Source organism: Mobula birostris, chromosome 5 (assembly GCF_030028105.1).
Source record: "Mobula birostris isolate sMobBir1 chromosome 5, sMobBir1.hap1, whole genome shotgun sequence".
Taxonomy (NCBI): domain Eukaryota; kingdom Metazoa; phylum Chordata; class Chondrichthyes; order Myliobatiformes; family Myliobatidae; genus Mobula; species Mobula birostris.
Genome location: NC_092374.1, coordinates 95,590,990 through 95,847,914, shown reverse-complemented (window position 1 = coordinate 95,847,914; position 256,925 = coordinate 95,590,990). Strand labels below are relative to the sequence as shown.

The following is a 256,925-nucleotide window of genomic DNA, read 5'->3' as shown; positions in this document are numbered from 1 at the left end:
TAGGATAGAATAGAGAGTGGAACTAGAGATTAAGAGAGGGGGTGATGGAGAGACTGGGGTGAGTCGCAGAGAGAGGAAGGGGGAAGATGAGGGGGAGTATGGGATAAAGATTGTGAGAGGAATGGAGGGTCTGGGAGAAAGAAGGAAAGATGGAGGGGCAGAAGGAGAAGGAAAAGAATAGAAAGGAGCGCAGTGGGAGAGAGGGATAGAGAGGGGTAGGGAGGGAGATTGAGAGGGAGGAAAGTTGGACAGAAGAGATGGGAGGGTGGGAGATGAGAAACAGGTGATGGGCTGCGATATGGATGATAGGTAGGGAGATGGGTGATGAGCGGGGACATGGAGTTCAGTGGGATGATAGGTGGGGAAATGGGGATCATGGGATGACAGGTGGGGAGATGGGTGATGGGCTGGGAGATGGAGTTTAGTGGGATGATGGGTGATGGGTGGGAAGATGGGTGATGGGCGGGGAGATAGGTGATGTGTGGGAAGATGTGTGATGGGTGGGAAGATGGGTGATGGGTGGGGAGATGGGTAATGGGCGGGGAGATGGATGATGTGTGGGGAGATGGGTGATGGGCTGGGAGATGGAGTTCAGTGGGATGATGGGTGGGGTGATGGGTAGGGTGATGGGTGGGAAGATGGGCGATGGGTGGGGAGATGGGTGATGGGCAGGGAGATGGGTGATGTGTGGGGAGATGGGTGATGGGCTGGGAGGTGGAGTTCAGTGGGATGATAGGTGGGGAGATGGGTGATGGGTGGGGAGATGGGTGATGGGTGGGAAGATGGGTGACGGGCGGGGAGATGGGTGATGGGCGGGGAGATGGAGTTCAGTGGGATGATGGGTAGGGAGATGGGTGATGGGTGGGGAGATGGGTGGGAAGATGGGTGATAGGCGGGAAGATGGGTGATGTGTGGGGAGATGGGTGATGGGCTCGGAGATGGAGTTCGGTGGGATGATAGGTGGGGAGATGGGTGATGGGCGGGGTTATGGGTGATGTGTGGGGAGATGGGTGATGGGCTGGGAGATGGAGTTCAGTGGGATGATAGGTGTGGAGATGGGTGATGGGCGGGGAGATAGGTGATGTGTGGGAAGATGGGTGATGGGTGGGAAGATGGGTGATGGGCAGGGAGATGGGTGATGGGCGGGGAGATGGGTGATGTGTGGGGAGATGGGTGATGGGCTGGGAGATGGAGTTCAGTGGGATGATGGGTGGGGAGATGGGTGATGGGCGGGGAGATGGAGTTCAGTGGGATGATGGGTGGGGAGATGGGTGATGGGCTGGGAGGTGGATTTCAGTGGGATGATGGGTGGGGAGATGGGTGATGGGTGGGAAGATGGGTGACGGGCGGGGAGATGGATGATGGGCGGGGAGATGGGTGATATGTGGGGAGACGGGTGATGGGTGGGAAGATGGGTGATGTGTGGCGAGATGGGTGATGGGCTGGGAGATGGAGTTCAGTGGGATGATAGGTGGGGAGATGGGTGATGTGTGGGGAGATGGGTGATGGGCGGAGAGATGGAGTTCAGTGGGATGATGGGTGGGGAGATGGGTGATGTGTGGCGAGATGGGTGATGGGCTGGGAGATGGAGTTCAGTGGGATGATAGGTGGGGAGATGGGTGATGGGTGGGAAGATGGGTGATGGGTGGGGAGATGGGTGATGGGCGGGGAGATAGTTGATGTGTGGGAAGATGGGTGATGGGTGGGAAGATGGGTGATGGGTGGGGAGATGGGTGATGGGCGGGGAGATGGGTGATGTGTGGGGAGATGGGTGATGGGCTGGGAGATGGAGTTCAGTGGGATGATGGGTGGGGAGATGGGTGATGGGTGGGAAGATGGGCGATGGGCGGGGAGATGGGTGATGGGCAGGGAGATGGGTGATGTGTGGGGAGATGGGTGATGGGCAGGGAGGTGGAGTTCAGTGGGATGATAGGTGGGGAGATGGGTGATGGGTGGGAAGATGGGTGACGGGCGGGGAGATGGGTGATGGGCGGGGAGATGGGTGATATGTGGGGAGATGGGTGATGGGTGGGAAGATGGGTGATGGGTGGGGAGATGGGTGATGGGGGGGGAGATAGGTGATGTGTGGGAAGATGTGTGATGGGTGGGAAGATGGGTGATGGGTGGAGAGATGGGTGATGGGCGGGGAGATAGGTGATGTGTGGGAAGATGTGTGATGGGTGGGAAGATGGGTGATGGGTGGGGAGATGGGTGATGGGCGGGGAGATGGATGATGTGTGGGGAGATGGGTGATGGGCGGGGAGATGGAGTTCAGTGGGATGATAGGTGGGGAGATGGGTGATGGGTGGGAAGATGGGTGACGGGTGGGGAGATGGGTGATGGGTGGGGAGATGGGTGATGGGCGGGGAGATGGGTGATATGTGGGGAGATGGGTGATGGGTGGGAAGATGGGTGATGGGTGGAGAGATGGGTGATGGGTGGGGAGATAGGTGATGGGTGGGGAGATGGGTGATGGGTGGGAAGATGGGTGACGGGCGGGGAGATGGGTGATGGGCGGGGAGATGGGTGATATGTGGGGAGATGGGTGATGGGTGGGAAGATGGGTGATGGGTGGAGAGATGGGTGATGGGTGGGGAGATAGGTGATGGGTGGGGAGATGGGTGATGGGTGGGAAGATGGGTGACGGGCGGGGAGATGGGTGATGGGCGGGGAGATGGGTGATATGTGGGGAGATGGGTGATGGGTGGGAAGATGGGTGAAGGGCGGGGAGATGGGTGATGTGTGGGGAGATGGGTGATGGGCTCGGAGATGGAGTTCGGTGGGATGATAGGTGGGGAGATGGGTGATGGGCGGGGTTATGGGTGATGTGTGGGGAGATGGGTGATGGGCTGGGAGATGGAGTTCAGTGGGATGATAGGTGTGGAGATGGGTGATGGGCGGGGAGATAGGTGATGTGTGGGAAGATGGGTGATGGGTGGGAAGATGGGTGATGGGCAGGGAGATGGGTGATGGGCGGGGAGATGGGTGATGTGTGGGGAGATGGGTGATGGGCTGGGAGATGGAGTTCAGTGGGATGATGGGTGGGGAGATGGGTGATGGGCGGGGAGATGGGTGATGTGTGGGGAGATGGGTGATGGGCTGGGAGGTGGATTTCAGTGGGATGATGGGTGGGGAGGTGGGTGATGGGTGGGAAGATGGGTGACGGGCGGGGAGATGGATGATGGGCGGGGAGATGGGTGATATGTGGGGAGACGGGTGATGGGTGGGAAGATGGGTGATGGGCGGGGAGATAGGTGATGTGTGGGGAGATGGGTGATGGGCGGAGAGATGGAGTTCAGTGGGATGATGGGTGGGGAGATGGGTGATGTGTGGCGAGATGGGTGATGGGCTGGGAGATGGAGTTCAGTGGGATGATAGGTGGGGAGATGGGTGATGGGTGGGAAGATGGGTGATGGGTGGGGAGATGGGTGATGGGCGGGGAGATAGTTGATGTGTGGGAAGATGGGTGATGGGTGGGAAGATGGGTGATGGGTGGGGAGATGGGTGATGGGCGGGGAGATGGGTGATGTGTGGGGAGATGGGTGATGGGCTGGGAGATGGAGTTCAGTGGGATGATGGGTGGGGAGATGGGTGATGGGTGGGAAGATGGGCGATGGGCGGGGAGATGGGTGATGGGCAGGGAGATGGGTGATGTGTGGGGAGATGGGTGATGGGCTGGGAGGTGGAGTTCAGTGGGATGATAGGTGGGGAGATGGGTGATGGGTGGGAAGATGGGTGACGGGCGGGGAGATGGATGATGGGCGGGGAGATGGGTGATATGTGGGGAGACGGGTGATGGGTGGGAAGATGGGTGATGGGCGGGGAGATGGGTGATGTGTGGGGAGATGGGTGATGGGCGGAGAGATGGAGTTCAGTGGGATGATGGGTGGGGAGCTGGGTGATGTGTGGCGAGATGGGTGATGGGCTGGGAGATGGAGTTCAGTGGGATGATAGGTGGGGAGATGGGTGATGGGTGGGAAGATGGGTGATGGGTGGGGAGATGGGTGATGGGCGGGGAGATAGTTGATGTGTGGGAAGATGGGTGATGGGTGGGAAGATGGGTGATGGGTGGGGAGATGGGTGATGGGCGGGGAGATGGGTGATGGGCTGGGAGATGGAGTACAGTGGGATGATGGGTGGGGAGATGGGTGATGGGTGGGAAGATGGGCGATGGGCGGGGAGATGGGTGATGTGTGGGGAGATGGGTGATGGGCTGGGAGATGGAGTTCAGTGGGATGATAGGTGGGGAGATGGGTGATGGGTGGGAAGATGGGTGATGGGTGGGGAGATGGGTGATGGGCGGGGAGATAGTTGATGTGTGGGAAGATGGGTGATGGGTGGGAAGATGGGTGATGGGTGGGGAGATGGGTGATGGGCGGGGAGATGGGTGATGTGTGGGGAGATGGGTGATGGGCTGGGAGATGGAGTTCAGTGGGATGATAGGTGGGGAGATGGGTGATGGGTGGGAAGATGGGTGACGGGCGGGGAGATGGGTGATGGGCGGGGAGATGGGTGATATGTGGGGAGATGGGTGATGGGTGGGAAGATGGGTGATGGGTGGGGAGATGGGTGATGGGCGGGGAGATAGGTGATGTGTGGGAAGATGTGTGATGGGTGGGAAGATGGGTGATGGGTGGGGAGATGGGTGATGGGCGGGGAGATGGATGATGTGTGGGGAGATGGGTGATGGGCGGGGAGATGGAGTTCAGTGGGATGATAGGTGGGGAGATGGGTGATGGGTGGGAAGATGGGTGACGGGTGGGGAGATGGGTGATGGGCGGGGAGATGGGTGATATGTGGGGAGATGGGTGATGGGTGGGAAGATGGGTGATGGGTGGAGAGATGGGTGATGGGCGGGGAGATAGGTGATGGGTGGGGAGATGGGTGATGGGTGGGAAGATGGGTGACGGGCGGGGAGATGGGTGACGGGCGGGGAGATAGGTGATGTGTGGGAAGATGTGTGATGGGTGGGAAGATGGGTGAAGGGTGGGGAGATGGGTGATGTGTGGGGAGATGGGTGATGGGCGGGGAGATGGAGTTCAGTGGGATGATGGGTAGGGAGATGGGTGATGGGTGGGGTTATGGGTGATGTGTGGGGAGATGGGTGATGGGCTGGGAGATGGAGTTCAGTGGGATGATAGGTGTGGAGATGGGTGATGGGCGGGGAGATAGGTGATGTGTGGGAAGATGGGTGATGGGTGGGAAGATGGGTGATGGGCAGGGAGATGGGTGATGGGCGGGGAGATGGGTGATGTGTGGGGAGATGGGTGATGGGCTGGGAGATGGAGTTCAGTGGGATGATGGGTGGGGAGATGGGTGATGGGCGGGGAGATGGGTGATGTGTGGGGAGATGGGTGATGGGCTGGGAGGTGGATTTCAGTGGGATGATGGGTGGGGAGATGGGTGATGGGTGGGAAGATGGGTGACGGGCGGGGAGATGGATGATGGGCGGGGAGATGGGTGATATGTGGGGAGACGGGTGATGGGTGGGAAGATGGGTGATGGGCGGGGAGATAGGTGATGTGTGGGGAGATGGGTGATGGGCGGAGAGATGGAGTTCAGTGGGATGATGGGTGGGGAGATGGGTGATGTGTGGCGAGATGGGTGATGGGCTGGGAGATGGAGTTCAGTGGGATGATAGGTGGGGAGATGGGTGATGGGTGGGAAGATGGGTGATGGGTGGGGAGATGGGTGATGGGCGGGGAGATAGTTGATGTGTGGGAAGATGGGTGATGGGTGGGAAGATGGGTGATGGGTGGGGAGATGGGTGATGGGCGGGGAGATGGGTGATGTGTGGGGAGATGGGTGATGGGCTGGGAGATGGAGTTCAGTGGGATGATGGGTGGGGAGATGGGTGATGGGTGGGAAGATGGGCGATGGGCGGGGAGATGGGTGATGGGCAGGGAGATGGGTGATGTGTGGGGAGATGGGTGATGGGCTGGGAGGTGGAGTTCAGTGGGATGATAGGTGGGGAGATGGGTGATGGGTGGGAAGATGGGTGACGGGCGGGGAGATGGGTGATGGGCGGGGAGATGGGTGATGTGTGGGGAGATGGGTGATGGGCTGGGAGATGGAGTTCAGTGGGATGATAGGTGTGGAGATGGGTGATGGGCGGGGAGATAGGTGATGTGTGGGAAGATGGGTGATGGGTGGGAAGATGTGTGATGGGCAGGGAGATGGGTGATGGGCAGGGAGATGGGTGATGGGTGGGGAGATGGGTGATGGGCAGGGAGATGGGTGATGTGTGGGGAGATGGGTGATGGGCTGGGAGGTGGATTTCAGTGGGATGATGGGTGGGGAGATGGGTGATGGGTGGGAAGATGGGTGACGGGCGGGGAGATGGATGATGGGCGGGGAGATGGGTGATATGTGGGGAGACGGGTGATGGGTGGGAAGATGGGTGATGGGCGGGGAGATGGGTGATGTGTGGGGAGATGGGTGATGGGCGGAGAGATGGAGTTCAGTGGGATGATAGGTGGGGAGATGGGTGATGTGTGGCGAGATGGGTGATGGGCTGGGAGATGGAGTTCAGTGGGATGATAGGTGGGGAGATGGGTGATGGGTGGGGAGATGGGTGATGGGCGGGGAGATAGTTGATGTGTGGGAAGATGGGTGATGGGCAGGGAGATGGGTGATGTGTGGGGAGATGGGTGATGGGCTGGGAGATGGAGTTCAGTGGGATGATGGGTGGGGAGATGGGTGATGGGTGGGAAGATGGGCGATGGGCGGGGAGATGGGTGATGGGCAGGGAGATGGGTGATGTGTGGGGAGATGGGTGATGGGCTGGGAGGTGGAGTTCAGTGGGATGATAGGTGGGGAGATGGGTGATGGGTGGGGAGATGGGTGATGGGTGGGAAGATGGGTGACGGGCGGGGAGATGGGTGATATGTGGGGAGATTGGTGATGGGTGGGAAGATGGGTGATGGGCGGGGAGATGGGTGATGGGCGGGGAGATGGGTGATGTGTGGGGAGATGGGTGATGGGCGGGGAGATGGAGTTCAGTGGGATGATGGGTAGGGAGATGGGTGATGGGTGGGGAGATGGGTGATGGGTGGGAAGATGGGTGATAGGCGGGAAGATGGGTGATGTGTGGGGAGATGGGTGATGGGCTCGGAGATGGAGTTCGGTGGGATGATAGGTGGGGAGATGGGTGATGGGCGGGGTTATGGGTGACGTGTGGGGAGATGGGTGATGGGCTGGGAGATGGGTGATGGGTGGGGAGATGGGTGATGTGTGGGGAGATGGGTGATGGGCTCGGAGATGAAGTTCAGTGGGATGATAAGTGGGGAGGGGTGATGGGTGGGGAGATGGGTGATGGGTGGGGAGATGGGTGATGTGTGGGGAGATGGGTGATGGGCTCGGAGATGGAGTTCAGTGGGATGATGGGTGGGGTGATGGGTAGGGTGATGGGTGATAGGTGATGTGTGGGAAGATGGGTGATGGGTGGGAAGATGGGTGATGGGCAGGGAGATGGGTGATGGGCGGGGAGATGGGTGATGTGTGGGGAGATGGGTGATGGGCTGGGAGATGGAGTTCAGTGGAATGATGGGTGGGGAGATGGGTGATGGGTGGGAAGATGGGCAATGGGCTGGGAGATGGGTGATGGGCGGGGAGATGGGTGATGCGTGGGGACATGGGTGATGGGCTGGGAGGTGGATTTCAGTGGGATGATGGGTGGGGAGATGGGTGATGGGTGGGGAGATGGGTGACGGGTGGGAAGATGAGTGATGGGCGGGGAGATGGGTGATGTGTGGGGAGATGGGTGATGGGCTGGGAGATGGAGTTCAGTGGGATGATGGGTGGGGAGATGGGTGATGGATGGGAAGATGGGTGATGGGCGGGAAGATGGGTGATAGGCGGGGAGATGGGTGATGTGTGGGGAGATGGGTGATTGGCTGGGAGATGGAGTTCAGTGGGATGATGGGTGGGGAGATGGGTGATGGGCGGGGAGATGGGTGATGTGTGGGGAGATGGGTGATGGGCTGGGAGATGGAGTTCAGTGGGTTGATAGGTGGGGAGATGGGTGATAGGCGGGGAGATGGGTGATGTGTGGGAAGATGGGTGATGGGTGGGGAGATGGGTGATGGGTGGGGAGATGGGTGATGTGTGGGGAGATGGGTGATGGGCTCGGAGATGGAGTTCAGTGGGATGATAGGTGGGGAGATGGGTGATGGGCGGGGAGATGGGTGATGTGTGGGGAGATGGGTGATGGGCGGGGAGATGGAGTTCAGTGGGATGATAAGTAGGGAGATGGGTGATGGGCTGGGAGATGAAGTTCAGTGGGATGATAGGTGGGGAGATGGGTGATGTGTGGCGAGATGGGTGATGGGCTGGGTGATGAAGTTCAGTGGGATGATGGGTGGGGAGATGGGTGATGGATGGGAAGATGGGTGATGGGCGGGGAGATGGGTGATGGGTGGGGAGATGGGTGATGTGTGGGGAGATGGGTGATGGGCTGGGAGGTGGAGTTCAGTGGGATGATAGGTGGGGAGATGGGTGATGGGTGGGAAGATGGGTGACGGGCGGGGAGATGGATGATGGGCGGGGAGATGGGTGATATGTGGGGAGACGGGTGATGGGTGGGAAGATGGGTGATGGGCGGGGAGATGGGTGATGTGTGGGGAGATGGGTGATGGGCGGAGAGATGGAGTTCAGTGGGATGATGGGTGGGGAGATGGGTGATGTGTGGCGAGATGGGTGATGGGCTGGGAGATGGAGTTCAGTGGGATGATAGGTGGGGAGATGGGTGATGGGTGGGAAGATGGGTGATGGGTGGGGAGATGGGTGATGGGCGGGGAGATAGTTGATGTGTGGGAAGATGGGTGATGGGTGGGAAGATGGGTGATGGGTGGGGAGATGGGTGATGGGCGGGGAGATGGGTGATGGGCTGGGAGATGGAGTTCAGTGGGATGATAGGTGGGGAGATGGGTGATGGGTGGGAAGATGGGTGACGGGCGGGGAGATGGGTGATGGGCGGGGAGATGGGTGATATGTGGGGAGATGGGTGATGGGTGGGAAGATGGGTGATGGGTGGGGAGATGGGTGATGGGCGGGGAGATAGGTGATGTGTGGGAAGATGTGTGATGGGTGGGAAGATGGGTGATGGGTGGGGAGATGGGTGATGGGCGGGGAGATGGATGATGTGTGGGGAGATGGGTGATGGGCGGGGAGATGGAGTTCAGTGGGATGATAGGTGGGGAGATTGGTGATGGGTGGGAAGATGGGTGACGGGTGGGGAGATGGGTGATGGGCGGGGAGATGGGTGATATGTGGGGAGATGGGTGATGGGTGGGAAGATGGGTGATGGGTGGAGAGATGGGTGATGGGCGGGGAGATAGGTGATGGGTGGGGAGATGGGTGATGGGTGGGAAGATGGGTGACGGGCGGGGAGATGGGTGACGGGCGGGGAGATAGGTGATGTGTGGGAAGATGTGTGATGGGTGGGAAGATGGGTGAAGGGTGGGGAGATGGGTGATGTGTGGGGAGATGGGTGATGGGCGGGGAGATGGAGTTCAGTGGGATGATGGGTAGGGAGATGGGTGATGGGTGGGGTTATGGGTGATGTGTGGGGAGATGGGTGATGGGCTGGGAGATGGAGTTCAGTGGGATGATAGGTGTGGAGATGGGTGATGGGCGGGGAGATAGGTGATGTGTGGGAAGATGGGTGATGGGTGGGAAGATGGGTGATGGGCAGGGAGATGGGTGATAGGCGGGGAGATGGGTGATGTGTGGGGAGATGGGTGATGGGCTGGGAGATGGAGTTCAGTGGGATGATGGGTGGGGAGATGGGTGATGGGCGGGGAGATGGGTGATGTGTGGGGAGATGGGTGATGGGCTGGGAGGTGGATTTCAGTGGGATGATGGGTGGGGAGATGGGTGATGGGTGGGAAGATGGGTGACGGGCGGGGAGATGGATGATGGGCGGGGAGATGGGTGATATGTGGGGAGACGGGTGATGGGTGGGAAGATGGGTGATGGGCGGGGAGATAGGTGATGTGTGGGGAGATGGGTGATGGGCGGAGAGATGGAGTTCAGTGGGATGATGGGTGGGGAGATGGGTGATGTGTGGCGAGATGGGTGATGGGCTGGGAGATGGAGTTCAGTGGGATGATAGGTGGGGAGATGGGTGATGGGTGGGAAGATGGGTGATGGGTGGGGAGATGGGTGATGGGCGGGGAGATAGTTGATGTGTGGGAAGATGGGTGATGGGTGGGAAGATGGGTGATGGGTGGGGAGATGGGTGATGGGCGGGGAGATGGGTGATGTGTGGGGAGATGGGTGATGGGCTGGGAGATGGAGTTCAGTGGGATGATGGGTGGGGAGATGGGTGATGGGTGGGAAGATGGGCGATGGGCGGGGAGATGGGTGATGGGCAGGGAGATGGGTGATGTGTGGGGAGATGGGTGATGGGCTGGGAGGTGGAGTTCAGTGGGATGATAGGTGGGGAGATGGGTGATGGGTGGGAAGATGGGTGACGGGCGGGGAGATGGGTGATGGGCGGGGAGATGGGTGATGTGTGGGGAGATGGGTGATGGGCTGGGAGATGGAGTTCAGTGGGATGATAGGTGTGGAGATGGGTGATGGGCGGGGAGATAGGTGATGTGTGGGAAGATGGGTGATGGGTGGGAAGATGTGTGATGGGCAGGGAGATGGGTGATGGGCAGGGAGATGGGTGATGGGTGGGGAGATGGGTGATGGGCAGGGAGATGGGTGATGTGTGGGGAGATGGGTGATGGGCTGGGAGGTGGATTTCAGTGGGATGATGGGTGGGGAGATGGGTGATGGGTGGGAAGATGGGTGACGGGCGGGGAGATGGATGATGGGCGGGGAGATGGGTGATATGTGGGGAGACGGGTGATGGGTGGGAAGATGGGTGATGGGCGGGGAGATGGGTGATGTGTGGGGAGATGGGTGATGGGCGGAGAGATGGAGTTCAGTGGGATGATAGGTGGGGAGATGGGTGATGTGTGGCGAGATGGGTGATGGGCTGGGAGATGGAGTTCAGTGGGATGATAGGTGGGGAGATGGGTGATGGGTGGGGAGATGGGTGATGGGCGGGGAGATAGTTGATGTGTGGGAAGATGGGTGATGGGCAGGGAGATGGGTGATGTGTGGGGAGATGGGTGATGGGCTGGGAGATGGAGTTCAGTGGGATGATGGGTGGGGAGATGGGTGATGGGTGGGAAGATGGGCGATGGGCGGGGAGATGGGTGATGGGCAGGGAGATGGGTGATGTGTGGGGAGATGGGTGATGGGCTGGGAGGTGGAGTTCAGTGGGATGATAGGTGGGGAGATGGGTGATGGGTGGGGAGATGGGTGATGGGTGGGAAGATGGGTGACGGGCGGGGAGATGGGTGATATGTGGGGAGATTGGTGATGGGTGGGAAGATGGGTGATGGGCGGGGAGATGGGTGATGGGCGGGGAGATGGGTGATGTGTGGGGAGATGGGTGATGGGCGGGGAGATGGAGTTCAGTGGGATGATGGGTAGGGAGATGGGTGATGGGTGGGGAGATGGGTGATGGGTGGGAAGATGGGTGATAGGCGGGAAGATGGGTGATGTGTGGGGAGATGGGTGATGGGCTCGGAGATGGAGTTCGGTGGGATGATAGGTGGGGAGATGGGTGATGGGCGGGGTTATGGGTGACGTGTGGGGAGATGGGTGATGGGCTGGGAGATGGGTGATGGGTGGGGAGATGGGTGATGTGTGGGGAGATGGGTGATGGGCTCGGAGATGAAGTTCAGTGGGATGATAAGTGGGGAGGGGTGATGGGTGGGGAGATGGGTGATGGGTGGGGAGATGGGTGATGTGTGGGGAGATGGGTGATGGGCTCGGAGATGGAGTTCAGTGGGATGATGGGTGGGGTGATGGGTAGGGTGATGGGTGATAGGTGATGTGTGGGAAGATGGGTGATGGGTGGGAAGATGGGTGATGGGCAGGGAGATGGGTGATGGGCGGGGAGATGGGTGATGTGTGGGGAGATGGGTGATGGGCTGGGAGATGGAGTTCAGTGGAATGATGGGTGGGGAGATGGGTGATGGGTGGGAAGATGGGCAATGGGCTGGGAGATGGGTGATGGGCGGGGAGATGGGTGATGCGTGGGGACATGGGTGATGGGCTGGGAGGTGGATTTCAGTGGGATGATGGGTGGGGAGATGGGTGATGGGTGGGGAGATGGGTGACGGGTGGGAAGATGAGTGATGGGCGGGGAGATGGGTGATGTGTGGGGAGATGGGTGATGGGCTGGGAGATGGAGTTCAGTGGGATGATGGGTGGGGAGATGGGTGATGGATGGGAAGATGGGTGATGGGCGGGAAGATGGGTGATAGGCGGGGAGATGGGTGATGTGTGGGGAGATGGGTGATTGGCTGGGAGATGGAGTTCAGTGGGATGATGGGTGGGGAGATGGGTGATGGGCGGGGAGATGGGTGATGTGTGGGGAGATGGGTGATGGGCTGGGAGATGGAGTTCAGTGGGTTGATAGGTGGGGAGATGGGTGATAGGCGGGGAGATGGGTGATGTGTGGGAAGATGGGTGATGGGTGGGGAGATGGGTGATGGGTGGGGAGATGGGTGATGTGTGGGGAGATGGGTGATGGGCTCGGAGATGGAGTTCAGTGGGATGATAGGTGGGGAGATGGGTGATGGGCGGGGAGATGGGTGATGTGTGGGGAGATGGGTGATGGGCGGGGAGATGGAGTTCAGTGGGATGATAAGTAGGGAGATGGGTGATGGGCTGGGAGATGAAGTTCAGTGGGATGATAGGTGGGGAGATGGGTGATGTGTGGCGAGATGGGTGATGGGCTGGGTGATGAAGTTCAGTGGGATGATGGGTGGGGAGATGGGTGATGGATGGGAAGATGGGTGATGGGCGGGGAGATGGGTGATGGGTGGGGAGATGGGTGATGTGTGGGGAGATGGGTGATGGGCTCGGAGATGGAGTTCAGTGGGATGATAAGTGGGGGGGGTGATGGGTGGGGAGATGGGTGATGGGTGGGGAGATGGGTGATGTGTGGGGAGATGGGTGATGGGCTCGGAGATGGAGTTCAGTGGGATGATAGGTGGGGAGATGGGTGATGGGCGGGGAGATGGGTGATGTGTGGGGAGATGGGTGATGGGCGGAGAGATGGAGTTCAGTGGGATGATAGGTGGGGAGATGGGTGATGTGTGGGGAGTTGGGTGATGGGCGGGGAGATGGAGATCAGTGGGATGATAAGTGGGGAGGGGTGATGGGTGGGGAGATGGGTGATGGGTGGGGAGATGGGTGATGTGTGGGGAGATGGGTGATGGGCTCGGAGATGGAGTTCAGTGGCATGATGGGTGGGGAGATGGGTGATGGACGGGGAGATGGGTGATGTGTGGGGAGTTGGGTGATGGGCGGGGAGATGGAGATCAGTGGGATGATGGGTGGGGAGATGGGTGATGGGCAGGGAGATGGGTGATGGACAGGGAGATGGGTGATGTGTGGGGAGTTGGGTGATGGGCGGGGAGATGGAGATCAGTGGGATGATAAGTGGGGAGGGGTGATGGGTGGGGAGATGGGTGATGGGTGGGGAGATGGGTGATGTGTGGGGAGATGGGTGATGGGCTCGGAGATGGGTGATGGACGGGGAGATGGGTGATGTGTGGGGAGATGGGTGATGTGTGGGGAGATGGGTGATGGGCGGAGAGATGGAGTTCAGTGGGATGATGGGTGGGGAGATGGGTGATGTGTGGCGAGATGGGTGATGGGCTGGGAGATGGAGTTCAGTGGGATGATAGGTGGGGAGATGGGTGATGGGTGGGGAGATGGGTGATGGGTGGGAAGATGGGTGATAGGCGGGAAGATGGGTGATGTGTGGGGAGATGGGTGATGGGCTCGGAGATGGAGTTCGGTGGGATGATAGGTGGGGAGATGGGTGATGGGCGGGGTTATGGGTGACGTGTGGGGAGATGGGTGATGGGCTGGGAGATGGGTGATGGGTGGGGAGATGGGTGATGTGTGGGGAGATGGGTGATGGGCTCGTAGATGAAGTTCAGTGGGATGATAAGTGGGGAGGGGTGATGGGTGGGGAGATGGGTGATGGGTGGGGAGATGGGTGATGTGTGGGGAGATGGGTGATGGGCTCGGAGATGGAGTTCAGTGGGATGATGGGTGGGGTGATGGGTAGGGTGATGGGTGATAGGTTATGTGTGGGAAGATGGGTGATGGGTGGGAAGATGGGTGATGGGCGGGGAGATGGGTGATGTGTGGGGAGATGGATGATGGGCTGGGAGATGGAGTTCAGTGGGATGATGGGTGGGGAGATGGGTGATGGGTGGGAAGAAGATGGGCAATGGGCTGGGAGATGGGTGATGGGCGGGGAGATGGGTGATGCGTGGGGACATGGGTGATGGGCTGGGAGGTGGATTTCAGTGGGATGATGGGTGGGGAGATGGGTGATGGGTGGGGAGATGGGTGACGGGTGGGAAGATGAGTGATGGGCGGGGAGATGGGTGATGTGTGGGGAGATGGGTGATGGGCTGGGAGATGGATTTCAGTGGGATGATGGGTGGGGAGATGGGTGATGGATGGGAAGATGGGTGATGGGCGGGAAGATGGGTGATAGGCGGGGAGATGGGTGATGTGTGGGGAGATGGGTGATTGGCTGGGAGATGGAGTTCAGTGGGATGATGGGTGGGGAGATGGGTGATGGGCGGGGAGATGGGTGATGTGTGGGGAGATGGGTGATGGGCTGGGAGATGGAGTTCAGTGGGTTGATAGGTGGGGAGATGGGTGATAGGCGGGGAGATGGGTGATGTGTGGGAAGATGGGTGATGGGTGGGGAGATGGGTGATGGGTGGGGAGATGGGTGATGTGTGGGGAGATGGGTGATGGGCTCGGAGATGGAGTTCAGTGGGATGATAGGTGGGGAGATGGGTGATGGACGGGGAGATGGGTGATGTGTGGGGAGATGGGTGATGGGCGGGGAGATGGAGTTCAGTGGGATGATAAGTAGGGAGATGGGTGATGGGCTGGGAGATGAAGTTCAGTGGGATGATAGGTGGGGAGATGGGTGATGTGTGGCGAGATGGGTGATGGGCTGGGTGATGAAGTTCAGTGGGATGATGGGTGGGGAGATGGGTGATGGATGGGAAGATGGGTGATGGGCGGGGAGATGGGTGATGGGTGGGGAGATGGGTGATGTGTGGGGAGATGGGTGATGGGCTCGGAGATGGAGTTCAGTGGGATGATAAGTGGGGAGGGGTGATGGGTGGGGAGATGGGTGATGGGTGGGGAGATGGGTGATGTGTGGGGAGATGGGTGATGGGCTCGGAGATGGAGTTCAGTGGGATGATAGGTGGGGAGATGGGTGATGGGCGGGGAGATGGGTGATGTGTGGGGAGATGGGTGATGGGCGGAGAGATGGAGTTCAGTGGGATGATAGGTGGGGAGATGGGTGATGTGTGGGGAGTTGGGTGATGGGCGGGGAGATGGAGATCAGTGGGATGATAAGTGGGGAGGGGTGATGGGTGGGGAGATGGGTGATGGGTGGGGAGATGGGTGATGTGCGGGGAGATGGGTGATGGGCTCGGAGATGGAGTTCAGTGGCATGATGGGTGGGGAGATGGGTGATGGACGGGGAGATGGGTGATGGGTGGGGAGATGGGTGATGGACGGGGAGATGGGTGATGTGTGGGGAGTTGGGTGATGGGCGGGGAGATGGAGATCAGTGGGATGATGGGTGGGGAGATGGGTGATGGGCAGGGAGATGGGTGATGGACAGGGAGATGGGTGATGTGTGGGGAGTTGGGTGATGGGCGGGGAGATGGAGATCAGTGGGATGATAAGTGGGGAGGGGTGATGGGTGGGGAGATGGGTGATGGGTGGGGAGATGGGTGATGTGTGGGGAGATGGGTGATGGGCTCGGAGATGGGTGATGGACGGGGAGATGGGTGATGTGTGGGGAGATGGGTGATGTGTGGGGAGATGGGTGATGGGCGGAGAGATGGAGTTCAGTGGGATGATGGGTGGGGAGATGGGTGATGTGTGGCGAGATAGGTGATGGGCTGGGAGATGGAGTTCAGTGGGATGATAGGTGGGGAGATGGGTGATGGGTGGGGAGATGAGTGATGGGCAGGGAGATGGGTGATGTGTGGGGAGTTGGGTGATGGGCGGGGAGATGGAGTTCAGTGGGATGATGGGTGGGGAGACGGGTGATGGGTGGGAAGATGGGTGATGGACGGGGAGATGGGTGATGTGTGGGGAGATGGGTGATGGGCGGGGAGATGGAGATCAGTGGGATGATGGGTGGGGAGATGGATGATGGGCGGGGAGATGGGTGATAGGTGGGAAGATGGGTGATGGGCGGGGAGATGGGTGATGTGTGGGGAGATGGGTGATGGGCGGGGAGATGGAGATCAGTGGGATGATGGGTGGGGAGATGGATGATGGCCGGGGAGATGGGTGATAGGTGGGGAGATAAGTAAAGGGTGGATGATGGTTGGGCGGTGGGTGGAAGATGGGCACGGAGTTGGGCAACGGGTGGGGAGATAGGTAAAGGGCGGCTGGTGGGCATGGGGTTGGGTGATGGGTGGGGAGATGGGCGATGGGTGAGGAGATTAGTGAAGGATGGGCGATAGGAGGAGAGATGGACAATGGGCATGGGTTGGGCAATGCGCGGGGAGATGGGCGGTGGTGAAGTTGATGGCAGGGAGTATAAAGAAATAAAAGAGTGAGGAAGGGGTTGCGTGAAGGGACAAAGTACAGACTGAGAGGGTGTAAGGAGTATAACTTTCCACAGAAGTTATTCATAAAAGGCAGATATAAAGTTGAAGAACATAGGACAGCACAGGCTCTTTGGCCACAATGTTGTCCTAATCTTTTAAACTACCTTAAAATCAATTTAACCCTTCCTTCCCACATACACCTCCATTTTTCTTTCATCCACTTGCTCTCTAAGAGTGTCTGAAATGTCCCTAATGTATCTGTCTCTAGCAGCACCCCAGCACACCCACCATTCTCTGTGTAAAGAACCTGTCTCTGACATCCTCTTCTTCTTTTTTTCCAATCAATGGCTCCGTCATATTAGCCAATTGCACTCTGGGGAAAATGTCTCTAGCTGTCCATCACTCTATGCCTCTTGTCATCTTGTTCATCCCTATCAAGTTGTCTATCATCCTCCTTTGCTCCAAAGAGAAAGTCCCTAGCTTGCTCTACCTCTCTTCGTGTGATACACTCTCTAACCCAGACAGCATCCTGACAAATACCATCTGCCCTACTACTGGTGCTGCTCTTCCCTCTGAGTTTCTTCCCCCCCCCCAGCAGTCTACCCACGACTTCCTTAAATGTCCTAATGTGCCTGCCTCTACCACCACCCCTAGCAGGGCGTTCTTCACACCCACCGCTCTGTGTGTAAAAAAAATATCTTTGTATAGAACGGAAGCGCGGCCATCCAAACTTCTTTTGTCCATTGACACTAATCCCGTTGTTGGGAATTAAAGCTGGGTAAGATTTGGCAGAGGAAAATGTTGGGAGTCAGCCATAGAAAATAGGGAAAATGGGAATGGGAACGGCCTAAAGAGAGTGACAGGACTTTACAGTTTGTGGTGTTCGAGGGAGAGACAGTGATAGTGATGGGGTGCATGGCAGGAGGAACTGTGACCCCATATTAGTGTGGGTTCCCGCTCAGTGGAATGAGCACCCAACCCCTTGCACCACTGTCTGGTAAGATCACAGCTGCCCTGGGCTTTCAGGGGTCCCCAACCTGGATTCCTTGCTTAATTGCATTGCTCCATGGCATAAAAAGGGTTGGGGACCCGTGCTCCAGGTTCACTTTTTTGCCTTTTCCTGCAGATTGTTCCAGTGCCTCTCAGTGTGGAATATATTCGACGGGCAGAAGACCATTTGTGTCCCTCAAGTTTTCCCACTATAACAGTATCCAGTTCTTCACTCCAACTTCACTTCCACAATCAGATTTGTTATCACTGATATTTGTTGTTTTGTGGTAACTGTGCAAGACATTAAAATATACTACAAGTTACAATAAGAAATACTACAAATAAATAACTTGTGCAAAAACGTAGGGTGACGGGCTGAGATACGTCTCTACCAAGGGAAGTGTAAGGTGTTCCATCCCTCCACGGCCCGCACACCACCCTTGGGCGATTTGTAACACCTGCTTAGCCCCCCACCCCCACCCTGATCAGGGCCACGTAAACTTTGATGACCTGACTGATCAGGAACCTTTCAACCTCTTTAAGTATACCCAGTGACAAACCTCCACAGCTGCCTTTGGCAATGAATTCCACAGATTCATCACCCTCAGGCTAAAGAAATTCCTCCTCCTCTCTGTTCTAAAGGAAGATCCTTCGATCGTGAGGCTGTGCCCTCTGGTCCGAGACTGTCCGACCATCGGTAACATCCTCTCCTCGTCCACTCTGTCTAGGCCTTTTGAACCTGCATACAGCTCCAGAGATCGAATGCAGGTCACTGCAACAGCTCCACTGCCTACAGCACTGAGTCACACTCAAAGCCTTTCTGTTTTCAGTCACAACGTCGTAGTCCCGCTACCTCTCACTCTGCAGTGGCCAGTCCTCCTCCTTACACACGCAGAGGTCACGTTATTAGCTGCCACCTGTACTGAACAAAGTGGCCACCGAGCACCGAGTTCGTGGCCTTCTGCAGCTGTAAACCATCCACTTCGCGCTTCGATGTGCTGTCTCTTCTGCACACCACTGTTGTAACACACAGTTATTTGAGTTACTGTCAGCTTGAACCAGTCCGGCCATTCTTCTCTGACCTCTCATTAACAATGTGTTTTCACCCACAGAACTGCTACTCACTGGACGATGTTTGTTTTTCGCACACTTCTCTAGAGCAGGGGTTCCAAATCTATTTTTATGACACGGACCCTTACCATTAAATGAGTGGCCTGTGGACCCCAGGTTGGGAACTCGTTCTAGAGAATGACGTGGGTGATCAACGGTTTCTGAGTTACTTAAAACAGTTCCATCCATCACCAACAATCATTCCATGGGTCAAAGTCATTCAAATCACATTTCTTGCCCATTCTGATATTCGGTGTGAACATCAACTGAATCTCTTGACCATGCCCGCATGCTTTAATACATTGAGTTGCTGCCACATGATTGGCTGTTTAACAAGCAGGTAAACAGGTGTAGCTAATAAAGTGACCAATGAGGGTACACCTTCAATGTCAAAGTCAAAGTTGAGTTTATTGTCAGGTGAGCACGGTGCACACTGGTACCACGGAAAAAGTCCTTGCAGCAGCATCGCAACATCATCTACACGATATTTGCAAGAAAAGCACAAGTTAAGCATAACTTATATGAGGAAGAACACAATTAGAACAAACAAAACCAAAGTTCTCTCCAGTGCAAAGTGGTCATCGTGTTGCCATTACTCAGTGTGACAGAGAGCACTCAGTAAACACACTCGTTACACATGCAAACGTTGCCTTGTCACGCTGCTGTCGTTGTGCTGAGTGCGAGCACTTCATCGTCTTTCTGGTATATTCTCAAATGGGTCCTAAACCGAGCTTGGCTTTATGGTGTCTTTCCCACCATGCAGAGCGGACTATTCCATTCCTGCAGTGCTGGGGATGTGTAAATATGGATATGTTGTTTGTATACTGTATTTAAGGTCGCTACTTGTGCTTATTTTGTAATAGGATTGTGACTACATTGTGGGGTATTCTAATTCATGCGCAGTCTTAAGTTAACTTTGTGTGTAGTTAAAGGTGGTGCCAAATAAAATGGGGCTTTTGGACCACAGTAGGGGAGAGAGATTAGGGCTGTCAGGGGTTCACACCGGACAAGTATAAGAAGGGAACTATTATTGTGTTTTTCTGGTAGATAACTTTTTGTAAATATCGGCGGTTTTCTCTATTTTTGCTAATTTTTGTAAGTTTGATTTTTGACGCACCCAATAAACACCCTTGCTCTAAAGTGCGAAACGACTCCAGCCATTCTACCTTTAGTCATATCCCAGGTGTTTAACAGCGAGGCAGTTATTAGGACTGTGCTAGTTAGCTGAAGAACCGAACGGCTGAAGGGCCGTAGCTGCCCCTGAGTCCGGTGGTGTGGGACTTCAGGCTTCTGTAGCTCCTGGCTGATGGGAGCTGTGAGAAGATGGCCTGGCCTGGATGGAGGGGGATCTTTGAAGACAGGTGATGTCTTCCTAAGGCAGCACCCTGCTGTAGGTATGGATAGTGTGGGGGGATGTGATGGGCAGAATCCACTACTTTCTGCAGCTTCTTACCTTCTTGCATGTTTTGAACCCCCATACAGACCGTGGGACAACCAGTCAATGGTACCTCTGGAGATGTTTGTTGATAAACTGAACCTCTTCAATCTCCTAGGAAAGTAGAGACGATGGCCATTGTGATTCCGGTGGCCTATTTGCTCCCAATCCTGTCCAGTAACCTTGATTGAAAGGTTAACTTGCAGCTGCTGGATTCGGATGATATTAGAACATAGAACGTTGATCAGTACAGCACAGGAACAGGCCCTTCGGCCCACAATGTTGTACTGAACCAATCAAATTAACTCCGCCGGCTGCCTCTAAGGAGTTTGTACGTTCTCCCCGTGACCATATGGGTTTCCTCCCACAGTCCGAAGATGTACCGGTTGGTAGGTTAGTTGGTCATTGTAAATTATCCTGTAATTAGGCCAGGATTAAATTGGGGACTGCCGCGCAGCATGGCTTGAAGGACCAGAAGGGCCTACTCCGTGCCTTAAACCAATAGATAAATAAATACATCAGTCATCAAATGGCCAACTAAATAATTCTTTCTGCCTGCACAATGTCCATATCCTTCCATGTCCCTCATATTCATGCGCTTATCTAAATGCCTTTTAATCCAGAGGTTCTTTGGAAGCCAAGAATGTGGCACAAATCTTGTAATTATAGCTGTTTATTAGGTTAAAAAATAACGGTAAGCAACTTACTCCAAGGGAGAGAGAGAAAGTGATGGAGGAGAATAAAAATCAAATTAACAGGAAGTTGTGGGTAGAAATCTAGCTCACTGGAGATGTAAAGCACATTCCTGTGATGAGATGTCTCCAGTGAAAAGGGTTCAGTAGGGTGACACAGGCTGCAAAGAATCTTCCAGAAAAATGCGCAATTAGCCATATTATAAATGCTGAAACTTCACTGAACAAAAGATATAGATTAGCACAATTTGTCACATGTATGTCGAAACATAGAGTGAAATGCACCAAATCAAATCAGTGAGGATTGTGCTGAGCAAGTGTCGCCACGCTGCCCAGTGCCACCTTTCCGGTGCTGGCACTGTGCCAACCACTACGTTACCATACCATACTGTATGAGTTACACACAGATAGGGGCAGCGTGGTGGTTAGCGTAACTCTGTTACAGTGCCCGTGATCAGCCATTGGGGCTCAGCGTGTAAGGAGTTTACACACTCTGCCCGTGACTGCGTGGATTCCCTCCTGCATCCCAAAGATGTGCCGGTTAGGGTTAGTAAGTTATGGGCCTGCTGTGTTGGCACTGGAAGAGTGGTGACACTTGTGGGCTGCCCCCCAGCACATCCTCAGACTGTACTAGTCATTGAGACACAAAATGCATTTCCCTGTATGTCTTGATGTTCAGTGTGCATGTGACAATTCAAGTGAATCTTTAAGATCCCACACCAAGAGGTTCAAGAACCATTGGGCTCCTGAACCAGGAGCATTAGATCCCACACCACCAGGTTCAGGAACAGTTATTACCCTTCAACCATCAGGTCCCACACCACCAGGTTCAGGAACAGTTATTATCCTTCAACCATCAGGTCCCACACCACCAGGTTCAGGAACAGTTATTACCCTTCAACCATCAGGTTCCACACCACCAGGTTCAGGAACAGTTATTACCCTTCAACCATCAGGTCCCACACCACCAGGTTCAGGAACAGTTATTATCCTTCAACCATCAGGTCCCACACCACCAGGTTCAGGAACAGTTATTACCCTTCAACCATCAGGTCCCACACCACCAGGTTCAGGAACAGTTATTATCCTTCAACCATCAGGTCCCACACCACCAGGTTCAGGAACAGTTATTACCCTTCAACCATCAGGTCCCACACCACCAGGTTCAGGAACAGTTATTACCCTTCAACCATCAGGCTCCTGAACCGGTGTGGATAACTTCATTCACCACAACTCTGAACTCTTTCCTACTTTCAAGCAGCGTATAACTCATGTTCTTGGTATTATTTATTTGCTTATCTATCTAACTACCTACCTACCTACCTGTCTATCTTTATATCTATTTACATTGCAGAGTCTGTCTTCTTTTGCACATTGGTTGTTTGTAAGTATTTATTTATGTATGCTTTTTCATAAATTCTATTGAATATTTTTACTTTCCTGTAAACGTTTGCAGGAAAATCAATCTCAAGGAAGAAGATACAACAGACTCAGGCCACAGACCCTCAACCTTTGGCTCTTGAACCAAAGGGGATAATTTCACCATCTTCACCTGCCCCATCACCGAAATGTTCCCACAACCCAATGACTCACTTTCAAGGGCTCCTCATCTCAGGTCCTTGATATTTATTGCTTATTTATTATTATTATTTCTTCACTTTTGTATTTGCACAGATTGCACTCTGGTTGAATGTCGAAGTTGGGCGGACTTTTATTGATTCCGTTAATGATATTATTCTATAGATTTGCTGAGTATGCCCACAAGAAAGTGAATCTCAGAGTTGTATCTGCTGATATATGTGTACTTTGATAATAAATTTACTTTGAACTTTGACTTTAATCCTAGCACAGGAAAGGAAATTATAAAGAAAACGAACACTTTTACAGTCGAAACCAACACAGGCTTGAGTCAGACATCAGTGTGATGCCTTCCTGGGCCAGACAGGGCTACAAAAGGTAACCCAGGGCACTGTGGATTTGTTCTCAGCCAGGAGCAAGAGCTCTCAGTTGAAGAGAGTGAATATGAAGGGACGTATTTTTCTGAAAGCCGTTTGAATTTATCATTCTTCTGTTTATAGTCTTGGCCGATGAGGTTTGCAAGATTTCTTTCAACTGCTCGAGCAGAATTATTTGTCATTTGGTATCTGCAGTCTGCATCTTGACCACAGGAACACAAAAGATCAGCAGTCAAACACAAATACCCAACCACTTTGGTGTCTCTCATTGCACGGTCGAAACTTTCACACCACACACTTGCTGATAACAATGTAGATTAATTTGCAGAATTGTTACTTTTCTAGTATTTTCCTTTGTAAAGGTTAACATATGAGGAGAACTTGTTAGCTCTGAGACTGTACTTCCTGGAGTTTAGAGTAATGGGGGGAGGGGGGAGCTCTCAATGAAACCTATTGAATATTGAAAGGCCTAGTTAGAGTGGATGTGGAGAGGATGTTTCCCATGGTGGGGAGTCTTGGACCAGAGGACACAGCCTCAGAATAGAGGGGCGTCCATTTAGATCAGAGATGAGAAGGAATTCCTTTAACCAGAGGCTGGTGAATCTGCCAAGTCACTGGAGTATATTTAAAGCGAGGTTGATAGTTCCTTGGTTAGTAAGGCTTTAAAAGGCTATTGACGGGTATATTTAAAGCGAGGTTGGTAGGATCTTGATTAGTAAGGGTTACAGTGAGAAGGTAGGAGAATGGGGTTGAGAGGCATAATAAGTCAGCTGTGATCGAATGCAGAGCAGACACTTGGCCAAATGGCCGAATTCTGCTCCTGTGTCTTAATGCTTGTTAGTATTTTTATGAAATCACCTATATACATGTAAGTTCAATAGACCCTCCAGTAATTGTAGTAGAGCTGATTCTGTGTTTTTCAAGAAGCTTCTCAGTTTTTCTGCAACTAGCGTCACACCACTGGAATCTGGTTATTTTATAAGGTTAATTGTTATCATTGGAATGCGATAATGAAAGATAGCATCTCCCGGTAGCTGCCATTTTAATTCTACTTTTCATTCTCATTCCAACATGTTGGTCCGTGGCCTCCTCTACTGTCACGGTGAGGCCACTCTTAGGGTGGAGGAGCAACACCTTCTATTCCATCTGGGTAGCCCCCCAACCTGACGACATGAGCGTTGATTTCTCAGACTCCCAGTAATCCTTCTTGATCGCTCCTCCTCTCTTTTTCCATTTCCCATTCTGGCTTCCCTCTCATCTTCTCCTCGCCTGCCCATCGCTTCCCTCTGTTGCCTGCCTTGGTCCCTTTCTCCCATGGCCTACTGTCCTCTCCTATCAGATTTCTTCTTCTTCAGCTCTTTACCTCTTCTGCCTATCACCTCCCAGCTTCTTGCTTCATCCCGCCCAGCCCTGATCTCACTTTAAGGACTCTTTATCTCATTACCTCATCTTCTCAATATTGATTGTTATTTATTTATATCTGCACTTGCACAGTTTTTGTCTTCTGCACTCTGATTGATCTTTCATCGATCCTGTTATAGTTACTATTCTATATAGTCGGTGAGCCAGGACCCCAAATTTGGGCCACTGGTACCATCTGGGGGGAATAATTCTTATGGTGATTTTTGGCAAGGTATACACCCCTAGTGCTAGAAAATATGTGATAGCATTGCAGCGGTGGTAGCTTTCTGTGAGGGGGCTGGGAGTTGCACCTCCATGCTATAAGAACCATGATTCCATGGTGCTTTGCCTATGATAAGATGAATTATGCCAGGTACCTGTCCCCTTACTTTGCTCAGATGATGAACCTCCCAGAGAAGAATCCTGTGTGTGAGGCCTTCAAGACAGGCCAATTCTCAGTGCAGCTGTCAAGTAACAACCCCTTTGGGCAGATCCCTGTGGACCAGGCTATTGAAGCTACAGTGAACAAAGACACACAGACTCCTGGAGGCACATCACATTTCAGCCTGAATGCTGGAGCTATCAAGCGTTACTACATAACAGCTGAGCACCGCAGTGCATTCCTGGGACAGTTAAGGGAGATGGCGCAGGCCAACAAATCAGAGCTTTGTCATGCAGAGCTACAGCAGCCAAGAATCTAGAAAGATGAGGAAGCCATTTCAGCAGTGGTTAGCCTCATACATGAATGGGTCAACCCATTTGCAGAGAAGCGGGACCTCATTAGCATCTCTACAGCAAAGGCATCCCCCAAGGACATTGCCTCCAACCTGATGAAGGCATATGAGATTGGTGAGCAATGCTATGCAACCTTCAAGGATGAGAGACTAGAGGAAGACCACCAGCAAAGAAATTCCATGACCCAATGAAAACCAACAAGCTGAAAACATTCAGTGATAGGTGTAAGAAGGGAGAAGTAAAATCATATGGGAGGGCGATCATCTTGAAAGCAGACAGGTCTTTGTTTGGACGCATCATAGTGATAGCACAAGGGCGCAGTCTACGTATGGAGGATATCCTTTCTCATCCCCTTGGACCATTGCCCTGGGCCCTGTCCACACCAGAAGGATTGCCGAGAAAGACAAATACAGCTACTTTAGCCACAACCTTGCAGAAAAGTTCCCAGGAAACTCTGCTACAGTGGTTGATGGAATGAACTTGGTCCAAAGAGTGAAAGGTGATCAAGTTACTTCCAGAGATGTTGCCACAACAATGCTGGGTATGGCTCTGAGGGAAGGCAGTCAGAGTAGCAGGATAGATGTTGTGTTCGACACATACAAGGAGAACTCTATCAAGAATAGTGGAAGTTCTCTACGGGGTGAAGAGACTGGTCATGAGTTGCAAGGTATCACAGGCACACAGATGGTGAGACAGTGGAGGAGCTTCCTAACTGAAGTCAGTAACAAAAATAGTCTCATTAGCTTCTTAGGCCATGAATGGAGGAAGGTGGAGTACAGAGCAAAGCTACAGGAGAAGATTCTGTATGCAACTGTGAATGACAAATGTTACAGAATCACATCTCAGGACAGTGAGGAGGTGTCAGCTCTTCAGTGTTAACAAGAAGAAGCAGATGGCTGCCTACTTCTCCATGCTGCCCATGCCACAAGAGAGGGATACCAATCTGTAGTGACCTGCTCAGAAGACACAGATGTCTTTATCATGTCTTTAGCATTCTGTGACAAGATTGAGGCCCCATTGTTCCAGAAGTGTGGCACTAGAACCCGTACAAGGCTTGTAGACATCAGGAAGGTTGCTGCCACTGTTGGCATAGAGGTTTGTAGGGCTCTCATCGGGTTGCACGCACATACAGGATATGTGTCACTGTAAGTGCTTTTGCAGGCAAAGGGAAGACAAGTGCCCTAAAACTTCTGACCAGCAACAGGGAAATTCGGGACACATTCTTAGAGTTGGGTCAGGAATGGGACCTCTCCCCAGAACTGATGGACAAACTGGAGGCATTTACATGTCTCCTGTATGCCCCAAAAGCATCGACCACCAAGATCAATGAGCTCAGATATCACCTTTTCTGTGTCAAAAAAGGTGAAATCGAAAGTTATCAACTCCCACCATGCAAGGACTGCTTAGCAAAACATGCACAGTGAGCTAACTACCAGGCTGGTATATGGAGAAGATGTTTGGAGAAGGACCCACAAGTGCCAAGCCCTGTTGGCAGAAGATGGAAGATGGAGAGAGAAGAGGAAGCTGAACAGTTGGTGGTGCACTGGATGGAAGGCCAGCCAGCACCTGATGCCGTCCTGGATCTACTGGCCTGTAACTGTCGAAAAAAATGTTCACTCCCAAGATGTATGTGTGTTGCAAATGGCTTCAGGTGTTCTGACATGTGTAGACTGGCAGACTGTGAGAACCAGGCATCCACCTCAGAGAGTGTGGAAAGTTCAGATGAAGATGTGGAAGACGTGGAAGACTTGGAAAATTATTATGTTTATTAATAGGTTATGAAAGTATGGAAAACAAAGTATGGAAAGCAGTCTTTGGTTAAATATATTCATTTTACAACCAAATGGGGCCTAGGAATCCCACATTTGAATTATTGTACTGTAATTCTATATGCTATGAGAAAATCTTAAGATTGTTTTGATTTGCTGCAACAATATGGAAAATATCATGACATTGATAAAACTCCAGCAATCTCTCCAAATGAGGTTTTTTACCTTTTGGGTGGGGGTGGGGGTAACATTTTCTGCTGTACTGATGTTAATATGGAATATATACAAAAAGTGATCACTTATTTGAAGTAATAAAGCTACCACTGGTGCAATGCTCTCACATATTTTCTAACTCTAGAGATATATACCTTGCCCAAAATCACTATGAACATTATTCCCCTCGGATGGTACTGACCACCCCTACTGGCTCATGGACAAATAGATTTGCTGCGTGTGCCCACGGGAAACTTAATCTCAGGGTTGTATATGGTGACATAGAGGTACTTTAGTAATAAAATAGACTTTGAACTTTGAACTTTTGAACTTCCTTTCCAATCCCAAAGAAACGTTGACAATTTATTTGTCTCCATAGATTTAAGATTCAAGACTTTTTGGTACAGAAGTTTAAAGGAGAACAAAATAATTGTAATTCAGTATCCAATGCAGTACAAAACAACACAATAAGCAAAAGAACAGAATAAAAAATCACAATAAATATGAACCTACTACCGGTTACACCGCTGGCACCTGGGGCAGCAATGAGGGCCCTCTCTGTGGGACACTGCTTCACTCAGTGTGTCAGTAGCTGGGTTTTCACTGCTGTCACTCATGCAGGTCCCAGGTGGCGACTCAGGAATACCATTGCACTCAGATGTAAAAGGATGCTTCATTGCTGCTTCTGTAACAGTTTTGTTTGACCAGTCAGAATTTTTAGACCTGAGCAGAACCCCTGAGCCTGGGGGATCAGCAGACCACTCTTAGTCTGGCCTCTACCCTTTGATCTGTTTGGCATGGGTGACCTTACCAAGAGCCAAAGCATAAGGCTCTGACTCCAGCCAGCATAGCTCTCTGGGTCATTGAGGCAGGCAGGCCTGCAAACCCTATAACAAGGTTGTGGTCCTCTTGGAGGGTCAATTTAAAAAACAAGCCCATAAAACTTAATGCACAAGTTTGAGTGTGGCCGTGGATACGTAAGATGAGCTTACTTACATAGACTGATTGTATGTACATAAAGTGACATTTGGTGCAGACATCTGTGACAGACGGTGACTCTGACGGAAATGATTATGTGACAAAATGACTCTTAGCAAGAAGAATTCTTCCAGGTAGCAGCAGGGTAGATGGATCAATGGTTCCATTTAATATAGAGAATGTATAGAGTATACAACCAGAAATCCTTACTCTTCACAGACATCCACGAAACAGAGAGAAAACAACACCAAAGAATGATTAACAGATAAGCATAGTACCCAAAAGCCCCACCTCCCCCTGCCACGCACAAGCAACAACAAAGCAACAGTCTTCCCATTCCACCTTCCCCCCACTTATTCCAGCAGAGAGCATCAGCCCCCCACCCACCATGCAAGCCCCCAAAGAGACCCTCAAACACCACTGTTCATCCCAGCAATTCGACATCCACAGGCTCTCTCTCGAACAAGGGAGAAGGAGATATCAGTGAGAAGGAAGACCAACAGCTCGCTGTTTCGATGTGACAGTCTGCAGCATCACTTTGGAGTTCCCCCAACTCGAGAATCGGCAACAAGCTCTCTCTCACCATAGAGAGAGAGAGAGAGAGTGAGAGTGTGTGACAAAGAGAGAGACAGAGAGTGAGAGAGAGAGAATGAGTGAGACAGTGAGAGGGAGAGAGAGACAGTGAGTGAGAGAGTGAGTGAGAGAGAGACAGTGAGTGAGAGGGAGAGAGGGAGAGAGAGAGACAGTGAGTGAGAGAGTGAGAGTGAGAGAGTGAATGAGAGACAGTGAATGAGAGTGAGAGAGGGAGAGAGAGTGAGAGAGAGACAGTGAGTGAGAGAGTGAGTGAGAGTGAGAGAGAGACAGTGAGTGAGAGGGAGAGAGAGAGAGACAGTGAGTGAGAGAGTGAAAGAGTGAGAGTGAGAGAGAGACAGTGAGTGAGAGAGTGAGAGTGAGAGAGAGACAGTGAGTGAGAGTGAAAGTGAGAGAGAGAGTGAGTGAGAGACAGTGAGTGAGAGTGAGAGAGGGAGAGAGAGTGAGAGGGAGAGGGAGTGAGAGAGAGACAGTGAGTGAGAGTGAGAGAGAGACAGTGAGTGAGAGAGTGAGAGTGAGAGTGATTGCTTTAGTGAAAAGGCCACACCTGCTGCCGTGTTGTTCTGATCTCTGTGACACTGGTGAGCAATCAGAAACTCAAAAGGACAGTAACCGTCACCGGACCTGCTTAGTTCCTCTGGTATTGTCCTTTGCTGGAATATTGTTATCTCTGGTCTGAGAGTGAGACAACCATGACTTCATTTCCTTTGTTCTGTTTCTTTATTTGTTCTTCGATCTTTAATACGAAAGCCAGAAACCCCAAGTTTCACGCCTCATTGTTGACTTCTGAAGAATTTCAGATCAACATTGATGAGCTTATGCTTGTGAAGGGGAAATGAGTAGATGGTTAAGGCTGGCTACCACCAGGGCTGGACTCAAACCCGGATATTTGATTCTGGGTGAGAGTGTTGAAAGTTGAGGCATGAGTTTTACACGCTAAGATTCAGCAGTTGATGTTTTGATAAAATCATTCAGTTCGATAGAATTTCAGGGCCTAGAAAGTGATTGCGTCTGCCCTTATCGTACATATCATGTTACCTCAGAGTTCTGAGACAGAGGTGATCAAGACACACAGGACAAGAAATGGGGCCCTATGATGAAGTTCCACCAGACGTTGGTGAGGCCTAATTTGGAGTATTGTGTGCCATGGGAGGAGCTAGAAAAGAAGGTGCCAGAGGTTTTTGCAGACCCAGGCGACTTCTTCTAGTTCGTCCATGAAACAGCTTATTCTTCTTTTCTCATGCCTCTCCTTTCTTTTCAAGGTGGCTGGGGTACTGTCAGAGTACGTGCTCTACAGCTGCACGTCAAACTGCGCTTCTCCATGGGCAGTGGGTTCCCCTTTCCGAACTCACCGTGCGGCCCGGAAGATGCTTGCCTTTGGGGTGCAGACCCGCGGGTGACCCAGTTCCCTGCCAATGTCGCAGGAGACCGAAACAGCGAGACCGCTGGCAGTGTGCACTGCTGTTGTCGGGAGGAGGCCCCTGCACTCGTGTGATCCTCTCTCTGTCTCATTTGATGGCGAGTTGGGAGTCTGTCGGTCCTCAAGTCGGGGTCTCAGAGCAGTGACACAGCAGACTGTAAGATCAAAACAATGACCTGCTGGTCTCCCGCTCTCATTTGTTGCGGGAGTGACCTCTCTCAATGGAGAGAGAGATACCTGCCTGAGATGCCAAAGTGCTGGGTTGTGGACTGTAGTTTCTGATGGACTCTAGATGCTATTGCTTGCATGGTGAGGGGTGTGGGGGGGGGGGGTCAGTCTTCGGCTGGTGCAAGTGGGGGGGGTCGTTTATGCTGATGCTTGAGCGTGGGGGGTGGCGGGGGGGACTTTGGGGTCGGAACGTTCTTTCTGTCATTTGTTCTTTGGGGTTTTTCTTCTACTTGGTGGGTGTCTGTGAAGAGTAGGAATTTCAGGCTGTATACAGTCTCTGGTATGAAATGGCACCATTGAACCATGGCGTTCTGGCTATCTACCTACAGGTAAGGTAACAGTGAGATTGGAACAGTACAGAAAACACTTCTCAAGGACGTTGCTGGGACTTGAGGACCTGGTGTTTGAATAGCTTTGGACTTCATTCCCTTCAGCGTAGGAGAATGAGCGAGATTTGATAGAGGTCTACAGAACTATGAAGGGTGTTGATAGGGTGAATTCATGCGGGCTTTTCCTCCTCAGGATGACTGCGACTAGAAGCCGAGGGAATAGGTTAAGGATGAAAGGTGAAATGTCGAAGGGGAATCTGAGGGGGAATGACTGAGAAGTTTGTTAAGTACCTGGATGGGAGGGTTATGGAGGGCAGTGCTCCAGGTGCAGGTCAACGGGACGGGGAAGAAGATGAGGTCAGTAAGGACTAGATGGATAGAGCTCTGTTCCCATCCTTGTAGTGCTCTATGACTCTATGATGCTGTGGCAAATTGGAGACATGAGAGGCCGCAATGGTGGGATCTGGAGTAACAGACAAATGCCGGAGGAACTCAGGATGGCTGTCTCCCTCCACCAGCTGACCCACCAAGTTCCTCCAGCATTTTGCCTGTTACACAAACTAAATACGGAAGGAACTCAGCAAGCCAGGCAGCATCTGTGGAGGGGAATAAGCAGTCAGCATTTCACCAGGACTAGAAAGGAAGAGGGGAGAAGCCAGAATAAGAAGGTGTGGGAAGAGGGAAGTGAGGGGGAAGGTGAGTGGGTGGGGTTGCTGGGAGGTGATAGGTTCAACAGCTCATCAGAGCATCTCAGCGAATGTGCCACGGTTGTGATGGTCTTTATTAGAACAGTGGTAGACGAGCGTGTCCCTACAAAATCATTCAGAAGGCCTGGATGAGCAAAGGGATCCACAATCTGCTGCTGAGGCCCAGGTGAGTAGTGTTCGGTTCTGGCGATGAAGTAAAATTCAGGAGGTCCAGGTATGACCTCCCGAAAGCCATCCCGTGTGTGAAGTGGCAGTTCCAGATGAAACCTGAATCACTGAAGGATGTGACAGGGGTTGAATGCTCATTCCTACAAAGTGATATCAAGCGACAAAAGGGACAACAAGGCTTCACTCACAGATGAGCTCAATGCCTTTTATACTCGCTTTGACCGACAAATCATGAAGACACCTTCAGGAACTCCCACAGCCCCCGATGACGCTGTGACCTCAGTCTCTGAGGCTGACATGAGAGCATCCTTCGGAAGGGTGAACCCATGAAAAGCATCTGGCCTAGATGGGGTACTCAAAACTGGCTGGAGTGTTTACTGATAACTTTAACCTCTTGCCTCGGCAGTCTGAAAACTCACCCTCTTCAAGCAGGCTTCAATTATACCAGCGCCTAAGAAGACTGTAATAACCTGCCTTTATGACATTTGTCCAGTAGCACTTACATCTGCTGTGATGTAGTGGTTTGAGAGGTTGGTGATAAAAATATATCAACTCCTGCCCAAGGGGTGACTTGAATCCACTCCAGTTTGCCTACCAGAGCAACAGGTCCACAGCAGATGCCATCTCACTGGCTCTTCATTCAACCCTGAACATCTGGACAGTGAAGATGCAGACATCAGGGTGCTCGTCATTGACTACAGCTCGGCATTCAATACTATTGAAACACCCTGGTTTCCTCGGCAGTGTAGGCCTAGGGAGGACAATCTCTGGTCCCGCCAAACATGTGAGATTTCGTGATGTCAGAACCTCCAATTCATCTGTAAATGGTAGTGATATATCTCACTAGGGGGATAGTTGCAACACTCAGTTCTCCCGGTACTACGTAGGGCAGCCTATCTGAGGGTCTCCTGATGCTTTGAGACCTCCTTATCCCATCATCTACACCTTCAGTATCAGCCATTCCTTGGGATATTTCTGGTCTACATGGCGAGGCCACCCTTGGTCTATCACTCGTGTCTTCCAGCATCTCAGGTCCCTCTGCCACTTGGCTGAGCTCAGCTTCATTCCCAGTTACTTTAGAGCCCAGTCCCCCCCACCCCCGTGGTCCAGCTGCAAACCCACCTGTCCATGGCTAGTCCCCCCCATTTCACCTGCCTCAGTGTGAGAAGGGTTGGGAATCTCTTCCTCAGTTAGTGGGCAGTTAGCGAAAGGCAGCATATAACACACCACCATTTCCTCATCCTCCAAGTCCGTATCCCATTCAGAGTTGGGACTGGTCTACTCTTTCCTGCTGCCGATCCTTCCGTCTCCCCGTGTCATTACAGAGTCCCCTTACCAGGTGTAGGGTCCAGGTCAGGCTCTGGGTCAACACGCACCTCTTGTCCCAGAGGTAGAAGGTGGTTCTGATGGAGAATCTTGACAGTCCCTTTCCCATCCTCTGGTTTTACCTGGAAAACTGGTACATTTGGCCTCTGATTCTCCACTACATAGGGTGTAACCGCCCAGCAGTCAGCCAACTTATGCTTCCCAGGTAGCCCCAAATTCTTCATGAGGAGTCCATCTCCGGGCATGAGTTGGGAGAATCTAACTTTTTGATCATACCTCCTCTAATTTTCTTCACTCTGCTTGGCAGCCAAGACCTCAGCTAATTCATAAGCTTTTTTCAGCCCCCTTCTCAAATCAGACACATACTTTGGTTAAATCTTCTCTTTGCCAGCCTCACTCCTGGTTATCTGGTAATCCCCACTCCTCAAGTCCAGCACACTGAACCACGTTGCACCATTCAGGCAGGCCAGTGTGTCCTTGATTCTCGTGGACTGTAAGCCTGTTCAGAGTCCGATAGTCTACACATATCCATACCTTCCATTCTTCTTCCTGGCCACCACTATTGGAGACGCGTAAGGGCTTCTGGATTCAGTGATGATCCCAGCTTCCTTCAACTTCTGCACATACTGCTGAACAACCTCCACCTCTGCAGGCACCAGCCGCCCTGACTTTTCTCTGAACAGGGTGTCCTCTGTCACCCAGATGGTGTAGCGAGTTCTCTTGGAACAACCACATCAAACTCATCAGTAGAAAAGACATTTCCAGCTTCAACATCTTCTCTATCAACCTCTTCTTCCAACCTCCAGGTACCGGGGAGTCCCCAAAGTTGAATGACTCGGCAGTCAACTTTTCTTTTTTCTCCCCTGCTTCTCTCACAGGGACACTAGACATTACGTCACTGGGAAGAGGCGCGCCATTGGCATTCCCCAGCTGAGGGTGACCTCCCGCTGCAATGTGTTCCTGACATGTACTGTCATCCTGTTCACCTGGACAACTGAAAGCTTCTGCAGTTTGGGTCTCACCAGTACCCCGGCAGGGAAGCCTGACTCCTCTTCGTGGTCTTCCGAAGCATCCACCAGGAGGACCTTGGCATCAGGCATTCCTGGAAATTTGGGGTTTCTCGTTACTCTAGCTACTTCCCCTGGCCGTAACATGACTGGTTTAGACTGAGTGAACCACACAGCCCCTCGTTTATGCTCATCATCCAGCCCATTGCAGCCACGCCCTTCCTCAAAAGCAACTCGGAGCACAGGGTGAATGGACAATGTTTTCAGAAAGTTCTCTCCAACTTTCTCCTTGCAGGCTCCCACTAACCTTCTCACAATAGGAGTATCTGTCCCCACAAGAACTTAAGCTTCATCCTTCTGGACCTAGTGCGGACAAACCACCACTAATGTATCAAGGACCTCAGTCACTCCCACATCTGCCTCCAAAAACTCCAGCTTCAATAACAAGTAACCATCTTATGGATAGTCATCCTTATCCATGCTAAGACCCCAGATCTCTCGCACACTGAGTGGTAAATGTGTCAAATACCGGTTGTAAAACGAACGGTACAGCAGAGTAACCTGAGAGCCAGTGTCAAGTATGGCTCTCGCATAAATACCCTCAATCCGTAGCGACACACTGGAGCTTGGCCCCACTAAGCCTTCAGGAATTGGGTTTTTTGCTTTAGGGTGTTCCTTGATATATCACTGGGAATGTGCTCCCCACCGGGACGACAGGCTGTTCCCTCACTGGGTCTCTCTGCTTAGGTACCTGGGGTCTCACTCTCTGAGGGTTTTTCCATCATTCAGACTTCTATCTGAAGTGTCCCTTTTCCCCACAGACAGTACCGGTCGCTCCCTTCTCGCAGGACCCCATTCACTTGCACCCCTCTTCTTAGTCCGTTCCCACAGGGGTCCGACTCCCTGTTGGCTTTATTGTGCGGGGTGGCTGCACCCATGGATAACAACTGAGACATTTCAGTCCCAAACTCTACCACGAGCTCCTTTACCAATCTCCGGGTGGGTTATCAGTGGTCACCTCAGCCAAGGGGACTACTGCTGAGGTCTGTACCATGTTGACAAAGATCTCCCACGCCTCTGTCGCATTCTCCTCCTCTCTTATTTCTCAGATCAGCTCGACAAACAAGGGAGGGGGGGCGCATATTATGAGACATTCAGAGACCCCGAGCAATCCAGTCTGGTGACTCGGTGCCTGTCACCACTTGGTCCATTCTTAACTAATTCACCTCAGCCGTTTGAATGGCCCACCTACACCGCAAGCAACTCAGCTGACCCTCTAGCCGAAAAATGTGAGTGGGAAGTTTCACCCCCTTCTCCTGAAACATGTTCTGAAACCACCTCATCAGCTCCATTGGGATTCCTGTCGCACCAAACACATTTTCTAGTGCTTGCATGTAGCTTGCAGAAGTAGCAAAGGGGTCTGTGTCTTTACAGATCTCACTCTGTCAGAAGCCTCAAACAGTCAACCGACCGCTGTCTTGTTATGTCATCAGAGCTCTGCCACTCACCCAGCAACAGAGAGGTCTGCTCCACCCAAGTCTCATAGTCCTCTTCCCCCTTGGGGGTGGGCTTCACTTCTGAGAACATTCTGAGCCTACTTTAACTGGGACCTTCCACCTGGGCACTTTTCCATTTATTCGCCAGGGAGGTAAAGGCCGATACCAACTCAGAATGCTCATTCCCTCACTGGAGGACTCATTAGATCTTCCGCCATTTTGTCGTGTTAGTCTGTACTAGAAAAAGTCTTTGCCCGCCCACCATTTTATCAAATCTCCACTCCACCCCTGCAGCATCCACAACCACATATCGTAATCACTTTACCGCACAATAGTTTAACACAGGCTTAAACACACAACCCACTGGATCAGTGCTCAGGGCAATCACACAGCATCCAACGAAATTGATCCCGGATGATACCCCCACAATGAAACCCCCTGGTTCCCTTGGCTGCACAAGTCGAGGGAAAACACTCTCCAGTCCCTCCAACCTCGTGAGGTTGAGGCATGAGCCTCCCCCCAACTCCTGGTTTGTGAGGACTCTGTGTAATTTGCTACCCTGTGACAAATTAATGCCAGGATATAACAGACAGTACACTGCGTATGATTAAAGGAATTACATTTATGAATCTTAACTAAAGGTTTAGTAAAGAATAACAAAAAGAAAAGGGCCCATTTTAATTAAACAGTTGGAGCTCATCTTGAACTTCTCTGTCACTCACACGCTGGGCCCTCGGTCAGCGTGAAAGCACACACCACCTTCTAAATGTCACACACAATCCATCTTGAACCAACAGGTCTCCCACTGGATCGTATGCTACAACCGGTTCTCTCTCCATCTCCTCTCCAACAAAAACTCAAGACCAACCTTATTGTTCCTCACCAAGAAAAACCTCCTGCTAATTGGATGGCACACATTGCACATCATCCCTTATCTTCAACAATAACCCAAACAAGCTGAAAGCAGAACAGACTGCTCTTACAGAGCTGCTACATGAAACACCTTCAGAGTAACAGTACAAATGTGAGTCAGCACATTACACTATCAACCCCTCAAAACTAATCAATAAGCTTCAAGTCCTAGACCTCAATACCTCCTGGAGCAATTGTATCCTCAATTTCCTCACTTGCAGACCCCGGTCAGTTTGGACAGGCAACAACATCTCCTCCATGACCAGCATCAACACAGGTGCACCACAAGGCTGTGTGCTTAGCCCCCTGCTCTACTCACTTCATACTTATGACTGTGAGGCTAAGCACAGCTCCACTGCCATATCCAAGCTTGCTGACGACACCGCTGTTGTAGGCCGAATCAAAGATGGTGACAAATTAGGGGGGAGATTGAAGATCTGGCTGAGTGGTGTCTTAACAAAAACCTTTCACTTAATGTCAGCCTGACCAAGGAACTGATTATTGACTTCAGGAGAAGGAAACCAGAGGTCCATGAGGCAGCCCTTATCAGAGGATCAGAAGTAGAGAGGGCCAGCAACCTCAAGTTACCGGGTATTATCATTTCAAAGGATCTGTCCTGGCTCCAGCATTTACGACAGCGCCTCTACTTTCTTATGGGTTTGTGAAGAATTTGTATGTCATCTAAACCTTTGACTAACTTCTATAGATGAGGGTGGAGAGTGCATTGACTGGTTGTATCACGGCCTGGTATGGAAAAAGTAATGTCCTTGAACAGAAAAGCCTACAAGAAGCAGCGTACCTGGCTCAGCCCATCACAGGTAAGGCCCTCCTCACCACTGAACACATCTACATGCAGCGTTATCGCAGGAACGCAGCACTCTTCATCAAGAACCCCCACCACCCAGGACATGCTCTCTTCCCACTGCTGCCATCAGGAAGGAGGATGTTCCAAAGACTCAGGTCTCATACCATCAGATATAGGAACAGTTATCACCCCTCAACCATCAGGCTTCACTCACCTCCAACACCAACTGTTCCCACAACATGTGGACTCACTTTCAAGGACTTTTCATCTCATGCTCACGATATTTATTGCTTATTTATTTATTATTACTTTTATTATTATTTGTTTTTTTCTTTTTGTACTTGCACAGCTTGTTGTCTTTTGCATATGGGTTGTTTGTCTTGTTGTGTGTCTATCATCGATTCTCTTGTGGTTCTTTGTATTTAATGTGAATGCCTGCTAGAAAATGAATCTCAGTGCTTTATATGTCAGGGTCTGGTCCGTGAAATCCGCATTCCAGTTCACGGTCCGGTCCATGTTCCTTATTCCAGGTTTTCCGGTTTTCCCCAGTTTCTGTTGAGGTAGCTGAATCTCGTTTGCGCTGGCGTCATAAATAGCTTCAGGATTCAGCCTCTGGTTGCTGGATTGTTCCTGTTCTCACCCCCTGTTTGAACCCTTCTCTGCCCCTTCCTCCTGAAGTTTTGCTATGCCCCTGCAACCCGTGTCTGAAGCCTTGCCTCGTCTGGAGCCTTGCTTCGCCTGGAGCCGAGCCTTGCCTGTAACCCCTGCCTGCAACCTTCGCCTGCATTGCTGTCAAGTTCAACCGCTGGAGCAAGATAAGGAACTGTCTATCGTTGTTTTGAATTGTCTCTGTGTCCATGCCTACACTAGGTAGGTCCGGCCATTTGCCTACCTAGTTTTGGGATCTGTTTTTGTGTCCTCGCCTTCACTAGGTAGGTCCGGCCGTTTGCTGCTACCTAGTGTTGGGAACCGTCTGTATTCATGCCTTCGCTAGGTAGGTCCAACTGTTTGCCGCTACCTAGTGTTGGGAACCGTCTCATCAGCTCTGCGTTCCTGTCTCTTTCTCAACCAAGTCAAGGTTTCGGGGTCTCGTCCAGTCCTAGCCACATCCAAGAACCTTGTCTTGTCCAAGCCATGGCTTTGTGTTCCCGTCTTGTCCATGTGTCTCGCCCAGCCCAGGAGTACCTTGCCCAGCCCAGTGCTGGGTTTCCCTTGTCCTGTCCAGGAATCTCACATCCAGGCCTGTTGCCACTCCTCTTCCTGTAGCCACATCTTGTCCCCGCCTAGTTCTGGAGTCCGAGCCCGAGTCAGGTCCCAGGTCCTGGGTCCTTGTCCAGTCTCTGGTTCGGAGTCCAAGCCCAGGCTTCTAGTTCCCAGTTCCATGTCCTGGTTCCGCTATCCTGGTCAAGTCCTAGCCCTGAATCCTTGTCTCGTCCAGGGCCTGTGTCATGTCCAGCATTGTTTCTTCCTGTCACACCTTGGTACCTTGATAATCCTAGTCCTGTTCCTAGTAGTGTCTTGCATTTGGGTCCACCTCCCAGCGCCCCCGTTATGACAGTATATGGTGACATACTGTATATGTACTTTGATAATAAAATTACTTGGACCTTTTTTGAAGAGGAATAGGTGGTGGGCTGGAAGAAAGGGAAGGAGGAGAGGCTCCTCACCTTGGGGGGGGGGTGGAATACCAGATGTTAGAGAAATCAAAGTTCTGTCGTCTGTTTATTCCCTTCCATAGATGCTGCCTGACCTGCTGAGTTCCTCCAGCATCTTGCGTGTGTTGCCCTGGATTTCCAGCATCTGCAGAATCTCCTGTGCTTACGTTTTGTGCATTGCGACAGTGGCAGATCCTGTCCAGTGCCTTTGCAGTGGACAAACTGGGGGAGGACATGGTTGCTAAATGGCTCAATGCTAAAAACCTGGAGAGCCGAAGCTGTCAGGACACATGACTATAGACCCTTGACTTCAGCGGGACAGGCATCTCAGACATTTGCCTTCACTGGTCAAAGCCCAGTGCACAAGGGCAGGAAGGTGTATCGGCCCAGTGCACAAGGGCAGGAAGGTTTATTGGTATTAGTTAGACTGAAACCACATCCTGGTCACCCTGTTACAGGAAGGATGTGAAAGCTAAAGCAAGTGTACAGCAGAGGTACTTGAGAACAGAGATTTAGACAGTGAGACAGGATTTGATTTATTTTGAACAAAGGAGTCTGAGTGGAGATTTAAGTGAAAGTTGAAAGTAAATTTACCATTGAAGTATGTACATGTCACCATGAACCACCTTGAGATTCATTTTCTTGCAGGCATTTACAGGAAAATAAAGAAATGCAATATAATATATGAAAATCTATAAATTAATATATGAAAAACCTGAATGAAGGGCAGAGCTACGATAGTACTCGACAGCAGCTTATCTGTGGAAACTGCTTAATTTCTATCTTTAATGTCTCCTTTTCAAGGTGGATACGGTTCTGTCAGAGACCCTGACCCAGAGCTACACTCAAACTTTGGTTCTTTGCAGTGATGGGACCCACTCCCGGGGCTCACCGGCTGGCTATTTATCGATATCCCAAGGATGCAGCCGAGGAGACGAGCGCACCTCCAGGGTTTCGAGGCTTTGCGGCCCTGGGGACGAGCCAGTCTATGCCGGTGCCACTGACGGAAGTGCCATGGGAGAGAATGGACCATCGGGAACAACAGATCAGCTGTCAGGGCTCTGTACTCAGATCGCGCTCTCTCCTTTTTCTCAACTTTGTTGCCAACTTTTGAGTCGGCGAACTCGGGGGGGGGGGGGGGGAAAGTGCCACAGCTGACTGTAACACTGTAAATCAGCGAGTAGTTTTGTTTCTATTTTCTCTCTTGCTGAGTGACACCTCTCTGCTCTTTTATTAGGGAGGGAGAATGCCTGTGGTATGTTGAATTGTTGGATGAATGACTTTTTTTTGTTCTACTGCAGATCATGGTCTGTCTTGGGGCTTTGCTGTTGCTTGCTTGGAGACTGGAGGGTGCTGATGGTTTTTGCTGAAGTGAGGGAGAGGGGGCTCATTGCTTTGCTGCTGCTTGTGCATGGGAGGGGGAGCTGGGGGAGGAAACTGTCACTCGTTCTTTGGGGCGTCCTTCTGTTTTTGTGAATGTCTGTGAAAAACAAAAATTTCAGGATGTATATTGTATTCATTTCTCTGATATTAAATGGAACTTTGAACTATTGAACTGAAGCAAACAACGTGCAGAAGAAGACAAGTTGTGCAAATAAATATATAAAATAAAAAAACATGAGTTGTAGAGTCCTTGAAAGTGAGTCTGTAGGTTGTGGAATCAGTTCATATTTGAGGTGAGTGACGTTATCCAAGCAGATTCAGATTGTAGGGTGATATGTAACTGTTCCTGAAGCTGGTGGTGTGGGACCTGAGGCTCCTGTGCCTTCTGCCTGATAGTGATAGCAAGAAGGAAGAGAGCAAGGCCTGGATGGTGGGGGTCCTTGACGATGGATTCTGATTCCAGTGGTAGGACTCCTTGTAAATGTGATCAGTGGTGGGGAGGGCTTTGCCCGTGATTGACAGGGCTATATCCACCATGTTCTGTAATCTTTTCCATTCCTGGGCATTCATCATCATCCTCATTATCAGGTGCCGTGCCCAGTTTGAGCTTTGACTACCATGGCCCACACACTCCTGCTTCGGGTCAAGTGCATCAATTCATTGGTATTCATTCCCAGTTCTCTGGCTGCTGTCTCCATCATCATTTGTCTTTGCCTTCCTCTTGCTTTCTTCCCTTCAATCTTTCCCATAATTACCATGCATTCTAACTCCTCTTTCCTGATCACATGTCCAATGAAGTTACGTTGCCTTTTCATGATCTCATACATTATTTCTCTATTTGTGTTTGCTCTGTTCATGACATCCTCATTAGATATTCGTTTCATCTATGTTATTCTTTGCATCTTCTTCAAAAAACACATCTCTGCTGCTTCAATTCATTTCCTCATGTTACTAGATATTGTCCAACATTTCTGAGCCATATAACATAACTGGATAAATGTAACATTTCAGTGCTCTGAGGTGGGTTGTCATGCCTAGTTTAGTATTGGTCAGTATACTCTTCATTCTCGTAAAGGTGTCTTTTGCCATCCCTATTCTTTTGATGTCCATGTCGCACCTGCCATCTGATGTCACCCAGCTTCCTAAGCAGCAAAAGTTCTTTACTTGTTTTATGTCTTCCCCATTTATTCTCAGCCTGCAGATAGGATTCTCCTTCTTTCTGGATATCACAATACATTCTGTCTTTTTGCAATTGATAGATTGACCCATTTTTGCACTTTCTTCAACAACTGTATCAATTAAGTTTTGTAGTTCTTCCTCCGTCCTTGCAATTAACAGTGTTGTCCGTATATCTAAAATTATTGATGTTTTCACCGCCAACTTTGATTCCCAAGATGTCTCTTATATTTTGTAATATTGTTTTGCTGTACACATTAAACAAAACAAGGGAGAAAACACACGCTTGTCTAACACCTCTCTTGATTTTCGTAAACTGACTCACTTCTCCATCTATTCTTACAGCAGCAGTTTGTTCCCAGTACAGATTTCTGATTAGGCGGAGGTCTTTCGTATCTAGATCTAGAGTTTCCTGTAATATTTCAAATACTTATTGTGTTTCACTTTATCAACTGCTTTTGTGTAGTTGATAAAACAACATAAACAAATCTTTTTGCACTTGAATAGCTCATTCTGATAGTATCCTTAACATCAATATTGCATTTCTTGTACCTTTGTCTTTCACAAAACCACATTGTTCTTTACCTATTTCAGCTTGTATTTACTTTTAACTCTTGTCATCAAAATTCTTAGAAGTATCTTGGTGATAAGACTCACTAAACTTATGGTCCTATGTAATTCACATTCTATTGCTTCAGGTTTCTTAGGAAGAGTGATAAATACTGATTTTTTTCATCTCTTCTGGTATTATTCCAGTCTCATACTGTCATTGGTTAAATCAGTAAGTTTTTCAATTCCATAATCTTCAAGGGTGATAACTTGGTCTATTACTAATTCATCAGGACCTGCTGCCTTTCCTTTCTTCATCTTATTTATTGAATTATGAACTTCAGGTTTTAAAATACTTGGACCTTCAATGTTTTTGTTAATTTCAGGTTTTTTGCCTTGATCGTCTTCAAACAATTCCTGAATATACTCAGTCCATCTGTTCATAATCTCATCTTTTTCCATGATAATGGTACCGTCCTTTGCTTTCAAACATCCACCTGAAGAACAGAGGAGCTTTTTACCAGTGATATTCTTGATTTGTTGATGTAACCTCTTTGGATCAGTAATAGGGATTCTTTCTATTTGCTCACATTCCTGGGCATTGGTGATTTCATACTAGGCCACAATGCCAACAGTCGGGATACTATCCACTCTGCATCCAAAGACATCTTGCAAAGCATCAAGGGACATCAAATCCAGGAAGGCTTGGAGATGGTAAATAGTGTTTCTCTTAGCAAAACTAATTTAATGATAACATTGAGTAATTTTTTATATGTATTGGTTGATTAAGTATTCTTGTTGGTTTAAATAATTCATCACAGGGTATAGGTAAAAATATGTGGTTTGCATACATTATCGCACTACTATTTGATACATGCACACTTCACTTAAAGGAAAGATGTATTGCGAACTCTGTGTCTTCTTTTGAATTAATTTGTTGTTTTAAAGTTACAAAACATAACACCTCCCTCCTCTCATTGCTACCATCAAGGAGGAGGTACAGGAACCTGAAGACACAGACTCAACATTTTAGGGACAGCTTCTTCCCCTCCACCATCAGATTTTTGAACTGTCCATAAACATAACCTCTCTATATTGCCGTCTTTCTGCAATATTTAATTATTCTTAATGTAAATAGCAGTACTTTTTATGTTCTGCACAGTACTGTGGCCAGAAAACTACAGATTTCACAACATGCACTCAATGGCCACTTTATTAGGTACACCTCTACTCCTGCTTGGTAATGCAAATATCTAATCAGCCAATCACGTGGCAGCAACTCAATGCATAGAAGCATGCAGGTATGGTCAGGAGGTCCAGTTCAAACAACAGAATGGGCAAGAACTGTGATCTTTATTTATTTTATTTAGCGATACGGTACAGGCCCTTCCAGTCCACGGAGCCTTGCTGCCCAGCAACCCACTGATTTAACCCTAGCCTAATCAATCTACAATGACCAATTAACCTACTGACTGGTACGGCTTTGGTCTGCAGGAGGAAACCAGAGCAACTGGAGGAAACCCACGTGTACACAGCAAGGAGTGTACAAATTTGCTTACAGGCAATGCCAGAATTGAACACCAAATTCCGCTGCCCCGAGCAGTAATGATGTCACGCCAATCACTACGCTGTCATGGCGTATGATGACTTTGACCGTGGAACGATTGGCGTGGTTCGTGTATTTCAGAAACTGCTGATCTCCTGGGGTTTTCACACACAGCAGTCTCTGGAGTTTACAGAGAATGGTGGGAAAAACAAAAAATAATCTAGTGAGTGGCAGCTCTGTGGGTGAAAATGCCTTTTTAACGAGAGAGGTCGGAGGAGAGTGTCCAGACTGGTTCAAGCTGACAGGAAGGCGACAGCAACTCAAATAACCACACATTACAACAGTGGTGTGCAGAAGAGCATCTCTGAATGCACAACACGTTGAACCTCGAAGTGGATGTGCTACAGCAGCAGAAGACTGCGAACACGCGTACACTCAGAGGCCACTTTACTAGTTACAGGTGCTGCCTAATAAAGCAGTCACTGTATGTCTATCAGTGACAGTAAACCTGAATCTGACATGCTGATAAATTTTAAGTACTTGTTTATCATTAACATGAGAACATCTGCAGATGCTGGAAGTCCAAAGCAATACACACAAAATGCTGGAGGAACTCAGCAGATCAGGCAGCACCTATGGAAACAAATAACAGTTGATGTTTCGGGCCGACTTATTGTCACGTATGAAACCTTGCTTTTGCATGCCATGCATACAGAACAACTCAGCGAGCTAGTACAAAGAAAAGCAATAAGAGAACACAGATTAAAATGTTACAGAGAAAATGCAGTGCAGGCAGACAACAAGGCACAAACCTTGGATGAAATAGATCGTGAGTTCACAGTTCCATTTTATCACACTAGGTAACCGTCAGTAGTCTGATAACAGCAGTGTAGAAGGTGTCTTTGAACCTTGTGGTACATGCTTTCTGGCTTTTTCTATCGGCTGGGTCAAGCAGAGAAGGTTTGAAGGATTGGGGATTGGATCCCTGTTAGTTGTTCTTACATTTTAAGCCTGAAAGCATGTCTCATCAGGTTCGATTTTTATAAAACTATTGAATGGTTCCCTAGTACAGTACTGTGCAAAAGTCTTAGGCACATATATGTATTTCACTGTACCGCTGCTGCAAAAAAAAATGAATTTAATGATATATATGAGTGATGATAAACATCTGGGTAGTCTTCAACCTGATGGCATGAACACTGATTTCTTGAACTTCTGGTAATTGCCCTCCCTCAACATTCCCCATTCCCGTTTCCTTCTCTCACCTTCTCTCCTCACCTGCCTATCACCCGCCTCTGGTTCTCCTCACCCTTTCCTTTCTTCCATGGTCTTCTATCCCCTCCTATTAGATTCCCCCTTCTCCAGCCCTGTATCTCTTTCACCAATCAACTTCCCAGCTCTTCACTTCACCCCTCCTTCTCTCCTGATTTCACCTTTCACCTTTCACCTGCCACCTTGTACTTCTTCCTCCCCTCCCCCACTTTCCTATTCTGACTTCTCATCTCTTTTTTCCGGTCCTGAAGAACAGACTCAGCCTGAAACGCCGTCTGTTTACTCTTTTCCATAGATGCTGCCCAGCCTGCTGACGTTCCTCCAGCATTTTGAATGTGTTACTTTGCAGACTTTCTCATATTTATGATAAACCTGATTCTCCATTGTGGATCAAGAGTGGGAAGAGTGCAGGGAGAGGGGAATCATGGTTGGAAAAAAGGGAAGGGAGAGGGGAGGGAGTGGGAAGCATGAGAGACATTCTGTAATGATCAATAAACCAACTGTTTGGAATCAAGTGACCTTGCCTGGTGTCTCAGGGTGGGATGTGTCTGCATCTGTGTCACAATCTAGCTTGGAGCGAACAGCAAGTTTGTAAATCTGGTGGAAGCAAAAGATGTTGGGAATGGTGAGGGTGGAGTGCCCCAGGAGAGGTGTGAGACAGGTGGTAGAGGAGGATTGTGGAGGAGCAACACATTGTATTCTGTCTGGGCAGCCTCCAACCTGATGACATAAATATCAATTTCTCCTTCTGGTAAAAAAAATCCGACCCCTTTCCCTCTTCTCCGATTCCCCACACTGACCTCTTACCTCTTCTCACCTGCCTATCATCTTCCCCACGGTCCCCTGCTCCTTCCCTTTCTCCTATGGTCCACTCTCCCCTCCGATCAGATTCCTTCCTCTGCAGCCCTCGACCTTTCTCAGCCACCTGACCTGACCTTTCACCTTCCAGCTATCCTCCCTCCCCTGACCCACACCTTCCTATTCTGGCATCTTCCCTCTTCCTTCCCAGTCCTGAAGAAGGGTCTCGGCCCGAAATGTCAACTGTTTATTCATTTCCATAGATGCTGCCTGGCCTGCTGAGCTCCTCCAGTGTTGTGTGTGTGTTTCTTTCTTTCTATCTATTGTTTACCTGCACTGCACTTTCTCTGTAGCTGTTACACTTTACCCTGAATTCTGTTATTGTTTTACCTTGTTCTACCTCAATGCTCTGTGTAATTACTTGAACTGTATAAACAGCATACAAGAAAAGCTCTTCACCGTGTCTTTGTACCTGTGACAATAATAAACTAGTTCCAATTCCTTCTATAATTCGGAAAGCCCTCGTAAAGTACCCTTCCTAAAGTACACAGCCCAGAAACCAACCACAGATCTCTGATAGAGTCCAAGCTGGTTAGCTGAAAGGTACTTTGAATTCAAAGCCTCTGTTAATTGTGCCCAGGATATCCTGTGTACAGTTCACAGCCTCAGTCTCGAGCTACCATCAAACATTAGAATGTGCGCATCACCAAGTCTCTCATCCCCTTTTAGAAGAAGTTTTGAATCTGACGTTGAACTCAAACAGTCCCATATCCATGTTCGATGTTCAGAGTGATTTATTATCAAAGTACATATACTGTATCAGCTGGCTGGTGGTGTAGTGGCATCCACACCGGACTTTGAGGCAAATGGTTCCCTGCACGCTTTCCATCCGTGCCAGGTCAGGTTGAGCGTCAGGCTGGCAACTCGGCCTCATAAACAATAGACTAATAGACAAGGTTGCCACCCGATGCACCACAAGCCACGGAAAGGAACAGCAACAGCATATACTGTCTGTCACCACGTACAACTCTGATTTCCACAATAAATTCAATGACTGTAATAGAACCATTGAAGGACTGCACCCAACAGTGTGGACAACCCGTGTGAAATCTGATATGGTGGACATAATAAATAAATAAAGGCATCCATTAGTCTTGTGAGACCACAGATCTGCACCTGGAAAGTCTTCACTCTCCAGGGTGCAGGCCTGGGCAAGGTTGTATGGAAGACCAGCAGTTGCCCATACTGCAAGTCTCCCCTCTCCACAACACCAATATTATCCAAGGGAAGGGCATTAGGACCCATACAGCTTGGCACCAGTGTCATCACACAGCACTGTGTGATTAAGTGCCTTGCTCAAGGACACAACACATGTTGCCTCGGCTGGGGCTCGAACTCATGACCCTCAGGTCCAATGCCTAGTCCAATGCGTGTCCACTTGGCCATGTGCCCACACTACGGTGGACAACCCGCGTGAAATCTGATACCCATCGCTCACCTTGCCGTCCAAAGTTCAAACACTCAGTCCTCTTTTATTGTCATTTAGAAATGCATACATGCATTAAGAAATGATACAATGTTTCTCCGGAGTGATATCACAGAAAACAGGACAGACCAAATACTAACACTGACAGAACCACATAATTATAACATATAGTTACAGCAGTGCAAAGCAATACCACAATTTGATAAAGAACAGACCATGGGCACAGTAAAAAAAATGTCTCAAAGTCCTGAGTCGATCGACTCCCGAGTCCCCTATAGCAGGCAGCAAAAGGGAGAAACTCCCTGCCATAAACCTCCAGGCACCGTCAACTTGCCGATACCTTGGAAGCAGCCGACCCTGAGTCCATCCGTCCGAAAACTCCGACCTTCCGAGCAGCCTCTCCGATACAGCCTCCTGAGCACCTTCCTCTGCCGAGCGCCTTTGACCTCTCACTGGCTGCTGAAACACGCAAAGCCGAGGATTTCGGGGTCTTCAGCTCCGGAGATTCCGGTTACCACACAGCCACAGCGGCAGCGAAGCAGGCATTTCAGAAGTTTTCCAGATGTTCCGCTGTGCTCTCACGTCTGTCTCCATCAAATCAGAATTGTGCACGGTCCCCTATTTGACAGATAACAGACATCATCACCGAAGTGGCCGCGTCGCCATCTTCTCCCCACTCCCGGAAGAATTGATTATCAAAGTACATCTATGTCATCCTGAGATTCATTTTCTTGCAGGCATGCTCAATAAATCCAAAATAGAATAATAACCAAAACAGAATCTATGAAAGAAGACACTAACCAGAGTGCAAAAGACAACAAACTGTGCAAATACAAAAAGAAAGAAATAATAATAATAAAAAATAAGCAATAAATATCAGGAACCTGAGATGAAGAGTCCTTGAGAGTGAGTCAGTTGGTGATGGGACCAGTTCAGTGATGGGGCAAGTGAATTTGAGTGAATATGCACGTACTGTACGTCTGCCGGGGATTGTGATCTGTGCGGGAAGGATGCCTGGAGTGAGAGCGGGAGTGGATTTGGGCCTTGTGATGAGAGGCTTGGCTTCTGGTCCAAAACCCCCAATGCACAGGCCCTCAGCATGAACTGGGAAACCAATCCCATATGGAGCCGTTGAGCTGATCTCAGCCATAGTGAAGGACAGGAAGAAGAGAAGAGAAGAATAGCCCCTAACTCGGCAGTGGAGTCATGGGGGCGCCGTCATGACGGTGTCTCCGTAGCAAGCTATTCTTGTTTCTACGAGGCCGAGTTGCTAGCTCGACGCACAACCCAACTTGGATTCGAACTCAGGAACCTTCGCTCTGAGTCTGGCGCTGATATTATTGCGCCACTAAGCGGAACAGTAAAGGGCAGGCCTGTGATTCAAATCGTAGCACAGAAAAGGGGCTTCTTCGCCCCACCTTGTCCCTGCAGACCCGAATTCTCTTCCAATGGCAGAGGGGAAGAAGTTGTTCCTAAAATGTTGAGTGGGCTTTCAGGCTCCTGTGCCACCCCTCTGATGGTAACAATGAGAAGAGGGCATGTCCTGGGAGATGAGGGTCCTTATGAGGATGCTGCCTTTAGAAGATGTCCTCGATGGAGGGGAGCACTGTGCCCTCGGTGGAGCTCAGCACCACCCTCAGCAGCTTTCTCCTGATCCCGTGCGTATCTGTCTAAACCCATGAATTCCTGCAGTTACTTTGGCAAAACATCCTCCCAGCCTGCCTCCCATAAAAATACATCCATTTGTCTCAGTTCCCATCTCTTTTCAAATGGAAACCTCTCACCGGGGCTTGTGTACAGACTCGGCTCGATAGCTAACTCTGCTAACAGCCACGTGACTCAGCGGTAAGGAGACTGGCTTCCATAAGCCACATACCTCCAGGGTCGGCATGATCTGGGTTCGACCAAACAGATTCCAGGGTGGAATGTGAAGTGTAGTGAATGCTGAATAAATACAGTTATTGCTCACCAGAAAAATAAGAGATGGTACGCGGACATAAAATGACTAAGGAAGTATATTTCCCAATAGTTCAACTTTAACAAACAGCTAACAGAAAAGCAAATGGGCCCATTACAGTTAAACCAGTCCGACGTGCAGATAAACGTTGGAGCCCATTCCCGTAATAGTCGGGTGTATCATTTTGCTCGCGCTGAACCAGGTTCTACATGAAAGACACTGGCCGCAGTTCCAACTTCCCTCAAAGACCATCTCGAGTGAACAGGGTAACTCAGGAGTATTGGCACTTCCTCCTCAGAACCATTCATCTGCACAAAGGCTCTCTTACAACGGGGTCTCTCCTTCGGGTGGCATTCTGCAGTATCTTCCCTTGTGTCCCACTACGCAGCTCCCACCAAAAGACCCCAAACCAGCTCACTGTCCTCCAGAAATCTGATCCTGCCCAGCTCTCTCAAATCTTCCACGGGACAACACAACATTCCTAAGTCGGACAACATGCTCCTTATCTTTAGCCAAAGCCAAAACACTCATACCAGGAATACACAGCTTTTGCAGAAAACTGCTAAAATAAAAAATACCTCACAGCATAGCCGTAGAAATCACCCAAAGTATTACAAAATTACCAAGTATCAAGCAGCACCTTTATTTGCCATATACATTTACACATATTAGGAATTTGCTGTGGTGTGTTGGTGTAACTACAGCATTCAACAATTATAAAGAATCCTTCAATCGTTATGTGCCATATTATATGACATGGGCGAACATAGTCTATCCATGACTGTGATTGCTCTTGGCAAGTTTTTCTACAGAAGTGGTTTGCCATTACCTTCTCCTGGGCAGTGTCTTTACAAGACGGGTGATCCCAGCCGTTATCAATACTCTTCAGGGATTGTCTGCCTGGTGTCAGTGATAACCAGGACTTGAGATATGCACCAGCTGCTCGTACGACCATCCATCACCTGATCCTGTAGCTTCACGTGACCCTGATTGAGGTGTGGGGGGAGGGAGAGAAGGGGCTAAGCAGGTGCTACACCTTGCCCAAGGGTGTTCTGCAGGCTAATGGAGGGAAGGAGCTACCTTGGTAGAAATGATTCACATCTGTCAAAAACTTTGCCAAGAAATATCATGGTCATGGAAAGACCACGATCGCTCACATCATATAACATGGCACATAACAAATGAACAAGCTGCCACAAGAAAGCAACATCCATCATCAATGACCCTCACCCTCAGTCCATACCCTCTTCTCATCAGGTAGGAGGTACGGGAGCCTTAGGTCCCACACTGACAGGTTCAGGAACAGTTATTACCCTACAACCATCAGGCTCCTGAACTGGCGTGGATAACTTCTCTCACCTAAACTCTGACCTGATTCTATCACCTACAGACTCACTCTCAAGTCGTTCTCAGTATTATTTATTTTTTATTTGCACAGTTAGTCTTCTTTTGCACACTGGTTATTTGTCAGTCCTTATGTATAGTTCTTCATCGATCCTATTGTATTTTCCTGTGAACGTCTTCAAGGAAAAGAATCCCAAGGTGGTGTATGATGGTATACAGTATATTCAAAGGATTTTCAAGTACATTTATTATCAAAGAACGTATAAGTTAGGCGACCCTGAGATTTGTTTGCCTACAGGCAACCACAAAGCAAGAAACCGGAAAGAACCCAATTAAGGAAAATAAAGACCAACACCTGATGCGTAGAGAAAGCAGGAAGAAAAATACAAATCATGCAAACAATAGAGTGAAGAACAACATTTCTGAACCAAAATGACTCCTCAGATCGGAACCCCGGAGCAACCTGGGGTAGGCCCAAGCCCTGGTACCAGATCGTCATATTAGCAGGTGTGGAGTGCAACAGCCACGGGCAGTCTTTGATAATAAATTTACTTTTGAAGTCAAAGTGAAAATCAAATTAAATTAACATTTTTTTTATCAAAGTACATCCACTCAGTGGGCTCCTTGTTAGGTATACCTGTACACCTGCTCGTTAATGCAAATATCTAATCAGCCAATCATGTGGCAGCAACTCAATGCATAAAAGCACGCAGACATGGTCAAGAGGTTCACTTGTTGTTCAGACCAAACATCAGAATGGGGAATAAATATGCCCCAAGTGACTTTGACCGTGAAATCATTGTTGGTGCCAGATGGAGTGGTTTGAGTATCTCAGAAACTGCTGATCTCCTGGAATTTTCACGCACAACAGTCTCTAGAGTTTACAGAGATTGCTGCAAAAAAGATAAACAAAAAACGTCGAGAGAAGTGGAGTTCTAAGGGTGAAAAAGTCTTGTTAATGAGAGTGATCAGAGGAGAATGGCCAGACTGGTTCAAGCTGACAGGAAGGCGACAGTAACTCAAATAACCACACGTTACAACAGTGGTGTGCAGAAGCATCTCTGAGCACACAACATGTTGAACATTGAAGTGGATGGGCTACAGCAGCAGAAGATCACAAACATATTATCAGTGACCACTTTATTAAGTACAGGAGGTATCTAATAAGTGCTTCGAATTTCAAAGTCAAAGTCAAAAGTCAAACTGAATTAAATTTATTATCAAAGTACATACTGCATACAGTACTGTGGAAAAGTCTTAGGCACCTATATATAGCCAGGGTGCCTAAGACTTTTGCACAGTACTGTAGTAATTTTATATATTGCACTGTACTGCTGCTGCAAAAAAAAAAAATTCATGACACATGTGAGTGATGATAAACCTGATTCTGATATGAGTCTCTGTTGTGGACTGAGAGTGGGAAAGGGGGGCAGGGAGAGGGGAATCATGGTTGGGAAAAGGGGAAGGGAGAGGGGAGGGAGTGGGAAGTACCAGAGAGACTTCCTGTAATGATCAATAAACCGATTGTTTGGAATCAAATGACCTTGCTTGCTGTCTCAGGGCTGGGTGTGTCTGCACCCACACCAACCCCCACCCCAGCTCTCCTTCCCTGCCACCTGTCCCACACCCCAGTGGGGGTGCTTCACCCTCGCCATTCCCAACACCCCTTGCTCCAGCCAGGTTTACAAGTTGGCTCTCTGCTCCACATTGACAAATACCATACTGGGGAAAAAGCCTCAGGCACCCTAGCATACATATAGACAGTGCAGTGTGTTACCATTTCCTTGAAGGCATTTATAGGGAAATAAAGAAATACAACAGAATTTATTTTGAAAAACTATACACTAACAAGCAGCCCCAATCACTATGGGCCATCCTGTGTGGGTGAGAGGTTGAGAATTTTTGGGCTCGGGGTGGGGGAGCAGCAACGATATTGTCTCCACCTCCTGCCACAGTCAACCCTCTGGTGAGACGAGCTGCTGAATGTTGCAGCAGCTGGCCTGTGAAATACAGAAGTGAAATGCAGTGAGTCAGAGTGTGTGTGGGAATCAGACAAGTTCAAACACCCACCAACTTCCTCAGACACTCTTATCTGTCACAGCAACTTCCAGTAAGTGCCAAACCCCGCTGATTACTAAAGACTTACTGGATGTGGCCACAGTAATACCAGGCAAAAACTGTGTCAGGTTCCAGTTATCATTAATAGACAATTAAAAAAAAACTTCTATGCTCTTCTCCCCCAGCCTCTCTCCTATCAGCCATCGCCTGTGCCCCCACCAGGCCGCTCACAGATTGAAGGAGGAACAGCTCATATTCTGTCTGGTTAGTCTCCAGCCTGAACATTGATTTTTCTAACTTCCGGTAATTTATACCCCTGCCCCTTCTCTCTTTTTCCATTCCCCATTCTGGTTCCACACTCACCTCTTCTCTTCTCCTCATCTGCCTCTTCCTCTGGTGCCTCTTCTCCTTCACTTTCTCCCATGGTCTACTGTCCTCTCCTATCAGATTCCTCCTTCTTCAGCCCTTTCTGCCTATCACCTCCCAGCTTCTTACTTCATCCCTCTCACCTGGTCACTCTTATCACCTGTCAGCTTGTACTCCATCCTCTCCTGGCTTCTGCCCACTTCTTTTCCAGTCCTGACAAAGAATCTCAGCCTGAAATGTTGAATGTTCATTCCCCTCCAGAGATGCTGCCTGACTTGCTGAGTTTCTCTGGCACTTTGTGTGTGTTGCTCTGGATTTCCAGCATCTCTTGTGTTTATGTGGCTATGCCCTGTGAAGTTGATGCCTTTTCTAGGGCTCAACATGTCCACCTGATTGTTTCACACAAACAGACTCTTAATAACATTGAGGTGACTCCTGACGTTAACCACTATCCATTTGAAGCCTATTGAGTGAGATTCAGGGCACAAGAGATTCTGCAGGTGCTGGGAGTCTTGAGCAATGCACACACATAGTGCAGCAGGATGTCAGCTGCTCAGACGACATCTATGATGAGGAATCAGGCTCCGGAACTGGCATGGATAACTTCAGTCACCTCAACTCTGAACTGATTCAACAACCTGCAGACTCACTTTCAAGAACTCTACAACTCATGTTCTCAGTATTATTTATCTATTTATCATACCGGTGCCCAGGGATGTGTTGCTAACTTGCCTCAGTGACTACCATCCAGTAGCACTTACATCCACTCTGGTGAAGTGCTTTGACAGGTTGGTCATGAAGCTTATCAGCTCCTGCCTGAAGAGGGACTTGGATCTTCTCAATTTGTCACCACGAGTCAACCACTTATACATCTCACTGAGTAAAATGGGAGACTGATTCACAAGTACCTCCGCTCCATCCATCAAAAATAGTTCCCATTTTAATTCCGATTCCCATTCCCGTTCCCATTCCGACATGCCAGCCCATGTCCTCCTCTTCTGCTAAGATGAGGCCACCCTCAAGGTAGAGGAGCAACACCTTACATTCCAACCAGATCACATCAATATTGATTTCTCCTTCTGGTAAAAAAAATCCCCCTTCCCCCTTCCCTCTTCTTCTGTTCCCCACTCTGACCCTTTACCTCTTCTCTCCTGCCTATCACCTCCCTCTGGGTCCCCTCCTCTTCCCCTTTCTCCAATGGTCCACTCTCCTCTCCTGTCAGATTCCTTCTTTTCCAGCCCTTTATCTTTCCAACCTACTTGGCCTCACCTATCACCCTCCAGCTATCCTCCTTCTCCTCCTCCCACCTTTTTTATTCTGGCATCTTCCCCCTTCCTTCTCAGTCCTGAAGAAGGGTCTCAGCCTGACCCTCTATTCCTCTCCATTGATGCTGCCTGACCTGCTGAGTTTCTCCAGCATTCTGTATGTGTTACTCTGGATTTCTGCCGTCTGCAGGAGCGCTTGTGTTTATGATTTTCCATTTCATAGGTCTTCCACTCAGCTCTGGAACATCTGGACAGAGAGGACGCATACACCCAGAAGAGCAAGGAGATCATTGTGGACTTCAGGCTGCTAGGAGCCACACTCACATCCCCATCTACATCAATGGAGCTGTAGTGGAGCATGTATCAAGCTTCAAATTCCTTGGTGTCCACATTTCCGAGGATCTCACCTGGTCCCTGAACTCCTCCTTCCTGATCAAAAAGATGCAACAGTGCCTTTATTTCCTGCGGAGCATCAAGAAAGCTCACCTCTGTCCCAGAATACTGACGGACTTTTACTGCTGTACCACTGAGAGCATACTCACCAACTGCATCTCAGTGTGGTATGGCAACTGTCCCGTATCCTACCGCAAAGCACTCCAGCGTGTGGTGAAAACTGCCCAGCAGATTATCGACACCCAATTGCCCGCCATTGAGAACATCTACCATAAAAGCTGCCTGGGCAGGGCGAAAAGCATTATCAAGGATGCATCTCATCCTAACCATGGACTTTTTACTCTCCTCCCATCCGGTAGGTGCTACAGGAGCCTCCGCTCCCACACCAGCAGGCACAGGAAGAGCTTCTTCCCTGAGGCTGTGACCCTGCTGAACCTCACATCACAGCGCTAAGCAATATTGCACCCATATTGTACTGTCTCAGTACTTTTATATTTGTGTGCCGTAGCACTTACTTTTTGTTCGCAGTTATTTTGTAAATAACACTATTCTTTGCATTTCTGGTTAGATGCTAACTGCATTTCATTGGCTTTGTATCTGTACTCGGCACAATGACAATAAAGTTGAATCTAATCTAATCTAATACATCGGGATGCTTTCCATTGACCACAACTCTACTTCAACACTATCATCCCTTCAGAACTAGTCAGTGAGCTCCAAGCTTCAATGCTTCATTGTGCCATTGGATCCTGGACTGCCTCACTTGCAGACCCCAGTCTGTTCAGATTGTCAACACCTCCTCCACAATCTCCCTCAGCACAGTGGCACCGCCAGGCTGTGTGCGTAGCCCCCTGCTCTACTCACTTACGACCGTCAGGCTAAGTACAGCTCCAATGCAGCATTTAAGTTTGCTGACGACACTACCATTGTTGGCCGTATCAAAGGTGATGACGAATCAGAATATAGGAGGGAGATGGGATATCTGTCTGAGTGCTGCCACAACAACAACCTCCCATTCAACGTCAGCAAGATCAAGGAGCTGATTATTGACCACAGGAGGAAGGAATCAGGGCTCCATGAGAGGGTAGAGGGCGAATAACTTTAAATTCCCGGGCATTACCATATCAGTGGCTCTGTCCTTGGTCCAGCACGTAAGTGCCATTTCAAAGAAAACATGGCAGCACCTCTACTTAGAATTTTACACAGATTCACCATGTCATCTGAAACTTTGACGAACTTCTATAGATGCACAGTGGAGAGTATCCCAACTGTTTGCATCACAGCGTGGTGTGGAAACACCAATACCCAGGTGCCTGCCTACCTTTTCCCCATAACCCTTAATTCCCCTACTACATAAAAATCTATCCAACTTTGTCTTAAATATATTTACTGAGGCAGCCTACACTGCTTCATTGGGCAGAGAATCCCACAGGTTCAGCACCCTCTGGGAAAAGCATTTCCTCCTCATCTCCGTCCTAAATCTACTCCCTCTGAATCTTGAGGTTCCTAGTTCTTGTCTCACCTACCAGTGGAAACAACATTCCTGCCACTTTCTTATCTATCCCTTTCATAATTTTATGTTTCTAAAAGATCTCCTCTCATCCTTCTGAATTCCAGTGAATACAGTCCCAGGCGACTCAATCTCTCCTCATAGTCTAAACCCCTCATCTCTGGAACCACCCTGGTGAACCTCCTCTGCATCACCTCCAAAGCCAGTATATCCGTCCTCAAGTAAGGAGACCAGAACTGCAGGCAGTACTCCAGATGATCTTTTTATTGGTCAGTAAAGTACATTATACTGAGGCATAGAGTCACTCAGCAGGGAAACAGGCCCTTCAGCCCAACCCTGCCCTGCTATCTAGAGGAAGAGAAGATGGCGGTGCGACGCAGTGCCCGCGGCTTCTCCGGTGAATGATATCTGTATTTGTCAAGTAGGATGCCATGCACAATCTTGATTTGATGGAGACAGACGTGAGAAGCACAGAGGAACATCTGGAGAAACTTCTGAAATGCCTGCTTCGCTGCTGCTGCTACTGTGCGATCCAGAATCTCTGGAGGGGAAGGCCCCGAATCCTTGGCTTTGCCTATTGCCTGTTGCCGGGGCTGGGGTCAAAGCGCTTGGCAGAGATGGTGCTCGGTGTCAGAGGGCTGGTCGGAGGCTCGAAGTTTTCGGACGGACTCAGAGTCAGACTGTGGTCGGGTGCTTCCAGGGTGCTACATTGGCAAGTTTGCGGCGCTGGAGGTTCATGGCAGGAAGAGACCTTCTCTTCCTTCTACTGTCTGCGTGAGATGATGGGACTTTCGAGACTTTGAGACTTTTTTTTCCATGCCCATGGTCTGTTCTTTATCAAATTACAGTATTGCTTTGCACTGTTGTAACTATATGTTATAATTATGTGGTTTTTGTCAGTTTTTTAGTCTTGGTCTGTCCTGTGTTTCTGTGATATCATACTGAAGGAACATTGTATCATTTCTTAATGCATGCATTACTAAATGATAATAAACGAGGACTGAGTGTCCTCATAATCTAATCTAATCTCTGTTTCTCAGTGTCATGTTTGGCCCATAGATTTCTCCTACCCAGGTCCCTTCCCGTCCTGATGAAGAGTCTTGGCCTAAAACATGAACTTCTTTCTTCCCTCCGTAGATAAAAGAGATTCCGCAAATGCTGGAAATCCAAGGCAACACACACAAAATACTGGAGGCACTCAGCAGGTCAGGCAGCATCTATGAAGAAGAATAGACAGTTGATGTTTTGGACAAGACCAGAAGGGAAGGGGGAAAGAAGTCCTCTGCAGATGCTGCCTGACCTGCTGAGATCCTCCAGCATTTTGTTTGTGTTGCTGAAGATTCTCACCATTTGCAGAATCTCTCGCGTCTCGTACCTTCTGTAGATTGCTTTTCCACATCGCTATCGTGGCTGCCTCAACCATTGTGAATGGCAGGCCATTCGAAATCCACACCTCCCATTGTGTGAAAGATCTGTCCTGAATGTCCCTTTTAAATCTCTTGCCTCTGATCTTAAACTTAATGTTCTTGACAGGCACAAATGACATAATCTAACACATGAGGGGTGATTGATAAATTCGTGACTTAAGGTAGAAGGAGTCAATTTTAGAAACCCTAGCACATTTATTTTTCCTACATTTACACACTTAGTCCAGCGGTCGTGGAGCATACGGATCCCTTCGTTGTAGAAGTCGGTGTCTTGGACCTCCAGAAGTGGTCCACAGCAGGGGTGATTGATAAGTTCGTGGCCTAAAGTACAAGGAGGTGAGGAGAAACTTCAAACTTTCTGCATTTTCACTCAAAGAGTTGAACTGCATGTGCATGTAATGAGAGCTGCATAACTCATCTCCTTCTACCGTAGGACACGAACTTATCAATCACCCCTGCTGTGGACCACCTGTGGGTTCAAGACGCTCTTGTTACATTCATGTTCAGTTCAACTCTTTGAGTGATAATGCAGAAAGTTTGAAGTTAATAACTCATCTCCTTCTACCTTAGGCCACAAACTTATCAATCACCCCTGCTATGGACCACTTCTACAAAGAAGGGATCCATGACTGCTGGACTAAGTGTGTACATGTAGGAGGGGACTATGTTGAAAAATAAATGTGCTATAGGTTTTCTAAAGTTGACTCCTACCTTAGGCCACAAACTTATCAATCACCCCTTGTAAATTGTACACAATTTACACATCAAAATAAACAAGAATAACATACTGAGAGCTGAGTTGATATACAGGATGACTGGAAAGGGACACTAGCAGGAAGGACAGCAGAGCAGCAATGGCTGGAGTTCCTGTGAAAAATGAGGGAGGTGCAAGATAGATATATTCCAAGTAAGAAGAAATTTTCAAAGGGAAGAAGGACACTACTGTGGCTGACAAGTGAAGTCAGAGCCAAAGTAAAAGCAAAAAAGAGGGCTTACGAGGAAGCCAAAGCTAGTGGGGAGATAGAGGATTGGGAAGCTTTTAAAAACTTACAGAAGGAAACTAAGAAGGTCATTAAGAAGGAAAAGATGAATTATGAAAGGAAGCTGGCGACTAATATCAAAGAAAATACTAAAAGCTTTTTTAAGTATATAAAGGGTAAAACAGAGTTGAGGGTAGATATAGGACCATTAGAAAATGATGCTGGAGATATCGTAATGAGAGACGCAGAGATGGCGAGGGAACAATGAATGCGTATTTTGCATCAGTCTTCACAGTGGAAGACATTTGCAGTATACCAGACATTTCTAGAGGTATAGAATATAAAGCAGGGATGTGATGTTAAAGCTCTATAAGGCACTCGTGAGACCACTCGTGCATGCAGTTTTGGGCTCCTTATTTTAGAAAGGATATATTGACATTGGAGAGGGTTCAGAGAAGATTCATGAGAATGATTCCAGCAATGAAATGATTACCGTATGAGGAACGTCTGGCAGCTCTTGGGCTGTCCCCTGGAGTTCAGGAGAATAAGGGGGAATCTCTTAAAAACATTCCGAATGTTAAAAGGCCTGAACAGATTAGATATGGCACAACTTAGGCAGAGATGGATAGGTTATTGATTAGCCAGGGCATCAAAGGGTATGGGGAGAAGGCAGGGGAATGGGAACGACTGGAAGAATTGGATCAGCCATGATTGAATGGCGGAGCAGACTCGATGGGCTGAATAGCCTACTTCTGCTCCTATATCTGATTGTCTTATAGTCTTATGATCAGAGGTACAGATTGAGCGGACAGCCAGAGACTTTTTCCCAGGGTGGGAATGGCTAATACAAGGGAGCATAATTTTAAGGTGATGAACCACATCAACTCCTGCCTGAGAAGTAACTTGAATCCGCTCCAGTTTGCCAACCAGAGTAACAGGTCCACCTCACTGGCTCTTCACACAACCCTGGAACATCCGGACAGCAAAGATGCAGACATTAGGATGCTCTTCATTGATTACAGCTCACCATTCAATATTATCCCCCCAAAACTAATCAATAAGCTCCAAGACCTTTCCCTCAAAGCTTTCTTGGGCAATTGAATCCTCGATTTCCTCACTTGCAAATCCCAGTCCGTCTGGATTGGCAACAACGTCTCCCCCATGATTTCCACCAGCGCAGGAGCCCCACAAGTCTGTGTGCTTAGCCCCCTGCTCTACTTGCTTAACACTTATGACTGTGTGGCTAAGCACAGCTCCAAAACCATGTCCAAGTTTGCTGATGACACCACTGTCACTGACTGAACCAAAGGTGGTTACACATCAGCAAATAGGAGGGAGATTGAAAATCTGGCCAATTGGTGCCATAACAACAACCTCTTACTCAATGTCAGCAAAACCAAGGAACTGACTATAGACTTCAGGAGAAGGAAACCAGAGGTCCACCAGCCAGTCTTCAGTGCTTAGAGGTGGAGGGGGTCAACAACTTCAAATTCCTCTGTGTTATAACTCCGAGGGACCTGACTTGGCAAGTGCAGTTAGAGAGAAAGCACAGCAGCACCTCTACTGCCTGAGGGTTCTGCGAAGATTCCTCATGACACCTAAACTTTGACAAACTTCTGTAGATGTTTGATGGTGAGTATATTGACTGGCTGCATCACAGCCTGGTATGGAAGCACCAATATGCTTTAATGGAAAATCCTACCAAAAGTCATGGATACAGCCCAGTCCATCACAGATAAAGCCCTCCCCACCATTGAGCACATCTGTATGAAGCATTGTTGCAGGAAGGCAGCAACCCCCACCACCCAGGACATGCTCTCCTCTCACCACCACCATCAGGAAGAAGGTACAGGATCCTCAGGATTCACACCAGCAAGTTCAGGAACGATTACTATCCTTCAACCATCAGGCTCTTGAACTAAAGGGGATAACTTCACTCAAATTCGTTTGCCTCATCACTGAACTGTTCCCACAACCTATGGACTCACTTTCAAGGACCCTTCATCTCATGTCCTCGATATTTATTGTTTATTCATTTATTTATTAGTATTATTTCATTTTGTATTTTCACAGTTTGTTGTCTTTTGCACTCTGATTGAACACCCAAACCGGTGCGGTCTTTCATTGATTCTGTTATGGTTATTATTCTATTATGGACTTATTGAGTATGCCCACAAGAAAATGAATCTCAGGCTTGTATATGGTGACATATACATATGTACTTAGATAATAAATATGCTTTGAATTTCAAACTTTTGATTGGAGGGAAGTACAAAGGAGGTTGATGTCAGAGGTAATTTTTTTTTACACAGAGAAGGGCAAGTGTGTGGAACAGTGTTAATGGTGGAGATAGATATCTAGGAACATTTAGGAAAGTCTTGTATTGACATGGAGGGTTATGTAGGAGGGAAGGGTTAGATTGTACTTGCAATAGGTTGAAAGGTTGGCAGAACACTGTGGGCCGAGGGGCCTGTACTGTTCTGTGATGTTTTATGTTCTATGACATTAATGAAAGTTGAGGGAAATATAGTTGGAGGTAGATTGGGCTTTCCAGGTAGCTTCAGGATCCTGATGGCAGTGAGGAAGAAGCTGTTATTGAACCTTGAGGTGGAGGCCTTAAAGCTGCTGTAGCTCCTGCTTGATGGCAGCGTCGAGAAGACGGCACGTCCTGGGTGGTCGGGTCTGTGATGGTGGACGTTGCCATCCTCAGACACTGCTGCTTGTAGATGTCCTCGATGGTGCAGAGGGCTGAACCCAGAGTGCAACCGGCTGACTCCTCCCTGTCACCTCTTGCTGTTCTGTGTGTTAGGAGTTCCCACACCAGGCCGTGACTCATCCAGTCGGAATGCTCTCCACCGTACATTTGTAGAAGCTTGTCAGAGTCTTCGATGGCAAGCTGAATCTCCTTAAGCTTCAGGGAAGTACAGGGAGATAAGTATGCAGTACAGTGGACTGTAGCGGCTAGCCCAATGCTATTCCAGTTCAGAGCAACGGGGTTTGGCGTTCAATCTCAGCATCCTCTGTAAGAAAGTTTGCACGTGCTTCCTGTGAGTGAGTGAGTGTGGGTGTGAGTGTGTGTGTTTGCGTGTGAGTGTGAGAGTATATGTGTGAGTGTGTGCACGTGTGTGAGTGTGTATGTGGCTGTGTGTGTATGAGTGTGTATGTGTGTATGTATGAGTGTGAGTGTGTGTGTCCCTTTGTGTGTGTGAGTATGTGTGAGTATCTGTGTATGTATGAGTGTGTGTGTGTGTGTGTGTGTGTGTGTGAGTGTATGCCTGTCTGTGTGTGTGTGAATGTGTGTCTTTATGAGTATATGTGCCTGTGTGTGAGTGTGTCTGTGTGTGTAAGTGTGAGTGTGAGAGTGTATGTGTGAGTGTGAGAGTGTATGTGTGTGTGAGAGTGTGTGTAAGTGTATGTGAGTGTGTATGTGCATGAATGTGTGTCTGTTTGTGAGTGTGTATGTGTCTGTGTGTATGAGTGTGTGTATGCATGAGTGTGAGTGTATGTGTGAGTGTGTGTGTGAGTTTGTGTGAGAGTGTATGTGTGAGTGTGTGTACGAGTGTGTGACTGTGTGTGTGTATGTGTGTGTGTAAGTTTGTGTGAGAGTGTATGTGTGTGTGTACGAGTGTGTGACTGTCTGTGTGTGAGTGTATGTGTGTGTGTTTATGTGTGAGTGTGAGTATAGGTGTATGAGTGTGCATGTGTGTGTATCTGTGTGTGTATGTGTCTGTATGAGTGTGTGTGTGCCTGTGTGCCTGTGTGTGAGAGTGTGTGTGTGTGTGTGTGTGTGTGTGTGTGTGTGTGTGTGTGAGGGGGTTTTCTTTCATGTGTTCCCATGATCCAAAGAGGTGAGGGTGAGTAAGTCAACTGGCCATTGAAAGTTGACCCGTGGTATGGTGAGGGTGGAATCGGTGTGTCGCTGGCCAGCACGGCTCGAGGGGCCAGCTCCTCATTGCTTCTCTAAATAAAGTTCAAAATCATAAACGAAAGCAATGCAGAGGCAGTGTTTACAGACCTGTAGTCTCACAGCCGTAATGATGGAGTTTCGATCCTGACCTTGGCTGCTAAGCACCGCGCTGTATCTCAATAAATAAACAAGGAAATAACCCAAGGCTGTGCTGGGGGCAGCCTGTGAGAGTCATCACACCGAGACTGTACATCCAGAATGTTGAACAGAACGCAGCAAGCAACAAGACAACAACTGCAGGACAACCCCGGCCCTCCCTCCACACACACAGCCTCCCACCCAGGACAGGCCGCTCCAGCCTCCACTGGACTCACAGATTCACGCACTTTGGCCTTTGACCTCCTCAGCGGACTCGCAGACTCAGGCCTTGACCTCCAGACTTCCGAATGACCTTCTGGCTTAGATCTTCAGACTTGACCCTCAGACTTGCCATGGCCGGAAGAAACTCCAAGCTCTCAGAGTCGTCAGTCTGTGGACTCGCCAGTGACTGGCACCCTGAACACTAGGCCCTGAGCTTGCGACCTGATGACCTGGCGGGGGTGGGGGTCATCAGCCCTGGAAATGGCAAAAGTGGATTGGGTGCCCGTGGGCAAAGTAGTTTATATTTACACACCCCACACAATAATACCTCACTGCTCTGGGAGTTTATTGCAAGAAGTGTGAAGTTTAAAAGTCTTGCTACAACTGTATGGCATCTGCAGAGCTGCATAGCTTGTTGAAGGAAGATGAGAGGTGATGCAGATGAGCTGGGCAGCACTGTGGCACGGTGGATTAAGTCACTGTGCCACGATTCCAGACACCCAGTTTCAACCCCGACCTCTGGCGCCATCCGTGCAGGCGTTGCCCTGTGACCCCAGAAAGGTGCGGAATCGGTGGTTTAATTGCCCCCTAGTGTGCAAGCGAAGGGTACAATCTTGGGGGTGGGGGGTAGGTTTGACCGTAAGACATAGGAGCAGAATCAGGCCATTCAGCCCATCAAGTATGCTCTACCATTCGATTATGGGTAAATTATTTTCTCTCTCAACCCCATTCTCCTGGCTTCTCCCCATATCCATTGATGCCCTGACTAATCAAGAACCTATCGACCTCTGCTTCAAGTGGGGCCCAACAGTGTGACCCTACGACAGCTCAGGAAGTTGGAGCTAAATTCCAACACCGTCTGAAACAAGTTTGTAAGTCCTTCCTCCAGTTTCCTCCCACAGTCCAAAGATGTACTGGTTAGTAAGTGAATTGCTCAATATCAATTGTCCTGTGATTAGGCTGGGGTTAAATACGTGTGTTGCTGGGTGGTGAGGCTCACTGGGGCCTGTTCCCTGCTGTATCTCTTGGAGTGTAGGAGAATGAGGGGAGATTTGATAGAGGTTTACAAAATTATGGGGGTACAGACAGAGTAAATGTGAATAGGTTCTTTCCTCTTAGAATAGAAGAGATAAATATGAGAGGACATGGCTTTAGGGTGAAGGGGGAAAGGTTTAGGGGGATAATTAGGGGGAACTTCTTCATTCAGAGAGTGGTGAGAGTGTGGAACGAGCTGCCATCTGACATGGTAAATGCAGGCTCACTCTTAAGTTTTAAGAATAAATTGGATAGATACATGGATGGGAGAGGTCTGGAGGGTGATGGACTGGGTGCAGGTCAATGGGACTAGCGGAATAATGTTTCAGCACAGACTAGAAGGGCCAAATGGCCTGTATTCTGTGCTGTAGTGTTCTATGGTTCTAAATATAAAACACACCCAATGACTTGTCCTCCACAGCCACTTGTAGGAACGAATTCCACCGATTCACCACCCTCTGGCTAAAGAAATTGCTCCTCATCTCTGTTTGAAAGGACTGTGCTCTCTGATCTGACACAGAAACGTCCTCTGCACAGGCACTCCATATTTCGTAGTTTCAATGAGATTCTCCTCCCTCATTCTTCTGTATTCTGCTGAGCACAGGCCCAGATCCATCAAATCCTCCTATTATTCATTCCCAGGATCATTGTGGTAAACCTCCTCTGGATCCTCTCCAATGCCAGCACATCCTCCCTGAGATTAGGGGCCTAAAACTGCTCATAATGCTCCAAATGCATTCTGACCAGTGACTCAACTACCTCCTCTGGCAGCCTGTTCAATGCACTCGCCATCCTTGGCATGAAAAAGATGTTCCTTAGGTACCTTTCAATTTCCGCCCCTCTAAAAGTTCAAAGTACATTTATTATCAAGGTGTGTATAAATTATACAACTTTGAGGTTCATCTCCTTACAGGCAGCCACAGAACAAGAAACCCGAAAGAACCCAGTTAAAAAGGACTAATGAGCACGCGATGCACAGGGAAAGGACCCCCCCCCCCCCGCACAACACACACACAAACTGAGCAAACAATAAAAGCAAGTAACAGCAATCAGAACGAAAGTGAGTCCATAGACACGAAGCGTGGAGCAGCCGGAACAGGCCCACAGTCTCAGTTCGTCACACAGCAAGGCAAATTGTCACAAAGCTCACGGACACGAAGCCTGGAGCAGCCCACAGCCTCAGTTCATCACACAGTGGAGTAAAACATCACAGAGCACTCGGACACGAAGTCCGGAGCAGGGCACAGCTTCAGTTCATCACACAGTGGAGTAAAACATCACAGAGCACTCGGACACGAAGCCCAGAGCAGGGCCACAGCCTCAGTTCATCACACAGCAAGACAAATTGTCACAAAACTCACGACAGGAAGCCTGGAGCAGGACACAGCCTCAGCATCAGTTCATCAGAAATCGTCAGTGAACTTGCAGACATGAAGCTTGTAAGGAGATTGTGAGAGATTCCAACAGTGTTGCAGGGAAGTGTCAGCTTCCCAGCCTTTTTGCTATTCCCACTCTTCCTTCACACATATCACCCCTCCTCTCCTGGAAACACCCATCGCCTGCCAGCCCTTACTCAACCCCCTTCTCCTCAGTTCTTTACACTGGCCACCTACTCCCGGCGTTTATGATCAGATCGGCTTTATTTGAATTGAGGTAGAACACACAACAGCAGCAGTGTGCAGAATAAAATGTGATGGCTGCAGAGAAGGTGGAGTGCAGGGAGACAATAGATCAGCTTTAAATGTCACATGTGCATGGAAACGTACAGTGAAATATGCACTTTGTGTCAACGACCATAACGGTCTGAGGGTGTGTGTGTGTGTGTGGCCATGTTTCCGGCGCCAACGCGGCTGCTCTATCCCTGACCCGGGCATCTTTGGAATGCGGGAGGCAATCGGAGGAAAGCCACGCGGGCACGGTAGTGCAGTGGCACTTTACAGCACAAATTCAATGCCAGCTGCTGCCTGCGAGGAGTTTGTACATTCTCCCCGTGACCGCATGGGTTTCCTCCGGGTGCTCCGGTGTCCTCCCACACTGCAAAGACCTACCGGTTGGTAGGTAATGGGTCGTTGTAAATTAGGCTCGGATTAAACTGGGGATGGCTGGGCGGTGCAGCTCGAAGGGCCGGGCGGACCTGGTCTGAACTGTGTCTCAATAAATAAACAAACAATCTGCTTGAGGACAGCAGCTGGAGTCAAGCCCCAGAGCGTGATTGCCATTGTGCTCATCAGTATCGTTCAGCGCCGGTGAAGGGTCGCGGCCCCAAACCTTGGCTGTCCATTTTCTCGCACGAATGCTGCCTGACGGGATGAGTTTCTCAAATGCTCGGTGTGCTGGAGCTCGCAGAGATTTGGCACGTCGCCAGAGCCGCTCGCAGATTCCTACAAGTGTACGGCGGAGAGCGGTCTCGCCGTCTCGTATGGGCGGGCTGGGTCGCTGCACGGGATCGGGATCAGCCGCAGACTAGACAGCCCCACCGTGGGCACTAGCCCTCCCCCCAGCATCGGGGACACCTTCAGGGAGGATGCCTCAAGCAGGCACTGATAGACCCTCACCATACAGGACATGCCCTCTTCACATTATTACCATGGGGGGGGGGAGTGGAGTACAGGGCCTGAACACCCACACTCAGCATTTGTTAATTCCCCTCCGATTTCCAAACACTACCTCTTCCTACAGAATAGTTGCTGCCTGGCCTGCTGCGTTCACCAGCATTTTTTATGTATGTTGCTCACAATCTTGTTCTCTTTTTGCATTGATTTTATATATATTTCCTTTTGCAATTTATATTAAGTTTTTTTTGTGTCTGGCACTGTGTTGCTACCCCAAACAACAACGTTCACGTCAGAGGTCAGTGATGATGAACCTGTTTCGAGACTGTTCAGATATCTGATGGTAGAGGGGAAGAAGCTGTTCCTGAATCGGCCACAGCTCACAGATAATTCAGTCATTTCCTGTATCGTCGCTTGTGACAACTTGCTGTGGATAAACTGGCTACTTTGCACGTTATTTCCCTGATTGCAAAGTGGTTTGGGACAATTTGCAATGGTTGCGAATGCACGCAGTTTTTGAATATCATTTGCCCTGCAAATTATGTGCACGGTTTACACCAGCCTCTCTTGCTTATGTAATAACTGCAGCCCCATGCCAGCTCTTTCCTGGTAAAATCGACTCAGGATCCCAAAAGTTGTGTGTACCAATCCGGATTTGGAGCCGCCCCCTTGCCACGCCCCCCCACTCGAGCCTGAACCACAAAATCGACCTCGAAGAAATTCTGAGAATCGGCGGATTGTTGACGTCGCCGGGACGGTACACGTGACCCCGCGAGGCCGGAGTCTACCAAATTGCCAGTGAGAGCAGGGGGAGTCAATGAAAAGAAAAATTAAACAAAAGGGCATATAAAGGAGAAAACAGCAGGCATAAAAACTATGAAGGGGTTTATTATTAAAGTTACAAGGGGTATAATTTATAGTATACGGCTGTGGTTGGAGAAAGTGAGGATCGGCGATGGGGAAGCGTGGACTTCCTCCCCTACTAGGATCCGGCCGGTGGCAAAGTCGGCCTTCCATTCTCAGAAACGCCGCGAGCGGCTTCCGAGAAAAGATTTTCTACGAAGTGTCGCCGCGCGCAGCTTCTTGGAAAGGCTCAGGTGACGGCTCGGGGGGCGGCGGCCGGGGGAGGGAGGGAGAGAGCACGGCGGCCGGCGGGCCGAGGGAGCGGGGAGCGGGGAGCGGGGAGCCGGGGCCGCGGCACGCAGCTGGGAGAAGGGGAGCGGAGCCGAGCCAGGGAGACGGTGTTGGGGAACGGATCCGGGAGAAGGGGAAGCGGGGATCGGGGCACCAGGACAAGGCGGGCGGTGGTGGTGGGGGGGGGTCAGCGGCCCCGAGGGGCCGGGTGGACAACCCGGGGAGAGGGGATCGCGGCCGCGATAGGGACAGGCCGGGGCCTCGGGATACGGCGAGGGCAGGCCCAGGAGGATAGGCTGGATCCTTGGGAGAGCCGGGAGGATAGCAGCCCGCGGCGGATGTGGAGACGTCCCCTGTACAGGAGACGGCAGGACAGGCCCAGGGTGGGGGCTGGGGAGATGTTCCTATGGAGGACCGGCCCGGGGATGGGATCCAGGGAGAGTATGGGGGTGTAGACTGACCCTCCGCGACCTTATGCCGAGCCGGGGTTATCCTTGGCCCGCAACGTGGTGTCCGGGTCTCCAGCTGCCCCGGTTGGGCGGCTGTGGCTCCGGACGGGGGTTAGTCAGCGTCCCAGGGTCCGGGTGTTTGGGGAGTCCCTGGGACATCATTAGTTCTGTAAACCCGGATTGAAGGGGACAAGTGTTGGGATTGAGGGTGGAGAGATAATGCCGTGTTTTGATGGGTCTGCTGGGGCTGAGTGAGGGGGCTCGGACCCGTTGGGAGTGTGTTCGGGTCTTGAGACACTTTCTTTTATTCTGACGCCGTTCTGTATGAATCCTGCAGTGTTTGTATTCTCTGGGGTGGGGGAGGACTGTGTCTTTGTGCAGAGATATGCTGGCTCACATGGGGCCGTACTGGGGCATTGCTACAAGTCTGTACTGTCAGTGTGTTGTGGTAGAGTTGTGCCCTAGTGTTTTAAACCCCCACCCTGCCCTCGTACAAACAGGGTTTACAAATTCCTTCCCCAGCCTGGCCTGCCACGGGAGAAACCTGTTGCGATTGCTGCCCAGATACAAATGAAAACCAGAGCTTCTGGAATGACTCAGAATGTTCAAAACTCTTTTTTTGTTGTTTTTTTTTCTCTCTCGATTTAAACCAAAACTAGTTTCTCCAACACAGGGGAAAGTTTCACAGTTTTGGTTCCTCGCTGCTAATTTCAACCCCGTGTTCTTTCCGGCGCTTCGAGTATGATCACCAGTCATTGTTCCTGTTCTTGGCAGGGCAGCAGGGGGAATTAGGAATTCTCTGCACACCGTTTTTTTCCTGTGGGGTGTGAGGGCCCCTGCGTATCACCTCCCCCGACCCCACCCCAGGGAGGGTCTGTCCCTGAGTCAGCCCTTCCTCAGCCTGCCAGGAACTGGCAGCTGTTGCTAAGGGAGTAATTCACTGAAGGTCTTGCACCCTGTGTGTTCAAGTCGTAGAGAAGTACAGCACAGAAACAGGTCCTTCGGCCCATCTATTCCATGCTGAACCATTTAAACTGCCATTAACCCAGACCGGGACCGTAGCCCCATATCCCTACCATCCATGTGCCTATCCACACTTCTCTTAAACATTGAAATCGAATTAGCATGCACCACTTGTGCTGGCAGCTTGTTTCACCCTCTGAGTGAAGAAGCTCCCCCTCATGTTCCCCTTCAACTTTTGGCCTTTCACCCATGACCTCAAGTTGTACTCCCACCCAACCTCAGTGGAAAAAGCCTGCTTATTCACCCTGCCTATAGCCCTCATAATCTTGTATGGCTCGATCAAGCCTCCTCTCTGTGGTCTAGCTGGTGGGTGGGAGTGATGCTTCAGAATGCCCATCCGTGTGGTGTGCAGCATGGGCAGATAGTCATAAAGTCACAGGCCCTTCAGCCCAACTTAGTGCTGTCCCGTCTGCCTGCATTTGGCCCCCAGTCCTCTCTCCATGTGCTGATGTAGGTGGTTTTTAAATACTAAATATACCCAACCCCAAACACCATCTCTGGCAGCTCGCTCCAAATATGGGAAGAAGCTGTCCCTGACATCTCTCTTAAAATCTCCTGCCTTGGATCTTAAATCTGTGCCCTTTTTGCATTTGGTGCCCCCTCCCTGGAGGAAAAGGAGTATGTGTTGTGTCTCCTTGTCTGCGTTCCCAAAATGCTTCACCGCACAGTTGTTGGGATTAAAATCCATTTGCCACTGTCCTGTCAAACTTTCCATCTTGTTGTTCAAAGCTCCAGGGCCTAGAATTCCAGGAGGGGCCAGTGCCTTGCAAAGTCAGATTCAAGCCCATTATCATTGGCACAGGGCTCCACCGTTAGCGTGACTCGCTTGCAGCTCCCGAGCGCGGAGTTACATTCTGACGCTGTTCTGTAAGGAATCTCCCTGTGGAATGTGTGGGTGCTCTGATTTTCCTTCCCACAGTCCAAACACGTTTATTGGTCATTGTAAATTGTAACGTTATTGGGTTAGGGTTAACTGGGGTTGCTGGGGCAGTCTGGCTGGAGGAGCTGGGAAGGCTTACTCCACATTGTATTGCTAAATAAACAAGTGTCTAATTGTACTGTGAAATTTGTTGTCTTGTGGCAGCAGGAGATTAAAAAGAAATCACTAGGTCACAAAAATAAAGGTGAAGCAAAAAGGAATAATAAGAAGCAGTGTTCAGAAATCTGATGGGGAGGTGAAGAAACTGTACCTCCTCCCTGAAGACAGTAATGAGGGGAGGAAAATCTGTGGAATTCATTGTGGAGGAAACAGTCATTTAGTATATTTAAAGTGCAGGCTGATCTGTTCTTGATTAGTCTGGTCGTCAAAGGTTATGGGGAGAAGGCAGGAGAGTGGGGTTGAAGGGATCATAAATCAGCCTTGATGGAATGGCGGAGCAGACTCGATGGGCTGAATGGTCGCATTCTGCTGCTTATGATGGAGACACCTTCTCGAGGCACCGCCTGCTTGGAGATGTCCTCCGACGATAGTGGAGATGTAAATGTCTGCACTGTATTGCATTGGGCGTGTTGGCATGGGTTACCTCATTATGTCACAAAGTGTGTGTGTGTGGAGTGCTCACGACCAGACTGTTTCTGCCACAACCTCGGGCCGTTGGCTGGAATCGGAGCTGCTTTCTCTCCTGCTCTGACTCGTGCACTCTGTGACTCCGACCAAGTTTTAGGAAACGATCCTGTGTTTACCAGAATCGTCCTCTCTTGAAGTGTGTGACGTAGCTGACAGGGAGAGAGAGTTAAGCATCTGTCTGACTCATTCTAACCCAGCCGGGGCAGTATTACTGGAAAGCACGAGGGCTGAGTCTGGCATTGGAACAGTGATGATTGCAGGCGCTGGGGAATAATGTTATAATTGGCTCCTCTCAGAATATCTCTCTGAAGCAGATACTCTGTAGCTTTGAAATGTGACCTACTTTGTGGTCGCAAATTCTTTAAGGAAACATTCTCTGTGTAGCGTTCATTGCCACACGCAGCTGGGGGAGGGGCATGTTCTGTACTGTACAGTCTCCGGGTACTGAAGAACCTGAGGAGGTCAGGCTACTGTACTGAGGAACCCTCTATGATAGCTAGAGAGAGAGAGAAAGCAGTTGCTTTCTGAACAGGCATTTTCTCTCTCTCTCCTCGCGCTCTTAGGAAATCGAAACCACAAGTGGGGTCAGGATTATTCGGGCCTGTCTATGCCTCTACTGGGGCACAGGCCGCAGACGGCAGTCTGCTAGAATTCTGTGTCCTGGAAGAGTCTTTGACCATCTTTGAAGTTCGTTCCTCTCCCAGGAGTGAGGTCTTTGGAGCTTCTGGGGGCGGGGGGGGGGGGTGCTAGCCCCCCCATGTCCAACCCTCCCCCCTCCTTTTGCAGCCTGGCTTGGGACTGCCATGGCGGAATTGTCGTCAGTATGACGGCTCGAAACCGGCTGGCTGCCTCCAGGAGCGTCGGTGTGAGGTCGGTGCCTGTTTTCCATCCAGTGGCTTGAACCATCTCCAGCACACGTCCAAGGCTCCTGCAGCCAGTTGGGAAACACTTCTGACACCAGCCTGAGAGCTCCAGCCATAGTCACACAGTGTGCAAACAGGCCCTTCAGCCCATCGAGCCCATGCTAACCTACAGAGCCAGTCCTATTTTACATTCTGAATTATTTCTCTCACATACAGTGAAATGCATCGTTTGCATGAACAACTACACCCCAAGGATGTGCCGAGGGCAGCCCGCGAGTGTCCCCACACGTCTGCCACCAGTTTAGCAATCCCACCACGGTCAGAACAAGCCCCTCTCCGCCCTCCCGTTCATCGTATATCAGCCCGTGGCTCTCTAAAGCTGCTCCTGCTTACGTACTAATCTGCATGGCTCTTGACTGTGCTCGCCTCAACCACTACCTCTGGCAACTCGTACCAAGTATCAACAACCCCTTGTGTGACGAAGCTGTCCCTGACGTCCCCTTTTGTAACTCCCATCTCTGATCTTAACCTGTGCCTTGGTTTGTAGCATCTCCCTTGGGTAAACAAGACTGTACTTTCAGGCCATCTATGTCTTCAGTACTGTATGCCCCTATCAGTCCCCTCTCCAATGCCACCAGTGATGTTATAATGAGACCTGTTGAAGGGTCTCAGCCCAAAGCCCCATCTGTTTATTCCCCTCCGTAGAGGTTGCCTGACCTGCTGAGTTCCTCCGGAATTTTGTGTGCGTTGCTCGGAGATGATTCTATTTCTGAAATGTTGATTCGCAGACCCACACATGTACTTATCCAAAATCCTCTTAAATGTTACAATGGAACCCAGCTGGCATCTTGTTCCAATTCGCACCGCTCCCTCAGTGAAGAAGTTCCCCGTCATGTTTCCCTTGAACATTTCACCTTCCACCCTTAACCCATGACCTCTGATTCTAGTCTTAACAAACCTCAGTGGACAAGCCTGCTTGCATTTACCCTATCTATACCCCTCATAATTTTGTATCCTAACCTCTATCAAATCTCCTCTGTCTCCTACACTCCAAGGAATAAAGTCTTAACTTATTTAACCTTTCCCTATAACTTCGGTCCTCAAGTCCTGCAACATCCTTGTAAAATTTCCCTGCACTCTCTTGAGCTTATCTTTCCTGTAGGCAGGTAACCCGAACCACACACAATACTCTAAATTAGGCCTGGAGCAGCACCTTGAAAACGCTGGAGGAACTCGGCATCTGTGGAGGGGAATGAACAGTTGATATTTCAGGCCAAGAACCTTTATCATGGCTCTGGTTTGACTTGTCAACTCTAGTCTCAGTGAGAGAAGAAAAAGGAACTGACACCAAGATTGGGCATACTGAAAAAGACTCTCAGCTCCTCTCTCTGCATTCCCAGCAACTGTCCCCCAGGGTCTGCCCCTCTCTGCCTACACCAGAGGCAACTAACAGTCAGTTACCCTTCTGATTCCAATGTCTTTGGAACTGAAGCCTCACAGGGTGCGGATTGTACCCTGACAGTGCCACAAGTGGGGATTGAACTGGGACCTCTGAATCTGCGGGGCAGCGACTCTGTGAACCCTGCCATGCTCCTTCTGGAAAATCTGCAAGAACGTCCCTGTCCTAATCTGTAGCAGGGAATGTGGGATTTCTCTCGTGCAGGGGCACACACCCTCTATGGGCCACTAAGACCATAAGACATCGGTGCAAAGTGAGGCCATTCAGCCCCTTGAATCTGCTGCACCATTCCATCATGACTGATTTATTGTCACTGTCTACCCTATTATCCCCATAACCTATTTGACGCCCTTACCAATCAAGAACCTTATCAACATCTGCTGTTGATGTTATATGTTAGTCCTCTACAGCCGTCCGTGGCAATGAATTCTACAGCTTCACCACCCTCTGGCTAAAGAAATTCCTCATCTCCATTCTACAGGGACGTCCTTGTATGCTGAGACAGTGCCCGCTGCTCCTAGAATCTCCCACTATTGGGGACTGTAATTCTTACTGTTTGTAGATCAGTCATAACTTCTGCTGAAACAGATTCACTATATCTGTTCACAATCTCTTCTATTTCCCTTTTCTCCAATATGATAAATGTGATTTCACTACCTCTTTTTACCACAGCTGTAAAGGCTCAGAGAATTTTTTTTAATTTCCTGCTAGATTTTTCCCCGCCCCTTCCAATTCTGAAAGGATTTAACTTTTTTTTAAAAAAAGTCCCAGAATGCTAACTTGGTGCTGCCAAAACAGGGCTGTTACGTTAAACCGGTATTTCAACAGGCAGGAAAATTAGTCCGGTGCCCTGGGGCTGATGTTCCTTTCCTCGCCCAGTGTTATCAATTCATCTTCTCTGTAGATGCTGCTGAGTTCCTCCAGCATTGTGTGTGTGTGTGTGAGATCATTTTATTGCTGTCGACTGTCAGCAGTTCCCACCCATCTCCGTTGTTGGTTTTGTGTCAGGGGTTGTCAGGCAACTTGAGATTCTGGCAGGTGCTATGGAAATGCAAAGATCAAAGTCAAATTTACACTCAAAGTACATGCATGTTACCATTGCTACCTTGAGATTCAACATAGAAATATAATAGAATTTACAAAAATTTATGTGTGAGCAAAGACAACTGACGTGCAAAAGATAATCAGAATTAAAATCAAAATCAAGTTTGGTATCACTGATGTGTCATGAAATTTGTTGTTTTGTGTTAGCATTACAGTGGAATACAAAAATAATTAATTACAAAAAGAAATGTATTAAAATATAAATTAAATAAGTGTGCAAAAAGTGAGCAACATTAGTGATGTAGTGTTCGTGGGTTGGTTCATTGTCCGTTCAGAAATCGGATGTCAGAGGGGTAAAAGCTGTTCCCAAAATATTGTGTGTGTGTGTCTTCAAGCTCCTGTACCTCCAATCTGATGGTAGTAATGAGAAGAGGGCATGTGTTGGGTGATGGGGGTGCTCGATGCCACCTTTTGGGAGCTTAGTGCCCATGATGAAGCTTGCTGAGTTTGCAGCTTTTTCTGCCAACAGGAGGCGTTGAGAACGTAAGAGTCTAAGTTGTAGGGAACTATGGCTTCCTCCCATATTCCAAGAAGACATACAGATAGGATTGGTATGTTGTGGGCATACGAAGCTGGCACTGGAAGCATGGTGACGCTTGTGAACTCTCCTGTGCCATCCTTGCTGATTTGATTTGACACCAGCAATGTATTTCACAGTTCTGATGTACATGTGACAAATAAGGCTAATCTTTTATATTAAAGTCTTCAGTATCAGTCGAGTGTTGAGGTGAGTGAAGTTGTTCACAACGGTGCAGGAGCCTGATGGCTGCAAGGTGATCCTGGTGGTGTGGCTCCTAAAGCTTCTGTACCTCTTGCCCAACGGTAGTAGTGAGAAGGGAGCATGGCCTGGATAGTGGACGCTGCTTTCTTGTGCCAGTGTTCCTTGTAAATGTGCTTGGTGCTGGGAAGGGCTTTGCCTGTGATGGACTGGGCCGTATCCACCACTTTCTGTAGACATTTCCATCCCAAGCTGTGGTGCAACCTGTTGGGGTATTCTCAGCTGTGTATTTATAGACCCTGATCCGGGGGTGGGGAGGAGGTTAGGCAGGTGGTAAATCTTGCACAAGGGTGACCTGCAGGCTAGTGCAAGGAAGGAGTGCCCGCCATCTCCTTTGGTAGAGACCTACATTAGGAATGTAGGGAATGGGATTGAGAGGGGAAGTAAACCAGCCATGATCCAATGGTGAAGCAGACTCAATGGGCCGAATGGCCTTATTCTGCTCCTATGTCTTGTGCTATAGATAGTGAATGTACTTTATTTCCAGGGGAACTAAAAACTCAAGTGTGCAATATTCAAGGTGAGATGGGAAAGATTTAAGAGACCTGAGGGGTAAATTTTCACAGAGGGTTGTGAGTGTGTGTGGAATGAGCTGCCAGAGGAAGTTGGCTAGGCAGGTACAGTAATAACATCTAAAAGGTATCTGGACAAGTTCATGCATAGGAAAGACTTGGATGGGGGCCGAATGCAGGGAGAAGGGGACGAGCTTGATCAGCATGGAGGAGTTGGGCTGAAGGGCCTGTTCCCTTTCTGTACTAATCTGACCACCTCACGGAGGCTGGTGTATCTCTGGAATTCTCCGCCCCACAGTGTGGAGGGGGTGGGATCACTTTGGGGATTTAAAGGGGAGGCTGAGGAATCGAGGGCTGCGTGGACCGGCCAGGATGTTCTGAGTGGGAGGGAGGCTGCTATTGTACTGAGTGGGGTGGCTCTATGGGGGCGGGGGGGGGGTCACAGACTCTAAGGAATGAGCAGGAGTTCATTCTTGTCTGGAGGATGCTATTACTGAGGCTTGTGCCCTCTGCTGGTGGTGTCTGCACACTGCAGCTCTCTCCCCTCAGCAGGAAGCTCGTCCACAGTGACACACTGGCCTTGTTTCAGAGCTCTTTTCCTTTGTTATTTAAAGACAGACCAAGAGAAGAAAAGAGCATTGATTACGTGACATCCTTCACTCTGTCCCTGGGTAGTTTGCATCCTTTGTTGTTCTTGAAAAAGTTATTTTCTTTTACGCACAAAACTGTATTCAATCATGAGATAGGGATTATAAAATTTAACAATTTTAAATTAGAATACTGTTACTATCATCTCCAACATGCTCAATTATCGTGGGGTGGGGTCCACCGTCCTTAGAAATCCCCCACTCTGCCCCTAGCAATTGCAAGCTCCCTCCCCAAAGACGCCTATGCACAAACATAACCCTGCCCACAACTTGTTAGCCCTAGCCCCGTCCTTTCGGACTGTGGCAGGAAACCAGAGCTCTTGGTCACGGCGAGAACGTGCAAACTCGTTACTGACAGCAGCAGGAGATAAACCCGGGTTGCTGGACCTGTGACTCTGTTACATTAGTGTAGTTCTTCCTCCCAGTCTCGGATGTAGAAATTCAACCGTTCAGTGCTGATTCAACCACTTGGATCATGGATACTTGTGCCAAATAACTGGATTGTTGCGTGCCGTGATGTATGGCGTAGGTGATCATCCTCTTTCATGATTGATCTTGGCAAATTTTGCCACAGAACTGGTTTGTCATTGCCACCTTCTGGGCAGTGTCTTTCCAAGACAGGTGACCCCAGCCATTATCAATACTCTTCAGAGATTGTCTGCCTGGTGTCAGTGGTCACATAACCAAGACTAGTGATATGCACCAGCTGCCAATAGAACCATCCACCCCCTGTTCCCATGGCTTCACCCGACCCTGGCTGGGGGACTAAGCAGGTGCTACACCTTGCCCAAGGGTGACCTGCAGGCTAGCGGAGGGAAGGAGCATCTTACATCTCCTTCAGTGGAGATGTATTTACACCCACTTCCCTAATGACGTATAACTAAGTGCAAAAAGGGAGAACAATTAGTGAGTTCATAGGTTCATTTTCCATTCAGAAATCTGAAGGCGGAGTGGAAGAAGCTGTTCTTAAAACCTTAAGTTTGTGTCTTCAAGCTCCAATACCTCTTCTGATGGCATGTCCTGGATGGTACAGATCCTTAGTGACGGATGCTGCCTTCTGAAAATGCACTTAATAGTTGGGAGGCTAGTGCCCATGATGGAGCTGGCTAAGTTTACAACCCTCTCCAGCTTTTTCCGATCCTGTGCGGTGATGAAACCAGTTGGTATGCTCTCCAGGGTACACCTGTAGAAATTCTCTAGAGTGACATAGCCTGTCTCCTGAAGCTGGTAAAGAAGTATAGCCCCTGTTGTGCCGCCATTGTGTTGGGCCCAGGATAGATCTTCAGAGATGTTGACACATAAGGACTTGAAACTACTCAGCCTTCTACCGCTGATCCCTCGAGGACTGGTGTGTGTTCCCTCGATCTCCCCTTCCTGAAGTCCACAATCAATTCCTTGGTCTTGCTGATGTCGAGGGCAAGGCCATTGTTATGACAACACTATTTCACTCCTGTAGGTCTCCACGTTACCACCTGAGATTCTGCCAACAGCAATTGTCTTGATGGGTGAATTTATAGATGGCTGATTATGAGGGTTGGGCGGGGGGGGAGTGCTGAATTCTGCAGAGTTGTTCCCTGGATCTGAGTTAATCTCCCAGAGAACTGCTGAAACTTCACTCGTTCCCTCTGGAGTTCTGTTATCCTAGGCTCAGTGCAGGCACAAACCTTGTGTTTCTCCGTATCCTGTTTATTTGTTCTGGCCTGTTAATCCAGCCCCGATGACTCAGTCCCTTAACAAAGGGTTGGGTGGAAACTCGAAGGGCTGAGGACTGTTGAGTCATCAGCCTCTCATCTCTGTTTTATTTTGGGGATTCTGCTGATCTGCTGTCAAGGTATCACCTTTGTTGAAGTGTTAACAGACCCAGAGATTGACACACCACATAAACGGGGGTGGCATGGTACTGTAGTGGTTAACACAACGCTTTACAGTACCAGCGACCCCGGTCCAGTTCTCCCCGTGACCGCGTGGGTTTCCTCCGTGTGCCCTGGTTTCCTCCCACAGTCCAAGGATGTACTGGTTGGTAGGTAATTGGTCATTGTAAATTGTCCCGTGGTTAGGCTCGGATTAAATTGGGGGTTTGCTGGGTGGTGAGACTCAAAGGTCTGGGAGGGCCTATTCCGATCTGTATCTCGATTTAAATAGAATCACAGTCAGGTTTAATATCACTGGCATTTGTTGTGAAACTTGTAAACAGGCCATTGCAGTGACCGTTAACCACTCACTTTTATCCCAGTTCTCTCCTAAACCCATCTTAACAGGCCTTATATAATGCAAGGGATCGTGCTCTTGCCATGGCTATGATTGTTCTTGGCAAGTTTTTCTACAGAAGTGGTTTGCCATTGCTATCTTCTGGGCAGTGTCTTTGCAAGACGGGTGACCCCAGTCATTATTGATACTCTTCAGAGATTGTCTGCCTGGTGTATAACCAGGACTTGTGATGTGCACCGGCTGCTCGTACGACCATCCACCACCTGCTCCCATGGATTCATGTGACTCTGATCGGGGGGCTAAGCAGGTGCCACAACTTGCCCAAGGGTGACCTGCAGGCTCGCGGAGGGAAGGAGTGTCTTACACCTCCTTTGGTAGAGACGTATCTCCACTCTGCCACCCACTTTTATACCAATCCTCTCCTAAATCCATTTTAGCAGATTATTATCACTGAAACAGAGATATTTGTTGTTTTGCAGGAGCACTACAGTGCAGTATATAAAAACATTACTATAAATTACAGTAAGGAATGCCAAACAGAATAATAGTGAGGTGGTGTTCACGGACCGTTCAGAAGTCTGGTGGTGGAGAGGAAGAACCATTGAGCATGCATCTTCGGACTCCTGTACCTCCTCCCCCCTGATGGTGGCAATGAGAGGCTGGTTTGTCCTGGCTGCTGAGGGGACTCCATGATGGATGCCACCTTCTTGAGGCACCGTCTTCTGAAGCAGAGGGTAGTGCCCACGATGGAACTGGCAGCCTTTTCCGACCTTGTGCGTGGGGCCCCTCCGTACCAGCTGGTGATGTAACAAGTTAGAATGCTCTCCACCGTACACCTGGAGAAATTTGCGACTGACATACCAATTCTCCTCGAGCTCCTAATGAAATAAAGCCACCAATTCCTCTGCATTTGTCAATGGGGGGGGGGGGGGTCGTGAGGGTCAATAGAGTCATGCTTGGTGTAATACTCTGACCGTGCCAGTGACTCGGGTTCGATTCCCACCGCTGTCTGTACCTTCTCCCTGTGCTTTGGTTCCTCCCATATTCTGAATACATGCACGTTACAGTTAGTACGTCGTGGGAATGTTATCTTGGCGCTGGAAGCATGGTGGTTCCCCTCAGCATGTCCACGGACTCGAATAACCTTTGACACCTTTGCTATCAACTTCTGCTTTAAGTATAGCTGTGGCAATGAATTCCGCAGATTCACCCACCTCTGTCTAAAGAGGTTCCTCCTCATCTCCGTTCTTAAGAGATGGCCCTCTGTTCTGAGGATCTTCCCTCTGGTCCACTCTATCCAGGCCTTTCGATATCAGATAGGTTTCATTGAGATTTCCCCCGCCCATTCTTCCAAATTCCAGCGAGTACAGGCCCAGAGCCATTAAGCACTCCAAATACATTAACCCTTTCATTCCTGTGGGGTGGAATTCCAGCTCAGAGCCAAGAATTCCTGAGGGAATACCCGTTGGTCTCCACACACCGGGAACTGATTCTTCAGTTCTGGGACACTGGTCTACCTTCCTGATCTCCCACCACTACCTCTGGGGGAAGAAGGGCAATGTTCAGGTAACCTCCTTGTGTTTAGTTCACTGATAGGTGATGAAATTCAACAAGAGGTGTTTATCTCAAGTTAGTGGCTCCAGGAACTTAAAACATAACGTTCTGCAAATGCTGGAGTAAGACACACACAATGCTGGCAGGACTCAGCTGGTCAGGCAGCATCTATGGAAGGGAATAAAGAGTTGATGTTTCAGGCTCAGATCCTTCATCAAACTGAGATCAATCGGCTGCAACAGATGGTGTGAGAAACACCCAAGAGGTCAGAGGGCATCAGTGAGGAAAGAAATGGGGTGAACGTTTCAGGCCTGCGAGCCATCACGTGACACTGTGCCCCAGCGGAGGATCTGTAGTTGTCCCTTTCCCAATACTTGGGAACGATGTGGGAATGTCTTTGCCCGAGGATCTGTTGTATTACTGTATTTCGGAAATGTGGAAAACTGGTTAGGCCAGTACAAACTAATGTGCCATGACACATATTACCTTTATGATGCTAATCAACTGCACTAACCCACTCCACTCTCCCACCTTCCCTTCTGGGGACATCCACACAGGAGGGCCAGTGAACTCGGAGATCTTTGAGATGCGGGCGGAAACCGGTGCAGCCAGGGGGAACGGTGAAGAGCACGCAGGCTCCACATGGACAGTGCCCGGAGATGGGGATTGAACCCCGGTCCCTACCCTCTGTGCTTCCCTTTTAACCCCGTTTTGATAGATGAGCTTTGCTCGTCCAACGGCCATCGGAACATGCGTTGTGTCAGTGACCAACGTGGTGAGGGCCCCTTCCAAGTATTGCCATGTGGCTGGCTCCAACATAGCATGTCTGCAAATCACCTTTCCACGTTTTAAAACCTGAATTACGGTAAATATATTTAAAATAAGTAAGTAGTGCAAAATTACAGAAATAAAAGAGTAGTGAGGTAGTGTTCATGGGTTCAATGTCCATTCAGAAATCTGATGGTAGAGGGGAAGGAGCTGTTCCTGAATCACAGTGTGTGCCTTCAGGCTCCTCTACCTCCCTCCTGATGATTGCAATGAGAAGAGGGCATGTCCTGGGCAGTGGGGTCCTTAATGATGGATGCACCTTTCTGAGGCATCGCTCCCTGACATGTCCTGGTTACTATGGAGGCTAGCGCCCATGATGGGGCTGACTAAGTTTACTATTCTCTGCAGCTTATTTTGATCCTGTGCAGCACCGCCCTCTCTCCCTCCCCCATACCAGACAATGACAGCTGGCTACAATACTCTCCACTGTACATCTGTAGAAATTTGCGAGTGTTTTAGGTGACAAACCAAATCTCCTCCAACTCCTCATGATATATGGCTGCTGTCTTGCCTTCTTTATAGCTGCATTGAAGTGCTGGGTCCAGGTTAGCCCTTCAGAGAATTGACACCCAGGAGCATGAAATTGCTGACTTTCTCCATTTCAGATCTTATGAGGACAGGTGTGTTCCCTCCTCTTACCCTTATTAAACCTGATTCTAATGCTTTTCACAATGGGAGACAAGTTCATGGTCATGCAGGAGATGTTCCATAGTGTCCTGTTCTGAGACGGTAGTAATTATTACCTGGGATATTCCTGGCAAGTTGCGGATCAGGGGCAGGGAGGGCTGGGCAGTAAACTCAGTGGTGCTAAAATCCTGGAAAGTGCTCAGAACTCTCACAAAAGCTTTTTTTTGTTGTGGGAGGTTGTCCTTGAATTTCCAGTGTTGTCAGGGGCAGAGTGTTTCTGCAGGTGACACTGTGTTTGTGATCTGGCCATGATGTAATGATTGGAAGGGGGTTTGATGTTTGCCCCTTCTTCCTGGAGGAAACTGGCTTCAGTTTAACCAGCAGCTTTCAGGGGAGAGTAGCTGCTCTTCCCAGCTGGGCCGGAAGGTCTGCACAGGATGGGAGCTGCCCGTGGGAGGTGGAGGCCGTGCGCAGCGTGCCTTGCTGCTGCGGCGGGGGTCCCGAGCAGCTGCGTTGAATGGAGGGGAGGTGACGTCACTGCATCCTGTGCTGGCCCACAATAGCAGGAAGGGTCTGAGACACCGGTCGGTGCAGGGGGGAAAAAACAAAGCAGGCTGCCTTCCGGGGAATAGACAGCAGCTGCCAACCCCCCCCCCGCCCCCGCTCAACTGAGCAGCCTGGGGCTGGGGTTTGGAGACGGAGTGAAAAGCTTGTCCTGCATGCTGTTCGTACAGATCAACCAGTGCACTGTGCACTGACGTAGAACAAAACCAGCATGCAGAGTAAAGTGTAAAGAGATAAATGATACATATATTGATAACATTTGTACAGGAGTTGAGATGCTATGTTGAAGGTGGAAAAGACATTGGTGAGCCTGAATTTGGTCACCTACCTACAGGAAAGATATTAAGCTTGAAAGAGTGCAGAGGAAATTTACAAGGATGTTGCCCGGGACTTGAGGGCTTGACTGGGTTAGGACGTTACTCCCTGGAGCGTAGGAGAATGAGGCTTCCCACCCCACCCCACCTCTTCAGAATAGAACTGGAGGTCATGGGTTAAAGGTGAAATATTTAAGTGGAACCTTTTCACTCAGAGGATGGTGAGAGTGCCAACGAGCTGGTTCAGTTGTAACGTTTATTGGAATTAGTTTATTAGTGTCATGTGCTGAGGTGCAGTGAAAAGCTTGTCCTGCGTATTGTTTGTTTTATTTAGAGCACGGTAACAGGCCCAACGAGCCCCCACCACTCGGTTACACCCGTGTGACCAATTGACTTACTAACCTTCGTCTTTGAACTGTGGGAGGAAACCAGAGCACCCGGAGGAAACCCACGGGGAGAACGCATGAACTCCTGACAGACAGTGGCGGGAATTGTACCTGGGTCACTAGCTACTATGCTGCTGTGCTGCCCTGGGCTCTGTTTCTAAGGGCTCTGCACTGAACTGTGGCTCAGGCTGTGGCCTGCTTCGGGCTCTGTTTCTGATATGCTGAGCTGTGTCCACGACTCTGCAATTTCTTGTGGTCCCTGTCAGCGCGGTTGCCATACCAGACCAGGTGTATGGATAAAAGATAGGTACAAGTCGGTGGGGACATGCTGAATTTCCTTAGCCTGCTATTTAAATGTGTGCGACTGCACACCCCAGCCTCAACCTGACCCCATTGCTGAGATCATGCACGTCCGTCACACTGAAATCTTTTTCGGGGGTACCAGGGAGTGGCGGGGGGGCGGGAATGCAGAGAGTGACTGAGAAGACTCGGCTGTGGCTGAAGAACTTCTTTCTTTGCCGGAAACTTTTATGGATTTTCCAGATTTAGTTCTTAAAAAAAAAATCTCCCAAGTTTGATTCTGTTTTGATTGCAGGCACACTTGGTGAGCGAATTTCTTTTCCTGAAAGCTAAAAATATTTCCCACTGAACCACCCCCCCCCCCCACCCCCCGCCGGTGTTCCTTATCGGCACCTGTGTCAGGAGAGGAAGCAGGATATGACTGCATTGGTTTTCCGAGCTCCTTTAAGGATCACTTCCTGGCTGGATCCTGGGATTCGCCAGTGTGGATTTGCTGGAAGTTCGGAGCCCTCGGTCAATGCTCTGCCCCGGGCTTGTTCGCTGTCGCTGTATGGAAACCCTCGGATCTTCAGTCTGGCCAGGGAGCTCGCCTTTGCCTCTCAGCAGCCGAGAGTGGGTCTCTGGCCCGAGGGGGTGAGTCAGAGGGTGGGAGGCGGACGGAGGGGGTGAGACTGGTTGTGGATAGGCAAGCGGTGGGACTGAGTGAACCACAGGGCAGAGTCCTTGCTGGCAAGCTGTCCTTTCAGGGAGCCACATCTGCCTTGGTAATGCCCAGGGCACAAAATTCCCTTCTCCCATCTCGGGTTTAGTCAGTTCTTCAGAGCTATGGATTACAGGTCCAGGGGAGATCTCACAGAGCAGAGGCAGCAGGCGTAAAGTTCATGTTCCTACCACACCGTACATCACTCACTCCTGGGGTCAGAATTAAGTTCCTTCCACATCATCCCATCACACAGTGAAGCTCCTTCTATATTGTCCCGTCACACACCTCGGGATCAGACAGAGAGGAGCTCCCTCCACACCATCCCGTCGCACACCCTGGGATCAGACAGAGAGTGAAGCTCCCCCTGTGTTGTCCCGTCACACACCCCGGGATCTGACAGAGAGGAGCTCCCTCCACACAGTCCCATCACACACCCTGGGATCAGAGAGTGAAGCTCCCTCTATATTGTCCCGTCACACACCCTGGGATCAGACAGAGAGTGAAGCTCCCTCCACACCATCCCATCAGACACTCCTGGGATCAGACAGAGAGTGAAGCTCCCTCTATATTGTCCCGTCACACACCTTGGGATCAGACAGAGAGAAGCTCCTTCCACACCGTCCCGTCACACACCCTGGGATCAGACAGAGAGAAACTTCCTCCACACCGTCCCATCAGACACTCCTGGGGCAGGAGAAGCATTGTATGATAGGAAGATTTGGTTGCTGATTAATACTACCTCAATATTTTTGCTCTCTCTCTGCACTACTTAATTTTAATACGTATTTCTTACTGTAATTTATAGTAATTTTAAATGTATTGCACTGTACTGCCATTTGAAAACAGCAAATTTCATGACGTATGTCAGTGATAATAAAGCTGTCCCGTGGCATCCCCGAGGTTAGAGCTCCCTCTGATCTCAGACCTCCATAACTTCATGTTGGTGTGTTTCGTACAGTGGGCTGGAAACACTGGCTGGAGTGAAGGTTCCGTAACATTTAGAGTTTGTGGACAAAATCTCACATTATTATGATGTTTGACTGTAGATGCTGAGCTAGAACCAGTCCGAGGATGTAATTCACCTAAATCCCTCCAACTAGCCAACACAATATCAGGAATCCTGGCTGCTTTGTAAATTTCCTGACCAGGAATTGGGGACAGGTTTCCTGACTGGTTTTCCAGTTTTATCCAGGCATCAGCATCACGAATCCTGGCTGATTTCACCTTCCTTGACAGAGACAGGGAGGGGTGTAGGGGATGGAGGGGTGACATTGACAAGAAGGGTGTAGGGAATGGAGGGGGTTACAGAGACGCAGAGGGGTGTAGGGGATGGAGGGGAGACAGGGAGGGGTGTAGGGGATGGAGGGGGTTACAGAGATGGAGGGGTGTAGGGGATGGAGGGGTGACATTGATGAGGGGTGTAGGGGATGGAGGGGGTTACAGAGACGCGGAGGGGTGTAGTGGCCGGAGGAAGTTTTGGAGATGGGGAGGGGTGTAGTTACCAGAGGATGTAACAGAATTGGGGAGGGGTGTAGGAACCAGATGGGAATACAGATTCTGAGGGGCTTGGGGACTGGAGGGGGAGCAGAAACAGGGAGGTGTGTAGAGTTGGGGGGAGTGGTTACAGAGACTGAGGGAATGGCTGTAGGGGAGTGGCGGGGAGGAGGTTAAGAGACAGAGGAATGTAGGGGCTGGGGGAGAGGGTTAGAGACAGAGTTGTTTGGACTGGAGGGGTTATAGTGATGGAAGGGGTGTCAGGAGAATGAGGGGTTTACAGAGACAGGGAGGGGTGTTAGGACCGGAGGGGGTCACAAAGGTGGGGAGGGGTCGCGGAGATGGGAAGTGTGTGGTTACAGAGTCGGTGTAGGCACTGGCAGGGTTTGTGAAGATGGAGAGGATTTGGTTTGGTCTATTGTTCACTGAGGGGTGAACATTGAGCAGTTTCCAGGGTGGTTTTTTGGTTTGGTGGCCCCACCTGGGAGACCGCCAGCACCTACCACCTTGTTTCTGGGGTGAGGACAAACTCCTCTAACCCTCTGCTCTCCCCCCCCCCCCAGGTGCCGCTGGGACCCGCTGATGTCACCGTGAACCCCTGAGGGGCAACTGGAACCGACAGTGTGAACAGGTGAGAGCCTCTCGTGGCCTGGGGTCTCTCCCCTAACCGCAGGCCTTGCAGTCAGTGTTGTGAAGTGTGTGTGGGGTGGGCGTACGCAGAAAGATCCCACAATATAGCGCTTCAGGGAGTAACGTCTTGTCGATTTGTTCCTCAGTTATGAAGCCCAGGCCGGGTGTTGTGTTCGCACTGGAGTATTTGCCTGCCTGCACTGCACTTTCTCTGTGACTGTTGCACTCTATTCTGTGTTCTCCTTTCCTTTTTACTCAATCTATTTCTCTCTGGATGGCAGGCAAGGAAAACAGAAGGTCCTCACTTTATCTCAGTTTTGGAAACCAAATCCTTTTCCTGATTCCTGTCTGCGCCCATTCACACCGCCCCGTGGCACAGTGACCAGAACTGTGGGTGGCTCTCGGTTGGTGTGTGCACTGTTCCAGCAAAATGTGTTCTGGTTCCACGATGTTTCAATCCAACAATCCGTCCAAGAACCTTCCTGCTGAACGAGTCATAGATCAATACCGAGTGGATAGTGGCCCTTTGGCCCAGAGCCAGAGTTACTACATGCAGCTCGTCCCCATTTCCTGAGCTTAGCTCATATCCCTCATCCCCACCCCTCTGTGTGCCAAGCCAAGCCTTGCCTCAACTGCTTCTGGCAGCTTTATTCCAAGCAGCATTTGCCTTGGCTTGCCAATCCCGCCTGTCTTTTTTAACCATCCAGTGACCCGTCCTGGTCTCTGTACTCAGCCTCTTCCCTCCACTCCTCTCGGTTTCCTGCCTGTTGGCTTCTCGCGCTGTGGGGTCGCTGGCACCGGAGCCTTGTGGAAGAGAAACACACTTCAGCCTGCCTTCTGCAAGCTCCCCCCCAACCCCCACCCCCCACCGCGACCCGACCCGTGCTGCAGACTGCCTGGCTGCTGCTGCTCTCCACTCCTTCCTCCACAGGTCCTGTGACACGACGTTGGCGCTCTCCCTGATCCCAGACGTGGCTTCCTCCTTCCTTCCTTCCTTTCCAGAGATCGGAGAATCTCCGTCTGCTGTGCAGCTGGAGAGAACCAGTTTCCTCTGGTGGGAATAGGGTGGAGAGAGTGGGGAGTCCAGACAAGGGAGGGGCAGGAAGTTGCCCAAAATCAGAGCCTGGCTCTCTAGTGGTGTGATCAGGAATGGGGAAGGAACGGGGTGTGTCTGGTCCCCTCCCCAACGTGGCTGCTGGGGAGGTGGGTAACTTTCAGTAGGTGGTTGGTTCAAAAGTGAGTGGTTGAAGGGAAGTACTGTAACTGAACCTGGACGTGTGGGACTTCAGGTTTCTGTACCTCCTGCACGATGGGAGCGGGGAAAGATGGTGTGGCCTGGCTGGAGTGGGGGACCTTTGGAAATGACCTTCATGTGTCTGTGCCTCCTGTTGATACGACCGATGCTGGGAACGGCTGTACCGGAGATGCATTGGGCAGAGTCCACTGCTCTCTCCAGTTTCTTTGTATGTTGCGATGTACACGTGATAGATAAAGTTCCTGTGCATTTCCAATTGTTGTACCAGACCATGAAGCAACCAGTCAGGACACTTTCAACAGGACATCTGTAGAAGTTTGTTAGAGTTTGGTGATGAGCTACCCCCCTCAACCTTCTAAGAAAGTAAAGATATCGGTTGGGTGCGGATGGGGTGATAGAACAGATTTTTGGGGCTGAATGGCCTGTATGGGTTAGTTGGTTGTGGGCATGCTATGTTGGTGTCAGAAGCATGGCAACACTTGTGGGGTGCCCCTGGCACATAGTCGTAGAAAAGTACAGCACAGAAACAGGCCTTTCAGCCCATCTAATCCCTGCTGAACCATTTAAATTGGCTACTCCCATTAACCTGCACTGGGACCATAACCTTCCATACCTCTGCCATCCATGTACCTATCCAAATCTCTCTTAAACATTGAAATTGTGCTTGTGTGCAGCTCTTGTGCTGACAGCTCGTTCCACACTCTCACCATGAGGAGAAGTTTCCCATCATGTTCCCTTTAAACTTCTCACCTTTCACCCTTAACTCCATGAGCTTTGGTTGTAGTCACAACCAACGTCAGTGGGGAAAAAGCCTGCTTGCATTTATCCTATCGATACCCTTCATAATATTGAATACCTCTATCAAATCTCCCCTCAATCTTCTACGTTCCAAGGAAGAAAGTCCTAACCTATTAAATCTTTCCTCATTACTCAGGTCTTCCAGACCTGGCAGCATGCTTGTAGATTTTCTCTGTACTCTTTCAAACTTATATACATCTTTGGAGGGTGACCAAAACTGAGCATAATACTCTGAATTAGACCTCGCTGGTGTATTATACCGTCCTTGGAATGTATTAAGTCATGGATACAGTTGACCCATTTCACTGCACACATGCCAAACAAATCTACTCATTCTTTCCTTCTGCATCCAGATCATTCCATTCTTCTGCCTGTTTGGGAAGCGGTAGTGGGGTAGGGTTAAACTGTGCGTGGGCAGTTTTTCTGACGTGTTCTGCACCCCTACCCCCAGCCTTGCACAGGTAACGATGGGATCGGCGGCAGACAGCTACGTCAAGGAGTTTACGCGACATTCCACCGACATGATGCTCAACCTGAACGAGATGCGGAAGCGGGAAATCCTGACCGATGTCAAGGTTCTGGTGGAGGGCCAGGAGTTCAGGGCGCACAAGGCTGTGCTTGTGGCCTGCAGGTACGTGGAAAGTGCGCCGACATGAAATCTTTAATGACCCCCACCCTGCCTGAGACCGTGGCCCCTTTTGGATTTCTCTCTGTCACCCTGCCTTGAATACATTCAGTGATTGCTGTTGAGAACGCCAAAGATTGTCCCCTGAGAGAATTCCTCCACGTCTCTGTCTGTAACTACACCCCCTGAGTTCTAGATGCCCCAAGGGAGACATCCTCTCATACCATCTGCCCATTCCAATCCCCTTCAGAACACAGCTCGATTCACAAAACTCCAATAACTCTCTGCCCAGCAACCCAACCTTTCCTCGTGGACCAACCCTTTCACGCCAGGAATTGTTCAAGTGAACACAGTACAGGCCCTTCGGCCCACAATGTTGTGCCAACCTTTTAATCTACTCCAAGATCAATCTAACCCTTCCCTCCTGCATAGCCCTCCATTTTTCTATCATCAGTGTGTCAATCGAAGCATCTCTGAAATGTCCCTAATGTTTTTACCGCCATTCCTGGAAATGAATTTCACAGAGCCACTGCTGTGGTTTTAAAGAAAACCTCTGGTCCCTGTACTCTCCTTCAAATTTATGCCACCTCGTTTTAGCCATAACATGAAGCTTCTCTGCAGTACCTCCCATGCAGCTATATCTGACCTCGAATGTAAACCTGGCTACAGTCACACCGTATCAGACTGCCAGTGCTAAATAACCGGGTGTACCCTCAGTCATGGTGAAAGTAACCGCAAGTTTGTTTATTGTGATGCAGCGCCTGTAACATTGAATCAGTTTCACGGGTCTGGCGAGTGAGACAGAATACTAATCAATTACTTAAAGCAATAAAAATTTGCCCTGCAAAGCTGAATAGTCAACCAACTGGCTAAAGGTGCGAGCAGAGCATACCTGCCCAGCGGTTATGTCCAGCGCTTGCCGCAAGTCCCTTCCATGTGCCATTTTATGTCCGGGATGTTTGCAACTGGATGCCAGATGGATAACCAATGGGAAAAGTGGTTGCAGTTTCTAACCTAAACCAAGCACGACAGGCAGAATAAACCAGGCCCCCCCACAGGACAATGCCCTTCCGCCTATTCCAGCCACGACACCCGGCAACCCCTGATTTAACCCTGCCTCATCACAGGACAATTTACCACGACCAATTAACCCACCAACCGAGTATGTCTTTAATGCGGGTAGCATGCACTTGCACAGTTCACTAAGCCGAACCTGTACGTGACTGGAATGTGGGAGGATTCTGGAACACACAGAGGAACTTGCATAAACTCCTTGCAGGCAGCGTCAGGTTTGAACCGCAATCTTACAGCTGGGGCTGTAAAGCGTTATGCTAATTGCTAAGCTACCGTACTGTTCTGCCCTCCTGCATTTTGAGGGTGTTGCTCAGGATTTCCAGCGTTTGCAGAATCTTTTGTTTTCAGTAGTGGGAATTAGGCTGGCAGGGTGGAGATGCCTGTCTGTCAAAGGAGGTGTAAGGCGCTCCTTCCCTCCGCTAGCCATGGGAGCAGGCGGTAGAAGGTTGTACGAGCAGCTGGTGCACATCACAAGTCCTGGTTATACAGCAGGCAGACAGCCTCCGAAGAATATTGCTGATGGCTGGGGTCACCCATCTTGTAAAGTCACTGCCCAGGAGAAGATAATGGCAAGCTGTTTCTGTCGAAAACTTTGCCAGGAATAATCGTGGTCATGGGAAGACCATGATTGCCCTTGGCATATGACAAGTTACATAATGAGCGAATGAGCGTGGGAATAGCGTGGGTTGGGCTGAATAGACAGTTTTTCGCTTATTCCCCCCCCAGGAAATAATGTTGAATCAGGAGCATTGATAATCTCTTAAGGATGGGCCGAATGGACAGTTTTCCTCTTATTTCCCCTCCCCACCTGCGCCAGGAAGTAGTGTTGAATCAGGAACACTGACAGTCTCTCCCTTCTCTTCTCAGTGGCTTCTTCTATTCCATCTTTTCGGAGCAGACGAAGAGGCACGTCACCCTGCTGACCCTGCCCCGCGGGGTAACTGCGGGGGGCTTCCGCCTACTGCTCGACTTCATGTACACGTCCTGCCTGCCGCTGGATGTGGGGTCGGTGGCCGAGGTCCTCACCGCTGCCAGCTACCTGCAGATGGAGCACGTGGTCGAGACCTGCCGGAGTTTTGCCCACTTCAGGTAGGACCCCGATGCTTCCCAGCGTCACTTCGCCCCACCCCCCGGACTGGGCGCAACGGGCTTTGTTCCTTCGCACCCCCACCCCCATCCCCAGGCAGAGGCGAGGGGTTGGTGAGACCTGACCCACCCCCACACTCCCACCACGGCTCCCTTGCTGCCCCTGGATACCAGTCCCGCTGCTGGGGTGGGGACGAGGGAGGGATGCAGTGCAGAGGGGGAGATGCTGTCTGGGATGGTGGTGGGGCGTGAAGAGGGTGAGGGTGGGGGTATGCCGCATTGCCGGAGGGGGGGCTCGGTTGTGGGGTGGAGTCGGGGCAGTATCCAAAGAGGGCCGTGATCAGTAAGGGGGCAAGGGTAGCACTGTGGTGTGGTCTACAGTGTGACGCTAAATGGGGACGTGATCTGGAGTGCAGTGTTGAGCTGCAGGTGGGAGGCAGTGCTTCATTGAATCGAGTGCAGGACTTGGGGTGATGTAGTGCAGATTGACTGTGTTCTGACCAGTAACCGTTTTCCCCTCCCTCTCTCTACTCTTCTGCAGGGCCCCGTTCACTCACACGTTTCTCAAGTCGCTGGAGACTCCGCACGCAAGTCAGCCACTCCCCTTCCTGCCGCCAGGCTCCTTGTTCCCGGGCCGGCCCCTAGCCCCACCGCTGGGAGGCTGCGGCCTGCTGCCGGAGTCTGCCTTCCACTTCCCTGCCGGCTGCCAGGCCCCGCACAAGGCGGTGGTGGACAGTGGCGGGCGAAGTGCCTGGCTCAGCGCCTTCCAGGGGCCGGGGGCCGGGCTGGGTGCGCGGGGCGCTGCCCACAGGGCGGACGTCGGAAAGGCGGTGGCCTCGGGCGGGGAGAGCGGCAAGCCGTCTCCTCCGGTCCCCGACAGCCCGCAGCGCTCGGACTGCAGGCCCAACTCTCCCACGGAGTCCAAGAGCGCCGGGCTGGAACGCAGCCCGCCCCCGGGTGACCAGGCGCCCACCCCGGGGCCTCCGCCTGACCCCAAGGCCTGCAACTGGAAGAAGTACAAATTCATCGTGCTCAACTCACTAAACCAGGTTGGCAGGTCCCAGCCCCAGGCTCGGCCCGAGCCCCATGGCGACCGGAGCCCCAGCAGCCCCGAGGTGGAGGGCGAGGAAGAGGCGGCCCATGGTGAAGAAGTCAGCCGGTGAGTGAGGCGTGGGCGTTGGGTGTAGGGACGTGCTGCTGGGCACCCTGAGCTGGGTGGGGGGAAGTTTCTAACGCCAGCCGAGTGAACTGGGTACGAGGGCCAGGAGACCGTTCAATACTTCCATAATGTGGCAAGAACTTCCCTTCCCACACTCAGAGCGTGACCCTCAGGGTCTCGGTCCTTATCCCTGGACATGGGGGGGATGTCCTCCCTCGGCTCCTGGGAACTCTGGCCTGTCACTCATGGCCCTGCCCTTTGGGGGAGTGGAATCCCCTCTGCAGGAGGTCCCCGGCTTACGACAGGGTCCCGTTATTGAGAACTGTCCGTAGCCTGAGCAACAGGTAGAAACACTAGAGACTCTGATGGGTGCATGGATGAAAAAAAAAATGGAGGACTATGTGCTCGATCAGGTGGAGATAGGTCTCTACCAAAAGAGGTGTAAGGCACTCCTTCCATCCACTAGCCTGCAGGTCACCCTTGGGCAAGGTGTAGCACAGCCCCTGCCCCTGGGTCAGGGTTACCTGAATCCATGGGAGCAGATGCTGGATGGTCGTACGAGCAGCCAGTGCACATCACAAGTCCTGGTTATGTGACCACTGACACCAGGCAGACAATCTCTGAAGAGTACTGATAATGGCTGGGGTCACCCGTCTTGTAAAAACACTGCCCAGAGGAAGGCAATGGCAGACCACTTCTTAGAAAAAATTTGCCAAGAACAGTCACGGTCACTATGATCGCCCACATCATACGACACAGCACGTGATGAATGAAGTGTGAGGGAGGGGTTAGACTGATCGTAGAGCAGGTTAAAAGGACAACATGTGGTGGGCTGGGCTGGGCCGGCGGGGGGGGGGTTTGTGCTGTCATGTTCCGTGTAGCGGTCAGTGTAACGCTAATACATCACCAGTGAGGAGTTCGTATGTCCTCCCTCGACAGCGAAGGTTTTCTCCCTTGTCCCAAGACGTACAGGTTAGTGTTGACCTACGGGTTAGTATAAGTTGTATCATTGACGTACGGGTTAGTGTTGACCTACGGGTTAGTATAAGTTGTATCATTGTTGACGTACAGGTTAGTGTTGATAAGTTGTAGCCGTGCTACGTCAGCGCTAGAAGCATGTGACACTTGTGTACTGCCCCCAGCCCATCCTCCGAGGACTCTGCTAGCAACTGATTTCACTGTATGTTTTGATATAGGTGTAACAAATAAAACTTATTTAATGAAATATACCGAACTCTTGTTGGTAAGGTTGGGTGTTTAGGTACTGGGGTAGTTCCTGTACCAAACAATTCTTGTCACCTTGGGTCCAGGATCTCTGCTGCCTGATTGAGGCTGTTTGGCCCATCTAGACCATGTTAGCAGGAGTAACCTGTATCCTGCAGCTTGTCAATTCCTTTCCCCTCAGACCAGTACTGGTATCGGTGCCCTCCCCCACACAGACCTGGGGGAAGAGTCTAATCACTCTATGGTGGGTCGTTTACACAGCCCTTCTCCTTGGGTGTTGGGTCATCCTGGTTTTTGTCTTCGAACCTGCTCAGGTCTTCGTCGGACTCCCGGGAATCCCAGAGCCTGTCCGTCTGCTCGGTGTGTGAGCTGCAGTGTGAGCATGCCTCAGAGTTCTGTCACCGGATCCTGGACGAGCAACCCGGAGAGGAGGTCCCGGAGTGCCACTCGGAATTCTCTGACAGCGGATCAGGTGAGGATGTCGTGCGGTTGGCTGCTCCAGCTGCGTGCAGGAGTGTGCTTCTGAGGGTGTAGAGGCTGGGGTGGGGGGGGCGGGGGTGGTGAAGGACAGAAATCTGTCCTGTATCGGCTGTCCTGAGGGTGAGGTGCTAAACCAAGCCCCTAATACTCTTTCATCTGCACTTAGGGTATTGCATGCAATGCCGGTCACCCCATTTAGGGAAGGATTTGGAGTTATCTCCTCCAAGAGAACACAACCTTGTGGTCGGAAGGCTTGTGTGCCTCAGTGACCGGGAGAGCGATGTTGGCTGGAGTCAGGGCTTTGTGCTCTGGCTCTTGGTAGGGTCACCCGTGCTAAACAGGTCAAAGGGTAGAGGCCAGACTAAGAGTGGTCCACTGGTCCTCTAGGTTTGGGGGTTCAGCTCAGGGTTAACAACCCTGACTGGCGAAACAAAATTGTTATGGGAGCAGCAATAAAGAATCCTTCTACATCTGTGTAGGACGGTATTCCTGAGTCTCCACCCGGGACTTGCATGACTGACCGTGGGGGAAACTGAGAGGAAGCAGCTGACAAGGTGAAGGAAGCCCTGAACACCGATAGCGATGGAGGAGCTTCACTGCTGCCCTGAGTGCTGGCGGAGTAACGGGCAGTAACTAAGTTGGAGGAACGTGCACAAAATACTGGAGCCACTCAGCAGGCCAGGCAGCTTCTATGGAAGAGAGTAAACAGACGACGTTTCAGGCCGAGGCCCTTCGTTAGGACTGAGAGGGAAGGGAGGTGTGCCTGAATTGAAAAGGGAGACCAGAGGAGGGGTGTCAGCCGGAAACGTCGACTGTTTACTGTTTTTCAGAGATGCTGCCTGGCCTGCTGAGTTCCTCCAGCACTTTGTGTGTGTGTGGGTATTGCTGTGGATTTCCAGCTTCTGTAGATTTTCTCCTGTTCGTGAGTAGGTTGGGGTCCTTTGAAGAGACTCTCTAGGATGCTAACTGGGTTAGAGGGTATGAGCTTGTATAGGGAGAGTTTGGACAAACTTAGGTTATTTTCTCAAATGCTGAAGGGAGACCTGATCGAAATTTATATTTATTGAAAAAAAAATGAGAAGCCTTGATGGTGTGGGGAGTCTTTCTCCCCAAGGTAGAAATGTCAATACTGGAGTGCAAATGTTTAAGGTGGGACAGTGAATGTTCAAAAGAGAAGTTTTTAATATAGAGAGCGGTAGGTGCCCAGAAAGGCGGCTGGTGGGAGCAGATATAGTGACATTTAACAGGCCGTTAGCCACACAAATACACAGGGAGTGGAGAGATGCGGGTTATGTACAGGCAGAGGAGATTTAGTCGAATCCAGCACTGGGCCAAGCCCTTCCCGTGTTGGATTGTTCTCTTTGCTGCCCTCTTAGCTGTGGATAGTGTGGAAGACTGGCAAAGCACAGTGCGCGGTATAGATCAGCTGCACATACGGGGTGAGAAATGGCAGATGCAGTTTAACCCAGATAAACGTGAGGTGTTGTGCCTCGGTAGGGCAAATGCAAGGAGACCTCGTTAAGGGTAAGGTCCTGAAGTGTTGCTGAGTCACAGAGGTCTTGGAACCCGAGTTGGTAGCTCTTCGAAAGTGGTTGTGAGGTTGATGAGGTGTTTGAGAAGGCTTATGGAATTGCTTGTCTTTACCAGTCGAGGCATTGAGTTCAAAGGTCAGGAGGTTATGTTGCAACTTTGTCAAACTCTAGTTACGTCACCTCTGGAATATTCTACACACTTCTGGTCACTCCACAATAGGAAGGATGTTGAGGCTTTGAGAGGGTGCAGAAGAGGTTCACCAGGGTGCTTCCTGCTTTTGGAGGGCATGTGGAAGGGGATGTGAGGGGTAAGTTTTCATAGTGCAGTGGATGCCTGGAATGCGCTGCCTGGTATGATGGTAGAGGAAACTACGTTAGAGGCTTTTAAGAGAGGTTTGGATAGGCACACAGATGTAAGGAAGATGGAGGGATGTGGACATGGTGTAGGCAGGAGGAATTAGTGTTGGGTGTTTTAGCTGGTTTGGAACGACGTGTGCTGACTAGCCTGTCCCTGTGCTGTACTCCTATGTTCTGTGTGGAGGAGGGCAGGAATATCCCCCAAATCTGCAGAAAGGCCCCATGCTGGCTTTGCTGGCCACAGCTGAGGGCTCAATGCTTCCTGCAGAAGACTGGTGCACGTGGAGAGTAAGCAATTGCGTTGTAGGGTAAGGGAGGCTGTGCATCTGTGTGCAAGGTACTGTGCGCTGTCCTTCTCCCTGTGTTTCAGGAGGGATGTGAGTAAAAACAATATGGTGGTGGGTGCTTGGAATCCCTGCCGGGGAGGTGGTACAGGCAGGTACTTTAGGGATATTTAAGAAACTCTTAGATAGGCACGTGGATGATAGAGATTGGAGGGCTGTATGGGAAGGAAGGGTTAAATTAATCTTAACGTAGGCTAAAAGGTCAGCACAACATTGTGGGCTGAAGGGCCTGTACTGCATTCTACATAGATTTGTGGTAACGAGGGCTGAAAGGTTACTGGGACAGGCAAGACATGGGTGTCAGGATATAAAGCATGCTGATCTCAGGGAAAGGGTTGAGGGGTCAGAGGTGGCCTCCCCCCTGCCTCTGACGGGGAGGTGGGGCACGTTGGCAGGGACGTTTTCCAGGAGGGTGTGGGGCCGAACCACATGAGGTGGGTTTGGAATGTCTGCTAAGCGTCCCGCTGGGTTTCTGGTTGCAGAGAATGGCCTCTTCTCCTGCCGGGCCTGCCATCTGAAGCTGCCAGACGAGGAGTCACTGCAGCAGCACTTCCTGCACGTCCACAGCGACGACAAGCCCTACAAATGCGACATGTGCCACCATTCCTTTCGGTACAAGGGCAACCTGGCCAGTCACAAGACTATCCACACAGGTGAGCCTGTCTGCGTGGCGTGGCCTGGTGTCGTGTCAGGACAACCTTTTCCTCAGCTAAGCAAAAGAACTGGTCGTTGACTTCAGGAAGGCGAGTGTCCTGATGGTCTACATCAACAGAGTTAATACTGAAAGCTTCGAGTTCCTAGGGCTTGCGTAAACCACCTCCATCGTCAATCTAACCCTTCCCTTCATACATAAACCTCTGTTTTTCTTAGTTGATGTACCTGTTCGTGTCTTTTAAAAGTCTTTGTTGCATCAGCCTCCACACCACCGATAACAGTGCAGTCGATGCACTGACCCTCTCTAAGGAAAAAAACTGAGAACGCGAGGCATAGCAGAATTAGGCCATTCGACCCGTCAAGCCTGCTCTGCTATTTCATGGCCCATTATTTCCTTCTCAACTTCATTCTCCTGCCTTCTCCACATAACCTTTGCCACCCTGACTAATCAAGAACCAATCAACCTCTGCTTTAAATATACCCAATGAGTTCTCGGTGCCAATGAATTCCACAGACTCACCACCTTCTGGCGAAAGAGCTTCCATCTCATCTGTCTTCTGTCCTTCTATTCTGAAGCTGTGCCCTCCTGGACACTCTTGCTGTTGGAAATATCTTCTCCATGTCCACACTGTCTAGGCCTTTCGATATTTGAAATCTACCTCTGACACCTCCTAAGCCTTCCTCCATTCATGTCAACGGATGTCTTTGTTATTGGCCACCCCGGGAAGCATCATCAGTCTCCTGTCGTGGTCCATCTACTTGGGCATCGTAGCCACGAGAGCTCACCAACGCCTCTGCTTATTCATGAGGCAAAAGAAATGTAGCATGTCGCCATCGACCCTTATGAATTTTTATCAATGTACCATAGAAATCTTTCTGCTTGGATGCTTCATGGCTTGCTATGGCATGGACCTAACAGCGTAAAGCAGCCTCTCTTCTATAGGCTCTGTCTGCACTTCTCACTAGCTTAGTGAATCAGTGAACATAAACAGAGCCCCCACCCTCCCTGGACACCCCCTACTCCCCTCTCCCTCCGCCAGAAAGTATGTAACACCAGGATCAAGGACAGCGTCCATCCCATTGTTTATAAGACTAGCGAACACTCCCCTAGTATGATGAGATATATTCTTGACCTCACGAGTTCAAAGTAAACTTATTATCAGGGTGCAAGTATATCATATAGAACCCTGAAATTCATTTTCTTGTGGGTGTACTCAGTGAATCTATAGAATAATAACATAGAATCAGTGAAAGACCGCACCGACTTAGGCATTCATTCGATGTACTAAAGACGACAAACTGTGCAAATACAAAAAGAAAGAAATAATAATAATAAATAAATATTGAGAACATGGGATGCAGAGTCCTTGAAAGTGAGTCCATTCATTGTGGTAACATTTCAATGATGGGGCAAGTGAAGTTGAGTGAAACTATTCCCTTTTGGTTCAAGATCTTGATGGTTGAGGGGTAATTAACAGTTCCTGAACCTGGTGGTGTGAGTCCTGAGGCTCTTGTTCCTTCTCCCTGATGGTAGCAGTGAGGAGAGAGCATGACCTGGGTGGTGGGGGTCCCTGATAATGAATGCTGTTTTCCTGCGACAAACATCCTCAATGGTCAGGACGGCTTTACCCACGATGGACTGGGCCGTGTCCTCTACTTTTTGTAGGATTTTTTTGTTCCAGGGCATTGGTGTTTCCATACCAAGCTGTGATGCAGCCAAACAATATATTCCCCACTACACATCTATAGAAGTTAGTTAAAATTTTAGATATCATGCCGAGTCTTTGCTAACTTCTAACGAAGTTGAGGCGCTGCCATGCTTTCTTCATAATTTTACTTGCGTGCTGGGCCCAGGACAGGCCCTGTAAAATAATAACACTGAGGAATTTAAAGTTGCTGATCCTCTGGTGAGGACTGGCTCATGGACCTCGGGTTTCCTTCTCCTGCAGTCAACAATCAGTTCCTTGGTCTTGCTGATGTTGTGTAAGCGGTTGTAGCTATGATACTGTCTACCTGCACGGCACTTTCTCTCTAGCTGTTGCACTCGATTCTGCATTCTATTAATGTTCTAGCTCAATGCACTGTGTGATGATCCAATCTCTATGAACAACTTTTCACTGTGACAATTAGAAACCAATCCCAGTTCTGTGGTCTAGGGGGTGTGGGTGGGTTTCCTCACTTGCTGGGCACCAGATGCCTTCTCCTGTGGGTCACATTGCCCGGTCTCTCTCTGCCAGGAGAAAAGCCCTATCGCTGTAATGTCTGCGGAGCCCAGTTCAACCGGCCAGCCAACCTGAAGACCCACACCCGCATCCACTCTGGGGAGAAGCCATACAAGTGTGAGACGTGCGGGGCCAGGTTTGTGCAGGTGAGTGCCACCCTCTCCCCCATCTCGCCCTACAACCCCCATCTGTCCTCTCCCTCCCACCTCCTGTCCCTCTGCCCGCACCCCAGCACGGTCCGTCTCCTCTCTACTCTGCATCATCCCCTCTGTCTGAGGAAGTTCAGTACCTCACAGGGTGAGGCGGGCTATTGAGTTTTATGTTCTGGTCCTTGACTGGGGGGGGGGCCTGAACCCACCCTTGTGCTCAGAAATGGGGGAGAGACTGACACTCTGCGTTAGAGACATCCCTCTCTCCCTCCCTCCCGCTCCACATCTACCTCTGTCTCCACTCCCATCCTACGAGGCAACACGGCCATGTGCTCTCTGGCAAACCATCACTTGGTCCACTCAATCCACCCGATCCCTTCTGCACCCCCCCCCCCGCAACATCTGCCTGAGTCCGGTTCCCTTTGCAGCCGAGATCCCGTATCTCCATTGTTGTAAGGTGCCTGGGTACCTCTGTAACCCTCTGGACATCTGCCTCCGCTGGCATGCCCCTTGCATCTCTTGGTGCCTGGCTCAGCCCCTTCACCCCCCGTACCGCTCCTGTGACGTGCTGTGGGATTTTTCTCCAGCAGGATGTGCACGTTGACAGTCTTTCTGCCTTGCTTCAGGTTGCTCACCTTCGAGCTCACGTCCTGATCCACACCGGTGAGAAGCCGTATCCCTGTGAAACGTGCGGGACACGTTTCCGACATCTTCAGACACTGAAGAGCCACATCAGGATCCACACTGGAGAAAAGCCATATCATGTAAGGAATGGTGTGGAGGGAGTTTCACCCTGTGTCTGACCCCGGGAGAGTGTGATGGGATGGTGTGGAGGGAGATTCGCTCTGTGTCTGACCCTGGGAGTGTGTGATGGGACAGTGTGGAGGGAGATTCACTCTGTGTCTGACCCCGGGAGTGTGTGATGGGACAGTGTGGAGGGAGATTCACTCTGTGTCTGACCCCAGGAGTGTGTGATGGGATGGTGTGGAGGGAGATTCGCTCTGTGTCTGACCCTGGGAGTGTGTGATGGGACAGTGTGGAGGGAGATTCACTCTGTGTCTGACCCCGGGAGTGTGTGATGGGACAGTGTGGAGGGAGATTCACTCTGTGTCTGACCCCAGGAGTGTGTGATGGGATGGTGTGGAGGGAGATTCGCTCTGTGTCTGACCCTGGGAGTGTGTGATGGGACAGTGTGGAGGGAGATTCACTCTGTGTCTGACCCCGGGAGTGTGTGATGGGACTGTGTGGAGGGAGCTTCACTCTGTGTCTGACCCCGGGAGTGTGTGATGGGACAGTGTGGAGGGAGATTCACTCTGTGTCTGACCCCGGGAGTGTGTGAGGGGACAGTGTGGAGGGAGCTTCACTCTGTGTCTGACCCTGGCAGTGTGTGATGGGACGGTGTGGAGGGAGTTTCACTCTGTGTCTGACCCCAGGAGTGTGTGATGGGATGGTGAGGGAACTCCCCTCTGTTTCTGACTGCTGCCTCGCTTCCATTTCCAGTGTGAAAAATGCGACCTGCACTTCCGACACAAGAGCCAACTGCGCCTGCACCTGCGGCAGAAACACGGCGCTGTCACTAACACCAAAGTCCGTTACAAGGTGATCCCTGAGCTCCAGACCTGCTAGAGGAAGAGCTCGCTGAGGCACGCTGGCCGTCCCCTTCGCTGCTACGACCTGCGGAGGCAGCCTTACCTTCCCTCCAGCACGACCACCACTGACTGCCAGCAGAATTGACCTCTGGCGAGGGCCAGGGGTTCCGGGACGTGTTGGGGGGGAGTGTTTTGGGTGGAGTTTGCTGAAGGACGTTGTACAGAGTGGTGCTGGGGCTTTCGGGTTAGGTTGGGGAGAACGCTTACCTGCTATGTTAATAGGTGGGTGCTCAAGAAATGCTGCAGAGAGGGGGAGGGTTTGGGTTTGCAAAGGGGTGGGGGGTGTCCAAGGGCAAGGTCTGGAGAGGGAGGGAGGCGGGGCCAGTTCCTTGCCTATTTTGTGCACTGGGTTTAACCCTGCAGATGCCGTGACCACGGAAAGGTTACTGAGGGGGTGTGGAAGATGATGTTAAATGGCTCCTGTTGTGATGGGGACTGGTGATATGCAGTGGTTCATCTGAGGCTTATTGCTCTGATGTTCACCCTGCTGATTAGGAAACGGTCATGCGTGATGACTCATTCCCCCCGCCCAGCCCGTCGGGGGGGGGGGGCTGGTTTTCCCCTCGACTCCCTGTCCGCAACCGTTTGCTGTGCATGGAGGCATCCCCTCCCTGGCGTTCGTCCCCAGCTGAGCTGTTAAATCAGTTATTTGCTGCCCTTTGGGCGTAAACACTCACACAGGAGACGTTCGGGCGAAGAAGTTGTTCCTCCCCCACCGCCCCGCCAAATCCTCTCCTCGCCCACTGACACGGCGGATGTGTAGCCCGAAGGCTCAACTTGCCTGCCGCAGTGCAACACCCGTACAGGGACTTCAGGTGGAGGATGATCAGTATCAATCCCAGCTCGTTTGAGAGAGGTGGCCAAATCTCAGCAGGGCGGGTGAGATGCGGAGGGGGAGATTTGCTCTTGGGACTGAGAAAGAGATTTGTTTTTCTCCCCATGACTGCTCTGGTTTCTTCCCACGGGTTGGGGTCAGTGACCTGACCCCCCCGCCCCCGCACACCCTGGGATTGTGTTGGTCGTTGATGCAAAGGAGGCATTTCACTGTAAACAGGTGATAAATAAATGAATCTGAATCCGAGCTCCTCCGGCCTGTCTCCCCTTCATTGCCATCCTAGTCCACTCTCCGTGTGAGAGTTGACAGGGCCCCGATCCCCCTTCCCACGAGGCTCACCCATTTCCTTCCCTCTCTGGGTGATGCCAGTCCTCTCGGCCTCCACCGACGTGTGCAACTTCCCCCTCCTCCAAGTGCTTTGAGATTTGAGACATGAAATGCCAACTTTGCTGCTTCTCTTGCCCCCATGTGCTGCCCAGTCCTCTGTTTCAGATTTCCCACATCTACACTTTCTGTGATATCCCCCCCCCAATATCGGGAGAAGCCAAAGAAATCTGGGAGGGGGCCATTAAAGCGGGTGTTCCTTGCTGCCAGCTGAGATTTGCTGGCCAAATCGAGGTCCCAGGAGGACACTGTCCGCTGTACCGAACGGAGAAGCTACAGCGGGAACTGTAGGCTGAGAGCGGAGGGCAAGGAGGGGCTGAGGGGGCTGCAGTGAGCACGGGTTTCCGTTCGGGGATCTGAGCTGTGACTTCTGAGTGTCCATCGGCTCCTGTCTCCCTGTTCCGTCACCGGAGAGCTCATTTCCAACTGCTTCAGTGCTGTAGGACTGGTACATTGGCAAAGCCAACACCATGAGGCAAGTTTACTGAACTGTTACAGAAAACCAAACCTGATCCTATTTTGTTTCTGTGGACCCCCCCCCCCCCCCACTCCTCTGGGAGCTTTGAGGGAGTGACGCCCCCCCCCCCGGATACAGGAGTGGGTAGTTGCCGCGGAGTCCCTCGGGGCTGTGCGGGGAGAGCTGGATCTCTCCTCTGGACGCGGCTTCACACGGGCACGCTATGCTGGTGCTGGACTGTGTAACCACGTTGGTGGTTAAGGCAGACGACACATTTCGCTGTATGTTTGGACGTACATGTGATTAATAAATCTGAATCTAATACCAGCACCATTCTGGGGAGGGGTCGGGGATGGGCTAGGCGCAGACAGCTCCACTTACACGTACCGGGTAACATGGAATCCTAGTGCCTCATGTAACCCGTTACAGCGCAGGCGACCCTGGTTCGATTCCTGCTGCTGTCTGTACTTTCTCCCCATGACTGCTCTGGTTTCTTCCCACGGGTTGGGGTCAGTGACCTGACCCCCCCGCCCCCGCACACCCTGGGAATGTGTTGGTCGTTGATGCAAAGGAGGCATTTCACTGTAAACAGGTGATAAATAAATGAATCTGAATCCGAGCTTCTCCGGCCTGTCTCCCCCTCATTGCCATCCTAGTCCACTCTCCGTGTGAGAGTTGACAGGGCCCTGATCCCCCTTCCCACGAGGCTCACCCATTTCCCCCCCTCTCTGGGTGATGCCTGTCCTCTCGGCCTCCCCCTCCTCCAAGTGCTTTGAGATTTGAGCTTTCTCTGAATAATTTGAGTTGCTTCTATCCATTGTGAAGGGAATCTCTGAATTTATCTTTTGGCTTTAAGCAATTTGCTACACTGTTTTGCTGAGCAAAAAAATCAAAGGATCTTTGAAAATAAACATATAATTTTTTTTACAAAAACAAGAAATGACTGATTGTTTCTCCGGCGTTCGCGATGGCCCCGACTTCCAGTCGGTATGCTTTGAAGTTTGATCTTCAAGACGTGGGGTTCGGGAATGTTCCACCTCTGTCTCTGTCTCACTGGCATGTTCCCCCAGTTACTACTCCCACCCAGTTGTCTGCACACATCCGGTAGGGAGAAGATGGGGGAGGTGCCGGGAGGGGTGGGGGGTGATGGCAAAATGCTCGGAGCAGCTGCTCCACTCTGCTGAAGACCAGAGTTTGATTGGTTTGGCGGGGGTGGGGAGGGATCTCCTCTGTTTCAAGAGCCTGATGGTTGAGGGGTGATAACTGTTCCCGAACCTGCTGGTGTGAATCATGAAGCCCCAGCATTTCCAGCAGCAAGAAGAGGCGTGACCTGGGTGTTGGGGCTGCTGTTGATTAGTGCAGCTTTCCTGCAACAACTCTTCCTGTACATGTACTCAGCTGGTGGGAGGTCGCTCCCTGTGACAACCTGGCCCATATCCAGTACTTTCTGTAGGGGTTTACATACCAGTCAAAAAAACACTCCACTAGACATCTATAAAAGTTTGTCAAAGCTTCAGATGTCATGTTGAATCTAAGCCAACCTCAAAGAAATTAGAGGCACTGCCATGCTTTCTTTGTAATTGCACTTGTGTGCTGGTCACCGGATGGGGCCCGATATTGTGATAACACCGAGGAATTTAAAGTTGCGAACACTCTCCACCTCTGACCCCCGGGCGAGCCCGGCTCGTGGACCTCCAGGTTCCTTCTCTCGGAGTCGATGCACAGCTCATTGATCTTGTTGACATTAAGTCAGAGTTTGTTGTTGTGGAACCACTCTGCCAGATTTTCAATCTCGCTCCTGTAACAAGATTCGGCACCACCTTTGATTGGGGCGATGACAGCGGCAATATCAGCAAACTGAAATTCGGCAGTAGAGCTGTGCTCAGCCACATGGTGATGAGTGTGTGTGTGTGTGTGTGTGTGAGAGAGAGAGAGAGAGAGAGAGAGAAATGGTCTGAATGAGGCAGAGGTGGAAACAGTCTGTGTGTGAGAGAGAATTAGTGTGTATGAGAGAGATAGAAATGTGTGTGTGAGGAAGAAATATGTGTGAGAGACTGGGTGTGAGAGTGAGGAAGAAATGGGGTGTTTGAGGGAGAGAGAAATGGTGTGAGTGAGACAGCAGACGAGATAGTGTGTGTGAGCGGGGAAGAAATATGGTGTGATATCTCTCTTTCACCCCATTTTTCCTCTATCACACACCGTTTCCTCCTCTCCTTCTCACACACCCTCTCTCTGCCTCTCTCACACCCTATTTCTTCTGCTCTCTCATTCTCTCTCCCATTTCATTTTCTCTTTCACTCAATCACCCTGTTTCTTTCTCCCCCTCTCACTCTATTTCTTCCTCTCTCACACACTCTATCTCTTAACCATATAACAATTACAGCATGGAAACAGGCCATCTCGGCCCTTCTAGTCCGTGCTGAACTCTTACTCTCACCTCGTCCCACCAACCTGCACTCAGCCCATAACCTTCCATCCCTTTCCTGTCCATATAGCTATCCAATTTAACTTTAAATTTAATCTTCCACTCTCTCTCACACACATTATTTCTTCCTCACACACACACTATTTCTCTCTCACACACAGAAAAGTAGTGTGTTTGTGTGTCAGAGAGAGAGAAATGGTGTTCGTATCACAGAGGGAAATTGTGTGTCAGAGATAGAAATAGTTGAGTGAGAGAGAGAGTGTGCTTGTTTGTGTGAGGCGCGTACTCAATGGAGTAGAAATGAGCACTTGCATTGGCTCCCATTATCCGGACTTCATCGTTGACTGTGTGGGAAGTTCCATGTTCCTAGTCTCCCTGGTAATGCTCCCCAAAGTGATCTATAAAAGATATTGATAGAAAGTTTGATTCCAGAGATGGGAAAGAGGGGAGGGAGTGAAGGATGGACCAACTGAACTTCAGGACAGGGTGGGCTGGAGACAAAATTTGATGCAACTGACGAGCTCAGCATGGGTGCATGAAGCAGCAGCAGTGCAGTTGTCCACACGGTGGAGGTGGCTTTCCACCCCGTCATCTCTAAGAATGCTGTTCCTTTCCCTCCGTTCCTTTGTCTCTGCCACATCTGACCCCAGGATGAGGCTTTCCTTTGCAGCATATCAGAGATGCCTTGCTTCTCAATAGAAGGGGTTTTTCCCTTCCTCCACCATTGATGCTGCTAATACCACCAGCTGCTCCATTTTCCAGAAACCTGTTCTCACCCCATCTTCCTGCCATCTTGGCAGTAATAGAATTCCTCCTGTACTCACCTACCACTCTGAGCTTCCACATTCAAACATAATAGTCTGGAACTTCCACCATCTTTCACAGGATCTTACCACTCTCTGTATTGCTCCTTCCATGATACCCTTATCTGTTCCTCCATCCCCTCTAATCTCCCTTCTGGCACATATCCCTGAAAGTGACAGAAATGTTATAGCTGCCCTTCACCTCCTCCCTCACCTCCATTCAGGGCCCCAAACAGACCTTCCAAGTGAGGCAAAGCTTCACCTGAGAGTCTGCTGGCGTCGTCTATTGTGTCCGGTGCTCCCAATGTGCCTTCAAAGTTCAAAGTAAGATTTATTATCAGAGTACAAATGATGCTGAGATTCTGTTTCTGTGGGATACTTAGAACAGTAACTGTGAAAATAAGGAACTGTGCAAATGCAACTTTGCAAATAAATTGCAACATTGCTGAGTCTGGACGTAAATTGGGGTCTGCTTTTTCAAGCACCTCCACTCAATCTACAAATAGCTGAATTTCCCAGTGACAAACCATTTTAATTCCTATCCCCATTCCCATTCATGGCCCCCTTTCCTGCCACGATGAAGTCATTCTCAGTGTGGAAGGAGCAAAACTTCATATTCTGTGTAGTTAACCTCCAACCTCCTCTTCTTTTCTCAACTCTAGCCATTTACCTCTTCTCCTCTCCTGCCTATCACCTCCTCATGGTGCCCTTCCTTCTTCCCTTTCTCCCAGGGTTCACTCTCCTCTCCTCTGATTCCTTCTTCTCCAGCCCTTTGCCTTTTCTGCTTATCACATCCCAGCTTCTTACTTCACCCCCCCCGTTGTATATTTAATAATTCAAGAGTATTGTAAATGTTTGATTAAGCATCCTTTGTTGTTTATATAATGCATTGGGGGTTTATGTAAAAGTATGTAAATGGCATAAGTTATTATGCCATCACATCATACGTGCACATTTTGCTTAAATTTAAAAGCCAAGTTAGATTCCTATTCCTAGTCCCATGTATTTCTTTTAATTAGTTTAATGTTTTGGAGTTAGAAAACGTAAGTGGTGATGAAGTTTTAAATGAACCCAAGACAACTACCTACTTGTTGAAGCACAGCGAGATGTTCGAGTTACAAAAAAGTGCAGCAAGGAACTTGAGTGAAAAAAAACTATACACAATTATTTTTCTTTGGTGCAGCATGTTTTCTTTGAAAAAGGAAAGACTATCAAATTACAAAAAAAAGGCAGAAGATGGAAGAATTCATGGGTTCATAAACAGTGAGTACCGGGTGATAATAATCATAAAAGAAAAAGAGCAGAAATGGCTGGCTACATCAGAAAGATTGACACATTCGATTACACAACAGATAACTGGATATTGTATACTGAACAGATTGAGTAGTATTTTAAAGTAAATGGAATAGCCAATTTTGCTGAGTACATTGGATATATTAAAGGCATAAAGTTCATTTGGAAGTGTAACTGCTCTAACCAAGCCAGCTGAAATGAGTTTTGCTGGTATTGTGAAAGTAATGCAGGAACCAAAGCCATTGTTGATTGCAGAATGCTTTAGGTTTCATAAGTACAAACATTTAGATTCAAAAGGAAGACAGTCCATTTCAGATTGTGTGTCTGAATTGAAGAGATTACCTAAACATTGTCAGTACCTTTATGGGCTTTATGATGCACTGAGAGATTCTTTACTTTGCGGAATCTTACAAGAATCTTTCAAAAATGGCTCCTAACTGAAACACAACTTACATTCAAAAGAGCAGTTGAAAAGTTGTATAATTGGAAACAACCACCAGAGATGCAATTGAGTTGCAGTCAGGAGTGGAAGTGAGCGTGAACAAAATTGCAGTGCCTAAGCGGAAACCCGCCTGACTGAACAAATTGTGTTACCGTGGTGACAGGGGCTCGCATACTCCAGGCCATGTCGGGCAGACAAAAATAAATGGACTGCACAGAGAAGAGAAAAAAAAAGTCAAGTTGCAGATTCAAAAAGAGCACTAACCTGCATGCTGTTGATGAAAAATCTGACAATGATCAGAGTGGTGAAAGACTGTGTCACCTTGAGATTTACAATGCGAAAACTAACAATAGACAAACAATATGGCTTACACCAGAAATGACCAGGATATTAATTAGATTAGATTAGATTCAACTTTATTGTCATTGGGCTGAGTACAGATACAAAGCCAATGAAATGCATTTAGCATCTGACCAGAAATGCAAAGAATAGTGTTATTTACAAACTAACTGTGAATAAAAAGTAAGTGCTACAGCACACAAATATAAAAGTACTGAGAAGGTACAATATGGGTGCAATACTGCTTAGCGCTGTGATGTGAGGTTCAGCAGGGTCACAGCCTCAGGGAAGAAGCTCTTCCTGTGCCTGCTGGTGCAGGAGCGGAGGCTCCTGTAGCGCCTACTGGAAATAGAATAGAAGGACTAGCTCGGCTGTTTCAGTCATTCCACAAAATGAGTTTGAACTGCATTTCAAACATACTAAACTGAAGTCTACAGGCATCCACTTAAATACTTATACTGGTGTACTCCTATGGGAATGACATTCATAAGAGTGAAATGCAACAATCAACAAACCATATGAGGCTTGTATGTGGTAAGAACAGGAGGGTCAGCATTGTGTGGCCATGATTGGCTGAGACAACTACAACTTGATTGGAGAGCCATCCACATTTGCATACCACATCCCCTGCAACAGGATCACCTAAAAGCGAATTAAGAAAGGTACTGGATGATGCCACAACAGCGTCCAAGGATGACATTGGAAAACTCAGACATATCAAGGGTAAAATTTTGTTAAATGAAAATGCCACACCCAAGATTTGCAAAGCCCATCCAATTCCCTGTACCATCTGTGACAAAGCTACCAGTGAGCTGGATCGCAAGGAGGCTGAAGGAATTCTTTCCAAGGTTGAGTAGAGCCCATGGGCATTGCCAGTAGTTCCAGTAGCTAAGAAGAATGTGTCTGTCAAGTTCTCTGGTGATTTTAAGGTCACCATTCTCCCAGTAATGAAAGTAGATCAATACCCTCTGCTCAGGATAGAGGTATCTTTGCAAACCTTTCTGGAGGAAAGCACTTCAGCAAAGTAGACTTAGCTGAGACTTACCTCAGATGGCGAGGTGATGGAAGAAGTGCAAAGTGTTTCTCACCATGAACACTCACAATGTGTTTTATAACTGTAATGGGTTTATTCTTGGAGCAGAATATGGACCAGGTGTTGCAAGACTGGCCAGGCACTCAGTGTTACCTGGATAACATCATTGTTACCGGTAGGTATGATGAGAAACATCTCCAAAATCTCCAAATAGTGTTAAGAAGATTAGAATATGTGACAAATGTGATTTCTTTAAACCAAGCATCACTTACTATGGTCACACCATTGACACACAAGTATTACACAAGTGTGCTGAGAAAATTCAGGCAGTGGTGGAAGCACTGTTTGAGATACCAACACGCCCAGAACAAAGATGTCCAGATCTGTCAGAAATACCTCTCGCAGTCCCAGAGTCAACTCCTACAACCAGCACGGAGGGGACTCCAGAACCTGAGATTGTTTCACAGCTATGAGTCTCACCTGTCAAGCAGACTGACCCCCATATCAGGAAAGACATTATTCCACAAGATTAATCTTTAGGTCCGAATGAGACAATTTAAAATTTACCAGGATGATGATATAGCAGGGAGGAGTGTTGCAAATGTAATATTTCAGTATTATTTCGGTAATAATGTAGATATGTTTAAGTATTCTTTGTTTACATAATGCATTGCTGGTTTTATGTAAAAGTATGTAAAAGTATGTAAATGGCATACGTCATTATGTTGCCACGTCGTACATTCTGTGCCTCGCTTAAAGTAAAAAACAGTTAGACTTACATTCCTGGTCCTGTGTTTTTCTTTTAATTGGTTTAATGTTTTGGAGTTACTAAACATACCACCCCTCCCCTACTCACATGAATTCATCTATCACCTTCTAGCTTATTCCCCTTTCCTTCTCCCGAACCTTGGTCTGGCACTTTCCTCCTTCCTTTTCAGTTGCGATGAAGAGTCTAGGCCTGAAACATCAACTGTCTATTAATTTCCATAGATGTTGCCTAATCTGCTGAGTTCCACCAGCATTTCTGGCCTCTGCAGAACCCCTCGTGTTTGTAGTGCATGTTTCTGTTTGTGCATGTGACCAAGAGAAACAGGCAGAAAGTGTGTGTGAGAGAGACAGATGTTGTGTAGAATGTGAGTGTGTGTGTGAGAGAGAGAGAAACAGGCAGAAAGTGTGTGAGAGAGAAAGAGTGTATAGAATGTGAGTGTGTGTGAGAGAGAGAGAGGCTTTGGGCTTGGATGTGGATAACTGAGGAGTGTGATATGTGTATGTGAGAGAGACAAAAAGTGTGTGTGCCTCTGTGTGCATGTATGATTGTGTGTATGTCTCTGCGTGAGTGTGTGTGATTGTGTGTATCTGTGTGTGTGATCGTGTGTATGTCTCTGAGTGTGTGTGTGACGTGTGTGATTTTGTGTATGCGCGTGTGTGATTGTGTTTATAGAACCATAGAAACTACAGCACAGAAACAGGCCTTTTGGCCCTTCTTGGCTGTGCCAAACCATTTTCTGCCTAGTCCCACTGACCTGCACATGGATCATATCCCTCCATACACCTCCCATCCATGTATCTGTCCAATTTATTCTTAAATGTTAAAAAAGAACCCGCATTTACCACCTCGTCTGGCAGCTCATTCCATACTCCCACCACTCTCTGTGTGAAGAAGCCCCCCCCTAATGTTCCCTTTAAACTTTTCCCCCCTCACCCTTAACCCATGTCCTCTGCTTTTTGTTTCTCCCCTTGCCTCAGTGGAAAAAGCCTGCTTGCATTCACTCTATCTATACCCATCATAATTTTATATACCTCTATCAAATCTCCCCTCATTCTTCTACACTCCAGGGAATAAAGTCCTAACCTATTCAACCTTTCTCTGTAACTGAGTTTCTCAAGTCCCGGCAACATCCTTGTAAACCTTCTCTGCACTCTTTCAACCTTATTTATATCCTTCCTGTAATTTGGTGACCAAAACTGAACACAATGCTCCAGATTCGGCCTCACCAATGCCTTATACAACCTCATCATAACATTCCAGCTCTTATACTCAATACTTCGATTAATAAAGGCCAATGTACCAAAAGCTCTCTTTACGACCCTATCTACCTGTGACGACACTTTTAGGGAATTTTGTATCTGTATTCCCAGAGCCCTCTGTTCCACTGCACTCCTCAGTGCCTTACCATTAACCCTGTATGTTCTACGTTGGTTTGTCCTTCCAACGTACAATACCTCACACTTGTCAGTATTAAACTCCATCTGCCATTTTTCCAGCTGGCCCTCTGCAGGCTCTGAACACCTTCCTCACTGTCTACTACACCTCCAATCTTTGTATGTCTGTGTGTATGCATGATCATGTGTGTCTCTGTGTGAGTGTCTGTGTGATTGTGTGTATGTCTCTGTGTGTGTGCATGTGATTGTGTGTATGTCTCTGTGTGAGTGTGTGTGTGTGTGTGTGTGTGCCTGAGGAAAGTTCACCCCATCCACAGTGGGAAGGGTTGCATTGCAAAAGGGTCACCCAATGGGAGGGATTGCCCTGAGGGAGGGTCACACTGTGGGAGAGGTTTCACTGAAGTTATGTCTCACTGTGGGACAGGTGATACCGAGGGAGGGTCACACTGTGGGATGGATGGTACTAAGGGAGAGTCACACTGAGGTTGGGGTGGTACTGAGGGAGAGTCACACTGTGGGTGGGGTGGTACCGAGGGAGGGTCACACGGTGGGAGGGGCGGTACTGAGAGAGGGTCCCACTGTGGGAGGGGTGGTACCGAGGAAGAGTTACGCCGGGTGAGGGCATGCTGTGGGAACGTCATAGTCAACAAACCTTTCATCCCTGGGGTCATCGAGCATGGAGCAAACCCTACAGCCCATGGAGTCTATTCTGACCCTCAAGCATTATTTCATTTCATTCTCTGCACATTCTCATCCCTCCACCCCCCCCCCCCAGGTTCTAACCCTCACCCCTCACCCACACCCACACTCACACATTAAGGAAGAATTCGTAGTGACTCTTTAATCAGCAAGCTGCTCATGATTGTGGTGTGGGAGGAGAGGAGAGCCGAGGGCCTGGGGGAAACCTGCGAGCTCACAGGGAGGAGGTGCAGATTCCACATAGAGAGCGCCGGAGCTGGGGATTGAACCCGGGTCTGACACAGTGTTTCTACCTGCCTTGACGCTGGGGCAGGACTCACTCAGAGCTCAGAACACTGCGGTCCAGACTAACATTGTGCCAAGGCACAGACACTCAGTGACCGCAGGGTCCAACTTGCCTTGAAGCTGCACTGAGGGAAAGTTTAAAGCAGACGTCCTGGGGGCTGTTTTTGATCACCAGTAGCTGTGAAAATGCTAGATTTTTCTGCCTGTGTACCCTCTCCTGTGTATATACATTATTTGTGGGGTGTATGAGGAGTCAGGGAGGGGTAGCACCTCTGGTGGGGGAACATGTCGCGTCCTTTTCAGGACGGTTTGTACACCTTTGGTCCCCACCTGGCACTCAGCTCTCACCTGTGGCTCCCCGTAACTGTTTGCATGTGACAGCGGCCACACCCCGGGCAACGGCTTCGACAAGCCGGCTAAACCAGGTGAGGGTAGCTGACGGGTCTCAAACCCTCGGTGAGATAGGGAGTTGTCTATCCCAGCATGTGAAGACAGACTCTGGCGGATTGAGCGGACGAGACCAATGGAAGGTCCAACAGTCAAGAAGGCGGTCTCTGCAAGCATCGTGGAACGTGTAGAGCAGGACAAGACACAGAAGACGTCCCGGTCATCCACTGCGCCTAGTCCCATCTCCAGCCGTCTAGACTCTGTCTTGCCACTGGACCCAGATGGGAATTGGGAAGAGAGAGTGAGGCTGACGCTGCGTAACTCTCCCTCACTTAAATCCAAATCTAGCGCTAGACTCGACACCATCAAATGGTGTGGAGGTCCTCATCGAAGTCGACGATGGACGAGCAACATACGTTACTTGTGCTGGTTGGACGTGTCTGTCTGTGACTGCATGTCCAGTGATGGGGGCCTTAATGATGGACGCTGCCTTTTTGAGGCATCGCTCCTTGAAGATGTCCTGGATGCTGGGGAGGTTAGTGCTCAAGATGGAGCTGACTACTGACTAATGGACATGTCATTGCCCCTCTATTAACAGCCAGTCCCACGTCCTCTGACAGGAAAAGCCAGTGAAAATCGAGCAGCTCGCGTGCTCAGCCTGACTGTTGCTGCAGGACAAAGGGAACAGAAACAGCTGTACTTCCTGTGTTTTGAGCTTCCTGGCCTGAGTCCAACTTCCACACCACCCTCAACTTCCCAAACGTTGGGCCATCCTGTTCCAAAGTCGCAGCAAGGAGCTCGACCCCAGGGCTCGGGACAAGGCGACGGGTGTGCGGGCCATACTGTTCGAGTCAATACGTGGTCCACTGAGCTAGATTGAGTTCAAGCAATCACAATGCAGAATAAAGTGTAAACTTTGCAGTGGGCGTGCACAATAAAGCACAGGATCATAGACTGTGAGGTCGAGAGGTCTGTTCGAGAGTCTGATGACAGTGGGATAGAAGCTGCCATTCAGCCTGGTGGTGTGTGCTTTCTGGCTTTTGTATTTTTTGCCTGATGGGAGAGGGGAGAAGAGAGAAGAGAGAAGGCCCAGAATGGGTGAGGAGTTACCAGGAGAGAAGGTCTGTGGTGAGTGAGGAGTTACCAGGGGAGAAGGTCTGGGGTGAGTGAGGAGTTACCACGGGAGAAGGTCTGGGCTGGGTGAGGAGTTACCAGGAGAGAAGGTCTGGGGTGGGGACGTTACCAGGAGATGGTGGGTGAGAATGTTACCAGGAGAGGGTGGACAAAGCTAGGTTGTTTTCTTTGGAGCACTGATGACCAAGGAGTTTATTACATGATTTGTCAATTAGATAGAGTAGATGGTCGATCTTGCTCCTAAGGTAGAAATGTCAGATAACAGAGGGCATAGGGTGAGGGTGATTCCTTAAGCTTGTTTTATATTCAGGGGTGCTAGTGGCGACAAGCTCTCACTACCTATTAAATGCTCCCAATGGTCTGTGTTTCAAATTGCCTCTGACAACCACCTTCAGCTCCTGGCCTTCACGTGTGGCATAGCTACTAAGCCCAGCGGAACCATTTCTGAGAGAAGGGTCAAAGGTGGGTTACTGGCATGTTAAAACCCATTGCTTTGGGTAGAGGGGGTGGGTCAACCATGGTTGGCAGCTCATCATGAATGTCAGCGATGCTTCACTACCAGACGAGCTCAATACCTCCTATGCCCACATTGAAATCTGCAGCTGTGAGGATCCCAGCTACACCCAGTGACCCTGTGATCTCTGTCTCAGAGGCCAATGCCAGGATCTCTTTCAGGGGGGAGACCCGAGGATCCCTGCAGCACCCAGTGACCCTGTGATCTCTGTCTCAGAGGCCAATGCCAGGATCTCTTTCAGGGGGGAGACCCGAGGATCCCTGCAGCACCCAGTGACCCTGTGATCTCTGTCTCAGAGGCCAATGCCAGGATCTCTTTCAGGGGGGAGACCCGAGGGTCCCTGCAGCACCCAGTGACCCTGTGATCTCTGTCTCAGAGGCCAATGCCAGGATCTCTTTCGGGGGGAGACCCGAGGATCCCTGCAGCACCCAGTGACCCTGTGATCTCTGTCTCAGAGGTCAATGCCAGGATCTCTTTCAGGGGGGAGACCCGAGGGTCCCTGCAGCACCCAGTGACCCTGTGATCTCTGTCTCAGAGGCCAATGCCAGGATCTCTTTCGGGGGGAGACCCGAGGATCCCTGCAGCACCCAGTGACCCTGTGATCTCTATCTCAGAGGTCAATGCCAGGTTCTCTTTCAGGGGGGAGGCCCTCACTAGGCAACAGGCCCCGATGCAGTACCTGGTAAGGCTCTGAACACTTGCGGCAACCAACTGGTGGGTGTATTTAAAGACATCTTCAACCTTTCACTGCTATGGTCAGAAGCCCTCACCTGCTTTAAAATGGCAACAGTTATACCAGTGCTCAAGAAGACTTAACAACAATTGCCCAGTAGCACTCACATTACGGTGATGAAATGCTTCGAGAGGTTGTTTATGGCCAGACACAACTCCTGCTTCAGCAAGGACCTGGACCCACTGCAATTTGCCTATCACCACAATAGGTCAACGGCAGACACAATCTCAATGGCTCTCCACATGGCTTTAGTGAGATATGCCAACTAGTGGAGGGGTGTTGCAGCAACAACCTGGCACTCAACGTCAGTAAGATGAAAGAGCTGATTGTGGACTTCAGGAAGGGTAAGATGAAGGAACACACACCAATCCTCATAGAGGGATCAAAAGTGGAGAGAGTGAGCAATTTCAAGTTCCTGGGTGTCAAGATCTCTGAGGATCTAACTTGGTTCCAACATATCGATGCAGCTATAAAGAAGGCAAGACAACAGCTATACAGTATTTCATTAGAGTTTGAGGAGATTTGGTTTGCAACTTAAAACACTGTAAAACCTCCAGACATACTGTGGAGAGCATTCTGACAAGCTGCATCACTGTCTGGTATGGGGACAGGGTGCTGCTGCACAGGACCAAAAGGAGCTGCAGAAAATGGTGAAATTAGGTAGCTCCATCTTGGGTACCAGCCTCTGTAGGACCCAAAATATCTTCAAGAAGTGGTGCTTCAGAAAATCAGCATCCATCATTAAGGACCCCTGTCACCCAGGACATGCCCTCTTCTCATTGCTACCATCAGGGAGGAGGTACAGGAGCCTGAAGGCACACACTCAGTGATTCAGAAACATTCAAAACCTCTCTGCCATACGATTTCTGAATTTTTTTCTGAATCATCATATATTGCATGGAACTGCTGCTGCTAAGTTAACCGAATTAATAATATATATTGGTGATGTTAAACTTGGTTCTGATTCACTGAGAAGTTAAACTCTGATCTGAAACCTCCGCTGTCTTGTGGCTATAGCCACTCATGGGGAAGACCTCTGGAGTAAACCCCAAGGAAAAGTCCGGAGCTGGAGTCCCCAAGGCAGATCTACGTCGCGTTCAACACTGACTGGCAACTCCTGTGATGCTGCTGGTACCAAACTGTTTCGGTCTCTGCTGTCCCTTTGTGTTTGTCAGAGAGCGTGGAGAGGGGGAGCTTGCTACATGGGCAACAGCTTGCTCTCCACATTGTACTGCCCAGGCTTGCATATCTAGACAGTTAGGACACAACATCCATGGTTGACTCTGACCGACGGGGGCCTCAGAGGTTTAAGGTGAGAGGGAGATTGTTCTTTACTTGGAGAGTGCTGCAGACAGACAGAGTAGCAACACTTAGGAGACAATCTCTGACCTTCCCTGCTTGCAGAGGCAACACCACCACCTGCAGGTTCTCCTCCCTGACTGAGAAATAGATTGAAATCCAGGAAGTCCCTCTGATGACCACCTTCACCAAGACAGGGGTAGTTGAAGAGGGCAGCTCATCCCCACTTTCTCAGGGTCAGCTGGGGATGGTTGGTAAATGCCAGCATTGTCTGTGGCTTCCTATACATAAGTACAATCTGGGTGCATGGTTCTTAACACTTTCAGTCTGTGTGTGTGTGTGTGTGTGTGTGTGTACAATTCTGTCTCCATGTGCCAGTGTACGATGTGCTTTCCTTTCTGTCTCTGGATATGTGTGGGGCTCAGTGAGTCTGTCCATGAACAACAGTGTCTTACGGGGTCTGTCTCCTTATGTTGGTGTGTGTATGTGTCTCTATATGTCTGTGTGCAGCTCTAGTCTATCAATTGTATATTTCTGCCTCTCTCTCTCTCTCCATGGTGCTGGTAATTACATTATGTATCCCTGATCACTGAGGCCTGTTTCCCTCACCCTCTCCCCCACTCCCTTACTCTCCCTCACTCGCTGTCTTCTCTCCCCCTCTCTTCCCACTTCCCTGTCTCTCTCACCCTCTCTCTCTCTGTAGTGCTGGTAATTACATCTTGTATCCTCCATCACTGAGTGGTGTCTCTCTCTCTCTCTCTCTCTCTCTCTCCCTTCCTCTCTTTCCCTCTCTCTCTGTCGTGCTGGTAATTACATCTTGTATCCTCTATCACTGACTGAGTGGTCTCTCTCTCTCTCTCTCTCTCTCTCCCTTCCTTTCCCTCTCTCTCTCTCTCTCTCTTTCCCTCTCTCTCTGTAGTGCTGGTAAGTACAGTCTGTCTCCTCAATCACAGTTTTCTCTTTCTCTCCCCCCTCCCTCTCTCCCCCTCTCTCCTTCTCTCTCCTCTCCCTCTCTCTCTCTGTCCCTCCCCTCTCTCTCCCTCTTTCCCTCTCTGTTCCTTTCTCTCTCTCTCTCTCTTCCCCCCTTTCCGCCCCCCCTTCCTTTCTCTCTCTCTCTCTGCCTCCCCCTCTCTGCAGTGCTGGTAATTACAGCCCGTCGATCACTGAGCGCCCCCCCCCCCCCACTCGCCCCTCTCTGCTGCACAAGGCTGGGTAATTTCCTCAGTGAGGAGCTGGACTCCTGACCTTCCTGTTCATCTCGATGAGCCGGAACGCTCAGGATGCAGGTGGGCTGCTGTGCGCTCACGTGTGAGGGGAGGGCAGAGAGCGACTGGGGCTTCAGACAGCTCCCCCTGCCGCAGGCCGTCCGCTCCTGCTGACGATAGGACCAGGCAGATGTTCAGCCTCTCAAGGCTGTCTTCAAGTCCTGAAGTCCATCACTTCCAGATTTATCGATGTTAGGTTATTAATACCGCTGCGTACTTTTGTCTTTTTCTGATTTTTTCCAGAGCAGCCTGGCGGGCTTTCTGACACATAGGAGGATATCCTGCCCTCTCAATCTATCCTGACCCTCAGGAGAATATACAACACCTCAACGATCGAACTCGGGCGGGTCTCTGGCACTGTGGGGTGGCAGTTCCACCCACTCCCTCACTACCTCAGTGTTTTGTGTAACACACAAAGTGCTGGAGGAACGTGGCAGGTCAGGCAACATCTATGGAGGGGAATAAATAATTGAGATTTCGGGTTGAGAACTTCATCAGGACTGGAAAGGTAAGTTCAAAGTACATTTATTATCAGTACATATATATGTCACCATATACAACCCTGAAATTAATTTTCCCGCGGGCATACTCAATAAATCCATAACAGAATAATAACCATAATAGAATCATTGACAGACTGTACCAACTTGGGCGTTCAACCAGTGTACAAAAGACAACAAACTAAACAAATATAACAAGAAAGAATTAATAATAATAAATATCGAGAACTTGAGAAGAAATCTCTGAAAGTCAATCCATTGGTTGTGTGAAATTTAAACAATGAGCCAAGTGAAACCGACTGAAGTTATCCCCTCTGGTTCAGGAGACTGGTGGCTGAGGGGGTAATAACTGTTTCTGAACCTGGTGGTGTGAGTCCTGAGGCTTCTGTACCTTCTACCTGATGGCAGCAGTGAGAAGAGAGCCTGGCCTGGGTGGTGGGGGTCCCTAATGATGGATGCTGGTTTCCTGCGACAGTGCTCCATGTAGATGTGCTCAGTGGTGGGGTGGGTGTTTACCTCTGATGGACTGGGCCATACAGTTTGAAGGATTTTCCGTTCAAGGGCATTGGTATTTCCATACCAGGCTGTGATGCAGTCAGTCAATATACTCTCCACTGTCAGATACAGAGCTAGGCTCCCTCCGCACTGTCCCATCACACATTCCCAGAGTCAGACTCAGAGCGAAGCTCCCTCCACACTGTCCCATCACACACTCCCAGGGTCAGACACAGAGTGAAGATCCCTCCACTCCATCCCATCACACTCTCCCGGAGTCAGACACAGAGTGAAGCTCCCTCCACACTGTCCCATCACACACTCCTGAGGTCAGACACAGAATGAAACTCCCTCCACACTGTCCCATCACACATTCCCAGAGTCAGACACAGAGTGAAACTCCCTCCACACCGTCCCATCAGACACTACCAGGGTCAGTCACAGAGTGAAGCTTCCTCCACACCGTCCCATCACACACTACCAGGGTCAGGCACAGAGAGAAACTCCCTCCACACCGTCCCATCAGACACTACCAGGGTCAGGCACAGAGTGAAACTTCCTCCACACCGTCCCATCACACACTCCCGGGGTTAGACACAGCGTGGAGCTGTTCTGATTCAGCTGGGAGAAATCGAGGAAAATCTGCTGCATAAAGTTCGTGAGATACTTTGGAGGTGGTTCGAAATGTCTCTTGGACATGTGAGTGAGTGGCTGATTTAGTGTGGAAGCTTCGTTTGGAGTTTTTCTGCCAGTATGGACTGGGTTTGTTGGCGGCTGCTAACATCGTAGCTCCCAGCTGCGGCCGCTGGCATCTCGCCAGGAAGCCGTTCCGCTCCAAACACCGGAGAAACACGCCGTTGTACTGTCATCGGGACAACGTCCCTCCTCTTTCATCTTCTTAATTTGCGTTCGGTATCGGAGCCGGAGCATCTGTTGAGACGTATCGACCTCTCACGGCCCGGGAGTTCTTCAGGACAGACGGAGCGTTTCCTGGAATTGGAATTTCTGGCAAGGTACCGTCGAGTAAAAACTTTTCCAGCCAGTTACTCAACTCGCTCCAGGACTTCAAACCGGCACCGCCGTAAAATTCTCGATTGGGAAATAGCGCCAGCCTGCCGGACCGGTCTCCAGGGAGTCGCAGGCATTCGCGGAGTTATGCAAAGGCGGCTGCCTCTCCAGCCTCGGACAATGCCCTGTTTCGGTCGGTAAAAGTGGAACGCAGGGTGCAATGTATTTTGCGTCCTGGAACTACTCTGGAAAAGTGTGCGGAGGCCATGGAGGACCTGGTGGGGAAAGGTGGTATTTTTGCCACCGAGAAAGAGTTCGGAAAGGCAGTGTTTTATCTGACGAATGACGAGTTAGTGCATCGGGCTGTTAGCGGGGGGATCACGATGGAAAACATCTTTTTACAGATGGAGCTGGTGACAGCTCCCACGTAACGCATCGTCCTCGGTCACGTTAAGCCTTTCATCCCCAGCGAGGACCTGCTTCCCGCTCTAGCCCGCTTGGGACAAGTAAAGTCGGAGATGACTGTCATTAGACACAAATTTAAGAGACGCACCCTCCGTACCGTAATCTCTTTCCGGCGTCAGGTATTCATGCAGCTGGAATGGGAGGACGCCGTTGAGGGCCGGTTTACAGTCCGGCACGGGGTGGGGGTGGGGTGGGGGTGGACTATCAGGTGTATTGGAGCTCCAAGCGCCCACGGTACCATGCGTGCAGGGAGGTGGGGCACATTCGGAGGGACTGTCCTAACACCCGAAACCCCAGGGAGTCCACTTCGGGCACTACTGCCCCAGCTACCTCTGCCCCTGATCCTATTCCTACGCCTGCCTCTGCTCCTGCCTCTCAACCTGCCCCTACCCCTGTCGCTATTCCTACGTCTGTTGCTTCTGCCCCTGTGGTTCAGGTGGGAGATCTTGAGGCTACGTGCAGGGATGCTCAGGCGAGGGACAGGGGTGGAGCCTGTGCGGGGCAAGAAAGCGAAGAAGAAATCCAAACACCCTAAGAAGTCGGCCCCCGAGACCGCAGGGCTCACGCCCATCTGCCCTAAAGTGGAGCGGGAGGCTCGGGGAGGTGCGCAGGTGGACGGGGCGATGGAAGCGGAGAGTACCACCCCATTGGTGAATCCTGCACCTGTGTGCTCCTCCGGCGTGAAGAGGAGAAGGGAATGTAGACGCGGGGGAGTCCCATGAAGGGGTGGGAATCCAGGTGGAGGTTGGTTCTAAACCTGTGTTCCCAGATGTAGCCACCAGTCCTGTGGTGGATGGTGTGGTTGTGCAGAAAGCTGGTGCTAGCCCTGTTTGCACAACTAAGACAGACCTGGAGCCCTCCACCCAGGACTCAGCAGTAAGCGCCTCCCTGGAGGCAAGTGCATCGAATAGTATGAACAGAGAGGAGACCAACCTCTCTCACTGTCAGCATCAGGCTGCCGATGAATCCCTTGGACCAGAGGTGCTGGGGTCCCCTTCATACCTGTCTCCTAGGGAGTGTGATATACTCTGCATGCCGACCCCATCAACTAATGGCCTGCAGGGATTCCCTGGGGATTATCCCTCTATTGTCGAAACTGTGGATGCGACAGTGGAGCGGGCAGGTATGAGTGAGGTACCCGCAGCGCAGTGTGGGTTACAAGTGCGGCCATCTGTTAGAACACACAAGGAGGAAGATGGGGGATCTATTTGCAGTGAAGAGTTGGAGGGAGATTCCTTTGATAGCGAGACATTGGACATCCTCACCCCTCCTGAGAAATCGCCATTGATACCGGTGGAGGAAATTAGAGAGTTCATTGTCACCTCTGAGGGTGCAGAGCATCGGCCGAAACTAGCCTCGCTTCGGTGGTCTAGCATGCCGAGGCTGGTGAAGTCCCTGCGAATCATCCTCAGACGGAAGGGGAAGCGGAAGAGGAATGCTGTGTCGGGGAATGACAGGCGACAGCTGAAATCCTTCCTGGATGACCTGGCGAGGGCCATCAGAGGGAGAAGCAGCCTCGCTCCTTCGGGAGATGGTGGGTCACGGTAGCGATGGTACCACTCGGGCCCAGAAAGCAAAAAGTATTCTTGGTTTACTTCGGGATAGTGTGGTTGAGGTAGCCTCCGCTCTCAGCGGGAAGGGTACTGGTGCCGAGGCCTAGTGTGCTCCCGACACGAAGCTTACCATAGCGAGTGTAAGTGTAAACGGAAGCAGGGGTTCTCTCTGCAGATATAACAACCTCTCAGTCCTCAGGGATGGGAGATATACGGTGATTTTCCTGCAGGAAACCCATACTATCCCGGGGGATGAGTCTGCTTGGCTCCTGGAGTGGCAGGGCGGGGTCTACATGAGCCACCTCAGCTCCAACTCTAGCGGGGTGGCGATCCTGTTAGCCCCGACCTTCCAGCCAGAAATCGTAAGAGTCCACGACGTTGTGCCCGGCCGTCTGCTCCACCTGGCTGTGCACCTGTATGGTGTACCTCTACATTTTATCAACGTGTATGCTCCGAGGCGCGGTGTGATGCAGACGCGGCTATCCTGTCAGCTGTCCGCTCTGCTGAGTTCCATCGATCCTGGGACTGCGTCATCCTCGGGGGAGATTTCAACTGTACCCTCGAGGCGGAGGACCGCCCGGGCCTCTAACGCAATCCAATATCGATAAAAATGTTAAAGGCTAGTCGGCTCCTTTGACTTGGTGGAGAGCTGGCGGAATCTTCACCCCGACTCTAGCGCCTTCTCGGGAAGATCTAGAGAGAGAGGTTCCCGGATAGACCGGGACCGCCTGTACATCTCTCGGGCTTACATCTCCCGCGTGTCGGCTTCCTCCATGCGGACGGTGTCGTGCTCGGACCATCACCATGTGTGGATGGAATTTACTCCTCTGCACCCTCGGGTTGGATCCGGGTATTGGCATTTTAACGACCGGCCGATTTCGGGATTCGTTCCGAGAGTTCTGGGTCATTTGGAGGGAGAGACGGAGAGAGTTCGGCTGCCTACGGCTGTGATGGAATTTGCCCACATCTGGTTTTTATGTCGGGAGTACACTAGGGGGTCGACAAAGAGGCGGGGCTCTGAGATTGAGCGGCTTGAGAGAGCGTTGCTTGACCTAGAGTCCCGTCTTGTTCTGACGAAGCGTCTCGGCCCGAAACGTCGACTGTACCTCTTCCTAGGGATGCTGCCTGGCCTGCTGCGTTCACCAGCAACTTTGATGTGTGTTGCTTGGCTTTTTAGCATCTGCAGAATTCCTCGTGTTCCCGTCTTGTTCCGACCGCTGGAGACCAACAGCTATGGCAGGAATACCAGGAGAAGAAGTACTCACCAAGGAATCTGCGGCTCCAGCAGTCCCGAGGAGGGTATGTGAGGTCACGGATATAAATGCTGCAAGATTTGGGCCGTGGCTCACCCTTCTTCTACTCGTTGGAGAAGTGGCGGAGAGTTCAGAAGCAGCTAGTGGATTTGCTGGCTGCTGATGGCTCCTCCATCACGGCCCCCGACGGAATTAACAAAGAAGTCCGTTCTTATCGGTCCTTATTCTCGCCGGATCCGTCAAATGCAGATGCGTGCAATGAGGGCTGGAAAGATTTGCCTAAGTCCACCCCAGAGGACGCAGTGCGTCTGGACGCTCCCCTGACTCGGGAGGAGCTGTCTACTGCCCTTCGGCAACTCCGGAGGGGTAAGTCACCCGGCTTAGATGGACTGAGTGTTGAGTTTTATCAGGCTTTCTGGGATGTCCTGGGGGATGATTACAGCCTTGTCCTAGGGGAGAGCCTAGCCACCGGGGAAATGCCCCTCTCATGGCGGAGGGCTGTTCTGGTCCTACTGCCCAAGAAGCGAGACCTCCGCCTGCTAAAGAACTGGCGGCCGGTCTCCCTCTTGTGCGCGGTCTACAAGATCTTCCTTCGGGCAATGGCCTACCGTCTTCGTTCAGTACTGAGACAGGTGATCCATCCTGACCATCTTACACAGTCCCGGGCCACTCCATCCAGGACAATGTCCACCTAGTATGGGACCTGATTCACCTGCACAGGAGACTGGGTCCCAGGCAGTGTTTCTTTCTCTTGACCAGGAGAAAGCGTTTGACCGGGTAGACCACAGTTTCCTGGTGGGCACTCTGCAGGCTTTTGGGCTCGGACCACACTTTGTGGCCCGAGTTCAGCTCCTATACTCTGGTGCAGAGTGCCTTGTTAAGATTAACGGATCACTGACAGCACCCATTCCCTTCAGAAGAGGAGTACGTCAGGGGTGCCCCATGTCTGGTCAATTGTATGCGATCTGTGTGGAGCCATTCCTCAGCCTTCTTCGGCGAAGGCTGACAGGTCTGGTTCTGCGTGAACCGAACATGGAGGTCGTCCTCTCAGCCTACTCCGGAGGGTCTCCTCATGATGACAGACCCCTGTGACCTGCGGAGGATGCGCGAGTGCCAAGATGTTTTCTCGGCGGCATCCTCCGCCAGGATCAACTGGGCGAAATGTTCAGGACTCTTAGTGGGTCAGTGGCAGGTGGACTCCCTGCCGGAGGAGATGAGAGCTTTTGAGTGGAGCACCAGACGTCTTCTCTATCTGGGAGTCTACCTGAGTCCTTCTGGGGAGACCTGGCTGGCGAACTGGCAGGATCTGGAGACAAAGGTCATGGCCCGGCTGGGGCGCTGGTCAGGCCTTCTCAGGGTGCTTTCCTATCGAAGCAGGGTGGTGGTCATAAACCAGCTGGTGGCCTCCATGTTGTGGTACCGGATGGTTACTTTGGCCCCTCCTGCCCCCTTTGTCGCAAGAATGCAGAGGAAGTTAGTGGACTTCTTCTGGGGTAACAGGAAACGCTGGGTCTCCGCAGCGGTCTTGAGTCTCCAGTGGAAGAGGGCGGACAGTCGCTGGTGTGTGTACGTACACGACTGGCGGCTCTCCGCCTCAGGACCCTGCAGAGATTCCTGTATGCCGAGCATCCTCCCAAGAGGCACGTATTGGCGAATTTCTTCCTCCGGAGGGGCTGCTGTCTTCACGAAGATATGCAGCTACCACCGGCGGGCGTCAGCCGTGCTACTTTACGGAGTCTGCCCGGCTTCTATCAGGACCTACTGAGAGTCTGGAACATGGTTGCGTCAGGCTGGGGATCCCCTCCTCTGGCAGAGGGCCGATTCCTGGCCGACCCTTGCCCTGCCTCAACGGATGTCGGTGCGACTCAGGTGTGTGGATCGACTCAGGTTGAGCTGCTCGTCGGTCCCAGGACCCGCAATCTTATCCGAGAGCCGAGCCCACACAACTTGAGCCCTCTCTCCCCGACGCCCACAATCCCATTTAGGGATGCAAGTAGGAGGTGCCTCTATGGGCTGCTACTCCACACCCCGACTTCCTAGCCCTTGTCCACCGTCCCGACACGCCATGGCGGTCGGTCTTTCCACCTGGAGGTGAGGGGGGTCCCCAGTGGAAGACCCTTTATGAGGGAGTTCTTCCCATGCATCTTGGGGACTTGGGGTGGAGGCTGCTGCATAGAGCGATGCCTTGTAATAAGTTCTTCAGCTTGTACACGGATCTCCCAGCCGCATGTCACTTCTGCGGGCTAGAAGAAACCGTGTACCGCATGTACAGGGAATGTGTGAGGCTGCAGCCCCTTTTGGGTGGGCTGTTTCTCGCCTTCTGGTTGCATTTTAGCCCCACCCTATTTATATATGGTCATCCAGTAAGGAGGGGGACATGGAGGGACGAAGATCTCCTTATCAACTTGCTCCTGAGGCTGACGAAACAGCCATCCGTGGGTCTTGGAAACGGGTGGCGGGAAGATCTGCCCGGGTCCCCCTCCCTCTCCCACTTTCAAATCTCTTACTAGCTCTTCCTTCAGTTAGTCCTGACGAAGGGTCTCGGCCCGAAACGTCGACTGTACCTCTTCCAATAGATGCTGCCTGGACTGCTGCGTTCACCAGCAACTTTGATGTGTGTTGTTTAAGGGGTGTGTTCGTGCCTGGGTAAATACTGATAAGGAACACGCGCAGTCCACGGCGAACTTAGAGGCGTTCCGGGACCATTGGGCTCCGCAGGGTGTAATTGCCATCATTGATAAAGATGGGAACATTTTGGTTTAATGTGTACTGTTTATATCTAGTGAAGTACTGTAATTGTTAGTCACTGTTTTGTATATATAGCACCGAATTTGTAATAAAGAAATTATTGTAAAAAAAGAGAGTCAGACACAGAGTGAAGCTCCCTCCATCCGTCCCAACACACACTGCCGGGGTCAGATACAGAGTGAAGCTCCCTCCACACTGTCCCATCACACACTCCCAGGGTCAGACAGAGTGAAGCTCCCTCCATCCGTCCCAACACACACTCCCGGAGTCAGACAGAGTGAATCTCCCTCCACACCGTCCCATCACACACTCCCGGGGTCAGACACAGAGTGAAGCTCCCTCCACACTGTCCCATCACACACTCCCGGGGTCAGAGACAGAGTGAAGCTCCCTCCTCACCGTTCCAGCTTACACTCCCGGGGTCAGACAGAGTGAATCTCCCTCTACACCGTCCCATCACACAGAACCGGGGTCAGACACAGAGTGACCCTCCCTCCACACTGTCCCATCACACACTCCCGGGGTCAGACACAGAGTGAAGCTCCCTCCACACAGTTCCAGCTTACACTCCCGGAGTCAGACAGAGTGAATCTCCCTCTACACCGCCCCATCACACAGTCCTGGGGTCAGACAGAGTGAATCTCTCTCCAACCGTTCCATTTCACACTCCCGGGGTCAGACACGGGGTGGAGCTGTTCTGATTGAGGTGGAAGAAATCGAGGAAAACCGGCTGCATATAGTTCGTGAGATACTTTGGAGGGGATTCGGGGGGTCTCTTGGACAACTGAGTGAGTGGCCGTTTTAGAGTGGAGGCTCCGTTCTGGGTTTTTCTACCAATTTGGACTGGGTTTGTTGGCGGCTGCTAACTGCGTAGCTTCTAGCTGCGGCCTCGGGCAACTCGGCAGGAAGCCATTTCGCTGCGAAAACTGGGAGACAGACGCCGTTGTTGCCCCACTAACATCGGGACAACATTCCTTCCTCCTTTGACGTCGTGATTCTCATCCGGTGAAGCAGCCGGAGCTTTTTAGACGTCTCGACCTTTCACAGCCTGTGAGTTCTTCGGAATCGACGGAGCCTTTCCAGAGAGCCGAGCCAGTAAGGTACTGTCGTGCGCTGCGTGGCTCCCCACTGCCCCAGCAACTGAAGGATCCTCTCCATTCCAGCTGTTTAAGGCGAATCTGTACCGTCTGTAATGCGTTCCGGCTTCCCGGGACCCAAACGTTGGGGCGGCCGGACCGACAGGCTTGCGGACGCCGCATCGGCGGGCGAACTGCGGGAAGTTGCAAACTTTTCTGTTCAGTAATTCTACTTCCTCCAGGACTTTATCACCCGCCACACCGCATATATTTCACGCTTTGGACATGGTGCTACCATGCCGGAGCGGTCTCCAGAGGGTCGCAGACCTCGGCGAGTTATACAATGGCGGCTCCCTCTCCAGCCTCGGACCATGCCCTGTTTCGGTCGGTGGAGGATGAACGCAGGGTGCAATGAATTTTGCATCCTGAAATCACTCTGGAACAATGTGCGGAAGCCATTGAGGACTTGGTTGGAGAAGGCGGTATTTTGGTCTCCGAGAAAGAGTCCGGGAAGGCAGTGTTTTATCTGGGGAATGATGAGTTGCTGCATCGGGCTCTCGGTAAAAGACATCTTTTTACAAATGGAGCTGGTGACAGCTGCCACGCAACGAATCGTCCTGCGTCAGTCAAGCCCTTCATTCCCAACAAGGTCTTGCTTCCTCATCTAGCCCTCTTGTGACAGGTAAGGTCAGGGATAACTGCCATAAGACACAAATTTGAGAGACACACTCTGCAGAATGTAATCTCTTTCCAGCGCCAGCTGGCGCGGGAGGAGGACGTTGAGGGCCGGTTTACTGTCCGGCACAAGGTGGAGTGGAGCCCTGAGCACCTGCGGTGCCATGCGTGCTGGGAGGTGGAGCACTTTCGGAGGGACTGTCCCAACACCCGCCATAAGGAGTCCACTTCTGGCATCAGTGCCCCAGCTGTCCTCGCCCTATTCCTGCGCCTGTTTCAGCCCCTGCTCCTGCCGCTGCCCTCGCCCTATTCCTGCGCCTGTTTCAGCCTCTGCCCCTGCCGCTGCCCTCGCCCTATTCCTGCGCCTGTTTCAGCCCCTGCTCCTGCCGCTGCCCTCGCCCTATTCCTGCGCCTGTTTCAGCCCCTGCTCCTGCCGCTGCCCTCGCCCTATTCCTGCGCCTGTTTCAGCCCCTGCTCCTGCCGCTGCCCTCGCCCTATTCCTGCGCCTGTTTCAGCCCCTGCCCCTGCCGCTGCCCTCGCCCTATTCCTGCGCCTGTTTCAGCCCCTGCTCCTGCCCCTGTGGTTCGGGCGGGGGATCTTAAGGCTACGTGCAAGAGGGCGAAGAAGACATCCAAAATCCCCGAGAACACTGAGCTCACGCCCACTTGGCCTGAAGCGGAGCGGAAGGCTCGGGGATGTGCGCAGCTGGGCCGCTGTATCGGTTACTCCCGAACCTGTGTGCTCCTCTGGCCTGTAGAGGAGAAAGAGAGGGCAGAAAATGTAGACGTGGGGAATCCCTGGAAGGGTTGGGAATCGGGTGAAGGTCGGTCTTAAACCTGAATGCCCAAATGTGGCCTCCAGCCTTGTGGTGGGTGACGTATTTGTGCAGGAAGGTGGGGTTCGCCCTGTGCGCGCAACTGGGACGGGCCCTCCACCCAGGACTTAGGAGTTGTGTCTTCCTGGAGGCAAGTGTATCAACTACAGGAATGTTAGTGGAGCGGAGACCAGCCTCTGTCACACTCAGGATCAGGCTGCGGTGGACCCCCTAGAACCAGAGTTGCTGTGGTCCTCCTCGTGCCTGGCTCCAGGGGAGGGAAATGTAACCTGCATGCCGACCCCATCAATTCACAGGGAGTTCCAGGGATGACCGCCCCCCCCCCATTGTCGTAACTGTGGGTAAAGCTGATGTGACGGTGGAGCAGGGAGGTATGAGCGAGGTACCCGCTGCGCAGTGTGCGTTACAAGTGCTGCCGTCTATTGGCACAGACGAGGAGGAAGATGGGGGCTCTATGTATAGTGAGGGGGTAGAGGGAGACGCGTTTTATAGCGAGACATAGAAACATAGAAAGCCTACAGCACAATAAGGCCCTTCGTCCCACAATGCTGTGCCGAACATGTACTTACTTTAGAAATTACCTAGCCCTCTATTTTACTGAGCTCCATGTACCTGTCCAGGAGTCTCTTAAAAGACCCTATCATATCCGCCTCCACCACCGTCGCCGGCAGCCCATTCCACACACTCACCACTCTCTGTGTAAAAAACTTCCCCTGACATCTCCTCTGTACCTACGTCCACGAAACTTAAAACGGTCCCCTCCCGAGAAGTTCCTGTTGATACCTGTGGAGGAGATCAGAGAGTTTATTCTCACCTCTGAGGGTGCAAAGCATCGGCCGAAATTAGCCTCCCTTCGCTGGTTACGTCTTTGCGTGTCATCCTCAGACAGAAGGGGAAGGGGAATGCCGTGCCTGGGAGTGATAAGTGACAGGTGAATCCTTCCCGGATGACCTGGTGAGGGACATCAGAGTGAGGAGCAGCCAAACTCCTTCGGGAGATGGCGGGTTACAGGGTGGCGTTGGCACCACTCGGGCCCGGAAAGCAAAGCGCATTCTTGCCTTTTTCGGGAAAGTGTTGAGGGCGCTTCCGCTCTCAGCGGGAAGGGTACTGGTGCCGAGGCCTAGCGTACTCCCGACATGAAACTTACCATAGCGAGTCTAAATATAACAATCTCTCAGTCCTCAGGGATGGGAGATATGCGGTGAGTTTCCTGCAGGAAACCCATACCATCCCGGGGGACGAGTCCGCTTGGCTCCTGGAGTGGCAGGGCGGGATCTACATGAGCCACCTCAGTTCCAGCTCTAGCGGGGTGGCGATCCTGTTGGCCCCGACCTTCCAGCCAGAAATCGAAAGGGTCCAAGACGTTGTGCCCGGCCGTTTGCTCCACTTGGCTGTGCGACTGGATGGTGTACCTCTACATTTTATCAATGTGTATGCTCCGAGACGCGGTGTGATGCAACGCGGCTATTCTGTCAGCTGTCCACCCTGCTGAGTTCCTCGGGGGAGACTTCAACTGTACCCTCGAGGTGGAGGACCGCTCGGGCTTCCAACGCGACCCAGCATCGGCAAAAAAAAACTTAAAGGAGCTAGTCGGCTCCTTTGACTTGGTGGAGAGCTGGCGGAATCTTCACCCGGACTCCAGCGCCTTCTCGGGAAGATCTAGTAAGGGAGGTTCCCGGATAGACCGCCTGTATATCTCTCGGGCTTACATCTCCCGCGTGTCGGCGTCCTCCATGCGGACCGCGTCGTGCTCGGATCATCACCTTGTGTGGATGGAATTTGCTCCTCTGCACCCTCGGGTGGGATCCGGGTATTGGCACTTTAACAACCGGCTGCTGGAGGCCAGCCGATTCCGGGATTCGCTCCAAGCGCTCTGGAGCACCTGGAGGGAGAGACGGGCAAAGCCCACATCCGGTTTTTATGTCGGGAGCGCACTAGGGGGTGGATAAAGAGGCGGGGCTCTGAGATTGAGCGGCTTGAGAGAGCGTTGCTTAACCGTCTTGGTCTGACCGCTGGGGGCCAACAGTTACGGCAGGAATACCAGGAGAAGGACACACTCAGGGATCTGCAGCTCCAGCAATCCGAGGAACGTAGGTGAGGTCGCGGATCCAAATGGTGCAGGAGTTGGACTGTGGCTCACCCTGTTTCTGCTCGTTGGAGAAGTGGCGGGGAGTTCAGAAACAGCTAGTGGAGTTACAGGCTGCTGATGGCTCCTCCATCACCGACCTTGATGAAATCAATAAAGAAGTCGGCTCTTTCTGTCGGCCCTTGTTCTCACCAGCCCAGTCAAATGCAGATGCGTGCGGTGAGGTCTGGAAAGATCTGCCTATGGTCAGCCTGTGGATGTAGAGCGGCTGGACACTTCCCTGACTCAGGCGGAGCTGTCTACGGCCCTTCAGCAACTGGCTTAGATGGACTGAGCGTGGAGTTTTTCAGGTTTCCTAGGATGCCCCGGGGATGACTACAGCCTTGCCCTAGGGGAGAACCTAGCCACAGGAGAATTGCCCCTCTCATGGCGGAGAGCTGTCGTGGTCCTTCTGCCCAAGAAAGGACACCTCCGCCTGCTAAATAACCGGCATCCGATCTCCCTCTCGTGCGCGGACTACAAGATCTTCGCCCGGGCAATTGCCAGCCGTCTTGATTCGGTAATGAGACAGATGATCGATCCTGACCAATCTTACACAGTCTCGGGCCAGTCTATTCAGGACAATGTCCATCTAGTCCGGGACCCGATCCACCTGCTCCAGAAAACTGGGTCCCCCGGCAGCATTTCTTTCTCTTGACCAGGAGAAGGCGTTTGACTGGGTAGACCACAGTTTCCTGGTGGGCACTCTACAGGCATCTGGGCTCGGACAACACTTTATGACCTGAGTTCGGCTCCTATACTCTGCCGCAGAGTACCTTGTTAAGATCAATAGATCATTGACAGCGCCCATTCTCTTCAGAAGAGGAGTACGTCAGGGGTGCCCCATGTCCGCCAGCTGTATGCGATCTGTGTAGAACCGTTCTCGAGCCTTCTTCGACGGAGGCTGACGGGTCTGGTTCTGCGCGAAGCGGACATGGAGGTCGTCTTCTCGGCCTACGCCGACGACGTACTCCTGACAGTGACAGATCATGCGCCGTTGCCAGGAAGTTTTCTCGGCAGCGTCCAGAATCAGAATCAGGTTTATTATCATCGGCTTGTGACATGAAATTTGTTAAGTCAGCAGCAGCAGTTCGATGCAATACATAATCTAGCAGAGAGAAAAAAACAAATAAAATAAAAAATAAATAAACAAGTAAATCAATTACGTATATTGAATGGATTAAAAAACATGCAAAAACAGAAATACTATATATTAATAAAATGAGGTAGTGTCCAAAGATTCAATATCCATTTAGGAATCGGATGGCAGAGGGGAAGAAACTGTTCCCGAATCACTCAGTGAGTGCCTTCAGGCTTCTGTACCTCCTACCTGATGATAACTGTGAGAAAAGGGCATGCCCTGGGTGCTGGAGGTCCTTAATAATGGACACTGCCTTTCTGAGACACAGCTCCCTGAAGATGTCCTGGGTACTTTGTAGGCTAGTGCCCAAGATGGAGCTGACTAGATTTAGAACCTTCTGCAGCTTCTTTCAGTCCTGTGCAGTAGCCCCTCCATACCAGACAGTGATGCAGCCTGTCAGAATGCTCTCCACGGTATAACTATAGAAGTTTTTGCGTGTCTTTGTTGACATAACTTCTTAATAAAGTATAGCCGCTGTCTTGCCTTCTTTATAACTTGATAGATATAGAATCACAGAGAAACATAGAAAACATACAGCACAATACAGGCCCTTTGGCCCACAAAGCTGTGCTGAACATGTCCTTACCTTAGAAATTACCTAGGGTTACACATAGCCCTCTATTTTTCCAAACTCCATGTACCCATCCAGGAGTCTCTTAAAATACCCTATCGTTTCCGCCTCTACCACACAGTTGCCGGCAGCCCATTCCACGCATTCACCACTCTCTGCATAAAAAACTTACCCCTGACATCTCCTCTGTACCTGCTTCCAGGCACCTTAAAACTGTTCCCTCTCATGCTAGCCATTTCAGCCCTGGGAAAAGGCCTCTGACTATCCACACGATCAATGCCTCTCATCATCTTATACACCTCTATCAGGTCACCTCTCATCCTCCGTCGCTCCAAGGAGAAAAGGCCCAGTTCACTCAACCTGTTCTCATAAGGCATGCTCCCCAATCCAAGCAACATCCTTGTAAGTCTCCTCCGCACCCTTTTTATGGGTTCCACATCCTTCCTGTAGTGAGGCAACCAGAACTGAGCACAGTACTCCAAGTGGGGTCTGACCAGGGTCCTATATAGCTGCAACATTACCTGTCAGCTCTTAAACTCAATCTCATGATTGATGAAGGCCAATGCACCATATGCCTTCTTAACCTGCGCAGCAGCTTTGAGTGTCCTATGGACTCGGACCCCAAGATCCCTCTGATCCTCCACACTGCCAAGAGTCTTACCATTAATATTTTATTCTGCCATCATATTTGAGCTACCAAACTGAACCACCTCACATTTATCTGGGTTGAACTCTATCTGCCACTTCTCAGCCCAGTTTTGCATCCTATCAATGTCCCACTGTAACCTCTGACAGCCCTCCACACTATCCAGAACACCCCCAACCTTTGTGTCATCAGCAAATTTACTAACCCATCCCGCCACTTCCTCATCCAGGTCATTTATAAAAATCACAAAGAGTAGGGGTCCCAGAACAGATCCCTGAGGCACACAACTAGTCACCAACCTCCATGCAGAATATAACCCATCTACAACCACTCTTTGCATTCTGTGGCCAAGCCAGTTCTGGATCCATAAAGCAATGTCCCCGTCGATCCCATGCCTCCTTACTTTCTCAATAAGCCTTGCATGGAGTACCTTGCCAAATGCCTTGCTGAAATCCATATACATTACATCTACTGCTCTTCCTTCATCAATGTGTTTACTCACATCCTCAAAAAATTCAATCAGGCTTGTAAGGCACGACCTACCTTTCACAAAGCCATGCTGACTATTCGTAATCATATTATGTCTCTCCAAATGTTCATAGATCCTGCCTCTCAGGATCTTCTCCATCAACTTACCAACCACTGAAGTAAGACTCACATGTTGGGACCAGGTTAGATCCTCAGATATCTTGACACCCAGGAACTTGAAGCTGCTCACTCTCTCCACTTCTAATCCCCCCATCAGGATTGGTATGTGTTCCTTTGTCTTACCCCCTCCTAAAGTTCATAATCAGCTCTTTCATCTTACTGATGTCGAGTGCCAGGTTTTTGCTGCGGCACCACTCCACTAGTTGGCATATCTCACTCCTGTATGCCCTCTCGTCACCATCTGAGATTCTACCAACAATGGTTGTATCATCAGCAAATTTATAGATGGTATTTGAGCTATGCCTATCCACACAGTCCTGTGTATGTAGAGAGTAGAGCAGTAGGCTAAGCACACACCCTGAGGTGTGCCAGTGTTGATCATCAGTGAGGAGGATATGTTATCACCAGTCTGCACAGATTGTGGTCTTCCGGTTAGGAAATCGTGGATCCAATTGCAGAAGGAGGTTCTCTGCAAGAATCACCTGGGCAAAATGTTCCAGGCAGGGTGGTGGTCATAAATCAGCTGGTGGCCTCTATGTTGTGGTACTGGATGGTCTCCTTCGCCCCACCTGCCCCCTCTGTTGCAAGATTGCAGAGGAAGTTAGTGGACTTCTTCTGGGGTAGCAGGAAACACTGGGTCTCCACAGCGGTCTTGAGTCTCCCAATGGGAGAGGGCAGACAATCGCTGGTGTGTGTCCGTATGCGGCTGGCGGCTCTCTGTCACAGAATCATAGAACATAGAACATATAGTACAGCACAGTACAGGCCCTTCGGCCCACAATGTTGTGCTGACCCTCAAACCCTGCCTCCCATATAAGCCCCCACCTTAAATTCCTCCATATACCTGTCTAGTAGTCTCTTAAACTTCACTAGTGTATCCTGCAGAGATTCCTGTATGTCAAGTACCCTTCCAGGTGGCCCGTGATGGCGGTATGCTTTCTCTGAAGGATTTCTGCTGTCTTTATGAAGAGATGTGGCTACCACTGGTGGGCTGCTTTGCAGAGTTGGCCCAGCTTCTATCAGGACCTACTAACTGAGGGTCTGGAACAGGGTTGCCTCGGGCCAGGGATCCCCTCCGCTGGCAGAGGGCGGGATCCTGGCCGACCCCTGACCTACCTCAATGGATGTGGGTGTGGCTCAGGTGGGTGGGGTGACTCAGGCTGGGCTTACCTCTGCATCGCCGGAGCTGCCTGTCGAGTCCAGGCCCCGCAATCTTATCCGAGAGCCCAGCCCGTACAACTTGAGCCATCTCTCCTCGACACCCACAATCCCATTCAGGGATGCAAGTGGAAGGTACCTCTATGGGCTGCTGCTCTACACCCTCCACTTCCTTGTGTCCACCGTCCCGACATGCCATGGTGGTCAGTCTTTCAACCTGGAGGTGAGGGGGGTCCCCAGTGGAAGTCCCTTTACGAGGCGGTTCTTCCCATGCACCTTGGGGACCTGGGGTGGGGGGGTGCTGCATAGAGCGGTGCCCTGCAATAGGTTCTTTAGTTTGTACACAGATCTCCCAGCTGCATGTCACTTCTGCGGGCTGGAGGAGACTGTGTACCACACACACGTGGAGTGTGTGAGGGTGCAGCCTCTTTTCGCATATCCGGTTACATTTTTGCCCCACCATATTTACATAGGTCACCCAGTAAGGAGGGGGGCATGGAGGGATGAGGATGTCCTTGTCAACTTGCTCCTGGGGCTGGCAGAAACAGCCATCCGTGGGTCCTGGAAATGGGTGGCGGAGGGATCTGCCCGGGCAGACTGCCTGGCAATATTGTTGTCTGTGTTGGCTAAACCATTGAGAGGGAACACACGCTGTCCATGGCGACCATAGAAGTGCTCCTGGACCGTTGGGCTCCGCCGAGGTTTAGCGGCATCATTGACAGAGATGGAAACAGTTTAGTTTCATGTCATTTGTGTAGTAATTGTGTTAGCCACTGGTTTGTATACACTGTAACACTGAATTTGTAATAAAGATAATTTGTAAAAAAAAAGGGGTCAGACACAGAGTGACCCTCCCTCCACACCATCCCATCACACACTCCCAGGGTCAGACACAGAGTGAAGCTCCCTCCACACTGTCCCATCACACACTCCCGGGGTCAGACACAGAGTGAATCTCCCTCCACACCATCCCATCACACACTCCCGGGGTCAGACACAGAGTGAAGCTCCCTCTACACTGTCCCATTACACACTCCCGGGGTCAGACACAGAATGAAGCTCCCTCTACACCATCCCATCACACACTCCCGGGGTCAGACACAGAGTGAAGCTCCCTCTACACTGTCCCATTACACACTCCCGGGGTCAGACACAGAATGAAGCTCCCTCTACACCGTCCCATCACACACTCCCAGGGTCAGACACAGAATGAAGCTCCCTCAACACTGTCCCATTACACACTCCCGGGGTCAGACACAGAATGAAGCTCCCTCTACACTGTCCCATCACACACCCCTGGGGTCAGACACAGAGTGAATCTCCCTCTACACTGTCCCATCACACACTCCCGGGGTCAGACACAGAATGAAGCTCCCTCCACACCATCCCATCACACACTCCCGGGGTCAGACACAGAGTGAAGCTCCCTCCACACTGTCCCATCACGCACTCCCGGGGTCAGACACAGAGTGAATCTCCCTCCACACCATCCCATCACACACTCCCAGGGTCAGACCAGAGTGAAACTCCCTCTACACCGTCCCATCACACACTCCCGGGGTCAGACACAGAATGAAGCTCCCACCACACCGTCCCATCACACTCTCCCAGGGTCAGACACAGAGTGAAACTCCCTCCACATCGTCCCATCACACACTCCCGGGGTGAGAAACAGAGTGAAACTCCCTCCACACCGTCCCATCACACACTCCCGGGGTGAGAAACAGAGTGAAGCTCCCTCTACACTGTCCAGTCACATAGTCCCACTACAAGCGCTGAGATAAAACTAATTTGACTCTCAAGTTACTGTGTAGTGCTGCCCTCCTGTGGCTGGGGGCACAAAGGACCAGAGTGCTGTTGTGTCTGATCACTCGAGTCACAGAGAGACAGACTGCTGATCAGGCTCTTCGGCCCTCCAAGGCTGTGCTGACCTTCAGCCACCCATCGACACTGATCCAATAGGATTCCTATGTATTCTCATCAACTCCCCCCTCCACCCACGTTACTCCCCTTACCAAAGGGGGCAATTTACCTCTCCGAACCTGCACGTCGTTGGGACGTGGGGAGAAATTGGAGTTCCCGGGGAAACATATGTATTCACAGGGAGAGTGTGCAACCTACAGAAACACATGCCTCAGCAGATGAGGTGTTCGACCCCTGGGACTGTGTGTGTATGTGTGAGTGACCATCCCACAATGAGGATCAATGTGTTGTGACGAGAATACACATAGATTAAGATGTTAGCTGGCCTGTGCTGGCACCAGTGGGATCAGCAGTTGGTCTGCCACCTGTCTTCAGGAGAGAGAGAGATAAGGAAAACAATGGGGCAGCATTTGGAGATGTTAATGAAGGGACGGAAGGAGAGCTGTCAAGATCGGCTCCCCCTTTGAACCCTGAACTGTTTGAAGTGATGGACAGGCGATACCCCAGCAGGGGGATAAAAAGGGACAGGTTCGCTAAGGCAAGACACACACGACACCCCAAGGTAACAAGACCCTGGAAGCGGTGCGCCTCCCACAAGTCGGTGGGAAGTTTTGGAAGGCTGGTCGCGGACCAAGCCATAGACGCACAGGGTGGAAAGGCACGATCAGCGGGAACCTGGTGTGTGTCCGCCCTTGCCTGGGTGCCAGGTTCACCGCAGAGAAACGATCGTATCTAGAAACGGAGGGGTCAAGGTCGGTGACCTCAGAAGACATCACAAAGGGCTCGCCCGAAAGCTGACTGCGAAGAATATCAAAGGTCTGTGTGGAAGCCGTTTGAATATTCATTCGTTTTGCTCTCTCTCTCCTTCCCCCCACTGTCCATCTGCCACGGCAGTGATTACTGCGAACTGAACTGAACTCAATTGAACTGAACTTTGCGTCACTTTGAAACTGGTCATTTACCCCTAGATGACAATAGAGCTTGATTGATGCTGTTATCCTAATTCTGTGTACATGTGTGTTTATCATTGCTGAGCTGTTGCATTTATTATCCATTTGATTAGAGTACTGTGTTGCTTGTTTCTTTAATAAAACTTTCTTAGTTCTAGTAATCCAGACTCCAACTGAGTGATCCATTTCTGCTGGTTTGGCAACCCAGTTACGGGGTACGTAACAGTGTGTATAGGACAGTCCCCCAGTGAGGGTCAGTGTGTGTGGGACCGTCCCCCAGTGAGGGTCTGTGTGGGTGGGACCGTCCCCCAGTGAGGGTCTGTGTGTGTGGGACTGTCCCCCAGTGAGGGTCAGTGTGAGTGTTTGGGATTGTCCCTCAGTGAGGGTCAGTGTGTGTGGGACTGTCCCCCGGTGAGGGTCTGTGTGGGTGGGACCGTCCCCCAGTGAGGGTCTGTGTGTGTGGGACTGTCCCCCAGTGAGGGTCAGTGTGAGTGTTTGGGATTGTCCCTCAGTGAGGGTCAGTGTGTGTGGGACTGTCCCCCACTGAGGGCAAGTGTGTGTGTGTGTGTGTGTCTGTGTGTGTGTGTGACTGTCCCCGTGAGTGTCACTGTGTGTGTGTGACTGTCCCTCAGTGAGGGTCAGTGTGTGTGTGAGACTGTCCCCCAGTGAGGGTCTGTGTGTGTGGGACTGTCCCCCAGTGAGGGTCAGTGTGAGTGTTTGGGACTGTCCCTCAGTGAGGGTCAGTGTATGTGTGTGACTGTCCCCCATGAGTGTCACTGTGTGTGTGTGACTGTCCCTCAGTGAGGGTCAGTGTGTGTGTGTGAGACTGTCCCTCGGTGAGGGTCAGTGTGTGTGGGACTGTCCCCCTGTGAGTGTCACTGTGTGTGTGTGTGACTGTCCCTCAGTGAGGGTCAGTGTGTGAGTGTAGGACTGTCCCCCAGTGAGGGTCAGTGTGTGTGTGTGTAGGACCGTCCCCCAGTGAGGGTCTGTGTGTGTGTGGGACCGTCCCGTAGTGAGGGTCAGTGTGTGTGTGGGACCCATCCTCCAGTGAGGGTCAGTGTGTGTGTGTGGGACTGTCTCCCTGTGAGGGTCAGTGTGTGTGTGGGACAATCCTCCAGTGAGGGTCAGTGTGTGTGTGGGACCCATCCCCCAGTGAGGGTCAGTGTGTATGTGAGACTGTCCCCCAGTGAGGGTCAGTATGTGTGTGTGGGACTATCCTCCAGTGAGGGTCAGTGTGTGTGTTTGGGACTGTCCCTCAGTGAGGGACAGTGTGTGTGGGACTGTCCCCCTGTGAGTGTCACTGTGTGTGTGTGACTGTCCCTCAGTGAGGGTCAGTGTGTGAGTGTAGGACTGTCCCCTAGTGAGGGTCAGTGTGTGTGTGTGTGTGTGTGTGTGTGTGTGTGTGTGTGTGTGTAGGACCGTCCCCCAGTGAGGGTCAGTGTGTGTGTGGGACCCATCCTCCAGTGAGGGTCAGTCTGTGTGTGTGGGACTGTCTCCCAGTGAGGGTCAGTGTGTGTGTGGGACTATCGTCCAGTGAGGATCAGTGTGTGTGTGGGACCCATCCCCCAGTGAGGGTCAGTGTGTGTGTGAGACTGTCCCCCAGTGAGAGTCAGTGTGTGTGTGTGGGACTGTCTCCCAGTGAGGGTCAGTGTGTGTGTGGGACTATCCTCCTGTGAGGGTCTGTGTGTGTGTGGGACCGTCTCGTAGTGAGGGTCAGTGTGTGTGTGGGACCCATCCTCCAGTGAGGGTCAGTGTGTGTGTGTGGGACTGTCTCCCAGTGAGGGTCAGTGTGTGTGTGGGACCCATCCTCCAGTGAGGGTCAGTGTGTGTGTGTGGGACTGTCTCCCAGTGAAGGTCAGTGTGTGTGTGGGACTATCCGCCAGTGAGGGTCAGTGTGTGTGTGGGACCCATCCCCCAGTGAGGGTCAGTGTGTGTGTGAGACTGTCCCCCAGTGAGGGTCAGTGTGTGTGTGAGAGTGTCCCCCAGTGAGGGTCAGTGTGTGTGTGGGACCATCCCCCCGTGAGGGTAAGTGTGTGTGTGAGACTGTCCCCCAGTGAGGGTCAGTGTGTGTGTGTGGGACCGTCCCCCAGTGAGGGTCAGTGTGTGTGTGGGACCCATCCTCCAGTGAGGGTCAGTGTGTGTGTGTGGGACTGTCTCCCAGTGAGGGTCAGTGTGTGTGTGGGACCCATCCCCCAGTGAGGGTCAGTGTGTATGTGTGGGACCGTCCCCCAGTGAGGGTCAGTGTGTGTGTGTGGGACCCATCCCCCAGTGAGGGTCAGTGTGTGTGTGGGACTAATCCTCCAGTGAGGGTCAGTGTGTGTGTGGGACCGTCCCCCAGTGAGGTTCAGTGTGAGTGTGTGTGTGTTTAGGACCGTCCCCCAGTGAGGGTCTGTGTGTGTGTGGGACCGTCCCATAGTGAGGGTCAGTGTGTGTGTGGGACTGTCCCTCAGTGAGGGTCAGTGTGAGTGTGTGGGACTGTCCCCCTGTGAGTGTCACTGTGTGTGTGTGTGTGTGTGTGACTGTCCCTCAGTGAGGGTCAGTGTGTGTGTGGGACCGTCCCCCAGTGAGGGTCAGTGTGTGTGTGGGACCCATCCCCCAGTGAGGGTCAGTGTGTGTGTGAGACTGTCCCCCAGTGAGAGTCAGTGTGTGTGTGTGGGACTGTCTTCCAGTGAGGGTCAGTGTGTGTGTGGGACTATCCTCCTGTGAGGGTCTGTGTGTGTGTGGGACCGTCCCGTAGTGAGGGTCAGTGTGTGTGTGGGACCCATCCTCCAGTGAGGGTCAGTGTGTGTGTGTGGGACTGTCTCCCAGTGAAGGTCAGTGTGTGTGTGGGATGCATCCCCCCGTGAGGGTAAGTGTGTGTGTGAGACTGTCCCCCAGTGAGGGTCAGTGTGTGTGTGTGGGACGCATCCTCCAGTGAGGGTCAGTGTGTGTGTGTGGGACTGTCTCCCAGTGAGGGTCAGTGTGTGTGTGTGGGACTATCCTCCAGTGAGGGTCAGTGTGTGTGTGGGACCCATCCCCCAGTGAGGGTCAGTGTGTGTGTGTGAGACTGTCCCCCAGTGAGGGTCAGTATGTGTGTGTGGGACTATCCTCCAGTGAGGGTCAGTGTGTGTGTGGGACCGTCCCCCAGTGAGGTTCAGTGTGAGTGTGTGTGTGTGTGTGTGTGTTTAGGACCGTCCCCCAGTGAGGGTCTGTGTGTGTGTGGAACCGTCCCATAGTGAGGGTCAGTGTGTGTGTGTGGGACTGTCCCTCAGTGAGGGTCAGTGTGAGTGTGTGGGACTGTCCCCCTGTGAGTGTCACTGTGTGTGTGTGTGTGACTGTCCCTCAGTGAGGGTCAGTGTGTGAGTGTAGGACTGTCCCCCAGTGAGGGTCAGTGTGTGTGTGTGTGTGTGTGTGTGTGTGTGCGTAGGACTGTCCCCCTGTGAGGGTCTGTGTGTGTGTGGGACCGTCCCGTAGTGAGGGTCAGTGTGTGTGTGTGGGACTGTCTCCCAGTGAGGGTCAGTGTGTGTGTGGGACCCATCCTCCAGTGAGGGTCAGTGTGTGTGTGGGACTATCCTCCAGTGAGGGTCAGTGTGTGTGTGGGACCCATCCCCCAGTGAGGGTCAGTGTGTGTGTGAGACTGTCCCCCAGTGAGGGTCAGTATGTGTGTGTGGGACTATCCTCCAGTGAGGGTCAGTGTGTGTGTGGGACCGTCCCCCAGTGAGGTTCAGTGTGAGTGTGTGTGTGTGTGTGTGTGTGTGTGTTTAGGACCGTCCCCCAGTGAGGGTCTGTGTGTGTGTGGGACCGTCCCATAGTGAGGGTCAGTGTGTGTGTGGGACTGTCCCTCAGTGAGGGTCAGTGTGAGTGTGTGGGACTGTCCCCCTGTGAGTGTCACTGTGTGTGTGTGTGTGTGACTGTCCCTCAGTGAGGGTCAGTGTGTGAGTGTAGGACTGTCCCCCAGTGAGGGTCAGTGTGTGTGTGTGTGTGTGTGTGTGTGTGTGTGTGTGTAGGACTGTCCCCCTGTGAAGGTCTGTGTGTGTGTGGGACCGTCCCGTAGTGAGGGTCAGTGTGTGTGTGTGGGACTGTCTCCCAGTGAGGGTCAGTGTGTGTGTGGGACCCATCCTCCAGTGAGGGTCAGTGTGTGTGTGTGGGACTGTCTCCCAGTGAAGGTCAGTGTGTGTGTGGGACTGTCCCCCTGTGAGTGTCACTGTGTGTGTGTGTGACTGTCCCTCAGTGAGGGTCAGTGTGTGAGTGTGGGACTGTCCCCCAGTGAAGGTCAGTGTGTGTGTGTGGGACTGTCCCCCAGTGAGGGTCAGTGTGTGTGTGTGTGTGTGTGTGTGTAGGACTGTCCCCCTGTGAGGGTCTGTGTGTGTGTGGGACCGTCCCGTAGTGAGGGTCAGTGTGTGTGTGTGGGACTGTCTCCCAGTGAGGGTCAGTGTGTGTGTGGGACCCATCCTCCAGTGAGGGTCAGTGTGTGTGTGTGGGACTGTCTCCCAGTGAAGGTCAGTGTGTGTGTGGGACTGTCCCCCAGTGAGGGTTAGTGTGTGTAGCGCCGCGGATGTCCGTATACAGATCACGGACTCACCGCTGCTCCATCGGTCCGTCAGTGGGCCGGTTCCGCTCCCGCAGCCCGGCGTACTTGGTGCCCGGGGAAATGCGAGCATGCGCAGTACGGTCGCTCACCAGTCATTCCGCACGTACGGAGACTTGGCGTCCTTAACATGGGCAGACCATATCAGGAAAGTTGAGGATAAAAAAGTAATAAATGTGATGAGATGTTTGACTGGTAGGGAATGGGGAGCAAGTTGTTCAGCTTTGAAGAGAATGTATGTGGCTTTAGTAAGATCTGTATTGGATTATGGAAATATAGTATATGGATCAGCAGCTAGGTCTCTTATAAGGAAACTGGATGTGATTCAGGCTCAGGCCTTGAGAGTGTGCAGTGGGGCTTTTAAAACATCACCAGTGTCAGCCCTACAGGTAGAAATGGGAATAATGCCTTTGGAACTAAGAAGGATGCAACTGATGGCAAACTACTGGGCTAACTTGCAGGGGCACAATGATTCTCACCCTGCTAAAGGAGTGTTGCAGGAGTGCTGGGAAAATGGGAGGTTTCAGAGGGATACCTTTCGTCGGGTAGGGAATGATATCGTGAAAGAATGTGGAGTATTTGATCTGAGGATAAGTCCTTCAGTAGTTTATCCGGTTGTAGCTCCATGGAAGCTTGTATGGCCTGACATAGACTGGCATTTGTTAGAGGTAAAAAGGAAAGAAAGATACAAAACAGATTTGGTAAATGCATTTAACTGTCATGTGATGGAAAAGTATAGTGATTATACTCACATTTATACGGATGGTGCGAAGGAACCTGCAGCAGGAGTGACAGGGTTTGGGGTGGTCATACCAGCAAAAGAAATTGGAATCAGCAGAAGAACATCTAATAAGTTAGGAGTGTTTACAGTGGAGATGCTGGCAGTGTTGGTTGCATTGCGATGCAGAAAGCCAGACAAGTCAAAGCATTGATATGTTCAGATTCATCCTCCGTTCTAGCAAGTTTAAGGTCTTTTCACACAAACAGTCAGCAAGATGTACTTTATGAAGTCCTTCAGTTAGTTACAAGGATTGCAAATCAGGGAGGTCAGGTAAAATTTCTATGGGTTCCAGCACATGTAGGGGTGAAGGGGAATGAGAGGGTGGATGAGTTGGCAAAGAGGGCGTTAAAGAAAGAAAATGTGGAAATGCACGTTAGTATCAGTAAAGCAGAGGCTAAGTGGGTAATCTGGGAAAAAGTCAACCGAATGTGGCAAGAAAGATGGGACAGGGAGGGGAAAGGGAGGCATTTATATCAAATACAAAAGAGTGTTGCAGTTACTAGGGTAGGTAATGGAAACAGAAGAGAGGAAATTGTGTGGACTAGGTTAAGGCTGGGGCATTGTGCATTAAACAAAACATTGAAAATGATAGGGAAACACCAGACAGGATTGTGTGAGGAATGTCAGGAAGAGGAGTCAGTAGAACATGTAGTTCTGAGTTGCAGGAAGTATGGGATACAGAGAGAGATGATGAGAATTAAACTAAGGGAGTTGGGGATGCAGGAATTCACATTAAAAGGGTTGCTGGGCATGGGTGAGAGCACAAGTCCGGGTATTTTTAGCATTTTTAAGGGATACAGGGTTTTTTTATAGAATATGACGAATAAACAGGAATAGGATACTAGGATGGTCAAAGATGGGAGGGTGAGGTGTAGGTGTGTGTGTGTGTGTGTGTGTGTGTGTGCGCGCGCGTGTGTGTGATTGGGTGAAGGAATTTAGAATGTATGTCTAGTGCACATTCTGGGGCAGAGGGTGGCGGTAATGCACCATTAAGCTGGATGCCAACCGCTGTAAAACAAGATACAGACAGACAGACAGACTTGACGTCCGGCACCGGATGGTAGCGGCGAGAAAGTGGCGGGTGTTGGCACCGGAGAGACACGGGTGGGTGCTGATAGTGGGGGGAGAGGTGGGGTGATGGGTGGGTGCTGATACCGGGGGGGGGGGAGAGGAGGGGTGATGGGTGGGTGCTGATACCGAGGGGGAGAGGCGGGGTGATGGGTGGGTGCTGATAGTGGGGGGAGAGACGGGGTGACGGGTGGGTGCTGATACCGGGGGGGAGAGGCGGGGTGACGGGTGGGTGCTGATACCGGGGGGGGAGAGGCGGGGTGACGGGTGGGTGCTGATAGTGGGGGGAGAGGCGAGGTGACGGGTGGGTGCTGATACCGGGGGGGGGAGAGGCGGGGTGACGGGTGGGTGCTGATAGTGCGGGAGAGGCGGGGTGACGGGTGGGTGCTGATACCGGGGGGGAGAGGAGGGGTGACGGGTGGGTGCTGATAGTGGGGGGAGAGGCGGGGTGACGGGTGGGTGCTGATAGTGGGGGGAGAGGCAGGGTGACGGGTGGGTGCTGATACCGGGGGGGAGAGGAGGGGTGACGGGTGAGTGCTGATAGTGGGGGAGAGGCGGGGTGACGGGTGGGTGCTGATACCGGGGGGAGAGGCGGGGTGATGGGTGGGTGCTGATAGTGGGGGGAGAGACGGGGTGACGGGTGGGTGCTGATACCGGGGGGGAGAGGCGGGGTGACGGGTGGGTGCTGATACCGGGGGGGAGAGGCGGGGTGACGGGTGGGTGCTGATAGTGGGGGGAGAGGCGAGGTGACGGGTGGGTGCTGATACCGGGGGGGGAGAGGCGGGGTGACGGGTGGGTGCTGATAGTGGGGGAGAGGCGGGGTGACGGGTGGGTGCTGATACCGGGGGGGAGAGGAGGGGTGACGGGTGGGTGCTGATAGTGGGGAGAGAGGCGGGGTGACGGGTGGGTGCTGATAGTGGGGAGAGAGGCGGGGTGACGGGTGGGTGCTGATAGTGGGGGGAGAGGCAGGGTGACGGGTGGGTGCTGATACCGGGGGGGAGAGGAGGGGTGACGGGTGGGTGCTGATAGTGGGGGAGAGGCGGGGTGACGGGTGGGTGCTGATACCGGGGGGAGAGGCGGGGTGACGGGTGGGTGCTGATACCGGGGGGGGAGAGGCGGGGTGACGGGTGGGTGCTGATACCGGGGGGGGAGAGGCGGGGTGACGGGTGGGTGCTGATAGTGGGGGGAGAGGAGGGGTGACGGGTGGGTGCTGATAGTGGGGGGAGAGGTGGGGTGACGGGTGGGTGCTGATAGTGGGGGGAGAGGCGGGGTGCCGGGTGGGTGCTGATAGTGGGGGAGAGGAGGGGTGACGGGTGGGTGCTGATAGTGGGGGGAGAGGAGGGGTGACGGGTGGGTGCTGATAGTGGGGGGAGAGGAGGGGTGACGGGTGGGTGCTGATAGTGGCGGGAGAGGCGGGGTGATAGGTGGGTGCTGATACCCGGGGGGGAGAGGCGGGGTGACGGGTGGGTGCTGATAGTGGGGGGAGAGGCGGGGTGCCGGGTGGGTGCTGATAGTGGGGGGAGAGGAGGGGTGACGGGTGGGTGCTGATAGTGGGGGGAGAGGCGGGGTGACGGGTGGGTGCTGATAGTGGGGGGAGAGGCGGGGTGACGGGTGGGTGCTGATAGTGGGGGGAGAGGCGGGGTGACGGGTGGGTGCTGATAGTGGCGGGAGAGGCGGGGTGATGGGTGGGTGCTGATACCCGGGGTGGAGAGGCGGGGTGCCGGGTGGGTGCTGATAGTGGGGGAGAGGAGGGGTGACGGGTGGGTGCTGATAGTGGGGGGAGAGGCGGGGTGACGGGTGGGTGCTGATAGTGGGGGGAGAGGCGGGGTGACGGGTGGGTGCTGATAGTGGGGGGAGAGGCGGGGTGACGGGTGGGTGCTGATAGTGGCGGGAGAGGCGGGGTGATGGGTGGGTGCTGATACCCGGGGTGGAGAGGCGGGGTGCCGGGTGGGTGCTGATAGTGGGGGAGAGGAGGGGTGACGGGTGGGTGCTGATAGTGGGGGGAGAGGCGGGGTGACGGGTGGGTGCTGATAGTGGGGGGAGAGGCGGGGTGACGGGTGGGTGCTGATAGTGGGGGGAGAGGCGGGGTGACGGGTGGGTGCTGATAGTGGCGGGAGAGGCGGGGTGATGGGTGGGTGCTGATACCCGGGGTGGAGAGGCGGGGTGAGGGGTGGTTGCTGTTACTGTGGGGAGAGCCGGGATGACGGGTGGGTGCTGATACTGGGGGGAGCCCCGGGGTGACAGATGGGTGTCGGTACCGGGGGCAGAGGTGGGATTTCGGGTGGGTGCAAACACTTGGGGAAGTGGTGTGGAGAACTTAGTGTGCCAACGTGGTGGGGGAGGTGCTCGGTGCTGATACCGGGCTGAGTTACAGGTAAACCAGCTTCTGTCGGCAGCTGGGAGACAGACAGTAGCGTGACCGGTGGGTGCCGCTACCGGGGGCAGTTACGGGGAGACCGGGGTGTTCCGGCACCGGATGGGGGCGGGTGGGCGGTACCCGAAGGGAGGGCTGTGAATACTGGAACACGGGTGGGGAAGGGAACCGAGTGCTGGGGGGCGGGGCTGGAGAGAGAGATGTGCCTCGACCCTTGGGCCAAGGATGGGTAGCAACGTTGGCAGGGGTAGGGGTTGGTGGGGTGGGGGCTGCGGTGGTGAGGTGGGTGGTGTGAATGTGGTTTGTTGGGAGAGGGTGTTGGCCAAGGGTACTGTAGCTCCAGAATGGCCGGGGGAAAGGCAGCGGTTTAATTATCATGTGGAAAGATGTGCAGGGTATGGGGGCAGAGGCTGTGCCCTCTGTCTGAGTGGTGTGATTTGGAGGGTTGTGGTTTACCAGAATTAAAACCATTGGGCTGGAGGTGATGTCCTTTGCAGGAGGGCCACTAACCGGTCAGTGATACAGCAACTGACAACTCACCTAGAGGAAAGAACGAGGTCAGTAATTCGCCAAAGCGAGTAGAGGCCGATTCAGCCGGAACAGTTAGATAATTTCCAGGGCAGTGGGAGGTGGGAAGGGCGGTGTAACCTGAGCGTCGTCACCAGCTGATGAGCCAGTCCCTGTTGGCTCCGTGGAGCCTCTGCTTGCTGAGTCCAAATGAAGTTGTTTAATGACAGGTCAGGGAATTCTTCCCCAGGAGGCTGGTGGACAATCATTGACCAGCGTCCCCCTGTTCTCTTGTGATCTGCTTCCAAGAGAGATTGTGAAACGAGGACGAGACTGAAATCTGGCCATAATTCATGGTTGGCTGGAGCAATGGTTTAGTCCTGGCTCTCCAAGCTCTCCCTCCATCGGGCCAGCTGCCTCAGCGTTGGTGCTAGTGTTCAGTGGGGCTGTTACTCTGAGTTGGTACTTCAGACTGCCCTGAGGTCTGGTTCCTGTCCATTGATCTCCATAAAACTAATGCCGTGGAACTGGAGCTTCAAGTGCTCGCAGCGCTTCCCACCAAAGCAAATATTAGTGGGAAGACAGAGGATCGGGAAGTTTTTCAAAACCTGCAGAGAGTAACTAAAAAAATCATTAGAAGGGAAAAGATGAAATATGAAAGCGAGCTAGCAAATAATATCAAAGTGGACAGTAAAAGTTTTATTTTTAACAAACTTGCAAAAAGAGAAATGAGAATGGATATGGGGCAGGAGAAATAATAATGAGGGACAAGGAGATGACTGCTGAACTAAATGAGTATTTTGCATCAGTGTTCACTGTGGAAGACACGAGCAGTGTGCCTGATGTTGAAGTGAGTGCAGTTACTATTACAAGAGAGAAGGTGCTCAAAAGCTGAAAGACCTAAGTCACCTGGACCAGGGGAACTGCACCTTAGGGTTCAGAAAGAGGTAACGTTAGAGATTGTAATGGCATTAGAAATGATCTTTCAAAAATCATTGGACTCTGGCATGGTGCCAGAAGACTGGAAAATTGTAAATGTTACTCCACTCTTTAAGAAAGGAGGAAGGCAGCAGAAAGGAAATTATAGACCAGTTAGCCTGACCTCAGTGGTTGGGAAGATGTTGGAGTCAATTGTTAAGCATGAAGTGATGGAGTACTTGGTGACACAGGACAAGCTAATACGAAGTCTGCATGGTTTCCTTCAGGGAAAATCCTGCCTGACAAACCAGTTAGAATTCTTTGAGGAGATTACAAGTAGGATAGATAAGGGGGATGCAGTGGATGTTGTGTATTTGGACTTTCAGAAGGCCTTTGACAAGGTGCCACACATGAGGCTACTTACCAAGTTAAGAGCCCATGGTATTACAGGAAAGTTACTAACATGGTTAGAGCATTGGCTGATTGGTAGAAGGCAGCAAGTGGGAATAAAAGGATCCTTTTCTGGTTGGTTGCCAGTGAGTAGGACTGGTGTTGGGACTGCTTTTATGCTGTGTATCACTGATTTAGATGATGGAATAGATGGCTTTGTTACCAAGTTTGCAGATAGTACGCAGATTGGCGGAGGGGCAGGTAGTGTTGAGGAAACAGGTAGGATGCAGAAAATTAGGAGAATTGGAAAAAAAGTGGCAAATGAAATACAATGTTGGGAAATGTATGGTCATGCACTTTGGTAGTAGAAATGTGCAGATTATTTTCTTCCTTTTTCAATATTTTTGTTGATTTCTTACATAAAAGAATACAGAGTACAGGAGGATATATATTATATATATCCTCACACACCCCAGCCAACACACTTTTCGTCCGCCTTCCCTCCGGGAGAAGGCTCAGGAGCTTGAAGACTTGTATGGCCAGATTTGGGAACAGCTTCTTTCCAACTGTGATAAGACTGCTGAATGGATCCTGACCTGGATCTGGGCCATACCCTCCAAATATCCGGGCTTGCCTCTCGGTTTTTTTGCACTACCTTACTTTCCCTTTTCTATTTTCTATTTATGATTTATAATTAAAATTTTTAATATTTACTATCGACTTGTACTCCAGGGAGCGGGAAGCGCAGAATCAAATATTGCTGTGATGATTGTACGTTCTAGTATCAATTGTTTGGTAACAATAAAGTATAAGGTATATCAATTACAATATATTTAAATCACACTTATAGTCTCATTACCCCATATTCATGTAAATCAAATTGAATCATAGTATTGAAAAGTAATAATTTTATTATACCAAAAAAATCTAAACCCACTACCAAGAAAAGCTGTTTGGTAAAGAAAGAAAAAAGGAAAAAAATCCTTATCACATAGTAAAACGTATTATTAGCCAACATCTGTATATAATAACAAATCAAAGATTTTGAAAATAGTTCAAAAATGGTCCCCACAATGTTAGAAAGTCTTGTCTAGATTCAGAAATTGAACAATGGATCTTCTCTAAATTGAAGTATGACATAACATCACGTAACCATTGAGCGTGAGTAGGCAGAACGACATCCTTCCATTTAAACAAGATTGCCCTCCTAGCTGTAAGAGAAACAAATGCCAAAACGTGCAAATCAGGTGTCTCCAAGATAATATCTTTTCCTCCAACAATACCGAATAAGGCAGTCGAAGGGTTAGGTTTAAAATTTACTTTGAGAAGTACAGAAAACGTTTGGAATATTTCCTTCCAGTATTTTTCAAGACTCAGGCATGTCCAGAACATATGAATTAATGAAGCTTCTCCATTGTTACATCTGTCACAATAGGGAGATATATCCGAATAAAAACAAGACAGCTTATCTTTAGTCATGTGGGCCCTGTGGACTATTTTCTAAATGGGAATAAAATCCAGGAATCTGAGATGCAAAAGGACTTGGGAGTCCTTTTGCAGAACAACCTAAAGGCTAACTTGCAGGTCGAGTCGGTGGTGAGGAAGTCAAATGCCATGTTAGCGTTCATTTCAAGAGGTCTAGAATACAAGAGGAAGGATGTGATGCTGAGGCTTTATAAGGCACTGGGGAGACCTCACCTTGCGTATTGTGAACAGTTTTGGGCCCCTCATCTTAGAGAAGATGTGCTGGCATTAGAGAGGGTCCAGAGGAGGTTCACAAGGATGATTCCAGGAATGAAAGGGTTATCATATGAGGAATGTTTGATGGCTCTGGGTCTGTACTCACTGAATTCAGAAGGATGCGGGGGGGGGGGGGGATCTCGCTGAAACCTTTCGAATGTCAAAAGGCCTAGATAGAGTAGATGTGGTAAGGATGTTTCCCATGGTGGGAGTGTCTAGGACAAGAGGGCACAGCCTCAAGATAGAAGGGTGCCCTTTCAAAACAGATGCGGAGAAATTTCTTTAGCCAAAGGGTGGTGAATTTGTGAAATTTGTTGCCATGTGTAGCTATGGAGGCCAGGTTGTTGGGTGTATTTAAGGCAGAGATTGATAGGTTCTTGATTGGACATGGCCTCAAAGGTTACGGGGAGAAGGCCAGGAACTGGGGTTGAGGAGAAGATAGGAAAAAAAGAATTAGCCATGATTGAATGGCGGAGCAGACTTGATGGGCCAAATGGCCTAATTCTGCTCCTATGTCTTATGGTCAGTTCAGGTGCAAGGAGGGGAGGAAGGCAGCAGAGACTGGGTGAGTGAAAACACTACTGAGAGGCAAGCAATGTGTGGTAAAAGCTGTCCATTGTGTTCAGTGGATGCACACTGGTCATTTTACTGCCTGGTCTGCTGCTGGTGTTTAGGGCAGCAGTGAATCTCCTCCATCTCTGGCAGTGTTTGGGGCTTCCTTTATTGTGTCAGTAGCTTGGTTTTCAGTCCTGCCAGTCACGCAAGTCCCAGATGGAGACTCCGGAATACTGTCACACTGAGATACAGAAGGATTCTTCATTGCTGTTTCTGTAATAGTTTTGGTTTACCAGTCAGGGTTGTTGGCCCTGAACTGAACCCTGAACCTGGAGGACCAGTGGACCACTCTATGTCTGGCCTCTACCCTTTGACCTGTTTGGCATGGGTGACCCTACCAAGAGCCAAAGCACAAAGCCCTGACTCCAGCCAACACAGCTCTCCAGGTCATTGAGGCTTGCGAGCCTGCAAACCCTACGGCAGGTTTGTGCTCCTCTTGGAGGCCTCTTGTCATTGGAATTTGTTTATTGTTACTTCTCAGTATTATTTATTTATTATTTTGTTTTTGCAGAATTTGTTGCCTTTTACACATTGGCTTTTTGTCCGTCTTTGTGTGTAGTTTTTCATTGATTCTATTGTTTCTTTGTATTTACTGTAAATGCCTGCAAGAAAATGAATCTCACATTAGTACATGGTGACATAGTTCCTTAAGTTTGTCATAGCCGGGGGTGGGGGTGTCGTGGGGAATGGTTTCTACTGACAGGCGGAAGGGGCAAAGGCGGGTTACTGGCGTCTTAACACCAGTCACTGTGGGCAGATGGGACTCGTCGGCCGTGGTTGGCAGCTCATTTAGGAGAAGGAAAACTCTGATTCCAAACCTCTGTTACAGTATACTCACTCATGGGGAAGGCTTTGGGAGTAAACCCCCTGAGGGAAAAATTTGGAGCTGGAGTCCCTAAGGCAGCCTTACATTGAGTTCAATGCTGACTGGCAACTCCTGCGACACTGCTGGTTCCAATCGTACTGCCCAGGTTTGTGTATCGAGACTGCTAGGACACAAAATTCATGGTCGACGCTGACCAATGGTGGCCTCAGAATATAGGGACTTATACAGTGGCATGCAAAAGTTTAGGCACCCTTGGTCAAAATTTCTGTTACTGTGAATAGCTAAGTGAATAAAAGATGACCTGATTTCCAAAAGGCATAAAGTTAAAGATGACACATTTCTTTAATATTTTAAGCAAGATTGCTTTTTTATTTCCATCTTTTACAGTTTCAAAAGAACAAAAAAGGAAAAGGGCCCGAAGCAAAAGTTTGGGCACCCTGCATGGTCAGTACTCAGTAACACCCCCTTTGGCAAATATCACAGCTTGTAAACGCTTTCTGTAGCCAGCTAAGAGTCTTTCAATTCTTGTTTGGGGGATTTTCGCCCATTCTTCCTTGCAAAAGGCTTCTAATTCTGTGAGATTCTTGGGCCGTCTTGCATGCACTGCTCTTTTGAGGTCTATCCACAGATTTTCGATGATGCTTAGGTCGGGGGACTGTGAGGGCCGTGGCAAAATCTTCAGCTTGCACCTCCTGAGGTAGTCCATTGTGGATTTTGAGCTGTGTTTAGGATCATTATCCTGTTGTAGAAGCCATCCTCTTTTCACCTTCAGTTTTTTTACAGACGGTGTGATGTTTGCTTCCAGAATTTGCTGGTATTTAATTGAATTCATTCTTCCCTCTACCGGTGAAATGTTCCCCGTGTCACTGGCTGCAACACAAGCCCAAAGCATGATCGATCCACCCCCGTGCTTAACAGTTGGAGAGGTGTTCTTTTCATGGAATTCTGCACTTTTTTTTTTCTCCAAACATACCTTTGCTCATTGCGGCCAAAAAGTTCTATTTTAACTTCATCAGTCCACAGGACTTGTTTCCAAAATGTATCAAGGTTGTTTAGATGTTCAACTGCAAACTTCTGACGCTGAATTTTGTGGTGAGGATGCAGGAAAGGTTTTCTTCTGATGATTCTTCCATGAAGGTCTTATTTGTGCAGGTGTCGCTGCACAGTAGAACAGTGCTCCACCACTCCAGAGTCTGCTAAATCTTCCTGAATGTCTTCTGCAGTCAAATGGGGGTTTTGATTTGCCTTTCTAGCAATCCCACAAACAGTTCTCTTGGAAATTTTCTTGGTCTTCCAGACCTCAACTTGACCTCCACCATTTCTGTTAACAGCCATTTCTTAATTACATTACGGACTGAGGAAACAGCTACTTGAAAAAGGCTTTGCTGTCTTCCTATAGCCTCCTCCTGCTTTGTGGGCATCATTTATTTTAATTTTCAGGGTGCTAGGCAGCTGCTTAGAGGAGCCCATGTTGCTGATTGTTGGGTCAAGGTTTGAGGAGTCAGGGTATTTATAAAGCTTTGAAATTTACATAACCTGGCCTTTCCTAACGATGATTGTGAATGAGCCATAGCCCTAATAAGTTAATTAAGGTCTGAGACCATGGTGAAAATTATCTGAGAGCTCGAATCTCTTGGGGTGCCCAAACTTTTGCATGGTGCTCCTTTCCTTTTTTTCCACTCCAAAATTGCACAAAGCAAAACAAAAATAATACACTAATCTTGCTTGAAATGTTGAAAAGGATGTTTCATCTTTAACTTTATGACTTTTGGAGATCAGTTCATCTTCTACTCACTCAACTATTCACAGTAACAGAAATTTTGACTGGGGGTGTCCAAACATTTGCATGGCACTGTATGTACTTTGATGATATATTTACTTCGAAGACACATTGAAAAGTCTGTCTTGCATACTGTTGATACAGATCAGATCATTGCACAGTGCACTGACGTAGAACAAGGTAAAACAATAACAATGCAGAATAAAGTGTAACAGCCACAGGGGAGGTTAAACACAAGTCAGGAGTAAAGTACAAGACCATAACGAGGTAGATTGTGAGGTCAGAGTCCATCCTATTGCATAAGAGGCCCGTTTAAGAATCTGATCACAGCGGGGTAGAAGTTGTCCTTGATTCTGGTGGTACATGCTTTCAGTTTTGTATCGCCTGCCTGATGGGAGAGACCATAAGACATGGGAGCAGAGTCAGGCCATTCTGCCAATCGAGTCTGCTCCACCATTCCGTCATAGCCGATTTATTATCCCTCAACCCCATTCTCATGCCTTCTCCCTGTAACCTTTACTAACTGAGCACCTAAATTTACTCCAGTTTGAATATGCCCAATAACTTCACCTCCACTGCAGTGAGCTCCATCGAGAGGGGAGAAGAGATAATATCCGGGGTGGGTGAGGGCTTTTGATTCAGCTGGCAGCTTTACCAAGGCAGCGGGAAGTGTAGACAGAGTCTGTGGAGGAGAGGATGGTTTCTGTGATGTGCTGACTTGCAAGGACGTGGGTTCATGTCTCTCCGGAAGCTTCTGTACATTAAACAGGCTGATCCTGCTGGTAAAGCTGCTGAGGGAATGGTTGTAGAGGATGCCATGTTGGAATGGGAACAAAAATTAAAATGGGTGGCCACTGGGAAATCCCGCCTATTGTGGCAGACGGAGTGAAGGTGCTCAGCTGTTGGTTGGAGTCCATTGTGGATGTTGTTCTAGCTGTCGATGTGATACAGTCTGCAAGCTCGAGCAGTGGGATGCACAGAGCAAGCTGTTGCCCATGCACCAAGGTCCTCCTCTCCACCCAGCTGGTGAATGGCACAGAACGATACAGGTCTCTGGTATGATCTTATAGAGTTCCCTTAACTTTATAGAGTGTATCCTTTGTTTCACAGAATCCTGGTTAACCCCTTCCATACCGGATGCAGTGATTCAAATCGATGGATTTGCCATATACCGTCAGGATAGATTGATACAGTCTTTCAAAAGCAGAAGTGGAGGAGTATGCCTCTTGATCTCCTCTTGGTGCACAAATATATCAATGCTGTTGTAATTCTGCTTGCCAGACCTGGAACATCTCGCAATTAAGTGCCGTCCATTTTACCCACCATGGGAATTCTCCGGGGTCATTTTGGTAGCTGTATACATTCCACCTCAGGCCAATGTCAAGCAGGCTTTAGATGATCTGAGCAGTGGGATCAACATACCCGAAACAGCGCACACTAACGCCTTCACCATCGTTTGGGGGGATTTTAACCAGACCAGTCTGAAAAAAATCACTAAGCAATTACCATCAACAGATCACTTGCAATACCAGAGGAAACAACACACTGAACCGTTGTTACACCACCGTCAAGAATGCCTACTGTGCTATTCCACGCCCTCACTTCGGGTAGTCTAATCACCTGGCTGTACTTCTGCTCCCTGAGCATAGGCAGAGACTGAAGACTGCAGCACCAGTAGTGAGGACCAAGAAGGTATGGACAAGGGAAGCGCAGGGATGCCTACAGGACTGCTTTGAATCGGTGGACTGGACTGTATTCAGGGATTCATCTTCGAATCTGAATGAGTATTGCCAAGTGCAAGAGGAATTGATGTGAAAGGTGAGGGGAGTAATGGATTAAAAGGATTATATATGAATGCACGGAGTATAAGAAATAAAGTGGATGAGCTTGAGGCTCAGTTGGAAATTGGCGAGTGTGATGATGTAGGAATAACAGAGACATGGCTGCAAGAGGACCAGGGCTGGGAAATGAATATTCAGGGGTATACATCCCATTGAAAGGACAGACAGGTGGGCAGAGGTGGTGGGTTGGCCCTGTTGGTGAGGAATGAAATTCAGTCACTTGTGAGGGGGGACATAGAATCAGGAGATGTAGTATGGATAGAACTGAGAAACTGTAAGGGCAAAAAGACCCTAATGGGAGTTATCTACAGGCCCCCAAACAGTAGTCTGGATATAGGGTGCAAATTAAATCAAGAGTTAAAATTGGCATGTCACAAAGGTAATGCTACAGTTGTTATGGGGAATTTCAACATGCAGGTGGACTGGGAAAATCAGGTTGGTACTGGACCCCAAGAAAGGGAGTTTGTGGAGTGCCTCCAAGATGGATTCTTAGAGCAGCTTCTACTGGAACCTACCAGGGAGAAGGCAATTCTGGATTGAGGGAGGAGCTGGCAAAAGTTGACTGGAAAGATACCCTAGCAGGGATGACAGTGGAACAACAATGGCAGGTATTTCTGGGAATAATACAGAAGGTGCAGGATCAGATCATTCCAAAGAGGGAGAAAGATTCTAAGGGGAGTAAGAGGCGACCATGGCTGACAAGGGAAGTCAAGGACAGTATAAGAATAAAAGAGAGGAAGTATAACATAGCAAGGATGAGGGGGAAGCCAGAGGATTGGGAAACTTAAAGAGCAACAGAGGATAACTAAAAAGGCAATACGGGCAGAAAAGATGAGATACGAAGGTAAGCTAGCCAAGGATATAAAGGAGGAGAGCAAAAGCTGCTTTAGGTATGTGAAGAGGAAAAAATTAGTTAAGACCAAAGTTGGGCCCTTGAAGACAGTGATGGGTGTAAACAGGTACTCTGAATCTGTCTTCACTAGGGAAGACACAAACAATCTCCCAGATGTAATAGTGGCCAGAGGACCTAGGATAACGGAGGAACTGAAGGAAATTCGCATTAGGTAGAAAATGGTGTTGGGTAAACTGATGGGATTGAAGGCTGATAAATCCCTAGGGCCTGATGGTCTGCATCCCAGGGTACTTAAGGAGGTGGCTCTAGAAATCTTGGACGCATTTATAATCATTTTCCAATGTTTTATAGATTCAGGATCAGTTCCTGAGGACTGGAGGGTAGCTAATGTTATCCCACTTTTTAAGAAAGGAGGGAGAGAGAAAACAGGCAATTATAGACCAGTTAGTCTGACATCAGTGGTGGGGAAGATGCTGGAGTCAATTATAAAAGATGAAATTACGACACATCTGGATAGCAATAACAGGATTGGTCCGAGTCAGCATGGATTTACGAAGGGGAAATCATGCTTGACTAATCTTCTGGAATTTTTTGAGGCTGTAACTATGAAAATGGACAAGGAAGAGCCAGTGGATGTAGTGTACTTGGACTTTCAGAAAGCCTTTGAGAAAGTCCTACATAGGAGATTAGTGGGCAAAATTAGAGCACATGGTATTGGGGGTAGGGTACTGACATGGATAGAAAATTGGCTGGCAGACAGGAAACAAAGAGTAGGGATTAATGGGTCCTTTTCAGAATGGCAGGCAGTGGCTAGTAGGGTACCACAAGGCTCGGTGCTGGGACCGCAGCTATTTACAATATACATTAATGATTTAGATGAAGGGATTAAAAGTAACATTAGCAAATTTGCAGATGACACAAAGCTGGGTGGCAGTGTGAAATGTGAGGAGGATGTTATGAGAATGCAGGGTGACTTGGACAGGTTGGGTGAGTGGGCAGATGCATGGCAGATGCAGTTTAATGTGGATAAATGTAAGGTTATCCACTTTGCTGGCAAGAACAGGAAGGCAGATTACTATCTGAATGGTGTCAAGTTACAAAAGGGGAAGTACAACAAGATCTAGGTGTCCTTGTTCATCAGTCACTGAAAGTAAGCATGCAGATACAGCAGGCAGTGAAGAAAGCTAATGGCATGTTGGCCTTCATTACAAGGGGAGTTGAATACAGGAGCAAATAGGTCCTTCTGCAGTTATACAGGGCCCTGGTGAGACCACACCTGGAGTATAGTGTACAGTTTTGATCTCCAAATTTGAGGAAGAACATTCTTGCTATTGAGGGAGTGCAGCGGAGGTTCACGATAATTCCCGGGATGGTGGGACTGTCATATGTCCAAAGATTGGAGCGACTGGGCTTGTATACACTGGAATTTAGAAGGATGAGAGGGGATCTGATTGAAACATATAAGATTATTAGGGGATTGAACACGCTAGAGGCAGGAAACATGTTCCCGATGTTGGGGGAGTCCAGAACCAGAGGCCACAGTTTGAGAATAAGGGGTAGGCCATTTAGAATGGAGTTGAGGAAAAACTTTTTCACACAGAGGGTTGTGGTTCTGTGGAATGCTCTGCCTCAGAAGGCAGTGGAGGCCAATTCTCTGGATTCTTTCAAGAAAGAGTTAGATAGAGCTCTTAATGATAGCGGAATCAAGGGATATGGGGAGAAGGCAGGAACGGGGTACTGATTGTGGATGATCATCCATGATCACAGTGAATGGCGGTGCTGGCTAGAAGGGGCGAATTACCTACTCCTGCACCTATTGTGTATTGGAGTATGCTGCAGTTATTACTGACGTCATTAAAACCTGTGTAGATGACTGTGTGCTGACAAAGTTTGCTGTACATTTCCAAACCAAAAGCCGTGGATGAACCAGGAAGTACGTCGTCTGCTGAAGGCTAGATCTGTCAGGCTGGCAACCCAGGCCTGTACCGGAAAACACGGTATGACTTGCAGTAGGCTATTTCAAGGGTGAAGAGACAATTTTGAATGAGGTTGGAGGCGACGTCGGATGCACAGCAACTCTGGCAGGGTTTGCAAGACGTTACTTCCAGCAAAGCGAAACCCAATATCATGAATGGCAGCGATGCTTCACTACCAGATGAACTCAAGGCCTTCTATGCACGCTTTGAAAGGGAGAACACAACTACAGCTCTGAAGATCCCTGCTGCACCTGATGACCCTGTGATCTCTGTCTCAGAGGCTGAAGTTAGGCTGTCTCTGAAGAGGATGAACCCTTGCAAGGCAGAAGGTCCCGATGGAGTACCTGGCAAGGCTCTGAAAACTTGCACCAACCAACTAGCAGGAGTATTCAAGGATGTTTTCAACCTCTCACTGCTACAGGTAGAAGTTCCCGTTTGCTTCAAAAAGGCAACAATTATACCAGTGCCTAGGAAGAATAATGTGAGCTGCCTTAATGACTATTGCCCAGTAGCACTCACATCAACAGAGATGAAATGCTTTGAGAGGTTGGTGATGACTAGACTTGACTCTTGCCTCAGCAAGGACCTGGACCTGTTGTAATTTGCCTATCATCACAATAGGTCAATGGCAGACACAATCTCAGTGGCTCTTCACAAGGCCGTAGACCACCTGGACAACACACACAGCTATGTCAGGATGCTGTTATTCGATTATAGCTCAGGATTTAACACCATCAGTCCCACAATCCTGATTGAGAAGTTACAGAACCTGGGCCTCTGTACCTCCCTCTGTAATTGGATCCTCGGACTTCCTAACCGGAAGACTGCAATCTGTGTGGATTGGTGACAATATCTCTTTCTCACTGATGATCAACACTGGCACACCTCAGGGGTGTGTGCTTATCCCACTGCTCTACTCTCTATACTCATGACTGTGTGGCTAGGCATAGCTCAAATACTATCTATAAATTTGCTGATGACTGTTGGTGGAATCTTAGATGGTGATGAGAGGGCGTACAGGAGTGAGATATGCTGACTAGTGGAGTGGTGTCACAGCAACAATCTTGCACTCAATGTCAGTAAGATGAAAAAGCTGATTGTGGAATTCAGGAAGGGGAAGACAAAGGAACACATACCAATCCTCATAAAAGGATCAGAAGTGGAGAGAGTGAGCAGTTTCTGAGTGTCAAGGTCTCTGAGGATCTAACCTGGTCTCAACATATCGATGCGGCTATAAAGAAGGCGAGACAGCAACTGTACTTCATTACGAGTTTGAAGAGATTTGGTATGTCAACAAAAACACTCAAAAACTTCTATAGATATACCGCGGAGAGTATTCTGACAGGCTGCATCATGTCTGGTATGGGGTGGGGGGGGGGCTACTGCACAGGACCGAAAGAAGCTGCAGAGGGTGTAAATCTAGTCAGCTCCATCTTGTGTACTAGCCTACAAAGTACCCAGGACACCTTCAAGGAGCGATGTCTCAGAAAGGCAGCGTCCTTTATTAAGGACCCCCAGCAACCAGGGCATGCCCTTTTCTCACTGTAACCATTAGGTAGGAGGTACAGAAGCCTGAAGGCACACACTCAGTGATTCAGGAACAGCATCTTACCCTCTGCCATCTGATTGCAAAATGGACATTGAACCCTTGGATGCTACCTCACTTTTTAAATATATATTTCTGTTTTTGCACGATTTTTAATCTATTCAATATACTGTAATTGATTTATTTATACTTCTTTTATATTATGTATTGCATTGAACTGCTGCTGCTAAGTTAGCAAATTTCATGACACATGCTGGTGGTAATAAAGCTGATTCTGATAGTCACCGTTTTAAGAGATTTTAACTCTCCTGCCTGCATGATAACTATTCTACCATCAACCCACGAAAATGAGCCAGTCTCCTTGTTATTTGTGGGTCTTGCTCTGTCTGCACTGATGGGAAAAGGTTTTGCAGAGTTGTCTTAAGAGGCATAACTTGTGGGATACACAAGGGTTACAGTGATTTCTGCTCAAGTTATTTTGAATTTACTCAGGTTCCTGCAAGTGATGACAATCAGGTTTGTTCTCGCTCTCGTGTGCTGTGAAATTTGTTGTTTTGCGGCATTAAATGTAGTTACAAAAATAGATAGTGAGGAACTGTTCGTGGGTTCACGCCATGGTGGAGAGGCTTGTGAGTTCCTGGGGGCGACGCCGTCTGGAGCTTGGCTCCTGGAGGGTCACCATGTTGGGAAGGTCAGAGGGGGGCATCCAGACAAAGAGCAATTCAACCAGGACCTCAGTGGTGGAAGCTAGCAGAAGATGATGACAAATTACAACGGCAGTGAAGGGTCCCCAGTGGTCTTGCATTCCATTCCACTAGACCCTAATCCCGACCCTGACCTGTCAGGAACAGTGTGGTGAGTGCACTGATATAAACCTCCCCATGTTAAGCAAAGTCATGCACAGGCACTTTCTGTTAAGGGAACAACTCCCAGGGAGAATATTATACTGAGTGATTGCACAACTACTACATGGGTTCATGGACTTTTCAGAAATTGGGTGGCAGAGGGGAAGAAGCCATTCCTGAATCATTGACTGTGGGTCTTCAGACCTCTGTTCCAACTCACTGATAGTAGTGAGAAGAGCACACATCTTGGATGGTGAGGGTCCTTAAAGATAGATGCCTCTTTCTGGAGGTACTCCCTTGTGAAGATGTCCTTGATGGCGAGGAGGGTTGTGCTCCTGGGTCAGTCTACAATCCTCTGCAGCCTCCGTACACCTGTAGAAATTTGCTTGAGTCTTTGGTGACATACCAAAGCACTGCCACCATCCAGGACATAACCTGTTCTCATTGCTGTCATTAGGAGGGAGGTACAGGAGCCTGAAGGCACACACTCAGTGATTCAGGAACAGCTTCTTCCCCTCTGCCATCCGATTTCTAAATGGACATTGATTCCATGAACACTACCTCACTGACTTTTTTCTCCCTTTACACTATTTGTTTAACTCTTTAAATATATATACACTCACTGTACTTTACAGTTTTTACATGTACTGCCACCATATATCAACAAATTTCACGACATATGCCTGTGATATTTTGAATTGCCTCTGACTCCTTATGAAGCAGATGTGCCTTCTTGGTGACTGCATCAATATGTTGTGCCCAAGATTGATGCTCCAAGATGCTGACACCCAGGAAACTGCTCACCCTTTCCACTGCTGTGAGGACTCTTGTGTGTCCTCCCAATTTCCCTTGCGTGAATTCCACAATCAATTCCTTGGTCTTGCTGATATTAAGGGCAAGCTGGTTGTGAAAACGCTCAACCTGACAATCTATTTCACTCCTGTATGCCTCCTCGTTGCCAACGGCAATGGTATATCCACAAATTTATAAATGATGTTTGAGCTGTGCTTGAGTGTGGAGATAGGAACAGTGGGCAGAATCATGTTTAATATCACTGGCATATGTCATGAAATTTGTTGTCTTTGTGGCAGCAATACAAACGTAATACATAATAATAGAAAACATGAATTACAGTCAAGGCTGATTTATACTTGTGCGTCAAATTGATGCCGTAGGTACGGGGTAGCCGCGAACCCTATGCAGTGCCTACACGGATCCCTAAGCCGTAGCCTGACGCGCACCTCTCCCAAAATGTAACTACGCGTCGTGGCAATGCAGACCGCAACAACTGTGATTGATCTGTTTGGTAGCATTGCATTTCCTCCTATGCTGCAATAGCTTGCCATTGGGCGACTGAAGGGCAGGGAAGCAACTCTGGCTGCAATACTTTCCATAAAGCTTTACAGACCTCCGAAATTTATGGAGGACACATCTCGCTTTTATGAAAAAAGACGTTCACTTTAAACTTTACCCCGAGAAGGACTACCATGACCATGAAGCCTGTGCACAGGTAGGTGTGTGCGCATGCGTGTACGTGCCCGAATTGCAGAACGACGCAGACACACCAATGCACAAGTATAAATGCTCACAATGGTGTAGCCCACTTGCGTAGGCTATGGGGCAAGCTAGTACACACAAGTATAAATCAGCCTTCAGAGTGAGTGAGTGTGTGTGAGTGTATATATATAAAATTAAATAATGCAAAAAGATAGGAAAAATAAAAAAGAATTAGTGAGGTAGTTTTGATGGGTTCAATGTTTCAATGTCCATTCAGAAATCGGACGGCAAAGGGAAGAAGTGTTCCCTTCAGGCTCCTCCCTGATGGTAGCAGTGAGAAGAGAGCATGACGCGTGTGTGGGGGTCCTTAATGATGGACGCTGCTTTGCTGAGGCACCACTCCTTGAAGATGTCCTGGATGCTGTGGCGGCTAGTGCCGATGATGGTGCTGACTAAGTTTACAACTTATTTCGATCCTGTGCAGTAGCCCCTTCCTCACCAGATGGTGATGGAGCCAGTTAGAATGCTCTCCACGGTATATCTGTAGAGATTTGCGAGTGTCCTTGGTGACATACCAAACTCTTAGTGAAATATAGCTACTGTCGTGCTTTCTTTGTAGCTGCATCGGTGTGTTGGGCCCAGGATAGACGCATCTTTGAGGTGTGCTTGTGTTGACTGTCAGCAAGGAGGATATGTATTTACTGATCTGCACTGACAGAGGTCTCTCGATAACGGATTTGAGGATCCAGTTGCCAAGAGTTCACAAACCCTGCCTGTTTAGCAACTATATTGAAACTGAACCCTTTTGAGTTCTGCTGAATCCAGGCTCAGAGCCAACTCTGGGCCTTATAACTTTCCAGCAGATATTGACTGTGGTTGCATTGAGGTTATACCAGGTCAGAAGGGTTTGCATTAGTGGAACAGCTCACCACAGGCCTGAGAGGTTATGCCTGCTCGGAATCAGGTAGAGTGCTGGGATGTGAGGAAGGAGTGGTTCCCATAGTGGTATGCAAAGAGCTGATGTGGAATGGTCAGGGGTGTGAAGTCAAGGTGTCTTTTCACCTGAAGCAACAAGGTGGCATACAGGAGTCAGGAAGATCAGCTGGTTGACTGGTGTCACAACAACAACATTGCACTCAGTGTCAGTAAGACAAAGGAAGGGTAAACTGAGGGTAAAGACCTGGTGCCTAATGAGGGATCAGCAGTTTCCAGTGTCAACTTCTCAGAGGACCTGTCAGCCCAAGATATTAATGCAAGCACAAAGAAATGCCAGAGACTATATTCATTTAGGAGTTTGAGGAGATTTGGTATGTCACCAAAGACTTCAGCAAATTCCTACAGATGTACTGCGGAGAGCAGTCTGACTGGTTGTGTCACCGTCTGGTATGGAGGCACTGGGATTGCAAGGGGCTACGAAGGGTTGCATGCTCAGCCAGCCCTCCCCAGAGCCAGGGGCAAGTCAGACCTTCCCTGAGGGAGGCAGGAATAGGGAATTTGCTGCTCCAGGGGGTGTTACTGCTTTGAGAAAGCAGACGATTTATTACAATGTTGAACAGGCCCTTCTGGCCCTTCGAGCCGTGCCGTCCTGCAATTCCCATTTAACCCTAGCCTAATCACAGGAAATTCACAATGACCAACTAACCTACCAACCAGTACGTCTTTGGACTGTGGGAGGAAACCAGAGCACCCGGAGGAAACCCACGTGGTGATGGGGAGAACGTACAAACACACATGGTGATGGGGAGAATGTACAAACACACATGGTAATGGGGAGAATGTACAAATATCACAAATGACCTGACTTGGTTCACTGCCAAGAAGGCCCACCAGCACCTTTACTTCCTGAGAAAACTAAAGAAATTTGGCCTGTCCCCTAAAACCCTCACTAATTTTTACAGATGCACCGTAGAAAGCATTCTTCTAGGGTGCATCACAACCTGGTATGGAAGTTGTCCTGTCCAAGACTGGAAGAAGCTGCAGAAGATTGTGAACACGGCGCAGCACATCACACAAACCAATCTTCCGTCCTTGGACTCACTTTACACGGCACGCTGTCACAGCAGTGCTGCCAGGATAATCAAGGACACGACCCACCCAGCCAACACACTTTTCGTCCCTCTTCCCTCCGGGAGAAGGCTCAGGAGCTTGAAGACTCCTACGGCCAGATTTGGGAACAGCTTCTTTCCAACTGTGGTAAGGCTGCTGAACGAATCGTGACCTGGATCTGGGCCGTACCCTCCAAATATTCGGACCTGCCTCTCAGTTTTTTTTGCACTACCTTACTTTCCATTTTTCTATTTTCTATTTACGATTTATAATTTAAATTTTTAATATTTACTATCGATTTGTAATCCAGGGAGCGGGAAGCGCAGAATCAAATATTGCTGTGATGATTGTACGTTCTATCAATTGTTTGGCGACAAAGTATGAAGTATAGAGTATAACTCTTTACAGACTACGGCCATTAATGCGGGGCGGGTGGTGGGGGATCTCATTGAAATCTACACTATATAGAAAGACCTGGATAGGGTGGACATGGAGAGGACATTAGCAATAGTGGGAGAGTCTAGGACCAGAGGGCACACCCTCAGGCTACATTTTCTCCCCCCTTTCGAACAGATAAGGAATTTCTTCAGCCAGAGGGTGGTGAATCTGTTGCCACAGCTGTCTGTGGAGATCGGATCACTGGGTATATTTAAAGTGGAGGTTGGTGAGGATGGCCCAGTAACTTTGCAACCGGTGCATCGCATTATAGTGCTAGTTGTAAAATGGGATTTAATTCCTCTGCTGTCTATGCTCAGTGTCACCACATGGGTTTCCCTCCATGTTCCCAGATTTCCTCCCGTATCACAGAGACGTACTGGTTAGGGTTAGTGCTCTGGTTCCCTCCCACATTCCAAGCATGAGCAGGTTAGCAGATTAATTATTTTAATAATTAATTTGATTAATTTGTGGCAATTTGATAAGCAGGAGGCAAAGGGTGGGAACTGACTGGCTGCTGGTGGCTAGTATTCCACAGGGGTCTGTGTTGGGACAGATCCTTTTTGCGTTGTGTATCTGATTAGGGTGATGAAGTTGGTGGCGATATGGCCAAGTTTGTGGATGATACGAAGATAGGTTGAGTAAGCAGAGAGGCTACAGAAGGACTTAGACAGATTAGGAGAATGGGCAAAGAGGTGGCAGATGGAATAAAGTGTTGGGAAGTGCGTGGTCATGCACTTTGGTAGTAGGAGTGAAATCATAGAAGCAAAGGGACTTGGGAGTCCTCGTGCAGGATTAACTTGCAAGTTGAGTGGGTGGTGAGGAAGGCAAATGCAATGTTAGCATTCGTTTCGAGAGGACTAGAATGTAATGTTGAGGCTTTATAAGGCACTGGTGAGCCCTCACTTGGAGTATTGTTAACAGTTTTGGGCTGCTTACCTAAGGAAGGATGTGCTGACACTGGAGAGGATTCAGTGGAGGTTGACGAGAATGATTCCGGAATTGAAAGACCTGTCATACGAGCAGCGATTGGTGGCTCTGGCCCTGGACCTGGACCCACTGAAATTTAGAAGAACGAGGGGAGAGCTCATTGAAACCTATCAAATGTTGAAAGGCCACAATAGAGTGGATGTGGGAGGATGTTTCCTTTTGTGGGGGACACTAGGACCAGAGGGCACAGCATCAAAATAGAGGGATGTCCATTTAAAACAGTTGATGAATTTCTTCAGGCCGGTGAGTGGTAAATCTGTGGAATTTGTTGCTACGGGCAGCTGCGGGGCCAAGTCATTGGGTTTATTTAAGGCAAAGGTTGGTAGATTCTTCATTAGTAAGACTCGACCTAACGACTGAACAACAACAACAAAAGGTTATGAGGAGAAGGCTGGAAAATGGTTAAGAGGGAAATGGATCAGTCATGATAAAATGGTGGAGCAGACTTGATGGGTCAAATAGCCTAATTCTGCTCCTATGTCTTATGGTCTTATAATCGGGCAGTGTGGGTTCATTGGCTTGGAAGGGCCTTCACTGCGGTGTATCTCTAAATATATTTGTTTAGCGGTAATAGTATGGTGCAACACATAACAAGTTAAAACAAATTAACGGTGTAAAGGCAGAATTAGTGAGGTAGTGTCTTTGGGTTCCTGGACCATTCAGAAATCTGATGGTGGAGATGAAGAAGCTGTTTCTAAAATGTTGAATGTAGGTCTGCAGGTTCCTGTAACTCCTTCCTTCGGATGTTGATGGTCTTTTGTGATGGATGCCACCTTCCTGGGGTAACGTCTCCTGAAGATGCCCTCAGTGGTGGGGAAGGGTTGTGTGGAACTGGCTGAGTCTACAAACCTCGGCAGCCTTTTGAGATCCTGAGCATTGGAGCCTCCAATGCAAACTGCAACATAACGATCAGGTAATTTAGTTTGAATTGCCTGTTAATGATTAAATATTGGCCAGAACACTGAGGATAAGAAATCCCCAACCAGTTCAATAATAAAACCTCTTGCAGTTCTATTTCGACCTGATGGGACGGTTCGTGGCTTGGTTTAACGTTCTACATCAGAGGACAGCTGGTGTTGCACCAGCCCACATTATGTGACACTCGAAGGGAGAATTAACCTGGGTCTATATCGCTTCACGGGTAATTATTCTATCAGAAGGCCAGGTGGGATGGTAGGATTTAAATATCCTTGTGTTCAATATTATTATGAAATGAGTGACTTCAGTTATTTGAACGGACTAAAACCAGTTCTTTCAATGGGAAGAAGGAACAGGAGCCTTTGTTCCCACACCACCAGGTTCAGGAACAGTTATTATCCTTCAACCACCCGACTCCTGAACCAGCACAAACAACTTCACTCACCTCAACTCCGAGCTGATTCCACAAACTTTCAAGGACTCTACAACTCAAGTTCTCAGTGTTATTTATTTATTTTTAATTCACAAAATTTGTCATCTTTTGCACTTTGGTTGTTAGTTGAATGACATCACAATGAAACTTGAACTTGAGCCACACAGACTATTGCCCCAAGGTTCGAGGGACATTTGTTATCGAAGTAAGTATGCAGCATACAACTCTGAGATTCGCTTTCTCCAGATAGCCATGAAACAAAGAAAACCATCTAAGCCTTTCAAAGAAAACCTCAACCCCCTTGCAAATAAAAACAAATCATGCAAAGAGTACCAAGAAAATCAAACTCCAAATAATCAAATTGCACAAACAGCAACAAGAACATCAAACCCCAACCCTCCACACAAAAGAAGAAACAAATCATGTAAACAGCAACAAGGGCATCAAGTCGGAAATCCCTGACCCCCACACACAAAAAAACCCAATCAAATCATGCAAACAGCAACAAGAAAGAATGGGCTAAAACAGAGAATACAAAACATGAAATTGAAAGAATGCAAGAGAACTACAGTCCAATTTATAAATCACAGACCCAGAACTTCAATATCATCCTCCGACAACATTTGAATGCAGGGGTCTTCCCTTGGGAGCAGTGAGTGAGAGGTTGGCAGACAGCACTGAATCGTGATTGTGGGCAACATTGGCTTCTCAAACTTCCACTAATGCCCCGCCTCCCCCTCGTATTCCATCTGTTATTTATTTATATACACACACATTCTTTTTCTCTCTCCTTTTTCTCCCTCTGTCCCTCTCACTATACCCCTTGCCCATCCTCTGGGGTTTCCTCGCTCCCCCTTTTCCTTCTCCCTGGGCCTCCTGTCCCATGATCCTCTCATATCCCTTTTGCCTATCACCTGTCCAGCTCTTGGCTCCATCCCTCCCCCTCTTGTCTTCTCCTATCATTTTGGATCTCCCCCTCCCACTTTCAAATCTCTTACTAGCTCTTCTTTCAGTTAGTCCTGACGAAGGGTCTCGGCCTGAAACGTCGACTGTACCTCTTCCAATAGATGCTGCCTGGCCTGCTGCGTTCACCAGCAACTTTGATGTGTGTTGCTTGAATTTCCAGCATCTGCAGAATTCTTCGTGTTCCTTGTCTATAAGCTTCAGGCCCCGTGGCCGCTCACTTCCTGGAATCTTCTTGGAGAAAGCAAAGCGCCAGATCACTCAACTAGATCACAGAAACACATTTAAAATAAAAAGATGCAGAAGAAGTAAAAGAAACAGTCTTGTGGTCTATGGGGAAGATGTTGCCCGAGTTAGCCATTTTGACCGAATGGTGTCAGCAAACCACTTTTTCCACCATTTTGTCAGTCTTTGTGTGTAGTTTTCCATTGATTCTATTGTATTTCTTAATTTTCCTGTGAATGCCCACAAGAAAATTCACCTTGAGTAGTACATGGTGACAAATATGTACTCTGCTAATAAGATTCACTTTGGACTAGAGGGATTGTTAAGGGGAGCTTGAACAAAGTCACTTAATGTAGTCTCGGCAGGTCTGGCAGCATCCATGGAGGGGAATAAACAGCATTTTGGGCTGAGACTGTTCCTCGGTTCTCTATAGATGCCAACTGACCTTCTGAGTTCCTCCAGCATTTTGTGTGCGTCACATGATTTTCAACATCTGCAAAATCTCTTGCGTTCATTTGATGTGATCTGGCATTTTTAGAGTGAGCAAGGGTGTAAATTACAGTCACCCATGTTGTGGTTGTTTGGGTAACTGAATTTGCATATTATTACCAAATTCTCTGAAATTTTTTTTTTAAAAGCAACACACACAAAATGCTGGAGGAACTCAGCAGGATAGACAGCATCTAGGAAAAGAGTACAGTTGACATTTTGGGCTGAAACCCTTCAGTCCTGCCAAAGAGTTTCGGCCCGAAATGTTGACTGTTTACTGCTTTCCTAAATGCTGCCTAGCCTGCTGAGTCCCTCCAGTGTTTTGTGTGTGTTGCTTGGATTTCCAGCATCTGCAGTTTCTGTCTTGTTTGTGACAATTTTTTAAAGTTTGCATTTCTTGTCACCTGTGTTGATGATGCAGCATCACGTTACGGAAAATCACAACACCGTTCCGGACCATATTTTAGGAGTATAGACCCCATAACACTGATGGCTGGGGATTGCCTGTATTCTGATTCCTACGCTGAGGAGGGTGGTGATCAGGGGATTAAGAGAGGAACCAGAGAGAGGGAGATGAGGAATGTTTTGTCGTAGCAAGTTGCTGTGCCCTTGAAGGTTGATGGAAAAGAATTTGTAAGGGGCAGAAGAATTAGATACCACCAAGAGGACCACAACCACGTCATAGTTTGGAGGTTTGAGTGTTTCGGTGACCTGGAGAGTTATGTTGGCTGGAGTCAGGGCTTTATGTTTTAGGTTCTTTGTAGGGTCACCCATGCCAAAAAGGTCAAAGGGTAGAGGTCAGACTAAGAGTGGTCCACCGGTCCTCCAGGTTCACAGGTTCAGTTCAGGGCTAACAACCCTGACTGGTAAAACAGAATTGTTACAGAAACAGCAATGAAGACTCCTTCTACATCTGAGTGTGATGGTATTCCTGAGTCTCCACCCAGGTCTTGCATAAGTGACAGTAGTGAATACTGAGAGGGGGCTACTGACACGATGAAGGAAACCCTGAATACCACCAGAGGTGGAGGAACTTCACCGCTGCCACTAAGCGCCAGCGGCATAACGGGCAAAAGAAGGAGAAGCGGGTGGGCGTCCTTCTCACCTGTTCCAGGATCAGTGCGGCACGGTAGCGTCGCGGTTAGCATAACACTCTTATGGCACCAGTTCCCACCGTTTGTCCATAAGGAGTTTGTACCTTCTCTCCAGGGCAGTGCGGTTTCCTCCCACATTCCGACGATGTATAGTTTAATTGTTCTCGCGGTGTCGGTGAGCAGCACGGGCGTGCTCATTGGGACTGTCTCTCTAAATCTCTGAAATAGCTGATCTCTCATTTCAGCACCAGTGTCCCCGTGCCTCTTGCTATCAAGGAAGATCTTTCAAAAGGGATCAGGGACAGAACTTCAAGTCCACATTGGGTAAATCTTGAATATAAATCTTTACCAGGGTTTTCATTGGCTTCTATTTTAGGGACCTCGCTTTCCTTTTCTCTTTCTAAATTGCATAAACAAATGGTTAACCCAAAGGTAAAACATACTTTATGAATATGGTTTCAATTTCGAAAATTTTTTGGGTTAAATCAATTTATTCTTGCAAGTCCTATTATATCTAACTTGTTTTTTCAACCCTCTATCATGGATCAAGCCTATTTGGCTTGGAAAACTAAAGGTATATCAAGATTTTGTGATCTATTTTTGGATAATTGTTTCATGTCTTTTGAACAGTTATCTAACAAATACAATTTGCCTAGATCCCATTTCCTTAGACATTTACAGATTAGAAATTTTTAAAATACTGTTCTTCCTACCTTTCCGAATTTATATTCATCGGATATTTTGGGAAAAATTCTAGATTTAAATCCTTTTCAGAAAGGTGTAATAGCAAACATTTATAATATAATTATGAAAATATGCCCAGACATATCTAATAAAGTTAAGACCAATTGGGAAAGGGAACTTAAGATTATTTTACCCATTGGAAAAATGGGAAAAAATTCTTCAATTAGTTAATTCATCCTCTATATGTGCTAAACATCTGTTGATACAGTTTAAAGTAGTGCATAGGGTTCACATATCCAATGATAAATTAGCTCGTTCTTACTCTCATATAAATCCTATATGTGATAGATGTCATTCCGAGATATCTTCTTTAACTCATATGTTTTGGTCATGTCCTCTTTTAAAAAAATACTGGAAAGATATCTTTGATATTATTTCAACTGTTTTGAGTATTGATTTACAACCCCACCCTATTACTGCAATTTTTGATTTACCAATGATGGAAGCAAATCCTTTAACATCTTCAGCTCGTTGGATGATTGCATTTCTTACACTAATGGCCAGATGATCCATTTTGCTGAATTGGAAAGAGATCAATCTCCCCACCACATTTCATTGGTTCTTTCAAACTATGTTGTGTTTAAATTTAGAAAAAATTAGAAGTGTTATTCATGATCCCTCTATTAAATTTGAAAAGACTTGGAGGCCATTTACTCAATACTTTCATATGATGTAATTTGACCTTTTCCAAAGCTACTCTATTTCTTTTTAGTATAAGTTGAGGGGAGCGGAGTCAATGACACTAATGGTTCTTTTTTTAATGTTTCACAACAGCCCATATCTTTTTTTTTCTGTAGTTTAGTTGGTCTATTTTGTAGATTAGTTTTCTTTGGGTTTGTTTTTCCTTTTTCATGTTAATTTGTCTATATATAATATTTGTATCCTGTAAGATTGGGAGGTTTAATATCCATGTATTAACTGGGTTTATACTTATATATGATAATTACAATATAATCCCAATAACTTTGTATGGTTACTATGATATGTTAATCTTTATCATTATGATACCAATAAAAAGATTGAAAAAGAAAAAAAAGAGAAAAAAGGGATCGGATGGGGTCTTCATGGCTGGCATGTTGGAGGCATCCTTCAAAGAGCCTGGTCCCCCTGCCAGGAATCTCAAGGTCAGATAAAAAGCAAAGCCAGAGGTGAAGTCCTCTTCATCTGTCCAGGGAGCAATCTTTAGAGACAATCCTTCCCCAAACTGTCCTTCCAGGTGAGGTGGCACTTCACCTGTGAGCCTGTTGGGGTCATCTGCTGTATCTGGTGTTCCCGGTGTGGCCTCCTGTATATCGGTGGGACCTGACATCGATTGGAAGACCTCTTCACTCCATCTGCCACAAACAGTGGGATCTCCCAGTGGCCACCCATTTCAATTCTACTTGCCATTCTTGCATGTCAGTCCATGGCATCCTTTACTGTCACGATGAGGCCACACTCAGATTGGAGGAACAACACCTTATGTTCTGCCTGGGTAGCCTCCGACCTGATGGCATGAACATCGATTTCTTGACCTCCTGGTAATTACCCTCGCCCTCTCTTTCACCATTCCCCATTCCTGTTTCCCTCTCTCACTTTATCTCCTTACCTGCTCGTCACGGCCCTCTGGTGCTCCTCCCCCTTCCTTTTCTTCCATGCTGTTCTGTCCTCTCCCATCAGATTCCCCCTTCTCCAGACCTGTATCTCTTTCACCAATCAACTCCCCAGCTCTTTACTTCAGCCTCCCCCCGCCTCCCCTTTCCGGTTTCACCTATCTCACCTGTCACCTTGTGCTTTTCCCTCCCCTTCCCCCACCTTTTTACTCTGACTCCCCATCGCTTTTTCCCCCCACCCTGCTGAAGGGTCCAGACCCGAAACGTCGACTGTACTCTTTTCCATAGATGCTGCCTGGCCTGCTGAGTTCCTCCAGCGTTGTGTGTGTGTTTCTCGGATTTCCAGCATCTGCAGATTTTCTCTTGTTTGTGAAACTTTAGAGACGGTCCCTTGCTAGGTATTTGCTTTGATGTGAGCTGTAATCTAAATTATTTGCAGGTATAATCCTGAGCGAGAGTGGCAGGGGCAGATAAACTATCCCAGGGACATCTCCAGCATGAGGAAAGTGGGACCCGGACTGGAGCGCAGATAGGAAGACCTGTTTTGGTGTCTGAGGTGTAAGAAGTTCGCTGTACTCGTCGCGCAGATGTCGTGTCAGGGAAGCAATGCGCCGATGAGTTTCTTCATTTAAATATTTTGTAACTTCCTCTTTGTAAATGCCGGGGAGGTCACAGACTGCGTTTAATTCATTGTTCGGGTAGGTACTGAGGCTGCTGTACTTGTCTCTGTCTGTCTGCCCTTCAACCCTGAACCTACTTTGGGTTTTGGGCTGGAAATGACCCATTTCCCTAAATTTGTAACTCCCCCATTCCGCGAAGGGTTTCTTATTTGGACTCTTTCTTTCCACAGGGGGAGGATTGTGAGGCAGAGTATGTCCGTGTATGGAGCAGCTTAAAGGTTTCTCGGCACCGATAAGGTAAGGAAGCGCACACACTGACCCTCACGGGGTATGGTCCCACACAGCCAGCACTGAATTATTGAGGGTAGACTTTATTCGCCATGATGTGTTGGTGTGACATGAAATAAAAATAACAACAGAAGTACAGATATGGAGTACAATGTGCATAAATCCCAGCACATTATTACAGTATTATGAAAAGTGTTTACAGTGCAGTGATGGGATTAATAGACTGTGGTAGTGTAAATTAACTGGAATGCTTGATCAGATTAACTGCTGGGGGAGGGGATCCTTTAAGATGCAGGAGTTTTGTCTCATTAGCTCTGTTGCGTTTTCCAGAAGGGAGCTTTAGGAAAAGGCAGTTTACTGGGTGGGTAGTGTCCGCAATAATTTTCCTGTATCTTTTTCAGCAAGCAACTTCCCAGCTCTTTACTTCACCCCTCCCCCTCTTCTGGTTTCACTTGTCACCTACCACCTTGTACTTCCTCCCCTCCCCACCTTGTTACTCTGAGTTCTCTTCCTTTCTCGTCCTGGAGAAATGTCGACTGTACCCTTTTCCAGCCTACGCTGCCTGACCTACTGAGTTCCTCCAGCATTTTGTGTCTGTGTGTTTTGGATTCCCAGCATCTGCAGATTTTCTTGTTTATAATTTTCCTGGACACGTGCTAGTCATGTCTGTACAGAGTAACTTCAACACACGTGATTCAGCAGTGACTGGAAATCTTGGACAACACACAGACACACAAAGTGCTGGAAGAACTCAACAGGTTGGGCAGCATTACGGTGCGGAATCAATCATTGACCTGTCTGGCTCAGATCCGTCATCAGAACTGAATTACTGTATCTTGTCTTATACATACCAGATGTCTTGTTCTCTGTGTGTTAACTGGTGGCTTCATGTATCCCGTGCTACGAAGGGTTAATCTGGATAACTTTTAGTATTAGTTGCTGTCACGACCTGGCGACTCCCACGGCAAACTGGCCCCTCACCCTCCATTCTCCCACGAAAGCGGCGCTAGGGAACTGGGTCAGTAGTTGCAAACAAAACTTCTCTCCGCTCCTCGGATATCAGACCCCATTCAGCAGCAAAATCTGATGACTCTTCCCTGCAGAGCAAAGTTAAAAGTAAATTTATGAACAAAGAACGGACAGCTGCCTCTCCTTTCATCCTGCCATCTGCTCCCCTAGGGTAAGCTCCTGGGGAGGTGGGGACAGGGTGGGGGAGACAGTGTGTATACGTGTGTCATTGGTCACCTGCTGCAAAACGTCATCGCGTACTGTGCCAGTAATGAGTCCTGCAGTCCAGGCAACTGAGCTTCATTCTCAAGCTGGCCGGCTGGCCTGTTCTCTTGCAACTTCTGTCACTCTGTGCAAAATACAGGGGTACAGTACCGGAAAAAGGGAGGGGTTGAGGAAGGCAGCATGGCAACTTTGCAATGGCCTATCGGTTAAAAACATTCCATCCGCCGTCTTGCACGCTCTTTAGGGGAGTGCACGGTTTTGTTCTGAAGTATGGAGCACGGTGATTCTCATTTGGTGGGAAACGTGCCTCTCCCTGGTTGCTGGCTGCTTGGCTGAAATACCCTTCCCTCCCTCGACCCAGACCAGCCCCTTGCTCTCAAGAGTGTCTCTGTGGTGGGGGAGTGGAAGGGACTGTGAGCAGTACAGTTATTTACAATGCCTGGCTCTTTCCAAGATCTCCCCGTCTCCACCAGGTGTTTCAGTTTCCTCCTACAGTCCAAAGACATGTGGGTTAGAGTTAGCTAGTTGTGAGTATGCTCAGACGGTGCCAGAAGGATGCCTGCCCCTGGGGGCTGCCCCAGCGCATCTTGTTCATCAGCACAAATGATGTATTGTACTATGTTTCATTGTACACGTGATAATTAAAGCCAATCTTTAATCATTTTCCCCACTCCTTCCCTTTCTCCCCTCCTATCAGATTCCTCCTTCAACCCTTTACCCATTCCACCCATCACCTCAAAGATTCTCACTTAATCAGCCCCGTTGCCCCACCTACCCATCTCCCCTTCACCAGGTCTCACCTATCACCTGCCAGCCCACCCCACATTCTGGTTTCTGGTCTCTTCCTGTCCAGTCCTGATGAGGGGTCTTGGCTTGAAACATCGACTGTTTATTCCTCTCCGTAGATGCAGCCTGACCTGCTGAGTTCCTTGCACAGCTTGTGTTTCCCCATTTTTATGGAGCTGTCTTTGTGCAGACAAACACCCCAAGGACGTGTCTCAGGAGTTAGACCATTCAGGACTCTTGAAGCTCATCCTCACAATGCTCTCCCCCTCCCTGCCCCTCCTCTCTCTCCACACCCCGCCTCCCACCGGTAAATTGGGCAGCAGCTAAATGTGGGTGTGAAAATAGTTGCTTGTATATTTGGGTAAGCCTCTTCAGGGAAATGATAATTAAGTGCCATTCATACTGAATCTTAAAGTGGTTCTCACATGTTGCTGCCAACTCTCTCTTCCTCTTTGCACCTTTCTCTCTCTGACTTGCTGTCTCACTTACTTTTCTCTCTGTCTCCCCCACCTCCCCTCCCTTCCTCCCTCTTCCCCCTTTTCCCCACTACCTCCACCTTCCCAGCCCTCCCTTGGGTTCTTGATCTTCCTCAGTAAACAAGTTTTCAAAGTGAGGGAGGGGGAGTCTGTGGAAGTGAATCTTCAGTGTGACCGCTTCAAATGACTGTTCTTCTGTAAAACAGCCAAAAGAAGTCTCACTCCTCTCATCAAAATTCCCCCATTTCATACGTAAGATTGTGCTCTCTGTACTTCTCAGACTTGTGGTTTCTTTGACTACAAACACGTCATTTATTTTCTGCCTTCCTTGACTGATCAACCCAATGTTTCATAGTCTCCTGGTCTACAGAAAGCCAGTGCTGATCAAACTTAGGAGGGCAGGTGGCTGAACAGGGAGGTAACAAAGCCCTGATGGAAGAGAGGGTGACAAAAGTGGCTGAGGCAGAGGTTGTGGTTAAGATCTTGTGAGTAAGGAGAGAGGTGTTGAGGCTGGCAAGTCAAGTTTATTGCCATTTAACTATATACATATATACCGTCAAATGAGACGTTTCTCTGGACCAGGGTGTAATGTACAGTAGTACACAACACACAGTAACGTGAAAGTAAGGATAAAATCTACAAATGAGTTACAGATAATTAGACAAAGTATAGTGCATAAATTAAATATTGTAAGGTACTGAACAGATTAACCAGTGATACTTCAAATGCGATTCTGCAGGAAGTTCAGAAGCCTAATGTTTCCCATCCTGACTGTCCTAGTCTTTATGCATCATAGTCTTCTTCCTGATGGTAGAAAGTCAAAGAGGGTGCTGGATGGATGGGTGGGATCCTTAATAATACTATGGGCCCTGTGTACGCAGTGCTCCTGATAAATGTCCCTGATGGATGGTAGGGAGACCCTTATGATCCTCTCAGCTATTTTCACTGCTCTTTGTAGGACTTGTGATACGATGCTCAGTTTCTCCCATAGCAGATGGAGATGCAACTTGTCGGGACGCTCTCCGTGGTGCTGTTGGGGTGGGAAGGGGCCTCAATCTTCTTGGGACGTGGAGGTACTGCTGTGTGTTTCACGAACTAACTGTGAGATTGCAGAGGAAGTCAAGCCACCTGCATCTTGCAGCTGTATCAGACCAACAAAGAGGATATGAAACTCAGCATTGTTCCGATGACCTTGGACATAGTCTTCTGTTGCTGTAGCCCATCCACTTCAAGGTTTGACGTGTTGTGTGCTCAGAGATGTTCTTCTGCGCTCTACTGCTGGAATGTGTAGTTATCTGAGTTACTGTTACCTCTCTATCAGCATGAACCAGTCCTCTGACCTCTCTCATTAACAAGGTGCGGCAGATAGATTTTTTTTTTGTTGTTTTCGTACCATTCTCTGTAAACTCCAGAGACTGTTGAAAATCCCAGGAGATCAGCAGTTCCTGAGATACTCAACCATGGCGCCAGCAATCTTTCCACAGTGAAAGTCACATTTCTTCCCCATTCTGATGTTTGGCCTGAACAGCAACTGAACCTCCTGACCATGTTTGTGTGGTTCTATCCATTGTGTTGCTGCCACATGATTGGCTGATTAGATATTTGCATTAATGAGCTGGTGTACAGGTGTATCTGAAAGTGGCAACTGAGTGTAGGTAATGAAGATCAGCTCAGCCTGAAACGTCAACTCTTCTTTCTCCTCCATAGATGCTGCTTGACTTGATGAGTTCCTCCAGCATTTTGTGTGTGCTGCTCTGGAACGTACTTATCAGCTATCGAAAGAATAGATGTGGAAGGTGGTGAATCTGTGGAATTCATTGCCACAGACAGCTGTGGAGGCCAAATCATCAGGTATCTTTAAAGAAGAGTTTGAAAGGTTCTTGATTACTAAGGATGGCAATGGTTACAGAGAGAAGGCAAGTGAATAACGTTGAGGGGGATATTATTCAGCCATGATGGAATGGTGGAGCAGGCTTGATGGGCCAAATGGCCTAACTTGGCTCCTATGTCCTATGGAAGATGACCACTATCACTGGAGGAAGGGTACCGGGCAAACTCATCAGACTAATGATCAGTGGGTTCAACGGCCCTGAATCCTAGCATCTTTTAAGAAGAGGCAGCAAGGGTGTTGAGCACATTGTTAGTAATCTTCCAAAATTTGCAGTTAATACCAGGAGATTGGAAAATTTATTCTAGAAAGAAAGAAAACCATATGACTCACAGGAGCAGAGTTAGGCTATTTGGTTCATCAAACAGCTGATTTATTTTCCCTCTCAACCGCTTTCTCCTGCCTTCTCTCCATAACCTTTGATATGTTTAGTAATCAAGAACCTGTCAATCTCTGCTTCAAACGTGCCCAATGATCTGGCCTCCACAGCCATCTGTGGCAATAAATTCCACAGATTCATGACCCTCTGACTAGAGATATTCCACCTCATCTCTGTTCTAAAATGACGTCTCTCTATTCAGAATCTGTGCTCGCTAGTCCTAGACTCCCCCCATTAGAGAAAACATTTCTCATCATTTTCTCTATCTTGTTCATTATGTCCCATGTCATATGATGTGGGCAATCATGGTCTTTCCATGACCGTGATTGTTCTTGGCAAATTTTTCTGCAGAAGTGGTTTGCCATTGCCGTCTTCTGGGCAGTGTCTTTATAAGATGGGTGACCCCGGCCAGTATCAATACTCTTCAGAGATTGTCTGCCTGGTGTTAGTGGTTGCAGAACCAGGACTTGTGATACGCACCAGATGCACCGGCTGCTTGTACGACCATTCACCGCCTGCTCCTGTGTCTTCACGTGACCCTGATCGGGGGTCCCCTTGCCCAAGGGTGACCTGCAGGCTTACCTCTCTTTTGGTAGAGATGTATCTCCATCCACCACCCAGGTTGCCTGAGTATTGGAAGAATGTGAAAGCTTTAGAGAGGGTATAGAGGAGATTTGCCAGGTCATTCCTGGATTAGAGAGCAGGTCTATTGACGATAGGTTAAGCGAGCTAGGTTTTTTCTCCTTGGAGCAGGGAGAATGAGAGATGACTTGTTGGAGGTGTACAAGATGATAAGAAGAATAGATTGAGTGGATAGCAGAGATTTATTTTCCCAGGGCAGAAATGGCTAATATGAGGGGCATAACTTGAAAGTGTTTGGAAGAATGTATAGGGGGATGTCAGAGGGAGGTTTTTTACACAGAATGGTATGTGTATGGATGAACTACAACAATTGTTCATCCCAGTTTGGCAAAAGAATAAACCAGGGAAGGTAGTGCACCCGTGGCTGACAAGGGAAATTAGGAATAGTATCAATTCCAAAGAAGAAACATACAAATTAGCCAGAAAAAGCGGCTCACCTGAGGACTGGGATAAATTCAGAGTCCAGCAAAGGAGGACAAAGGGCTTAATTAGGAAGGGGAAAAAAGATCATGAGAGAAAACTGGCAGGGAACATAAAAACTGACTGTAAAAGCTTTTATAGATATGTGAAAAGAAAAAGATTGGTTAAGACAAATGTAGGTCCCTTACAGACAGAAACAGGTGAATTGATCGTGGGGAAACAAGGACATGGCAGACCAATTGAATAACTACTTTGGTTCTGTCTTCACTAAGGAGGACATAAATAATCTTCCAGAAATAGTAGGGGACCGAGGGTCTAGTGAGATGGAGGAACTGATAGAAATACATGCTAGTAGGGAAGTGGTGTTAGGTAAATTGAAGGGATTGAAGGCAGATAAATCCCCAGGGCCAGATGGTCTGCATCTCAGAGTGCTTAAGGAAGTAGCTCAAGAAATAGTGGATGCATTAGTGATAATTTTTCAAAACTCTTTAGATTCTGGACTAGTTCCTGAGGATTGGAGGGTACCTAATGTAACCCCGCTTTTTAAAAAAGGAGGGAGAGAGAAACTGGGGAATTATAGACTGGTTAGCCTGACATCGGTCGTGGGGAAAATGCTAGAGTCCGTTATCAAAGATGTGATAACAGCGCATTTGGAAAGTGGTGAAATCATTGGACAAAGTCAGCATGGATTTGTGAAAGGAAAATCATGTCTGACGAATCTCATAGAATTTTTTGAGGATGTAACTAGTAGAATGGATAGGGGAGAACCAGTGGATGTGGTCTATTTGGATTTTCAAAAGGCTTTTGGCAAGGTCCCACACAGGAGATTAGTGTGCAAACTTAAAGCACACGGTATTGGGGGTAAGGTATTGATGTGGATAGAGAATTGGTTAGCAGGCAGGAAGCAAAGAGTAGGAATAAACGGGACCTTTTCAGAATGGCAGGCAGTGACTAGTGGGATACCTCAAGGCTCAGTGCTGGGACCCCAGTTGTTTACAATATATATTAATGACTTTGACGAGGGAATTAAATGCAGCATCTCCAAGTTTGCGGATGACATGAAGCTGGGCGGCAGTGTTAGCTGTGAGGAGGATGCTAAGAGGATGCAGGGTGACTTGGATAGGTTAGGTGAGTGGGCAAATTCATGGCAGGTGCAATTTAATATGGATAAATGTGAGGTTATCCACTTTGGTGGCAAAAACAGGAAAACAGATTATTATCTGAATGGTGGCCGATTAGGAAAAGGGGAGGTGCAACGAGACCTGGGTGTCATTATACACCAGTCATTGAAAGTGGGCATACAGGTTCAGCAGGTGGTGAAAAAGGCGAATGGTATGCTGGCATTCATAGCAAGAGGATTCAAGTACAGGAGCAGGGAGGTACTACTGCAGTTGTACAAGGCCTTGGTGAGACCACACCTGGAGTATTGTGTGCAGTTTTGGTCCCCTAATCTGAGGAAAGACATCCTTGCCATAGAGGGAGTACAAAGAAGGTTTATCAGATTGATTCCTGGGATGGCAGGACTTTCATATGAAGAAAGACTGGATGAACTGGGCTTGTACTCGTTGGAATTTAGAAGATTGAGGGGGGATCTGATTGAAACGTATAAAATCCTAAAGGGATTGGACAGGCTAGATGCAGGAAGATTGTTCCCAATGTTGGGGAAGTCCAGAACAAGGGGTCACAGTTTGAGGATAAAGGGGAAGCCTTTTAGGACTGAGATTAGGAAAAACTTCTTCACACAGAGAGTGGTGAATCTGTGGAATTCTCTGCCACAGGAAACGGTTGAGGCCAGTTAATTGGCTATATTTAAGAGGGAGTTAGATATGGCCCTTGTGGCTACGGGGATCAGGGGATATGGAGAGGAGGCAGGTACAGGGTTCTGAGTTGGATGATCAGCCATGATCATAATAAATGGCGGTGCAGGCTCGAAGGGCCGAATGGCCTACTCCTGCACCTATTTTCTATGTTTCTATGTTTATGGTGGGGGATGTCGGAGAGTGTTTTATACACAGAATGGTACGTGTATGGTGGGGGATGTCGGAGAGTGTTTTATACACAGAATGGTATGTGTATGGTGGGGGATGTCAGAGAGCGTTTTTTACACAGAATGGTACGTGTATGGTGGGGGATGTCAGAGAGTGTTTTTTACACAGAATGGTACGTGTATGGTGGGGGATGTCAGAGAGCGTTTTTTACACAGAATAGTACGTGTATGGTAGGGGATGTCAGAGAGCGTTTTTTACACAGAATGGTACGTGTATGGTGGGGGATGTCAGAGAGCGTTTTTTACACAGAATGGTACGTGTATGGTAGGGGATGTCGGAGAGTGTTTTATACACAGAATGGTACGTGTATGGTGGGGGATGTCGGAGAGCGTTTTTTTACACAGAATGGTACGTGTATGGTAGGGGATGCCACCGGTGGTGGTGGAGGCAGATACGATGAAGACAAGTGAGGCACATGGTTGATAGAAAAATGGATGGCCGTGTGGGAGGGAAGGGTTAGATTGATCTTGGAGTACATTAAAAGGACAGCACAACTTTGTGGGCTGAAGGGCCTGTACTGCGCTGTATGTTTGAACGGGAGGTCTCGGTGTAGCTGCAGAGATCATTGGAGAGACCAGAGCCGTCCAATGAAGTGCAGGTTGGGAAGAGGATTCCCCTTACGTTACAATGCTAATTTTTGGGAAAAGGAGATGGTGCTACGGCCCTTACTCTGGGGTTTAGAAGAATTAGGCGGTCTTTAAATTTACCTATTTTTAAATTTGGAAATCGCAGGGTATCAGGCCCTCCCAATCCAATGAGCCCGTGCCACCCAATTACACTCCTGTGAACAATTAATCTACTGACCCATTTGTCTTTGGATTATGGGAGAAAACTCAAGCGGTCACAAACAAACTCCTTACAGATCCGTAACTTTGTCACATACAAACTTCTTACAGATTGAATTCAATCCCTAACTTTGATTGCTGGCATGTAATTGCGTTACACTAGCTACTATGCTCCCAAGCAGTACAATAGATGGGCAGAAGGGTGGGTTTAATTTCACCAAGTCCTGTCAAAGAACCTTTTGTCCTGGAGGGCGGTGGCGGTGGGGGTGGTGAGGTTGGAGGAGCTTTGGCCTTTCGTGTAGCCTTTCCAAGGTTAGCTTGTCCATGGAGCAGCGAGTGGTTGGTAAGGTTATACTGAGCAAAAAGCAGGAAGAGATGTCTTTGTCATTGAGCTGGTTATCAGGAATTGTCTCCGTGTGCAGGTCATATCGTTCAGGACAGAACGTTCAGCATATATATGTTGCAGCTTTGTGTCAGCCTCCTCCCCTCCCCAGCGAGGTTGGTCACGTTTCCCGTGTTGGGAGGCTGGTGAGGAGTTCGGCATTGGACGATGAAGCCTGTGGTCATGCGCTGCCGTTGATCTGGTCAGAGGAACGCTGGAGTGAGGGGGAACTGGACCTCTGGGAATCCGCAGGAGTCCATTAGATTAAGATATCGCTCAGGAACTCAGCACTGAGACAGCCAGCACGCCTCAGGAAGATAAAGAAAACAGAAAATTCTGGAAGAACCCAGCGGGTCAGCTAGATCTGTGGGCAGAGAAATAATTATGTCTGAAGTCTGCAACTCTTCCTTGGAACTGAGAGGGTGGGGGTGGATCTGGGTAATAGAGACGGTGGGTGGGATGGAGGAAATTTCTGGCTCAGTATACGGAGGAAGGGAAAAAAGGGGAGAGAGAGGGAGGGATAGAGCGGGGGAGAGGGGGAATAGGGCAGGAAGGGAGAAGGGCAGGGTGGTGGGAGGAAACGGGTGAGTGTGAGGTGAGGGAAGGGGGGGTCGGAGAGGTGAGAGTGGGATGGAGGGGACAGTGGGAGAGGGCTAGGGGGCCAGAAGGAGGATGGAGAGGCATAGGGATAGAGGAATGGAGGAGGAAGAGGGATAGGGAATGGCGAGGAAAAGGAATAGAAGGATGTAGTGGGGGAGGGAGAGGTAGATGGATGTCAGGGAAAAATGGCCAGTCTCAGTAAAAGCGCGTGTGTGTAAAATCTAAATTTGGAGAAAGCTGTAATCACTTTGAGATGCGCTAAGTGGAATGTAGATTCTGAAAGGAATGTTACAGTCACTACAGAAATGCCATGTCTTAAGAAGAATGAAGTTACCCTTTTGTCACGGCTCTGTTCGAAACAGGTGACAGCCGGCGGCCATGGGAACCAAGGTGAGGAATGAGGCCCCGGACGGTGGCTGGGGATGGATGATTGTTGTATCAGCGTTTATCCAGTCGGCTCTGGTGTTTGGGGTCATCCGCTCATTCGGAGTTTTTTTCGTGGCCTTTAAGGATCACTTCTCGGAGGCCGCGAGCACAGTGTCCTGGATCACATCCATGGCAGTCGCCATTCAGCAGTTCTGCAGTGAGTACTGAGGCCGGGCAACCGCCCGCTTTAATTCTACTCATCAGATTCCTTTCTTCTCTCCTTTACCTCTTCCACCTATCTTCTCCGGGCATCTACTTCATCCACCCCCTCCCACGAACCTGTCGATGCTCCCGCTCACCCTTCCTCTGAGCCGTCCGCCACCCGCCCACACCAACCACCAGCCAGCTTGTGCTCCTCCTCCCCCCCCCCCCTTCTTATTTCCGCTTCCGGCTTCCACCCCTTCCTTTCCAGATCTGATGAAGGGTCTGGGCCTGAAACATCAACTGTCTTACCCCCTCCATAGATGCTGCCTGACCTGCTGAGTTCCTCCACTGTTTTGTGCGTTGTCTGGAGTCAGAGAGCCAGCTGTTTCACACACAACCCTGTGTTTCGGACAAATGCTTCCTCACAAAACTGCAGTCACTGTTTATTCAGTGTCAGACCCACTCATTCAGCACTGTACATAAGCGATGTTAATTCATCAAAGGCTTAGTCACACTCTGAGTGTGTATTGAATATTCAGGGTACTCACCATACAGGTTCAAGTTTGTTGTCATTCAAATGTACACATGTATACCGCCAAACAAAACAACGTTCCTCCAGACCAAGGTGTACAACACAGTACATATACAGTGGCATGCAAAAGTTTGGGCATCCCTGATCAAAATTTCTGTTACTGTGAATAGCTAAGCAAGTACTGATTTCCAAAAGGCATAAAGTTAAAGATGACATGTTTCTTTAATATTTTAAGCAAGAAAACTTTTTTTTATTTCCATCTTTTACAGTTACAAAATAACAAAAAAAAGGAAAAGGGTCCGAAGCAAAAGTTTGGGGTCCCTGATGGTCAGAACTTAGTAACACCCCCTTTGGCAAGTATCACAGCTTGTAAATGCTTTTTGTAGCCAGCTAAGAGTCTTTCAATTCTTGTTTGGGGGATTTTCACCCATTCTTCCTTGCAAAAGGCTTCTAGTTCTGTGAGATTCTTGGGCCGTCTTGCATGCACTGCTCTTTTGAGGTCTATCCACAGACTTTCGATGATGCTTAGGTCGGGGGACTGTGAGGGCCATGGCAAAACCTTCAGCTTGCACCTCTTGAGGTAGTCCATTGTGGATTTTGAGGTGTGTTTAGGATCATTATCCTGTTGTGGAAGCCATCCTCTTTTCATCCTTGGCTTTTTTACAGATGGTGTGATGTTTGCTTCCAGAATTTGCTGGTATTTAATTGAATTCATTCTTCCCTCTACCAGTGAAATGTTCCCAGTGCCACTGGCTGCAACACAAGCCCAAAGCATGATCGATCCACCCCCGTGCTTAACAGTTGGAGAGGTGTTCTTTTCATGAAATTCTGCACTTTTTTTTTTCTCCAAACATACCTTTGCTCAAAGTATTTGCCATGGCCCTCACAGTCCCCTGACCTAAACATCATCGAGAATCTGTGGATAGACCTCAAAAGAGCAGTGCATGCAAGATGACCCAAGAATCTCACAGAACTAGAAGGCTTTTGCAAGAAAGAATGGGCGAAAATCCCCCAAACAAGAATTGAAAGACTCTTAGCTGGCTACAGAAAGCGTTTACCAGCTGTGATACTTGCCAAAGGGGGTGTTACTAAGTACTGCCAGGCAGGGTGCCCAAACTTATTTTGAAACTGTAAAAGATGGAAATCAAAAAATTTTCTTGCTTAAGACATTAAAGAAATGTGTCATCTTTAACTTTATGCCTTTTGGAAATCAGTTCATCTTTTACTCGCTTAGCTATTCACAGTAACAGAAATTTTGACCAGGGGTGCCCAAACTTTTGCGTGTCACTGTAACTCACACAAAACACACAAAGTAATATTAACCACAAATAAATTAACAAATAATAACATCTATTCCAGAAGATTGACATTTAGCATATGGGACATTTACAACACAAGTTTAAAAAGTAAGCAGTATATAGATACTGGAGCTTCACACATGATGAGACCTGGGTGGTGACAGGGAGTTCAGTAGTCTCACGGCCTGGGGGAAGAAACTATTTCCCATCCTAACAGTTGCAATCCTAATGCTACAGTGCCTCTTGTCTGATGGTAGGGGTCAAAGAGATTGAGGGACAGATCACTGACATGCTAAGGGCCCTACAACCCCACAGTCACGTTTTCTGTTTGCAGGTGAATGGAAATCTGAAATAAAAAACAAATGCTGGAGGTACTCAGCAGGTGTGACAGAGAAACATGGTGTCTCAGGTGGAGAGCATTACACAACTGGGAAAGTTTATTTAAAAAAAAGAGGGACAGGTTTTAAGTGGCAGTAATAAGAAGAAGGTAGATGACCTTTCTCTTTTTCTTCTTCCTCTCTCCTCTCTTCCCCTCCCCTCCTCTGTTTGTCTCTAATTCCTCAAACTGTCAAACTGCCCCCTCCCCCTCTCCCCCCTCCACAAGGAAGGGTTAGTTTGATCTTGGAGTAGGTTAAAGGGTCAGCACATCACTGTGGGCTGAAGGGACTGTACTGTGCTGTCATGTTCTAATTTGCTGGTGGCGATATGGTGGGGGGGGGAGCGCACAGAAAGAGGGGTTGTAGGACCTGCCAATGTTTCAGGTGGAGAGCCAGCATCTGGAAAGTTCTGAAAGGTGAGGAGAGGGGATGATGCAGCTGATAGTGGCCCCTCGTTGAAGGAGACCGATATTCTGCTGAACGTGGATGCTGGTGAGGATGAAGGTAGCCCAATCCATGCTCCGGGTGGGATTGGAGATGTCGAACAGAGCCCTGCTAACTGGGAGAAGGGAAGGTGGGTGTGGAGGGTTGTCCTCACACCAGCTACGGTGTGAAATAACTCCACCGTTCTCCCTCCAGGTCCTGTGGCCAGTGCACTCAGCAACTACTTTGGAGCTCGGCTGGTGGTGATGCTGGGCGGTTCCATTGCCAGCCTGGGACTGATCTTTGCCAGTTTAGCTACAAACCTGGTCCATCTCTACCTCTCTATCGGGCTGCTGTCAGGTGAGCTGGGAGCTGGGGACTGTGGGCTGGAGGGTGGATTTCGACAATACTGCCTCCTCACTGAAACATAATCTAACACAACCTGTGAAATTACGGTGGAAATGAGTGTCACCTTCTCCCCACTGAGGTGGCGTTAGCCCATAAAGAAAGATTAATCATAAACAAGATTTAACAAACAGCTCATAGAAAGATTAGCTTTATTTGACACGTACATTGAAACAATACGGTGAAATGTGTGTTGTGTCAAGTGACCAACATAGTCCGAGGATTCTGCTGGGATGACCCGCAGGTGCTGCCAGGCTTCTGGCACTGACATAGTATACCCACAACTTACTAACCCTAAACTAGGGTGGTAAATTGGATTAGTAAGTATGCAGGTGATACTAAGATAGGTGGAGTTGTGGATAATGAAGTAGGTTTTCAAAGCTTGCAGAGAGATTTAGGCCAGTTAGAAGAGTGGGCTAAAAGATGGCAGATGGAGTTTAATGCTGATAAATATGAGGTGCTACATTTTGGTAGAACTAATCAAAATAGGACATACATGGTACATGGTAGGGCATTGAAGAATGCAGTAGAACAGAGGGATCTAGGAATAATGGTACATAGTTCCCTGAAGGTGGAATCTCATGTGGATAGGATGGTGAAGATAGCTTTTGGTGTGCTGGCCTTTATAAATCAGAGCATTGAGTATAGGAGTTGGGATGTAATGTTGAAATTGTATGAGGCATTGGTAAGGCCAAATTTGGAGTATTGTGTACAGTTCTGGTCACCGAATTATAGGAAAGATGTCAACAAAATAGAGAGAGTACAGAGAAGGTTTACTAGAATGTTACCTGGGTTTCATCACCTAAGTTACAGAGAAAGGTTGAACAAGTTGGGTCTTTATTCTTTGGAATGTAGAAGGTTAAGGGGGGACTTGATAGAGGTATTTAAGATTATGAGAGGGATAGATGGAGTTGTTGTGGATAAGCTTTTTCCATTGAGAGTAGGGGAGATTCAAACAAGAGGACATGAGTTGAGAGTTAAAGGGCAAAAGTTTAGGGGTAACATGAGGGGGATCTTCTTTACTCAGAGAGGTAGCTGTGTGGAACGAGCTTCCAGCAGAAGTGGTTGAGGCAGGTTTGATGTTGTCATTTAAAGTTAAATTGGACAGCTATATGGACAGGAAAGGAATGGAGGGTTATAGGCTGAGTGCAGGTCAGTGGGACTAGGTGAGAGTAAGGGTTCGGCATGGACTAGAAGGGCCGAGATGGCCTGTTTCTGTGCTGTAATTGTTATATGGTTATATAACCTGTATGTATTTGGACTGTGGGAGGAAACTGGAGCACCCGGAGGAAACCCGTGTGGTCATGGGGAGAACGTACAAGCTCCTTGCAGGTCACCCCGTCATCATCATTATGTGCTGTGTCATATGATGTGGGCAATCATGGTGATTGTTCTTGGCAAATTCTACAGAAGTAGTTTGCCATCGCCTTCTGGGCATGACAGGTGACCCCACCCATTATCAGTACTCTTCAGAGATTGTCTGCCTGGCGTTACTGGTCACATAACCAGGACTTGTGATCTGCACTGGCTGCTCTTATGACCATCCACCACCTGCTCCCGTGGTTTCACGTGACCCTTATTCCGTTGCGGGGGAGGGGGGAACTAAGCAGGTGTTACACCTTGCCCAAGGTGACCTGCAGGCTAGCGGAGGGAAGGAGCACCTCACACCCCCTTTGGTAGTGATATATCTCTGCCCCACTGCCCATCCTTGCAGATAGTAATGAGAATTGAACCTGGGTTACTGGCGCTGTAAAGCGTTATGCTAACAGCTACATTACTGTGTCGTCTGGTACGTGCAAGTGGAGCTCATACCCTTCCCTCTTCCCCCTCTTGCTTCCCCACTCCAAGCACGAACTGGCTGCCCACAGTCTCAGACTCCTGCCATTCTTTAGCTCACCGAGGAGGAGGGAGGCTGGTGACCTGTTTTCTTACATTGTCCACACTGATGGGGGCATACTTTTAGTGTGACAGGTCTCACTTCTCCACCGAAGGTCTCGGCCAACTGCCGTTTCATTTCCACAGATACTGCCTAATCTGTTGAGTTCCTCCCTGCATCTTGGATGCGTGTTCCACTAAAAACAAGTGATTTCACGGGCGGCTTGAGTTGAGTCTCGGGTTTGCTCATCTAAGGGTTGGGTTACTGGTATCAGCAAATACCCAGCACCTCTCTAATGGCAACCATGGCAACATGAACAGGTTGTTACCCAGAACAGCAACTTGTTTTCTACATGGGCGTCTTTAACCCAGAGCTGGGGACCTTCGCGGAAACATGAGCTGGACGGATGTTGGTGGTGACACGTAGAATGAAATAGTTGCTGAGGTGCACAGCACAGAAACAGACCATTCAGCCCGTGATCCATGCTGACCAAGCTGCCTGTCTTATTTGCCAGCACCTGGCCCCTATCCCTTCAATGTCCTATTAATGCACTTGCCCAAAATATTTTTTAAAAACATAATTGTATCTGCCTCTTCCACTTCTTGTGGAAGCTTGGTCGAGTCATTGGGAGCACTTAAGGAAGAGACTGATAGGTTCCTGATTAGTAGTGGGTCGGGACTTGTGGTGAGAAGGCGGGAGAATGCAGTTGAAATTCAGCCTTGATTGGAAGGCAGAACAGGCTCAACGGGACAAATGGCCTAATTCTGCTCCTATGCCATGTGGTCTTGCTTCATGTATTCACACACTCTCAGATCATCTTTAAATCTTCCCCTCTCGTAAACCTCAGCCCTCTAGTTTTAGATCCCCCCCCACCCTGTGACCATATTCATGTCCTTCATGATCTTATAAACCTACGTAAAGTCATCTGCCCTTCAGACTTCTTCACTCCAGGGAAAACGTTTCCAGCCTATCCTGTCTGAAATGCTCTGCTCTAGCTGACATTCTTGTGAATCTTTCTTGACCCCCACGCAGTACTCCAAGTCTGGTCTAACCAGCAATTTGTGCAGCTGTATGGGGATGTCCCAAAAACTGACAGTAGACAAAGCAATGTGAAAATATTTCACTGGCAGTGGGGATTTACAGGTGTACTTGAGCTCTGCTTGAGTCTCCTCCGAATTTTGCATCTAACTCGATTAGTGTGACCCTCGATTTGCTTCTCCCGTGACTAAACCTCCCTTTTAGTCACTCTGGTCTGGTGTGGGAGGTGGAGACCACTGCACAGGATTGAAATAACTTGCAGAAAGTTGTAAGCTCAGTCAGCTCCATCGTGGGTACTGGCCTCCCCAGCATCCAGGACATCTTCAAGGAGCGATGCCTCAAAAAGGCAGTGTCCATCATTAAGGCCCCCATCACCCAAGACATGCCCCCTTCTCATTGTTACCATCAGGAAGGGAGGTACAGGAGCCTGAAGGGAGACACTCAGCGATTGCAGGAACAGTTACTTCCCCTCTGCCATTCCGATTCCTAAATGGGCATTGAACCCAAGATTCTGTTCATGTCAACCACTTCCTCTGGGTTGAAGTTCCTGGTTCTCACCTCTCTTTGTGTTTTCTAAATCCCCTGTTGAGATTTCTGGTCTTTGTGGTTCTGCTTCTCCCCACGGGTAGCAATGTCCTCTCTGCGTCCACCCTGTCGAAAAGCTTCCCGAACTGCTTAGACCTTGCCCCCACCCCCCCTTCCTTAAAGAAACATTGTAAGAGCCGGGAGCAGGTGTTCTTATTGACGAACTCCTTGAATTCGGCCAACCAGCCGCCGAGCCTGCTCTACCATTCAATAAGATCATGGCTGGTCTGACGATGGACTCAGCTCCACCCACCTATCTCTCGCCATAACCCTTAAATTCCCAGTTACCTCTCTGTGTCTTAAATATATTGACGTGGCCTCTACAGCTTGCCTGAGCAGAGAATTCCACAGATTCACTGCTCACGGGGGGGGGGGGGGGAGCAGTTTCTCCTCATCTCCATCCTAAATCTATTCCCCTGAATCTTGAGGCTATGATGCCTAGTTCTGGTCTCGCTTACCAGTGGAAACAACTTTCCTTCCTCTGTCTTATTTCTCACTTTCATAATTTTAGATGTTTCTATAAAAATCCCCTCTCATTCTTCTGGATTCCAATTGCCCAGGCGATTCAATTCCCGTCTCCGGAATGAAACGGGTGAATTTTCTCTGCACCACCTCAACCCATTATATCTTTCCTCAAGTAAGGTGGCCAGAAATGCACACACTACTCCAGGTAGGGCCTCACCAGTTCCCCGTACAGTTGCAGCATAACCTCCTACTCTTTTTTTTAAGAAAAAAGAATCTAGTGCTCTTAAGTTCAATTCTCTTTGCCTTTTCAATAACCTGTTGCACCTGCAAACTGGCCTTTATAGCGTTTCATGCACAGGTACTCCCAACTCCCTCTGCACTACATCAAACTGCAATCTTTTGCCCTTTAAGTAATAATCTGATCTTCAATTTTTCCTTCCAACGTGATTGATCTCGCATTTACCAATGTTGCACTCCATCTGCCAGACAGTTCGGCATGGACTAGGTGGGCCGAAGGGCCTGTTTCTGTGCTGTACTCTGCTGTGACTCTATGGCCGTTGCCCACTCACTTAACTTATCTATATCTCTCTGTAGACTCTCCACATCCTCTGCACAATCTGCTTTTCTACTTGGTGTCATCAGCAAACTTGGATATGCTACCCGCGGTCCCTGCTTCTGAGCAGTTAGTGAACAGTTCCAGGCCCAACACCATCCTCCCCTTATCATATCAGGTTTTCCTCATAGCCTTGCATTTCTGATAATTGTCCTTCTAACTAGTTCCAGTCCCTCTGCCCCCTATCAGGTTTGTAATATTTAGTTTATATTGGACCCTCCGTATTCTTCCATTCAAGATTCAGAATGAAATAAAATTGGTAGCACAGCGAATCAAAATGAGGTTTATTGTCATTAACATATATCGTGAAATTTGTGTGACACAACAGCCCATGAAATACATAAAAATTTAGTGTAAGTTACAGTAAGAAATATAAAGAGTTCAAAAAGAGTACAAACATCTGTTCAGAAAGCCGATGGTGGGAAGAAGCTGTTCCTGAAACTTTGAGCGTGTGGCTTCTCCCTGATGGTAGTAATGGCATGCCTCGGATGCTGAGGGTTCTCAGTGATGGATGGCAGCTTCTTGAGACACTGGCTTTTGTAGATGCCCCGGTGGTGAGGAGGCTGGTGCTCGTGATGGAGCTGGCTGAGTCTGCAACGCCCCTGAAGCCTCTTGTGCCCCTGTGGACTGGCACCTCTACACCAGATGGTGAAGAAACCAGTCACGACATCTGTAGAAACTCACTAGTCTTTGGTGATGTACCAAATGTCCTCAGTCTCCGAGTGAAGTACAGCCGCTTTGTGGCTGCGTTGATACGTTGGGCCCAGGATAGATCTTCAGAGGTGTTGACAGCCAGGAATTTGCCCACCCTTTCCACTGCTGGTCTCTCGATGTGCACTGGTGTGAGTTCCCTTGACTTCCCTTTCCTGAAGTCCCCAATCAATTCCTTGGTCTTACTGATGCTAAGTGCAAGATTATAATTGTGACACCACTTAACCAGCCGATCACCGTCACTCAAGGATTCAGCTGATTGGAAACCAAACTCTGCCGCATTTAGGACATTGGATTAAGAAGGTGCGTAGCACACTGACTACACATACCAGCAGACACGTATACGTTTTCACACCCCTCTCTCAATAACCTTCCTGTACCTCCTTTCCATCCCACTACCCTGGGTCCATCACGCCATGTAGTTCCTGCTTGTGGAAATGACTCGATGTCTGCATTCTCAATCACAAGACATCTCTAGCCACAGTTTCACCTTTTCATTTCTAGAGAAAGAAAGCCCACTCTCTCATTGTCCCTGGCAAATATGCAGAACTGAAGGAACTATACCTCCACCACAAACCTGACCCACATTTACCGTCAGTTGTTTGGAAGACGGAAGTGGTACCAGGGGACCAGATGAGAATCCAATGATTTTGATTTTCTGGGCAGCTTTGAAGATATTTTTAGCATCAGAACTCAGTGCAGTTTTTAATTAGAACTTAATACTCTGAGAACAGAACTTTTATCTGAAACTTTCCCTTTCCTTCACCCTCTAGGCCAACTGACATTCTGGGTGTTCAATTTGAGTCAGTGCACGTCCTCCTGTCTCTTGTTACTCTCCTGATCTTCAACACCATGCTTACTGTTGCTACTTTTTTCTAGCGAGGTGGCATTGGCAAACTTTGAAGATTTAAGTTTTTTATTTTCAAGATAGAGCATGTAAACAGGCCCTTCCAACCAACGAGCCCAAAATTACACCCATGTGGCTAATTAACCTACCAAAACGGCTCGTTCTTGGGAAGTGGGAGGAAACCGGAGCATCCAGAGGGAAATCACAGGGAGAACGTACAAACAGCGGCAGGGATTGAAGCTGGGTTACTGGCGCGGTGATAGCGTTTCGCTAGTGTGCCCTGTACTCGGGTTTAGGTGTTCAGCGTGTACATCCGAGTGTGGAGCTCCTGACCGCCTGGGCAGCATGGTGGCGTAGTGGTTTTACAGTACAGATGACTCGGGTTCAATTCCCACCATTGCCTGTAAGAAGATTGTACGTTCTGCCCGAAGTGCGTGGGTTTCCTCTGGGTGCTGCGGTTTCCTCCCACCGTCCAAAGACGTAGCAGTTGGTCATTGCAAATTGTCCCCTGATTAGACTGGGATTGAATTGGGGGATTGTGCTGCGTAGCTTGAAAGGCTGGAAGAGCCTATCTCGCGCTGTTACCTCGATTAAAACAAAGTTTTGAAAAAAAAAATTTAACATTGTGAAAATAACCTCACTCTTATGTAAAATTGTCAATTTTAATCCCAAGTCCTTTAGTTTCGTAGACTGGCTTATTATTTCAGAATTCAGAATCCAATTTTATTATCACTGACGTCTGTATTTAAATTTGTTGTTTTGCGGCAGCAGTCCAGTGCAAGAGGTGAAAGAAAAGTTGTTATAAGCTACACTAAGAAATAACTAGTGTAAAAGAGGAACAGTGAGGTGGTAAGACACAGGAGCAGAATCAGGGCATTCAGCCCATCGAGGTTGCTCTGCCATTCCATCATGGCTGATTTTTTATCCCTCTCAATGCCATTCTCACACCTTCTCCCTGTAACCTTTGGACTTCAGAAAGGATGAGATGAGGGAGCACACAGTAGTCCTCATAAGGAAGTGGAAAGAGTGATCAATTTCAAGTTCCTGGGTGTCGATGTTTTTGAGAATCTGGTCCAGAGCCATCAAATGCTCCTCGTACGTTAACTCTATCATTCCCAGGATGATTCTCGTAAACCTGTTCTTGACCCTCTCATACCAGCACATCCTTCCTTAGATTCATTCATGTTGTTGTATGATGTGGGTGATCGTGGTCATTCCATGACCATGATTGTTCTTGGCAAGTAGTTCTACAGAAGTAGTTTGCCATTGCTGCCTTCTGGGCAGTGTCTTTACTAGGTGTGTGGCCCCAGCCATTAATCTGCTTGGCATCAGTGAACGCATAACCGGGGCTCGTGATATGTACTAGCCGCTCATATGACCATCTACCACCTGCACCCAAGGCTTCACGTGACGCTGATCGAGGGGGGTGAAGAGGGGGCTAAGCAGGTGCTATGTCTTGCCCGAGGGTAACCTGCAGGCTGGTGAAGGCAAGGAGCTCTTTGCACTTCCTTTGGTAGAGACGTGTGTCCACCCTCCCACCCACCTCTGGTAGTTACGGGGTCCAAAGCTGCTCACAATTCTCCCAATGTGCTCTGACCAGTGTTAATCGAGTCCAAATTATCCTCTCCATTTCCTTTGCCTTCCCTCCGTAACCTGTGGTGCCTGTACTATTCAAAAACCTATCAAGCTCTGCTCTAAGTGTACTCAATGACTTGGCCTCTACAGCTGTCAGTGGCAATGAATTCCACGGATTCACTTTGTCCTTTATGGGATCGACGTCTTACCTTAGCCGTGTCTTCTCGTATTTCCTCTTGATTCCTAATCTTTATACTGCCGACACCAGTGTGGCTGATTTTACATCCCACATGCTCTCTGTATGGTTCATTCCTCTTCTGACAATTCCAAAGCACTTTGTAACCCACTAAACACCTTTAAATGTTGTAATTGTGGAAAGCATTGGCCAACCTGCACTGCAGACTCCCAGAAATGGCCAAGTGACATTGATGGTAAAATAACACACACAAAATGCTGGAGGAACTCAGCAGGTCAGGCAGCATCTGTGGAGGGGAATGAACAGTTGAGGCTTCGGTTGAGACCCTTAATCAGAAATGTGCCAGGAGAGGACTGTAGACTACTTATCGCCTCCCAGCTTCTCACATCATTCAAATCCATGTGTCACCCACAGAGCCACAGTGGGCTGCCATCTCGCTCCTTCCTGCCCGCTGCACACTTGCTCACCAACTCCGGACGGTATTAACACAGAACACTACAATACAGTAAAGGCCCTTCAGCACCCAGTGTTGTGCTGACACCTTAACCCACTCAACAATCATCTAACCCTTCCCTCCTACATAGCCCTCCATTTTTCATTCATACTTGTCTCTCTAAGAGTCTTGAGAAAAAAAATCCTCGTGTCTGCTTCTACCTCCACCCCTGGCAATGCATATCACCATTCTTGGTGTTTTAAAAAAAAAACCTACGTCTGACATTCACCCCGTCCCCCCACCTTTTCTTTCCACCAGTCACTTTAAGATTATACCCCTTGTATACACTATTTCTGCCCTAGGGGAAAAAAGTCTCTGACTATCCACCCTATCGATACCTATTATCATGTACACCTCCATCAAGTTCTCATCCTCCTTCTCTCCAAAGAGAAAAGCCCTAGCTCACTCAACCTTTCCTCATAAGACATGCTCTCTAATCCGGGGAGATCTGCTCGTTACCCTTTCCAGAGCACCCAAATCCTTCCTGTCCTAGGGCTGGCTCCGTACGGTGTTTTGCCCGTGGGTTAACATGCTGTCTCCCATTGTGTGGCAGGATTCGGATGGGCTTTGGTCTTCACCCCTTCCATCGCAGCGATCAGCCGCTACTTCACCAAGCGGCGGACTCTGGCCATGGGACTGGCCTTCACCGGTGTGGGGATTTCCTCCTTTGCCTTCTCCCCGCTCTTCCAGTACCTGCTGGACGAGTACGGCTGGCAGGGGGCGCTGCTGATCATCGCCGGAATGATGCTCAACCTGCTGGCGTGCGGGGCTCTCATCAGGCCCCTCACGCTGAAGGAGGACCTGGCATTGTTGCAGAGGCCAGGAGCCAGTCTGTCCCACTGCCCCGCCTTCTGCCAGACCATCACTGACCTGCTGGACCTGACCCTCTTCCAGCATGTGCCCTTCCTCACCTTCGTGCTGGTTATCACCCTCATCAACACCGGCTACTTCGTGCCTTACTTCCACCTGGTGGCCCACACACGCTCGATTGGCTTCAGCGAGTACCAGGCGGCGTTCCTGATGTCTGCCACGGCCGTATCTGACCTGGTTGGCCGCCTCCTCAGCGGCTGGTTTGCTGACCGCCGTAGCATGCGTCTGGTCCACATCCTGGCCCTGTGGACCTCGCTGACGGGTGTCAGCCTGATTGTCATCCCCTTTGGTCGCACCTACGTCCTGCTGATGCTGATCGGTATTGCCTACGGGTTCTTCTCGGGGGCTCTGACGCCCGTGGTGTTCTCCCTGCTGCCCGAGATCGTCGGAATCGGCAGGATCTATGGAGCGCTGGGGCTGCTGCAGATGCTGGAGAGCGTGGGGGGACTGCTGGGAGCCCCCATATCAGGTAACGGCTCTGGGTCTCCTTCCTACCGTGGGTCGGGGAGGGGAGGGGTTGATTGGGCAAAGGGACCTCCTCAGGGTAAATGATTTAAGGTACAAAGTAGCCAGTTGACAGTTCTCGATGATTAGCTTATTCACAGGTACATCGAAGCTTGCGTCATTGACCAACACAGTCCAAGGATGTATGGAAGGCAAGTGTCAGCAACCTTTTGGCCCCTTTAGACGTAGCAGCAGAATTAGGCCATTTGGCCCATCTAGTCTTCTCATTCGATCATGGCTGATTTATTAACCCTCTCAACCCCATTTGCCTGCCTTCTCTCCGTGACCTTTGATGTCCTTACTAATGAAGAACCCATCAAGCTTTGCTTTAAATACACCTCTCAGTGACTAGGCCCTTCAATATTTGATAGGTTTCAGTGAGATCCCCCTCATTCTTCTAAACTCAGTGAGTGCAGTCCCAGGGTCATCAAACACTCCTCATTCCATAACCCTTTCCTCCTTGGGATCGTTCTTTTTAACCTCCTTGAATCACCAACATCGCACGCCCAAAACTTACTATCTCTAACCTGTACGTCTTTGCCCACGCAGTCACTGGGAAGAACGTACCCACTCCTTACGGACGGTGACAGGAATTGAACCTGGGTTGCTGGTCGTGCTAGCATGGTTCTGGGATTGTGGGGCTGAGTGGTCTCCCTGCCCCAGCTGTAGAAATTCAACCATTCATTCATTCTGATCCTTCTCTGGATACTTGTGATACAGATCAGTCAGCACAGCAACAGGTCCCTTCGTCCCATAGTCTATGTTGTACATGAGGACAAATTAAACTAAATCTCTTTGCACAATCCATATTCCGTATATATCCATGTGTCCAGTTCAAAGTACACTTATTAGCAAAGAGTGGATAGATTATACAACCTTGAGATTTGTTTGCTTACAGGTAGCCACAAAGCAAGAAACCTGAAAGAACACAACACCCAATACGCAGGGGGGGGGGGGGGGGGAGAAACACAACTCGTGCAAACAGTAAGGCAAGCAACAGCATTTAGAACCAAGTTGAGTCCATAGACCTGGAGCAGCCAGACCTGGAGTCCATAGATCTGGAGCGGCCAGAGTAGACCCATAGCTTCAGTCGCAGTTCATTACACAGTGGGGAAAATCCACACAAAGCGCATAACAGTCAGAACAGTGTCGCAGCCTCAGCACCGCGGAGAGAGGAGTCCAACAGCATCTTAAATTCCTCTATCATATCTGCTCCCAGGACCCACAGTGCTCTGCAAAACAGGATCTTACCTCCACACTCCCTCTCACCTTAAATCCTCAGCGAAAGGTTTCTGGCCGTTGGCCCTGAATCTGCCTCTCATGATCTTATAAATTCACTTGGGTCTCCCCTCAGTCTCTGCTGTTCCAGAAGAGACAACCCAAGTTTGTCCAACCTCTTGTTATTGCACAGGCCCTCTAATCCAGGGAGCATCCCGGTGAACCTCTTCCAAGGCCTCAACATCCTTCCTTCCAGAATCGCACAGGTGTGGCCTAGCCAAAGTAAATGTATTATCAGAGCTGCATATGTGTCTCCACGTACAACCCTGAAATTCATTTTCCTGCTGGCAAACTCAGCAATCTATAGAATAGTAACTATAACAGGATCAATGAAAGATAAGCCAGCGTGCAGAAAACAACACACTGCAAAGCAAGTGTAAATAGATAGCAATAAATAATGAGAACATAAAGTAAGTCCTTAAAATGAGATCATTGGTTGATGGAACATCTCAGTAGATGAGTGCAATTATCCTCTTTTGCTCAAGAGCCTAAGGGTTGAAGGTAGTAACTGTGCTTCTACCTGGTGTCAGCAGCAAGAAACGAACATGGCCTGGGTGGTGAGGATCTTTGATGACGGATGCTGCTTTTCTACGACGTTGTTTCATATAGATGTGCTCAATGGTTGGGACGCTTTCACCTGTGATCCACTGGGCTGAATTCACTACGCTTTGTGACTCTTGTACTCAGAGCCCTGACCAATGATGGCAAGTATACCATACGCATTCTTGACCACTCTACCCACTTTGAGTGATCACATTTGGGGAGCTATGAACTTGGACCCCAAGAACCCTCTGTACATCAATGTACCCAACAGTCCTGTACTGTCTACTTCTCCCTTTTTTCTCAAAAGCCAACACCTCACACTTAGACCTTAAGATATAGAAACAGCATCTGGCCATTTGGTGCATCAATTCTGCTCCACCATTCAATCATGGCTGATTTATTTTTCCTCACAATCCCCACCCCAGTTCTCCTGCCATCTTCCCCGTAACCTTTGATGTCCTTACTAATCAAGTATCTATCTTGAGATAGCGTATATTTAAAGTCATTGTTACCCTTATTGTGTGTCATGTCCGATGATGTAGGCAATCATGGTCTTCCATCTGAAGTTCTAATAAGCTCTCCAAAACTTTTTTCAGTCCATCCCTTGATGTAACTCATGAATGTCATGCACTGTTGACCGCCATTTTTTCTTTCATCAATTTAAAGTGTCTGTTTAAAACATACCCAATGATTTGTCTTCCACAGCCATCTGTAGCTATGAATTCCACAGGTTCACTGCCATCTGTTTAAAGAAATTTCTCTTATCATTTGCTCGAGTTAAACTTTATCTGCCATTTCTCTGCCCCTATCTGTAACTGATCTATATCTGTAACTGTATTCTTTGACAATCTTCATAGTCCACAGTGCCACTAACTTTAGTGTTCACTGTGCTCTGCCTTCAAGCCTGACCTTCCAAAGTGAATCATTTCATACTTTTTTGGATTGAACTCCATCTTCCACTTCTCAGCCAGCTCTGTGTCCTATCAACGTCCCGTTGTAACCTTCTACACTATCCACAACACCACCAACCTCATGATACCTACAAACTTACTCATTCCAATTCCTTATCTAAGTCATTTATAAAAATCACAAAGAGCAGGGGTCCCAGAACACCACTGCCCCCCCAACCTTCTTTTTCATACGTCAGCTGGTATACCACAAACAAGAGGGCCTATGGGCAATTTTGACTTCAGTCCAATTTCACCTGGATTTGCTCTACGACATTGGTTTGCACGTTACCTTACCAACACGTTCCCTTTGACGCCATCCTGACCCAGCAGTGTTTTAAGCGTGCTCAAGACCTCAGCAGTAGGAGACTGCCCAGCCTCTCGCCCTTGACTGGCCTGTTGGTCTGATTATGGATCGTCCTCCCCCTTACCCATGAGTTAAAGGTGAATAATAATGAAGAGTTTAAGGGGAACATGAGAGGAAATTTCTTCACTCAGAGGGTGCTGAGAGTGTGGAACGAGTTGCAAATTCTCTCAATGCCTGATAATCTGCATGCCTCAGCTACTGAGGCTCTGTAACCTAAAGCTTTGAAGGACTGATGAGTCTTATGTCAGTGGTGGGCTATTGGAGAGGATACTTAGAAACAGGATTTACGAGCATTTGGAGAAGCATAGTCTGATTGGGGGATAGTCAGCATGGCTTTGAGAGGGGTAGGATGTGATTGAATTCTTTGAGGAAGTGCCGAAAAAGAATTGGTGAAGGTAGAGTGGATGTGCCATATATAGGAATATGGAGGGCTGTGTGGGAGGGAAGAGTTAGATTGTTCTTGGAGTAGGTTAAAGTTTGGCACAACATTGTGGGTCCTAGGGCATGTACTGTTCTATGTTCACAACTTGCAGAGGGAATCTCCTCCAGCCTGTCCCACAGCTGACCCCTGGCATCGGGACCAAGAGTTTCCAGCTAAATGAAACAGATTCTTGGTAGTTTCCCCTCGTTGAGTTGTAGAAGAAATACAGCACATCTTGTCTGTGCCGAACCCTTTAAAACCGCCCATTCCCATTGGTCTGCATGGGGACCGTCGTCCTTCAGACCCCCACCATCCATGTACCTATCCAAACTTCACTTTAATGTTGAGATCGAGCTTGCATGCACCACTTGCACTGGCTTGTTCCACACTCACCACCCTCTGAGTGAAGACATTTCCTCTCATTTTCCCCTTAAACTTTTCATTATTTACCCTTAACTCATGACCTCTAGTGGTAGTCTCAGTGATCAGATTTGGTGTGTAGAGTTGCAACCTCCTGGAAATGGGTGCCTGGCCTGTGTTGGGATACCCTTTTCCAAATCGTTGGGCCTGAGAAATGAGCCTCCTGCTACCTACCTTACCAGGACAATCAGAAAATGTTTAATGATTAAGCCCCAGTGTTCTATATTCTTCTCGGGAATCGGTTAAGCCAGCTGTCACAGTAGCTTAGCGATTAGCACAGTGATTTACTGTGCCCCTGGTCTGGGATCAATTCCCATCGCTGTCGGTGAGGAGTTTGTATGTTTTCCCTGTTACCATGTGGGTTTCCTCTGGGTGCTCTGGTTTCCTCCCACAGTCCAAAGACATACAGGTTAGGGTTAGTGACTTGTGGGCATGCTGTTTTGGTGCCAGAGCTGCCCCCAGCGCATCCTCAGTCTGAACTGAGTTGACCTTATTAACTGCATCCTTCACATACATGAGGAATAAAATTCTTTACGTGATGTTTCTGTCTATCTGGGCAATTTGTAATAAATATTATGTACAACAGGACAGTCAATATAATATAGAAATACACTTGTATCAGTGTGCATTAATCAGTCTGATGGCCTGGTGGAAGAAGCTGTCCCGGAGCCCGTTGGTCCTGGCTTTTATGCTGCGGTAACGTTTCCCAGATAGTAGCAGCTGGAACAGTTTGTGGTTGGGGTGACTCGGGTCCCCAATGATCCTTCAGGCCCTTTTTACACACCTGTCTCTGTAAATGTCCTGAATAGTTGGAAGCTCACATCCACAGGTGCGCTGGGCTGTCCGCACCACTCTCTGCAGAGCCCTGCGATTAAGGGAGGTACAGTTCCCATACCAGGCAGTGATGCAGCCAGTCAGGATGCTTTCAATCATGTCCCTGTAGAAACTCCTTAGGATCTGGGGGCCCATCCCCAACTTCTTCAACCATCTGAGGTAAAAGAGGTGCAGTTGTACCTTTTTCACCAGTCAGTCGGTGTGTACAGACCATGTGCGGTCCTTGGTGATGTGTATGCTGAGGAATTTAAAGTTGTTCACCCTCTCAGCCCAGATCCATTGATGTCAATAGGGGTTAGCCCATCTCCATTACTTCTGTAGTCCACAACCAGCTCCATTGTTTTTGTGACATTGAGGGAGAGGTTGTTTTCTTGACACCACTGTGTCACCAGTCACCATGGTGACTGTGTTCGTTGTTGACACAAAATAACCCATTTCACTGTATTTTGATGTACATACATCGCCAGAAACGTGCTGACACTTTATGGGATGTGTCAGTATTAACAATGGGTCCCTGGGGAGTGTATACTTACAGGGGTTCCCGGGGTGTGTGTCGGTGTCTGCGGTGGGGATCCCGGGGGGGGGGGGGGGCGTGTCAGTGTCTGCGGTGGGGCGGGGTCCCAGGGGGGGCGTGTCGGTGTCTGTGGGGGGCGGAGTCCCGGGGAGCGCGTCGGTGTCTACGATGGGGGTCCCGGGGAGTGTGTCGGCGTTTACAGTGAGATCCTGCTGAGTGTGTCGGTGTTTGTGGTGCGGAGTGGGTTGGTGTTTATAGGGACTTGCAGAGTGTGTCGGTTGCTGCGGTATGCAGTTATTGTCCGCTCCTGATCCCACCCTGCCTAAGTGAGGATCCAGGCCTTTCTTGAACACGAGTTTGAGTCTGCAGTATTTGTGGCAGTGGGGTTGTGGACATAGCTTTTAGATGTGATGCCCTTGGGGTGGGGGGGGGCGGTGTTTGCAGAGAGCGGACTATCTGATATTGCTGACTGATGAACAAAGGCCCAGAGCGCTGGAGGGAACTTTGACCCTCCTTACAATTGTCCTGATGGTCTTTCCCTTCACCTCGGAGTCGTGGTGCTCGGTTTAATGTGTTGGCTGAAGGGTCTGATTTGGTGGTTCTGGCAGCACATTGCGCCAATGACCAACACAGTGTGAGGATATGCTGAGGGCAGCCCACAAGTTTCGCCACGCGTTGACACCAACATAGCATGCCCACAACTCACTGACTCCAATCCTACCTCCAAACCGGAGCAGCCAGTGAGAAGTCACAGTGTCAGAGGGAGAATCTCCTTATAGACAGCGGAGGATACTGAGCAGTGTTCTTTAGGGTTGTAAAGCCAAACTACATTTATTATGAATGTATGTACACGTCGTCATCTACAAACCTTGAGATTTATTTCCTTACAGGCACTTAAAGGCAAATAAGTAAATGCAATAGAATTTATGAAAAACTATGTATAAATACTGTCAATCAATCAATATGCAAAAGAATTCACTTCAATTATATTCTGTCTGGGTAGCCTCCAACCTGATGGCATGAACATTGACTTCTCTAACTTCCGTTAATGCCCCACCTCCCCTTCATACCCCATCCATTATTTATTTATTATTATATATGTATATATTTTTTTTCCCTCTCTCCTTTTTCTCCCTCTGTCCCTCTCACTATACTCCTTGCCCATCCTCTGGGTTTTCCTCCCTCCCCCTTGTCTTTCTTCTTGGGCCTCCTTCCCATGATCCTCTCGTATCCCTTTTCCCAATCACCTGTCCAGCTCTTGGCTCCATCCCTCCCCCTCCTGTCTTCTATCATTTCAGATCTCCCCCTCCCCTTCCCACTTTCAAATCTCTTACTAGCTCTTCTTTCAATTAGTCCTGACGAAGGGTCTCAGCCCGAAACGTCGACTGTACCTCTTCCTACAGCTGCTGCCTGGCCTGCTGCGTTCACCAGCAATTTTTATGTGTGTTGCTTGAAACTCTAGCATCTGCAGATTTCCTCGTGTTTGCGTCAATTCAATTCAAGTTTAATTGATAGTCAAACATATTGGAATACCCATGAATACAGCCAAACAAGAGGGCGTTACTCTTGGGGATAAAGTGCAAAACGTAATACCAACAATCACACACAGCACAAAGCACACATAGCACACACAAGATAGCAAGCACATAAACATATGAGTAAGATACAGCCACGGGAAAGAAATAGACCAGTTATGTATGCTGCAGTAATCTGCGGTTGAGCAGAATACAGCTTGGCTTCTGCTAAGCGAATACTTGGGGGGTGGGGGTGAAGAGCAGCACCGACTCCAGCCACACTGCCCACAGTGGTGTGCAGCAGCTCTGACGCTTCTCTCCTGGCAGCTGTTAACAGGCAACACCACAGCTGGAGGCCTCGTCCTCGCCCATACAAGATAGCAAGCACGTATAGGATATCAGTAAAGTACAACCACGCAAAAAAAAATATATATAGAATACAAATTGTACAAAAAAGTGTTTTGCTAACTGTTACTCTACTGGGCTGCCCAAACTTTGACTTAGATTCCTGTCCCCTTCCTTGCAGGCTGGATCTATGACGCAACTGGCAATTACACCGGCTCATTTGTGGTGGCTGGCATCTTCCTCCTGCTGGCCAGCCTCGTCCTCTTTGGCCTCCCCTCCGCCCTGTCCTGCTCCTCCCCGCCCCCCGCTAGCCCGCCCGAAGTCGAGGAGGAGTGCAAGCCCATGGCAGTCTCGAATGCACTCAGAGCAGACCAGCATCCCCGGAAGGAGCTCAGTGATGCTGCTGCCACTGAGGTGGAGACTGCCTGACGTGCTGCTGGTGAGGATGAAACTGTCCTCTGGTCCACTTGCATTGAAATCAGAGTGAGTGTACCACGGTGACAGCCCACGAGCCCAGCTGATGGCATGTAGTGTCTACTTGAGGAAACTTCTGAATGGATTCTCAGTGAAAGCAGGTCAAGCAATCAATTCCCTGAACTTAAAGATGACTGATAGAAACTTCTGGAATGTAAACACAGAATTATTTATAGTAGCAATATGTTATGAATGGAAGATGATGAAAAGACATTGTATGCAAAATGAATCTGTATTCAAAGCAGAATGAAATGTGATCTATGGAGAATTAGCCTGACATCTAATCTGGTTGAAGGTAATAAATTCTTGCTGACTCTGCTCCCTAACCCAGGCAAACCCACAGGTTCCTGGTCTGTGCTCGAGTTAGCCGGGTGGGATGGTTGGGATTGCAGATGACATCAGCACCCAGTCAAGGTTGTGGGCAGTGGTCAGGATTGGCCCGTCTGCCCTGCTGATTTCTGCTGTCAAAACTCTGTGCTTGTTGGAAAGGGAGGAGACTGAATGTGGTAGCTTTCACCGTCGAACGTTTGGTGTTGGACGGTGAAAGCTTGTGTGTGTGTGTGTGTGTGTGTGTGTGTGTGGTCAGTCGGTCTCTGGTGGGCATCCTAGAGTGACGAAGCCCTCTCCAGCAGTGCATGAGGTTTTCTGACTGCAGAACTCTCAGTCCTTGGGGCAATTGTGCGGAGGGGTGAATCCACCACAGCCGCTAACTAACAATAGCTGAGCAGCGGCCTTTGCGCGTGATGCTGGTTGCTGGGCCTCTGTGGGAGCAGAGATATTGAGCATCTTCTCTTCTCCAACCTTCCCCAAGGGCTGAACTCTCACCCTAATTATTGTCCGAGAGCTTCCAGTGTTCCTGAGAGATGAAGAAAGTCCTGTGATTATGACTGAAACTCAAAGAAGCCTGAACCGTACACCAGACCCACAGCCTGCCCCTTTATCTGCGATGTTTGGGCTAACCTCCACCTGATGCCATCGGCCTGTTTTAGTGCTTGCTGCTAACCAACTCTCGACTGACACTCAGGAAAATAACTTGGGCAAATGGAATTTAATACTGTTGGACGGATTTTTAAAATTATTATCAAATTGTTTTTTCTCCGTTTGCTGTTTCCGTCCACCAGGTTTCCTAAAGCCAGATCAGGAAGCGGCAACGTAAACCACATGTGAAGGTTATTAATTTAGACTTTTGCTATGTGGTTCTCACTGCCTGGTTTCTGTTGCTCCACGCTGTCACCAGTTGTCGTGCCTTAGAACTCAGGAGCTGGCGTTTCACTGTCACCTAGAGTGTCAGCTGGGGTCAGGTGAAAGGGCATAGGGTGGGGTGTCTCTGTTTGCACTTCCTCAGGAGATCCTTTCTGCCTGATTCAGCAGAAACTAAGAATATTAAAACAATAATTTTTTTAAAAGACCTGTGCTCTCTGTCAAAACCAGGGTATAATGTCCACTCCAAAGTGCTTCTTATCAAAATTGAGTGCTTAGGTTCTTCACCAAAATCTGTGTTCTCTGTCTAAGCCAGGGTATAATGTCCACTCCAATGTATTGCTTATCAAAGTTGAGTGATAAGATTGTTTGCCAAATAAACAGGCTCTTTTTTTCCCGTTTTTGTCCTTTTTTAGCGTCTTATTTCATTGTTACACAGATTTATTGAGAGTATGGGTTTCATAATTTCTTATCAACATGAAGCATTTCAGCAACTGTACAGTTACTATTCTATTGATTACCTAAGGTGTTGTACATTTCTCAATTATATGTAAAAAAAAACTTTATTCTGATCCACAGAGCTTCCTCTCTCACAGTTCCTCGTTTACGCTGCGATTCCAATTCTTGAACCATAAATCTTTGAATGTTGTCCAGGTTCTGCTTTTCCACATTTTAACCCTTTGACCATCAGTCAATATCTGCTTGCAGTGTTTTTCTGATGTTTATATTTTTGGTGTTTTCTGATAGATATACTTTTTGTTACTTTTCATTGTTTTTCTGTCAGTTAAACCTGTTGATAGGTATATTTTTCATTCCTCTACTACAACAGTTCTACAGTGCTATAGGATCAGAACCAGGCCACTTGGCCCATCTAGTTCATGCCAAACTGTCCTTCTGCCTAGTCCCATTGACCCTCACCCTGACCATAATCCCTCACATCCACACACTTCTCCAAACTTCTTGTAAATGTTTCAATCGGCCGTTCCCTCTGGCAGCTCTCACCAACTCCTGAGTGAATAGGTTCCCCACAGGTAAGGTTCCCAGCAAATATTTTGCCTTTCACCCTTAACCTATGACCTCTAGTTCTCATCTCACCCAACCTCAGTGTAAAAAGCCTGCTTGCATTTACTCCATCTATACCCCTCATCATTATTTATTTCATATAGGAGCAGAATTAGGCCATTTGGCCCATTGAGCCACTCTGCTATTTCTTCATAGCTAATCCATTTTCTTTCTCAATCCTATTCTCTTGCCTTTTCCACGTAACCTTTCACGCCCTGACTAATCAAGAATCTATCAACCTTTGCCTTAATTGCACCAAACGACCTGATATTCACAGCTAGCTGTGGCAATAAATTCCACTAATTTACCACTGTCTGGCTAAACAAATTCCTCCTCATCTCCATTCTAACTGGATAGACCTCTACCCTGAGGCTGTGCTCTCTGGTCCTAGAATTGCCCACTTTAGGAAACATCCTCTCCACCTCCACTCTATCTGGGCTTTTCAACATTTGATAGGTTTCAATGAGATCCCCTCTCATTCTTCTAAATTCCAATAACTCTCTCATTCCTGGAATCATTCTCGTGAGCCTCCTTCGATCCCTTTCCAATTTCAGCACATTCTTTCTTGGATAAGGGGCCCAAAACTGCTCACAATACTCCAAGTGAGGCCTCACCACTGTTTTATAAAGCCTCAGCATTACATCCTTGCTTTTATATTCTAGTCCTCTCGAAACAAATGCTAGTATTGTATTTTCCTTCCTTACCACAGAGTCAACCTGCAAGTTAACCTTCAGGGAATCCTGCACGAGACTCCCAAGTCCCTTTGCACTTTGGATTTTTAAATTTTCTCTCCATTTAGAAAACAGTCTACGCTTTTATTCCTTCTACCAAAGTGCACGACAGTACACTTATATTCCGTCTGCCACTTCTGTCTAATTCATTCTGCAGCCTCTCTGTTTCCTCAGCACAACCTGCCCCTCTACTCATCTTCGTATTGTCAGCAAACTTGAACACAAAGCCATCAATTCTGACAATCGTTGACATGCAACTTAAAAAGAAGCAATCCCAACATTGACCCCTGTGGAATCCACTAGTCACTGGCAGCCAATTGGAAAAAGATCCCTTTATTCCCGCTCTTTGCCTCCTGCCATTCAGCCAATGCACTATCCATGCTAGTATGTTTCCTGTAATGCCATGGGCTCTTATCTTGTTAAGCAGTCTCACTTGTGGCATTTTGTCAAAGTTCTTCAGAAGATCCTCCTTGGTCTATCCTGCTTGTTACTACTTCAAAGAATTCCGACAGATTTGTCAGGCAAGATTTTTCCTTGAGGAGACCATGCTGACTTTAGCCTATTTTATCATGTGCCTTGGTACCCCAAAAGCACTTCCTTAATAGACTCCAACATCTTCCCAACCACTGAAATAAGACTAACTGGCCTGTACTTTCATTTCTTCTGCCTCTCTCCCTTCTTAAAGAGAGAGGTGACATTCATGATTTTTCAGTCTTCTGGAACCATTCCAGAATCCAGTGATTCTTGGAAGATCATTACTAATGCCTGCACAATCTCTTCAGCCACCTCTTTCAGAACCTTGGGGTGTAGACCATCTGGTCCAGGTGATTTATTTACCATCAGACCTTTCAGTTTCCCATCACCTTCTCCCTAGCAATGGCAACTTCACTTATTTCTGCCCCTGGTACCCTTGAACTTCCAACATAGTGTTGGTGTCTTCCAGAGTGAAGACTGATCCAAAATACTTGTTCAGTTCATCTGCCCATTTCCTTGTACGCCATTACTACCTCTCCAGTGGTCTGATATCTACTCTCATCTCTCTTTTACTCTTTACATATCTGAAGAAGCTTTTGGTTTCCTCGTTGATATTGGCGAGCTTTTCCCTCCACGTGTCTTTTTTTAGTCGGCTTTTGGTTTATGAAAGCTTTCCAATCCTCTAAATTCTCAGTAATTTTTGCACTATTATATGCCCTCTTTTGCTTTTATTGTTGTTTTTTACTTCCCTTGTCAGCTACAGTTGTTATCTTGCCTTTAAAATGCTACTTTTTGATGTATCTAACCTGCACCTTCCGAATTTCTCCAGAAATTCCAACCATTGCTGCTCTGCCATCATCCCTGCTAGAGTTCCCCAGTTTCTTTCTCGTGCCTCTAATTCCCTTTATTCCACTGCAATGCTGATAAATCCAATTTTGGATTATTCTTCTCAAATTGCAGGGTGAAGCCTATCATATTATGGCCACTGCATCCTAAGGGATCCTTTATCTTAAGCTCCCTTTTCTAATCTGGTTCATTACTCAACACCCAATCCAGAATAGCCTTTCCCCCTAGAGGGTTCAACTACAAACCCCATTGCCAGAAAAGTTGGGATATTTTCCAAAATGCAATAAAAACAAAAATCTGTGATGTGTTAATTCATGTGAACCTTTATTTAACTGACGAAAGTACAAAGAAAAGATTTTCAATAGTTTTACTGACCAACTTAATTGTATTTTGTAAACATACACAAATTTTGAATTTGATGGCTGCAGCACACTCAACAAAAGTTGGGACAGCGGCATGTTTACCATTGTGTGACATCACCTTTCCTTTTATTAACACTTTTTAATCGTTTTGGAACTGAGGATACTAATTGTAGTAGATTTGCAATTGGAAATTTTGTCCATTCTTGCTTGATATAAAACTTCAACTGCTCAGCAGTCCGTGGTCTCCGTTGTCTGATTCTCCTCTTCATGATGCACCGTACATTTTCAATAGGAGATAGATCTGGACTGGCAGCGGGCCAGTCAAGCACACGCACTCTGTGTCTACAAAGCCACGCTGTTGTAGCCCGTGCAGAATGTGGTCTGGCATTGTCCTGCTGAAATAAGCATGGACGTCCCGGGAAGAGCCGTCGCCTTGATGGCAACATATGTCTCTCTAAAATCCTAATATACACCTCAGAGTCAATGGTACCTTCACATACATGCAACTCACCCATGCCGTGGGCACTGATGCGCCCCCATACCATCACTGATGCTGGCTTTTGCACCTTTCGCTGATAACAATCTGGATGGTCGTTTTCATCTTTGGCACGGAGAACTCAACGCCTATTATTTCCAAAAACTAGCTGAAATGTGGACTCACCTGACCACAGCACACGGTTCCACAGTCTTTCGGTCCATCTGAGATGAGCTCGGGCCCAGAGAACTCGCCGGCGTTTCTGCATGGAGTTGATGTATTTCTTCCTCCTTGCGTAATAGAGTTTCAAGTTGCATTTCTGGATGCAGCGACGGACTGTGTTGAGTGACAATGGTTTTCCGAAGTACTCCCGAGCCCAGGTGGCTATAATTGTCACAGTAGCATGACGGTTTCTTAGGCTGTGCCGCCTGAGGGCTCGAAGATCACGCGCATTCAACAGTGGTTTCTGACCTTGCCTTTTATGCACTGAGATGTCTCTGAATTCTCTGAATTTTTTCACAATATTATGTATTGTAGATGTTGAAAGACCTAAATTCTCTGCAATCTTGCATTGAGAAATGTTCCTTTTGCACTGAGTAACAATTCTCTCATGAATTTTGGCACAAAGGGGTGAGCCACGACCCATCCTTGCTTGCAAAGACTGAGCCTTTGATGGATGCTACTTTTATACCCAGTCATGATACCTCACCTGCTACCAATTAGCCTGCTTAATGTGGAATCTTCCAAACCGGTGTTACTTGAATATTTTGTGCACTTTTCAATCTTATTTTAACTCTGTCCCAACTTTTGTTGAGTGTGTTGCAGCCATCAAATTCTAAATTTGTGTATATTTACAAAATACAATTAAGTTGGTCAGTAAAACTATTGAAAATCTTTTCTTTGTACTTTTGTCAGTTAAATAAAGGTTCACGTGAATTAACATATCACAGATTTTTGTTTTTATTGCATTTCGGAAAATATCCCAACTTTTCTGGAAATGGGGTTTGTGCATGCTGCTCGGATATGGCATCTCGTAGGCATTTAACAAATTCTCTCCCTTGCAATTCAGCACCAACCTGATTTTCCCAATCTACCTGCATATGAGGGAGGGAGGAGAAGATGGCAGCGCAATGCAGCGCGCGCGGCCGTTCCAAATGATATTGATTAAGTGTTAAGTAGGGGGCCATACAAAATCCGGATTTGATGGAGACAGCCGTGAAAAGCACGGAGGAACACCTGGAGTAACTTCTGAAATGCCTGCTTCGCTGCCGCTGCTACTGCGCAGTCAAGATTTTCCGAAGACGAAGGCCCCAAATCCTCAGCTTTGCCTATTGCCTGTTGCCAGGGCTGGGGTCAAAGCGCTCGGCAGAGATGGTGCTTGGTGTCAGAGAGCTGGTCGGAGGCTCAGAGTTTTCGGACGGACTCGGAGTCAGACTGTGGGCGGATGTTTCCAGGATGCTGCATTGGCAAGTTGGCGGCGCTGGAGGTTTACCGCCTGCATGAGATGATGGGACTTTCGAGAGACTTTGAGACTTTTACTGTGCCATGGTCTGTTCTTATCAAATTACGGTATTGTTTTGCACTGTTGAAACTATATGTTATAATTATGTGGTTTTTGTTAGTTTTTAAGTCAGTTTGTCATGTGTTTCTGTGATATCATTCTGGAAAAACATTATTATCATTTCTTAATACATGCATTACTAAATGACAATAAAAGAGGACTGCGTGTCCTCATAATCTAATCTAATCTAATATTGAAAACCTTCATGACTATTGCCTTTTTGACATGTGTTTTCTACCTTCCATTGTAATTGAGCGGTTTGATCTGAGTACTTGATGTGGAGTGGAACGCTTTGGTGAAGAATGCTTGCCCTGCAGCCTGGAGTGGGCTAGCAGTGTGACGCTGAACCGAACCAAACTGAATACTACTGGACTCCTGGTTTAATTTTGGATATTCTATGTGTTGTCCTCTTTCTTTTTGCCATTTGTGCAATTTGCTTTTTGTTCTTTCTTTGCATGTTGGGTGTTTAATGTTTCTTGAATAGTTCCATGGTGTTTTTTTGTTTCTTGGCTACCTGCGGGAGGACGATTCTCAGAGTTGTATTCTGTACACACACTCTGATAAATAATGTACCTTGAATCTATGAATCTTTGAATTTGTAGACCACTTCCTGGCTACTTCTGGGAAGCCTATCAGGGTCCTTTTGCAGTTTCTTAATTCTACCCTCAAGAACTCTACATTCTCTGATCTCATGTCACCTCTTTCTAAAGATTTGATTTCATTTTTTATTGACAGAGCCATGCCAATCTCTCTGCCTACATGCCTGCCCTTTTGCTTTTGATATAATGTCTATCGTCAGAGGATGAGAGGTGACCTGATAGAGGTGTATAAGATGCACTTATAGTACTCCACTTGGAGTACTATGCTCAGTTCTGGTCGCCTCACTACAGGAAGGTTGTGGAAACTATAGAAAGTGTGCAGAGGAGATTTACAAGGATGTTGCCTGGATTGGGGAGCATGCCTTATGAGAATAGGTTGAGTGAACTCGGCCTTTTCTCCTTGGAGCGACGGAGGATGAGAGGTGACCTGATAGAGGTGTATAAGATGATGAGAGGCATTGATCGTGTGGGTAGTCAGAGGCCTTTTCCCAGGGCTGAAATGGCTAGCATGAGAGGACACAGTTCTAAGGTGCGTGGAAGTAGGTACAGAGGAGATGTCAGGGGTAAGTTTTTTATGCAGAGGGTGGTGAGTGCGTGGAATGGGCTGCCGGCGACAGTGGTGGAGGCGGAAACGATAGGGTCTTTTAAGAGGCTCCTGGGTAGGTATATGGAGCTTAGAAAAATAGAGGGCTGTGGGTAACCCTGGGTAATTTCTAAAGTAAGTACATGTTTGGCACAGCATTGCGGGCCGAAGGGCCTGTATTGTGCTGTAGGCTTTATGTTTCTACATTCTATTAAGCTCCCAACTATAATCTTCTTTCAGCCATAACTCAGTGATGGCTACAGCATCATATCTGCTAATCTCTAGCTGCTCCACAAGATTCTGTATACTGTGTGCATCCAAATAGAACATTTTCAGTCCTTTACTCTTCACTCTTTTCGATTTGTCCCCATATTATACTGCATCTCATCCCACTGACACTAATTTGCCTGTCCTTCCTCATTCTCACTATTTGTGCCACTGCTTGTAAACCAACAGCCTTATCACTCATTTCCCAACCTCCCCATCAGCTCTAGCAAACCTGTCTGCAAGGGTATTGGTCCCCCTTGGGTTCAGGTGTAACCTGTTGCTTGTGTACAGGTCGTACCTTCCCCTGAGGAGATCCCAGTGCTCCAGAAATCTGAAGCCCTGCACCTTGCACCAAATCCTTGGCCGCACATTCACCTGCCAAATCATCCTATTCTTGCCCTCAGTGGCGAGTGGCATGGGCAGCGATCCGGGGATTACTAACCTGGAGGTCCTGCTTTTCAGCTTTCCACCTGGCTCCCTAACTTCTGTCTTCAGGACCTCCTGGTTTTCCCTATCTATGTCTTTGGTGCCAATATATGCCAACACTCCCTCTTTAGAATGTCATGGACCTGATCCGAGATGCCCCTGACCCTGGCACCTGGGAGGCAATGTACCATCCGGGTGTCTCTTTCACATCCACAGAATCTCACGTCTGTTCTTCAAACTAAGGAACCCCTCATCACCACCACAGTCCTTGTCTCTTCCCCCCCCCCCACCCTTCTGAGCCACAGCACCAGACTCAGTGCCAAGTTTACCTAAAAACAAGACACCAACTTAGTAAAGATTACAGGTGTATTAAACAGCATGCAATAGACAAAGGCAATCAAAGTTCTGCAGTCCTAGCGCTTCACGTTACGAGTTGGACTGGACAATGAACAGCTGAGGCTTCGAGGACTGACTGTTCTCTCCTTGCGCTGTGACCCTGTGTTTCTGTGACACGGTGAAATTACCCTTGGCATTGTGATACCCTGGTTGCCAGCGTGAGGGGTTTGGTTCTGACTTCGGTATTTGGGTAGACAGGTGTTCCTTCAGGTTGTCTCTCCATCAGGACACACAACCTACTCGTTGAGTGGTGGATCGGGGAGTAGTTGGCACGGGATAGTGTGCAAGAACACAATCTTATCAGGTCACCGGTTTGGTGAGATTTGTCACTATGTTGTGAGAATTACCCACATCGGCCCTCTGTTTCGGAAGAGCAACAGCGATGCTGCAGGTCGATGGTCCGTACACCGTAGTGAATAGGCCCAATGTGCAGGGTGACGGGACATGGATAAGGTTCCCAGTGCTGCGGGCTGGCTGAGCTGGGAATACTTCCCTCCGGAAGAAAACCCCTGTGGATTTGTAGTGACCAAGTAGGGACTGTATGGGACAGAGAAGCTCAAAGGGGCATGGAGATACAGCTCTGAGAATGAGAGACACAGCTGGATAAAGATGAGAGAGACAGTGACAAACAAACCTTACCCCCTCACTCCCTTTCTCCTCCCTCTGTCTTTCCTTCTCCCTTTCTCCTCCCTCTCTCTTCCCCTTTCCCTTCTCCACATCTCCCATTCATTCTCCCTCTCCCTTTACCCCCCTTAACCCCGTTTCACCCCTCTCCTTCCCATCTCCTTTCCTCTTCCCATCTCTTCCTCTTTTTCCCTTCCCCTTCCTTTCTTTTTTTTCTCTCTCTCTCCTTTTTCACTTTGCCCTCTCTCTTCCCTCTCCCCTTCCTTCCAAGCCGTCCCTGACCCTGACAACTGGGAGGTAACATACCATCTGAGTTTCTCTTTCATGTCCACGGAATCTCATGTCTACATCTCTAACTATGGAATCCCCCATCATGAATGTAGTCCTCTCCTTCCCCCCCCAACCTTCTCTTCCCAGCCACAGCGCCCCCCCCCCCAACCCCAACAGTATCCAAAGCAGCATACTTATTATTGAGGGGAACAGCCACAGGGTAATCTGAACTGGCTGCTCATTTCCTTTCCCTCTCCTGACACTCACTCGGGTAACTACTTCCTGCAACTTGGAGGTGACTACCTCCCTGTAGCTCCTATCCATCACCTCCTCAGCCTTCAGTATGAGTCGAAGGTCATCGAGCTGCAGCTCCAACTCCTCAACACACCTCTGAAGAGCTGCAGCTCGGTGCACCTGGTGCAGATGTGTTTATCTGGGAGGCTGGTTAACCACATCTGCACCAGGTGCATAGGTGCACCCCTCACATCTCCCCGCATTCTCCTGCACTCTGGGTAATAAAGTCCTAACCCATTCAATTTTTCCCTCTAATCCATGTCCTCAGGTCCTGGCAACATCATTGTAACTTTACCCTGTCTCTTTCAATCATACTAATATCTTTCCTGTAAGTAGGTGACCAGAATAACGCATGATAATTTTTTGCCCACGTTCTTTAGCAGGCTACAAAAATCATGCTCCTGAGAATCTTTCAGAGACGCGGGTTCAAGGAGTGGTTTGTTCTGTAAAGTCAGCTGTGTTGTAAAGATCACACTTTGAACTTGCAAGTGGAAGTCCAGAGTCAGTACATAGTGTTCTTGCCATCGGAACAACTGGGATCAAAATGATTACAAGGAGATTGACAAAATACGTTTCTCAGAAAGCTCTGGCCTTCAGAATCCCTTATCTAAGAAAGGATGTGCTGGCTATGGGGAGGGTCCAGAGAAGGTTCAGGAGAATGACCTTAGAAATTAAAGGGCTCACATATGTGGAGCGTTGGATGGCTCTGCCCCTGTACTCACCAAGTTTAGAAGAATGTGGGGGGATCTCATTGAAATCTACTGAATATTGAAAGGCCTAGATAGAATGGACTTGGAGAGGATTTTTCCAACAGTGGTGGAATCTGGGGCCAGAGGACACAGCCTCAGAAAGACATTCCATAAGACCATAAGACAAAGGAGCAGAAGTCAGCCATTTGGCCCATCGAGTCTGCTCCGCCATTTTATCATGAGCTGATCCATTCTCCCATTTAGTCCCACTGCCCCACCTTCTCACCATAACCTTTGATGCCCTGGCTACTCAGATACCTATCAATCTCTGCCTTAAATACACCCAATGACTTGGCCTCCACTGCCGCCCGTGGCAACAAATTCCATAGATTCACCACCCTCTGGCTAAAAAAAATTCTTCACAATTCTGTTCTGAATGGGCGCCCTTCAATCCTTAAGTCATGCCCTCTTGTACTAGACTCCCCCCATCATGGGAAACAACTTTGCCACATCCACTCTGTCCATGCCTTTCAACATTCGAAATGTTTCTATGAGGTCTCCCCTCATTCTGCTAAACTCCAAGGAATACAGTCCATGAGCGGACAAACGTTCCTCATATGTTAATCCTCTCATTCCCGGAATCATTCCAGTGAATCTTCTCTGTACCCTCTCCAACATCAGTACATCCTTTCTTAAATAAGGAGACCAAGACTGCCCACAGTACTTCAAGTGAGGTCTCACCAGCACCTTATAGAGCCTCAACATCACATCCCTGCTCCTATACTCTATTCCTCTAGAAATGAATGCCAACATTGCATTCACCTTCTCCACCACCGACTCAACCTGGAGGTTAACTTTAAGGGTATCCTGTGCAAGGACTCCCAAGTCCTGTTGCATCTCTGAACTTTGAATTCTCTCCCAACTTAAATAATAGTCTGCCCGTTTATTTTTTCTGCCAAAGTGCATAACCATAACTTTCCAACATTGTATTTCATTTGCCACTTGTTTGCACATTCTTCCAATCTATCCAAGTCTCTCTGCAGACTCTCTGTTTCCTCAGCAATACCGGCCCCTCCACCTATCTTTGTATCACCAGCAAACTTAGCTACAAAGCTATCTATTCCATTATCCAAATCATTGATGTACAATGTAAAAAGAAACGGCCCCAACACTGATCCCTGTGGAACACCACTGGTAACCGGCAGCCAACCAGAATAGGATCCCTTTATTCCCACTCTCTGTTTCCTGCCAATCAGCCAGCGCTCTATCCATGTATGTAACTTTCCCATAATTCCATGGGCTCTTATCTTGTTAAGTAGCCCTCATGTGTGGTACCTTGTCAAAGGCCTTCTGAAAATCCAAATATACAACATCCACTGCATCTCCCTTGTCTAGCCTACTGGTAATTTCCTCAAAAAATTGTAATAGGTTTGTCAGGCAGGATTTTCCTTTAAGGAATCCATGCTGAGTTCTGCCTATCTTGTCATATGCCTCCAGGTACTCTGTAACCTCATCCTTGACAATCGACTCCAACAACTTCCCAACCACGGATGTCAAGCTAACAGGTCTATAATTTCCTTTTTGCTTCCTTGCCCCCTTCTTAAATAGCGGAGTGACATTTGCAATCTTCCAGTCCTCCGGAATCATGCCGGAATCTATCGACTTTTGAAAGATCATTGCTAATGCCTCTGCAATCTCCACAGCTACTTCCTGTAGAACACGAGGGTGCATTCCATCTGGTCTGGGAGGTTTATCTACCTTTAGACTATTCAGCTTCCTGAGTACTTTCTCTGTGTAATTGTGACTGCGCACACTTCTCTTCCCTGCCACCCCTGAGTGTCCGGTATACTGCTGATGTCTTCCTCAGTGAAGACTAATGCAAAATACTCATTCAGTTCCTCGCCATCTCCTTATCTCCCATTACAATTTCTCCAGCATCATTTTCTATCGGTCCTATATCTACTCTCACCTGTCTTTTACTCTTTATATACTTGAATACTTTATATATACTTTATATACGTGACGGCGGGAGGAGAGAGTGTAGCGCGCTGCGCGTGTGCAGCCCTCCGGGGAAAATGATTTCGTATCCGTTAAATAGAGGCCGTGGACAATTCTGATTTGATGGAGACAGACATGAAAGCACAGAGGAACATCTGAAGAAATTTCTGAAATGCGCGTTTGCTGTTGTTGTTACTGTGCGATCGAGAATCTTCCGGAGGGAAGGCCCCAAAATCCCCAGCTTTGCCTGCTGTTGGCGACCAAGATTGAGGTCGAATCGCTCGGATAGAGATGGTGCTTGGTACTCGGTGTTGGAGAGCTGATCGGAGGCTCGAAGTTTTCGGACAACTCAGAGTCGGACTGTGGTCGGGCATGGCAGGGAGAGTTTTTCTTCCGTCTCCCATCTGCGTGAGATGTGGGACATTTGAGAGACTGAACTTTTTACTGTGCTCATGGACCGTTCTTCATCAAGTTATGGTATTGTTGCACTGTTGTAACTATATGTTATAATTATGTGGTTTTGTTAGTTTTTTCAGTCTTGGTCTGTACTGTGTTTTGTGATATCACGCGGGAGGAAATATTGTATCATTTCTTAACGCATGCATTACCAAATGACAATAAAAGAGGACTGCATGTCTTCATAATCTATAAAGCTTTTAGTATCCTCTTTGATATTATTTGCTATCTTCCTTTCATAGTTAATCTTTTCCCTCTTAATGGTCTTCTTAGTTTCCTTTTGTAAGCCTTTAAAAACTTCCCAATCCTCTGTCTTCCCACGAATTTTTGCTTCCTTGTATGCCCTCTCCTTTGCTTTAACTTTGGCTTTGACTTCTCTTGTCAGCCACGGTTGCATCCTTTTTCCTTTGGAAAATTTCTTCTTTTTTGGAATATACCTGTTTTGTACCTTCCTCATTTCTCACATAAACTCCAGCCACTGCTGCTCTGCCGTCCTTCCCGCCAGTGTCCCTTTCCAGTCAACTTTGGCCAGTTCCTCTCTCATGTCACTATAATTTCCTTTACTCCACTGAAATACCGACACATCAGATTTCGGCTTCTCTTTTTCAAATTTCACAGTGAACTCAATCATGTTATGATCACTGCCTCCTCAGGGTTCCTTCACCTCAATCTCTCTAATCACCTCCGGTTCATTACACAACACCCAATCCAGTACAGCTGATCCCCTAGTGGGCTCAACAACAAGCTGTTCCAAAAAGCCATCTCGCAGACATTCTACAAATTCTCTCTATTGAGATCCAGTGCCGACCTGATTTTCCCAATCCACTCGCATGTGAAAAGCCCCCACAATTATCATAACACTGCCCTTCTGCCAAGCCTTTTCCATTTCCTGTTGTAATTTGTAGTCCACATCGCTGCAGCTGTTTGGAGGCCCATAAATAACTGCCATCAGGGTCCTTTTACCCCTGCGATTTCTTAGCTCAACCCATAAAGATCATACACCTTCCGATCCTATGTCACCTCTTTCTAATGATTTAATATCATTTCTTACCAATAAAGCCACGCCTCCCCCTCTGCCTACCTTCCTATCCTTCCGATACACCATGTATCCTTGGACGTTCAGCTCCCAGAGACATGCATCCTTTAGCCAGGTCTCAGTGATGGCCACAATATCATACCTGCCAATCTGTAGCTGTACGACAAGATCATACACCTTATTCCTTATGCTGCGTGCATTTAAGTACAACACCTTAAGACCAGTATTTGGTACTTTTTGCTTTGATTTCACTGCAACTTTATTGCACTGCAACTCATCCCAATGGCTACAAATTTGCCCCATCACCTGCCTGTCTTTCCTGACATCTTTACTGCTCACTATCTTAGATTTATTTCTGTTTTCCCCTGTCTCTGCTCTATCATTCCGGTTCCCATCCCCCTGCCAAATTAGTTTAAACCCTCCCTAACAGCTCTATTAAACTTTCCCGCCAGGATATTGGTCCCCTTCGGGTTCAGGTGTAACCTGTCCTTTTTGAACAGGTCATACTTCCCCCAGAAGAGATCCCAATTATCCAAGAATCTGAAGCCCTGCCCCCTGCACCAGTCTCTCAGCCACGCATGCATCTGCCTGATCCTACTATTCTTGGCCTCGCTAGCACGTGGCACAGGTAGCAATCCCGAGATTACTACCCTGGAGGTCCTGCTTCTCAGCTTCCTTCCTAACTCCCAGAAATCTCTCTTCAGGACCTCCTCATTTGTCCTATCTATGTCATTGGTACCAACATGTACCAAGGCAACTGGCTGCTCGCCCTCTCCCTTCAGAATATTCTGAACCTGATCCGAGACATCCCGTACCCTGGCACCTGGGAGGCAACACACCATGCGGTATCTCTGTCAGGCTCACAGAATCGCCTGTCCATTCCCCTAACTATGGAATCCCCTATGACTACCGCATTCCTCTTCTCCCTCCTTCTCTCCTGCACAACAGCGCCAGGCTCAGTGCCAGAGACCTGGTCACCGTGGGCGTCCCCTGTCAGGTCATCCCCCTCAACAGCATCCAGCACAAGATATTTGTTGCTGAGGGGAACAGCCACAGGTGTGCTCTCCACTGTCCGGGCATTTTCCTTCCCTCTCCTGACAGTCACCCAATTTTTTGACCCCTGTAGCCTAGGGATGACAACCTCCCTGTAGCTCCTGTCTATCACCTCTTCACTTTCCCTGATAAGCAGTGGGTCATCAAGCTGCAGCTCCTTTAGAACAGAGATGAGGAGCAATTTCTTTAGCCAGAGGGTGGTGAATCTGTGGAATTCATTGCCACAGACGGCTGTGAAGGCCAAGTCTTTGGGTATATTTAAAGCGGAAGTTTGTGGGGTTTTAGTTAGTAAGGGTGTCAAAGGTTATGGGGAGAAGGCAGGAGTATAGGGTTGAGAGGGATCATAAATCAGTGGTGATTGAATGGTGATAAAGGCTCAATGGGCTGACTGGCCTAATTCTGCTCCTATGTCTTATGCCTGAGTGAAGTTGAAAGAATAAAGATTAGCCTTTTTTTGGGTCTTACATTGGAATGTTTTGTTTGCACCAGCAGCCATGACAATCTGAGGACTGTGCTGGTGGCCATGCTTCTGACGCCAACGTTGCATGCCCACATCTTACTGATGCCAGCTGGTACGTCTTTGTGGATATGGGAGGAAACGCACGTGTTTACGGGGAGAACGTGCAAGCTCCTTACGTGCTGCAGGAATTGAACCTTGATCTTATGGTCTTACAGCTGGAGCTGTAATAGCGTTACCCTAACTACCATGCCGACCTCTGACCCAGACCATCCAGTCGTCCATGTCTTCCCTTCCTCCTGCTTGCCTCACTGCCGGTTCGCTGTGCAGTCTGCCCACACCTCCAGATAGAGGTATACAAAATGATGAGGGGTTTGGATAGAGTAAATGCAAGCAGGCTTTTTCCACTGAGATTGGGTGGGACTACAACCAGAGGTCATGGGTTAAGAGTGAAAGGTGAAAAGTTTAATGGGAACATGAGGGGAAACTTCACTCACAGGGTTATGAGAGTGCGGAATGATCTGCCGGCACAAGTGGTGCATGTGAACTCGATTTCAACGATTAAGGGAATTTTGGATAGGTACATGGACGACAGGGATGTGGAGGGTGATGGTCCAGGTGCAGGTTGATGGGAGGAGGCAGTTTAAATGGATCAGTGCAGACTAGATGGGCCGAAGGGCTTGTTTCTGTGTTGCAGTTTTCTGTGATTGTATGACAGTCTTAAAGTTGACTGACTCATTCAGTGGAAGCCTCTGGCCCAACAACAGATGGGCTATGTGGATTATTGTACTGTGCACAAATTCTGCTTTTACATGGCATCAGCAACATTATCAAAATCTGAGCATCTTCGACTTTACACTGGATTGTGTACTGTACTAAACATTTTTCCACATCAGATAAAATAACAAATGCAGTAAAATCAGCGGTTGTCTGTCATATCCAATTCTATTCTTCTATTCTGCATTAGAAGATGGGCATTAAGTCAACCACATGGAAAAACCTGACTGAGTAAGTTTTTAAAGTGGAAAAGCCATTGCACTGGGGCAGTTCCACTCTCTTGAGCTCAGAAATCCAGGTCCAGTGGTACGAACAAGCATCACAAACCGGGGTCTTCCTTGGTTGGAGTGGATGACCATGACTACTTCTGTGCCTTGTCCTGCCCTTTGCTCTCTACGAAGTGTTGGAGAACCACCTCGCTTGGCCATTGGATCTCATCCACCCAGTCAGCTGGAGCTGTCTTTGCATGCTAGGACGGGCATGTCCCTATCTCATCGGGGCATGAGGCCCACTGGTTTAGCCTGCCTGTCAAAGCGGAGTACCGCAGCGCGGCCGCTGTCACGAGCGAATGGCTACTTGGAGCCACAGATGTCCCACGGGGACCAAGGGTGAATGAGCTGTCCCAGAATGGACGCAACAAACCCCTTCACCAGAGGACAATCCCACACACCTCACCTGGATTTACAGCCCCCAAACAGAAAATTCACATCTACTCCCGTGCGTGCCTGTTGGTTTTCTGAAAGCACATAGCAATATCCTTTTGATTTGTGCTGAGTGAAATTATCCATGCTGGTTCAGGAGCCAGAGGAAGGGTGATAACCTGCTGCTGTTGGACCTCAGGCTCCCACACCTCTGCCTGATGGTGGTAGCGAGAAGAGGGCCCAGATGGCGGGGGTCCTTTGATAGATGCTGCTTTCTTGTGGCAGCACTCCTTGTAAATGTAAACTGTACTCCTTGTAAAGGTGCAGAACAGGGGTTCCCACATTTCCTTGTTGCCATGGATAATTACCATTAAGTAAGAGGTCCGTGGATCCCAGGTTGTGAACCTCTGGCATTGGGGAATGTGGACCTAATGTTAATGTGATTCATATAATGGGCAAAAATGGTCAACTACAGCAAGGTGGGCTGCAGGGCCTGTTTCTGTGCTGTATAGTTTTTCTTTTTGAATAATGACACCCATGAATCTGGAATTCATTGCCACAGATGGCTGTGCAGGACAAGTCATTGGGTATATTTAAGCAGAGGTTGAACGGTTCTTGATTAGTAAGGACATAGAAGGTTACGGGGAGAAAGCAAGAGAATGGGGTTGAGAGGGATAATAAATCAGCCATGATGGAATGATGGGCTGAATGGCCTGATTCTGCTCTTACTTCTTATGGAAGTGCTTTTGGAATATCCTTCCTTACATAAAATGCAAGTTGTTATGAGTCAGCATCGTTAGGAAAGGAAGAAGGTTACAGACGGGCTTTCAGGAAGTGTTGGTCTTTATTTCTGTTTTGTTGCTCACCTTCAGCTTGCTGCCCCTGACTGATCCCATTCTCCGTAGCCTCCCAATTGTTCACTTCCAGACATTTTGCCTGTGGTGGGTGGGGCAGTGGCAGGGGGCAATATCAGATCAGTTCTAAGAACAGATTGCATAGACAGGGCGTGTAACCCAAGATGTAGTGAAGATTAATTGGTAATTGGATAGGGCAAAGAGATTCATTGTCAGGGAGGGCTAGTGAGAGGTTTTTTATCACTGACATATGTTGTGAAATGTGTTGTTCTGGTACAGTGCAATACATAAATATACTATAAATTACAATAACCCCTCCAATGCCAGCACGTCTTTTCTTAGATAGAGAGCCCATAAGACAAGTGGGTAAAGAGAGTGAAAATACTGAGGTAGGCTTCATGCACTGTTCAGACATCGGATGGTGGAGAGGAAGAAACTGTTTGTGCAATGCTGAGTGTGTGCCTTCAGGCTCCTGTGCCACCTCCCTGATGGCAGCAATGAGAAGAGGGCATGACCCTGATGGTGAGGGTCCTCGGTGATGGATGCTGCCTATTTGAGGCATCGCCTTCTCAGCCTGTCCTCAGTGCCCATGATGGAGCGGTGGGTTTGTGCGCAGGAGTTGGTGACAGAATCTGCTTCCTTACCTAGAAGCAGACTATCAGGCAGGAACAGAGTCAAGACCTCAGGGGATCCTGACCGGTTGTGGCCTGTATTATTTACTGTCCTGCTGCTTGACTTGCTGACTTAAGAGAATGTATAAATAATTGTAGTTTTATACATATAAAAAAATGGAAAAGGTTATATGTGTGAAAAAAGTACATGATATTTGTGAATTCCTTATCCAAATAAAAATAAAATTTAAAAAAAAAATCCGTTTTCGAGCATCTGCAGGTTTATCTTGTGTCCTATCTCTTGGTCATGTTTCCCAATATCTTATCAGACTCTGTTTTTCAATTTGAACTCCTACAAAGCACCTTGGTGGTGAGTCACTACATGTAGTGCAAGTTATTATGAGTCAGCCACACCTGCAGGGCTAGGGAGAATTAAAAACAGCATTTTCCATAATTTCTGGTAAAGGAAATAATTGCCATAACAGAAATTATCTTTTCAGTGAACTTGCCATAAACTCTAATGATAACTTCCCTCACCTCAACTCTGAACTGATCCTATGCACTCACTTTCAAGGATTCATGTTCTCAGTATTATTTATTTTTTATTTGCACTTTGTCAGTCTTTCTTAATATATCGATTGGCCTAAACTCTTGGAAGATATTTTCCCTCTCGATGCTCTGGTTTTCTCCCACCGTCCAAGGACTTGCTGGTTGATAGGTTAATTGGTCATTAGGCTAGGATTAAATCAGGGGATTACTGGGTGGGTCACTCATCTCTTCCTGAGCAGAGATTCCCAGAGCCCTAACATAGTGCACGTTTCCAGTTACCTACAGGGAGAGGTTACTTAATATATGCTGGAAGAACTCCTCGGGTCAAATAGCATCTGTAAGGAGGGGAGGGGGAAGGAATTGGCAATGTTTCACGCTAAAACCTACATTGACTAAGCCCTTCTCTCTCCACAGAGGCTGATGGCTTGACTAATTTGCTCCCGAAGATGGTTCAAATGGTTCAATTTAAAATCAGAGGATGTATACAGTATACAACATGAAAGTCTTACTCTTCACTGACATCCACAAAACAAAAAAGCCCGAAGAATGAATGACAGAAGCATCAGAACCCCAAAGCTCCCTCCCACGCACAAGCAGCAGAAGCATCGACCCTCCTCCTACCTCCACTTGTGCTAGCAAAAGCACTGACCCTACCCCACACCCCCACCATGCATGCAATAGCAAAGCTCCCAAAGAGACCTTGATCTAGGGTCAATCGAAAGTGCAGACTATAACCCAACACTCAGACTGGTATCTTTCCACTCACCACTGAGGGAAAGGGAGAGAGCGACAACAAGAGCGGGAGGCCAGGAGGTTAATTTATAGGTTGAATCTGTGGTAAAGAAGGCAAATGCAAGGTTGGCATTTGTTTCAAGGGGAATAGAATATAAAAGCAAAGCGATAATGCTGAGGCTTTATAAGACACTAGACAGGTCCACACTTGGAGTGTTGTCAACACTTGGATGTGTTTACATTGGAGAGAGTCCAGAGGAGGTTCACGAGGATCATTCTGGGACTGAAGGAGTTAACATATGAGGAGTGTTTGGCAGGTTTAGGCCTGTACTCACTGGAAGTCAGAAGAATGCGGGGGGATCTCATTGAAACCTACTGAATGTTGAAAAGACTAGATAGGGTGGATGTGGAGAGGATGTTTCCTACGGTGGGAGTATCCAGAACTAGATACTGCCTTTTAGGGGTGACCTTTTAGAACAGAATTAAAGAGGAATTTTTTTAGCCAGAGAGTAGTGAATCCGTGAAATGCTCTGCCACAGACTGCGGTGGAAGCCAAGTCCGCGCGGATAGTTAGGGTGGAAGTTTGTTGTTCCCTGATCGGAAGCCAAAACACTCTTACCAGTAGGACACACTGCTTTTACAGAAAACTGCTAAAATAAAATGCCTCACAGCATAGCAGCAGAAATCTTAACCAGGGCATTACATCCTCTCCCTCCCAACCCCATCAAAAATGGTCATATCTTCATGACTTTGGAACTTTTAAACCATTCTTATTAAGAACACACTATTCAAATGAATTTTGTGATCTCAGGACCCCCAATCCATTTGTAAATGGAAGTAGCATATCTCACCATGGGAATTGACATAATACTTTTTCCTATGTACATCCTCTGCCAAGCTGGGAGTTTCCTGACACTTCCTTATCTCATCTCCAGCTTCAGCCACTCCCTTCCTGCCTACTCCTGCCCCATGACTGAACTCTGCTTCCTTCAGGGTGAGCAGGTGTTGCCGAACATCTTCAACCTCTGCAGGAGCTAACTGTTGAGACCTCTCTCGGAAAGGGGTTGTTCTCTGTCACTCTAGATGTGACAGGACAGGTTTAGACTGGGTTTACCACACAATCCCTCGTATATGCTCATCATTCTGCTCAGGAGGACTTTGCACCTTCTCTGAAGCTGCTCTGAACCCATGAACACTACCTCTCTGCTTTTTAATGTCTGTTTTTGCACAGTTGGGTTCCCAACTTGGGTTTTACGGGCCCCTTGCTTAATGGTAGTGGTCTTTGGTATAAAAAGGGTTGGGAACCCGTGGATTAGAGGGAGTCTAATAAAACTGGTCCCTCCCCCCACAGAAATATTTTCCCATTCTTTCTGTTAAAGACCTTTTATATAGTCTCTTGTGGTGGTTTCCATAGCCTCTACTTTCTTTAGAGAGAAAAAACCCCAACCCACGGTAATTAAACACACATTGGCATGCATTGTTTGTGCCAACGACCAACACTGTCCGAAGATACCGCAAGTGTCATCATGTTTCTGGTGCCAACATAGCATGCCCACAACCCCTAATCCATCCATCTTTGGATATGGGAAGGGACTGGAGCACCCAGAGGAAACCCACACAGTCACGGGGAAAATGTATAAAGTCATAGTGCAGAGAAACAGGGTCTTCAGCACTATAGCCTGTTCTGAACCATTTAAACTGTCTATGCCCATCGACCTACACCCGGACCATAGCTCTCCATACTCCTACCTATCCATCCACGTATTATCAGGAACAGCCTCTTCCCCTCTGCCATCTGATTTCTGAATGTACATTGAACCTATCAACACTAACTCACTATATATTTTTCCATTTTTGCACTACTTAATTGATTTAACATGTATATAATATACTTACAGTAATTCACAGTTTTTTCTCTGTATTATGTATTGCAAAGTACTGCTGCCACAAAGTTAACAAATTTCATGACATATGCTGGTGATACTAAACCTAATTCTGATTCTGAAACTTCTCTTAAACATTGAAATTGAGCTCACTTGCACCATGCCTGCCGCTCACTCCACACTCTCACCACCCTCCGAGTGAAGAAGTTTCCCCTCGTGTTCCCCTTACTGATAGTGGTGGGAATTTAACCCTCATCAGTGATGGCTGATGCTGGCTGCTATGCTACGTGCTGTATTGTGGAGCACCTTGGTACATTAATCATTCTAAAAACCTAATCTATAAATGCAGGTTGATACCGTTGTGGGAACAGTTAACCTCGTTAACTGTTTGATGTTGTGGTGTTCACTGAGCTTGGCAATTAGCTTGCAGACATTTCATCACCAGTCGAGGTGACATGCTTGTGTTTATAGAGGCCCCCGTTCGCTTGCCTTGGTCCTGATTGGCTACCCCTTCCATTGACCTTTGAACTCTGGGACACTATGGAGGTTCTGGCGCAGGCAAGCAGGAAGCAGTCATGGGAACTTTTAGAAGTGTGGTTCTCTTCTGATAACTCCATAAAGAAACCTATTGAAACTGATGCCATCTGAGAACCAAAGAAATGCAAGCTAATAAAATTCAAAGGCCAACTGAATATATAAATGTCAACACACCGAGATTAACACAAACAACAGTGCACTTAGGTTGTCACCTCAACTGGTGATGAAATGTTATCCAGCTAATTGCCAAGCTCGGCAAACACCAGAACGTCAAATGCCTCAACCCGAGCTGCCAATATTCACCACCATCCTGGTTAACTGTTTTGTAAAGTACTTTGATATGAGTTCACCATAATGATGGGGCTCGAACCTGAAGTTCCAACATCCACTTCCAGGGAGCAGCACTCTTACTTTCCATCGCTGTTTGTCAGAACAACGTTGAACTTGTTGCTCCTCTGATTCAGGGTAAGCAAAGCCCAGGGAGATCAGTGTGTATTGAGAGCAATCCGACTGGTCGCATCATCACTCCAATGTGTAGGGCCGGGAAGAGCTGAAGAGGGTTGCAGACTCAGTCAGCTCCATCATGGGCACGAACCTCGCCACCATCGAGGGCATCTTCAAAAGGAGGTGCCTCAAGAAGGTGGCATCCTCACCATCCAGGACATGCCCTCTTCTGGAAGCCATCATGAAGAGTCTCAGCCGGAAACACTGAATGTCTACTCTTTTCCATAGATGCTGCCTTGCTTGCTGAGCATCTTGCGTGTCATTCCCTCTTCTCATTACTACCATCAGGGAGGAGGTACAAGACCCACACTCAACAGTTCAGGAACAGCTTCTTCCTGTCCGTCATCAGACCTCTGAATGGTCCATGAATCTTCTCACTATTCTTTTGCACTGTTTAATTTTTTTTTGTAACTTATAGTAATCTTTATGTCTTGCACTGTACTGCCATAAAAACAATAAATTTCATGACATACCGAGTTTGAACCAGGGAAATGTGAGGTGATTCACTTTGGAAGGTCGAACTTGAGGGCAGAGTACTGAGTTAATGGCAGGATTATTAGGATGAGCAAAGGGCTCTTGTCTGTAGATCCCTCAAATTTGCCATGCAAGTTGATAGGGTGCTCAGAACGTGTATGGTGTGTTTGCCTTCACTAGTCAGGGGACTGAGTTCAAGAGCTGTGAGGTAATGTTACAGTTCTATAAAACTCTGGTTAGATTACATTTGGAGTATTGAGTTCAGTTCTGGTTCCCTCATTCTAGGAAAGATGTGGAGACTTTAGAGAAGATGCAGAGAAGATTTACCAGGATGCTACTTGGATTAGAGAGCATGTCTGATGAGGATAGGTAGAATGATCTAGGGCTTTTCTCTTTGGAGAGAAGGAGGATGAGAGGTGACTTGACAGAGGTACCCAAGATGATAAGAGTCTAAGATAAAGTAGAATCCCGGTGCATTTTTCCAGGGCAGAAAGGCTAAGACAAGAGGGTATGATTTTAAGGTGATTGGAGATGAGGATAGGGATTGGACGTCAGAGGTATTTTTTTTCCACAGAGAGTGGCCGGTGTGTAGAATGGGCTGCCAGGGGTGGTGGTAGAGGCAAATACATTAGGGATATTTAAGAGACTCTTAGGTGAGCACAAGGATGATGGAAGAATGGAGGGCTATTTGGGAGGGAAGGATTAGATTGATCTTGGAGTAGGTTAAATGCTCGACACAAGGTCACAGGCCAAAGGGCCTGTACTGTATGCTCTATGTGTCTGAGATAGATATGATTCTAATTCGGACTTCTAGTCCTAGGCTGGAAACAGTTACTTTCTTGTTAGTTCCACAAGCTTCTGCCCAGCCGTGTCTTGCCTGCTGACTCGGCTCTGGTTGTTTTCTACAGCAGTGAGCTGTGGCCCAGGCTGGACAGGATCCTCAGTCCCCTGTTTGGACAGGATTGTGGTATAGACAAAGAAACCCGGAAGGAGGAGGAGGAGGAGGACAAGTGATCCTGCCAGGATGAAGCCACCTGCCACCATGAAGGAGGTGCTGTAACTTCCAGTCTTGTCTTCCAGCAGCCCTGAAAGTGATGATAAGAATATGGGTTTCTATGAACCATCACATTCTCTACTGTGATTGTTGCTATGCCCATCCTTACCCCATTCCACCTTGTCCATAAGACTATTAGGTCATTTGCCCCATTGAATCTTCTCCGCCATTCCATCATTGCTGATTTATCATCCCACTTAACCCCATTCTCCTTCCTTCTCCCCAAACCTTTGACACTCTCACTTATCAAGAACCTATCAAGCACCACTTTAAATATACCTAATGAAATCGCCTCCACAGCCATCTGTGGCAACGAATTCCTCACCTGCTGGCTAAAGAAATTCCTCCTCATCTCTGTTTTAAAGGGATATCCTTGAATTTTGAGTCTGTGCCCCCAGGTCCTAGACTACGCCACTACCAGAAACATTTTCTCTACGCCCATCCTGTCTAGGCCTTTTAATATTCAATATGTTGATATGTTAATATTTCATATCCTAGTTCCTCGTATCAGTGCAGTGTCCTTCCACTGATAAGTGAAATTGGAAAAAAAACTCAGACACGGTCCTGATGAAGGGTCTCGGCCAGAAACGTTGACTGTTTATTCCTTTCCATAGGTGCTGCCTGGCCTGCTGAGTTCCTCCAGCATTTTGTGTGTGTTGTCTCGGAAAAAAACTGTCTGAAGGCAACAACAATATTATTTTAGTGTGCAGATTGTCCACGTCAGATCTCTCCAGATGTTAAGAGTCAGAGAGCCGATTGTGTACCAGCTGCCTTAAGGGAAACTTTGAAATGAACATACTATTGGATGGTTCGATTAGTCTTCTCCCCCCACTACCCACAGTCAGATGACTGATTTGCAAGTCAGGATGGCTGTAGGCAGTGCCGGACTTTAGGCAGGGCTAGGCAGGGCTGCAGCCCAGCGGCTAGAGCTGTAGAGGGGCCAGCTATCATCATGGCGGACAATAAAAAATAGGAGAGTGGAGCACAGAAAAGAAAATAGGAACAAGAAAAAGAGGACCGTGAGAAAGAAGCACTAAAAAAGACATTGAAATGGACAGAATTTTTTAAACCTGTTCTCGCTGATGCAGCAGTACCATTGCTCTTGTCACAGTCTGAGACCGGTGGACAAATGGAGACTGTTCAGCAGCCAGCGCTAGCACCAGCGTTAGCACAGGACCTCCGTCCTTGCCACAGTCAGCAGCTAACGTTGAAGAGGCAGAGAGCATGACTTTGGGATTCCCGACCACAGAGGCCTCCGAACAACCAAGTCGGGCCGCCATTAACGTTAACGTTACCGCTACTGAGGATCCTTACAGCTCTGATCCTGCTCGCTGGGGAAAGGAAACGTTAGATGATTCAGTCCGAGCGTACTGGGCTAAGAAAGGGCCAGAGTCCTGCCAGAATAAGGATGTAGTTATCAAAGCTTCAGAACGAGTATACAAACAGCAGAGACGTTTTTTCACTTCAGACTCAAGCTGGTAAATGGTGAGTACAATATCAAGGCGATGGCTCTTTATTCCCCTTCCACTGGCTGTGTGTTTTGTTTTCCATGTCTCATCTTCAGTAACTGTCAGTCCATCTTCGAAACTGGCTTTAGCGACTGGAAACATGCCGCTGATTGCTTAGGAGAGCAAAGCGAACACCACGGGAAAATGATACTGACCTATGTTACACTAGCATCTGACGGCGGAAGAATAGATACAGAACTGCAAAAACAGTTCGAGTCAGAGCGTGTCTACTGGACCGACGTACTGAGAAGGGTGCTGTGAAGTTTTTGGTCGAGAGGGGACTGGCTATCCGAGGCTCCAGTGACATATTTGGCAGGCCTAATAACTGCAACTACATGGGCATTCTAGAGGTTGTAAGTGAGTTTGACCCGATTTTGAAGGCGTGCATACAGAAATTTGGAAATGCAGGATCAGGCACCCCTTCATATCTTTCTCCTAAAACATGTGAGGAGCTTATTGAGCTCATGAGCAATCGAGCTCTGTCAGAGATCTAAGCCTAGGTCAATTTCTGAGTGCTTTAGATGCTGTCCTTCAAACTAAGATCTGCATTACTTTCTGTCCTCCCTCTTAAGGTCGGTAAGGTTACAGCCTACGTATTGTACTAAACCAATGTCTTGGTCCACAGCTTTGATATTTAGACCAGTACGATTTTTGCTCTTGTTCTTGCCTTTTTTTGCTTGGTGCAACAGCATTTTACGGTGTTGACAGGGGCCCAGCAGGGCCTCCAGCCCAGGGGTCCTGGCCCCACTAAATCCGGCCCTGGCTGTAGGTCTCCTCCAGAATTTCCTTCTGGCTTTGCTTCACCCGATCATCATTCATCATCTGTGGGGATTTCACTAGACTTAACATGACTGCTACATTTTCTACATTCCAGAAATTCCTTTCAAAGTCCTGGGTTGTATGATAGCGTTTGAATGTTAAATGTGGGCCTGGCTGTCATCTACATTTCACCACTAGGGGGCCAGGTTATGTCTGAGCAATACCACTGGTTATCGTCTATCTGGGGTCCTTGGAGCACAATTGCTCACCCGTGCTAATCAGGAATACTGGTAGATGCAACTGCTGGATTTAGCCTGACATGCCATTGATTGGGAAAGCTGCCAGGATTCCAGCCCCTGATTGATTAACTTGTATTTCCCTCTTGGACCGTAAGACAATCAGACGGTGGAGCAGAATTAGGCTATTCAGCCCATCGAGTCTGCTCTGCTATTCCATTATGGCTGATTTGTTATTCCTCTCAGTCCCATTCTCCTGACTTCTCCCTGTAACCCTTGATGCCCTTACTTGATGTCCAGAATGAGGGGTCACAGTTTGAGGATAAAGGGGAAGCCTTTTAGGACCGAGATTAGGAAAAACTTCTTCACTCAGAGAGTGGTGAAGCTGTGGATTTCTCTGCCACAGGAAGCAGTTGAGGCCAGTACATTGGCTATATTTAAGAGGGAGTTAGATATGGCCCTTGTGGCTACGGGGATCAGGGGGTATGGAGGGAAGGCTGGGGTGGGGTTCTGAGTTGGATGATCAGCCATGATCATACTGAATGGCGGTGCAGGCTCGAAGGGCCGAATGGCCTACTCCTGCACCTATTTTCTATGTTTCTATGTAATCAAGAGCTTGTCAACCTCGGCTTTAAATATACCCGATGACTTGGCCTCCAAGGGCGTCTGTGGTAATGAATTCCACAGATTCATCACCCTCCGGCTAAAGAAATTCTTCCTCATCTCTGTTTTAAAGGGATGTCCTATTACAAGGCTGTGCCCTCTGGTTCTAGACTCCCCCACTATTGGAAACATCCTCTGAACATCCACGCCATCTAGGCCTTTCAATAGTCAATAGGCCTCAGTGAGACCCCCTCATTCTCCTAAACTCCAGCAAGTACAGGCCCAGAGCCATCAGGCATTCCTCATACATTAACCCTTTCTTTCCTAGAATCATGGAGAAAGCACATGAGCGGAGAGGTGGAGGAAGATTATGCTCAATGTTTGTTACCTGACAGGGGAGACCCGAAGAGTCTGCCAATACTCATGAACATCAGAAAGAGACCTGTGGCATTGAGAGTCCGGCCAATTCCCACTATATCTGGAAGAGTGGAGAAGATGAGTGGGGAAAGGGTTCCATCACAGAAGCCATAGAAGATACAAATTCCCATTAGAGTGGGAGTAGGAGTGGCCCACAGACAGGAGGAGAGCGCTGAGTCCGACCAGGATGATGCAGAGGAGAAACCAGTGGATTGACCGGAGCAGGTTGAGATCCGCTACACAACCCGAAACGAGTCGAGCGACTGTACTGGTGATGGCAATGACAGATAAGAGGGAAGCCGCCTCATAATCTGTAAGTCCAAGGTTCTTTCCATGGGCCACTAGGTGGACGTAGGGCACAAAATAACCAACAGTCATCAGGGTTACTGCAAGAGTGTACACTACAAAGCCACGGTGCAGGATAAGGGTCAAATCAAAGGCAGAAGTCACTTTATCCCAAAACCCTGCGCTTTCTGCTCCATTTTCACTACACTTGCTTGGGCTGTCAGGGTGGTTCTCTCGCAGACAGATGGGTCTGAGCAAGGCTGACACAGAAGTTCAGCATTATTGCAGACAAAATCAGGAGGGCCCCATGCCAGAAATACTCATTGATCAGGAACTGGAAGAGAGGAGAGAAGAAGAAAGATGCAATGCTGCCTCCGGTAAATGCCAAGCCAGTTGCCAAGGCTCTACGTTTCTTGAAGTACCTGGAGATCATAGTCATTGTGGGGGTAAAGGTCAGTGCCCGGCCAAAACCTGGAGATCAAATTAAGAAACAAAAAAAGTTGGGTTTTAAAAAGCAAGCAGGCTTTTTCCCTTGAGACTGGGTGAGACTAGAACTAGAGGACATAGGTTAAGTTAAAAGGTAAAATATTTAAAAGGAACCTGAGGGGGATCTTCTCTCAGAGGGAGGTGAGAGTGTGGAACACACTGCCAGTGGAAGTGGTGGATATGGATTCAGTTTCAACATTTGAGAAAATTGTGGGTAAGTACATGGATAGGAGGGGTAGGGATGGGGTATATTGACAGGGCCAGGCAGAATACAATGCCTATAAAAAGTAATCACCCCCTTCAGAGTATTTTGTTTTATTGTTTTACACCACTGAATCACAGTGGATTTAATTTTCTGTTTTGACACTGATCGACAGAAATTACTCTTTTGTGTCAAAGTGAGAACAGAACTCTACAAAGTGATCTACATTAATTAATTTCAGTAAGGCATTTGATAAGGTTCCCCATGCGAGGCTCATTCAGAAAGTAAGGAGGCATGGGATCCAAGGAGACCTTGCTTCATGGATCCAGAATTGGCTTGCCCACAGAGGAAAAGGGTGTTTGTAGATGGTTCGTATTCTGCATGGAGATTGGTGACCAGTGACGTTCCACAGAGATCAGTTCTGGGACCTCTCCTCTTGTGAATTTTATAGATGTCCTGGATGAGGAAGTAGAAGTGTGAGTTAGTAAGTTTGCTGACAATACAAAAGTTGAGGGTGTTGTGGATAGTTTGGAGGGTTGCCAGAAGTTTCATCAGGACATCGATAGGATGTAGAATTGGGTTGAAGAGTGGCAGATGAAGTTCAACTCAGGTAAGTGTGAAGTGGTTAATTTCAGTAGGTCAAATTTGAAGGCAGAATGTAGTATTAAAGGTAAGTCTTTTGGCAGTGTGGAGGATCTGAGAAATCCTGGGGTCTGTGTCCATAGGGCACTCAAAGCTGCTGTGGAGGTTGACAGTGTTGTTAAGAAGGCGTATGGTGTGTTGGCATTCACAAACGTGGAACTGAGTTCAAGAGCCGTGAGATAATGTTACAGCTATACAAAACCTTGGTCAGACCCCATTTGGAGTACTGTGTTCAGTTCTGGTCACCTCACTACAGGAAGGATGTGGATACTATAGAAAGGGTGCAGAGGAGATTTACAGGATGTTGCCTGGATTGAAGGGTGTACCTTATGAGAGTAGCTTGAGTGAACTTGGCCTTCTCTTGTTGGAGCGAAGGAGGATGAGAGGTGACCTGATAGAGGTGTATAAGATGATGAAGAGCATTGATCGTGTGGATAGCCAGAGGCTTTTTCCCAGGGCTGAAACAGCTAACACGAGGGGGCATAGTTTTGGAAGTAGGTACAGAGGGGATGTCAGGGGTAAGTTTTTCACACAGAGAGTGGTGGGTGCGTGGAATGCGCTGCCGGCAATGGTGGTGGAGGCGGATACAATAGGATCTTTTAACAAACTCTTAGATAGGTACACCAGACAGCTTAGAAAGACAGAGGGTTATGTGGTAGGGTAATTCTAGGACGGTTTCTAGAGTAGGTCAGCACAACATTGTGGGCTGAAGGGCCTGTAATATGCTGTAGATTTCTATGTTCTACGAATATCAAACACAAAATGATTGATTGCATAAGAACTCGCCCCCTTCAAGCTCAAGTTAGTATTTGGTAGATGCACCTTTGGCTGCAATTACAGACTAAAGTCTGTGTGGATAGCTCTCTATCAGCTTTGCACATCTAGACACTGCAAATTTTCCCCATACTTCTTTACAGAACTGCTCAAGCTCTGTCAGGTTGCACGGGGGTATTGAGTGAACAGCCCTTTTTAAAGTCCAGCCACAGATTCTCAATTGGACTGAGGCCTGGACTCTGACTTGGCCACTCCAGGACATTAACTTTGTTGTTTTAAGCTATTCCTGTGTAGCTTTGGCTTTATGCTTGGGGTCATTGTCTTGCTGGAAAACAGATCTTCCCCTAAGTCACAGTTCTCTTGCAGACTGCATCAGGGCTTTCTCCAGCATTTCCCTATATTTTGTTGCATTCATCTTACCTTCAACCTTCATAAGCCTTCAAGGCAATAGACAATAGACAATAGGTGCAGGAGTAGGCCATTCAGCCCTTTGAGCCAGCACCACCATTCACTGTGATCATGGCTGATCATCCACAATCTGTGCCCTTTTCCTGCCTTCTCCCCATATCCCTTCACTCCGCTATATTTAAGAGCTCTATCTAACTCTTTTTTGAAAGAATCCAGAGAACTAGCCTCCACTGCCTTCTGAGGCAGAGCATTCCACAGAACTACAACCCTCTGTGTGAAAAAGTTTTTCCTCAACTCCGTTCCAAACTGTCTACCCCTTATTCTTAAACTGTGGCCTCTGGTTCTGGACTCCCCCAGCGGCGGGAACATGTTTCCTGCCTCTAGCGTGTCGAATCCCTTAATAATCTTATATGTTTCAATCAGATCCCCTCTCATTCTTCTAAATTCCAGTGTATACAACCCCAGTTGCTCCAATCTTTCAACATATGACAGTCTCACCATCCCAGGAATTAACCTCGTGAACCTACGCTGCACTCCCTCAATAGCTAGAATGTCCTTCCTCAAATTTGGAGACCAAAACTGTACACAATATTCCAGGTGTGGTCTCACCAGGGCCCTGTACAACTGCAGAAGGACCTCTTTGCTCCTATACTCAATTCCCCTTGTTATGAAGGCCAGCGTGCCATTAGCTTTCTTCACTGTCTGCTGTACCTGCATGCTTACTTTCAGTGACTGATGAACAAGGACACCAAAATCTCGTTGTACTTCCCCTTTTCCTAACTTGACACCATTCAGATAGTAATCTGCCTTCCTGTTCTTGCCACCAAAGTGGATAACCTTACATTTATCCACATTAAACTGCATCTGCCATGCATCTGCCCACTCACCCAACCTGTCCAAGTCACCCTGCATTCTCATAACATCCTCCTCACATTTCACACTGCCACCCAGCTTTGTGTTATCTGCAAATTTGCTAATGTTACTTTTAATCCCTTCATCTAAATCATTAATGTATATTGTAAATAGCTGCGGTCCCAGCACCGAGCCTTGTGGTACCCTACTAGCCACTGCCTGCCATTCTGAAAAGGAACCATTAATCCCTACTCTTTGTTTCCTGTCTGCCAACCAATTTTCCATCCATGTCAGTACCCTACCCCCAATACCATGTGCTCTAATTTTGCACACTAACCTCCTATGTGGTATCTTATCAAAGGCTTTCTGAAAGTCCAGGTACACTACATCCACTGGCTTTCCCATGTCCATATTCATAGTCACATTCTCAGAAAATTCCAGAAGATTAGTCAAGCATGATTTCCCCTTCGTAAATCCATGCTGACTCAGACCTATCCTGCCACTGCTATCCAAATATGCCACTATTACATCTTTTATAATTGATTCCAGCATCTTCCCCACCACTGATGTCAGACTAACTGGTCTATAATTGCCTGTTTTCTCTCTCCCTCCTTTCTTAAAAAGTGGGATAACATTAGCTACCATAACATTAGGCCTGCTGCAGTGAAGCACGATGCTGCTACCACCATGCTTCACAGTAGGGATTGTGTGTTTTTGATGATGTGTGGTGTTTGGCTTATGCCAAATATAGCATTTAGTCTGATGGCCAAAAAGCTCAATTTTGGTTTCATCAGACTATAGAACCTTTTTCCAGCTGACTTCAGGGTCTCCCTTATGCGTTCTAACAAACTCTAGCAGAGATTTTATGAGAGATTTTTTTCAACAGTGGCTTTTCTTTGCTACTCTCCCATAAAGCTGTGACTGGTGAAGCACCCGGGCAGCAGTTGCTGTATACACTGTCTCTCCCACCACAACCACTGAAACTCCTCCAGAGTTGTCATACATCTCTTGGTGGCCTTCCTCACTAGTCCCCTTCTTGTACGGTCACTCAGTTTTTGAGGATGGGCTGCTCTCGGCAGATTTACAGCTGTGTCATATTCTTTCCATTTCTTGATGATTGACTTAACTGTACTCCAAAGGATATTCAGTGACTTGGCAATTTTCTTGAAGCCATCTCCTGACTTGTGCTTTTCAACAACCTTTTCACGGAGTTGCTTGGAGTGCTCTTTTGTGTCATGGTGTAGTTTTTGCCAGGATACAGACACGAAAGTTGGACTTTCCAGACTTAGATTGTTACTCCAATCAATTGAAACACCTTGACTCTCCATTTGGAGGTGTGGAGGTGATCTCCATTTGACTAATTATGCAACTTCTAAAACCAGTTGTCTGCACCAGTGATGATTTTGTGTGTCATATTAAAGAGGGTGAATACTTAAGCAATCAATTATTTTGTCTTATTTTTGTAATTAGTTTAGAGCACTTTGTAGAGATCCGTTTTCAATTTGACACAGAAGAGTCTTTGTCTGTATCAGTGTCAAAAAAAACCAAATTAAATCCACTGTAATTCAATGCTGTAAAACAATAAAACATGAAAACTTCTGAGGGGAATGAATAATTGTTATAGGCACTGTACATGTTCAGTAGAGCCTAGACGGATCCAAAGGCTTGTTTCTGACTCCGTGATTACATAATTGAGATTGAAACATTGAGGTGAATGTGAAGGGTGAGCATCGACTGCCTGCCTCCTGATTGCTGTTGGGATCATTCTGCTGTCGAAGAGTGGCCTGCCGCTGTGCCTGGAGGATGTTACCAAGGTTATTTTGTATATATGGATATGGCCTTGGACTATGGACTTTGGACTTATTTTTCAGTTTTATAGTTTTATATTCTGGATTTTTCGTCTATTTTTTCTTGTTTTTTTTTCTTTGTGGGGAGGAGGGGATTTTGGCATTTTGTTCAGGAGAGGGGATTTGGAGGTCGATGTTCTTGTTGTGTTTTTGTTCAGTTTTTTTGTGTGGGGAGAAGGGTATTTGGGGACTGATGTCCTTGCTGGGGAGGCGTGTTTGGTGCGTTGATGATCGTGTTGCTGTTCATTTTTCTTAGTTTTGAAAAACAAAGAAATCCGACAGCACAATACAGGCCCTTCGGCCCACAACGCTGTGCTGAACACGTACTTACCTTAGAAATTACCTAGGGTTACCCATGGCCCTCTATTTTTCTAAGTTCCATGTACCTATCCAGGAGCCTCTTAAAAGACCCTATCATAGCCACCTCCACTACCATCGCAGGCAGCCCATTCCACACACTGGCCGCTCTCTGCATAAAAAACGTACCCAAAATCTCCTCCGTACCTACTTCCAAGCACCTTAAAACTGTGCCCTGTCGTTTTAGCCATTTCAGCCCTGGGAAAAAGCCTCTGACTATCCACACGATCAATGCCTCTCAGCATCTTGTACACCTCTATCAGGTCACCTCTCATCCTCCATCACTCCAAGGAGAAAAGGCCGAGTTCACTCAACCTATTCTTATAAGGCATTCTCCCCAATCCAGGCAACTTCCTTGTAAATCTCCTCTACACCCTTTCTATAGTTTACACAACCTTCCTGGAGTGAGGTGACCAAAACAGAGCACAGTTCTCTAAGTGGGGTCTGACCAGGGTCCGATATAGAAACATAGAAAACATACAGCACAATACAGGCCCCTTAGCCCACAAGGCTGTGCCGAACATGTCTCTACCTGAGAACTACCTAGGCTTTACCCATAGCCCTCTATTTTTCTAAGCTCCATGTAGCCATCCAGGAATCTCTTAAAGCCATGCTGACTATTCCTAATCATATTATGCCTCTCCAAATGTTCATAAACCCTGCCTCTCAGGATTCTCCATCAACTTACCAACCACTGAAGTAAGACTCACTGGTCTATAATTTCCATGGTTATCTCTACTCCCTTTCTTGAATAAGGGAAAAACATCTGCAACCCTCCAATCCTCCATAACCTCTCCCGTCCCGATTGATGACACAAAGATCATTGCCAGAGGCTCAGCAATCTCCTCCCTCACTTCCTACAGTGGCTGGGGTACGTCTCGTCCAGTCCCGGAGACTTATCCCACTTAATGCTTTGCAAAAGCTCCAGCACATCCTCTTTCTTAATGTCTATATGCTCAAGCTTTTCAGTCCACTGTAAGCCATCCCTACAATCGCTAAGATCATTTTCCATAGTGAATACTGAAACAAAGTATTAGAAACATAGAAAATAGGCGCAGGAGTAGGCCATTTGGCCCTTCAAGCCTGCACCGCCATTCAGTATGATCATAGCTGATCATCCAACTCAGAACCCTGTACCTGCCTTCTCTCCATACCCCCGATCCCTTTAGCCACAAGGGCCATATCTAACTCCCTCTTAAATATAGCCAACGAACTGGTCTCAACTGTTTCCTGTGGCAGAGAATTCCACAGATTCACCACTCTCTGTGTGAAGAAGTTTTTCCCCCATCTCGGTCCTAAAAGGCTTCCCCTTTATCCTTAAACTGTGAACCCTCATTCTGGACTTCCCCAACATCGGGAACAATCTTTCTGCATCTAGCCGGTCCAATATCTTTAGAATTTTATACGTTTCAGTAAGATCCCCCCCCAATCTTCTAAATTCCAGCGAGTATAAGCCTAGTCGATCCAATCTTTCATCATATGAAAGTCCTGCCATCCCAAGAATCAATCTGGTGAACTTTCTTTGTACTCCCTCTATGGTAAGAATGTCTTTCCTCAGATTAGGGGACCAAAACTGCACACAATACTCCAGGTGTGGTCTCACCAAGGCCTTGTACAACTGCAGTAGTACCTCCTTGCTCTTGTACTCGAATCTTCTTGCTATGAATGCCAGCATACCATTCGCCTTTTTCACCACCTGCTGAACCTGTATGCCCACTTTCAATGACTGGTGTACAATGACATCCAGGTCTCGTTTCACCTCCCCTTTTCCTAATCGGCCACCATTCAGATAATAATCTGTCTTCCTGTTCTTGCCACCAAAGTGGATAACCTCACATTTATCCACATTAAATTGCATCTGCTATGAATTTGCCCGCTTACCTAACCAATCCAAGTCACCCTGCATCCTCTTAGCATCTTCCTCACAGCTAACACTGCCGCCCAGCTTCGTGTCATCCGCAAACTTGGAGATGCTGCATTTAATTCCCTCGTCAAAGTCATTAATATATATTGTAAACAACTGGGGTCCCAGCACTGAGCCTTGCGGTACCCCACTAGTCACTGCCTGCCATTCTGAAAAGGTCCCGTTTATTCCCACTCTTTGCTTCCTGTCTGCCAACCAATTCTCTATCCACATCAATACCATACCCCCAATACCGTGTGCTTTAAGTTTGCACACTAATCTCCTGTGTGGGACCTTGTCAAAAGCCTTTTGAAAATCCAAATATACCACATCCACTGGTTCTCCCCTATCCACTCTACTAGTTACATCCTCAAAAAATTCTGAGATTCGTCAGGCATGATTTTCCTTTCACAAATCCATGCTGACTTTGTCCGATGATTTCACCGCTTTCCAAATGTGCTGTTATCACATCTTTGATAACTGACTCCAGCATTTTTCCCACAACCGATGTTAGGCTAACCGGTCTATAATTCCCCGGTTTCTCTCTCCCTCCTTTTTTTAAAAAGCGGGGTTACATTAGCCACCCTCCAATCCTCAGGAACTAATACAGAATCTAAAGAGTTTTGAAAAATTATCACTAATGCATCCACTATTTCTTGGGCTACTTCCTTAAGCACTCTGGGATGCAGACCATCTGGCCCTGGGGATTTATCTGCCTTTAATCCCTTCAATTTATCTAACACCACTTCCCTACTAACATGTATTTCCCTCAGTTCCTCCATCTCACTAGACCCTCGGTCCCCTACTATTTCCGGAAGATTATTTATGTCCTCCTTCGTGAAGACAGAACCAAAGTAGTTTATTCAATTGGTCTGCCATCTCCTTGTTCCCCATAATCAATTCACCTGTTTCTGTCTGTAGGGAACCTACATTTGTCTTAACCAATCTTTTTCTTTTCACATATCTATAAAAGCTTTTACAGTCAGTTTTTATGTTCCCTGCCAGCTTTCTCTCATAATCTTTTTTGCCTTTCCTTAATTCCTAATTAAGCCCTTTGTCCTCCACTGCTGGACTCTGAATTTCTCCCAGTCCTCAGGTGTGCCACTTTTTCTGGCTAATTTGTATGTTTCTTCTTTGGAATTGATACTATCCCTAATTTCCCTTGTCAGCCACGGGTGCACTACCTTCCCTGGTTTATTCTTTTGTCAAACTGGGATGAACAATTATTGTAGTTCATCCATGCGATCTTTAAATGCTTGCCATTGCATATCCACCTTTAAGTATCATTTGCCAGTCTATCTTAGCTAATTCACGTCTCATACCTTCAAAGTTACCCTTCTTTAAGTTCAGAACCTTTGTTTCTGAATTAACTATGTCACTCTCCATCTTAATGAAAAATTCCGCCATATTATGGTTACTCTTACCCAAGGCGCCTCACACGACAAGATTGCTAACTAACCCTTCCTCATTGCTCAATACCCAGTCTGGAATAGCCTGATCTCTAGTTGGTTCCTTGACATGTTGGTTCAGAAAACCATTCCGCATACATTCCAAGAAATCCTCTTCCTCAGCACCTTTACCAATTTGGTTCACCCAATCTATATGTAGATTGAAGTCACCCATTATAACTGCTGTTCCTTTATTGCACACATTTCTAATTTCCTTTTTAATGCCATCCCCAACCTCACTACTACTGTTAGGTGGCCTGTACACACCTCCCACCAGTGTTTTCTGCCCCTTAGTGTTATGCAGCTCTACCCATATCGATTCCACATCCTCCAAGCTAATGTCCTTCCTTTCTATTGCATTAATCTCCTCTCTAACCAGCAATGCCACCCCACCTCCTTTTCTTTCATGTCTATCCCTCCTGAATATTGAATATCTCTGAATGTTGAGCTCCCATCTTTGGTCACCCTGGAGCCGTATCTCTGTGATCCCAACTATATCATATTCATTAATAACTATCTGCACAATCAATTCATCCACCTTGTAACAAATGCTCCTTGCATTGACACACAAAGCCTTCAGGCTTGCTTTTACAACACTCTTAGCCCTTATACAATTATGTTGAAAAGTGGCCCTTTTTGAGTTTTGCGCCCTGGATTTGTCGGCCTGCCACTTTTACTTTTCACCTTACCACTTTTTGCTTCTACCCTCATTTTCCACCCCTCTGTCTCTCTGCACGTGTTCCCATCCCCCTGCGACATTAGTTTAAATCCTCCTGAAGAACATTAGCAAACGCTCCCACTAGGACATTGGTTTCAGTCTAGCCCAGGTGCAGACCGTCCTGTTTGTACCAGTCCCACCTCCTCCAGAGCTGGTTCCAATGTCCCAGAAATTTGAATCCCTCCCCCTTTCACCATTTTTCAAGCCACGTATTCATCTGAAATATCCTCCTATTTCTACTCTGACTAGCACGTGGCACTGGTAATAATCCAGAGATTATTATCTTTGTGGTCCTACTTTTTAGTTTATCTCATAACTCCTAAATTCACCTTACAGGATCTCATCCCATTTTTTACCTATATCGTTGGTACCTATGTGCACCACGACCACTGGCTGTTCACCCTCCCACTCCAGAATGTCCTGCAGCCGCTCAGAGACATCCTTGACCCTTGCACCAGGGAGGCAACATACCCTCCTGGAATCTTGTTTGCGGTCACAGCTACGCCTATCTATTCCCCTTACAATGGAATCCCCTATCACTATAGCTCTCCCACTCCTTTTCCTTCCCTCCTGTGCTGCAGAGCCACCCATGGTGCCGTGAACTCAGCGGCTGCTGCCTTCCCCTGATGAGACATCTCCCCCAACAGTATCCAAAACAGTATATCTGTTTAGGAGGGAGATGACCTCAGGGGAATCCTGCACTACCTGCCTATTGCTACGCTGTCTAGTGGCCACCCATTCCCTTTCTGCCTGTGTAGCCTTTACCTGCGGTGTGGCCAACTCACTGAACGTGCTATTCACGACTTTCTCAGCATCGCGAATGCTCCAGTATGAATCCAGTCACAGCTCCAGCCGCTCAATGCGGTCTGCCAGAAGCTGCAGCTGGACACATTTCCTGCACACATAGTCGTCAGGGACACTGGAAGTATCCCTGATTCCCCACATGCTGCAGGAGGAACAAACCATGGGGCCGATCTCAGCTGTCATGACCTACCCAATACGCTATAGCCTCGCCGCCTTCCTCGCTTCAAATAAAATACCGCTGCAGACCGTTCTCCTTTTAAAGGAACCTACCCGGCCTTACCTCACTTGGAGTGAAGCTCGTCCTCAGCCTCTCGATACAAAGCCTTCCTACTCTGTCTCCCTCTACTCCATCGCCCGCTCCGTTAATCTGCTCTCTTTTAAATACTCCCGCTGCCTCCCGGGCCGATTTACACGCGCTTGCGCAGTCCTGCCTCGACCAACCGCCGAAGAAAATGACTGACTTCCACAAACCTCTCTCTTTTAAGTACTCCCGCTGCCTCACTTATTCATGAAGTACCTTTGCTATCTCCTCTGGTTCCATACACACTTTTCCACTGTCACACTTGATTGGTCCTATTCTCTCACGTCTTGTCCTCTTGCTCTTCACATACTTGTAGAATGCCTTGGGGTTTTCCTTAATCCTGTCCGCCAAGGCCTTCTCATGGCCCCTTCTGGTTCTCCTAATTTCATTCTTAAGCTCCTTCCTGCTAGCCTTATAATCTTCTAGATCTCTATCATTATTTAGTTTTTTGAACCTACCTGGAGAAGAAAAATCTCAGAGATGTATACTGGATACATAGTTTGATAATAAATGAATCTTTGAACCTTTGAAATAGGTGTGGGAGGAAAGACAAGACGTTCACTGCAAGGTGGCAAGACGGACACGTTTTGCAACAGAGATAGTAATTATCACACACAGTCCCTGGTCTGCATTGTGCACTGGTCCATGTTGATTATGACAAAAGTTTGCAAGCAGTTTTGAGGCAGCCAGAGAGACCAACCAATGAACTGTGGGACAAACCTGTCAGAAGTCGAATGGAGAGGTACATGTGTAGAAGACTCTGTCCAATCGAACCCACGAACATCCCCAGTGAGGCTAAAATCCCACCGACCATGACAACTGAACGGGCTTCATAATGCTTTCCAAAAGTACTCCCAATTGGACCTATGGATGTAGACAACGTGAAAATTCATTAGCTGGCAGCTACAAAATACTGAATGCTAATCAAATGTTGGCTGTCATCATAAATATGTTGAAATAAGGAAGCAACATATGTCACAGTTGGACAAGTTCTGCTTAAACTACATAGTCATAGTCATGGTCATACTTTGTTGATCCCCGGGGGAAATTGGTTTTCGTTACAGTTGCACCATAAATAATAAATAGTAATAGAACCATAAATAGTTAAATAGTAATATGTAAATTATGCCAGTAAATTATGAAATAAGTCCAGGACCAGCCTATCAGCACAGGGTGTCTGACTCTCCAAGGGAGGAGTTGGAAAGTTTGATGGCCACAGGCAGGAATGACTTCCTATGATGCTCTGTGCTGCATCTTGGAGGAATGAGTCTCTGGCTGAATGTACTCCTGTGCCCACCCAGTACATTACATAGTGGATGGGAGACATTGTCCAAGATGGCATGCAACTTGGACAGCATCCTCTTTTCAGACACCACCGTGAGAGAGTCCAGTTCCATCCCCACAACATCACTGGCCTTACGAATGAGTTTGTTGATTCTGTTGGTGTCTGCTACCCTCAGCCTGCTGCCCCAGCTCACAACAGCAAACATGATCGCACTGGCCACCACAGACTCGTAGAACATCCTCAGCATCGTCCGACAGATGTTAAAGGACCTCCGTCTCCTCAGGAAATAGAGACGGCTCTGACCCTTCTTGTAGACAGCCTCAGTGTTCTTTGATCAGTCCAGTTTATTGTCAATTTGTATCCCCAGGTATTTGTAATCCTCCACCATGTCCACACTGACCCCCTGGATGGAAACAGGGGTCACCGGTACCTTAGCTCTCCTCAGGTCTACCACCAGCTCCTTAGTCTTTTTCACAATAAGCTGCAGATAATTCTGCTCACACCATGTGTCAAAGTTTCCTACCGTAGCCCTGTTCTCGACCTCATCTCCCTTGCTGATGCATCCAACTATGGCAGAGTCATCTGAAAACTTCTGAAGATGACAAGACTCTGTGCAGTAGTTGAAGTCCGAAGTGTAAATGGTGAAGAGAAAGGGAGACAAGACAGTCCCCTGTGGAGCCCCAGTGCTGCTGATCACTCTGTCGGACACAGAGTGTTGCAAGCATAGTAGCAGCCCATCTAGCCCATACTGAACTATTTCTCTGCCCAGTCCTATCGGCCTGTACCGTGTCCGTAGCCATCAGTTCAGTTGTACTTTGTTAAACTGAACCTGCATCTACCACTTCCTTTGGCAGCTCATTCCACACCAGCACCACCCTCTGAGTGAAGAAGATCCCTCTCAGGTTCCCCTTAAATATTTCATCTCCAGATAACCTCTGGATTGAGCTTCACACAAACTCAGTGGAAAAAGCCTGCTTGCATGAACCCTGTCTGTACCCCTCATAATTTTGTATACTTCTGTCAAATCTCCCCTCATTCTCCTGTGCTCCAGGGAATAAGGTTCTAACCTTTTCAATCTTTCCTAATAAGTCAGGTCATCAAGTCCCGGCAACATTTTTGTAAATATTCTCTGCACTCTTTCAACCTTACTGATATCCTTCCTGTAGGCAGGTGACCGGAACTGCACACAATACTCCCACATCTTACACAAATTCAACATTGTGGTAAACCATATATCTATATGTTGTAACTGGGTTACCTGTCTGGACGCGCCCCTCTGCTGACTGCTCCTGTGGCTCCTCCCACAGACCCTGAATAAAGGCGATTGTGTCACTGCTCCTCCCTCAGTCCAGGGCAGATACTCAGCATGGGCGTTGGTCCATTTAAAAGCCTTTCAGTATTTACTCTACTTCCAGTCTTTTGGAGTAATTGATAGTGCCTCAAGCATAACATCCCGACTCCTGTACTCAATACTTTGATTTATGAAAAGACATAAGGAAAGGGATTTTGGTCCTGGAAAGGGTACAATGCAGAAGCAGCACCATGATTACTATTTCCAGCATATGTTTTGAAATTCGTTGTCTTTGTGGCAGCAGTAATAGAGGGGAAAAACCTGTGAATTACAGTATATGTATATATTGATTAATTAAATTACGTAAGTAGTACAAAAAATAATCAATGCAATGTTCGCACTAAGGTGTGCACGTTAACTGTATTTCACAATCGTACACAATCACATTTCCTTTTCCCGTCTCTGATGTGGACGGTGTGGAGTTTGTGATGATTTGTCTGCAGATTTTAGAACTGGTTCATTTGTACTGTTTTTATTGAGGAAATTATTGATTCGTTATTGTCGAATTCTAAAGAAGCAAAGGGTGCGAAGCGCAAAAGGACTGTGAGTTCATTTGCAGTGGAATGGCTCAAAGAAACAGTAGAAACTGCTACACCAACAGCTCATGGATTCAGGAACGTGCAGCTACGAGAAATATTTATGTACAATACAGAAACTGGTGTTACCTGTGTGTATTGTTGCAATGTAAAAGTAGCTGGAGAATTTGCAAGTGGAAAGAAGTGGAGTGATATTTGGAAACTTGACTTTTTAAAGCATCATTTAGCAAACAAATCATAGATGGTATGCAAAAGCTCGGGCAAGAAAATCCTTCATTACCCTCTACAGGCCTGCTGCATATGTTTTGTGAGAGTGCAGATGAATGAGAGCAAGAACGATCAAACACACTGAAGATCAAAGTTCCTATTGACAGTGTTTTGCTAGCCGTTAAAATGAATACCTAAATATATAAAGTTCAGTGCGTACATTGTTGTCATGGGGCAAAAAATTGCACAATACAAGATTATTGCATATACTGGTCATTACAAATTAGAAGGAACATTGGTTCCATGTCCATTCAGAAATCAGATGGCAGAGGGAAAGAAGCTGCTCCTGAATCACTGAGTGGGTGTCTTCAGGCTTCTTTATCTCCTACCTGACGGTAGTAACAAGAAAAGGGCACGTCCAGGGCAATGAGGATCCTTCATGATGGATGCCGCCTTTTTGAGGCAGCGCTCCTTGAAGATGGAGGCTAGTGTCCATGATGGAACTGACTAATTTTACAACTCTCTGCAGCTTACTTCAGTCTGTGCAGTAACACCCCCCTCCCTCCCCAGACCAGACGGTGATGCAGCCAGTTAGAATGCTGTCCATGGTACATCTGTAGAAAATTCTGAATGTTTCTTGGTGACATACCAAAACTCTTCAAACTCCTAATGGAATATAGCTGCTGTCATGTCTTCTTTATAGCTGCACCAACATATTGGGCCCAGGATAGATTTTCAGAGATGCTGACCTCCAGGTACTTGAAATTGCTCACTCTTTCCAATTCTGATTCCTGTATGAGGACTGGTGTGTTTTCCCTGTCTTTATCCTTTCTGTAGTCCACATTTGGTTCTATGGTCTTACCGACATTTTTTTTAGGCTATGAGGACATGCAGTCCTCTTTTATTGTCATTTAGTAATGCATGCATTAAGAAATGATACAGTATTCCTCCGGTGTGATATCACAAAAACGCAGGACAAACCAAGACTGAAAAACTAACAAAACCACATAATTATAATACATAGTTACAACAGTGCAAACAATACCATAACTTGATGAAGAACAGTCCATGGCACAGTAAAAAAGTTCAAAGTCTCTCAAATGTCCCACGTCTCACGCAGACAGGAGAAGGAAGAAAACTCTCCCTGCCATGCCCGCCCACAGTCCGACTCTAAGTCGTCCGAAAACTTCGAGCTCTGATCAGCCCTCCGACACCGAGTACCGAGCGTCATCTCTATCCAAACGTTTCAACCTCAGCCTCGGCCACCAGCAGCAGGCAACCCTTTGGAGATTCTCGATCGCACAGTAACAACAGCACCGAACCAGGCATTCCAGAAATTTCTCCAGATGTTCCTCTGCTTCTCACGTCTGTCTTCATCAAATCAGAATTGACCACGGCCCCTATTTAACAGATACGATATCATTTCACCGGAGAGCTGCACATGCTGCGTCGCGCTGCCATCTTCTCCTCCCACCGTGACATTGAGTGTAAGGTTGTTGCTGTGACACCACTCAACCAGCTGGTATATCTCACTCCTGTATGCCCTCTTGTTACCATCTGAAAGAATGGATATACTGTCAGCAAATTTATCAATAGCATCTGAGCTATGCCTAGCTACACAGTCATGGGTAGAGAAAGAGTAGAACAGTGAGCTAAGCACACATTCTTGAGGTGTGGCAGTGTTGAAGTCATTAAAATGACTTGAGAGCTGTAGACAGCTGAGTTGCAGTGTCAGAAACAGTGGCGAGAGTCAATAGGAGGTCAGTCTGAGGTAATGCACATGAGATCAGTGCATTGTTTCCTCACTACTGCTTTCCAGCTCTGTGGCCTTCCCTCTATACGTGACTTGGGGTGTAGTAGCATGTGGTTATCGGGGATCTTACAGCCTGAGACCTGACCGTTGATCCTTAAACCATAAGATATTGGAGCAGGATTAGTCTATTCTGCTCTACTATCTCATCACTGCGGATCCATTTCCCTCTCAATCCCACTCTCCTGCCTTCTCCCCGTATCCCTTCATGCCCCGATTGATCAAGGACCTATCTACCTCTGCCTTAAATATACTCAAAGACTTGGCTTCCACGTCCATCAAGAATTCCACAGATTTACCACTCTCTGGCTGTAGAAGTTCCTCCTAATCTCCATTCTAAGTGGACTTCTCTTTACTCTGAGGATGTGTCTTAGACTCCCCCACCAGAGCAAACATCCTCTCCAAAATGCCTCTACTGAGGCCTTTCAACCTTTGATAGGTTTCAATGAGATTCCCTCTCATTATTCTGAATTCCAGTGAGAACAGGCCCAGAGCCATCAAAAGCTCTTCATATGATAAGACTTTCAATCCCAGTATAATTTTTGTGGACCTCCTTTGAACCCCCTCCAAGTCAGCACATGAGTTTGAATCTCAGAATGGTAGCTGAGAGGGAAATTAAACTCCTGTAATTAATTAAGTCTGGACTTGAAGCTAATTTTATAACATTAATTGTGAAACTACTGGATAGTCATAAACTTGCACCTGGTTCACTGAAACTCTTTAGAGAAGGAAGTTTGTCTTGCTGATGTGTTCTGGCTTTTATGTAAATATACCTTAACTCCCTCTGAGGAGAGTGATGGGAGATTTGATAGAGGTATACAAAACTATAGATAGACAGGGTAAATCCAAGCAGGTTTTTCCCGCTGAGGTTGGGTGAGACTAGAACTAGAGGGTTATCGTTCATTCGTTATGTGCTGTGTCGTATGACCTGGGCAATCATGGTCTTTTTCCATGACCAGGAATGTTTTTTGGCAAATTTTTCTGCAGAACTGGTTTGCCATTGCTGCCTTCTGGGCAGGGTCTTTACAAAATGGATGATCCCAGCTATTATCAATACTCTTCAGAAATTGTCTACCTAGCGTCAGTGGTCGTATAACCAGAACTTGTGATATGCACCAACGGCTCATATGACCATCCACCAACTGCTCCCATGGTTTCATGTGACCCTGCTTGGGTCTCCCGAGCCACACTGCCCAGCAACCCCCAATTAATCCCAGCCTAATCACAGGACAATTTACAATGACCAACTGGTTCATCTTTGGACCATGGGAGGAAACCGGAGCACCTGGAGGAAACCCACATGGTCACAGGGAGAACGTACAAACTCCTTACAAACAGTAGTGGGTATTTACAAAGTCAAAGTAAATTTATTATCTGAGTATATATATCACCTTGTACATACCTTGAGGTCCATTTTCTTGTAGTCATTGAAAGGAAAATAAAGAAATGCAATATAATTTGTGAAGAATTGCACATAAAGACTGACAAACAACCGGTGTTGAAAGTAAAAGATAAACTCGGCAAAATAAATAAATAACACTCAATTAACACTGAATGCGAGTCTGCAGGTTGTAGTGTCACAAAGACAAGAAAATCTGCAGATGCTGGAAATCCAAAGCAATACACACAAAATGCTGGAGGAACTCAGCAGGTCAGGCAGCATCTATGGGAACGAATAGACAGTTGAGGTGTCGGGCCAAGGCCTTCATCAGGACTGGAAAGGAAGAGTAAGAAATTGGAAGGGGAGAGGGGAGGAAGAAATTCGAGATGGCAGGTGATAGGTGAAATCGGGTGGAGGGGAGGGGATGAAGTAAAGGGGTGCCACAGTAGTGTAGTGGTTAGCACAACGCTTTACAATTTCAGTGACTCGGGTTCAATTCCCACTGCTGTCTGTAAGGAGTTTGTACATTCTCCCCATGATTGCGTGGGTTTCCTCCGCAGTCTAAAGATGTACCAGTTGGTAGGTTAATTGGTCATTGTAAATTGTCCCATGACTAGGCTCGGATTAAACAAATAGGTTGCTGGGCAGAACTGGAAGGGCCAGAAGGGTGACTCTGTTAGGAGAAGACAGAAGACCATGGAATAAAGGGAAGGGGGAGGTTGTGGAATCAGTTCAGAGTTGGGGTGAGTGAGTGCATATTATCTCAACCAACGAAGGTCTGTTAAAGTGAGGGCACACACTACAGTAGCCAATCGATGCACAGAACATTATCACACAAAGTGATAAGGTAATACTTCAAGTGAGGTTAGCTGAAATATAAATAAATATTGGACTTTGGAATAACCTCCTCTGCCCCAGGGAGTCTCATGCATTGAGCTGACAAGGCAGAGGGGTGGGTGTGCAGTTTAATTTCTCATACAGAGCTGTACTGCTACCTCAGTACAAGTACTCTGACAGCCCTCTCCTCCCTCTGTACTGATCTGAACACCTCAGAGTTCTCCATTTGACCACGCAGTGAACAGTGAGCACTCCCTCCCTGCAGTCCCCTCCACAGGCCCATTCAGCACTGCCCCTCTGACAAAGTGCACTCCTGCAGATTTGACCCCTCAGTGATTCACCACTTCTTCAGAGCTGGTCCTCCCACCCCCACTGCACCTTCAGTACTGCTGTGTTCCTTCTCAGTGCAAATGGGGGAGAGTGTCTCCTCCCTGCTGACCCCTCGACAGTGTGACACCTACTGGGGTCCATGAGAATGGAACGGTCAATGTATGAGGAGCATTTGAGGGCTTGGCCCTATACTTGCTGGAGCTTAGAAGAATAGGGGAGGTGGTGGGTGGGTAATCTCATCGAAACATACTTAATATTTGGAGATTAGAAGAATGGGAGTGAAATTTCATTGAAATATACTGAATATTGAAAGGCCTAGATCAGGGGTTCCCAACCTGGGATCCATGGACCCCTTAGTTAATGGTAGGGGTTCATGGCATAAAAAAGGCTGGGAACCTCTGGCCTAGATAGAGTGGACATGGAGGGGACATTTCCAATAGTGGGAGAGTCTAGGACCAGAGGGCACAGCGTCGGAATAGAAGGATGTCCATTTGGAACAAAGATGAGGAGGAGTTTCTTTAGCCAATGACTGGAAGACTGAAATAGTCAGGGCATCAAACATTATGGAGAGAAGGAAGGAAAATGGGGTTGAGAGAGAAAATAAATCAGCCATGATGGAATGGTGAAGCAGACTCGATGGGCTGAATGGCCTAACTGTGCCTCATAGTCTCCCTCAGTTCAGAGGTGTCGGCCTGCGGGGAGGACCTGAATCCATAATGTGACTCGAGAGGTGAGGGGCTCTGATCACACTGAGTCAGAGTGAGAACTACAAGTTATTTAAACCTCCTGAAAACATGGATGTTATCAGCATTGAAGAAACTCCTCCTTCTGTGTAGAAGAATGGCCCCCTCCTCCTTCCCTTTCTCCTATGGTCCACTGTCCTCTCCTATTAGATTCCTTCTTCTCCAGCTCTTTATCTTTCCCACCCGCCTGGTTTCACCCACCACCTTCTAGCTAGCCTCCTTCCCCACCCCACCTTTTTATTTTGGCACCTTCCCTCTTCCTTTACAGTCCTGAAGAAGGATTGTGGCCCGAAACGCCGACTGTTTATTCATTTCCTGACCTGCTGAGTTCCTCCAGCGTTTTGTGTGTTGATACAGAAGCCTGTTCGAACAATTACCTGGTAAGCCACACAAGTGAAAAGGGGACTAACTTGCAGACTGCTGAGTTACCATAGCCATTGAAGTGATCCAGGACACCTGGCTGGAAGTCTCCTGAAAGTGTTGCGTGAAATGGACAAAGAAGACGCTGAAGGAGCGGACAATGCCAGCCAAAAGGCAGTTATTCAGAAAGCCAGCCAGAACAATCATCCAGCCTCAGCCTCCGTCCGGCAGCTTGCTATAAGCAGGCTTTGTCATTCTAGTTCATGGAGAGGACTGTAGGCACAACACACTGCTGATGGTGAGGTCACACTTGTCCCGAGCAAACATTACCTCCTCAGTTGCCCAAACATTACTGTTTTATTGGTCTGATGTAACTTGATTTTTGGTTTTCACTTTATGATTGTCACATGGATGTAGAGAGAATGCTTTATACAGTGGGAGAGTTTAGGACCAGAGGGCACAGCCTCAAAATACGAGGATGTCTCTTTAGAACAGAGATGAGGAGGGCTTTCTTTAACCAGAGGGTGGTGAATCTGTGGAATTCATTGCCTCAGACAGCTGTGGAGGCCAAATCATTGGGTATATTTGAAGCAGAGGTTGATAGGTTCTTGATTAGTAAGGGAGCCAAAGGTTATGGAGTGAAGGCAAGAGACTATGGACGCCTGTTCATACAGATCAAATCATTACAAGGTGCATTGGGGTAGAACAAGGTAAAACAATAACAATGCAGAATAAAGTGTAAAAGCTACTGGAAAAATGCAGGTAAATGATAAAGTGCAAGATCATAATGAGGTAGGTGGTGAGGCCAAGACCAAGTCTTATTGTACAGAAGTCTGATAAGTGGGACCGAAGCTGCCCTTCAGCCTGATCTTCTGTTCTGGAGGGAGAGGGTCAGAGCCTGTGACCGACAGAGGTGAAGTTTCATGAGCTTGGGGTGCAAAGGTTTTGGGTCTGTGAACCTGGGGTGGAGTACAGAGCATATGCTTGCATAGCCAATTTTGCAAAAGGGCTCTGTGTGTGCCTGAAGTTTTGGAACCAAGCAATTTTAAGTTCCACAGTAAAAGACTAACCACATAATTTGTTTTAATTTGCTGGTGATGCACCAAGAGATCAACCCAGGGTAGGAACTCATCAAAATTTCCAAACCCAATCACTATAATTTATTCACATACATGGGAAGGTTTTCTGTCCACTTTCTCTGTTCCCACCCTTAATAATTCTTCAAGAACTGCTGCATGTTCTAGCTATGGAATGTTTAATGGTTTAAAGGTCTGAACTTGGGGTTGAACAAGGTGTTCAGATCTTGGCGTGTAACTCAGTCCCAAAGACCATTCATTCAAGTGAGTACAAAACATGGTGCTGTGACTAACTTCTCTTTATCTACGATCTGGGAAAGCTTTCAAAACATTGTCTGATCTGTCAATAGAAACAAGCAGGCATTCATTCTACTTAAGTTAGTTAAAAACTTACCAGCTGTGGTCAATCTGACAAGGGAGCCCAGGCGGGAATAGGGGACACTAGAGCTTTGGTCAACACACTGCTTGAAACTATTCCAAGGACCATACTAATGATTTACAAAAATGCATTATATTAGGCAGGACAAACTGGTTAATGAATAACTATGATAAATCTTAGAGTTGAGGATTATGTTTAAATTACTTCCACTAATAACACTGGACAACAACTATTTGGTTTCCTGATTACTTTTGGGTGTATCTTATGGATTTTGGACTGCTGATCATGAAAATCACCATGAAATTTCTGTATCAGGCACTATTTTTTGAAATTGCCGATATTTGTTATTTCAATTCATAATTCAAGTCAGAATAACTGAGGCCAAGATTAAAGAACGCATTTTTGTTGGTCCATAAATCAAACAGATCATCAATAACAGGCAATTTGAAGAACTTCTAGTGGGACTGGAGAAAATCACATGGAAAACATTCAAGAATGTTGTTGAAAATTTTCTTGGCAACTACAGAGCACCAAGCTACGTGCAGCTGGTTGAAAGCATGCTTCAAGCATAGAAAACTATGAAGTGCAACATATCACTAAAGATTCATTTTCTGTGTTCCCATTTAGACTTCTTCCTCCCTGCAACTCTTGACGCTATCTGTGATAAGCATGATGAAAGGTTTCACTGGGACATTGTGGTCATGGAGAAATGGAATCAGGGCAATTGGAATCCATCAATGCTGGCTGATTATTGTTGGGCACTTAAGCAAAAAGCCTCAAACACTGAGTACAAATGAAAACAATCAACAAAACATTTTTAGTTTAATTGAACTATTGCTAAACATCAGCACTCTTATGCATTTAAACAAACTGTATTCAATAAAAGTTAATTTCTTGTTTCTCCAAATTCCTAAGTGCTACAAGAAGTTTGAAATTATATTTGTGTTCAGCTTCAAGGGGTCTATTATAATTAAAAAAAAATTCTCAGGAAGAAACACTTCCTAAAAAATTTGTTGTCCAGTGTAATTGGAGATGTGGAAACAAATGTCCACTCACAATGGCCATTTTATTAGGTTCCTTCTGTACTTGTGTTGTGTAAGTGGCCACTGAGTGCATATTCGTGGTCTTCTGCTGCTGTAGTCCACTTAAAGGTGTGACAAGAGGTGCTCTTCTGCACACTGCTGTTGTAATGAATGGTTATTTGAGTTACTGTCAGCTTCTTGTCAGGTTGAATCAATCTGGTCACTTTCCTCTGACCACTCTCATTAACAAGTCACTTTTGGCCACAGAATTGCCGCTCACTGATGCACTATTCTCTGTAAACTCTAGAGATTGTTGTGCGTGAAAACCCAAGGAGATCAGCAGTTTCTGAGATACTCAAATCACCCCATCTGGAACCAACAATTATTTCACGGTCAAAGTCACTTAGATCACATTTCTTCCCCATTCTGATGTTCGGTCTGAACAACAACCAAACCTCTTGACCATGTCTGTATGCTTTTTTGTAGAGTTGCTGCCACATGATTGTCTGATTAGATATTTGCATTAATGAGCAGGTCTACAGGTGTACCTAATAATGTGGCCACTAAGTGTATGTCACCATATACCACTTCGAGATTCATTTTCTTGAAGGCATTCACAGTAGAACAAAGAAATATAATAGAATACACAAACAATGACTGACAAACAACCAATGTGTAAAAGAAGCAAATAATAATAGTAATAATAATAATAAAGTTTAACTCAATCTGATTACTTACACAGGCACAATCAAGTGGCAAACATCATTCACCGAAAACTTGCTTTAAAATGCAAACTCATAAAAGACACCATACCTTATTAAAAATACAAGTTAGAGTCACACAAATTATATTATGGTTGAACTGCAATTACAGATAGGATAATCTATAGTAACTGTCCAGATATAATAATACAGGATAAATAAGCAAGAACAACTTACTTAAGAGACATAGCCATTCCAAACACACACAACACACAGAAATCAATAAGTGAAAAACACCAGAAATATGCTGAATTAAAAGAGAAAATTGAAAGACTATGGAATATGAACAGGGCATACATTGTCCAAAGAGTAATATCTACATCCCAAGTCACTGCACAATAGCATTGAACAATTAGGCCTACACAGCAATATTTATGTAAATGTTCTGAATGCCATAATTCTAACCACTACTAGAACAGTTTGAAAGTTCCCAGCAATTGAGAAATGAGTGGGCTTGGCTATGCCCGTACCTCAGGTTTTACCAGCTTGTGCTGAGAAAAAATAATAATATTAAAAACAAACAAAAAAATGACTGAATAGGCAATACTGAGAACATGAATTGTGGAGTCCTTGAAAGTGGGTCTATGTGTTGTGGAATGAGTTCAGAGTTGTGCTGAGTGAAGTTATCCACGCTGGTTCAAGACCAAGAGCTTGATGGTTGAAGGGTAATAACTGTTCCTGAACTTGTTCATGTGGGATCAAAAGCTCCTGTACCTTCAAGTAGTGAGAAGAGAGCTTGGACTGGATGGAGGGGATCTTTGATGAAGAGAGCTTGGACTGGATGGAGGGGATCTTTGATGAAGAGAGCTTGGACTGGATGGAGGGGATCTTTGATGAAGAGAGCTTGGACTGGATGGAGGGGATCTTTGATGAAGAGAGCTTGGACTGGATGGAGGGGATCTTTGATGAAGAGAGCTTGGACTGGATGGAGGGGATCTTTGATGATAGATGCCCCTTCTTTGTGCAGCACTCCATGTAAATGTGATCAGTGGTGGGGAAGACTTTTCCTGTGCTGCACTGGGCTGTATCTACTTCTTTTCATAGGCTTTTTCGTTCTTGGGCATTGGTGTTTCCATAGCAGGCTGTGATGCAACCAGTCAGAATATTCTCCATGGTGCAACTATAAAAGTTTGTCAAAGTTTTTCGGAGCAAGAAGGCTGCAAGTAAACGGCTGATTTTTCGGAGCGGAGGGAGTTTCTTACTACTCAGGTTAAAAAGAGGTGAGACTGCACAGACGCGTGACGTCAGCCAGTAGAGCGTGAAGGGTTTAAAAAGAAGACCGCCGCATCCAGCGGGCAGTGGAGTGAGAGGCAGCAGAGTGGTAGGGCTTTGGCTCAACGGGCTTAGGCCTTAATGGGACGAGGCAAGGTAGGTTTACTGGTGTTATTTGCGGAAAGGAGGAAGTATGTGTGTGAGGCCAGTTTTCTGTGCTTGCTGTCAGATGTGGGAGGTCTTGGAGTTTCCCAGCCTCCTGGATGGCCTTATCTGCACCAAGTGTGTCGAGCTGCAGCTCCTGAGGGACCGAGTTAGGGAACTGGAGATGCAGCTTGATGACCTTCGCCTGGTCAGGGAGAGCAAGGAGCTGATAGAGAAGAGTTATAGGCAGGTAGTCACACCGGGGTCACGGGAGACGGACAAGTGGGTCAAAGTCAGGAGGGGGAAGGGGAAGAGTCAGGTACTAGAGAGTGCCCCTGTGGCTATACTCTTGACAATAAGTACTCCTGTTTGAGTACTGTTGCGGGGGGGGGGGAACAGCCTACCTGGGGGAAGTGACAATGGCCGTGACTCTGGCACAGAGTCTGGCCCTGTGGCTCAGAAGGGTAGGGAAGGGGAGAGGAAGGCAGTACTGATAGGGGATTCTATAGTGAGGGGGTCAGACAGGCAGTTCTGTGGATGCAGGAAAGAAACTTGGATGGTAGTTTGCCTCCCAGGTGCCAGGGTCCGGGATGTTTCAGATCGCGTCCAAGATATCCTGCAGTGGGAGGGAGAACAGCCAGAGGTCATGGTACAGATTGGTACCAATGACATAGGTAGGAAAAGGGAAGAGATCCTGAAAAAAAGAGTACAAGGAAATAGGAAGGAAGTTGAGAAGCAAGACCGCAAAGGTAGTCATCTCCGAATTACTGCCTGTGCCATGTGACAGTGAGTATAGGATCAGAGTGAGGTGGAGGATAAATGCGTGGCTGAGGGATTGGAGCAAGGGGCAGGGATTCAGATTTCTGGATCATTGGGACCTCTTCTGGGCCAGGTCTGACCTGTACAAAAAGGATGGGTTGCACCTGAATCCCAGGGGGACCAATATCCTGGCGAGGAGGTTTGCTAAGGATAATGGGGAGAGTTTAAACTAGAATTGTTGGGGGGGTGGGAACTGAACTGAAGAGACTGGGGAAGAGGAGGTTAGCTCACAAATAGAGAAAGCTTGTAGACAGTGTGAGAGGGAGGATAGGCAGGCGATAGAGAAAGGACGCGTTCAGACCGAAGGCTTGAGATTTGTCTATTTTAATGCAAGGAGTGTTGTGAACAAAGTGGATGAACTCAGAGTGTGAATCAGTACTTGGAGATATAATGTGGTAGCCATTACAGAGACTTGGATGGCTCAGGGACAGAAATGTTTACTTCAAGTGCTGAGTTTTAGATGCTTCAGAAAGGACAGGGAAGGAGGCAAAGGAGGTGGGGGAGTAGCACTGTTGATCAGAGATAGTGTCACGGCTGCAGAAAAGGTGAACACCATGGAGGGATTGTCTACGGAGTCTCTGTGGGTGGAGGTTAGGGACAGGAAGGGGTCAATAACTTTACTGGGTGTTTTTTATAGGCCACCCAATAGTAACAGGGATATCGAGGAGCAGATAGGGAAACAGATCCTGGAAAGCTGTAATAATTACAGAGTTGTTGTGATGGGAGATTTTAATTTCCCAAATATAGGTTGGCATCTCCCTAGAGTAAAGGGTTTAGATGGGGTGGAGTTTGTTAGATGTGTTCAGGAAGGTTACTTGACACGATATGTAGATAAGCCTACAAGAGGCGAGACAGTACTTGATTTGGTATTGGGAAATGAACCTGGTCAGGTGTCAGATCTCTCAGTGGGAGAGCATTTTGGAGATAGTGATCATAATTCTATCTCCTTTACAATAGCATTGGACAGAGATGGGAACAGACAAGTTAGAAAAGAGTTTAATTGGAGTAAGGGAAATTGTAGGATTCAATTGGAAACAGATGTTCTCAGGGAAAAGTATGGAAGAAATGTGGCAAATGTTCAGGGGATATTTGTGTGGAGTTCTGTGTAGGTATGTTCCAATGAGACAGGGAAGTTATGGTAGGGTACAGGAACCGTGGTGTACAAAGGCTGTAATAAATCTGGTCAAGAAGGAAAGGAAAGCTTACAAAAGGTTCAGAGAGCTAGGTAATGTTAGAGATCTAGAAGATTATAAGGCTAACAGGAAGGAGCTTAAGAAGGAAATTAGGAGAGCCAGAAGGGGCCATGAGAAGGCCTTGGCAGGCAAAATCCAGGAAAACCCCAAGGCATTCTACAAGTGTGTGCAAAGCAAGAGGATAAGACGTGAAAGCATAGGACCTATCAAGTGTGACAGTGGGAAAGTGTGTATGGAACCGAAGGAAATAGCAGAGGTACTTAATGAATTCTTTACTTCAGTATTCACTCTGGAAAGGATCTTAGTGATTGTAGTGATGACTTGCAGCAGACTGAAAAGCTTGAGCATGTAGATATTAAGAAAGAGTATGTGCTGGAGCTTTTGGAAAGCATCAAGTTGGATAACTCGCCGAGACAGGACGAAATGTACCCCAGGCTACTGTGGGAGGTGAGGGAGGAGATTGCTGAGCCTCTGGCAATGATCTTTGCATCATCAATGGGGGCGGGAGAGGTTCCAGAGGATTGGAGGGTTGCGGATGTTGTTCCTTTATTCAAGAAAGGGAGTAGAGATAGCCCAGGAAATTATAGACCGGTGAGACTTACTTCAGTTGTTGGAGAAGATCCTGAGAGGAAGGATTTATGAACATTTGTATAGGTATAAAATGATTAGGAGTAGTCAGCATGGCTTTGTCAAGTGCCTTACGAGCCTGATTGAATTTTTTGAGGATGTGACTAAACATATTGATGAAGGAAGAGCAGTAGATGTAGTGTATATGGATTTCAGCAAGGCATTTGATAAGGTACCTCATGCAAGGCTTATTGAGAAAGTAAGGA

The 256,925-nt window shown here is 48.5% G+C and overlaps 2 protein-coding genes and 1 pseudogene across 19 annotated transcripts; 2 read left to right on the top strand and 1 right to left on the bottom strand.

Annotated features, from left to right (window-relative positions):
* The first annotated feature begins 66,971 nt into the window (after nt 1-66,971).
* On the top strand, nt 66,972-99,999 carry LOC140197894 (B-cell CLL/lymphoma 6 member B protein-like). 2 transcript variants are annotated; one of them, XM_072258474.1, is made up of 10 exons: nt 66,972-67,071; nt 85,052-85,119; nt 87,623-87,802; nt 89,738-89,959; nt 90,498-91,115; nt 92,654-92,811; nt 95,535-95,705; nt 97,944-98,074; nt 98,704-98,841; nt 99,578-99,999. In XM_072258474.1, the coding sequence occupies exons 3-10, from the start codon at nt 87,639-87,641 to the stop codon at nt 99,701-99,703; spliced, it is 1,728 nt and encodes a 575-aa protein (XP_072114575.1). In that variant the 5' UTR covers nt 66,972-67,071; nt 85,052-85,119; nt 87,623-87,638; the 3' UTR covers nt 99,704-99,999. The 2 variants fall into 2 exon arrangements, with proteins under 2 accessions (XP_072114575.1, XP_072114574.1); XM_072258473.1 differs by lacking the exon at nt 66,972-67,071 and adding an exon at nt 82,752-82,924.
* Nucleotides 100,000-116,649: 16,650 nt separating this feature from the next.
* Nucleotides 116,650-251,748, top strand: slc16a13 (solute carrier family 16 member 13). Of its 17 annotated transcripts, none has more exons than XR_011886049.1 (10): nt 124,331-125,996; nt 152,663-157,507; nt 167,949-168,027; nt 170,479-170,737; nt 170,890-170,956; nt 180,949-181,169; nt 184,003-184,146; nt 193,144-193,929; nt 195,776-195,946; nt 201,329-201,418. XR_011886049.1 is itself a non-coding variant. In XM_072258458.1 (10 exons), the coding sequence occupies exons 7-10, from the start codon at nt 180,965-180,967 to the stop codon at nt 201,574-201,576; spliced, it is 1,383 nt and encodes a 460-aa protein (XP_072114559.1). In that variant the 5' UTR covers nt 124,332-125,996; nt 152,663-153,370; nt 156,116-157,507; nt 167,949-168,027; nt 170,479-170,737; nt 170,890-170,956; nt 180,949-180,964; the 3' UTR covers nt 201,577-203,462. The 17 variants fall into 17 exon arrangements, 15 of the variants coding, with proteins under 15 accessions (XP_072114564.1, XP_072114569.1, XP_072114570.1 ...); XR_011886048.1 differs by having other exon boundaries at nt 195,773-195,946; XM_072258458.1 differs by lacking the exon at nt 195,776-195,946 and having other exon boundaries at nt 124,332-125,996; nt 152,663-153,370; nt 156,116-157,507; nt 201,329-203,462.
* Nucleotides 225,874-249,741, bottom strand: LOC140197464 (monocarboxylate transporter 13-like; annotated as a pseudogene).
* Nucleotides 251,749-256,925: the final 5,177 nt, after the last annotated feature.

Excerpts from the sequence above, each read along its gene's own strand:
- LOC140197894 (XM_072258474.1), top strand. The coding sequence starts at position 87,639 with ATGGGATCGGCGGCAGACAGCTACGTCAAGGAGTTTACGCGACATTCC. Across the intron at positions 92,812-95,534 it reads ATTCTCTGACAGCGGATCAG|AGAATGGCCTCTTCTCCTGC; the intron begins GTGAGGATGTCG and ends TTCTGGTTGCAG. Across the intron at positions 95,706-97,943 it reads TCACAAGACTATCCACACAG|GAGAAAAGCCCTATCGCTGT; the intron begins GTGAGCCTGTCT and ends TCTCTCTGCCAG.
- slc16a13 (XM_072258463.1), top strand. The coding sequence starts at position 180,965 with ATGGGAACCAAGGTGAGGAATGAGGCCCCGGACGGTGGCTGGGGATGG. Across the intron at positions 181,170-184,002 it reads CGCCATTCAGCAGTTCTGCA|GTCCTGTGGCCAGTGCACTC; the intron begins GTGAGTACTGAG and ends TTCTCCCTCCAG. Across the intron at positions 193,930-201,328 it reads GCTGGGAGCCCCCATATCAG|GCTGGATCTATGACGCAACT; the intron begins GTAACGGCTCTG and ends CCTTCCTTGCAG.